The sequence below is a fragment of the Xyrauchen texanus genome, chromosome 1, assembly GCF_025860055.1.
Source record: "Xyrauchen texanus isolate HMW12.3.18 chromosome 1, RBS_HiC_50CHRs, whole genome shotgun sequence".
Taxonomy (NCBI): domain Eukaryota; kingdom Metazoa; phylum Chordata; class Actinopteri; order Cypriniformes; family Catostomidae; genus Xyrauchen; species Xyrauchen texanus.
Genome location: NC_068276.1, coordinates 9,796,438 through 10,084,795, shown reverse-complemented (window position 1 = coordinate 10,084,795; position 288,358 = coordinate 9,796,438). Strand labels below are relative to the sequence as shown.

General features: G+C 42.1%; 4 protein-coding genes across 10 annotated transcripts in view; 1 reads left to right on the top strand and 3 right to left on the bottom strand.

Moving 5' to 3' along the window:
• adamts17 (ADAM metallopeptidase with thrombospondin type 1 motif, 17) overlaps positions 1-94,942 on the bottom strand; it is a 273,229-nt gene extending 178,287 nt beyond the window's left edge. The window contains exons 1-7 of the mRNA XM_052129527.1: positions 94,777-94,942; positions 92,528-92,874; positions 79,953-80,121; positions 53,962-54,134; positions 43,259-43,342; positions 41,635-41,789; positions 19,196-19,239 (exon numbers count right to left, since the gene is read on the bottom strand). Coding sequence (XP_051985487.1) covers positions 19,196-19,239; positions 41,635-41,789; positions 43,259-43,342; positions 53,962-54,134; positions 79,953-80,121; positions 92,528-92,874; positions 94,777-94,858 — 1,054 coding nt within the window. The 5' untranslated portion in view covers positions 94,859-94,942. The remainder of the gene's footprint in view (positions 1-19,195; positions 19,240-41,634; positions 41,790-43,258; positions 43,343-53,961; positions 54,135-79,952; positions 80,122-92,527; positions 92,875-94,776) is intronic.
• Positions 94,943-107,365: 12,423 nt separating this feature from the next.
• Positions 107,366-154,584, bottom strand: cers3a (ceramide synthase 3a). 2 transcript variants are annotated; one of them, XM_052130035.1, is made up of 11 exons: positions 154,460-154,584; positions 142,728-142,911; positions 142,397-142,514; positions 135,144-135,262; positions 123,565-123,622; positions 115,211-115,261; positions 114,587-114,679; positions 113,580-113,708; positions 113,049-113,155; positions 112,789-112,942; positions 107,366-108,179 (listed from the first exon to the last, which is right to left on the bottom strand). In XM_052130035.1, the coding sequence occupies exons 2-11, from the start codon at positions 142,898-142,900 to the stop codon at positions 108,051-108,053; spliced, it is 1,131 nt and encodes a 376-aa protein (XP_051985995.1). In that variant the 5' UTR covers positions 142,901-142,911; positions 154,460-154,584; the 3' UTR covers positions 107,366-108,050. The 2 variants fall into 2 exon arrangements, with proteins under 2 accessions (XP_051985995.1, XP_051986081.1); XM_052130121.1 differs by lacking the exon at positions 154,460-154,584 and adding an exon at positions 153,248-153,382.
• A 13,411-nt stretch (positions 154,585-167,995) lies between these two features.
• Positions 167,996-210,298, bottom strand: lins1 (lines homolog 1). Of its 5 annotated transcripts, XM_052129681.1 has the most exons (8): positions 210,154-210,298; positions 188,484-188,610; positions 178,440-178,705; positions 177,248-177,337; positions 176,799-176,940; positions 174,422-175,000; positions 174,050-174,236; positions 167,996-170,948 (listed from the first exon to the last, which is right to left on the bottom strand). In XM_052129681.1, exons 2-8 carry the CDS (start codon positions 188,497-188,499, stop codon positions 170,303-170,305), a joined length of 1,926 nt encoding a protein of 641 aa, XP_051985641.1. In that variant the 5' UTR covers positions 188,500-188,610; positions 210,154-210,298; the 3' UTR covers positions 167,996-170,302. The 5 variants fall into 5 exon arrangements, with proteins under 5 accessions (XP_051985641.1, XP_051985556.1, XP_051985713.1 ...); XM_052129596.1 differs by lacking the exon at positions 188,484-188,610 and having other exon boundaries at positions 178,440-178,727; positions 210,154-210,292; XM_052129753.1 differs by lacking the exon at positions 210,154-210,298 and having other exon boundaries at positions 178,440-178,727; positions 188,484-188,612.
• Positions 210,299-210,408: 110 nt separating this feature from the next.
• On the top strand, positions 210,409-233,793 carry asb7 (ankyrin repeat and SOCS box containing 7). 2 transcript variants are annotated; one of them, XM_052131868.1, is made up of 5 exons: positions 210,409-210,468; positions 211,187-211,263; positions 212,623-212,876; positions 226,012-226,617; positions 230,985-233,793. In XM_052131868.1, exons 2-5 carry the CDS (start codon positions 211,217-211,219, stop codon positions 231,122-231,124), a joined length of 1,047 nt encoding a protein of 348 aa, XP_051987828.1. In that variant the 5' UTR covers positions 210,409-210,468; positions 211,187-211,216; the 3' UTR covers positions 231,125-233,793. The 2 variants fall into 2 exon arrangements, with proteins under 2 accessions (XP_051987828.1, XP_051987838.1); XM_052131878.1 differs by having other exon boundaries at positions 210,429-210,468; positions 211,187-211,305.
• Positions 233,794-288,358: the final 54,565 nt, after the last annotated feature.

Here is a 288,358-nt window from a genome sequence, read left to right as displayed (position 1 = left end):
TGAAAGCCAGATTACCTGATTTATTGTTTAAGATAATAATACGTAATAACAGTGAATGTTACGCACAAGCGTGGCATATCAAGAAATGTACAAATCAGGATGTATATCGTGTACTCTCTCTCACGCACACACACAAGCGCGTAAACAGTGAACGTTACGCATTTATCAGATCCTTCAAAACCTCTCGGTTTTCCTTTACCTTTTCATTGTGGTAGGTTATATTCAGCTTCCTTTGATCGTCAAGTGCAAGGTCGATCCAAGATTTTCCAAAGGTTTTCAGTGTAATTTCACACTGGATGTGAGCTGACGACTTTTCATGCTTGGTTAAAGCTGCGGGCAGGTTGTTCAAATCACAATATCCCGCTGAAGTCCAAACAGTCTGACTGGTTGAAAAAAGCAGGCAGGGATAGCAGTACAGCCGCTGATTGTTAGCACAGCCACATAGCCAATCTTTTCTTACATGCCAATCAGTTTGAAATGATCGGATAATTTTCGGGCCCTTTTGCTGTACTAGTCCATCTAAGGCTGGCGTAGACCTCCCTCTTGCAATTAACTCATATTTGGAATTAAAATCGAGCTTGGAAAAATTTCTTAATTCCGTGATTACGGCCGGTGCTGTCATTTTGATTTTGAATTTGGCATGTACGCTAGCTGTGGTGTGATGACGTTAGCTACGCAAATGTCCAGGAATATCTCGATTTTAATTGGTCCATGTCTGATACGTAACGGAGATGATTACGGCATAACATATTTACGTCAAAAGGCACAGCAGATTTGTGCTTTTTGCCATACATGTTAAAGAATACAGGATCGAAGTGCGCATGCGCAACATGGGTTTTCCGCTTGTCGTCTGCAATGAATGGACCGTAAAAGCACTGCTTATTCTACCATTTGTTTTTAGCTGATTATGCGTAACTGCTGCATTTGTCATCATAACGTCTAAACAATTGGAATAACACACATATTGCATATATAAATCACAAGAATAAAAATACAAATACAAGTTTATTATTTAATAAACATTTTATTTTAGAATTTTGGCAGGGTAGGCAGTGGCTAGTTTGCCTACCCAGACCGCACGTCAGTGGTTGTGTTTCTACATGCCAGGTTGTCCCACCCAACCTCATGTTATGTGCCACAGTGCTTACATTCTTCAGGAAGTCAACTAATAAATGGATGTATATAAATACAAATTGTACAACAGTTTTAAGCCAGATTCTGACCTGTGTCAGAAATATCTACCAAGGTTGTTTAGTTTGTTTTTGTTTTGACACATATGCAGTCAACGTCCAAAATACTGTTGGAAAATAATGGGCTACACATTTTTACACTGGCTGGAACTCTGTGATGGAAAAATAATTTTCCCTGAATGTCATATAAAATGGTAGGTTGATTGGAAAACAGATGTTACCCGAAATTCCTCCATAGACTTTCTTTTTTTTTTTTTTTTTTTTTTTGCATTTCTTCTTTCCTTTTTATAGCCATGCACAGTTAGACATGAGCTGCAATTATCTCTTGCTATGTCTGTCATCTGTCTGATTTACAGTAGGGAGTCAGCTGGGTTCACGTTTCTGTATGCCAGATCATGCGATTGTGTAGTGCAAAAGCATGTGGAGGTGCATGATATTTTGATAGATTGCTGTGAGTTTATGAAATGTAATCCAACAAATACAACGGTCAAATGTGCAATGATTGTCTGAAGGAGTAAACTACACTTAATTGACAGGCAGAATAAAATGGAGAAGCAACTTTCATGACATTTAAGCAAATACATGAAGGTTTAATGGGCAGGACAGGAGTAACCATTATTTGGAACAGTGTTACATAATCAGAATACAAAAAAGTAGCTGTATTAGGTTACAGTTATATTAAAATGTATGTAATAAGATTACTGTTGCACTCTTTACAATTGGGGATTACTAGCAGATTTAATTTTTTATTTTTTTATTAATAACAAAAGAAATAAAAGTATTACCAGTGGCAGATCTTAGCATAGGTGACCGAGGTTGGCAGCATTTTCTGGAGTGGTAAAGAAGCACTACCCCCTGCAGACAGCTTACAGACTTACGCTTTCTGCACATATTCAGAATTAATTTATTTTATTGTGGATAAGCACATTTTTAGTCAGTCATTTCGAAGCTGTAGCCTCACGGTTGCTCCAGCAAATGCAGCATGCTAAAGAGCCCATATTATGCTAATTTACAGGTTAAAGATTTTATTTTGGGGGTCTACTAGAATAGGTTTACATGTTCAATTAAAAAAAAAAAAAAACTCAAACTGTACATTTTTGCTAAACCTATTTTCATCTTCTAGCTCAAATGCTCTGATTTAGGTCCTGTCTCTTTAAAGCCCCCCTTTCCAAAAAGTCCAGTCTGCTCTGATTGGTCCGCTGGCCTATTCTGTTGTGAATGGTCAACCGTGTAGAGCGTGTCAGAAATGTAACGCCCCTTCCCAAAACTTTTCTCAGGCTTCCTTAACAGCTGTAAACACTATTGTAACTGGTTACAATTGCATCAGTTTGCAGTACCAGTTTGAGTTTGATAATGTAAGTTTGGAAGAACATGCTGATAAACACAAACCACCTTCGCAAGCACGACTTGAGCAGGACATTTCACAGTGGTAAGTTTTAATTTTGTAGATTAATGTGAACCTAACAAAGCTTCAAGTAAAAGACATATAGTGCATCTAAGTTAGTCATCTTTTGTTGGAATGGGTGTAGCCGAACTTAATTCGCCCGAGCTATGAACGGAGAACAGAGACTTATCCCGATTAATGAGTAAGTTAGTCGAGGACTACCGTGTATAGCGGCCGTAACATTAAAGCTTGTAATTATATAATTATATAAGACTCTTAATATCTACAATTTTGCTACACAGTTTAGGTAAAATCCAACCCACAGCTGAATAGTAAACCCTTACCTACACAATAACATTACATAGCAAGTTAGCCGAGCTCTACCGTGGATAGTAAAATTACCATTTGTAAAAATAAATCCATCTCCACACTAGATCACCATTCATGATAGTAAGAATGACAAACAATCTGCATCAGTCTACACAATTGTAGGTAAAAGTGGGCCTGGAGCTGATTAGCAAAACTATTTTGTGGCAGGGCGGAGGATAATGATTCCGCACACCCAGCCTCTAATCAGCCCTTGAGAGGGATAAAGGCCGACCAAAGATGGCAGTGCGACAGAGAGAGATTTACGGACAGCTGTCCGACACCTGTGTGTGTTTTTGTCTTTTTGGTTAAGTTTTTAATAAAAATATTATTTAGATTGTCAAGCCCGTTCTCGCCTCCTTTCCATTAATCCCTTTACACTGGTGCTGAAATCCTGGAAGGAGGAGGGATGCGGCGTAGTAGAATCTTCGCCACTACCATCCACCCCAACAGAGCAGCCATGACCATTAGCACAGTATACAAACAAGAACCTCTGAGCAATAAAATTAATTGATGTCCATATAAATCATTTTCCTACATCCTCATTAGATTTTCAGTTTGGTTTGGTTTTGTCTTTATTTTGCACTGAATATCAGAAATCCAGTCCATATATTCAATTAAGAGTTCTAAGTGATGAGCTTCACATGGACAAACATGCTTGATTGAGAGTGTGCAGAGCTCGACAAGTACCAGTCATTCATTCCATGACATCAGAGATATGCATGAGTGGGGCATGGACACAGAAACAATAAGGCATCCCGGATAGAGGGATTTTTTTACATTATAATTTGCAGGATCGCTGGTTCATATAGTCCAGGAACATATTAAGGTAAACATATTTAGTGTGCTGTCCGAAACAGAGGGGCTCAACTGCGGGACTGGCTTGAGCTCTTAAGACACCATGGACTATCGGACTAAAGCAAGAAATGGAAAGTTATTTTGAAATTATTGGTATAAGCATTATGAAACATTCAAGGTGGAGATGTGCAGGTGGAGCTTCTACTGAACATACGTTTGGAACATCCTTACCAGATGCCCAAACCACTTCAACCGGCTCCTTTCGATGCAATGGAGCAGCGGCTCTACTCCGAGCTCCTCACGGATGACTGAGCTCCTGACCCTATCTCTAAGGGAGAAGGCCAACACTCTTCTGAGGAAACCCATTTGTACTCGCGACCTAGTTCTTTCGGTCATGACCCAGCCTTCATGACCATAGATGAGGGTAGGAACGAAAATCGAACGTAAACGTGAATTATATGTACATACAGTTTTGACATCACAACAAGCTGTTTTTGCAGTTTAGTTTCCATACATTTTCTGGGTGGACTGGGGATGAGGCTTTGTGTTGTAAACATTAGTATGTCTACATACAGTAGTATATCAAACTCTTATTGCAAAAGAGTACAGAAACCTATCACCTATGATGTTCCCTTTAAAGCTTCAGTTTCACACTTAACCATTTCTCTGAAGCCTTCATATTGCCCAGAGAAAACAGGAAACTGCACGCTGAACTTACTGTGCAGAAGGACTTATAAATCCATGGAGATGATCCGAAGAACTTAACTATTTCTCACATTACTGACATTCCAATATATATGAAACAGAAGTGAAGAACAAAGCAAAAGAAACTTCAGACAAACAAGCTCAAATCAATACTGCCTGTCCTAGTCCAGACATAAAAAGACATCAATCATTTTTTCTCTTTTTTGTTAGACCTTTAGGTTCATATTTCTTCAGCTGTTAACAGTGTTCCTTGTGGCCTCTAACAGAATTTATCCATTATGGTAGCCAATGGGCGTCTAAGACAATTATTGTTCAGCTCTCACCGCAGTCTCGCTTCATTTAATCAAATAACAATGAACACCACAAAGTGGTATGGCTGAAAAGGAAGTTGATTATTATGACTAAACATCCCACATCCGTTTCAGGACACGACAGATATCTCAAAACCCTAAAGGTTGTATGTAAATTACAGTCAAGAGAGAGTGTGCGCTGTTTAACAAAAGCAGTTTAGATGGCAGAAGCACAGTGATTCTGTCGATGGCTAACTAAATATTGCCTAATAAATATTTGCCTCTGGTGGATGCTTCTCTTAGCACACAAAAAAGAGAAAAAAAAGCATTGCTAATTAAACGCATATCAATCATTCCAATTGTGTGAGTAACTCCTGTTTTCCTTACACGCATGCAATGAAATTACGGGGGATCGCTCCCACATTTAAATGCAGTCATCACTCCCACAACGTTTTGTACGTGGCCAAACAGATTCACTTTCCAGTCTCAACTTGGACTGGGCTTTTTTGGACAAGGCCATGAGTCCAACTTGCCCCCCTCTGGAGTTGGATTTGACTCTAAATTGACTGGTTAAAGGCCAAGGCCTCGTAAAAAAATAAAAAATAAAATAAGTGAAATGTCACCTAAGGGTTTTCTTAATTTAAAGGGATAGTTCAACCAAAAATGAAAATTCTCATTATTTATTCACCCTCATGATATCCCAGGTTTGTATGACAATTAGAAAAATATCTTCTCTCACTAGGTCCTTAAAATTAAAGTGAATGGAGATTTCTCTTTTGAAGCTCCTTTAGCAGCTTGTGTCGTACAGATGATGTTTATGCTGACGGTCTGCTTTTTGGAGCTTCAAAAAAGAAATCTCCATTCGCTTGCATTTTAAGGACCTACTGAGCTATGATATTTATCTATTTTTCTTCAAATGTGTTCTGGTGAAGAAAAAAAAAGACATCTGGAATATTATGAGGGTGAGTAAATAATGAGAGAATTTGTAATTTTTGGGTGAACTATCCCTTTAAGGGGTTTCTTGCAACTGGCAGTTGGTCTTCACTTGGATTCAACCAAGGTGAACTTGAATCGAGCACTGCCCTCTCATTTAACAACATATGAGAACCCTGAAATTTCTCTAGCATAAATTTGTTGAGTGTTTTGATATGAACAAATAAAAGTTCTGACATTATCCCATCATTTAGTTATTGTTACATTACATAAACATCTAATTTCTAAGCAATCACACTTACAATTTCCACCTAGCAGATTACTATTACACCACAGATTTACATTGAAGTTGGCAGCCGAGCCATATCTATGGACGAGAATAAAGATAATTTGCATGGACAAGCATGACTCCAATTTAATTCAGAGAATGTAAAAATCTAGTTTTGCTTGTTATTGTTGACAATATATGAATAAAGCACTAAGGGAAAAATGATGCTTAGTCTATTTTTGGTTTATCTGCTGGACTGATTTTCTCTCAAATTTAAATGTATTTAACAGACAAAACAAGTGCACAAATGTCCAGTTCAAGTATGGTTTCCCTCTTGTATTAGTCTTCCTCTGAGTCTTTTTTGGGGCAGCTGTAAAAGTTAAAACTCTCATATCAGATCTCACATGAGTTGCGGACCATCGCTCAGGGCAAAGAACTTGAAGAAACAGAGACTTCAAAGCCAGGAAGTGAATTTGAGATCGGAGACTCTAAGCCTGAGGTATGAGCTTATCCCTTCTCAATCAAGCCATTTTTCAATGGGATCCTTGTATATAAGCTGGAAAGGAGCTCTATTTAAATGGAGACTTCTCCTTTGAAATATCTCAAAGACAACATGTCTCCTTTGATACAGTCATACTACCTGACTGAATGGGGAAATTCATCTCATTTAATAATTATAACCTTTACCCATGTTAAAAGGGTGATTCCAGACAGTTAGATGTGCATTTAAGTGTGGAATGCTTTCACCATCAACCAGATGATGTTTCATTGTGTTTTCACAATCTATTCCAAAAGGTTGTTCTGTCATCTTTAGGCATATTCTGCTGCAATCCCACAAGCAAATTTGGCCCATTTTCTGCAGGTTTATAAATCACAATGATCTTCAAAGCTGGAAAATAAGTGAACCTTATTGACTTAAGGAGAAAGCCTGTTTTCTTTTGTCTTTTAAACAAATAATTCACAGTTTGTAGTGGATTGTTTCCAAAGTGTCCTACAAAATTAATTGTATGCTTAGACTATTAAAAAAACAAGCAGAGATGCTAACTTGTTGAACAGACAGAAAAAATTGCAGATCTTTAACAGTGATGCTGAAGTTTCAGCAGAAAGATCAGGTTTCAAAGGTTAAGGCTGCTAAAGGTATAGTTCAGCTAAAAATGAAAATTCTGTCATAATTTACTCCAAACCTGTATGACTTACTTTCTTTCATGGAAGTTGGATGGTCTCAGTCACTTTTCGCTTTCATTGCATTTTTTTTGTCCATACATTGAACATGAATGGTGACTGAGGCTCTTATGTCTAACAACTCGTTTTGTGTTTCATAGAAGGAAGAACGTAAAAGTTTTGGAACAACATGAGGGTGAGTAAAATATGACAGAAATTTCATTTTTGGGTGAACTATTCCTTTAGGGTTAACTGCTGGGCTCATTCTACAGTAAACAACTTTTCAAACACACACTTATTACATTGCAATAATGCTAACACTCTTTAACATAGTTTCTATGTTTTGTTATCCTATGTTACTCCTGTTTTAGGAGGATGAGGTGGACTTGATATCTGTGAGGTATATGGTTTTTAGGGCCGATACTGATTATTAGTAATCAAGGAGACTAATAACCGATATTTGAGGCAGATGAACATTTGCAGTAAAAATATACATTCACACAAAATCCAACACAAAACATTCTTTAAATGCCTATGAATGTGTTAAATGAATTACTGCAAAACAGAACATTTTAACATTATCTTTTGAAAAATACTGGAAAACATAACATTATTTTTTCAAAAATAAAGTGGAGGGAACTCATAGCACCATTTCTTTTGAACTGAAACTTAAAGTAAATAAACTAAACAGCTCATAACAGAATGTTATGTATTAACATGATAATAGAAGAGAATCAATATTATTGGAGTTGACACTTCATGTAGCTTGCTGGCTAGCCCATTTAGTCAAGTGCAAAAAGGGAAACAGGATTTTATTCACAATGGAGGTGAAAGTTTTAATGCTAGCAACGTTTGCTAAACCTCCTAATACTGGTCAGCCAGCGACTACTATCAATGCCATCATCAGCTATAACATGTAAAAAAAACTCACATGGGTGAGTAGTCTGTTAAATCAGTCCTTGTCTCTGCCGCCCATGTATATTGCTGCTCACTTTATTTGTCCTTTACGGTCTACTGTCATTGAAATAACCGTGTCTGCAGCTCTACCGTGCACGTGGGCCAGGAGAGAGAGGCAACGCTTGCAGAGTGTGAAAGGTCATTAATCAACCGTGTTTGGTGCTAGAGAAAGATTTTAAAAGATGCTTGCTGAGTGACTCCAGCCGGGTCTCCAAATTGGCCCGGTTGCTAGGGAGTGTAGAGTCACACGGGGTAAATTCCTCATGATCACTATAATGTGGTTCGCTCTCTGTGGGGCACGTGGTGAGTTGTGCGTGGATGCCGTGAAGCTTCCACACACACTACATCTCCGTGGTAACGTGCTCAACAAGCCACTTGATAAGATGCATGGGTTGACGTCTCAGAAGCGGAGGCAGTTAAGATTCGTCCTTTGCCACCCGGATTGAGGAGAGTCACTGCACCACCACAAGGACATAGAGAACATTAGGAATTGGTCATTCCAAACTGGGAGAAAAAAAAAAGATTACAGATCAGAACATCTAAGCCCCGGAATGCTTGCTTTGTACACAGCTCTGTTGTTTTGTCGCGCTGCAAACCTAAAGTGTAGAAACGGTGACATGGGGCAACCTCTGTCATGATGTCTTGTGGACCGGATGAAAAAAATCTGGGGTCCGGACCTGGACCGTGGTCCACTTTTTTTGAGCGCTGGCAAAGGTGATGTTCAAGTGTTTTGCACATAACGCATGTTTGTGTTGTTCTGCCTACTGAATTGTTTTCTTCACTTTATAAACTGCGTGTTGCTCATACAGCTGAAATTTCATTTACTGCCCTCTGGAGTAAACAGGTGGTACTGCAAGCTTGCATTTCTCAGGACTCTTCCTTATTATGGTCTGGGGAAGTGCGATTAATCACCTTATTTTTTTAATTAATCGCACAGAATTAACGCGTTAAATCGACAACCCTAAAAATAACGATTCCAATAATTTGAAAAATTATCAGCTAGGCAGAAAATCGGTCGACCCCTAGTGAGGTCCTTGCTTTTGGTCAAGTTCCACGATTAGGCCTTAGTGAACTGGGCTTTCATCATCCCAAATGTTGTAACAAGACTTTAAGCCTAACATAAATCAACTCAATACAACCATATACAGTAAAATAATTGGAGAATTGCATGTAATTGTTAAATCAAAAACAATGCTGCAGAACATATACAGAAAGTTGGCTAATCTAACGTGTCTTGATAGGGAGACCTTTGCTTGGCTGTAGCCACAGTCTGCAGGGTTTTCACGGTTCATGTCAATGCTTCCCTGAGGGAACTAGGCCACCCATTAAGAGAGAAGTTTACTCAAACCCTTCTTTCTAGTAATTCCTTTGTTGGGAATATAATAGCACTACTGTGACAATAATTTCCATCATGCTGGAACAATTACATCCCACTCCGATTGGCTGGGACGGACAATGCATTCTTCAGTTGGCTTCTCTGCTTGCAAACCATAGAGCTTGTGGACAATACATTCTGGACGTGATGATCGTTTCTCGATATGCAGGCACTTAAGAAAAGTATGACCCTGGCAAGCATATTTGGAAACTTTAGTGTAGATGAATTTTCACCTTAACAAGAATGTTTCTACACTATTGTTTTGTTTGAAAGAACCTTTGACTCAACACTGCAAAATTATTTACTGTAGGTGTGAGATCATAATCTATGAGTGAAATTAGTTTTCATTAGTTGAAATGCTATCTTATAAAAACATGTTCATATTTTACTAGTGGTACTGTTTCCAGACTTGCCAACCAGGATTCAGACTATTGAAATTTTAAATATGTCCTAATAAGCAAGTTTTAGTTACATTTAAATGCTGTTTTAGCAAAAGCAGGCATTTAAATTGTATGCTCTATGATATAAATATGATATACAAATAATATGAGTGTTTAGATTATATTTTATCTAGTGTTTAAAATGCCCCATTATCATCAACATAGCTTGTGCTTGCAAATATGTGTTCAGGTTAAATGAGTAAAATACACTTTAAATATGCCCATATTAGAAAATCATCATATTATAATGATTTCTGAAGGATCATGTGACACTGAAGACTGCAGTAATGATGCTGAAAAATCAGCTTTGATCACAAATTACATTTTACAATATATTTAAATAGAAAACTGTTCTTTTAAATTGTAAAAAGAGTTCAGAATATCAATGTTGTTTCTGTATTTTGGATCAAATAAATCCAGTCTTGGTGAGCAGAAGAGACTTCTTTTAAATGGTAGTGTAGGTCTAATATTAAGGTCTCTTACTAATACATAAGTCTTTTTGTAAAGAATATGTATAGTCATATTAATTATTTTAACTTAAAACTTGATTTTGATCATTAAGTCTCCTCACATTCATTCCTTTCTGTCACATTCCTCAGTGAAAGGCCCAGGGGAGGGGTATTTTGTCTCCTCAGGTGTGAATTACAATCAATATTCATGATCATTCACACCTCCTCGCATATGACCTTTCAAACACTAAAAGTGTCTTACAAAAGTTAAATTACTATATAGTTTTGTATGAATGAGTGATCTGGATGGTTTTAACAGGAGGAAGGACATCCAGGGTCCATGACTTTGTGAACTCGACTGGGGATAAAAACGCATGTTTTTGCACTGCGCATCTCTGGGGGTCGAGCTCGGGAAGAACACCAATTTGCAAACAAGCGCAACTTCAGGGCATAAAGCTGACTTGTAAAGGGAGCTCTGGCTTGAGTGATCGGGTCTACGACTGCTGGTAGTAGGCCACTTAGAGCTTCCACGTCCAATCCAAGGGCCAGACGTGGAGGTTCCAGAGGTCTGGGCGCAGGTGCCAGATTGTTCCCCATCCCTGAGAAAGAAGTTCCTTCCTCGGAGGAATCTGCCAGGGAGGTTCTGTAGTGAAGAGCATGAGGTCCGAGAACTGGGCTCGGGTTGAGGCGGAGCCACCTGGGCTTTCGCCACCACAGGGGGACGCCCTACGCGAGCAGATGGGATGCAGGATCTTGAGCCGCGCCAGGGCAATATGTGCTGGATGGCCTCCGTTTGCTTCACGAAGCTGGGTGAAGTCCTCAACGGTGTCAACGTACGGTCCAATCTGGGGGATGTGCGCGTTGAGAAAGCGGGCTTTGTCGGCATCCCTCATCTCGACCAGATTCAGTCACAGGTGCCGTTCCTGGACCACCAATGGGGACATCGTCTGTGCAAGTGATCGCGCTGTGACCTTCATCGTCCGGAAGGCGAGGTCGATCACGGAGCGCAGCTCCTGCAGCACATCGGGATCAGGACTACCCACATGCAGTTCTTTTAGTGCCTTGGCCTTGTTTACCTGCAGGATGGCCATGGCATGCAGGGTGGGGTTGATCTGTCCAGCGGCACTGTGGCTATGGTCACCAGAGACAACAAAGTCCTACAGGCTCTGGAGGGGAGCGCTGGTCAATCCCACCAAGAGGCGACGTTTTGTGGGCACAGGTGCATCCGGACCGCCTTATCCACCTGAGGGACCTGTCATGCTGTCAGATGTCATGGCCGTGAGGCAGGCTGGTCTCATTTCGGGACCAGACGTGAGCAAACAAGTGTGCTGGGGAATTAACTGGTGAGACCGCGCCCACTGAACTCCCCAAATCACCTTCAGCGCCAGCCTCATACCCGTGGGTAGAAGGCGCAGTGCGGGGGGCGGCTAGAGTGGCTTTCCCGCGGAAGGAAAGCCGCGAACGCAAAGTTGCCATGGTCATATTATCGCAATGAGATCATGAACCATCCACAAATGCTGCCTGTGTGCTGTCAGTGTGATCGCTGCCCAGACACATGAGGCAGCACCCGTGGCCATTGGAAGCAGAGAGATAACGACCGCATCCAGGAATCACACAAAGATGGAAAGGCATCTTTATAAAGACGCATCTTTAAAAAGACATTCAACGTCAAAAAAAATGTGCTCTAATAGAGAAAATATACTCTTTAGCAGGAATATACAGTCTTTTAGTGCTGTCGAAGTGCCCAGGGGCTGAAATCTGGACTCGACGTGCAGAAGAAGAGAAAGCTGCTGGAAATGCGCTGTATATCCTACCACATACGCTTCTTAAGAAGTGAATGGAACAGCAGTAATATTCAGCTTGCTGATAGTACAAACACTTGACTCCGAAGAAAAAATCTGAATGGAATTGCATTCCAGCTCCTTTTAAACTCGTATGTCTGGGCGAGTGGCATGCAAATTCCACTCTCCAACTCTCATTGGCCTTTTCTCAAAGAATGGGAGGAGTTCAGGGCTCTCAAGAATGACCCCTGGTGTCACTACATCGACACAACTTCGAGTGAGTGACAGAAGGGGAACAAATCTGCATTGTCTAGCCTTTTGATCTTTCATTTAAAAAATGCACTAACATTTAATTAAAACAACTGAAAGGGTAAATATCTCATTATATAATAAATAATTTTCTCCAAAAACACGTTAGCCACAATTATTTGCACCACTAGAATTCTTATGGAGTAAAATATATCTGAAGAATATTCCCATTCAAATTTTAAATTTTTGGTGCAGCTGGGTGACTGGGAACATAAAATTGTTCAGACATGATCTCCTGTTTCACAGGGATATAAATATGAGGTAACACAAAGGGCAAATTCCCTTAATCATCAATCATAGCGGGTTAGACTAAAGAATATAGTTCTGATGTGCTGCAAAAGATTGTTGAGCTTCACAAAATGTGAAGTTGTTATATGAAAATAGCCAAAGCACTGAAAATGTGCATTTCCACTATCAGGGCAACAATTAATATGTTCCAATCAATTGGAGATCTTAAGAATTGGCCTAGACAAGGACGTGTGTCTATATTGTTTCCATGCACGGAAATAAATCAGACATCACCTACATCACAAGTTTGTTGGGAGGGTTTCAAGAAAAAAGCCTCTGCTCTCATCCAATAACAAACTCAAGCGTCTTCCATTTGCCAGACACTACTCGAACTTCAATTGCGACTGGGTTCTATTGTCAGATGAAACAAAAAACAAACAAACAAAAAAACTGTTTGGCAGCAAACACCAGAGATGGGTTTGGCAGACACAAAGATGAAGCATGTACCAAATGCTCAAGGTTAAATGTGGTGCTGGATCTTTAATGTTGTGGGTGTAATGAACTGGCCATGGAGACGGTTTTAGGATCCATTTGCAGGAAGTTTATTAGAACACAAGCAAACTATCCAAATTGGCAGGCAAATAGAGGTAGTCCTTATGCAGGCGGTATAATCCAATAACCCAAAAAGACAGTCCAACAAGGCAAACAAAACAAAGGGGTATCCAAAAAGCAGTAAATCCAGGAAAAGAGGCAATGGTCATAACATGCAAACAATCAGCAATGGCAATGAAAAACACGCTTGGTAAGGGCAGGATGAACTGGCAATACTTCGCAACGTGACAATGGAAACAGTATGGTATTTATATAGTGCAAAAAGGAATTAACCAATGAAGAAACGGTACAGAGTTAGTATTCGGGAGAACGCTCCCTCTGGTGGTTGGAAGGAGGTGTAACTCTATCAAATACCAATATATAGAAAAATATAAACCTGACTGCCTCTGCCAGAAATCTTACAATGGGCCCTGGTTGGATCTTCCAGCAGGATAATGATCCAAAACAAACATTAAAATAAACACAAAAATGATTCACTGATCACAAAATCAAGGTTCTGCCATGGCCATCCCAGTCTCCCAACCTGAACCCCATAGAACATTGGAGGAGGACTGAAGAGGAGAGTCCACAAACACATGGACCTCTGAATTTGAAGGATCTGTAGAGATTCTGTATGGAGGAATGGTCTCAGGTGTTCTCCAACCTCATTAGGCATTATAAAAGATTTAGAACTGTTATCTTGGCAAAGGGAGGTTGCAGAAAGTATTGAATAAAAGGGAGCCAATAATTATGGCCAATGCGTTTGAGAAAAATACTTATTTAACAAGGAGATATTTCCCGTTTCAATGGTTTTACTTCAATTAAAAGGTTAGATTTGTGTGATTTTTTTTTTCTGGCCTTCTTTGCTCATATTTACAAAGGGTGCCAATATTTTTGGGGAATTAACTGGTGAGACCGCGCCCACTGAACTCCCCAAATCACCTTCAGCGCCAGCCTCATACCCGTGGGTAGAAGGCGCAGTGCGGGGGGCGGCTAGAGTGGCTTTCCCGCGGAAGGAAAGCCATGACATAAAGTTGCCATGGTCATATTATCGCAATGAGATCATGAACCATCCACAAATGCTGCCTGTGTGCTGTCAGTGTGATCGCTGCCCAGACACATGAGGCAGCACCCGTGGCCATTGGAAGCAGAGAGATAACGACCGCATCCAGGAATCACACAAAGATGGAAAGGCATCTTTATAAAGACGCATCTTTAAAAAGACATTCAACGTCAAAAAAAATGTGCTCTAATAGAGAAAATATACTCTTTAGCAGGAATATACAGTCTTTTAGTGCTGTCGAAGTGCCCAGGGGTGAAATCTGGACTCGACGTGCAGAAGAAGAGAAAGCTGCTGGAAATGCGCTGTATATCCTACCACATACGCTTCTTAAGAAGTGAATGGAACAGCAGTAATATTCAGCTTGCTGATAGTACAAACACTTGACTCCGAAGAAAAAATCTGAATGGAATTGCATTCCAGCTCCTTTTAAACTCGTATGTCTGGGCGAGTGGCATGCAAATTCCACTCTCCAACTCTCATTGGCCTTTTCTCAAAGAATGGGAGGAGTTCAGGGCTCTCAAGAATGACCCCTGGTGTCACTACATCGACACAACTTCGAGTGAGTGACAGAAGGGGAACAAATCTGCATTGTCTAGCCTTTTGATCTTTCATTTAAAAAATGCACTAACATTTAATTAAAACAACTGAAAGGGTAAATATCTCATTATATAATAAATAATTTTCTCCAAAAACACGTTAGCCACAATTATTTGCACCACTAGAATTCTTATGGAGTAAAATATATCTGAAGAATATTCCCATTCAAATTTTAAATTTTTGGTGCAGCTGGGTGACTGGGAACATAAAATTGTTCAGACATGATCTCCTGTTTCACAGGGATATAAATATGAGGTAACACAAAGGGCAAATTCCCTTAATCATCAATCATAGCGGGTTAGACTAAAGAATATAGTTCTGATGTGCTGCAAAAGATTGTTGAGCTTCACAAAATGTGAAGTTGTTATATGAAAATAGCCAAAGCACTGAAAATGTGCATTTCCACTATCAGGGCAACAATTAATATGTTCCAATCAATTGGAGATCTTAAGAATTGGCCTAGACAAGGACGTGTGTCTATATTGTTTCCATGCACGGAAATAAATCAGACATCACCTACATCACAAGTTTGTTGGGAGGGTTTCAAGAAAAAAAGCCTCTGCTCTCATCCAATAACAAACTCAAGCGTCTTCCATTTGCCAGACACTACTCGAACTTCAATTGCGACTGGGTTCTATTGTCAGATGAAACAAAAAAACAAACAAACAAAAAAAACTGTTTGGCAGCAAACACCAGAGATGGGTTTGGCAGACACAAAGATGAAGCATGTACCAAATGCTCAAGGTTAAATGTGGTGCTGGATCTTTAATGTTGTGGGTGTAATGAACTGGCCATGGAGACGGTTTTAGGATCCATTTGCAGGAAGTTTATTAGAACACAAGCAAACTATCCAAATTGGCAGGCAAATAGAGGTAGTCCTTATGCAGGCGGTATAATCCAATAACCCAAAAAGACAGTCCAACAAGGCAAACAAAACAAAGGGGTATCCAAAAAGCAGTAAATCCAGGAAAAGAGGCAATGGTCATAACATGCAAACAATCAGCAATGGCAATGAAAAACACGCTTGGTAAGGGCAGGATGAACTGGCAATACTTCATAGCGTGACAATGGAAACAGTATGGTATTTATATAGTGCAAAAGGAATTAACCAATGAAGAAACGGTACAGAGTTAGTATTCGGAGAAGCGCTCCCTCTGGTGGTTGGAAGGAGGTGTAACTCTATCAAATACCAATATATAGAAAAATATAAACCTGACTGCCTCTGCCAGAAATCTTACAATGGGCCCTGGTTGGATCTTCCAGCAGGATAATGATCCAAAACAAACATTAAAATAAACACAAAAATGATTCACTGATCACAAAATCAAGGTTCTGCCATGGCCATCCCAGTCTCCCAACCTGAACCCCATAGAACATTGGAGGAGGACTGAAGAGGAGAGTCCACAAACACATGGACCTCTGAATTTGAAGGATCTGTAGAGATTCTGTATGGAGGAATGGTCTCAGGTGTTCTCCAACCTCATTAGGCATTATAAAAGATTTAGAACTGTTATCTTGGCAAAGGGAGGTTGCAGAAAGTATTGAATAAAAGGGAGCCAATAATTATGGCCAATGCGTTTGAGAAAAATACTTATTTAACAAGGAGATATTTCCCGTTTCAATGGTTTTACTTCAATTAAAAGGTTAGATTTGTGTGATTTTTTTTTCTGGCCTTCTTTGCTCATATTTACAAAGGGTGCCAATATTTTTAGCTTCCACTGTATATCTCAAAAGCCGTATCATATGTATCATATCTGATATATGTAATTTCAACATGCTTTTTCAATAAAATAATTTATTTTAACCAAGCATAAGTTGCTTATATTTAGCAAATACTTATTTTAAAATATCAGTAACAATATAAGCATTACCTTCACTTTAATAAAATAAGCTGTAATTTATCCCAACATAAGGGCCATTTGTTGCCATTTTAAATAGATCGAGATAAACATTGAAACCAAGTTTTAATAACAAATAACCACTAGATGGTACCATAAACGTGTGAAACTTAAATAACATGTTTTTTTGGCTTTTCAGCTTGAACAGTGAGTGAGACAGGAGCCATCAAACGCTATGTATCATATTTGAAACATACAGCATTATAGGGTTAAAGACGCTCTGGCATGTAATTTTGCTTCAGTAGAACGGCAGCTCTGGCTCCACTTTATTTCACAATGAGAGTGCTTCTGTTTTTACTGTTAAATGTGTTAAATGAGATCAAACAACTATTCAACAATGAAAATGTTTGTCAACAAAGTCGACTAAATATTTCAGTCATCTGGCTCTGCTCTTCAATGGCTGGAATTTAAGAGATCAGGGGAGGGGAAGTGAGACACTATTTTCAAATTCAAAGATCTCTTTTTTTGAATTTCTCTATCAATAACTGAATCCTGACAGGATAAGCTAAGAATTTGTACTGGTCCATTTCAAAACATTCAATAGGCTTATGCTGGAAAAACTGCAGGTTCCCCACATCTGGTTAGGTGAGAGCAGCTATAACACTAAAATAGACTTACAGATTTGTGCTTGCCCTTGCAAAGCTCACTGTCACAAGTCTAGGGTGTTCTGGGTGGTTGCTTACATGCCGAAATCAAAAGAGGCCAGTCTCTATGATATTTTGGTCTTCATATATGGCTCAGGTCCATGCTTCAATGCAAGTCTGTAGGATTTTACACCTATTATACACCTAGGTCTCTTTAAAAAGTAATAGCACAGCTCTCCACAACATATCACATGATTTTAAGTATCATTCATTGCTAAAGCCAAAAATGTGTGGGTTACATAGTTTAATAATTGAGGTTAAGGGTTTGTTGAGATCCCTAATCTTAAGTCTAAAATATGCTTGTCTGCAGTTACCAATAATTAAAATTTGGCAGATTACAGTTGGAAATGAATGGGGCAAAAATATCCCCAAATTAAAAATATAGGGGCAAAAAAGCCCCTGCAATCAGTTCCTGTTTTTTATAAATAACATCTGAAATAGACGTAGTTAAAAATAAATACAATCGCAATCATCATTTGATATTTTGCTGAAAATTATTTGTTTCACACCCTCCGTCATACAGATGTTGCAGAGTCAAGGGTGGATCCTCGCACGATCGACCCGCACAGACGGGCACTCTGCTTCTCTCGCTCCGGATCACTTTGGTGTTTGGTTTTCACACTAAATTCCATGACCGTTTGCTTCACTCAATCAAAATTAACTAATGAGCCCTAGTGAGTAACACTATTACTGCCTGTGCTATACTTCCCTCCCCATTAGCCCATCTCACTTATGCTGCTATCTGAACAGCTTCCTCACCTGCTAGAGACAAAAAGTACGGGAGGGAGGTCATTTATTAATTATTAGTAAGATAATCAGGAATGAGAAATCCCTCATGTAAAATGCAACAATTGACACATTAATACAATTTACTTAATAATAATAATAACCATAATATCTGGATATGCTGAAAAACCCTAAAGTTAATTAAAACTTGAATAATAATTGACTATTAATAACATTTACATTTGGAATAAACAAAATTCCATCAATTTTGATTAAGTAATCTTCAACCAAATTAATTAAACTTCTAGTTTTATTTATTTAATTGTTAAAAATTACTGAATTTAATTTGATGGAATTGGCAAGAGTTCTTTCCAAACCTGGAAAGAACTCTTCTGTGCCACTACATTAGTACTGTATGTTAACTTAATAGCAAAAATTACAAAACAAAAAAGTGATCCCGGAATACATTTCAGATACAAGGCGCGTGTAGAGATCAGGCAATATGTAATTACTGAAACATTACTCAAATTGAAATAATTTATTAAAGTATTTGACATAAAAGGATGACAATTTTATAAGGTTATAAAACAATGTACATATCAGATGCCATGTCTTGGAATTGTTTATATGTATTTCTAGAGAGAAGCGTTTCAAATTTGTACAAAATGATACAATTCTTTAATCAAGGATTTAAAATATTAACATTTGGTGTGGTGTGCAAAATGTAAAAGTTTAAGAATTGGTCAATGAAAAACACAATGATTAATCACTAGGTAAGATGCTAGTAGGATTCAGACAGTATGTATTTACAATACGCTCCCTGGATTTAAGTCAATGTGGATTTGCAGCTCATAAAATAACTCAAAAATCTTTAAGTGTTTGCAAGTGGTGCAGAATTTTCCATAAAGAATTTTAGCTATTTCAAGGCTTTGTAAGACAATGTTATGTGGCTTTTTATAGAATGCAAAAGATCATTCATAAATCATGTTTTTCGTGTGTGTGGTTACATATTCCCATGAAAAGTATTAATCCTTTTACTCACCGACTGTGTCACAAGGCTCGTCTTTGTGGACGCAAAAATCTGTTCTAGAGATACAATAAGAAAAGATAGAAACAAAGAGAGAAAGAGAAAGAGAAGGAGAGAGAGAGAGAGAGAGATTTGTTTTAACAAAACTTTATTTTATATTTCTCTTATTTACATCATCAATTTCTCACAGAACATTACCTTCTACACAACAAGAAAAAGACAGACAGAGACAGAGAGAGATGTCAGTATATATTCATTGGTGGATTTACTGATAAGTGAAACTGAGAAATAAACTAAACGTTTCAAGACTTTTTCAAGAAAAGATGCTTAATTGAATAAGGAATGAGGGGCTGATATATAATATCCTGAGAGGATAGACTTACTGAGAACAAAACATGGGAAATGTGTCTCTCTAAAAATGTTTTGTTTTGCTGTTGTATTTGTTTGGATGCCTTTCACATGAACCTGATCTTTGATGGTAAAATAGTGCAGTGTGGGAAAATGCAGTGCTGTTGTAACTGTGAGCTACTTGTAACTTGAAGTGGCCTTCCTCTGTCGGTCTTGAAAGTAACACGTCAAAACAAAAGCAAATTAATCAAAACCAGCTCATTTCCTGTTTAAGTCTAGAATATTTTTTTTTTAACATCAGGATTGAACTAGCCACAAATGTTCAGATAATGCACAAGAACCAGAAAAAAGTGTCATGAACCAAACACAAACCCAAACTCTAGACTGGTGGCAGTAGAAAAGGCGTTTCTCAGACTTCTGATATGAAAATCCGTTAACCAGCATTCAAGACGGACACACAATGCATGTCAAGAACATGCCTGGGCCAAAACATATTGAGCAGCCCAAGTAAGCAGCATTTAAAGGAATCACAGATATGCTCGCAATGCAAAAGCTCTTCCAAAACATTCCAAAAGATGCCTAATTTTGTATCTTTCAGAAAGAGGAGAAGCATTGATTATAATTCATTCAATATTAAAATATATTTATACAATTCATTTAAACCAATCAAATTAAAAGTGACTATTTTAGCCAATATGTGTGTGTGCTATGTATTTTTATTCTTATTATAATATCTTGTTGTTAGCTTAGCACAATGCTAATGCAAAACTCTGAAATCAATTGTTAGTGGACTTCATGTGTTAACTAACACATCGATATGTTTATGATGCACAAAGGTGCTGCCTGCTGTGAGTATTACAGATATATTTAATACAAATATATACAAAATAGGCCTACATTTATTTATTGTAAAGTATTTATACATCATGGAGGTATTTTTTCAAAATTTATACTTAATACTGATGTTAATCATTGTGCCTAAAGCCTAAAATAAGCTTGAAATGTATCATTTTGTTAGCTTTATCTATCATCAAAAGCCTTTCAAGAGTACCTAACAAAATACTTTATGAATTCAATGATTTTGCTGGATTACTTTGCGCAGAAAAGTGCCGATATTGTTTTCCCACTTTCCAGAGTTAATGTCACCATGTTGTAGTCAGAGTAAGTCAGAGCTCCGAGGTCATATGGAACAAACACAGAATGTCTAAGGGCTGGGTTGGGTGTGAAATGGCAAACAGATGCTTTAGAAGGGGCCGTTTTCCCACGCACCCTTCTGACGACTGAGCAAGGTGCTGATAGCATCACATCAGCATATGCGCATGAATCAACGTGAAGCACTCTATGCATACGTATATCAGGGCTTAGGGTGTCTGTGGAGAGGTACAGACAGACAGAAGGATGAGGGAGAGATGTGGAGAAATAATAAGAGACAAAAGCCAAATAACACTTGATGTCTGGATATCATCCAGCTTCGCTTGCGAAAACCAGCAATGGCCCCCCACTTATACTGGCCTGAATTGAAACAGATTCGTTCCCACATAACAAGACGCCACATCTCCTCCTCCTCCTCTCCACAAAAGGAAACACATCTGATATCCAAAAAGATCTTAAAAGGCTTTATTTTGTGCTTTCTCAGCACATTGAGAGTGAAGTACATACAAGACTATCATGCAAACAAGGTTTGGCTCCTCCTGATAGCTAAAACACAATTAAACGCTCCACCCCAAAAGTTCAACATATGTTCAAGCAGAAGATACCTTTGAATCCCTCAATTAGCAGTCAATTTTAAGGGGTGGAAAGAATTAAAAAGCATTCCTAAGCTTTACACAAACATTTCCAAATGTTCAAACAGCAAACGGTCAAAGTTGTCTGCAGTGCTTAATCTTGTATAATTGTCTTTGGCAGGGCAAAACTCTGGGGACGCAGTGGCAGTAAACTCCAACCCTGTAATTTGACTTTTTCCATAACCTTATTTTCAGATTAAACAGTGACTAACAGGTGAGGAGAGCGAACAAACCAGTTATGTCTATTGTGGTAGAACAGTTTAAACATTAAAGTGTTAACAAATCACAAGCAGGAATGTGGGCAACAAGTGGGCAAAAAATGACAAACTAAAAAGAACAAGGGCTTTTAAAAAGGTTGGAATAAATACAAACCAAATAGGCTTTTTTATTTTTATTTATTAACAAAGATTATTATTACTAATATTATTGTTTATTAGATGTCAGATAGCACAAAGATTGATGTCTGTTGTGTTGAGTCAACAAAAGAGTTTGTCACCAAATGCTGTGCATTTCCACTATATATCCTCTGCGCCATGTCCTATTCCAAATGGTTTTTGATGTAGGCTTCCGGTTTCCTTTCACAGCTTAAGTGAATTTGACACACAGCTGGGTGCTGAAGACAGATCATGTTCAGTAATGGATGGGGAGGGAGATTTTTAAGAATGCTGATTTCCATTAGAGTTGAAGTCCATAGAGGATATGACATGGCACCCGATATCTCCCGCCCAAATGTCACAAAGCTGAGCAATTGAGGATAATGATGAGGAAACGCATCCAGATGCTTCAAAACTCTCCAACCAGTCTGTTCAGAAGCATTTCTGAAATTATTGCTCTGTTCAACTCAGAAAATTCAACTTTCCATTTAGAAAAGTGAACAACTTCAATTCGAATTGAGGATTTGTACTGTTTTTAGAAACATACATTTGAGAAAGGGATTCTTGTCGTCCTTTTTATAAAGATACTGGATGCAAGATATTTCAGAATAAAGGCTCAATATGTAATACTTTTTTGGTCTGAAACTTTTTTTTTTTTTCCCACATAGTAAATATCAATATAATATAGCCTCAAGCAGCGATTATCAGGGTCCAGGAAGTTTAGGGCAAAAAACAAAAAGGGAAAGAAGTGCAGGAACAACCAAAATTGTCAAATGTGAAAAGAAAAACAGATCAGTCAGGGTAGTAAATTCATCAGTACATACTGTAATATTTACAGTGTTTCCAATTTTTTTTTCCATAAGTACCCCCACAGCACCATCAATAAGGCTCAAGTATCCCTTCGTCGACACAAAGACATGTGCACTTATCAGAGAAACTCATGAAGATAAGTTATCAAAATAATTTTATTTTGTCAAATCTTTTAGAAGATATTAGCCAATTAAGTTTGTGGCATGGCCCAATTCACTTATCAACCTTTATCTTCTGAACAATTTGACGAGTCAAAACGATTTTGATAACTTTTTCTCTTGAGAGTCCCTTGATGATACAGGCAAAATTTTGGGCAAATCAGATAAACAGTTTAGGAGGAGTTATAGGACAAATAGCAAGGCAGAGTGAACTGAACACACAAAACAAAATGGAAGAGACAATGATGGTATTATTATTATTTTGGATCCTGCGATGGGTATGGGGGCGTCCCATCCCTGTGCGTTGAGCCGACCAGATGAACCAGTTGTTTCCATTGCTGACGGTCTTATGCCATCTGCTCTGCATCCTCCACAGCAACTCCATGTTGTTGGAGGTCGCCCGCAAGGACGTCAAGCCATCGGGTGCGGGGTCTACCTCGTGGTCGTCTCCAGCCTGCGACTCTCGGATCAAACTGGAGAATGGCTCTTGTCGGGTGGTCAGGAGGCAAACGGAGGACATGGCCAAGCCAGCGGGTGCGACGTTGCGCAGCCAGGCAAGATGCTCTGGGCTGGCACGTGCGGGCTCTAAGCACTTGATTGGAAATCCGCTGGGGACACCTGATCTTCTCAATGGTCCTGAGGGCCCTGCTATCAAAGCCATCTAATCTTGTAATCAGTGTCTTATTTAAGGGCCAAGTCTCCGAGCCATAAAGCAGGATGGAGAGTACTGCTGAGTTGTAAATCCGGAGCTTCGTCTTGCGTGAGATGGACTGGTGCCTCCAAAGTGGTTTCCAGAGAGACTGCAGAGCTGACGCAGCCAGGGCTCTTCTGCGGGTAATCTATGGTTTTAGGTCCCCGTTGTCTGTCACTAAGGATCCCAGATACACAAAGTTGTTGACAGGCTCTACAATATCATTGCTAAACTGCAGGGAGGTTGGATGCGGTCCATCACCGACATACATAAACTTGGTTTTTGTCCAGCTCACCTGAAGGCCAAGCTTCTCAGCCTCTTCACTGTATATGCCCAGAGCGTCTCTCAACTGGCTGTAGGACGTGCTGAGCAGGATGGTGTCATCAGCGTACTCCAGGTCAGTCAGGTGGTAACTGCCGAAGGACACTCCGGGGACCCGCTCACAAACCCTAGACATCAGATGGTCAATGATGCAGTTGAAGAGGTCAGGAGCAGCCACACAGCCCTGGCGAACCCCACTGGAGATGGGAAACCAGTCTGAGTCTCTGCCGTTAATACGGACACAGCTCTGAGCGTTGCTATAAAACAGCTTGAATAGTGCAACGATCTTGGGTGGTGCTCCAAGGGCGTGTAGGATACTCCAAAGTGAAGTATGGCAAACGGTGTCAAAGGCAGCCTTCAGATCTATGAACCCAATATAAAGATGGCGATCTTTACGGAATTCATAGGTCTTCTCTATCATCAAGCGAACGGCAGAGATTTGGTCTACCGTGGAGCAGTTAGGCATGAAGCCAGCCTGCTGGGGGCGGCGGCTACTTCTGATGGCTGGGAGAGCACGAGTGAGCAAAATCTTGGTAAAGAGTTTGCCTGGGATGGAGAGCAGGGTAATGCCTCTGTGGTTGCCGCAGACTAGCCTGTCACCTTTATGTTTCCAGAAGGGCAGGATGACTCCTCTGGTCCAGTCGCTGGGAAGCCTTTCTGTCTCCCACACCTCATTGAATATGTGGGTAAGCCACTCGACAATGGTTTCACCCCCAGAATTTAGCATCTCAGCGGTTATTGCACAGATGCCGGGGGCTTTCCTGTTGTTTAGTTTTTCCAGAGCGGCTCTGACTTCCTCAGGTGTAACAGGGTCTGTATTGCAGACAGCACTAAGGGCTGTAGCATTAACGGTCGATAAGGTGGCGGTATCAGCAGGGGAGGTACCGTGCTGCAGAAGGAGGCTGAAGTGCTCTTTCCAGCGTTCAAGGCAGTCTGCTTCAGTTGCTATAAGATTGCCATCAGAATCTTTCACCAGGGCTGTCTTGATGCGTGGACCATTACGGGCTTGGCGCAGCAGACTGAAGACACGGCTCATATTATTGTTATTGGCCACGGACTCTAGGTGTTTAGCTTCTGCCTGCCAGAACTTCTCCCTATCCTCAGCTATAGCCACATTGCGCTGACGGTTCAGTCGCCGATATTCCGTCACGTCACCTCGGAGGCGGGCCTCACGTCTCCGGTCGATGATGTTGAATGTTCTCTCTGATATCCAGGGCTTTTTCGGGGAGGGTCGGAAGCATCCGAAGACATTGTGAGCATCTCTCTCTCGGGTCTGGCCTTGATGTGGCGAGAGGGCTTGCGTGTTCCAGTGACCCCGGAGAGCGATACCGTCGGGAGCTTGCTCCTGGTAGGGTCTCCCTAGACGGGCCGGTCTCCAGGATAGGTACCAGACAAACAAAGACCCCAGCATGTCGGTATGCTGTAAGGTGGCAGCCCCACCAACCGACTATCCTGCGGAGGGCTAACAACCCACCCAGGAAAAAAAAACTTTTTTGTTACGAAACCGATCAGAGAAAGTAGCCGGACAGCCCAACACGACAACGGACCCCAGCCTGACCTCGACCAACGAGTACGGATCAACCTTCGTCACAAGACCCGGTCGCCACATGGAATGTCCAGACACTCCTTCGGCTCCGGAGCTGCCACCCTGCTGTCCCGAGAGCTCTGCCGCTATAACATCTCCTTGGCAGGGCTCTGTGAAGTTCGATGGCACGGTAATGGCGAAACAACAGCAGGCGACCATTGCTATTTCTGGAGTGGCCCTGAGAGACAGACAGGCCTTTATGGCGTGGCACTTGCCATCCCAAAAACCCTCCGCAAGTCCCTCATCAACTGGACACCCCTGAGCGACAGATTACTGTCGGCCCGCTTTCTCCATCAACACGGCAAGATGACAGTAATCGTTGCTTATGCCCCTACCGATGTTGCTGACGAGGAAGCAAAGGATGCCTTCTTTGACCAACTTCACCAGGCTGTTGGCCAAGCCTCACCACACGACATCACCATCATCCTCACCGATGCCAACGCCACTCTGTCTAGCAGTGATCGGCTCACAGGCTCACCTGTCGGCACAACCTTTGCTGACAGGTTCACAAACGACAATGGTAACCGCCTTCTCCTTCTCTGCCATCACAACAATCTCTGTGTTGCTGATACCTGGTTTCCCGAAGCTTATCCATCACTGGACATGGCACAGCCCAGATGGCAGAACTAGGAAAGCGCTGGACCATATCCTCATCTCTCGACGCTGGAAGCCGTTTGTCACCAACTGCCGTGTGTACCGAGGAGCAGAGCTTGGCAACACCGACCATCGCTTGCTGGTGGCCCAGCTTAAGCTAAAGCTGCGAGTCAACCAGCACACCAAGACTCAGCCTCGCCTTGACTCCTCCCTACTCAGTGATCCAAACATCGCCACAGATTTCAGCTGCGCAATCCGCCACACCTTTGATAACCTGGCTACCGACAAGGTGAACGACTGGCAGACCTTCAAGGAAAGTATCATCCAGTCAGCTCACAATGTCTTCGGATGCTTCCGACAATGATGGTAGATAGCACAATATAAAGAAAGGAAAACACACGAGGCACAGGTGAATCCAATTAACATAATGAGGACTAAACAAGGACTAGATGATGGGGTGTGGGAAATGTGTTGGCGGTGTCAGGTCTCACATGGCTGACAAACAAACCAAGCCATGTGCTCAGACACACAACAAAGAAAAAGACCAAAGCAACACAGAGAGGGCAGAATGGGCAGGATCGTGACAGAACCGAATGGAAACCACACACTAACGTTAGGTGAATCTTCTGTGTTTTGAGTATTTTTAGTTTTCTGAAAAACATTCTTTTTCGATCTCTTCATAGACCGTTGACTGATTCACACAAAATGTTGCGTGTATCATCTAGAGCAGTGGTTCCCTATCGAGAGGTCTCTCCTATTGCGTAAGTAGTTTACGCTATGGGAAAACTCTGTTTCTCGAGAAATATTGAAGTCTTTATGTAAAACGCATTGCAGCTGCACAGCAGACAGCAATGAGCGAGGCAGCTCGGTCATTGGCTCTGCTGCAGCAACTTGCTCGAACCAATGACGGGGTGATTCTGAACGCGCGACCAATGGGCGCGCTCAGAGCCCGCCAAGATGGGCGTGGCTTAGGGCTATATATTAGGTGCCCCGTCATGAGAGTTCTTTAGATTTAATCTCCTAAAGCAAAGACCTGTTCTTCGCTGGATCCTCCGGATTGTTGGAGTCTTTCGCCCGCCGTCGAAAAGCCTAAAGCAGGACCGCTAAAGAGGACGCCGGCGCCTTCAGCCGCCTTCGAAGCCTTCTGCTACGCCATCCGGCGCGCAACGCTATATCCTTTTACTGCAAGCGCTTGCCTCTGCGATGCTTTTTTTTTTTTTTTTTTTTAGTAAAAGAGTCATTTTCCAAGGCGTTGTTGCAAATGCCTTCAGCCTGCGCCTCGTGCAGAGGCCCTCTTCCTGATGGGGATCGTCACATCATTTGCACTCGCTGCCTGGGACTGGACCAGGCAGAAGCTGCTCTCATTCAGGGCGGATGCCCCGAATGTGACTCCCTGGGCCTCGCCGAGCTGCGCGCTCGCTTTGCCGCTTTCGCCGCAAACGAGCCTGCTTCCACCGTGCTGCTGCCCCCTCCGTTCGAGCCGCGCAAGAAAAAGCGCCGCTCACAGAGGCTGCCAGAGCACGTAGACTTCGGTGACGTCACGCCGGCCCAGTCCCCGCGTGCTTCACCGCTACCTGAGATCTCCCCGCCGCCAGTCCATTTTATGAAGGCGGACCAGCACCCCTCCAGCAGAGCGGTGGGTCTCATCTCATGTGGCACGTCAGGGGACGACGATGAAAAGGATGACAGCCTCTCTATTGACGCTGCATCCGACGACTGGCCGGGCTCGAGTTTCGACCCCGCACCATCGACATCAGCGGACACGAGCACGGGCACCAGCATGGACTCTGAGATCGTCCACATCCTGTCCAAAGCCGTGGAAGACCTCGGGCTCGACTGGTCTTCTCCGGAAGAACCCGCCCGCAGCCGGCTGGACGAGTGGTTCCTGCAGGGGCGCCGGCAGGCCCCTCGATAGAGACCCTCTCCTTTCTTCCCCAAAGTGCACGACGAACTCACGAAGTCGTGGAAAGCCCCGCACTCTGCTCGCCTGAAGCCTTCTTTTTCTTCCTCGCTCTCCTCAGTGGATGGCGCAAGAGAAAGAGGCTACGATGGAACTCCACCCCTCGAGGAGGCTGTGGCCAACCATCTGTGCCCACCCTCCACCGCCGGATGGAAAGCCAAAGCTTCTCATCCCTCGAAGCCCTGCAGATCCACCTCAGCTCTCGCCGGTCGCGCATACGTCGCCGCCGGTCAAGCTGCGTCAACGCTTCATTCAATGGCGGTTTTACAAGTTTACCAGGCCAAACTTCTCCGCACCATGGACGAGTCTGGACCTGAACCTGAGGCTTTGAAGGACCTGCGCAGCGCCACTGACGTAGCCCTGCGAGCCACGAAGGCCACCGCCCAATCCATCGGCCGAGCCATGGCTAACTTGACTGTCCTTGAGGGCCATCTGTGGCTGACGCTAACGCAGATGAAGGACGCGGATAAGGCACCATTCCTTGACGCGCCTATCGCTCCAAGCAGCCTGTTCGGATCAGCGGTAAAAGAATTCGCTGAACGATTCACTAAGGCCCGGAAGGATTCGCAAGCTATGCGTCACTTCCTGCCCAAGCGCTCCAGCTCGTCTCACCAGAGACCGCCTCAGCAGCAGCAGCGAGCCAGGGCGGCCCCTCCCGTCTCCCAAAAGCCAAAGAGCAGACCTGAAACGGACGCTCGACGCCGCTCGCGTTCCGCTGGCCGAAGTAAGCCGCCTGAGCAACGAGGTCCTCGGCCCAAGATCGTGCTGAACCCGGAGCCTCGTAAGTCTTCCTAGCAATAGGAAGAAAAAGAGAGAGTACGTGTCTCGCAAAGGCCGGACCACTCTCTCTAAAACATGTAAAACATTACCCAGTCCCCTTACAGGCAGTTGGAAATGTCTGTACAGCAGTCAATGGGCCAGTCACAGAACTTGCTCACCTGCAATCAAACGCCGTTTTAATGGCGACACACAGAAATCACTAAAAGAGTTCACATGTCCACACTAAAGTGCGCATTCCCACATACCAATACAGCTCAGGCTGGACGTCCAATAAATGTAGATCGTGTGCCTATTGTCATGTATGCACCACTACACACAAGCACTGTTCCCACAGTTATAAACACTTCCCCAGTAAAAGCGGGAAATACTATAAATGTAGCGCGCATGCCTGCTGTCCTGCATGCACCCCTACACACAAACACTGACGCGAGTGGAAGACTTTATGAAAGTGGTGCGCGTGCCTACTACAGTATATGCACCCCCACCCATAAGTGCTGCCCATACAGTTTCAAACAGTTCTCTGTCTCATGCCGCAAACATCACAGACGCGATGCGCGAGCCAAGAGACTCCCCGATAAAAGCGGGAATGTGAATGTGGCGCGCGTGCCTATTATGATGTATGCACCCCCACCCGAAAACTCTGTCCATACAGTTTCAAGCATTTCTCCGACTCATGCTGCAAGCATTTCGGAGATAGCGCACGTGCCTGTACTCTCACACGCACCCCTGCACTCGGCACTCAACACGGCTGCTCAGCGCGCACCTGCGCCTCTGAGAGCTGTAAACTCAGTGTTAGCACAAGGCAATTTGCCGGTGGGGCCCATACGTCACTGCGACATGCCCCCAGCCAGCATTCAGCCCATATCTGTGCGAGCAAAAGCCTGGGAAAAAATCCCCGACATGCCGAAATGGGTTTTGACCATAATAAAACACGGTTACTCACTTCAATTCGCTCGCAGACCACCCCGCTTTTCAGCGGTGGTCGAGACGAAAGTGAGGTAAGATGTGTCACATGTTCTACGCACCGAGGTGCTCAAACTGATAGAGAAGGGTGCTATAGAAACTGTTCCTCCCTCTATGAGCAAGGCAGGTTTTTACAGCCGCTATTTTCTCATCCCAAAAAAGGACGGTGACCTCCGCCCCATCCTAGATCTCAGACATCTGAACAAAGCTTTAATGATTCGCTCGTTCAGAATGTTAACAACCAAACATATCCTCGCGCAAGTTCGCCCCGGGGATTGGTTTCTATCAGTGGATTTGAAAGACGCTTACTTTCACATTCCGATAGCGCCGGTCAGGGCGCCTTTTCAGACAGACGGAACAATTATTCGTATGCTTTGGCAGCCGCACTAAAGGTCTCGCAGTCTCAAAGCAAAGAATATCACGCTGGATAGTGGATGCTATAGCGCTAGCTTATGAAGCCAAGGGCCTTCAATGCCCCTTAGGCATCAGAGCTCACTCTACGAGGAGCATGGCCTCCTCGTGGGCGTGGTCGAGTGGGATACCCATTGAAGATATTTGTGCGGCGGCGGGCTGGGCCTCGCCTTCGACATTTATCAGGTTTTATAACCTACAGGTCCCCACATTGCATTCCAACATTCTATCAGCCTGACTGTAGAATGGTCTGGAGTATGTATATGCTGAGCATTATCTCCTCCCTTATAAGGTCCATCTCTGACCGACTTAGAGGATTTTTTTATGCATATCAGTACATAGAAAACTCAGTACATAAGATATGTGCTTGTGTTTGTACTATGAGCGCCCCACCATGGACCACCTTGGAAGGGCGCTCTATACTATCCCATTATGTAGCTCGCCGTTGGCCGGCTCGTGGAATAATCACTTTGCTTTAAGGCTCAGGCATCTGCCTCTGGCTTTATAGAGCGAAGTCAGCATGCACGGCATTTTACATGGTGTTCCCATAGCGTAAGCTACTTACGCAATAGGAGAGACCTCTCGATAGGGAACGACTCGGTTACTAACGTAACCTCGGTTCCCTGAGAGTAGGGAACGAGTATTGCGTAAGCTGCCGTGCTAGTGCTTGGTCAGTTTCGCTTCAGTCGATTGAACCTAAAGAACTCTCATGATGGGGCGCCTAATATATAGCCCTAAGCCACGGCCATCTTGGCGGGCTCTGAGCGCGCGAGCGCGAATCGCGCGCCCATTGGTCGCGCGTTCAGAGTCGCCCCGTCATTGGTTCGAGCAAGTTGCTGCAGCACAGCCAATGACTGAGCTGCCTCGCTCATTGCTGTCTGCTGTGCAGCTGCAATGCGTTTTACATAAAGACTTCAATATTTCTCGAGAAACAGAGTTTTTCTCAGGGAACCGAGGTTACGTTAGTAACCGAGTCGTTCTCAACATTTGAGTACTGGACAACATCATATCTCAAAACATGTCTCATATGCCCTCAAAATGGCGTTATATCATAGTAAAAACATTCAGTCAGTGAAACGGATAATTAATGCATAGCAAAGCGGGTTGCAAATATCAGAAATAATAACCACAGAATTACATATAACCAGATGTAGCATTTTTTTCTTCTTCGTTAAACATGAACAGAATATGAAAAAGTGCAATAAACCATTACTTAAAGCAAATTCTCCCAATTAAATCAAGCCCCAGTGCACTGTGATATGATGTGTAGGTGCGGAGGTAATCTTCATGGAGCGTGTCTTGACATCTGATTCTGAGCGGCTGAAGGGGTCATGCAAACGGCTACTCCTGTGTCCTAATGCCTTCTGTATACAAACTGAAATCAAGTGTTAAAGCATCAACTCGTTTTGTTTAAAAAAAAAAAGGTCCACCACAGCGATAGTGTCATGAATCCCGCCTTTGTTGTTCCTCCCTCTCACCACCAGATGGCTCCATCAACTGGGGATTGACTTTAACTCTCTGGACTCCATTTCTCATAATCCCCGTACCTGTCAATGATTACCTGTTCACCTGTTTCCAATCCACTCAGCTATATAAGGCTGTTTTGCTGCCTGCCTACTATTACTGTCTTTTTTAACTGGACATAAACTGTGATTGTCTGCTGCCTGCCCTGACCTCTAGCATGTTTATAGTCTACCTCTCTGGATTACCTTGGATATTACTGTTGCTGGTGATTGATCCCTGCCTGTCTGTATTACTACGTTTACCCTTATTAAAAGGTGCATATGGATCTCAATTCCGCTGACTCATCATTACAGAAGACCGATCCAGCGGCTTTTCTACAAATCACCACCGAGGTCTCAGCACAAGCGAACGTATTGGCAGTACACCACCAACAGCTTGATCTGCTGACATTGTTAAAAGAGATGCTTGTTAAGATTTAACAAAGCATCCATTTACCAACACCAAACCCAGCCTCTTCATCTAATCCAGTGGCTCACCTGGCCTCACCTAGCACCTTCACCGCTGACCCACGCCTAGCCTACCGATGTTCTCTGTTTGTTAAACTACAACCCACACTATACCTCACAGACACGCCTCTGCCTACTCCATGCCATGTCACAGACAAGCCTCAGCCTGCTCCATGCCATGTCACAGCCACATCAGAGTCTGCTCCACGCCATGCCTCAGTCTAGCCTTCCGCGACTTACTGCTCGAAGGCCTTCATGGCCCTTGTCTCAAAGTTGAATTATCCGCCACTGATATCGGTGCATAGGGCCACAAAGAGTCTTTCCCACAAATTGTCAGTGCCCACACCTGCCACAGCCAATGAGCTGACGCCCATGCCTGCCACGGCCAACGAGCCAGCACCCACGCCTCCCATCATTCAACAAGCTGGAAGCATTGTCCGTCCCTGAGCCTGCGTTGCCTACTTTGGCCATCCGGAAGAGGAGGAGAGGAAAGGCTTACGTTTCAAAGTCTCTGCCAGTGTTCATGACCACAGAGGTCGCTCCCGAGACTCTGTCCATGTCCACGACCACAGAGGTCGCTCCCGAGACTCTGTCCATGCCCACGACCACAGAGGTCGCTCCCGAGACTCTGTCGATGCCCACGACCACTGAGGTAATTTCCCAGTCATCCTGGACTCTTAGCCTCGAGCCTGCCACGGCTCTGCCTTCAACAACTTTGCCAATTGAGCCTGCAATGGCTCCACCTTCCATGGCACCACTCCTCGAACTTCCCACGGCCCCGCCTTCAATGGCTCCACCCCTTGAGCATGCAATGGCTCGGTCATTGCATGCTCAAGGGGTCCTGGACGTTTCACCCTGTTTTGACCCATCGCTGCCTGCCTACTATAACAGCCTTGTTTACCTGGATATAACCTGTGATTGTCTTCCACCTGCCCTGACCTCTTGCATGTTTATTGTCTACCTCTCTGGATAACCTTGAATATTACTGTTGCTGGTGGTTGACCCCTGATGGCTGTATTACTACGTTTATTTTTATTAAAAGCTGCATATGGATCTCAACTCTGTTGACTCATCATTACAGATAGACACAACAGAGCTGCACACAAACCAGAGAACCAAACTTATTAAATATGTCTGAGTTTGTAGTCGGAGAATAGATTCATTTCTATGCCTAGCCTTATTTTTTGAAACGGAGTACTCAATCAAACCAAGAGATGGAGCCATGAATGTCCGTCCGAGTGTTTGTGACTGACATCCAACTTAAAGCGATACCTTGGCGAAAACAAAATTTTAACCAGCTAGTTAGATGCTGGCTTCAAATGCGGTTATGAGAAACTTTTTGGATTTAATTTCACAGTGAGTGGGGTTCTTTTGTGTGCTTTAGAAGCTTGAAGTGGTCACCATAAACTGCCATTGTATCACTGAGCAAATGTTTTCACAATTTCTCCCTTTGAGTTAACTACACTATACAATTTTTGGCCCTCTAGTGGTTGAAGCATAGAACTGCAAGTTAATTGTGGAGGTAAACTGTTTTGTTAATTACATCAGTCGGGCTTCGGCTCTGCTCTTCTGTGTGGATGAATATGGTGGTTTGAATACCAATAGTGTAATCATGGTTACAGGTAATCAACTTATCAGAGTTGTCACCCTACAACAAAAAAACTCGCCCTCTACCCTCAAAATAATAATGAAAGGAAGAAAAAGACGGATATCCGAAAAATTTCTTAATAGCAGGTACGTAGCACATCTTCTGTTGTTTTGACTTTATAATTTTTGTTTTAAATAAATAGCATTTCAAAAGATGACATTAGACATAACAATTGGTAGTCATATCAGATGATGTCAAACAATGGAAATTTTGCAAATTATAACTTGGCTAGCAGGCAAATAGACCCAAGGTAATAACTGGTTTAAAGCTTGGCGTTGTTTACCAGCATACATTTTTTTTCCCCCCATTGTCCTTCCTCAAAAAATTAATTGAAAGCACTGCAGTACCACAATCCATAACAAAATGCCCCATTTGGATCGCTAACACCATCTAACAAACTACTGCGCTAACAGGCAATCCAATAAAACGGTCCAGACCGGTCTTTTAATTTTAAATATTTTGCCTGTTGAGCTTGAAAAACTCCATCTCTATGTCGGTTTTAAATCCTTTCTTTGAGATGTTGCCACCTATGCAAAAGTCAAGCTGATGTTGTATCACTTTCCCTTTTTGCTTGCATACTCTTCTCAGTTTCTTTATTTTGAAAATGGGTGATTCCCCAGAGGGTTGCCTTTTTTAATGATCCATGGTCAATTATGCTCATGTGTTGTGGCTACAAGCTGTCAACTTCAACCTACCACCACAGTCATCACCGCACACATACATGTGCTGTAGTAGCTAGCTAGACCTTCTTTTCTTTATTCATGGAAGTGACAAACACGAACAGATGACTGATGGAAGTATGCAATTTCCCACCAAATCCGTCCAGACAGCTCTAAAATATAAATCATTATTTTCAGGTTGCTGTAGTGACTCGGGGTAAGGCAAATACATGTATGACAGAGTGTTGGTGTACTTGCTCATTAATTAAATTTAGTTAATTTCTAGCAAAAAAATCTTAAATTGTGTCACTAAGAAAACAAAGCCAAATGGGTATAAGAATACAGGGACGAGTAAACAATGACTGAATTAAAATTTTGGGGTGAACTATCCCTTAATTTTGAGGCAAAAGGATTTTGATTCTAGCCTGTAGCCATTGTGGATGTATGAGCGAAAAAGTAAAAGTGCTTATTTTAGCAACACCTAAGGTCAGATGGGGATTTGTCTGTGTGCCCGAGTAGTGAGGGATATTTGGGACCAGGGAAATTTGGTGTCACTAGGTTTTGGCTTGGCAGATACTTTGAGCAGAAAAATTATTTTAATAATAATAAATATAGCCGCAAGCGGCAATCATCTCTTTATTCTCAGTTGTGCCATAATTAATTTTTTTATGGAGAGGCTGTGAGGGACAGACATACAGTCTCTTTAATGGGCTATATTTTTGTTTAAACTGTTTTGGATCTTTCCGCAGACAAAACTTAAAAAGTATATTTGCAAAAAAGATAATAAATAAATCTCAGCTTACAAATTCCACAAAGCACAATTTGTGAAGATTAGATGTTACTGCCATTTCTCTAACAACTTAGAGATATCTAGCAGCTAGAACATTATTTTATTTTTATTTTTCACAATTCACAATTAATGGAAAATGAAAATACATTCATTATTTTTGTTGTTAATTTTGCACGTCAACACATTACACACAGTACAATAAAGTGAACTCTTAGAGTTTGAAGACTTTATCTTATCATAATTGGTACTACATCCTGCATCTGCCCTTCACTGTTCACTTGTCATTTTGAGAAACTGGTGAAATTTAGCACTTGTCACACCAGGACCAAATGACCAAAATGATCAAATAGATTCTGTGAATGTCCAATTTCAACTGCTTTGATCAGAGTTGAACAAATAGGATTTTCATAAGTTATAGCACCCCCTAGAATCAGAAATTTATTAAAATGTGCATATGACCTCAGAATGTTCTGGTGTCCAAGTGTTTTATGTTTTGTAGAGTTTGAATATTGCACTCACAAGATACAGGCCAATTTGTCTTTATAGGCCTCACCCAAAACCATATTGGCTTCTTCTAAACGACTTAAAGAATCAAAATGCTTTTGATAAATTTTTTGCCAGGAGTGTATGTAGATGATGAATACCAGATTTTGTGCAAATCAGACGAACACCCTAGGACGAGATTAAAAAAATAAAAACCATATGATTTGGGGGCACTGAAGGATTCAGAAAAACTACAGAATTTCATTGTAGCCTATATGGTTCCAGAGTTAATTAGCTTATTAGAGCGGCACGTGTGGCTGATTCACAACTAATTTGATATACAGATCAATATTTAAGTTCTTTTATCTATAATTGTCGCTATACAATGTATGTGCATGAGGGGATCCAGTTCATCCTGACTCTCACGTGACGTTAGTGCGCTGGCATTTTCAAATGTAAGCAAAACCAATTACGTTTTTGAACAGTGTTCTCTTTACATTTACATTACATTACATTTATGCATTTGGCAGACGCTTTTATCCAAAGCGACTTACAGTGCACTTATTACAGGGACAATCCCCCCGGAGCAACCTGGAGTTAAGTGCCTTGCTCAAGGGCCCAACAGTGGCATCTTGGTGGTGCTGGGGCTTGAACCCCCAACCTTCTGGTCAGTAACCCTGAGCCTCAACCACTGAGCCACCACTCTTTTAAACAAATGGAGCTGCACTTCAGGTTGTATCATGTCAGTTCTCATGTGAACATGCCAACGTGCTTACAATCAAATGAGAGGCTGCGTGAACTCGATCCCCTTATGTAGAGCGCATTGTAGAGTGACCAGAAGTACACAATTATGGTGAAAAGGACTTAAAACTGCACTATGAAAATGTTTTGGTTAAAAATGTATAAATTGCTATTACTGAGTAAATAAACAATCAGTGTTCAAAACATTGTCCTTACCTTACCTCGACTCACTATGGTAAGCCTATAAAATGTATTTGTATTTTGAGCTGTAGGGTCGGATTTGGTATGGAATTGCCGGCTTATATTGTTCATCCTTGTGTCATTCCGTAAACACAGTGAAAAAGTACCGCCACATTTTTACCTTCGGTGCTTTGCCTTTAATAAGAAGAAATATTCAATTCAATTGGGTTCTGCACCTTTGCTGCTTGACCCCTAATAAGAAGATAAACTGAAAAAAATACAACAATACACACAGGACATCAGTCTTGGATTCAAATGAGGGGCAATAAATTAGGGGTGGGTGTGTATAGTGGTTGAGACTCAGGGCCAATAAATGGAAGGTTGCTGGTTCAATTCCTGAAAGAAGTAAGCCATGAGCCATTATTACAACAATGCCCTTGGCAGGGTTGTTAAAAATTTTGAATTTATAAAGCTGTGCATATCATGATACACCATTTTCTAAAGCCTCTACATCATCAACATGATGAATACTTTGCTGAAAACACTTGTTGTATGCAATGCACTTGATGTCTACTGCCTCCAGTTGAATGTTTCCATGTGGACCTTGCAATATCTTTAAAAAAAATGGTTGCCTTCATATTGTAATGCACATGTCTTTTTGCTGTGATCTCTTAGCTGATTTTGACATAGTAAAACTAACTAGATACATTTCCTGAAGAAAATGCTCCCAGTTGAAAGAGCCCAAACCCATATCTCTACGATGTTCTGGTGCAGAGATATGGGTGTTGCTATATGGTTGCTAGAGTGCTCTAGATGGTTGCTAGGCAGTGGCCCGGATGAGTCAAACGAGCCCACCATCAGGAATGATATTCTGATTCCAAGATATGTAAAGTATATTGCAACACAGTTCATGGGGTTTTCCATCTGGATGCTAGGCAGTTACCAGGATGATACTTATGACTGCTTGACAGCCAATGGTTACTAGGGTTGCTAGGGTGCACTTTATGGTTGCTAGGGCATGGCTAGTCAATTAGCAGTGTGATACTTAAAGACTGCTTTCCAGCCCAAATCAAAGGAAGCCACCAACGTGGTTCTACAATGTTCTGGTGCAGAGATAAGGGTTTGACTGTATGGTTGCTAGGCAGTTGCCAGGGTGATACTAAAAAGACTGCTTGCTTACCCTGAGTCAAAAGAGCCAACCCCCTTGTCTCTATGATTTTCTTATCCAGAGATATCCTTCTGAGCTATTTTAAATGAAAGTCAATGGTGCTGGTTGCTAGGGTTCTCTTGATGGTTGCTAGGGCATGGATATTAAGTTCTAAGTATTCAAAGACTGCTTGCTAACCCAAGACAAAAGAAAAATTCCACCAAAATATGTGCATAAAATATGACACAACAGGCTTTTGATCTCTCAATCATCACTACATTCCATTCATGACCACCACAATGAAAAATCAAAGATCTTTGAAATTACTGACATAGATATATCTAATATTATGTCTATAATATATGTATATAAAGTAGGAACTGGTATTTAATTGTGTTTTTATATATTCAGCCTGCTCTATCATTATAAAGATTTCATTGTTTTGCATAACAAGCAGGATATGAAATTAACTTTTTTGCCCACCAGCCACAGTGGTAACATATAATACCACATTATTTTTATTATCGTAATGATAATTTTGCAACATTCAAATGGAAAGAAACTTCTTGTTCAAGCATTATTCCTGAGGCTGTACTGAAATATGATGACACACAAGGCTAATGTTGTTGTATGTACAGCAACAAATATTTGGAATGAAGCAATTTCTAAATAAGGTAAACCTGCAGTTTCATTCACAATGCATGTAAAATGCAAACAGCTCCATAGAAATAAAGTAAACTAAACTCAAAGCACTTCTTGAGATGGTCTGAGATCATTTGCAGCATTCTCATAGACAACACTATTCTTTTAAACTGTTTTCAGACGACCGAAGCAGAGAACAAAGAGTGAGAACTCAAGGAATGTGCTTTTCGTGAGAAGTTCTTGTGCTGCGCTCATGAGTGCCAGAACCTCTGAACACACAGCAAATCAGACGTGCATCAACAGCTTTTCTTTCATCAGTTGTTTCTCTGATACGTCTTACAGGTCACCCACCACAGTGAGGATAGATGTGCAAAATTACCCACCATTGTGCATGAAATACCCAAATTTGGCCAGTTGGCGGGTGTTCATTTCAATCCCTAATTACAAGCTATTATGATACTATGGGCTATAATTTCGTCGCTATGCTAAGCACAGTACAACGCGCAACTACCATGCATTACATCTTTTCCAATTTTTGTGAGAGTGCTAATTCTATGCACAATTTTGTGCCAGTGCAATGTATCAGTGGGCATGGCTGGGAGTATTCATGCCATCTGGGGATGTATGCATGCAAATTGTGGGTGAATTGCCAGAGAAATAAGTTATATTCAGAGGTATGTCTGTTTTTTTGCGCAAATTCTAAAGTTAATACCTGCATTTGCAGTTTGGAGGTTCCACCATCAGGGCTTAATAAAGTTCATGTTCAAACTCTGAAAATATAGTGGAACATCAAATTATGTCCCTGACAATCACTGCTGTATCCGTTTTAAGAAACAATTTTTATTTCTTTGTCTTTGATTTTCTTTTTCCTTTTTTGTTAATGGCATTGGTCTTAAACTTTCTCGAGGTAATGGTTTATTTTTCAATTATTATTATCATTATTGTTGAAAAGTTTATATTTACAATTGTATTTATGATCTTATTTGTATTAGTAATTTTCCAACTGTTGTTGTATGTTAAGTGAATTTTTGAGTGACTGCAAACGCGAAATAGGTTGGAGAGGGTAACAGTTTTGGATTTGTGGAGGTCATTATATAAAACATTGTTTGAAATTTTATTTGAATTTAGATACATTTTTGGTTTAAGTTTTTAGTGTTTTAATAAATTAATTTATTTTTCTAAAGAAAAATCAACCAGTAGACATGCGTGAAAAAGAAACACACACAGAGTGAAGATAATATCATTGGTCCTGAGGACAAGAATAATACAGAGGAGGAACGGAAAAGAAAAAGTGTTGCAGGGTGAGTCATGTTGTACAGAGATTTGGATCTTAATTATGTTAGTAGATCACAGGGGTCAAGCTCAGGGGTCACAGAGGTCACACTTAACTGGACGAGTGTGCAAGAGACCCAGTAAAAAAAAGAATACATTTCACCTTTTCAAGTCAATATAGTTTTTAGTGCATAAAAAGTGGAAAAAAATACTTTTTTTTATTATTATTCATTTTGTATTTGATTTGCTGAATTGTAATGTTATACATACCAATAGACCAGTGAGAGGAAGTTGTCATGGCCAAACTCACAAAAAATTGGTATCTCTGGAAAGCCCAGGGAGTCCTCAAAGACACCTTTAGATGTATTACTATAGCATGTAAATGAGACAAGTAAATAAAAATAGTAATATACAAAAATGAATTGCTGCATCTTAGGAGAATAATGACCTTAAAGCCTAAAAAATTTATAAATAAATATTGCATAAAAAAAAAGGCATTCTTTTTTTAATTTTGTCTATGTTTAAAAAACAGCTTAATTTAAAAATAAATAAAAATAAAAACATCCGACAGACTTTATATTTCGGTCTACCGTATGTCAGAATGTTTAGGGTAATAATTTTCTCCCTTTCAATTCATGAGTTTAAATTTGAATTCAATTTACACCTAAGGAGGTCTATAAAACCTGCAGAAAGCTATCCGTTAACATTTCTCTTCATTTCAAAAGTACGATTCCCCCCCAGGAATTATGCTACCTGCTTGTAGCCACCCTTGCTCATGGTCATTCAGTTCAGAGCATACTTTTTTTTTTAACCAATCAACCGAGCAGTAAATGTGAATGTGTCTTAATCACTCTAGAGCCATAGGAAAACTGTGTCCTGATGTGCTGGCAATGCTGATTGGCTGATGACCCCACAATAACATGCACAGTCTCAAGACCTTAACTAGCTTGACCTGTGATTTCAAGGCAGCAAACAGGAAAAATGTAAGTCCATTACATTTTACCTACCAACAGGGGTTAACTGGACCTACTAAACTGTCAAACCTTAATCTCTTGGTCAAGAACCAAGGCCCACCCTGTCATGCCTTAATTTGCCTTTGATGTATTAACACTCCATCTTTGCAAGTGAGCTAAGACATATGTTGCTCCTGTATGCCACATCCTTCTAGAGAGTTTCTTTTGTGCACTGGCGGTGATCATATTTAACCCAGCACAGAAGGAACAAAAGCACACTCTGTGTGCAATCACCCTCTATGCGAAATCCTTAGGCCAAGGAAGACCGATAGTATCTGACAGGCTCACATGAGCAAGTCGTTTTTAAAAAGTAATTTTCTTTATGTTCACTTTTTGGGAAATACAGCAAGCTAATAACATCTAATCCAGTGTTTTTGGCGGCCTTTTGGTGTCTGTTGTAGGGAGAAGGGGAAGACTGAGAGCAAACTTGTCTCGCTGACAAAAGGCTGAATGTGTAGATTATTATGGGTCTGTCCCAGATAAATGACATAAATGTTCAAATTGTGTTGGATCACTATAAAAGGGGAAAACAGGTTTAATCTGTCTTAAATAACAAAGAGTTGAAAGATACTGAATTTCAAAGGATGTGTGGAACGAATTGTAAAGTAAAAGACATACAACAGAGGGACGGTGATGAAGAAAGAGAAGTGAAAAGCATAATCAAATCTGTGCAGAACAAACATTTTTGGACAATTAAGTAACATTGCAAATATAACAAAATATCAAACCAAGTGGCAGCTGCAAACAAATGCTGCAAGAGCTTTTCTCCTTTTTGCAATTGCTTTTAACCAAGCTGCCCCAAGGTGATTTTAGTGTATGAACTCAATTCCCCTAAAGTTGACGCAGGTGTCCTATCAGAGTAACCACAACTCTGGACATGTTCCAGTCAATTTTGACAGCCAGAAAGAAGTACTTTTACATTAATTTGAACAATACATCTACTGTTTTATATTTAGAAACCAAACAAATTTCTTGAAATATGTGCTTGTGCTATCTTTCATTAAAATACATGTCACTTGCTTTGATTTTTTTTTTATATAACACTAAGACATCCAAACAATTTGAAGTGTGGCTTAAGAGTGCAAATAATTTTTGGGGCCACTGAAAGACAAAGAGTGGTTGAGAAATACCTGGTGACAAGCACAGCAGCGTCCACAGAAGGTGGGTCATCTCTGCTACCAGGAACGTGATTGTTGCCCAGGAATTGGCTACCGTATTCCTCATGCTGCCAGTGACAGAAGCTCTCCAAGGCCTTTTCTCCATGGTGGCCCACCTTCAGCTTTTCCTGAGAAAGACATTGATAATATCTCTAAATTTCACAATAATTTACAGACTATGGTGCTGCAAAACATAAATTTAGATTCATTTCATTGAATTTCATTCAAATTAATTAATTCAAAGCAGCATCTTAAGTAACAAATCATTAGATGTCTTTTAAACTGGCCACTGTCAATATATTCAATATATCTTAACATTTTTGGACTACACCAGCATATTGCCATGTAATAAGGTACATCAACAATTCTAAAATAAACAACTTAAATAAATACATATCATATTTGCTCTCCAACTTGTAGTTCATTTGACAATAGTGGAGAGTATGTACTTGTGACGAGGCAGGCGAAGAATGAGGATTAAAATGCAGCTTTATTTACAAAAGAATAAACAAACTAATTCAGAATAAAATGCAAACCAAAACACAGGGAAATTAGCATAATACAATACATGCAAAGACTGACCAACTAACCAAGGGAAACGAGGGCTAAATACACAAAGGAAAACATGGAACACCTGGGGAAACAATCAGGGAAAGAGGAACACCTGGGGAAATAATCAAGGATAATCAATCAAGAAATAAAACTACAAAGGACTACAAATCTAACACAGGAAACAGGAACAGGGAACTAAACAAGAATTTCAACATAAAAGTCTAGCTAAATACAGGGAATATATGACAGTACTCCCACTGTGATTTACACACAGAATTCCCGTGCATTCATGTAGCTTTACTGGAGCCTTTGTTATTTGTCATATAACAATGATGAAAAATTCTAAATTAATAAGAGAACAGAATATAAGTGTTTAGATGTGGGTAAGTTGACCAGATGCCAATCTGCTCTCAAGTGTGTTTTTGCTGTTTATACACTTTTGTTACAAAAAAAAGATTTGATAACTGCCAGATGTCTGTGAAGAAATCAAACTTGGCTGATGATGTAAATGCAACTTGCATTTGCCTCCTTCAGGGCATGTTAATGGATTATGTCTTTGATGATTCACTGATCACACAATTAAATCAGCATGGCTTTTAGAATTGGCTGGTTGGACTTGCAAAAGGTTTGTTTCAAACTTACCCTTTCTCTTCGTCTTTTATTTCATTCTTTCTTTTTTTTACACCACAGGCTGTGTGTCTAAAAGTTTTGCCCTGAAGTAGCTCTTCATCACTATTCAGCGATGTCCTGACATAAATCAAATCAGACTTTTGGCAGACACTGCAGAACCTTGGGAGAGAACACTATCCAGCAATAAAATGTAGAAGAAAACCAGTAGTTACCAGCGCGCACGCGCGCACACACACACACACACATATACACAGAGTGAAGATAATATCATTGGTCTGGAGGTTATGAATAATACAGAGGAGGAACGGAAAAGGAAAAGTGTTGCATGGTGAGTCATGTCATACAGAGATTTGGATCTTAATTATGTTTGTAGATCACAGGGGCCAAGCTCAGGGGTCACGGAGGTCACACTTACTGGACGGGTGTGCAAGAGAACCAATTTGGTGACCCGGATGTTAAGCCTCACACCCAAAGTCTGGTGCTGAAACATGCTGTACACCTGCAGAAATAGAGCAACAAAGAGAAAGGGAATTACATTTCTGCATATTTGTCACATGTTCGAAAAATCCAGAGACACTGTTTGTTATATTTTAAAGATGTTATTGTTAAGGTGTTATAAGAAATCATCAAGGGTTTTGCAATGCCCATTGCAAATGCCTTTACACAATATTTACTAAGAAAACATGCACTATCCAATGAAAAGGCTGTCGTAGATTTTGGAACTGACACAAAAAACAGTGACAATTCCATGTGGGATAACGGCCGTTTCACACATACTCCGTGTGCAGTGTGTATGCAGTGCGTATGCGGTGCGTATACGGTACAGGAGCAGCACGCGCTATAGTGCTTTCACATATGTTGCGTTTGCAGTGCGCTACTGATCCGCAGTTTCTGTGTGCCACAAAATCAAAAATGTGTAAGGAATTTTGATTTTAAACCCAAACGTTAAATTTGAGATTGTTTAAGGCATTGAAACAGTATGAAAATTCATTTTAATCATTGTGATTCTTTGTTTTACATGTAGTTCGAGTTGAAGAAAAGCTATCGCGCTATATCTGTTGCTAAGAAGGAGAAGAATGAGACGCATTTGCGTTCACTCTGTCTTTTTTTAGGGTAAAAAATCATATAGGATGGCATTTTGCAACTTTTGGGACTATAATCATCATTTTTCTTGACCCTGTAATTTAGTAACTGTAGAACACATTAACTGAAATTATGCGTATATGATGAAATGATTACAGTTTCTTGTCAATCTATGTCTATTTTAATGTGAACAATGCGCTGCCACTTTAATTCAGTGCGGTGCAGCACAGCAAAAATAGACTCGGTGCGTAAATGATAGCTGCACTGCTGTATACGCACCGCAACTGGAACGGATCGACGGATTGCATCCGCGTGCAGTGTAAAAGCTCTAACCTGTTAACGTGGGTACGGGAAAAATTCGCACTGCAAACGGAGTATGTGTGAAACGGGCGTAAGTTAAGTACAGATAAGGGAGTGATTATATATTGATGAGAAACCAGCATCTGAAGGGAAATTCACATACAAGAGATGGTTCATATCAGAGTTTTATTTGAATAACAGCACAATTTTCCGTAGGGCTGTCGACCTCGTCCATGAACATTGTAAATCTAAGGACCTCTGGGAGGACAAAAGGAGGCTTACTTTCTTACCAAATCACACACATCTGGATAATTCATTCAATATTGATATTTATCTTCATATAACTCACCACTGCTATTAAAGACACAGGAGAAAAAGCAAATATGTACAGTAAGAGGTTAGATTCGCTTTACCACAACAGATGCAATGAAGTGTTAAGTCTTTGTTTATTTAGGTTTCCTTCAAAATAACACAATAGGCAACAGAGTTGTTTAGAGTTTTATCAATGGTTATGTAGTCTGATTGTACTTTATTACATAGGCACATTTCCAGATACACACAGTTCATGCTGTTTGCAAACCTGTTCTGAATGAGCAACTAGACAAAAAAAAAAAATGTTTCTTTCTTAATCCTAAACACACACTCTCATTAGTTAGGATGGAAGATTTGCTTGTTAATGTATATATGAAATAAAAGTCAACCCTAGTTAACATGTGCATGTTAACATGAGTCATCTGTGCACATTATTCTAAAGAAAGAAAATGTTTGTCTTCATAATCTTCATATTCAAATCAAAATATAATAACATTCACTAACTTAACTTTCCCATAAACGACTTTCCTCCAAATTGCTCTTTTTCAGCCTTCCCTCCAACAACTCCATTTTGGTCCATAAAGGTCCCTTTTTATGATCCAGAATAATTTGCAAAAAAAAAAAACTTAAGTCCCATCTTATATATATTGTTCTCTTTGAAAATCCTTTATACTCAGAAATATGCCATATAGAGAATTAAAATGGTTTGCAAACAGCATTTCACTATAATCTTAAAGAAAAGCAGAACTACAGAGTAAAAACTTCTGAAATCATTCATCCTTCAATTTGTCAATGGATGATTAATGTAAATTAATATTAGCAATACAAAACTGATAGTTCCAACTGTAATCCTTACGATCTATCTTCACCAGATGTGAGCGATTTCTACACTGTCTACACTGAACACATCAAAGTGAATGTTCTAAACTGTCCATTTGTATTGTTGGCAGGAATAGCGTTAGCGCAAAATAGAGTGGGACATCAATTTACTGTAACCCTTCCTACTCGTGTCCGGTGTAGACAGGGTGTTACTGGTAACACATGTGGCCGTGGGCTATGTGGTAATGGTGATAAGATAAAAACTGTTTCAAATCACTAAAAGGAAATATGTTCTTCTGGGAAGGTAACTTTTACACACCCAATCTAGTATCGTTAAGAAATGTCGCAGGCAAGCATCGTTTAAATTGTAAAAGTAACGGTCAGCTTTTTAATAATGAATGAATGAATGTATGAATGACTATTCAAAATATTTCCCCATTTTATGTTTCTCTTTTCCCTTTCAAGGTTAAAATATTTTTTGTTGAAAGTACGGGTGTCAAACTCCCTCAAATGGCCGGTTGAAAATCTAGCAACCATGCAATTACTAATAATATTGCATATTTTGTGCATTGAAATTCACATGTCACCATAGCAAAGGGGTATACCCTAAAATTTGTTTTTATAAAAATGTAATAATCCGAATGGACCATTTTTATATTTTCCTTAAAGTGAGAATCTACTAACAAACAAACAATTTACATAACAGTGAATACTGTTTGCTTAATTTAAGTATAAATAGGCTTTCCTTTCCACCTATGCCTATGACATCTGATACATTTTCACAAAATTGGAACAAAAATATGTTTGTTTATTATGAAAGGCTTGTAACATGCTTATTAATAAAGCTGAATTTAGACAGAAAATGTTTTTATTGTCTTAAAGCACCACATTACTATAATTTGTCAGAATCCGCCTATTGAGTACACCTCATCTAGTGAATATTTACATAGACTAACAAATAAAAAATATGTGGGCATGCCAAGGATGTGATTATGTAAAAGTAGGCCTTAATGTCTTTCTGTAGAGGAAGTCCTGTGCTGATGTATTCATCTGTGGGATGTCACAAAGTAAGGAAAATTTGCCATTTTTGCAGCTTGGTTTTAACAAATTATCTTTTGTATTGTGGAGAAAGTTTTGAGTTCTAAAACTTACAGTATGTTTTATAGTACAAGGCACTCTTTCGTGTTGGGTTAGAGTCCACCTTAGTCGAGTCCGAGTCAAGTCTGAGTCTTTAATCAATCGAGTCAGAGTTGAGTCGGACTCCATAAGAGCCCGAGTCGAGTCCGAAAGAATCTGAATTAAAATGGTAACCGTAAACTTAACATAAATATTTTAAGCTTATTTTAAACTTCACAACTAAGAAATATATTTTATGATTAGTATCCTGCTGAAAAATCATCAAAGTGGTTTCAGAATGAAAGCATATTCTTTAGGTGTATGAAGACAAACCTGTCCTTCAACACATTTCTTATTGCGTTCTGTTGACATTTCATTAATTTGTTGCTTTTTCCCCTCCACTCAAACATAGACTACAGAAAGTTATGTTTCAAATTTTTATTAAATTTTTATTTCTACTTTAAATTATCTAAAGAAATAATAGCCTATACTGAGATTTCTTCCAAAATCTTTTTTCTCTATTTGCTGTCTGGAAAATACAGTATATACAAATGATTCAACACAGTAATAATTAATACTCGCTGAGATGTTATGTCTCAAAAAGCCCACTGATACTATTAGGGCCATGTTGTAACGAACATGATTTTCTAGTTAATTTGCGGTAAACTGCATAATGCAGGGCAGTACTGTGTGCTGCTCAAGTACCAAAATCCCTGATGCCACAGAAGATTAAAAAAATTATAATAATTTATATTTGCTTGAGCGGCAGCCACGTAAATCTACAATCAGTCTGAAATCTTTAAAATCCAACCAAAGAAAATTTATTTGAGTTCTTCTTTAACTGCAAAAACATGGACAATATTAATTTTGAGTCATAAATTTAACAGAATTGTCCTTCAAAAGTGTCTAGATGTAGTCTAAAAAAAGTCAAGCATAAGCTGCCCAGTGTAAAAATTCAACCAACTAAATTCATCTCGTAACATGAAGTCAAGTCAAGTGGTTTTCATTGTTGTTCAACCATACAGTTAGTACAGTACATAGTGAAACGAGATAACGTTCCTCCAGGACCATGGTGCTACATAAAAACAACATAGGACAAACACAGAACCACATGAGACTACACAGACTAAATAAAATTTCTACATAAAGTGCACGTGCAAACGTGTGCAAAAACGTTTGGACACTGTACGGGACAGTACAATAAATTACTAAAAGCAACAGGACAATAGGCACAGTAAGAGACAGTGCAGTGCCGACAGTACACATTTGTAATCTGAGTAGTGCAAAAAGATGACACTTTCTAAAAATGCCAAATGTAAACATAACATACTATGAAATAGTGTTCTATGGACATAGCAGTTATTGAGGTAGCAGCCAGATATAAGTGACAATGAATTAAAGTGCAACTCTGGACATGTGTAAAAGTTGGATAGTGTACAGGGGTGTGTGTCAGTCCAGACTCTGAGTATTGAGGAGTCTGATGGCTTGGGGGAAGAAGCTGTTACACAGTCTGGCCGTGAGGGCCAGAATGCTTCAGTACCTCTTGCCAGATGGCTGGAGGGTGAAGGGTTTGTGTGAGGGGTGTGTGGTGTTATCCACAATGCTGGTTGCTTTGCGGATGCAGCGTTTTGTGTAAATGTCTTTGATGGAGGAAAGAGACCCCAATGATCTTCTCAGCTGTCCTCACTTTTCTCTACAGGGCTTTGCGGTCTGAAACGGTGCAAGTCCCAAACCAAGCAGTGATCCAGCTGCTCAGGATGTTCTCAATAGTCCCTCTATAGAATGTAGTGAGGATGGGGCGTGGGAGATGTGCTTTTCTCAGCCTTCAAAGAAAGTAGAGACACTGCTAGGATTTCTTGGTAATAGAACAGGTGTTGAGGGACCAGGTGAGCCTCTCTGTATGCTGACTCATTCTTGCCGATGAGACCCACCACGGTCGTGTCATCGGCGAACTTGATGATGTGGTTCGAGCTGTGCATTGCTACACAGTCGTGAGTCAGCAGAGTGAACAGCAGTGGACTGAGGACACAGCCCTGCAGGGCCCCAGTGCTCAGTGTGGTGGTGGTGGAGATGCTGTTCCCGATCCGGACTGACTGAGGTCTACCAGTCAGGAAGTCCAGGATCCAGTTGCAAAGGGCGTCGTCTGTTGAACGGTTGGGACGATACACAAACTGCAGTGGGTCTAGTGAGGGGGCAGCTGGGTCTTAATGTGCCTTATGACGAGCCTCTCGAAGCACTTCATGACGATGGGTGTGAATGGGACGAGACGGTAGTCGCTGAGGCAGGACACTGAAGACTTCTTTGACATGGGGACGATGGTGGTGGCCTTGAAGCATGTTGGAACGACAGCGCTGCTCAGAGAGATGTTGAAGATGTCGGTAAGAACATCTGCCAGCTGGTCTGCACATCCTCTGAGCACTCTGCCAGGAATGTTGTCTGGTCAGTCAATAATAATTATGTGCTGTTTATATGTTAAGAGTTGCAGTCTGCTTTAGCGATAACACTTTTTTACCCCGACTATTTAAAAAGTTACACATATAATTAATCAAGCTATTATGGACCAGTTCAAGCTAAAAACACTGTGTGGACCACAAGAGATTACAGAAGCCTACATGTGTAAATACATTATGCCTAAAAAGACTTAATGTCCAATATTAATAAAATCTTTATTTCAATATGCTGTTTTAAGTAAACTGTGAGAGACATGATGTGGGTGACTTGACTCAATGAAGTTCATGATTTTAAGTTTTCAACCACGATGAAACCGCAACACAAGCACCATCTTGGATACACAAAGGGCACACGCAATTTTACAGGTCCAGTGTAGTGTGAAACTGCCTTGTTTAGTTTCTATTAAATTGGATACATAACTGTCTTTATGTTTTCATCATGCCAGCCACCATAGTAGTCAATGTTATTCAGTAGTCGTAACATTCAAGCGTATTGGTTGACTGATGAGTGTGTGTTGTGCACGTGCATATGTGTGTGTGCGTGTGTTTGCTTAAATACAGTGAAACAACTCTGGCTACATCTATGACTTCAGGGGCTAATACAGCTGCATGCACACTGAGATGTGTTCATTAATTTCTGTTTTGTTATTTATTTATTTAATTTTTTCATTGCATCACAAATGTCATGGACTTTTGGAGTCCCAAAGGCTTGAGTCCGAGACAAGTCAGAGTAAAAATGCATCAGAGTCCATGACAAGTCCATTAAAATTGGACTAAAATTGGGGTACTCGAGTTTGACTCGGACTCGAGTCCAAACTCGAGTACCCCAAATCTAGAACTCTTACATGTCTAAAGATCAAGGAAAATTGTATTCGTCATGTTTGTTCCTGAATAAAGCAACATTTCACACTTGTAATTTTTAAAAAGGGGTTATAAAAACCTGCTACAGAGCAGGGTTAGTATTGCGGTGCCAAAGGTATACAGCTGAAGTGATGCAATGTTAGAATTTCACAGTAGGCTGTTTAGCAACCCACAATTAATAATGAAAGACCTCAGTGCTTACCTCATTAAATATCCATGCATTTTTACAGTTGCAAAAACTTCTCTATCTATCTCTATCTCTATCTAACATTCTCTATATGAGGGTAACCAACAGTGTCGAACTGATGGCAGTGATGGCAAACGTCTAGGTTACTGTTGTGACCTTCATTCCCTGATGGAGGGAACGAGACGTGTGTTGAATGAAGCGACACTATGGGACTTTCTTGAAGGCCTCGGTTACCTCTGAATTTGAGAAATGCCAATGAGAATTTGGCAGACAGAATTTGCATGTCCCTTCCCCGGACATACGGGTATAAAAGGAGGGAATCGTGCATCTGTTCATTCAGGTTTTGCACTGAGGAGTCGAGAATAAGGTTCAGCCGTAACAGTGGCTCGGTTCAGCGTTGTGGACAGGGGGACACAACGTCTCCTTCACTCCATCAGGGAATGGAGGTTACAAAAGTAACCTAGATGTTCCCTGTCTGTAGTTCACTCAATGTTGTGATGAATGAAGCGACACTAGGGGTCCTTATTCAATGAACTGTGTACGTGAGCTGCTGACGCAGGTGCGGGCAGGCAGTTGCGTGCCAAAGCAACAGGCTGTGTCAGACTGCATGTACCCTTCCCCAACACCCCATAAAAACCTCATAAACATTTTAGGTTCCCGGCATCCCGAAGGGGGGGAACAAAGCAACGTGCCAAGCATGGGAGCAGGCTGCGGCAGATTTGCCTTTTCTCTCTCTATGTTTCTAGCATAGAGATAAAGTGGCTGGGGCCATTTTAACGCTATAACACGCATCAGTGAAGGCGTTCTTTTCCAACTTCTATTCTTTCAGGAGGAAAAGACCCCGCAGAGACCACCACTTGCCCAGGCTGGGGGAGGTAAAGTGTGGCAAAATACATCACATGGGTTTTCAGGCCACATGTGGAAATGGCACGGTGGTAAATCCTACCTGCTGTGAGGAAGGAGTTGCTACAAACATGGTGATCGGGGGGCAACGGGGACTGCCCAAGGGAGATGCGGGTATGCCAGTAGGGGGACCGTACTGCGGAAAATACACACACAGGGGGATTAATCCACAAAGGCCCATCCTGTGGAGCACCTATTCCAGTACAGAGTAATTAGTACACGTAGTGTGTCTGGTCGGGGAATTCCTCAGACCAGAGGGCTAGGGAGGAAAAACATCCATGGCGCGTGATTTTAATGGACTCTCTGGGCGAAAGAGTGCACGTGATCACCTCAGTGGAGGGGAAAGGTGCTATATGCAAGTGGAACATTTGGTCAGACATTCCACATTGCCGAGTTCTTCATGCTCAGACCTGAGAGAACACAGGACCAACTCAACCCTGATATAGTAAAATCTCATAAAGGTATTGGGTGTTGCCCAGCCCGCTGCTCTGCAGATATCTGCTAGGGAGGTGCCGTTGGCCAATGCCCACGAGGATGCCACAATTCTTGTAGAGTGTGCTCGAACACGCAAGTGGGCGGGCACGGCCAGGGTGTGATAGGCCAAAGTGATGGCGTCAACAACCCAGTGGGAAATCCTCTGTTTCGAGATAGTGTTCCCTTTCTGCTGTCCACCAAAGCAGACAAAGAGCTGCTCAGAACATCTAAAGCTCTGCGTGTGGTCCACATATGTACGCAAAGCACGCACTGTACACAGCAACAAAAAGGCTGGGTCTGCCTCCTCCCGGGGCAGCGCTTGCAGGTTCACTATCTGGTCCCTGAAGGGGGTCGTAGGAACCTTGGGCACGTAGCCCAGTCGTGGTCTTAGGACGACGTGTGTCTCCAGGTAAGTGTCGCTGACAGAGAACGCCTGCAGGTCCCCAACCCTCTTGATGGATAGGAGCGCGATCAGGAGGGACGTCTTCAAGGATAGGGCTCTAAGCTTGACTGATACTAGCGGCTTGAAGAGGGGTCTATGAAGGCCTGAAAGGACCATGGAGAGATCCCATGAGGGGAACAGGCATGGCCTGGGAGGGTTCAGCCTCCAAGCACCTCTAAGGAACCTGATGTTCAGATCGTGCTTCCCTAGGGACTTACCGTCCACTGTGTCGTGGTGAGCCGATATGGCGGCTACATAAACCTTCAATGTGGAGGGGGACAGCCTCCCCTCCAGCCTCTCCTGCAGAAATGACTTGGTTGATCATGTCTACGACAGTGGGTGGTAGGCCACTTAGATCTTCCGCATCCCATCCAGGGACTAGACATGGAGGTTCCAGAGGTCTGGGCGTAGATGCCAGAGGGTGCCCCATCCCTGAGAAAGAAGGACCTTCCTCAGGGGAATTTGCCAAGGGAGGGGCATGAGATCCGAGAACCAAGTCCATGTGGGCCAATAGGGGGCCACCAGAGTGACTTGTTTCTCATCCTACCTGACCTTGCACAGCACCCATGCAAGTAGGCTCACTGGGGGAAATGCATACTTCCACAGCCCCCGGGTCAGCTGTGTGCCAGCGCGTCTGTCTCGAGGGGAGTCTCTGCTAGGGAGTACCAGAGCGGGCAATGGGAGGTCTCTTGGGAAGTGAACAGGTCTACCTGTGCTTTGCCGAACCGCTCCCAAATCAGCTGGACCGCCTGGGGGTGGAGTCTCCACTGAGCGTGCCCTGTCGCGACAGCACGTCATAGCCCGACCTGGACATAGGTGGATCGCAACTGCTCTGTCCACCTGGGGGACCTCCGAGTACCTGTGAGCCACCCCGCCATCGAGGGTATTGAGAGTGGATGAGCGAGGAGGTCGGTTTCGGGCAGTGAAAGGTGCCCTCCATTAACTTGTCAGCTCAGCATGCACCTACGGGAAGAAAGGTCAGGGAAGAAAGACCGGGGGGGCGTGGCTGTGAGCGCCACCCGGAACCGAGGAACAAATCGTCTATCCGTGAGGGCTGCGGGGAGGACGGAGGGTTCCAGTCCAACCCCACGCTCATGGCGGCCCAGGCAAGCATGTCGGCCATCTGGACGTCAGCCTCAGAATGGCCGTGCCGAACCGAAGGTGGCAGTCCAGTCGAGTCTTCTGCGTCAGACGCCGGGATGCTCTCCGATGCAGCAGCAAATTTGTCATCCAGCTCAGATCATTCTGTCACAAGCCACCCCGGCCCATAGAGGCGATGACGAGCCAGAGGGGCTGATCATTCTGCCACAGGAGGCATTGAAAAAGAAGATTAATTTGTTATGTCAGCTGTAAAGGAAAGCAGTTTTAGAGACTGCTCAAGTTATTACATTCTAATAAAATATTATAAAGACACAAAAAGTTTTATAAAAATGTGTACCAGCATAATAGTACACATAAAGACAAGAAACAAGCATTAAGAAAGCAAATAGACTCAATTTTGAGTTCATGTTGACTTTAATCCAAGCTGGCAGACAGAGTTGAGGGAAATGTTGATTGTAAATATAAGTACCAGTATCAATACAACATACTCCCATAAAAATAAAAACTATTTAATCTTTTATTTGTATATTTATTTTTTTTCTTATTAGAGTATTGACCATTATTATTAGAACTTGACTGTTTACAATGTTGCTGCCTAGACAAAGAATTTCAGATCATGCTCTACACTTGAAATATAGCATAATGTAGCGAGTGAGTCATATGGATTGCTTTTATGGTGCATTTATGGTGTTCCTTTTTTGCCCCTTTTGGACCATTACAGTCATGGTCATCATTAGCTGTTGTCATATGGAAAAGAGCTGCATGACCATTCTCATTTGTGTTCACAGAAGAAATAAAGTCATACAAGTTTGGAATGACATAAGGGTGAGAAAATAATTTAGGTTTGAAAAAATATATATTTTGGGGTAAATTATCCTTTAAGAATAGTACAAATAAGCTCTTTTATTTTTGGACAAACAACCTTATGTGGTAAGGCTGGCTGACTCAATGACGAGATCCTGAAGTTCAATCCAGAGATTTGACATAATTTATCTATTTTTGATTGCACTATATTTTATCCTGTATTTCATTGTGTGTGTGTGTGTGTTAACTACTTGCTTGTGTCTCACCATGTTCATTACGGTGAGCAGAAAGCGCTGTGCAGCCTCAGCACCATGGTACTGCACCATGTTTGCATCTGCCACCACTACCGTCTCCACTGTATATTCTCTGCTCAGCCTGATGGTGTTTCTCCTGCCGCGTGCCTCTTCTACTCCTTTTGCCTTTTTTTGCTTTTTCTTGTCTAATACACACACACACACGAACACATCAAAAGAACACTGTCAGAAACATACTTTATGGACGAACAGAAATGCAGACTTTAATTATTTACAAGCGCACTGCAAGCATAAAATAAATGAAGTTGCACATACCACTGTTTTCTGGTGATAATGTTGCAGTAACCTCTGTACTAAAGGGTGTGATAGAGTTACCTTCAAATGTCTGTGCCATTACTTCAGATGTGTTTATATACAGGAAGCTATCTACTGCTTAAAATGTTTGTTTATCAGACTTAAATTGGAAGATTATCTTCACACTTGTGAGACTCCTGACAATTCCCCGGTTGGCCAATAGGGGAAGCAATGAACCTTTTGACCTCTCTCCACTCTGTTTGATTTATGACCTAGTTCACCTGTGCCTAGTTTTGTCATCTGTATTTAAACCCAGTCTTTTCAGTTGTTATTTGCTCAGTCTTCTCTTGAAGTAAGTCAGCCTCAGTTTTTTCCCTGTGCTATATGCATGTATGTTCTTATACTTTTGAGATTTTTGATTTCAGGAACTTTGGAATTTCTCCCTTTTTTTGTGCCTCTCAAAAAAATTTAAAAAAGCATGGACCAGTCAACAATCCACCATGGAAAGGCACGAACATGTCCTGGCTAGACAAGAAGCTGCGGTTGGGAGACATGAGCAACTGCTTGTCCAAATTCTTCACACTCTGCAGAGTCTTACCAGCCAATCTTCCAACCCGGTTTCTCAGGCTGCTCCGGTGCTGTCTCAATCTCCACTGACCACTAGCTCCTCAACACTATTCCGGCAAGCCTGGATTGTGCCAGGGATTTCTTACTCAGTGCTCCTTGACCTTTGAGCAGCAGCCTATCACCTTCCTCTCAGACAGATCTAAGATTGCTTACCTCCTCACCCTGCTGACTGGGAAGACTTTATATTGGGCAACAGCAATCTGGCAGCAGCAAACATCGCCATGTTCTAGCTACCAGCTTTGCAAATGGTGTTCGATCACCCAGTCTGTGGAGATGAAGTGGCTAAGCAACTCTTACGAATCCACCAAGGGAACCTCAGTGTCTCTGAGTACGCTATAACTTTCTGTACTTTAGCTGCAGAGAGCAAGTGGAACATGGAAGCCCTGATAGCAGTCTCTCAGACACTATCAAGGATGAACTAGTCTCCAGAGGGGCTGTGGCAGATCTGGAGACACTGATTGATTTGTCTATATGGATAGATAACCGACTAGATAAGGGAGAGAAGGAGGGAACGTCACTCCACCCCTTATCCATCATTTGAAGTTCGGGTTCCACTGAGTTCAGCGTCCACTGACCTTCCTCAAGTTTAACTTCTGCTCTGGAGGAGCCCATGCAGATGGGGCGTACCCATCTCTCTCAGTCTGAACGTAACCGAAGAATTAAGGAGAGGTGCTGTCTCTTTTGTGGGGTACCTGGACACTTCAGATCTTCCTGCCATCACTGATAGGAAAAGACAAGGACCATCCATCCTGTGACGGGTCAAGCAACTACTCATGAGTCTGGGGCAACTGGAGTCCTCCTCAACATATCACTTCCTTGGGGAAGGGGTGAAAAAACTTCGTGGACTCCGGGGCCGCTGGAAACTTCTTGGATGATAACCTAGCCGTCCTTGCCTACACTACCGTGGACTGAATAAGGTTACTGTTAGGAACCAATACCCACTTCCCCTAATGACTTCTGCTTTTGAGTTGCTTCAGGGAGCGACTATTTTCACCAAGTTAGACCTGCAAAATGCTTACAACCTTGTCCGTATTCGTGAAGGTGATGAATGGAAAACTGTATTTAACACCCCTTGTGGTTATTATGAATACTTGGTTATGCCTTTTGGTTTAAGTAATGACCCCGTTGTATTTCAAGCTCTCATAAACGATGTCCTCAGAGATATGCTAAATCATTTTGTTTTTGTATACTTAGATGATATACTTATCTTCTCCAAGAGCTTCCATGAGCATGTGCAACATGTCAGACAAGTCGTACATCGCCTCCTGAAGAACAACCTGTTTGTTAAGGTGGAGAATCTCATTCCTTGGGTTTATTGTCTCGAATGGTCACATCCAGATGGACCCTTGCAAGACTCAGGCAGGCTACTGACTGGCCACGCCTCATCACAGTTAAGGAGCTGCAATACTTTTTGGGGTTTGCCAATTTCTATAGACGTTTTATAAGGAATTTTAGCTCCATAACTGTACCTCTTACTGCCCTTATTAAAGGTCTCCCTAAGAAGCTTTCTTGGACCCTAGAGGCAGTCAAGGCATTCAAAGATATGAAGAAGCTTTTTGTCACAGCTCCAATACTTACCCTGCCTGAACTGGAGCTCCTTTTTATTATTGAAGTTGATGCCTCTAACGTGGGGGCTATACTTTCCCAATGAGCTAGCACTGATGGGAAACTACACCCGTGTGCTTGTCTCTCTCCTAGTGAACTTAATTATGACATTGGCAGAGAACTGCTTGCGGAGAAGGTGGCTTTGGATGAGTGGCGACACTGGCTAGAAGGGGCTAAACATCCATTCCTTGTCTGGACTGACCATAAGAACTTGTCTTAGGAGGCTAAGTGACTCACACCACGTCAGGCCAGGTGGGCAAATTTTTTTTAATCGCTTCCTCTTCACCTTGTCCTACCACCCAGGCTCTAAGAATCAGAAACCAGATGCATTGTCCAGGCAGATTGATACACCAGAGCAAGTTCAGAATCCTGAGCCGATCCTCTCAAGCACCCGGATCATGGCACTTATCCGGTGGGGAATAGAGACTATTGTCAGGAGGGCTCAAAGGACAGAGGCAGACCCAGGTAATGGCCCACCAGGCTGTATTTTTCTTCCCAATTCAGTTTGTTCTCAAGTACTTCAGTGGGGTCACTACTCAAGACTGACAAGTCACCCTGGTAGTGGAAGGACACTTGAGTTCCTGAAGCAACACTTTTGGTGGCCCAATATGGTGGAGGATGTCCGTTCTTTTGTTGCGGCCCGCCCCACCTACACTCGAAGAAAGACACCTAGGATGCATCCTAAAGGGTTGTTGCTCCCACTTCCCATTCCATCCCGACCTTGGTCTCACATCTCAGTTGATTTTATCATGGGACATCCGCCATCTGAAGGTAACACTGTAATTTTTGTTACCGTTGACAGATTTTCTAAGGCTTGCTATTTTTCTAAGGCTTGCCAAAAGCTTGGAGGATCATCAGAGACTCCAGCCACCCTAGTCATGGGCTGCTCTCACTGCTACCATCAGGCAGGTGGTATCGCAGCATCAGGACCCACACCAGCTGACTACATGACAGTTTCTTCCCCCAAGCAATCCGACTTTTGAACACTTGATCTCTCACAATCAATAATCAGCACTGCACTTTATTAATCTTATATCTCACACTGGTGTAGAACAGTTAAAGGATGGAGGACAGGAAACAGGTCTTCAGCACACGGTAAGCCTTTTAATTCCCTTTTTGGTGACAGCAGTAGTAACATACACACACACAATACAATAAGGACTCAAACGCTGGGTTTGCTGTCGGTCTCTCTCTCCCCATGCTCTGTGGCTGCTGGCCTTTTATCCGCTCTCCTCGCTCTACTGCAATTAGAGACAGGTGTTAGACATAATTTGGCTCAGGTGTGAGTGCCCTTACCGCTTTTCTCTCCCGGACGGGCGCTTGACCACGCCCCCGCTGCCACATACCCCCACCGCCCGACTCAGGCCGGGGCGTCATCCGGCCTGCCTACCACTCCCCCCCATTTCTGGAGAGGAAGTCAGCGGCAGCCATCTGCACCCCCGGTCTGTGGACCACCTTTAACTTAAAAGGCTGGAGGGCCAGATACCAACGGGTGATCCGGGCGTTAGTATCTTTCATGCGGTGGAGCCACTGCAGTGGGGCATGATCCGAGCAGAGGGTGAAGGCCCGCCCCAGCAGGTAGTATCGGAGGGTGAGGACCGCCCACTTGATGGCAAGACACTCCTTCTCTACGGTGCTGTACTTAGTCTCCCTTAAGGAGAGCTTCCGGCTAATGTACAGCACCGGGCGCTCCTCTCCCTCCACCACCTGCGAGAGTACGGCCCCCAGCCCTCTGTCTGAAGCGTCCATCTGCAATACAAAAGGGAGAGAGAAGTCAGGTGCATGCAAAAGCGGCCCCCCACAAAGTGCAGCTTTAATCTGCGTAAACGCCTGTTGGCACTGCTCTGACCATTGGACCGGATCTGGAGCCCCCTTTTTAGTGAGGTCAGTCAGCGGGCTGGTGACGTCCGAATAATTAGGCACAAATCTTCTGTAATAGCCAGCCAGCCCCAGGAACTGCCTCACCCCCTTTTTGGTCTTAGGTCTAGGGCAAGTCGCAATCACCGCGGTCTTATCAATTTGGGGACGCACCTGGCCATGACCCAAGTGGAACCCCAGATACCGTACCTCCACACGCCCAACCGCGCACTTCTTGGGGTTTGCTGTGAGCCCCGCCCGCCGCAGCGATCTCAGGACGGCCCTCAGATGTTGCATGTGCCGCTGCCAATCATTGCTATAAATGATAATATCATCTAAATAGGCAGCGGCGTACGCGGTGTGCGGTCTGAGGATCCGATCCATGAGTCGCTGAAACGTGGCTGGTGCCCCAAACAAACCGAAAGGAAGCGTCACAAATTGGTGTAATCCAAACGGCGTAGTGAAGGCTGTTTTCTCACGGGACATTGGTGTCAAGGGGATCTGCCAATAACCCTTCGTTAAATCCAAGGTCGAATAAAATCGAGCAGTACCTAACCGATCGAGCAGTTCATCAACACGGGGCACTGGGTACGCGTCAAATTTAGACACCGCGTTGACGTTTCTGTAATCCACACAGAATCGAACAGACCCATCACTCTTGGGAACAAGAACAACCGGGCTGGACCAGTCACTGTGGGATTCCTCTATTACGCCCATATCAAGCATCGCATCTAATTCTTCCCGTACTATTTTCTTTTTATGTTCGGGTAAGCGATAGGGGCGGCAACGCACCACCGCGCCCGGCTCGGTCTCGATGTGGTGCTGTATGATGTTTGTACGGCCCGGTAGAGGGGAAAACACATCCGCAAATTCCTTTTGTAATTCAGAAACCTCTGTGAGCTGCCGCGGTGAGAGTTGGTCTCCACAAGTAACCGGAGTGTTGAGATTGTAGTTTTTGTTTATCTCCGGTCCGAGCTCCGCCCTCTCCGGAACTACCGTGGCCAACGTCACAGAGGCCGCCTCCTCCCTCCATAATTTCAGGAGGTTGAGGTGATAAATTTGACGCGCGCCCCTCTATCGGTACGTTTAACCTCATAATCGAGATCCCCCACTCGTCGTGTGACCTCAAAGGGTTCTTGCCACTTGGCGAGTAATTTAGAGCTCGATGTTGGGAGTAATACGAGTACCTTCTCTCCCGGTGCAAATTCCCGTAGCCGAGCACCCCTGTTATACAGCCGGCGTTGGCGTTCTTGAGCTTGGAGCAAATTCTCCTGTGTTAGTTGCCCCAGTGTGTGGAGTTTTGCTCTAAGATCGAGAACGAACTGAATTTCATTTTTACTATTAGAAGGTCCCTCCTCCCACGCTTCGCGGATGACGTCAAGGACACCGCGGGGGCGTCGCCCGTACAGCAGCTCAAACGGGGAGAACCCGGTGGAGGCTTGCGGGACCTCTCGTACTGCAAACAACAGGGGGTCTAGCCACTTATCCCAATTTCTAGCGTCATCGTGTACGAATTTCCGAATCATGTTCTTGAGCGTTTTATTAAATCGTTCCACTAGGCCATCTGTCTGAGGATGGTAAACGCTAGTGCGAATCGATTTGATGCCCAAGAGCTCGTAAAGTTCACGAAGTGTTCGTGACATAAAAGTCGTGCCTTGATCGATGAGGATTTCTTTCGGAATCCCCACCCGGGAGATTATCTTGAAGAGTGCCCCTGCAACACTACGTGCGGAGATGTTGCTCAGAGGCACTGCTTCCGGATATCGCGTCGCGTAATCCACTAGGACTAACACGAAGCGATGTCCGCGTGCTGACCGTTCTAATGGCCCGACGAGGTCCATCCCAATTCTTTCGCAGGGGACCTCGATTAATGGTAGAGGGCGCAATGGCGCTTTTGGGGTGGCCGGTGGGTTTACCAGCTGACATTCACGGCATGCCGCACACCACCTGCGGACGTCACCGCCAATGCCCGGCCAATAGAAACGGGCTATTAGACGGAGAAGTGTTTTCCGTTCCCCTAGGTGACCGGCCATGGGATTATAGTGAGCCGCCTGGAAAACCATTTCCCGGCGGCTCCGTGGAATCAATAATTGCGTTACTTCCTCCTTTGTTTGAGCGTCCTGCGTCACTCTGTATAACCGATCTTTAATAAGGGAGAAATTACGGATATGAAACGGCGACAACCGGCCGGAGTTGTTGACCATCGATTACTCTCACTTGGTCAAAAGCGTGCTTAAGGGTTTCATCCCGCGACTGCTCCAAGGGGAAGTCCCCCTCCGGGAATTCCCGGAGAGGAGGGGCGACCACCTCGCCCCTTCCCACGTCATTCGGAGCAGCAGAGGACGGCCCCGGCTCCGCCTCCCCCGCCAAAGCATCGCACATCACACATCCCTTCACTTTCATGCAGGACCCATCCGCACAAACTCCCTCCAATAACTTTCTAAAATTCGGCCAATCAGTACCCAAAATTAGCAGATGGGTGAGGCGGGAACTAACCGCTGCCTCCACACTATGTCTTTCTCCCCGGAATTTGATCGCCAGAGTCACCACGGGATACTTGTGAATATCCCCATGCACACACCTCACCCTCACCAGTTTAGCTGAGCCCAGAGCCCCGGGTTGAACCAAGCGTTGGTGGATGGTGGTCTGGTTACAGCCGGTATCCAACAAAGCTTGGTATGTACCCCCCTGGATCCTTACCGGAATCCGGTACGCTCCAGCCCGATCGGGGGCAGCCTGCGGGACATCGGAGACCCGCACCACTGTCCCTATTTCCATCAGCGGACACTGATCCCAGAAGTGGTCCGGGTCTCCGCACCTCCAGCAGACCGGCCCAGGCGCTGCGGCCGCACCCGTGCTGGCGGGTGCCCCCACCTGAGGAGGAGAGCGGCTGAAGGACGGGGAAGGGCTAGGTGGGTGTTCCCACGGCCGGGAAGCTGGTCTCATGAGTCCTCCGCGCCTGCGGGGGGCAGGAACGGGCCCTGGGGAGAGAGCAGAGCGAGAGGGAAGAGGGGAGGGAAGAAAAACAGGGGAAGGCACAGGGGAAGGGGAGGGAGGGAGAGAGGGCTCATCCGCCCTGGGAATCGCCGCCATGTGGTCCTCCGCGAGTCGCACGGCTTCCTCCAGCGACGCCGGGCGGTGGCACTGGACCCACTCCGCCGTTTTCCGGGGCAAACGCTGGACAAACTGCTCCAGTACCACCTGATCGACTAGCTCCTCGACATCGCGGTCCCGCGCGAGCAGCCACCTCCGACAGGCATCACGGAGCCGCTGGGCGAACGCAAACGGGCGGTCGGATTTATCCAGCTTCAAGGCCCGGAAGAGCTGGCGACTTTCTTCCGGACTCCGACCAACCCGTTGCAGGATGGCTCTCCTCAGATCGGTGTAAGCCAGGAGGCTTGCTGCCGGCAGCTGTTGTGCCGCGAGCTGTGCTTCCCCGGACAAGAGAGGGACGAGGCGGGCTGCCCACTGGTCGCGGGGCCAACCCCAAATTTCCGCCGTGCGTTCGAAGAGGTCCAGGAACGCCTCTGGATCATCTGCCGGCCCCATCTTCTGTAGCGAGGGCGGGGCAGGGTGACGCGGGGGTCCGGGGTCGCGGCTGCGTCTGGGGCAGCCTCCTGGCTGAGGAGGCTCCGGATGGCAAGCCGGTCCTCTGCTTGAGCCCGCATTATCTCAAAGAACCGGCGATCCTGGTCCTGTCGGAGCTCCACCAGAGCCTGTTGGTGGCCCTGATGAAGAGTAGCGAGGGACTGGAGGACTTCTGCCAGCTGGGAGGACTCTATGGGGCGATTCTGTTCCATAATTTGGAACAAGAACAGGTGTTCCTAATAGCTTCCCGGGTTTCGGCACCAGTGTAGAACAGTTAAAGGATGGAGGACAGGAAACAGGTCTTCAGCACACGGTAAGCCTTTTAATTCCCTTTTTGGTGACAGCAGTAGTAACATACACACACACAATACAATAAGGACTCAAACGCTGGGTTTGCTGTCGGTCTCTCTCTCCCCATGCTCTGTGGCTGCTGGCCTTTTATCCGCTCTCCTCGCTCTACTGCAATTAGAGACAGGTGTTAGACATAATTTGGCTCAGGTGTGAGCGCCCTTACCGCTTTTCTCTCCCGGACGGGCGCTTGACCACGCCCCCGCTGCCACAACTGGATTGTCAAATATATTCTCCACAATACAACTACTGTATATATATATATATATTTTTATACTCTTTATTGTATGTGTATTCTTTATTGTGTGTATTGTTTACTGTAAATTGTATATTATATTGTGTTGTGTATGTATATGTAAATTGTGTTGTGTATATATGTTGTTTATTGTAATTGGTATGTCTCGTCACTGTCATGAATGCTATGTTACTCGGAACTGCACACAAGAGTTTCACCTACTGTTGCACTTGTGTACATGGTAGTGTGACAATAAAGTGATTTGATTCATACCTTTAACCAAGTTGCCCTCTGCCAAAGAAACAGCTAAGCTCCTGTTACAATATGTTGTCCGACTACATGGCATCCCACAGGATATTGTGTCAGACTGTGGACCACAATTTACTTCTCCACTGTTTTGCCCAGGACAGAGGGCTTGGCTATCCACACAAGATCTTCCATTGTGGGTGGAATCCAACAAGCTGGCCCCTCGCTACATTGGCCCTTTCAAGGTCCTGCGCAGAGTTTATCCAGTGGCATACAGGCTACAACTTCCTCCAACCATGAGGGTCCACCCAACCGTCCACGTGTCACAACTCCAGAGGGTTGTAACCAGCCCCATGCTGCCAGCACCCAAACCCTAGTTCACCTGTGCCTAGTTTTGTCATCTGTATCTAAACCCAGTCTTTTCAGTTGTTATTTGCCCTGTCTTCTCATGAAGTAAGTCAGCCTCAGTTTTTTCCCAGTGCTATTTGCATGTATGTTCTTATACTTTTGAGATTTTTGACTTCAGACACTTGGAATTTCTCCCTTATTTGTTGTGCCTCTCCATGTGGATTATATACTTGTTTAAGTGTTGGAATTGCCTTTTCCCCTAAGACTGATTTGTGCCTTGTATCTCATCTTCAAATTACCTTTTGTGTTCAGTAAAGACAGCCCTTTGAACATCACACTGTCTCCAGCCTTGTGTCTGCATTTTGGTCCAAGAACCAAAGAGCCTCCAGTAGCTCAGGGGATAAGACTGCAACCCTTGCACGCTAGTGACCAAGGCTTGAGCCCTGACTCGGTCCCAAGAGGGAATGAGGTGAGGCCTGGGCGGATTCAACCTCCTGGCACCTCTAAGGAAACTGATGATCTAGTCGTGCTTCCCCAAGGACTTACCGTCTACCGCATCATGGTGTGCCACTATGGTGGCCACTTACACCTTTAAGCTGCTCCTCTAACCTCTCCTGCAGGAAGGAAAGCACCGACCAGACTGTGCATCTCTGTGGGTCTTCACCTTTGGAAGAAAACCAATTCACAAACAGACGCCACTCCAAGGCATACAGCTGCCTCATGGAGGGAGCTCTGGCCTGAGTGATAGTTTCTAACAGGGAGGGTCACGAGGAGCATGACCTCCGAGAACCAAGCAGGGTGGGCCAGAACGGTGCCAACAACATGACTTGTTCTTCTTCCTCCCAGACTTTGCAAAGAGTCTGTGCAAGCAGGCTCACTGGGGGAAACGCATATTTGTGCAGGCCCCAGGGACAGCTGTGTGCCAATGCGTCTGTGCCGAGCGGGGCCTCGGTCAGGGAGTACCATAGCGGGCAGTGGGAGGATTCCTGGGAAGCAAACAGGTCTACCTGTTCTTTGCCGAATCGACTTCAAATCAGCTGGACCACATGGCGGAGTCTCCACTCTCATCTGAGTGTCACCTGTCATGACAGCGCATCCGCTGCACGATTGAGTTTGCCTGGGATGTGAGTGGACCACAACAGTCGCTGCTAGCTCCTCTGTGCTCTGCACCGGGGAGAGCTTGCTCTATTCCCAGTTGACCTGAAGCCCCATTGAGCACCAGGTCCCTGTGCGAACACAATAGATCTCGAGAGTGAGCTAGAATCAGCCAGTCATCTAGGTAATTGAGAGTGCGGAAGCCAACTTCCCTTAGCGGGTCAAGGTCTGCCTCTGTGTCCTTCATGAAGACGGGCTTGTACAGGGCCCGATTCAAAACTCACAGGTCTAAGATTGGCCACAACCCATCATCTTTTTCCGGTACGATGATGTAGGGGCTGTAAAACCCCTTCTTTCGCAAGTGGTGAAATCAAAGAAAAAGAGAACAAACTATTCTCCTCCCGGGAGGCTCTACGGTGGGGCCGAGCTGTCGGCTCAGGCTGTGGCAGAGCGGTGTTGCTGCCATAGGTTGATGCACTCTGTAACGAGTAGACGGGGTGCTTCGTCTGCTTCTTAACTGCCAAGAACTGATGGCAAAGTCCTCAACAGTGACACCGAACAGGAGAGATGGGGCATCAAGAAAGCAAAACTTGTCGGCGTCCTCTCTACAAGGTTGAGCCACAGGTGGCCTGCCTGCCTGAGATCCCATTACATGACCTTCGCCACCTGTAGGGTGTGGTCGGTCACAGAGCGCAGCTCCTGCATCACTCCTTGGTCAGGACAACCCTTGTGCAGCTCTTTCAATGCCTTGGCCTGTTGGACTTGAAGGAGGTCCATGGCATGCAAGGCGGAGGTGGCCTGTCCAGCAGCGCTGAAATCCTTGGCCATCAGGGATGACGTGAACTTATAGGCCTTGGACGGGAGCCTAGGACGATTCCGCAAGGTGGTGGCGTTTTGCGGGCACAGGTCGCCTGCTCCACCTGAGGAAATTCCGTCTACCCCCTGGTTGCACCCCAACGAGGGTAGTGAGAGCGGAGAGACTCACAAAACGCGACAGGCAGTAAAAGGAGCCTGCCACGATTTCGTGAGCTCCTCAAGCACCTCCGGGAAGAAAGGAACTGGGGCAGAGCACAGCTGTGTGCGGCGCTCTGAGCCCAGGAACCAATCGTCCAGCCGTGAATGCTCAGGGCAGGGTGGAGGGTTCCACTCCAGCCCAACGCTTGCGGCAGCCCGGGAAACCATGGCCGTCAGCTCCGCGTCAGCCTCTGAATGGGCGATCCCACCAGACGGATGAAAGAAGGCCGTGACCGCAACGCTGCCATGATCATGTTCTCGCAGTGAGAACATGAACCATCCCACGAACGCTGTCTCAGCGTGACAACGACCCATACACGTGAGACTGCGATCGTGGCCGTCAGAAGCCGAAAGAATGCAGGACCCAGGAACTGCACATAAACGGAAAGGCATCGTTAAAAAGATGCTTATCTGTGTGTTAGAAAGGAGAACCCACTGTAAAATGAGCCATATATCCAACAGTCTAGCCTCTGTAGAGGTGAAAAGGAATGCCAGTGGAATTTTTCAGCTTCACACTGATCGTCTTTGAAGAACAAATCTGAATGAGTGAATGCTCCTTTTATACCCGTATGTCTGGGGGAGTGGCATGCAAATTCCACTTGCCAATTTTCATTGGCCTTTTCTCAAATATTAGAGGTGATTGGGGCTCCCAAGTTCGACCCCTAGTGTCACTACATTGACACAACATCGAGTGAGTTACAGATAGGGAACCTGTAATATTGGGATATTTTTAAATTGTGATTTTCAGTCCTTAAGTCAAGTCAAGGAGATTAATAAAATCTTAAAATGCCATGGAAAAAGTAATAATAATGTCTAAAGTTATATATTAGTTATGATCAGCTCCAAAATATTTAATCTGCTAGAAAATACTCTTTGCAATATTGTTTCAATAAAATTATAATAAAAACAGTCCTTATCCAGAAGTCACAAATAACTGGGTAAGTCATGGAAATTCATAAGCTGCAAATTTGTTGAGAGCTGTAATCTAGAGTCCCATTTAATTCAGTTGAACAGTCAAGCTTATATATGCTCTTTTTCCATGGAATGGAGTTGGGCTTTGATGGAGGTCCCTCTGATGGAGGTCTCCATTGTATGTTTATAAGTGTTGAGGGGTAGAAATGTGCTTTTTGTGTGAGTGCCCACACATGTACAAACGACTAACAACACAACATATGGTGCTAGTCTGACATGCTCTTTTTTTAGCACAAGTATTTTTCCCATTCTCAGCTGTTTTCTGGCTGATCTGACCAAAGAGAATTAGGCAAACTAACTGTGCCTTGGGCTTCCACAAAAATTATACAGAAATTTTCAAGTAATGTGCTGACACTAGCAACAATTCCTGCAGTCAGAGACCATCAAAAAACCAAGGATACACTTAAATGAGTAGCACAGAACCAATGTTAATGGTCAGGAGCACTAAATTATATTTTGAGGTGCCAAAGAAACAAGCAAACCGTCATCTTGAACTATAATAACAAGCTACCTGTATGGATGACTCAGGTCCTCCTGCTGTTTTGACATTTTAAAAGGAATAGGTCACCCAAAGAAATAGGTCACCTCTCACCATCAAGTTGGCTGTTTTAGTTACTCATTAATTTTGTGTGATTAATTATATAAAACAATTATGTGTTAAAAAGATTAACACAATTAATCATTCCTTCTAACATGTACGTAAAATCCTTAATAAAAGCAAGTGTTTTCCTACCATAGTAGCAGTTCATGCTTGAAGTGCATACATGTACTAACTACATGTTATTATGAGCTGCTTCAAAAGACTTAAGGAACCCCCCATAAGGCCAAATAAATGCAACCTGGGGGGTCCCTTGGTGTTTCATCAAAACTAGAATACTAGAAACATTAAACAATAGATTTTTTTCAAACATTTGCAGAAACACAAAGTGACATTTTCCATTTTCTGTCAGTTTTCATAAATAATCCAAAACAAATTATTTACGTCATAAAATTCAAAACACACTAGAGTGCGCAACACGCTGACTTCTGAAAGAATTTACAGATGGTTACTGAGTGACACTGAGAATAGATCTTTATTTTCACTTCACATTAGCCCCATTCACACATGCAACATGGTAAATAACATGGAAAACCATTGGGTTGCCTATTCTGGTATTAGTATCATAAGCGCTGTTCACACATACCATCAGTATGGAAATATATAGGTAATGATACAACTTCTTCTTAAGGAAAATTGCCAGAGCTAAATATACCCATATTTTCAAAAAGGTTGTGTTCACAGACCTCTAACCTGAAATTTGCAGGTAATTTTCTGGAAAAGTCTGTGTGAAAGGGCTAACAACTGTAACATATAATTCTTCTTTGACATATTATTTTTGGTACAGCTAAATTACTACAAAAAAAAAAAAAAAAAAAATTCTCAAAACAAAACCGTCTCTAGAGGTTAATTAATGTGTTAATAGGCACAAAGTTTTGCCAGTATTTTTCTTACACTATGTTGTGCCCGTGACAAGCGGTTCTCCCTCAAAATCTTAAAATAATCAAGCCATGCTGATAAATCATAGTGACAACAAAGAAAACAATTCCACAAGTTCGGTGTGTCCCCTCCCCAAAAGCTTTAACTCAATTCAAACAATGTTCACAGGGCAGCCCATATATGTGTCTGTAAGGAGTCCGGCTCCAGTGAAACGCTCAGGTTCATATGGTGAAATGTTCAAGAAGAAACTCCCCCTCCATCTGCTCCAATACAATGGTCTCTTAAGTGTGCCTGTAAGTGCGCGTGTCTCTTTGGGGCGTGGCTAATTCAATGGCTAAAGGGGGTCGCATACTTGACACATCTGTTGGACAAAATGGCATGTCCTAACATTCAAAACAATTGTTTTCAATGAATCTACTGTGTGTGTGTATATATATGTTAGGGCTTTCAAACAATTACAATTTACTTGCATGTTTTCTTGTATTTAATGGAGATTAATCGCAATATCTCATAAGTGGTCTTTTACACATAACCTACCTTGTTGTACATATATATATATGTATATATTATGGTTGCAACAGTATAAGATTTTCACGGTATGTGTAACGAATGAGCAGCGAAGGCAGACGAGGAGATGCGGATCCAGATGCAGCTTAACTTTATTAAAGAAGTCAAACGAATACACACAAAGGAAAACCCTCAATGGGGAAACAAAACATAAAACAGAGAAAATGGGCAGGGACAGCAGGTGATAGACAGAAACCAATGGTAAATTAACGAGGGCAGGTGAAAACAATGAACGGAGAACACGAAAGCTAACAGGGAGACTATGAAAACTAAGGAATTACAAAAGTGGCAAAAATGGTAAACAAGGGGCAACGGTGAAACAAGACAAGGTATACGTAACAGTATGATAACCGTCTCAGAAAATATCATGCTTTCATGGCATACGGTATTACAACAATGTTTTTATTTGGTTGAGCAAACACTTGAAACTTTAAACCATTTTTATTGAAGTATGTGTAAAAAAAAAGTCTCGCTTTTGAAAATAAATAGAAAAAATAAGAAAGCTAACAGAATTACAATAATAAACCGAATTATAAACGATAAAAAATAGAATGTTACTATAACATGTTATATAACTATGTTAGTTTACATGTTAAATTAAATACTAAATGAAAAATAACATCAGCTGTGTGAGCTTTTAAAGTAATGTCCTATGATTATTAACAATTAACGTATACTGCAGGTGCGCAACAGTGCAGCCAGACTGATCCTGTCTGTACCTTTAACTAAGTGGTTCTCAACTGATTTTGCTTCAGGATGCAGATTTAACATTGGAAATCAAGTCGCATTTCCTTTTATGTTGCATAGTTTTGTTCATGGTTTTCAAGTACAAGGACATGCATCAAGTGACATTATTTTTGTTGTTGATGTCAACAAGAAAATTTACAATACATTTTCTCTCCCTTTTAAAAATTGAAGAGCATATGTACTTATATTGTCATGTTCACTGTTGTCTTTTGTTTTGTGCTTTTATGTGGAAGCTTAGTTTAGTTCCTGTTTCCTGTTTTGGTTTTTGTAGTCCTTTGTAGTTTCTTCTATTACCTTGTCTTGTTTCACTGTTGCCCTTTGTTTGTCATTTTTGTCACTTTTGTAATTCCTTAGTTTTTCACTTTTGTCACCCTTGTACTTCCATAGTTTTCTTGTTAGCGTTCCTGTTCTCCGTTCATTGTTTTCACCTGCCCTCGTTAATTTGCCATTGGTTTCTGTTCATCACCTTGTTACCTTGTTTGAGTTCTGTTTGTTCATTGGCCCCTTTTTCCCTTGTTCATGTATTTAACCCTGTCTGTTTGTTCAGTCTCTGTCGGTCGTTGTTTGTTAATGCACGTATTTGTTAGCTCCGTTTCCAGCCCGAGTTCCCTGTGACTACTCTCTCGTTCATGGTTCCTGTTCCCCTTGTTGATGTCTCCGTGTCCTTCCAAGGTTCTGTCTCTGTTTTCCCATTGTGGACCTTTCTTTTGTTCCCGTGTTTTGTTTATTTAATGTTTCAATAAAGCCGCGTTTGGATCCTACCTTCTGTCTACCTTCTCCTGATTTCCCACATCGTGACAGAACGACCGACCAATACAATGGATCCAGCGGTCCAACAGGCCAACTACCAGCTGCTCTGCTTGAAGCAAGGGGACCGACCGATTGAGGACCACGTCCAGGACTTCCTCGAGCTGGCATTTGTCTCCGACTTGCCGGACTTAATCCTGGCATCTTTCTTTCGGGGAAATCTGAATGCCTCACTAAGGGAGCGGTTGCCACCGGCGACGCTCGGCTGGACTTTGGAGGAGATGGTGGAAGAGGCTCTGCTGGTCAGCGGCTCGTCACTCACGGTGTACTTGGCAGAGGAGAACCCTGCCTCACCTCCCGTGGTGGCGACCTTGAGCTCGCCCTTGGCTCTTCCCGTCACGCCAGTTCCACCTGTCAGCGAGCCCATCCCTCCGCCAGTCGCCCCCCACGAGCCAGCGCGTTCATCTTTGTCTGCCCACAGGAGGAGGAGAAGACGGGCTTCCGCCTCCCGGCCAGCGCCTACGCCTGTCCCGGTCTGAGAGCCAGAGCCCACGCATGTCACGGTGAGCGAGCCAGAGCCCACGCATGTCACTGTGAGCGAGCCTGAGTCCTCGTCAGCCACGGTGAGCGAGCCTGAGCACTCGACCGTCCCCGAGCCAGCGCCTGTGTCCTCAGACATCAGTGAGCCAGTGCCGGTAGCCTCAAACGTCAATGAGCCAGTGCCTGTAGCCTCAGATATCCGTGAGCCAGCGGCTGTAGCCTCGACCGTCCCTGAGCCAGCGGCTGTAGCCTCGACCGTCCCTGAGCCAGCGCCTGTAGCCTCGACCGTCCCTGAGCCAACGCCTGTAGCCTCGACCGTCCCTGAGCCAGCGCCTCCCGAGCTTTCCAGAGCTCCACCTCCCGAGCTTTCCAGAGCTCCGCCTTCCGAGCTTTCCAGAGCTTCGCCTACCGAGTCTTCCAAGGCTCCTCTCAAGCCTCCCAGAGCTCCGCCTCCTGAGTCTTCCAGGACTCCGCCTCTCAAGTCTCTCGAGCCTCCCAGGGCTCCGCCTCTCAAGCTTCCCAGAGCTCTGCCTCTCGAGCCTCTCGAGCCTCCCAGAGCTCTGCCTCTCAAGCCTCTCAAGCCTTCCAGGGCTCTGCCTCAAGCTTCTCGACCCTCCCAGGGCTCCGTCTCTCGAGCCTCCCAGGGCTCCGTCTCTCGAGCCTCCCAGGGCTCCGCCTCTCGAGCCTCCCAGAGCTCCGCCTCTCGAGCTCCCCAGAGCTCCGCCTCTCGAGCTCCCCAGAGCTCCGCCTCTCGAGCCTCCCAGGGCTCTGCCCCTCAAGCCTCTTGAGCCTCCCAGGGCTCCGCCTCTCAAGCCTCTTGAGCCTCCCAGGGCTCCGCCTCTCAAGCCTCTCCAGCCTTCCAGGGTTCCGCCTCCAGAGCCTCTCGAGTCTTCCACGGCCCTTCTCCCCGAGCCTCCTACAGCTCCACCTCCAGAGCCTCCTATGGCTCCGCCTCCCAAGCCTCCTACGGCTCTGCTCCCAGAGACTCCAGAGCCTCCTACGGCTCCGCCTCCCGAGCCTCCTACGGCTCTGCGCCCAGAGACTCCAGAGCCTTCTAGGGCTCCGCCTCTAGAGCGTCCTACGGCTCTGCCGCCTGAGCCTCCCTCAGCTCCGCCAGCAGAGCCTCCCAAGCCTCCTACGACTCCGCCTCCAGAGCCTCCCGAGCCTCCCTCGTCTTCGCCTCTAGAGCCTCCTGCGGCGCCACCTCGCTCTGCCCTGTCTCCTGGGCCTCCCACGGCTCTGCCTCCTGAGCCTCCCACGGCTCTGCCTCCTGAGCCTCCCTCTGCTCGGCCTCTTGAGCCTCCCACGGCTCCGCCCCCTGATCCTCCCAAGCTTTCCATGGTTCCGCCTTCCTTGGCTCCGCCTCCTGAGTCTCCAGAGCCACCCACAGCTTCGTCTCCAGAGCCCCTCTCAGCTCCGCCTCCAGGACCTGTCCCTGTCCTGAGGCTGCCTCCTAGGCCTCCTGGACCTGTCCCTGTCCGCTGGCCACCTCCCAGGCCTCCTAGACCTGTCCCTGTCTTGTGGCCACCTCCCAGGTCCCCTGAACCGGCCCTTGCCAAGTGGCCAGCTCCTGGGCCATCTAAACCGGCCTCCGTCCTGTGGCCACCTCCCAGGCCCTCTGAACCGGTCCCTGCTCTGCGGCCATCTCCCAGACCACCTAAACCTGTCCCTGCCCGGTGGACGCCCCCCAGACCACCTGACCTGGTTCCCTGCACACACCCCCAGAGACTGCTTGCCTGCCCTCTCGGCCTCCCTGGTCTGCCTGTCTGCCCTTTGTGCCCCCGTGGACTGTCTCATTTCCCCTTTTGCCCCCGTGGACTGCCTATTTGCCCCTTTTGCCTCCTTGGACTGCCTGATTGCCCCTTGTGCCCCCTTTGGTCTGTCTGTTTGCCCCTGGGTCCCTCACTTTGTTCCTTGTGGGGTTTTTTTGTCATTTATTTTTTTTAGGATTGTGTGGAATCCGATCCTTTGAGGGGGGTTCTGTCATGTTCACTGTTGTCTTTTGTTTGTGGAAGCTTAGTTTAGTTCCTGTTTCCTGTTTTGGTTTTTGTAGTCCTTTGTAGTTTCTTCTATTACCTTGTCTTGTTTCACTGTTGCCCTTTGTTTGTCATTTTTGTCACTTTTGTAATCCCTTAGTTTTTCACTTTTGTCACCCTTGTGCTTCCATAGTTTTCTTGTTAGCGTTCGTGTTCTCCGTTCATTGTTTTCACCTGCCCTCATTAATTTGCCATTGGTTTCTGTTCATCACCTTGTTACCTTGTTTGAGTTCTGTTTGTTCATTGGTTCCTTTGTCCCATGTTTATGCATTTATACCCTGGTTATTTGTTCAGTCCTTGTCTATCGTTGAATGTTGTTTAGCCTGGTATGTTGTCCCTGCCAATTTTCTCTGTTTTATGTTTTGTTTCCCCATTGAGGGTTTTCCTTTGTGTGTATTCGTTTGACTTCTTTAATAAAGTTAAGCTGCATCTGGATCCGCATCTCCTCGTCTGCCTTCGCTGCTCATTCGTTACACATACCGTGAAAATCTTATACTGTTGCAACCATAATATATACATATATATATATGTACAACAAGGTAGGTTATGTGTAAAAGACCACTTATGAGATATTGCCCTTTGTTTGTCATTTTTGTCACTTTTGTAATTCCTTAGTTTTTCACTTTTGTCACCCTTGTACTTCCATAGTTTTCTTGTTAGCGTTCCTGTTCTCCGTTCATTGTTTTCACCTGCCCTCGTTAATTTGCCATTGGTTTCTGTTCATCACCTTGTTACCTTGTTTGAGTTCTGTTTGTTCATTGGCCCCTTTTTCCCTTGTTCATGTATTTAACCCTGTCTGTTTGTTCAGTCTCTGTCGGTCGTTGTTTGTTAATGGACGTATTTGTTAGCTCCCTGTTTCCAGCCCGAGTTCCCTGTGACTACTCTCTCGTTCGTGGTTCCTGTTCCCCTTGTTGATGTCTCCGTGTCCTTCCAAGGTTCTGTCTCTGTTTTCCCATTGTGGACCTTTCTTTTGTTCCCGTGTTTTGTTTATTTATTGTTTCAGTAAAGCCGCGTTTGGATCCTACCTTCTGTCTGCCTTCTCCTGATTTCCCACATCGTGACATATATGAGCCAATTATTATCCCATTTGTTTCCTCATTTAATTTTTTTAAAATATATAGTTACAGTAAAATGTACTTGTTCACTGAACTGTTGTATGTAAGCAATATCACACTCACTACAGTGTGATATGGCCCTACTACGGTTTGGCCTCGTGCCTGCAGCCGATTTGGCCTCGTGCCTGCAGCCAAATCATAGCACTGTTGATGTAGGGCCATATCGCAGTCTTGCTCGTGTGATATTGCTTAAATATATATTAGGGCTGTCAATCGATAACATTTTTTAATCTAATTAATTACATGATGTCCCGATTAATTAATATTGATTAATCGCATATACAAATATTTGCTGAAAAAGCCCCTTATATAACAATAATTCAATATATAATGATGAAATCATTATACATAGTTATCTTTAAATATTTAAAAAGTATATATATGTATAATTAAAATGCATTACATTCTTGTGGCAGAAGAGTTAATCATTGATAAGACAATACAAAAATGGCTTTAGAATACATGTATTGTTTACTACCATATTATTGAACATAAGCCAATCATTGGCATACAGATCACAGGAATCCATTTCACAAGTGAATTTGTCAATCAGTTCGACATTTATTATGAGGGCTTGTTTAAGGACCGGTCATATAGCTTAAGGGTATTTTGTTCTTAAGTCATTGGTCTTTTGGCTGTGCTTTATGAACAGTTCCCTTCAAGTTCTGCTCACCGGCTGATTTAGGATCAAGAGTGAGGACTTTGATTTGTCCATTTCAAAATTCAATTAACAATCATGTAGACTGCAAATAAATCTCACAGTCAGGCCTCTACATTTTGAGGGGCCAGTAATGGTGAAAACTGTGTGGTTGACTATAAATAATACTTTTGTGCTGAAGGGGATACATAAACCACATTCTCCACACCTGCTCACTCTCCTGCTGTGAGTGTGAGCATACGCGCGCGTGTGTGCGTGTGTGCGTGTGTGTGTGTGTGTGTGTGTGTGTGTGTGTGTGTGTGTGTGTGTGTGTGTGTGTCATAAAATTCCAGCCATATGATAGTTTTGTGTGTTGAACAGAATTAAATTTAAGTAATTATTCAATGACAATCTTCCCCCATGCTGTAGCTTTTAAATCTCACATGTGGTTGCATTTTTCAAACACTTCTGAAGGATATTCTGATTCACATATTTTACATTTATTATTTATTGATTACAAGCATGAATACAATCTGACAGCACAGATGGAGGGAAGATTATCAGTGAATAACTTCAATTTCAGTCTGTTCCTCACACATAGCTATCGCATTACTGTTTAAGACTTGGACTAATTTTATATTGTATTTATGTAGCTTGGCACTATAAATCCCCATCTACATTTAATATCTTTAAAACAGAAGCTCTGACATTATAATATCTTATTTTTTGTTTCACACCTGAAAGAAAAAAATACAGGGTCGGAACAACATGGTGGAGTAAGGGTGAGTCAATGATGACAAAATTTTCATTTTTAGGTGAACTACTCCTTTAAAGGGTGGTATAATGAAGTGGTTAAAGAAACATATGTTGGAGTCATGGCCTTTTGGTTAGCACATGCGCTCTAACACATTGAGCTGGGAAAAGGGGGGTAAAGTTTAGTTTAATGCCACTGAATTACTCCATATCCCAATGAACAAAATGTGCACTTGTTTAAAAATAAAAAAAGACCAAATGTACGGACAAGCGGTTATTATCGCAAAAATAAACACAGGGTGTTAAGGACCTCGATGTGAAGCAGGAAATACCGCAAATACCCCGCAATGGGTGACCCATGAACTCTCACCACTGTGGCCCACAGAATGTCGCTTTGAATAAATGCATCAGGTACTTGACAAATTAGTCATTGTAGGTTCAGGTACTGTAGATGCAGTTTCTGTCTAGACACAAAACTGCCCACTAAACAGCACCTCCCCTTTCATCTCAATTCCAGAGCTCAGCAGTGGCCACTTGTCTAAGCGAGCAAGCCGAACAAATCAATCAACCTACAAACTTGGGTAGGCCCCACCAATTTTACACATTGTTTCCTCCAAGCTCAGATACTTCTTTGTGTCTTCTCCCAGTCCCCATTCCTCCTCTCAATGAGGATACTTGATCCTCTTCAACTACATTCAAAACGGGAATGTACCGATATGAAGAATGAACCAAGGCGTCTCTGCATCCCTTTCAGTGTCCCGAACCTAAGCTTTCTGGCATGAGCGTATGAGCAGAATGGATCAAAAGACGTACGGCTCTGCAGATTACAATGGCCGATTAGAAGTGATAAGTCCCTTTCATCAGTATCATATTTTAGTGGGGATGGAGCGGGATCCACTAAGGACAAGTTGCAGCTCACCCCCTTCCATTGTTTTTACACTCCTGCATCGACCACTGTGCAACATTATCCATTTTATGCATAGAGACAGCATACGTGAGTGTGTGTACATGCCCAAGAGGGGCATTTTGAGTTTAATGGAAATAAGGTCGATGAGTATCCTCCTCTAGGGACAGTTTGGTTTGTGGGGGAGCAGTGCTCAACTCCTCTCACTCAAATGTTTTGGGCTTTTCAACACACTGGAAGGAAGATGGGGAGTGAGAGAGAGAACTCTGGCAGGCTCACTAAACAGCCTTTGACAGACATGAGCACAGAGGAAAGAATTCCCCCCACCCCCAATCTGGCATTTTTTTGCCTACACACCAGGTGCAGGGGAAGCAGAATCACAAATGCATCTAGAGCTGTATTATGGTCGAGACAAGATCGGAGTCCAGACCTTTCCTCGTAAGTACAACCCCCTCCCCCCAAAACCAACTAACTCACCTTTATTTCTTTTTAATTTGCTGTTTCTTTTTCTATAACAAGAGGCTTTTGTTACATTGATTACCAGATTCTGACATATGTAAAAAATCTTCAGTACTTGTCAAGCGTCCCGGTGGTCTTCTCATCATTGTATTATGTAATATTCATGGTGCACAAAGTCAGAGCTAAAGAAGAGGACTTGTACAATGTTGAACAGAGCAAATTTTCAAAGGGAATTTGAGTCTACATTGAGTATAATCAACCACAAACAACGGTAGTGTACGACTGGAAATTCCATAAGTTGTTTTGGTTGGCCTGTAGATGCATATGGCTATCCGGACTCGGAATTTTAGATAATTGTAGCTTCATTACAAAAGGTAAACTACAAATTCAATAATGCAATGTGCTCAGACAAAACTCCTTGACACTGACAATACAAATTTACAGATGCTAAAGGCTTTTGGAACATCCAAGGGAACAGAAGAGCCAGTATTCAAAAATGTGAATTCCTTTCGGCAAGAAAAATCCATAATCCTGCCAAAGAAACACCCGAGGGGCTAGAAAATATGCACTGCATTATTAATGTACACAAGTAAGTTAACTGAATTCTTGCTTTCTTTCTGATAGTATTTCAACAGCAAAATAGCATGTTCGAACAGTAGTTTACCACCATTTACCAGTGAGATTAAGGCAGTAAAGACAAAAACGTCTCTCTCTCTCTCTCTCTCTCTCTCTCTCTCTCTCTCTCTCTCTCTCTCTCTCGCTCTCTCTCTCTATGCTGTTAAAAAGATGAAGACATCAAAGAGTTACACAGAGTAATAAATGTTGCAATGAAAAAGTTGATTTATGACGTTACCAACTCATGAATCTTAAGTAGTTCTGGAGAAAAGTGGGAGATTCCTAGCACAGTGCTTCTGAACTGTGGGTCACAGGTCTGTTTTGATAGTGAAAACGCAATGCAACTAAAGCCACGTCCACACTAATACATTTACTTATAAGGCTTTGATAATGTTCTAAAAGATAAATGTTACTTTGTAAAAACTATACATTGCTGCTAACATTAGGACAATTGCGTTTCAGACCGTACATGGAAATGACGGAGGGCCACGCTTCTTACGTTTCAGTGTGTATCAGCAACTTTTGGAAAACATTTGAAAATGGCAGTGTAGATGGAGAGTTTTGAAAACAAAAACGCTGTTATCAAATTAATCCGGATTAATGTGGACCTGATCTAACCATATAATTAAGCATAGTAATAAATTGAATTATAAGCTGTTAAAAGTAAACATTTTCCATATCTTTTTGGATAAGTGTCCAATCAAGCTAGCCAAGTTAGGTAGATGCCAACATGGGCAGGTTGTGTGACAAGCACTCACGCTTGAAAACTGTGAACAAAATTAGGCATAGTAAAAGAATATACAACCCAGTCTATATTTAATACAAGTTTACGTGCATTGAGGATAACCATATGTGCAGACTACAAAGTGTTTTGTGCAGTGAATTATTGGCATGAAATCATTGAAATTCAAGACATGTTAATGATTTTGCCTATTGTTGTCCGAATGATTGTCTGGATCTGGCCTGGAATCCACCTATTGAGTACCCTTACCCTAGGAGAAGTATTTAAAAGTTCATAGCCTGTGATTTTGAGAAAATCCCAAATGGCTGACTTCCTGTTGGGTGGAATGTGTGCAAAATTTCAAGAGTTTTCACGCATGTTAACCCTCTGGGGTCTGAGGGTGTTTTGGGCCCTGGAGAAGTTTTGACATGCCTTGACATTTGTGCTTTTTTCAGTTGCTTAAAAACATATTAATGGCTAAAGTCGGATAACACTGTATTCAACACAAACTGGGTTAAGATAATATGTGAGCAACGTGTGTGTACATGTTTGTATTTTTGAGAAAATAATGTTTATGTGTGGTTTTTGAAAAAAAATTAAGTCATTGAAATAAGGCCATATAACACATACTAAACATTTGTCCACAAGACTTTTGAGAACTGGATCTTGTAGCCTAGAGTTTTTGCTACAAAATGATGTGAAAACCATCCTGATCACTCATTTATACAAAACAATATAGAGATTTAACTTTTGTAAGACATGTTTAGTGTAAGAAAGGTCATATGTGAGGAGGCGTGAACTATCATGAATATGGATGTATTTCACACCTGAGGAGACAAAATACCCCTCCCCTGGGCCTATCACTGAGGAATGTGACAGAAAGACGTAATGATCAAAATCAAGTTTTAAGTTAAAAGAAGAAATATGACTATGCATTTTCTTTACATAAAGACTTTACTTAATTTTAGACCTACACTACCATTTAAAAGAAGTCTCTTCTGCTCACCAAGACTGCATTTATTTGATCCAAAATGCAGTAAAAACATTGATATTGTGAACTCTTTTTACAATTTAAAAGAACAGTTTTCTATTTGAATATATTGTAAAATGCTATTTGTGATCAAATCTGAATTTTCAGCATCATTACTGCAGTCTTCAGTGTCACATTATCCTTCAGAAATCAATATAATATGCAGATTTTCAAATATGGGCATATTTAAAGTACATTTTACTTATTTAACCTGAACAGATATTTGCAAGCAAAAGCTTTGTTGATGATAATGAGGCAGCACCATGTATTCATTAGTTGCATACCATGTCAACTAATGAAAACTAAATGACTTACTCATCTGAAATTGTATCCTCGGCTGGATCAAGTCACTCTTTAAAATACAAATGTTCATCGGTGTCCCGCTCTTCTTCTGAGGAAAATGTTAACTCTTCATCACTATACAGGAGTTTCATCGCCTGTGTATCTTGCGATCTTTCAAATGCGCAGAAAAGTGAATGAACTAGATGCTTTTTAAGGCACAGTCGGGGGCGTTTACCATTCGCATTGATCGCCTTAGTAAATTACCGTATGAATAGCGCCCTCTGCCCGTGGGTGTGATCACATTAGGAATTATTAACTGAGCCAGGAGAAACTGTATCGCTTTGTTTCATACAGATTACATTGCAAGAAAATATTTTTTTTAAATTTGAATTCTTTTTTTTAAAAGTAGACATTTTAAGCTTTCTTTAGACATATATTTCATGTTTGTTTGATAAGTATTCGCAGAGTTTCAGTAAATTTTTATGACGTGTTTCAGATATATGCTCGTGAACAAAGAGACTGCTGTAAGCTCACCCTTTTTATTTTCTTTATTTTACAAAATCACAAGGTTTGTTGTTATTGTAAGTGTACACAAATAAAAGTAGACCCTTTATAGTCTCTAATGATGTCTTACACTTATCTGTTTGCCACAAAATTACGGAGTATTTTATGTTGTTTCCGCTTTAATGATGAAAAAATCCAGCAGGACACGCCGGCGCGTCCGTCGACCCCAGAGGGTTAAGTCCCCAAAAGTACAGAAAACCTTGAAAAATAATAATAATAATAATAATAATAATCCTTAGAAGAACAATAGGGCCTCTGCACTTTCAATGCTTGTGCCCTAACAATAATAATAATAATCCTTAGAAAAACAATAGGGTCTCCGCGCTTTCAGTGCTTGGGCCCTTATAATAATTTATTCTACAACAGTGTATTTTATTGCATTTTAAAAATGGACAAAAAAACTGATTCAGAGAGACCACAGAAACTCACAAAAACTGGCCACTTTTCCCACTTGCACCAGAAATATGACAAAAGTAAAGCCCCATTGAGCTATGAATTTAAGTACAGTGACAGCTAAATCACTGGGGCTTGCCACACCTGACACAGCAAAGTGCATATTTTAGCACAGTGACCTTCTCACCTTGGAGCGTTTGGCAGAATTTTGGGCTGGTGTTTGCAGCAGCAGCAGGACTCTCCATGAAATAATGTTTTTGCCGGATAACTCTGTGTTCCCGGCCAGAGAAGGAATCCACAGCCTGACCCACTGGCTCGATGAACAGGCTTTCATCTCCAAACTGAACAAGGCCAGTCTATGAGAAAACACAATGATCAACAGCTCAACATTAACAAAATCAAAGTTTCAAAAGCAGAAATATATTTTAAAAGGATTATATTGCATACATTACATTAATATTTCATATTACTTGTCCTTGCTAGGGATGAAACGGTTACCGGTTTCATGGTAAACCACGATACAATTCCCAGACGGTTCGTATTTCCATATCACTTTTAATTATCATTAAAACCATGCGCGATTATCGTGATTTGTAAAACTCATGGTAAATATGATCCACACACCCAGCATGAGGCTGACGCATGGGCACAGCATGCAACATGCTGTGATTATTTATTATTGTAATTCTCTTTACTATGGTGTCTCTCAGTCTTCCCTCTCTCGTCTACAGCTGGTACAAAATGCTGCTGCCAGACTTATCATGTGGACTCGCAAATATGAGTCAGTTACACCTATTCTAATTGCTTTGCACTGACTTCCTGTCAAGTACAGAATTTACTTCAAAATGTTACTGTTTGTTTACAAAGCACTACATAATTTGGCCCCTAAGTATCTGTCAAACTTGCTTCAGCCATATATTCCTTCTAGAACTCTGAGATCTTCAGATTTTGGTTTACTCTCTTTGCCTAGATCTAGACTAAAAAAGCATGGTGATCGAGCATTTGTACTCACTGGACCGAAACTATGGAATAGTCTACCTCTATATATTAGAATATCTTCCTCAATTTCAATTTTTAAGTCTTCTCTAAAGACATATTTTTTCACTTTGGCTTTCAATACTCTAAATATTGTGACCCGTTTTATCTTCTTTTTATTTTTTTATCTACTTTGCATGTTTTTATTTTCTTGTAATAACCATTTTACCTTGTGCAGCCCTTGTTTTTAAATATTGATTGATTGATGCAACATTGTTATTGTTGTTTTTTTAGCATGAAAACATGGTGGAAGGCAATGACAGCACTCTGGAGATTTTCCAACCTTCCAAGAAGACCAAATCAGAAGTTTGGTCATATTTTGTATTTTATAAGAATGCTGAGGGAAAATTAGTAGAAGCTGTCTGCAGAGCTTGCCAGAGGAAAGTCACTGCGAAAGTGGGCAACACGTCCAATCTGCCGAGTCATCTTCGTGACAACCATCCATCACTTTATAGTGCATGCAAGGTAAGTTCATTTTTAGCACAATTTGGAGAAAAGTATGAGGAAAAGTAAATAGTTGGACACAAAATGTTGAATTGGTTTGAAATTATTTCTTATCTCACTTGTAAAAAGCAAGCTTCCGCAAATAAAAAGTTTCAAGCAAGTGCATCGCTTTGAGCCGAGAAAAACGAACAAGAAATAAGACAGTAAGAAATACGTGCATCATTGTGTACATTCATACCACTAATACACAGCTTTTCAAATAATTACGGGGACATGAAATAGTGATTTGAGATGAATGTTTTAAAATTTTATAATCCATTGCAGTCCAATATAAATACTGAAATCCTCCGATTTTCATTTTCATTACAATAGATAACTATAACAGAGACGCACAATGGCACCAGTTGTGTTTGCATGAAAGGAGAGAGCGTGAGACATGAAAGAAGCCAGAGTTTCAGGATGAGTGACCAGAATGAAGAATTTCAGAGAGCTATGTAAATACATGTTATGTAGTTTAGTCACTCAACCCACATATTTTGATCATTTAAAATGTGTGTTTAAGTTCATAATAATAATGTAACCACACCAATAATAATAATCATTATTATTATACGGCATTTACTATTTCCTTTACAGAGTGGGCCTGCAGCAGGCAAACCCAGTGATGCTTCTGGTTCGTTGACTCACTTCTCCTCATCTACACTTCAGACACTCGAGCAAGCATTTAAAAGGCAGACTGCTTATGCACCCACATCCAAAAATGCTCAAGACCTCACTGCAGCCATTTCATATTACATTGCAAAAGACATCATTCCATTTCAAATTGTTGAGAGGCCTGGCTTTCTGAGGCTGATGAAGGTTGCTGTGCCTCAATACAATGTGCCATCATGAACATACTTTTCCAAGACTGAAATCCCAAATCAGTACAACCAGGTTGAAGCTGATGTTGTAAAACGTTTGTGTGGAGCGGAGGGGGGCGGGGCCGGGTCGGAATAACGCGCGCCGGTTCTCACCTCCTCCTTGCCCATCCTTTAACTGTGTTACATTGGTGCCGAAACCCGCAGAGAACTGGCTTGTCAATATAAATAATATTTAATGAAACTCAAAACCAAAACACACAAACATAAACACACACATGACGGACATGCCCGTAATTCTCTCTCTCGAACCATCGTCACCGGCCGCCTTTATCCCTCGCGCGCCTCATCAGGCCGATTGGGGACCGGGCTCACGATATTCCGACCCGGCCCCGCCCCCCTCCACTCCACAGTTTGGCTCAAGGCACATGGTTTGCTGCAACTACTGACCTCTGGACTAGTGAAAGCTGTAGTGAAACCCTACATCAGTTTCACTATTACCTCACCTCAGACTGGCAAATGGAATCAAACTGCCTGGAAACACAGTTCTTCCCAGAAGATCACTCAGCTCAGAACATCAGATATTAATATTTTTGAAGAGTGGGGGATCAACAAAAATGACCTGGTCTGCATAACTACAGACAACACAACAAACATGATCAAGGCTTTTGAAGATTTCCCAGGACGTACACTTTTCTAAGTGATCTGACTTAAAATTTTCACCTTGCAGATGATGAAACGGGTGAAAAAAAATCCTATACACTTACATTGGAGGAGGGACCAGAGACTTATCTATGGGTAAGAATATCATAGAGACAAGGGGGTGGGCCCTTTCACTTACACCCTGTCTATACCGGGCACATCAGTTGACGCGACAGGACACAACGGCTTGAGGATGTCATTTAGATTGTACAAGAATCTCAGAAGAAGTGCTCCTGGAGAGAGCTTATGTGTTTTCACTGACAACAAATCAAGAATCATTCATCATTAGCCTTCATGGGAAGCTAACAAATATATCTGACTACGTGGCACTCGTGGCTTCAAGGGCACAAAGACGTGAAATCTGGGAATAATTTATCTCCCATCACAAAGGTCCACTGACCGAAAACTACCAAGTTAGCATCAAATCAGATGACTGCGTTCATTCAACCAGGCTAGTTTAGCTTGAATGTTCATCCAAGCGCCAAGAAGGAGGTCTCAATGAAAAAAAGACAGGAGAAAGCACATGTATGGATGATGAATGGATGTGAGGGAGAGGTGGATAGAGCCCCAGGCGGGCCGAGAGGAACAGAAGATGGGAGTGCTGACAGGAAGCTGCCCACAGAGGCTGTAAAACACATGCTTTCATCACAACACGTACAGGCAATCCCCAAATGTACCAGGTTAAATAAAGTACAGTTACAAATGGCCCAAGTTCTGATGAGAGAGAGCAGTAAAAAGGAGATGAAATGGCATTAACAGACTAGCAGATCTTTGTTTGTCCTTCACTTACTTCTACATTGTTTAAGGCAGTTTACTACCAGCAGTGACTAAATCCTATTATTACATGGCACTCTGGAATACTTTATCCTGATTGGTCAGTTGCAGCATCTAAGTAAGTAACAGATAATTAACATCTAGCCAAGACCCATCCATATCAAGTTCTGATCATCCTGTCAGGATTTTTTTGTGTGTTAATGACAACACAAGAGAAATGTTGATTATGAATATACTTACAACTTATTCTCACACTCTCTCAGTTTAAGTCTAGACTAAAGACTCATCTATTTAGATAGGCATACACCTAACTTATCCTCCAACCCACAATTAGGCTGCTTTAGTTGGGTCTGCCGGAACCAGAAACCAGAAACAGTGATCATGATCTCTAACTCTGCAATAAATTTAATGGCATCTATGCTTAAATCTTTGTATTTGTTTCCCTGTCTCAACTTCGGGACTCCTATCCTGAGGTCACCAGAACCGGCTGGATCCAGCTCCATTCCTGCTTCGTGTTGGACTCCACTGCTACATGTCGCTGAATGATGATGACTAAATGCAGCCGGTGCCAGCCATATATTACTTCAGTCTATTATGATGGACTTCAGAGGATGAACTGATGCCAACTCCAACCTGCATCACCTCAGTCTATTGATGGACTACGATCTTGAAATGGAATGCATAGACTAACTATTGCCAACACAGGCCTTCATCAGCCAATTAACAAGGACAATTGCATCTATGTGAACTTCTGCAATTAATCAAGATGGACTCCAAAGACTGTGGTCATTAATCTTACAGTTCAAACACAATCAATGTTTAAACACTGACCCTTAACCCTTACTTAGTTTAATCATTTTAAACCATGATTTTAACTATACACAAGTAATATTTACATTACATTCATAATGTTAGCCAGAGGGAAACTGGCCCCCACAGTGAGTCTGGTTTCTCCCAAGGTTATTTTTCTCCATTAATCTACATCTTATGGAGTTTTGTGTTCCTTGCCACAGTCGCTCGCCTTCAGCTTGCTCACTGGGGTTATTAATACAATTAATATTTAATTATTTTTAAATACGATTAAGATTCATATTTTATCTAAATTGCACAATGATGATTCATCAACTTTATAGACATTACAGTTTTATCGTCTGTTAATGCTGATCTTCTGTATAGCTGCTTTGAAATGATGTGTGTTGTGAAAGGCGCTATACAAATAAAATTGACTTGACTTATTCAATACCAAAAAGTATGAAAAGAGTTCAACCTATTTGAACCCATTTCAACTAGTATTTGCATTTTTATGATTATTAGAGGATCTCACTGTTATCTTAGCAACATGCTAAGGGCAAACTCCATTTAAGTAAACTGTGCACTGAGTCTCCTGGGCACTTTGTGAGAGAAGCACTATTTGTATGACCCTCGGTGCTGCTTATGAAGTGTGGCACTCAAAACTTCATTTGAAATCAAAAACTTAATTTAAATAATCTGGGCTGCAAGTGGTATGTGATTTGGAAAGATTCTGAAATATCACATCCTAAAGTGGCACAACCACACCACAATTGCAATACATGACATACCATGACTACTTTAGTTAAAAGGAAAATCCAGTCAAACAACTGAAAGATCTAATTACACAGACAAAGAAAATGTCCTATTAGATATTGTAACACAGTTAAAGGATGGGAAAGGAGGAGGCGAGAACCGGCTTGACGATATAAATCATAGTTTAATGGAAAACTTAAAAGACAACACAAACACACATGACGGACATGTCCGTAATTCTCTCTCTCTCGAACAATCGTCACCGGTCGCCTTTATCCCTCGCGCGCCTCATCAGGCTGATTGGGGACCGGGCGCGCGATATTCCGACCGGCCCCGCCCCCCTCCGCTCCACAGATATGTGTCATATCCACTCCCTGACTCCCTCCTCAGGTTGCTGAGTCTCACTCTAACGTCATCGTTACTGTCGTCCCATGTTGTTTTCCTCAAATGCAGATGACCTGCGCTAAGCGCAGCAGTGGGAAAGAGGTTAGACAAGGCTAGTTAAAACATCTAGCTGATCAATCTGCTTTAGGAGTCACAAATGTCTAAGGGGGGGGTGAATGCTAAATAGCACTGGTAAAAGTGCTATTTACATGAATGTGCCGAGTTCACTGTTATCGGCAGATCATTATTTGGATTAGACAACGGCACGAACGCACCCACAAAATCTGTGCTGAATGCAATTTGCACGACGCAATTCCGAACTTGCTCGTCAATTCGTAGCACTATATAGTGGAAGTTGCAACATAAATACACAATCTGGCTTACTCTGCCACTATTGTCATCCAGACGCCTGAATAATCTCTTTAACAGAACATTTATGCAGAACATTTACTTGACTACACCGCATGTCTAAATAAATGCCAGGTTATAAAGCTCTTCTCCATCATTTGGTTAATATCTGATAAAACACTGCTGCCATAATCAATGGAAAATGTTAATGAACATCTGATAAATGGATTAATGCAAAGCAGGAGGCGAGAACCGGCTTGACAATATAAATAATATTTTAATAAGGAATTTAAACAAAAAGTCAAACACAGAAATGTGTCGGACAGCCGCCCATAAATCTTTCTCTCTGTCCCACTGCAGACTCCTGTCAGCCTTTATCCCTCTCTGAGACTTGTTTGCCTGATTACTACACACCAGGCCACGCCCTCCGCCCTGTCATGCATCTCTTTAAGATAAAAGTAAAAAACTTGGGGTAATAGTGCAATGTTTATTGTGCAAGGCAAATAGCAAGGCAAATAGAGTTTTTTTAAACTAAATCTACCCAGGGCATGCTGAGTGACTCCAGCCAGGTCTCCTAAGCAACCAAATTGGCATGGTTGCTAGGAAGGGTAGAGTCACATGGGTTAATCTCCTCGTGGTCGCTATTATGTGGTTTGTTCTCAGTGGGGCACCGTGGTGAGTTGAGTGTGGATGCCGCGGTGGATGGTGTGAAGCCGCCACACGCGCTATGTCTCCGTGGCAACGCACTTAACAAGTCATGTGATAAGATGCGCTGGTTGATTGTCACAGACGCAGAGGGAGCTGGGATTCGTCCTCTGCCACCCAAATTGAGGCATGTCACTTCGTGACCACGAGGACTTAAAAGAGCATTGGAAAGAAGCATTCCAAATTGGGTAAAAAAACTTTAAAAAAAAACTATAATCTGCCTAGTTTACATTGAAAATAGGCATATTTGTGGAAAGAAATGGCAATGACTAAATTTAAATACACAAGACGTAGTGCTATTTCAGCACTGACTGTGCCTGCTTATGATGAATAAGATGCAGTTTTTTGCACAGCAAAAGTGGACAACTGTTTAGTAAATTTGCCTCAAAGTCTTACACACAGGACATAGTTCCAAGTCTTATTACCCTATTACTGATAGTATTAATCACATCTAATAAAGGGCCAAATCTAAACATAGGGCCTCAATGACTGACAGCCGATAACACCACATTTTCACTGTCTCCGGCCTCCAGATACGACAGTCGAATTTTGCCCCTTGGTGAAAATTGTGATAAATTCTTTAATTTGGTTGTGATGAATATTATTCATTTCAAGGGAGATGATATATGCAGATGGTCAGACCTGCCCCAGTGTGTTGTGTATCTGTGCAGTCAGGAACTCGGGGGTGACGCATGGTCAAGGGACTCTTTTATGTAGCTGTCCATGGCTGCCCGCTCAGGAGAAGAAAGAGAGAAGATACGGACTCTAGGGGATATAGTGCCCGGGAGCAGGTCAATAGCACAATCGTAGGGATGGGGGGCTAATGTGGTGGCCCTACTTTTACTAAAGACCTCCTGGAGATTATGATAAACAGGGGGAACTCAAGATCAGAGAGTTCTTGGGACTTGGGAGTGGTGTCAGAGGAACTCGAAAAAATGCAGGTGGTATGACAGGTGAGACCCCATTCTAGGATTGTGTTGGTGGACCAGTCGATATGGGGATTATGCTGCAGAAGCTAGGGGTGCCCAAATACTACAGGGAATTGCGGAGACTGAATGAGATGGAAAACCATTTCCTCCTGGTGTTGAAAAATGGAAAGGCGAAGAGGGAACGTCTAATGTGTTATCTCTCCACTGCCCAAAGGTCGTCCATCCAGAGCAGTAACAGCCAGAGGAAAGGATAAGAATTCACAGGGAATACAGAGCTTCTTAGCCAGGAAAGGTCCATGAAATTTCCAGCAGCACCTGAATCCACCCAAGCCTGCATGGAGTGGTTATGATCATACCAGGAAAGTGTGACTGAGAGGAATAATCCTGAATTGGTGAGGGGCGTGTTTAGGGAAGCTCCCATCACAGACCTCCCCTGTCTACACGGGATGGGGCTTTTCCCAAGAGCTCAGGATAGGCAGCTCGGTACTTCCCAGCTGCATAGGTTCGGGGGGGTTCTAGGAAGACTTGGGCCAAAGGGCATACAGGGGCTGGGCTGACAAGCTGATGGCTACCCACTCTCTCTCTTAGCCGGTTGTCCAAGCGGATGGCCATATCTATGAGGACCTCGAGACTGTCAGGTGGGTCTTTGGTGGCAAGCTCATCCTGAGACCGTTCTGGAAGCAAACGATAAGGGCCGCTTTACCCCAGCCACTTGTTGCTGCAATGGTGCGGATCTGAATGGCATACTTCACCACGCTACGATTGCCTTGCTTGATGGACAGAAGCTCATTCGAGGCTTCTCGGCATTGGAGAGGATGGTTTAATACTCGTCTAAATTCCCCAAAAAACAAGGCATAACTGGAACAGAAGGGGCTGCGTGCCTCCCAGACAGCTTTGGCCCAGGACACTCAAAAGTAAGGCTTCCTCACTGAATGAGGAAGCCATTACAAGAACTATGTCTACCCTGACTGATGCATAGGGACTGAGGCTGGATCAGGGGTGGTAGGCAGTGGCCGAAAAATCCCTAGAGAGGTCATAGAGAGGTAAATAGAGAGGTCAGGATGTCAGAGAGCAGGCCATCATGTTTACTCATCAGGGTCTCATGCTAAGGCGGCCCCTGACGGGCAACTGCCTCGAGAAGATCCTGTAAACTGGACGAATCTGCTGGGTCCATTTTATGGCTCAGTGTTTTTTGTCAGGAACTCAGGGGTGACGCAAGATCAAGGGAACTGAGCTCAGGGAAAATGGGGAACATGGACCCAGTTGCAAAAATGAAAGCACAGACAGGGAATACACTAAATGTATTTTAATTAGTCTAGAAGGTAATTCCAAAACTATTCATAAAGTTATTCCGAACAATCCAAATATGTCCCAAAGAGTCAATAGGGGAAAAAGATAAAGTCATACCAACAGAAGATCCCAAATGTTCCAAAAGGTCAATGCCAAAAGTCAAAAAGGTTTAGAAACCTCAAAGTGTTTTTTTTTAAAACTGTATTAACAATTTTTATTGATTCCATTCAACAAATTAAACAACCATCACAGAAAATGTGGAATCAAATGATATATAATTAAACCCTTTCCCCCGGAAAAAAATTAAAAACACACACACAAATAGAAATAGATAAATAAATAAAAAGTATACTTTCAAAAAACAATCAAACTGCACACACACCTCTCCACTACCCCTCCCTGAAGACTACCAAAAAGGCCAAATATCTGCCCCATTTCCTATCAAATAACCCCAGATTTCCCAGCCTATTCCCTTTCCCTTTCCCTTCTATACATTCCACTCATGAAATGTCCCCTTAAGATAACCTGTCTGGCGATCATGATGCTCGTTAGGACCCAACTTTTTTGTGTTGATTCTCAACGTCAATGACTACCCCATCACCAAAAATACAGAGTCTGGGACAAAGTGAAAGCCGAGTGCCCAATACATCACATATAAAACTCTGAACTCTCAACAAGAACTCCTGGATCTTAAGACACCCCCAAAAGACATGGGTTAAGTCTCCATCCTCTGACTGACATCGCCAGCAGGTGGGCGTGTCTTTAAGACCAAGCCTATACATTCTAGAGTGTTGTCCAATAAAATCTATGTAAAATCTTAAATTGCTTAAGGTGAACCCTTGCATCTCTAGTTGCAGACTTGATGTTTTTAGGATCCTAGTCCCCCCTCCAATGTCAAGTTTAAATCTTTCTCCCATAATCTTTTGAGAGAATTCCGATTTCCATCCCCCAGACTCTGGATTAGCAGGGAGTAATACACTGATGCCTCATGACCCTTCCCAAAAGCAGCAATCACCACTCCCAGAGAATCTCTCACACCAGGGGGGTGCGTGCAACTCCCCAAAACAGTGCAGAGTAGGTGGTGTAGCTGTAAATACTTATTAAATTAAGATGTTCAAAATGTTGAACCAAATTTTCAAAAGGTCTGAATACTCCGCCCTCATATAGGTCACCGAGTGTATTAACCCCCCTCACAATCCAATCTGTGTGACTTAACTTTTCTGCTTTGTTTGATCAAAATGAGGGATTTGGATATTTAATAAATCTATTCTAGAATAAATCTTATGGACTGATGAAAACAAATGATAGTCCCTACTAGATGGGTTCAAAAGTCTCGAAATATCTGTAAGACCAAGATTTTTACACATCCTGTGAGGCGTCAATGTAGCTCTAGGGGGTTTACACACTTTTGCTTCATTATGATCAAGGATCCATCAAAAGATTAAAGTCTCCTCCCAATATTATTTCATAAGCGGTGCCAGAAGCATGCAACATCCCTTCAAGATCTATAAAAAAGCCCTGATCATCAGCATTAGGTGTGTAAATATTTGTCAAAATCAGCCTTTGCCCCTGAATTTCAGCTAAAACAATAATTACTCTCCCTAATTTATCTTTAAACTGTTTAAGACATTTGAATTGTAGATGTTTATTTATCAATTTAATGACTCCCTTGCTCTTACTTGAGCCAGTACTAAAGAAAACATGCCCACCCCATATATTCCCAAATTTTTCAGCTTCCTGCGGAGAAAGGTGTGTTTCTTGAAGAAACACTATATCATATTTCTTTCATTTAAGAAAAGTAATAACCTTCCTTCTTCTATTATCAGCTTGGCCGGAAACATCAATGCAAAAGTAATCTTACGTTGATGCAAGAGTTTCTTAAATTCCTTGAACCGATCACGTTTCTCTCTCGTCTAAGTCCAGGAACAATATTGTGATTCTTCCAAGAAAGCTTTCTTTTGTGCTCCTCGCCTGGCACAACACTTGCACATCTTTATTGGATGATCTCAGAAATTTGGCCAGGATTGATCGGGGCCTTTCTCCCTCAGCAGATCTATGATCCGGGACTCTGTGAGCTCGCTCGATTTCCAACTTATAGCCTGTTATGTCGAGCAGACTCAGGAAAAGCTTGTCTAGGAATTTCACCATATTTCTGCCCTCCTCATGCTCAGGAATTCCAACAATTCAGATTTTATTTCTGAGGCTTCTATTCTCAAAATCTTCAAGCTTTTCAAGAATATGTTCCAAATCAACATTGGTCACTGGAGGATTAGTGGATAAATCTCTCTCCAGTGACTCTTATAACTAACTAAATGTTTTTCCATCGCATTGATCGATTGATGTATTACAGTGAGATCCTCCAAGTCAGCAAGAACCTTTGTCAGCATCACCGACATGTTGGACAGTTGATGCTGGATTTCTTTTCTAGCTGCACCAGCCAAATCAATTGCCCAGTCTGTAGGCCTGTCAGGGCTTTCATCCTGAACATGTAAGTGTATTTTAATGTCTCCAGAGCCTGAGGATTTTGACTTCTTTGCCACTTTTACCTCAAAGAGCAAATGTGTAACTGGGTGTCTCGAATTTCACCAGATTATAACATGAGAATAATGAAAAATTTAGCAAAGTGTGCAGAGCTCGACGCTCACACGTCTGCTTCTTGCATGGTGTCACGTGACCTTCATACTGGCATTTTTAACACATAACCTAAATATACAAAACAAAAGGCATCAGGATAAGTTCACAACCTGATTGAACAGCTTTTATGATGTATATTTTGCGACGGAACTTGCCGAACATCCAAAACAATGCTGGCTGCTGGGCTAAATGTGTTTGCTGGACTTATATATGTATTTTTACCAGCTGAGAACAAACAAAGAGCTAATAAAATGTGTAAAGGACTCAATTGCACACACAAACGAAGATATGCTGCAAGGACGGCTGATGGCGGTTCCGACGCCTGTACCGAACTGTAATGGGCAGCATAGCTCCTATGTTGAGAAGAACCAGGTATACTTGAGGTCATTATTAGGCAAATTACTTCCTGTTATTGGTCCGTTTAGATGTCTTTGGTCCATGCTACGTTCATATATCAATCAAACCGCACCAGAGTTCGTTTGGAAGTGGACCGAGACCCACTATTCAGGCGTACTTTGTCTGCTTGTTTGGTGCGCACCAAGGTTCGGGTGTCTGACATTTTGAAAATCTGACATAGCTTCTCTTTCGATCCGCATACCCGCTAAGGGTTCATTTGATTTTCCACCAAAATAAAAGCTCAATTTAACTCGATGCATAAAACTGGAATATATTACTACTTTAGGGTCCTTACTTTATGAATCGTACAACACAATTCAGGAAAAAGGTGGATATTGTAGATCAGAGGCCCTAACCAATCAAATGACAGAGAAAACCTCTACCCTGGCCAAGCAGACCATGGAGCACCACATCAATTTCAAGACACTTGATAGATTGCAGTTAAACTGTAAAGTTGTTCAAAGGAAGCTGAGGATGGATTGATCTTAACTGGACTGAAGTCAAGGAAACCTTTTCTCCAACAACAAAATCAGCCCTTCTCCCATGGGTGGGCCTTGAATGCTGATAACCGCAACAATCCACAGGGCCACCACAAAGTGTGGTCACATGTGTTCATGTCAAAGTGACCCTGAAAAGTTAAAATCACACACAGAATAAAAAATGGCACTTGCATGCAATCCAAAGACGAGAAAATCAGAAAAATTCCTAACCGCACTCACCAGTCCCCCACAAATGTCCAATGAGGCAAAAGAGTCAGTGTGATTGAGAACAGATCCAGTATAGAAACATCGGTGGACCCCGAAAACCGGCTCGTGCTGAACGCTTCCCTCCTTGCTCCTCTCCTCTGTCACAAACCCCTCCGCAAGGAAAGAGTCATCTCTCTGGAGCAGCAAATACAGTTCCTTTATGAAAGCGGGCAGCCGCAGAAACAGGTGGCCTTCCTGCTGGTGGTCTGAACGTCGTCTGCGACCTCTGCTCCACCTATTGGCTCCCTGGAGCAGGTGTAACTCCTCTTGCCGCAGCTCCTGCGGTACAACCACATCTGTCTCATACATGAAAGATTGCGCTAGAAGGAGAAAGACAAACAATGTACAATGTGATTTGAAAACAAGTGAAATTCAAAAACTGGACAACACTGACAATACCACAAAAGCATGTGTCTCTATTTTCAAAGATTCAGCATTTAAGGCAGAACAAAAATTCAACTTCTAGTTTTATAAGTTAGAGCTGAGTTTACATGCCTGTCTGCAGTAAGCTGATTTCCTAGACAGCATGTTTTGGGTGTCATATACTGTAGGTGTACAAGCACACATGCATTCGCAGCACTTTGTGATGTCCCATGCTCTCTCTCAAGACATCACACCATTTTTTTTCTGCGCCTTTAATGCCTGAAAATGATTCTAGGCAGGCAGCTCAATACAAAAGCCACAGAATCGTCCTTAAAATGCAAGTGGACAGGGTAAGGGACAGACTCCATGAAGACATGAGATACACACACTGGATGCATCCTACAACCTAGTGAGCTGCCTACCTAGAAAACATTGTTTAGGCATTATGAACAGCAGATGTGTGAGCTCCCATGTACTCTCAGCACTCTGTGACGTCACATGCACTCTCTGACCCTCAAAATGTTTTTGCCCCAAAAATGTTTTTAATGAAGCTGTCTAAGAAGGCAGCTCGGTTTTGAGACCTAGATCTTGTATATAACCTGAAAAGAAAACTGAGTGGCAGGACATATTTGGTTCTGAAACCCTTTCATCCTAATTAAAACAGCATGACTGGATACACTGTAACGTTTTTCAAAGCAGCAGGAAAAAGATGCAGTCTGCTGTTAAACATGCAATTAACAAGTTATTACATCACACTAAGACACAACAAATCGTTGTCAGTTAGTAACTGTTGAATGAACCTTACAAAGACAATTGCCATGGTACCGCAGTTTACGCCGTTACAGTTAATGTTTTGGGACATTCTAAAACGCTTAACGTGAAAAACGCTTAACGTGGCTTACTGCACTAAGACAGTGATATTAAAAGACCAAACTCAGTATACATCATATTAATAAACCATACTATGTATAAAAAAGTAAGATGAGTCCAAAATATGAACGCAACGCGTTTAATTACACGTTAATTTTCTTCCCATAGAAAACCGTTATAAGAAAACGCTTAACGTGGCTTAATGGACAGTGATATTAAAAGACCAAACTCAGTACACATCATATTAATAAATATGATTATATGTTTATATATATATATATATATATATATATATATATATATATATATATATATATATATATATATATATATATATATGTGGAATAATATAATATATATTTTATAGTATATTAGTACAGTAAGCCACGTTAAGCTTTTTTCACGTTAAGCGTTTTCTTATAACGGTTTTCTATGGGAGGAAAATGCTTAACGTGTAATTAAACGCGTTGCGTTCATATTTTGGACTCATCTTATTTTTTTATACATAGTATGGTTTATTAATATGATGTGCACTGAGTCTGGTCTTTTAATATCACTGTCTTAGTACAGCAAGCCACGTTAAGCGTTTTCTTATAACGGTTTTCTATGGGAAGAAAATGCTTAACGTGTAATTAAACGCGTTGCGTTCATATTTTGGACTCATCTTACTTTTTTATACATAGTATAGTTTATTAATATGATGTGTACTGAGTTTGGTCTTTTAATATCACTGTCTTACTGCAGTAAGCCACGTTAAGCGTTTTTCACGTTAAGCGTTTTAGAATGTCCCAATGTTTTTACTGTAAAGCCACAATTTAATAACATGGGATCAGTTTAAGAAACTATAATTTTCTTCTGCCATTTTATTTATTTATTGTTTTTGTTTTTTTCTAGAAACAATAACTGTAGCAAAAATGGATGGCATTTTGATAGAAACTGGTAACCATGGTGAACAGCAGTCAGGCGAATGACAGGTGATATACTCTTACCTGATGTTGCCTTTAGTCCAGTGCAAAAGAGAATAAAAGAGAAGATGTGCGGTAAAGCATCATTGCCGAGCATTATTTTCATTAATTGTGTATCGTGGAGAAAAGATGGTGTGAAGAGTGCATGCAGCGTGCTCTGGTGTAGCAGCAACAACGGACTGACACGAAGTTTCATGAAGTTGAATTACTACAGATAGACAACTGAACTTCAGGCGAAAAGCTCACGCCTCCTGACACCAACGTTCTGCCCCTTATGTGTCTGGATTGGTCGATGAGATTTATGTAAAGGTTCCCTGCAGCATCATTGGGTACTGGCGCTGTCAGTTATTAAAGGGGGTTGGAATCGTGACGTAGTCACAGATTTCTTGAGAGGGTGGCAAAAGTGTCATTCCTTCCAACAATTCGGTGGTATTTCCCCAAGTACAACTAGTGGGATTATGTATGTTGTTTAATTTCATCATATTACAGTTTAAATAGACTTAGGTAAAAACAATAATGACTATTTATAATGGTACACAGTTATAGTCCAAGAAAAGTCCAAGAAGCTATTGTACTAGCGTAATTTTCTCATGTACGTCAAACGTTTTTGACAAAAATAAATGCAAAATCATCGGAATTCAAAGTTTTTTTGTTTTTTTTTACTGTTAAATTGAGTTGTTAATTTTACATTCTCTAACTTACATGTGTCAATTTCTGGTATTTGTGTCATTTTAATAGTGATGGTGGAGGATTTTTGTGTGTCCCTTGATTTATTGTTCAATATGTTGTCATGATACTGTGAGCGTTAAAGTAAAATATGTATTATATTACGACCTCACGCACATTGGAGGTGACATCTGTCATTCTGCAAAATTATTTTGAGTTATTTGCATTTTGCAATTATTTTGTTTTATTTATGTTTTCCTTTATTTTGTTGGTCATGTGTATGTGCATAACATGTCCACCCCCTTATGAGGCAAAATTAATGTAATTTTAAAATGTCAATACAGTCAAAATATGTATTCTTATTAACATAATTAAATAATTAAGTGTGACCATAGATTATGTAGTGGAGTCCACCCTGACCCTGCACATTTATCTGGATGGACATCTAAAATTTTATTTAGCTTTTAAGAATCTTTTAAGATTTCCTTTTAATGATGAAAATAAAGATACTCATAGAATTATTTTAAAATTTTCAATGGAATGACCAAGAAGATAGAAGTAGATTGTGTTTTTTCTGAACAGCTAGTATTTCAGGTCAAGTGCATGTCCTTTATTAGTCTGCTTGCCTTTATATTTGGCTGACTCTCAGGTTCAAGTTAAATTGGTCAGATGCAAAAAGAGTAAAGAAGACATTTGTTAACCCTCTGTTACAGTGTTGGCAAATGGCATCGTTTTTCTTTACTCTCTTGTTATTTGAAAATATATATATATATATATTGATTTTTTTGTGCAGTTTTGTTCAAGAAAGGTTTTTGTTCACGGATCAACTTTGTCTAACTGTTTCCCAGTACATTTAGAAAATGTGAGCATTGCCCCATGTCAAATCTGTACCACAAAATGGAAATGTGTTCACTGGGAATTTTTCTAAATTTATATGGGCATATATTATAATAGGTTGACTGCAGGTAGGGATTTATGTAAGTTTTAATGGTATTATAATTGTCTTTATGCATAAAACACTGCTATAATTTATATTTAATGTATTAAAAAAATTGTCTTTGTGTTCATAGACTGTGCTGAAAGGATATTTCCTTCACTTTCTATGAAACTCAGATCAAGCTTTTCTACACTTGATTTATTTAAACTAAGAGGCACGTATTGCTTATCTTTGAAGTTATAAATATGGAGTGAATAACAACAGCAACCCCCTTCAGTTACAAACAGAAAGTCTGCAAGTCAAAGTGCTGACAAAAAAGAGAGTCTGCTCAGTGTTATTTGACAGTTTTGAAATAAACAATTCCAATAGCTTTGGACAGTATTTAACTGCATAAGCAATATCAATAGATAAAGAAATTAAAACAAAAAAGACCTGATAGACACAATTATTCTTTCTATGCTCAGCAGTGTATAAGAATGGGTGGACAGGGCTAAATAAAAAAAATGAAATAGGATATCATTGTGTTATTGACATTCTTTATTAACAGATAAAAACTTTTATTATGTATTCTTGTATGCAAGGATCCAATCTCTGTGACATGTGCTAGCAACAGTGCCTGGTTGATGCAATTGTGCCTGTTAATCAGTTTTGGGAGCAGCATACGTGATGTATTATCTTTAATGTAGAGCATTTGTAGACTTGGATAATATTATGGATGATTATGGGATTAAAAATAGGCCTATATTAAATATTTAAACTGAAAGTTGCCATTTCGATTACAACGTTTGAAGATTATGGAGTTATGTGGAATGGGACATATCTTTTCAATAAATAGCCTATAATCAAAGACCCAAAGCTATGTGACCTACAGTGACATCATTAGCACTACAGTATGTATGTTCTCATCAGATAAGCCATGAGCCAAGCTTAAGAACTAGTCACAAACACAAAGAACCAGTAAATTTGAACCTGTTGTGTGTTTTCAGGTCTAATGCTAGTCATCTGATTTGACACAAGATGGCATCTTTGACCTAGGCTATTCAATAGACTTCAATACACCACATAAATCAAAGCAAAGAAATTGATTTAACCTCCTTATTAACAGGGTGAAGTTGTGTGCTATACAACATTATGCACTGAACATTTTTCAAAAGTTGAAAATCAGAGATGTATTATCGGTTGCTAAGGTGTTCTGGGACCTTGCTACTGCTGGTGCTTGTTTACTGGCCCAATTCAAAAGAGCCCACTCCAAGTCTCTATGATATTTTCCGGTCCTTTTATATGGTACCTCCTTCAGTGTAAGTCTATGGGATTTCTCCACATCTCCTTGACAACATTGACAAACCTTTAATATAAGAAGAATCTACTCTATTTAAATCAGTTTTGTGGATTCTCTAACAACAGTAACATTTGAGCATTTACATCTGTTTTTACCCAGAGAACAGAGCTCTTGTGGGTGGGTAAAGTTCATTAGAGTAGGTCAGGAGAGGCTTTAATCCTATTTCAAGTGCTTTGATTTCTCATTCCTCTTGGCCAAAGCACCACAAAAGAGCTTTTGCTGCTTCCTGTGGATAGCGGGCAGCTGACACAGCCAAGTGGTCCGTAATGATCATTGGCTAAATCAGAATTATCAAGGCTCGATCCAGCGCTGCTATGGAGATGTCAGAGCACTGAGTGTAGCATTTCAGCAATACACCATAAATAAGCTCAATGTCTAGTTTGAAAGTACAGTGTTCAATGCAGTTATAATGTACTGACACATAGAAACACTGAACTCTGCTATGGCTTTCAATGAATTCAGTAATCAAACAATAGTAATCAACTCTTAATCTTATAGATTTCTCAAATCTGCATAGATACAATAGTCTTTTCATTTTCTCAAGGTTTGGGGTTTGTTCAAATCCTAACCCTAAGTATGAGCAATAATAATAGTGATGCTTGCATTTGGAAACTTGTTGAATAGCACATATAGATCCCTACAGCCATTAGTGGTCACATATGTGCTTTCTGTTTTAGAAGAGGAACCCAGAAAGAGACTTTACAAGATGGCATGGATTTGTGAACATAAGCAAAATAAATGTTATACATTATTGTGCAATAATGAAACAAGCAATGCATAGTAACATGAACTATACTCATTCATGGCAGTCCAGTACACTCTAGTGTACACACAAATATGCCAACATACAGTATGAATGGCAGCCCAGTACAATGTAACTTCTTAACATTTCAACTTGTCATTTGTGTCTACTACCACCTACGGGTCATATTGATACACTACAATTACGAAATGATGTGTCAAGAGAATTGTTCCTTATCAAAGTGACACCAAAAATTATGCCTTTTTAGTTTAGAGGGTATCATTTTTGATACCTTAGGCTCATACAATATCTGTCCTTATTGCACAGGTCAAGAGTGTGGTCTACTCCTCAAAGTAGTTAATAAGGGCTGCGCATTAAACAAATTAAATGTAAGCTTTCGAATTGGTTTATTCTGTATGATTTTGCCATTCAGGGGATTTTGACACAGAACGTACATGCACTGTATAAAGTTGTATAAAGGTCCAAGATCACATCTAATTTTCACAACTAATGTTTTCTGGATTTTTTGCCAACTGAAAGTGTTTTGAAAAATGATTTTCTTTTTTAGGTTTCATCAGCTGAACAATCAACACCAATTTAAACAACAGTACAACCCAGTGAAGAGGATGTACATTAAGTCTATCTCTTGCATCAACATTTCATCCCATAAGTACATCTGCATACACTTTAAAAGGATATTCCAGCCAAAATTGAAAGTTAAAAAAAACTTATAATAGCCTAATAATACAATTTATTTTTATGTAACATTTTAATGAAATATAGAAAACTTTCAAAAACAACAGCTTGATATTAAAGACAATACACTTGATTCAAATGTGCATAACAATAAAGTTTAAATTTTTTTTTTAAATAAATTTAAATAAATGTAATTTAATAAAAGATTTAACACTTAACTGTCTAAATCATACAACAAATGAATCAATTATAAAAATCCTTTACACTTTCAGTGCATAAATTCAAATTATGCACAACAAAACCACCTTTGCTGATCCGTGATTAATATATTTTCTCATTTACCTCATTTTATTCTTCAGTCACTCTCTCATACACTTCACAATTAATTACATTTCTTCCAACTCTCACCAAATCAGTCGCTCACAGATCAATATTAAACCTGTGATTTCAACTTGATTCATATGCCAATAAGACATTTAAAAAATTCCCAGTGTTTACACATCCAATATTCTTCAGATTTAGTAGCCTAATTCGTTTTTGCCTTATACATAATGACCAATAACACCAGACGTGTTCTAAATCACTCCCATTGTAAGCAAAGCAGCTGTGTGCACTATAGAGGCACCCATTGCAACATGACACATCTTCAGTTGATGGAGTCATGATCTGAAAATATTTTTTTTTTTCTATGTATTGTATATTTATAATTTCTGACTGTTACATCAAAACCAGCTTGAGATGTTTCTGGTCCCCGGCAATATCATTTAAATCATCAACTGCACACACATTTGTAGGAATAGTAACATAGTGCAAAATTAATTTGCTCTTCTTAATTAGAATTAAAATAACCCATGCTTGTATATTTATACCAGTGTATATAAGTTGAAAATTAATGATGAAATATTAATTTTATTTTCATTTTAGTGTAGTGAAGTTAACTAAAGTTAAAGCTGATTGGATACTGATAATGCAAGAGGAATATACCGATTAGACTGATGACAGTTGGGTTCTCTGTTCGATATGATTTGTTTCTGCCTACATACTTTTGAGGGATATTTAAAAAAATTATGCATGGGAAGCAGTGTTAGAAATTCCTCAGCATTCTGAGCAAGTTTAATTCATGCATTGATAATTGGCCATCTTTTTCATGATATGATACATTCAGCACTGCTGAAATATATGCAAACACTGTTCCCTGCAGAATGTTAAGTTTTAGCAGGAACAAAACTGATGTATCATCAAAACAGAATGATATAGCATTTTTACCGTCAATACTTTCCATTTTTGATTGTGGCCAGTTGTGCAGCCCACCAATAATGCTAGAGTGACTGTGATGGCCCACGAGGCAGCCACACATCAATGAGCGGTAATGTTACACATGCACACATACATACCACACACACGCGCACATACACATGTACATGCTGGCTCTAATTTATCCGGCACATTTTTGAGCTTATGTTCATTCTCTTAAGGGCCTGTATTCATATCGCAGGTATTATGGTAATTATATTTAGTTATTTAAGTTCTAGTGCATCATTGACTAGTTGGAGTGCACACATTCTAGTTTATGGTGTACGGTTTATACTATTATTAATATTGCATTTTCTGAGTTTAAGTTACCGCTGTGGTGCTGAGGAGTGGATGGCTGGAGCTGTTGGCTGTGAATAGTGGTGGAGTTTCCGCGTTCCTGGTCCGAGTGTTTTAAGGACCGGCATGGCACTTCGACCGCTGCTTTAGTTCCACTTGCCGCTACCAACAAGCAGATTGACTGTGGGGAAATGGGGTGGATGTGTTGTGGATTTTCGTTTCTAATTTGTTGGTTTTCTTAATTGATATTTGTTTATTTCTTCAAGATATGTTTTTCATTTTATTCTGATTCTTTAACTGGCCTGGTTATGAATTTTGTTATTTGTATTTGAAGTTTGTGTTTTTGGTTTCCCCTTGTGTGTTCATGTGGACTAGTCCGTTTGTATAAATGTGTCCCAGTTGTTTTATTCAAGAGGTCAGTTCAGTTCTCTCATATTCTGTTATTGGAGTTTAATTTTGTTCTGTTGACCTCTTTTATTTGCCTGGATTTGGGTTATCTGGACTTTGTTTTTTTGTTTCTATTTGAATTATTTTGGGAAACAGTTTGTTACGGCCCTTATTCCTTGACTGTGCGGTCCCTCACAAGTGGTGGCAGCGGTGGGATAAGCCAGTCGGGCCTAGTTTCTCCAAAAAAAAAAAAAAAAAAAAATTTGTCCACTTAAACTCCATGTGCCATGAACCGGGGAAGGAAGGCAGCCCCAAAGACTTCTCCAACAGAGCAACCTGAGGAAGTGTTCCAAGAGCTGGGGGAAGATGGAGCAGTACAGAAAGTGAGTGAGGTGGAGGATATGGAGCCTGGAAGCCGAGAGCCCACACTTGCAGACTTGACTGGTTTGTTTCGAGCTCATATGGCGAAGATGGATGCCCAAGAAGCTCACAGGACTCAAGAGTATTCTCAGCAGGAGCGTCGCTTTAAAGTCCTTCAACACCAGTTTGGTCTGTTGCAGCTGGAGGTGCAGGCTCGTACGACTCCAACTCCCAATCCACTGCTGATGGCTGGAGACCCCTTGGAAGGTCCTGATGATGAGGAAGCTGTCCCTAGCCGCCTGCTGTCTCAGTCTACTACCTGTCAGAAGGATCGTTCAGAAATTCGTGCTGCAGCTGTTTGCCGGTGGCCGAAGGAGGATTGGGCCTTCCGTTTAATTCCTCTCTTGACAGGTAAGGCCAGAGCGGCTTATGTACATATGGATGTGGATGATTCTCTTGACTATGAGTCAGTTAAGTCCGTCATCTTAAGAAAATATGACATCAACCAGGAAACGTATAGACAACAGTTTCGTTCTCTGGATGTTGAACCCCTTGAGAGTCCCAAAGAATTATATGTGCGGTTAAAGGAACTTTATGGGAAGTGGATCCAACCAAAAGCTAAGTCGGTTGAGGAAGTTGGTGAAATTATAATTCTTGAGCAATATCTAAGAATGCTTTCTCCTGAGCTCCAGGTTTGGCTGCGGGAACATGATCCTAAAACTGCCGCACAAGCTGCAACCCTGGCGGATGTGTTCGTGGCTGCACGTAAGAGGAATCAATCATGGGCTTGGAAAACCAGCAGAGATGACCGCAGATTAAACCTTCCCCAGCAAAGCCAGAGAAGTTTTTCCAGTGCCGGTAAGCCTGCTGGAGGAGAACCTGCATTTGCAACCTCTCTCAAGAGTCACAAAAGAGTGCCAATCTGCTATTTGTGTGGTCAGGAAGGCCATACTGAAACCAATGTGTCCTAAAAATACAGTCAAGACTACTCACCTTTGTTATGTGCCCAGGGGTGGTACGGGGCCACCAGGAAAAGCTAAGTGGTCACCACAGATGATAACGGTGGAGGTGAATGGAAAGGAGTTGCAGGCCCTGGTAGACACTGGGAGTGATCAGACGCTGGTACATCACAGATATATACTACCTGCCCTACTTAACTTCAGCGACAGGAAAGCTATTCGCTGTGTTCACGGTGATGAAAAACTGCTTCCTACGGCAGATGTGTATATCAAGGTGAGAGGACAAGCTTATCTCCTGGATGTGGGCGTAGCGGACAACTTGCCGTTTCCTGTGGTCTTGGGTCATGACTTGCCCGTGCTCTGTGATTTGTTGCAGCCCGTACCTTTATGTAGTATGGTTGTCACCCGGGCTAAAGCAAGCAAAGAGGAAGAAGGGGAACAGTTGCTTCGTGCCCTACCTTTCTTTAATAATGAAGAGGAAATCGTTGACTCCGTTAAGCCCAGGAAATCTCGTCGACAGAAAAGGTTGGAATAAATAAAGTATAATGCTGTTAAAATGCCAGATGACTCCCTCTCTAACTTTTCCTCTGAATTTAAGCTGCCCAATAACATCGCTCAGTTACAACAGGATGATGCCAGTCTTGTCCCTTACTTGGGAAAGGTAAAGGAAGAGGATGTAGAGAAGGATATTGATGGTGACCTCACAAAGGAAAGATACTTTCTTCAACAGGGGATACTCTACCGTCGACTTGGGTTGGTGACACAGCTGGTGGTACCGCAGTGTGTCCGTAAAGTGATTCTTATCCTGGGCCATTCGATTCCCTGGGCTGGCCACCTGGGGAAATGTAAAACCCTTGCTAGGATTAGGAAATACTTTCATTGGCCCGGCCTGAAATCAGAGGTAACCCAGTATTGTAGAAGTTGCCCAGAATGTCAAAAAGTCTCTGCACATGGCCCTTGTCAGGTTCCTCTTCAGCCACTTCCAATCATTGGCACTCCATTTGAAAGACTGGGAATGGATGTGGTCGGGCCTGTGGAAAGAAGTTATGCAGGTAACCGATTTATGCTGGTTGTAACAGACTATGCTACAAGGTATCCAGAAGTGTTCCCATTAAAGTCCATCAAAGCAAAATATGTGGCGACTTGTCTTGTGCAATTGTTCTCCAGAGTTGGATTTCCTTGTGAGATCTTGACAGATCAGGGGACTAACTTCATGTCCACCCTTTTGAACCAGGTATACAAGCTGCTGGGTATTAAAAGTTTGAGAACAACCCCTTACCACCCCCAGACGGATGGGCTTACAGAACGATTTAACCAGACACTTAAACAGATGCTTCAGTAAGTTTGTCTGTGATTCAGGTAAAGATTGGGACCAATGGCTTCCCTACCTTCTCTTTGCCTATAGAGAGGTGCCACAATCATCTACTGGTTTTTCCCTTTTGAACTCCTATATGGACACGAGGTAAGGGGTCCTCTGGCTTTGCTTCGAGAAATATGGGACGGGGACCAGACAAGGGATGAACCGATGAACGTTGTGTCCTATGTGGTACAGATGCGAGAGCGCTTGGGAAAGATGGCTTCATTGGCCCAATCTCACCTGGCTGAGGCACAAACGCGCCAGAAAACATGGTACGATCAGTCTGCTCGGAGCGAAGTTTTGAACCAGGTCAGAAGGTCCTGGTGATGCTACCCAGTAAAGAAAGTAAGTTGTTGGCCAAATGGCAAGGCCCGTTTGAAGTCCGAAGGAAACTTGGGCCTACCACCTATGAAATTTCAACGTTGGGCAAAGATGGGTCGACCCGAATTTTGCATATTAATCTCCTTAAGCAATGGGTCCCCCGCCCTGATCCGACTGTACAAATCTTGATGATTAGGCAGGTGGAGGAAGAAGAGGAATTGGATGACCAATACTTACCCCAGCCTGCTCTAGGAGATGTCAGTCTGCATCATTTGTCCCCACAGTGTCAGCATGAGGTGAGGGCCCTTGATCTAGCTGGGGTTTTCTCAGAATATCCTGGATTCACAACTTTAATACAACATAACATTGTGTTGAAGCCTGATGCGGTTGTAAGGAGAATGAGCTACAGGGTCCCCGAGCGTCTCCAAGAGTCCCTAAAGAAGGAAGTCGATTTGATGCTGAGGCTGGGGATCATCGAGCCATCCAGAAGCTGAATGGTGCCATCCTGTGGTCCTGGTTCCAAAAAGGATGGTACCATAAGATTCTGTATAGACTCCGTTACCTCAATTCTGTGACAAAATTTGATGCCTATCCCACTCCACGTATAGGTGACCTTATCGACCGCCTGGGTAACTCACAGTTTCTGACTGACCATCGACCTTTCAAAAGGCTATTGGCAGATCCCTCTGACTTGTGAGTCCCGGAGCTCACCGCTTTCAAGACCCCATTGGGTTTGTTCCATTTCAAGGTCCTTCCTTTTGGATTACACGGGCACCCGCCAGTTTTCAAAGACTCATGGACCAAGTATTACGAGGATTAACCTTTACCGCTGCTTATCTGGATGACATTGTGATTTACAGCAACACGTGGGAGCAACATCTGAAACACATCCAGCTGGTTCTGCAACGTCTCCAGAGAGCTGGTTTGACGGTTAACCCACAAAAGTGTGCCATTGCAAAGACTGAGACTGAGTATCTGGGATTTGTAATTGGTGGTGGAGTGATCAGGCCGCAGGTGGGAAAGGTCCGGGCCATTGAAGCGTGCCCTCAGCCACGGACACGAAAGGAACTGCGATCATTCCTGGGCATGGCTGGATTTTACAACAAATTTATCCCCAACTTTTCTAGTAGAGCTGCAGTGTTGACCGATATGGTGGGTTCAAAGTGTCCGAATCAGGTTCGCTGGACTGAAAGAAGCAGAAGCGGCATTCAAAGACCTTCGAACTGCCTTGAGCAGGAACCCTTTATTGCATAATGCTGATTTTAACCAACCTTTTATTCTTCAGACAGACGCTTCTGATAGAGGCCTAGGAGCAGTATTGTTGCAGGGTCCTCCTGATGCCCGACATCCCATTGCTTTCCTCAGTCGCAAACTCTTTCCCAGAGAAGTCCGTTATTCCATTGTGGAAAAGGAATGTCTCGCTGTGAAGTGGGCGTTGGACTCCCTGAAATATTACCTCTTGGGAAGGGAATTTGTTCTGGAAACCGACCACAAGGCTCTGCAGTGGCTCCAAAAAATGAAAGATACCAACAGTCAAATAACCCGTTGGTACCTGGCCATGCAGCCCTTTCGCTTCTCCATCCAACATGTCCCTGGCAAAGAGAACCTAACGGCAGACTATCTTTCCCGCTGTGCCAGTGACATGTGTGAAGGGGGGGAGTATGTGATGGCCCACGAGGCAGCCACACATCAATGAGCGGTAATGTTACACATGCACACATACATACCACACACACGCGCACATACACATGTACATGCTGGCTCTAATTTATCCGGCACATTTTTGAGCTTATGTTCATTCTCTTAAGGGCCTGTATTCATATCGCAGGTATTATGGTAATTATATTTAGTTATTTAAGTTCTAGTGCATCATTGACTAGTTGGAGTGCACACATTCTAGTTTATGGTGTACGGTTTATACTTTTATTAATATTGCATTTTCTGAGTTTAAGTTACCGCTGTGGTGCTGAGGAGTGGATGGCTGGAGCTGTTGGCTGTGAATAGTGGTGGAGTTTCCGCGTTCCTGGTCCGAGTGTTTTAAGGACCGGCATGGCACTTCGACCGCTGCTTTAGTTCCACTTGCCGCTACCAACAAGCAGATTGACTGTGGGGAAATGGGGTGGATGTGTTGTGGATTTTCGTTTCTAATTTGTTGGTTTTCTTAATTGATATTTGTTTATTTCTTCAAGATATGTTTTTCATTTTATTCTGATTCTTTAACTGGCCTGGTTATGAATTTTGTTATTTGTATTTGAAGTTTGTGTTTTTGGTTTCCCCTTGTGTGTTCATGTGGACTAGTCCGTTTGTATAAATGTGTCCCAGTTGTTTTATTCAAGAGGTCAGTTCAGTTCTCTCATATTCTGTTATTGGAGTTTAATTTTGTTCTGTTGACCTCTTTTATTTGCCTGGATTTGGGTTATCTGGACTTTGTTTTTTTGTTTCTATTTGAATTATTTTGGTCTGATTAATTAAAAGATTATTTTGGGAAACAGTTTGTTACGGCCCTTATTCCTTGACTGTGCAGTCCCTCACAGTGACCATCAGTAAGAACAGCCACTGCAACCAGAAATGCAGCCCATCGGTGAACGGCAACAATAAAACTGCTGTTAGCGTGAATGCCCCATTGAGCCAGGCTGTGACAGCAGATGTGTCTAGTGTAGACTGTGTGAAAAAGTATGATTGCTGCTCTCCACCATTAGACCCTAGCTCAAGTGTTCAAGAGGTTAAAGACCCCATGAAACCAAAATGTTGTGTTTTAGTCCTTGTGTGTTTGCTTTGAGGTCATCTAAATCCTAGTGTACTCCCAAATGTTGATAAAAAACACTATCATTTTTTAAATATATATATTTTTAAATATTGATGACTACACAGATTTTTGTAAAAAAATAACAAATGCTCTCTGGACTGAGAGTGTCTCTTCCCCAATACCACCTGTATGAAGCAAGTAGCAAATCGTGGTTCATTGCAGTGATGCTACTTAAGGCCAAAGTATACTTCGGATGACTGTTGGGGATGAAAATTGGGGACCAATTTTCTAGACACAGACAGTCCTCATCAGTTTCCAACATTGGCGCATGCACCTGCAATTCAATGTCCTAAGAGTGTATCACAAAGCAGCTGTAATGTGCATATGTCGAATGCGTTCGTATTTGCTTGCTGTCAAAAGAGTATACTTTGAAAGACACCGTGGTCAACAGGGTGTGATCTGATTTAGAACACAGAAAAACAAAGACTATCCGGGCCTTAAAGCTTATAGATCTTATTCAGAGTAGCACCATGTTGGTGTTTATTGCAAATAAAACAGAGACTGTGAAGGATAGACTTACATTCTCTTTAGTGGCATGTACTGTATAAAGCTGTATAAAGGTCCAAGATCACATCTAATTTTCACAACTAATGTTTTCTAGATTTTTTGCCAACTGAAAGTGTTTTGAAAAATGTTTTTTTTTTATGTTTCATCAGATGAACAATCAACACCAATTTAAACAACAGTGCAACCCAATGAAGAGGATGTACATTAAGTCTATCTCTTGCATCAACATTTCATCTCATAAGTTCTTGATAGAGGCTCCTCTGGACAGCAAAGATGATGTTGTAAAACACGGCAGCAAGATAGACGGCCTGCAATGATGAAGCCTTGATGTAACATGCCAGATGGCAAACGCTGCCAGTGTTATGTGAGTGCTGAGCTTCAGAAACAACAAGGAATCTTTTAAGTGTTAATAGGAGCAAGCTCTTCAATTGATTTTTCCACTCTGTTATTTCATAATTATCCAGGTGGTCCTGTGCCATATTATGAACACTGTTTTAAGTTGAAACAGAAAAAAGGTTTGGCTGCCGAAAAGCAGCAAACAACGTCTCTAAAGAAGCCAGGTGGAAAAAAGCAAGATTTTTTTTTGTGTTATTAAAGGATGCAGTTTGTTTTTCACAGGTCTCTGGCATCGTCAGTGATGATTAGACCCTCCTCCTCCTCCACAGCCATTGGTCACTTTCGTATGTCCATCAGTGTCCTCTATCACACTGGTTTCTTCCTCCTCCTCTTCTTCATTGTCGCTTCGCTCGTCTTTTTTTAACTGTCAGGTGCATTGTGGGAAAGAGAGAGGGTGGTAGTTAAATAAAAATCTTGTTTTGTCAACACAACAGCTTAAAAATTTTCTGAACAAATTGGTGCTAGCTATGTGCTTGATTATGTGTTCTAAATGTTCTGGGAGGGTGCTTATTAGTCCAAGTCAAAAGAGTTCAACCCCAAGTCTCTATAGGCACTTTTTCACCACTAGGCTAAACGGTTGCTAGCATATAGGTATCGAAAAGTGCCTATATGGTGCCTATATATTGCCATTCTGTACTGATCTAGGCTCATCGATCATTGTGTCTATTTTCCATTGTGAAGCTGCAAAATAAAGATTAGAAAGTGCTGACAGACGCACAGGCAAGAGCATGTGAAATGTCAAGCACACATTTCGCAATGAATAATAAATACAAATTCAAACATTAAAATAAAATCTATACAGCCTACAACAGGTGAAAGTCCAGTAAGTCTATAAGGAATTTTTTACGATAGGACACCATTGTTTAGTTAAATAATAATAATAAAAATGTTACATTTATATAACTTCTTACCAGAGTTCAAAAACACTTAACATTTTTAAATGTAGCATAGTTTAATGAAGAAGAAGAAGAAGAAGAAGAAGAAGAAGAAGAAGAAGAAGAAGAAGAAAAGAAACTGGAGTTTCAGTTTCTTCATTTTGAATTAGGAGGACTATGATCTTTAAGGAGCATTTTAACTTTTTTCGGAATAAAGTCTTAACCAGAAAATTACCTTAATCGCGGATGTGAATATAAATGTGGTCAACTTTATGAGACGGAAAGACGAGCTCCGAAGTTAAATCACTTATTAAAAAAACATGAAAATCACTTGTGAATCATGTGATACATTAACATAGACATTTCAAGAAGTGGAACATGTATATGATATCTTATCTTAATTAATATTACACTTGACAAGCTCCAGACGTGCACAATTAACAGAGACCGCAAACAGAGTTAAGACCGCAAATCCGATCTGAAATCATACCGTACGCATTTTCATTCATAAGGTTTAAACTTTAGAAATATTTACTGCACAGATTCATAAATTCATTGTATTTTTGGATATGTTTATTTAAAATGTTGCTTTATCCTTGTGCTTTTGGGATAATCAGTCATACCATCAGTCATGAATCCATTTTTTATTTTAAAGTCATTATTTGTGCCTTTCCGAATAAGGCATTCGGCTTCGGTCACATCCCTAATCACCATGCTTAGAACTGTTCAGCCTGATGGTGGAAAAGCACTTAGTGATATTTAGGTTTCTGTATATGGCCAACATAATCACATAGAAAATTCTCATGTTGCTTCCGAATGTTCATGTACACTGAAATCGACTACATTCTGCCAAATTACTGACAAGAACCATCCCCCATCTGACATTTTTGTCTCAATTCAAATGTGATCACCTTTCCCTTTGGGGCTACTTATAGTGGGTTGCACAACCAATCTCTCAGACATGATTTCTAGTCCCATGGAAACCAGAAAGTAATCACATTCAAATAAACAATGTTGTGCTCTAAAATTAACATTTTCTCCACTGATGGTTAGGGAGTAGGGTAATTCAAATATGCATTCCTGTTGACAGTATTACACAGAACACAGTTTTTTGCAGTGTCCATTATTTATCTCTCATTACATACAATTCACAAGCTCACAGCTCAGCTAAAATATACAGTATATATATGCCTTTACAGCATTTTATGTTGTGGCTCTGCAGATTCAGTAGCACACATGAATAGCGGTGCAGGAAAAACAGCATTAAATCACAAGACAATACATGTCATAACACCAAAATGCAGGAATTTCTTCCTCTGAGTAGGGAATATGACTCATTCGTCAACTACAAACACAGTCAAACTGAAAGGAGATAAAATAAATGCAATGGTCATGGAAATCATCAATAAAAGAAACAAAAAATAAAAGAAAGTATTTTTTCCCCTACAGGTTACATTAAACATCAGCAAATAAGTGGATCAGTTATATAGATTTAATCTCTCATCAGTGTTTTACTATGTATGGTAATCTTAGACTCCATTACCACCCACTCCGTACTTTAATGAACACAGACATTGTGAAGACAAATGTGTTAATTGGGCATATCATCCATTTACTGGTATAACCAGTATTGTGAGACAGTTAACTAAACTGGTAAAGTCAGTGATGAAGCAATAATAATTGTAATAGGCAATAAGCCATGACAACAAATAAAAACGACGTCATAACTCTACCTGCTGCTAAATACGCCACAATGCCAATGGGTTTCATTTATTAAAGTTGCATTAGTACATATTTGTACCAACATTTTCACACAGATATAATTCATCAATAAGTTTGCAATTAAATTCTTTCCAAATTTAGGATCAAATTTAGAACCAACTCAAACCATGCATATTCAAAAAAGCACATACTCCTGGTGGCCTTAGTACACTTGCACACTTGGGTAGGATAAAGTAAGAGTTCTTATTGTTGTGCGCAGACAAAAAACAAAAGTTTCCTGGTAAGTGACTTGAACTCTGCGACTGTATGATAAAATCTTTTTAAATGCCAATGCTTCCACATAGAGTTTGGAGCATACAGCAATTTCCAACTTCATATATGCAACTTGGAAATAAGTTTTATACTTTGTTAAAAAGTGTGATACCCCCTGTATGAAGTTGGAAATTGCTGTATGCTCCAAACTCTATGTGGAAGCATTGGCATTTAAAAAGATTTTATCATACAGTCGCATTTTATCATCTCAGCCTCCCTGGTAAAGGAGAGGAAGGTTTGGCCGATTGTCGAACCTCGGCTTAGAGGAACAATGCGGTTTTCGTCCTGGCCGTGGAACGACGGACCAGATCTTTACTCTTGCAAGGATCCTGGAGGGGGCCTGGGAGTATGCCCATCCGGTCTACATGTGTTTTGTGGATCTGGAGAAGGCGTATGACCGGGTCCCCCGGGAGAGACTGTGGGAGGTGCTGCGGGAGTACGGGTTGGGGGGTCCCTTCTTAGGGCTGATCCAATCCCTGTACGTCCAAAGCGAGAGCTGTGTCCGGGTCCTCGGCACGAAGTCGAGTTCATTCCATGTGGGGGTTGGTCTCCGCCAAGGCTGCGCTTTGTCACCAATCCTGTTTGTGATATTCATGGACAGGACATCGAGGTGTAGTCGGGGTGGGGAAGGCGTGCGGTTCGGTGGGCTGGGGATCTCATCGCTGCTTTTTGCAGATGATGTTGTCTTCATGTCATCATCGGTCCGTGACCTTCAGCTCTCACTGGATCGCTTGGCAGTCGAGTGTGAAGCAGCTGGGATGAGGATTAGCACATCTAAATCTGAGGCCATGGTTCTCAGCAGGAAACCGATGGAGTGCGTACTCCAGGTAGGGAATGAAGTTTTGCCCCAAGTGAAGGAGTTCAAGTACCTCGGGGTCTTGTTCTCGAGTGAGGGGACAATGGAGCGGGAGGTTGGCCGGAGAATCGGGGCAGCGGGGGCGGTATTGCACTCGCTCTATCGCACCGTTGTCACGAAAAGAGAGCTGAGCCGAAAGGCAAAGCTCTCGATCTACCGGTCAATTTTTGTTCCTACCCTCACCTATGGTCATGAAGGTCAGGTCATGACCGAAAGAACTAGGTCGCGAGTACAAGTGGCCGAAATGGGCTTCCTCAGAAGGGTGGCGGGCTTCTCCCTTAGAGATAGGGTGAGGAGCTCAGTCATCCGTGAGGAGCTCGGAGTAGAGCCGCTGCTCCTTTGCGTTGAAAGGAGTCAGTTGAGGTGGTTTGGGCATCTGGTAAGGATGCCCCCTGGCCGCCTCCCTAGGGAGGTGTTTCAGGCACGTCCAGCTGGGAGGAGGCCTCGGGGAAGACCAAGGACTAGGTGGAGAGATTACATCTCCACACTGGCCTGGGAACGCCTCGGGGTCCCCCAGTCAGAGTTGGTTAATGTGGCTCGGGATAGGGAAGTTTGGGGCCCCCTGCTGGAGCAGCTGCCCCCGCGACCCGACTTCGGATAAGCGGTTGAAGATGGATGGATGGATGGACTTTGTTAAAAAACATACTATATCAGACCTGTCTATTGAGAAGATTTATGATGTATTAGAATCTCTGCACCTGGATTCATTTTCACTAATGGTTCCAGGTGCAGAACACTTTTCACACAATTAATCCTGGGTTAATGTCTTTTTTCACCCTGGACTAAAGTAAACATGAAACAACGTTTGCAACCTATTTTACATCTGCAACATATTTCTTAGTATTATACAAAATGTATAGACAGGATTTTTTTTCTATCAGGAATCGATTGTATATCAACATAACCCAATGGTTACACTTCTTTTTCAAATCTATTATTATTAATTGCCATATAACCTTTATTACAATCTGGCATTACATTACTGCATTAACCTTTAGAAAGATTTTAGAAAAGCTTAATTTCCTACAGTTGACTAAAACCACATTAACATTACATTATGGTGAAAGACTATACAATAATTTTTTTTATTTGGAATAACGTGCACCAATGAAAGATGCTCTGTAAGACCAGGGACCAGGAAAAAAGTTAACAGGATCCATATTGATTTCACGTTAACTTTAGGAAATGTTAATATATGTATAACTTACACTTCCGAAGAGAAACATCTTCACCATCCGTAGAATCAGAAATGCCCAGAACATGTGGAGCATCAACAGGATGACGAGCATTAAGTTAAAAAAGTAATATCCAAAGAATGGAGGGTAATAGTCGGGTGGATAGACCCATGTACAGTGAATAATCCTGGAAAAGAGACAAACAGCTGGTCCTTTTTATAAACAATAAACAAATTATTACTCATATGTTATGTAAACTAAACTTTTCACACACATAATCCTCAACATCTCACCAAAATGGAAAGATTATGAGTCTCGTCAATATGAAGACTGCAGCAAATATCACAAAGATGCCATTGCATGTTCTTAACCACTTGGCATAGTTGAAGAGCTTGGCGGCCTGCGTGGAAATAACATAACACTTTTGAAAAACATTTTTGATTTAATTGGGTCTTTAAATGAGAACATAAAAACGGTGGATACATAGTGCACACAGGGGTGAAAATTTCATCAAAATTTTGGGGGGGACAATAAACATAACAATTCTCAAGAGCAATTTTTGAAGGGGACACAAAGGGTTTTTTGTTGCACCATATTATTTTATTTCTTAAACAATTATTTTAAGAATATATCATTATATTATTTACAATACACATATTTTAATGATATTTTAGGGGGGGACAACCCTCATATGGGGGGGATTTCCCCCCGCAATTTCCGCCTATGAGTGCACATGTATGTGACACAGTTGTGTGTGTGAATCTGACTGAAAAATAAAATAAAACAATAAAATTAAATAAAATAAGACTTAACATGTGATTTACCTCCAAAAGGATGTCAGATGCATCATGAATTAGCATGACCAGGGTACCGACCCGAATGTAATTCCCACACCACGAGAAACCTAAGAGGGTCAGTGTGGCCCAATGGTGGATAATCTGCTCTCTGAAGTCCTGAAGTAAAACATTTAAGAAAAATGTTTTAATTATTCTCCACTGCTATTGATTGTATGACTGTAAAAATGTAGATATCAAAAGAAAACCAAATATTCTCTACCAAAATTTCTAAGATTGAATTTTTATTATAATCAGGGACTAAAAATGAAATGTTTTTCATTTTGGTTCATTCTGAGCAGAAACAGTTGCTTTCATTCCAGTTCTAGTATTCCACAACCTCCTTTCCAATTGGTAAACAGTTAGAATGAAATTAAAGAATGATCATTAACATTCTTTTTAAAATGACAGTACTCTGTGTGAAGGGTGGGTGATATACCAGTTGCAGTGTTGCCAGATCTGGCAAAAGAAACAAGGTCAAAATAAGGGACTTTTCTCACCTAAAATAAACAGAAAAAAGCACTTAATTGTTCCCCACTTGGGGGAATTCTCGGCATAGAAATCATAGCAAGTTTAGTATTCAGTAGCGTACATTATATAAAATAATGTCTTTTGAATAAATATATAAGTATATATAGTAGTATAATAGTCTAAATCTGTCTCTCCTGCCTACTCACACACTGCACAGGCACGTTTGGATTAAACGTAATTTTAATACGGACCAAATTATATTATTTTAATTATTTAATAAGTGTTCAGTTATTTTATTTTAACAATTTCCTTAAATTACAGATCTGCTTCTAAGTCAAAACCTGGCAGCATCAAATCTACATTAATCCAAATAATTCAGTGAAGACTCAAAAAACAATTGAGAAATGTATTATACTTTTTACCTTGATTAAAAATTGATAATTTTTCAGTTTCCGATTTCCTTGAACCATTTTTGTCCCTGATTATAATGCTATTGTGGCATTAGCGTAAATCAGCAGAATACTAACCTTTCGTTTGACATCAAAGGTGATCCTGAGCACTAGTGACAAATAGAAGCTCATCTCTACAATATAATACCAATACTGAGACTCTAGCAAGGACTGCAGAAAAACAAAACAACAGACTCTCAGGAATTTGCACAACAAGAGATGACCACCATTAATGACATAAAAAGTAAAAGACTTTGATTGCCCTGAGTTATAACTTTTGTACAATTTGCTGGGTTTTGATGGATGAGTTCGAAGACTGTACTTGGTTGGGGTGATTATTCTAGGAAATTCAGCATTTTCAGTGCCAGTCTGGATGACTTCACTGTTCTTTTGATTATGAACAGGAACTCAGTTAACAACCTTGAGCTGTTCCAGACACAGTCTTTCAGTCTGGCAAAAAAAGTATGTCTTTCTTCTAAATATGGTGATGTTTGATTTGGAACTAGTGTGTGCCTTATCAGCAGCTTTATTTATTAGCTGTGCTGTAAGTTTGAGCATTGCGTGAAACCTTATCGGGGCCGGGGTCAAAGTTAATAATGTCTTGTCTGTTTCTATTAGTCCAGGTGATAAGAACAATAAAATGTTCCTTGGATACGCAACACAAATACAATCTAATGAAAGTAGTAAAGTTTGGGAACACACCTGTCTGGGATATCCATTCCACACTTCTCGCAAATTATAAAACCATGGTTTCTGTGAAGGAGAAAAGAGATCAATCACTAAAAATACATTTCATCCGATAATGAAGTCCATGTAAACTTTATTAACTTCATTTTCGCATCTAAACAAAACTGAGACCAGAGCTAGCACTCAAGCACTCAAATACATCGCTCAAAAGAGGCCCCAACAGAGTCTCTAAACAATGGAAGAAAAATGTTCTGTATTGCAACAAGGCAAGGCAAGTTTATTTATATAGCACATTTCATACACAATGGTAATTCAAAGTGCTTTACATAGAAGAGATTAAAATAAGAATAAAAAAATAAGAATAATTGAAACAGTTTAGAATAAAATAAAATACAGTACAAACAGTCGGACACACAGTGGCACAGTGCTCATTCAGTAAATGCACAGCTAAACAGATGTGTTTTGAGTCTGGATTTGAATGTGACTATTATAGGAGCACATCTGATCTCTTCTGGAAGCTGGTTCCAGCTGCGGCTGGCATAATAGCTAAAAGCAGACTCTCCTTGCTTAGAGTGAACCCTTGGTATTTCTAGCTGATGTGATCCTAATGATCTGAGTGATCTGTTGGGTTTATATTCGGTGAGCATATCTGCAATATATTGAGGTCCTAGCCCATTGAGTGATTTATATACCAGTAATAATACTTTAAAATCAATCCTAAATGTAACTGGGAGCCAGTGTAAAGACCTGAGGACTGGTGTGATATGTTCATATTTTCTGGTTCTGCTCAGAATCCTGGCAGCAGCGTTCTGTATGAGCTGCAACTGTCTTATGGTCTTTTTGGGAATGCCAGTGAGGAGTCCATTACAATAATCCACCCTGCTGGTGATGAAAGCATGCACAAGTTTCTCTAGGTCTTGACTGGAAACAAAGCATCTAATTCTTGCAATATTTTTCAGATGATAGTATGCTGATTTAGTTATTGCTTTGACATGACTACTGAAACTAAGGTCTGACTCTAGAGACACACCAAGATTCCTGACTTGATTTTTAGTTGTTTGACCCCTAGCATTCTCCTTGAGAACGTCATCTTTGTTTCCAAACACAATGACTTCAGTTTTGTCTTTGTTTAACTGAAGAAAGTTTTGGCACATCCAACTGTTTAATTCATCAATGCATTGGCACAGGGAGTCAATGGGGCTGTAATCGTTAGGTGATAGGGCTAAGTAGATCTGTGTGTCGTCTGCATAGCTGTGGTAAGCAATTTGGTTCTTTCTCATTATTTGGCTCATTGGGAGCATATACAGGTTGAACAGGAGTGGCGCAAGAATTGAGCCTTGAGGGACTCCGCATGTCATGGACGTCCACTCAGACTTATGGTCTCCTATACTCACATAATAACCTCTCCTTCTAAGTATGACCTGAACCATTTTAGGACCATCCCAGAAAGCCCCACCCAGTTTTCCAGCCTGTCAAGAATTATGTTGTGATCGACAGTGTCAAATGCAGCACTGAGGTCGAGTAGTACCAGTACTGATAATTTGCCTGTATCAGTATTTAAGCGAATATCGTTTATTATCTTTATGAGCTGTCTCTGTGCTGTGATGCGATCGGAAACCAGATTGAAAATTGTCAAAGTATCCATTTGAGTTCAAGAATTTGTTCAGCTGATTGAAGACAACTTTTTCAATGATCTTGCCTATGAAAGGAAGATTTGAAATCGGTCTATAGTTGCTTAATATGGTCTTATCCAGATTGCTCTTTTTCAAGAGGGGCTTGACAACTGCAGTTTTCAGGGAGTTTGGAAAACTCCCAGAGAGAAGTGAAGAGTTAATCACTTCTAGGAGATCTGCTTCTAAACAGTTGAACACACTTTTGAAAAAAGATGTGGGAAGTGCATCAAGGGCGCAGGTTGATGTTTTAAGGTGCTGTACGGTTTCTTCCAAAATTTTGCCATCAATTTCTTTGAAATCAGACATAGTAACTACTTTCTCAGGTTGTGGTTTGATTTGTCTGACCCCAGCACAACTCAAGGATGTGCTGATCACCTTTCTGATATTATTGATTTTTTCAGAGAAGAAAGAAGCAAACTCACTGCACTTGCTGTCTGAGAGCATTTCACTGGGAATCTGGCTTGGGGGGTTTGTCAGTCTCTCTACAGTCGCAAAAAGACTGCGTGTGTTGTTGTTTATAATATTCGAGAAGAAAGTCTGTCTAGCTTTGCCTAGTTCCATATTAAAAGCATGGATGCTGTCTTTGTAGATGTTATAATGGACTACAAGTTTTGTCTTCCGCCACATGCGCTCTGCTTTTCTGCATTGTCTTTTCATATTTTGCACTGCTGTTGAGTTTCTCCAAGGTGCTTTTTGTCTGCCACTCTTCTTCCTGACTTTCACAGGAGCAATATCATCAATTACACTTTTAACTTTCGAGTTAAAAGAATCAAGGAGAAAATCAACAGAGTCAGCAGATATACTTGGTGTTAAAGATATAGCCTTCATAAATAGTACACTAGTGTTCTCATTTAAGCATCTCTTCTTGACAGACACAGATCTAGTTTCAATGGCAGGAGAGATCAATATATCAAAGAAAATACAGAAATGATCAGACAGTGCTACATCCTTAATAACAATTGATGAAATGTTTAGACCCTTACTGATAAGTAAATCTAGAGTGTGTCCATGATTGTGTGTGGGTCCAAGAACATGCTGAGTCAGATCAAAAGTTTTTAAAACAGTTATGATTTCTTTTGTCATATTGGTTTCTGCATTATCTATGTGAATGTTAAAGTCTCCAGCAATGGCAAAACAGTCAAACTCTGAGGTAATTGTTGATAACAGTTCTGTAAAGTCCTCAGCGAAGGCTGGAGAGTATTTTGGAGGCCTGTAAATAATGATAAGTAAAATGCGTGGAGCACCTTTTAACACACTACCCAGATATTCGAAAGACGAGTAATTCCCAAATGATATTTGCTTACATTGATAGACATCTTTAAAGAGAGCAGCTAAACGCCCACCTCTCCTACCTTCTCTGCAGACACTCAAAAAAGTAAAGTTAGGAGGGGATGTTTCATTAAGGACTGTTGCACTACAGCTGTCTTCTAGCCAAGTTTCATTTAGAAACATAAAATCCAGGTTGTATGTGCTTATTAAGTCATTGACTAGAAGTGATATATTTTTAAGTGAGCGGATGTTTAAAAGTGCTAACTTAACAGTTTTTGTCCCCACAGCAATCTTAGTTTGGCGTGTAATAGGCACCAGATTAGATGGGTTTGCTGTACGGCTTTTGAAGGCCTTAGACTTTCTATGATGTAATCGAACAGCAATAGAGAAAGATACAGGCACACTGGGTTCCCGCTTGTTTTGTAAATATTTGAGAAAGTTACTGTTATCATAGCGGGGACCCAACACATATCACTGAGAGCTGGTATCAGTTGTTTTTGGTTCACTTCGAGCAGATGGAGGAGGGTGTGAGCCCTGGCGTTGTGGCAGAGGTCGAAGAGCTCTCACAGGAGGAGGGGGAGGGCGAGCTGGGCCCGCAGGTGCTTGAGGGGCCTGACGTTTTTTGCTTGATATCTGGGGGCTTGCAGCAAAAGAGTGGGATAGTTTGGTTCCAGCATACACCAGTTCTTCCATTTTCTCTGAGAAACACAGATGTGGAGATGCTGGAGAGAGGGATAACGTGTCTGGTGAGAGGGGCTGTAATATGCTGTCCTGGTTTCCCTGGATGTTTTCCAGAAATTCGTCCTTGGGTGCTGAATCTTGGAGCAGTTCTAATATGTCACAGTCTGTCTGTGGTGAACTTTGTGGGCAGGGCTCAGATGAGATTGTGTCCATGAGCAGAAATTGTTGTGGCTGAGTGGTGTTATCATTGTCCTTGTGTGATTTGTCAACTGCATGTCCATTCAGGTGCTGAAGTGAAGTCCTGTGGTCATTCATACTGTGTCCAGGTGTGTGTGTGCCATTCAGATTGAGTGGATTGGCACACACTGCAGAAGGATGATTGAGGGAGAAGTAGATATTGTCCTTTAGCACTCTTGAACCAAGTTTGTTTGGGTGGTGGCCATCCTGTCGAAACAGTTGCCTCTGACTCCAGAAAAGATTGAAGTTGTCAATGAAGTTAACTCCTTTTATATTGCAGGTTTTTTGCAGCCATGTATTAAGCCCAAGTAACCGTGAAAACCTGTTTGTTCCTCTTGCTGGAAGTGGTCCACTGATGAATGTTTGGACTTTCAGTCTTTTAAGTGTTTCAAAAAGTTCATTGAAATCCTTTTTAAGGAGTTCTGACTGCTCTTTATGAATATCATTCTTCCCCACATGAATGATAAGTCGATTTGCAGTCTTATGTTTCATCAGAATGTTCTGAATTTCCCTGTTTACATCCGAGGTTGTTGCTTGTGGAAGGCAGCATGTAGTTGTATCCCTGCTGCTAATGTTTCTGATTATGGAGTCACCCACTATCAGAGTCCTGGGCCCGGCTGCGCTCTGTGCTGAATGCCGCTGTCTGCTCGACCTTGAGCGCCAGTTCACATCAGTGTTAGCTACTGGCTGATTCAGTCTGTGTTCAGTCACATTCATCACGTTTGGGGATTCCTCATTCATTAATACTTCAAATCTGTTCTCAAGATGTATAGGCGGTGGTAGGAAACCAGTGTTTGCAATCCTTGTCAGAGCCGTATCTGGGGTAGAGGATGCTACTGCGGCAATATGAGATGCTCGTGACAATCTGATGTCTCGAGTGCCTTTTGGTCTCGCTCCCTGTTTTTGCCATCGATTTGTAAGTCAATCGGCTTGTTTCTCTACACTCAGTAAGGCCTGTCGAGGAGCACTAGATTCATGGGACTCACCGGCTGTATGCTGAGGTCGTCCATGACGAAGCTCTGTTGTGTGTTCCGTCTGGTTTGGTGGTCCTGTAAATAACTTTGTTTCAAGAACTGCAATCCTTTGTAAAAGTCTGTGGCAGTTAGTGCAGCAAGTAGATTCCAGAAGAGGCATTTTCTCTTATCCTTTTGAATGTAGGCAGTTGTGTTTTCCCTTCCCTGGAATGAAAACTTTCAGTGGGAGGCTGGTCGGATAAAAGAATTCTGCTTTTTTTTTTTGTAGTAGTCCAAGCTTTTGAGCACTGTGCTGATTTGTTTAAGTTAAAATTAGTTGATAAAAGGAGATAAAATATGAAAATATAAAAGCGATAGAGCAAAGCACGGAGCAGTAAGCAAAAGCGTCCGAACAGAAGCTGAGCAGGAAGTAGTGTAGAATCAACATTCAGTTTTACTTTTTGACTTGGTACGTTGCAACTGAACGTTCCAGAGATTTTAGACCGTTTAACTGTATGTATTTATGTATATACACTGGTGGCCAAAAGTTTGGGATTATGTACAGATTTTGCTGTTTCAGAAGGAAATTGGTACTCTAATTCACCAAAGTGGCATTCAACTGATCACAAAGTATAGTCAGGACATTACTGATGTAAAAAAACAGTACCATCTCTATTTGAAATTATTATTATTTTTTAATCAAATCTAGACAGCCCCCATTTCCAGTAGCCATCACTCCAACACCTTTTCCTTTAGTAATCATGCTAAATTGCTAATTTGGTACTAGAAAATAATTTGTCATTTTATCAAACACAGCTGAAAAAAACAAAACAAATAGCTGGTTTATTAAATGAAGCTGAACATTGCCTTTGAGTTTGTTTTGGAGTTGCCACATTATGCAATAGACTGGCATGTCTTAAGGTCAATAGTAGGTAAAAAAAAAAAAAAAATGGCAAAAAAAAAAAAGAAACAGCTTTCTCTAGAAACTCATCAGTCAATCATTGTATTGGAATGAAGGGTATATAATTCTTAAAATTGCCAAAAACAAATGAAGAGTTCATACAAAGGTGTACACTAAAGTCTTCAAAGACAAACGACAACTGGTACTAACAAGGCAACAGAAAGAGGTGTGGAAGGCCCAGATACAACTAAACAAGAGGATAAGTACATCAGAGTCTCTAGCAGGGCTTGATTGGTAATCTGGCATACCGTTATGCAGAACGGGCCACAAAACAGTGCTTCGATATGCCGAAGGGGGCAGCGATATGCAGAAAAGGACAGCGATTCCATCCATAACCCCACCCCACACTGCTCAACAACTTTGGACCAGTTGCTATGTAAAATTCCGGGCCGATTTCTCTTCCAGTCCACCCCTGGTCTCTAGTTTGAGAAATAGATGCCTCACGTGTCCTCAGCTGACAGTTTCCTTGAATTCTATGCACTCAACACCAGTTTCATGTACAGGAGTAAAGAGAAGACTCAGGGGTGCAGGCCTTATGGGAAGAATTGCAAAGAAAAAGACACTTTTGATACAGAAAAACAAAAAGAAAAGGTTACAGTGGGCAAAGAAACAGACATTGGACAACAGATCATTGGAAAAGCTTTTGTGGGATCAGTTAGACTGTAAGATGTGTGAGAAGTGCCTGACAAGACAGCCACATCTATGGCAAGTGCTACAGGAAGTGTGGGGTGAAATGTCCCTTGAGTATCTGGACAAACTGACAGCTAGAATGCCAAGAAAGCTGTCATTGCTGCATGTTGAGGATTTTTTTATGAGAACACTTTGAAGTAGTTTAAGAAGCTCTGAACATTGTTTTTAAATTGTAATAGTCATTTTTCACATTAATAATGTCCTGTGATCAGTTGAATGCCACTTTGGTGAATAAAAGTACCAATTTCTTTCCATAAGAGCAAAATCTGTACATTATTCCAAACTTTTGGCTGCCAGGGTATATATGTATATATAAGTAGTGCGAAGAATCAGCCCGCAAGATGGGAATTGCATGTACAAACTGTGTTCAGCAGTGATATTGTGGGCGTGTTTGCACGGTTGCCTGATCTGCATAATTCTTTTAGTGAATCAGGTGCTAAACCAGCGCACACAGTGCATGCAAATAAAAGGTGCAATTCATCCAAGCTTTAATTTTACCTGGTGCAATTCATTCTTAGTGAATTCCATCCTTATTTTTTACTCTGTTCCTCACACAATGCACTCTACATCAAAGCAGTTTTACTATAGCGCATGATTTAAAAAGCAATACATTTTAACGTTTGCGTTACATAACTACTAACAATTAAATTAACAAGCTTAGTCCAAAGTAATTAGGTTGCATGGTAGAGTGGACTTACAGCACAAAGACCAAGGAATGAGTCCAACAAAGCATGTTCAAGATGAGAGCAGAAAGTTTCAAAATAACATGGTTGCTTCAGCAATTCTGTTTTCCAACTCACATTTGCTATAATGACACTATCATTTAGGTTTAGTTGTAGGGTTTAGGGTAGGGATGTTGCATTTATTTATTCAAAACTTGAAAAACAGATGAGGTTTTAAGTCAATGCTCTGTCATATCGCATTTGCTTTTTTTTGGCACTATTTGTTTGGTTAGGGTTTAAGATTTAAGTTAAGGAGGAAAGATTTGTTTACTTAAAACTCAATAGAACATTAACTTTAAAAACCTAATCTATTTAAGAAAGTAATTAACACACTTTTAGCGCCACACAGTGGGCATTTCACCATGAAACTGCTGCGATAAATGTAATGAACCCACATAATTTAATTTTGCAAAAATGTTCCCACAGTCTTGTCATTTTCATGAGATCAGTCTTCTAGATTCACAATACCTTAGTGTCCAGCTGTAGTCAAAGGCACAATGCAAGTTTTAAATGTTGTGCAACATGCAAAAGCATGTACATTGAAGGAATAGTTCACCCACAAATGATAATTCTCTAATCATTTACTCACCCTTATTCTGTTTTAAATGTATTTACTCATATAACTTTCTTCTGCGGAACAAAACCAAAGGTGGTATGACGTGAATATATCTGTGAAATGCAAGTCATTGGGATCCAAACTCTGAAGCTCCAAATAGAACATAAAGGCAGCAAATAGAAATCTGATCAATTATGGGTGTGAATAGGACAAAGTGTAACTCCTTTTTCACAATAAATCTAGCCATTTACAGTCTCCTTAGTGATCATGATCTGCACATGCCTCAAGCGCTAGGAGGTGTAATCAAGCTTGAAAGTGTAAATTGCTTCAGAACACAAGGATTAAACAACTTGAGCATTATAGATTACCTTTATGATGCCTATATGTCCTATTTGGAGCTTGAAGGTTTTGATCCAAAATATTTGCATTGTATGGATATATTCACATCATACTGTACCTCCATCCATATATCTTTGTTTCTGTTCTGAGGAAGAAAGTAAGTCATATGAGTTTAAAACGATATAAGGGTGAGTAAATGGTGAGAGAATTATAATTTCAGGGTAAACTGTTCCTTTAACATATAAATATTAAAGGAAAACAATCAAAAGTGAATGAAAATATACTTACATCATATAGGACTATAATGCCACCAATGAACGTCCCTAGATAGAACACCAGTCGCCAACTAGAGAAAATCAAATGGAGTGGAAAATTTATTAAAATTAAAAAATAACAACTAATCAACACTGTTTTAGAAAGAGCACATAGCAACCATATTAGAACCAACAACCACTTGAGTATTAGACCTTGACTAGGCAGTGCATTATGAAAACTACATCTCGAACAGTGGGTACAATCCAACCACCTGATACTACTGCCCTGCAAAGAGACACTATCAGCCATATTATAGGAACCGATTACCCGAATTTTAATTCTGTCATAATTTATTCTCCTTAATGTTGTTCTAAATCCATTTGACTTTCTTTTTTCTGTGGAGCACTAAAGTTTAGAAGAATATCCATTCTGATGATGAAATTTTTTTACAATTTCCCAGCCATCTTTTGCAATGACAGTGGATGATGATTCCACTTTCAAGTTTCAAAAAGGATGCAAAAGTATCATTAAAGTAGAGCATGCGACTTATGGGTCATATTTCAAGTCTTCTTAACGCATATGATAGGTTTGGTGAGCAAAAACCTGAAAGCTTGTTCGGTTTTGATCTGCTTCTGTATTGAGCTTCACTGAAGCAGAACATAATTCACATAATCATATTTCCTATCATATTCTGTCTTTGTCTCACACAGATACATAAGGAATAATATACAGTAAGTTGGTCGTTTTTGAAAAATAAACCTGACAGGGTGATTTGGACCCTGACATAAATCAGAGGCTTGTATCAACATGAAAGGGCTTCAAACCACGAGAGGCGTACATTACTGTGACCATGGGTAAAGGGTGTTATTAAGCATAACGTCTCAGTTACCTATGTAACCTCGGTTCTCTCTAGATGAGGGAACGAGTATTGCGTAAGCTAGCTTACGCTACGGGAAAGATTCATCTTTTCTGAGATATTGAAGCCAAAAAATTATCCTTAATTTTGTATCATGTGTCAACGCAGTGCAGCAACTGCAGACCTTGAGCGGGCTAGCTAGCGAGCTCATTGGTTGCTCTGCGGCAACTGCTGCAGCCTATAGACGAACTTGCGTGAACTCGCGCCCAATGAGAGGCGCCAGCGCTCACTGTCCCAAAGCCCGCCAGAATGGGCGTGGCTAGGGTGCATATAAGCGCAGTTCATAGGCTGGAACCCTGGTTTTCATTGAATGAAGCGAAAATCGCTCGTGGCGCGAGCACGGCCAGCTACGCAATACTCGTTCCCTCATCTAGAGAGAACCGAGGTTACGTAGGTAACCGAGACGTTCTCTTACGAGAGGTTCTCTCGTATTGCGTAAGCTAGCTTACGCTACGGGAACCCATTGTCAACGCCGTGCGCGCCAAGCATCCACTGCATGAGCCCCAGGGGGGTGGGGGAACCCGGGGGAGCCCTTGTGAGTGGGGAAATAATATTTGGCCGGCAAGAGTGCGGGTCAGTGTGTATGTGATACATAAGCACATAGTGGGAAGGGAAAAACAGAGCGGTGGTGCTGGTCTGTGTGAAATGTGTCCCATTAGTGCAGCTCACCAGGGGAGCTGTAGCGTATTAAACCGCTAGTAGTTTTGCCTGCAGAGCGGGCACTTCCAGATTGTAAAATCTGACAAAGGTGGAGGGGGAAGCCCAGCCCGCTGCCACACATATGTCCTGAATGGAAATCCCGCTGGACCATGCCCACGAGGAGGCCATGCCTCTGGTGGAGTGAGCCCATGCCTCTGGTGGAGTGAGCCATGCCTCTGGTGGAGTGAGCCCTAATGCTAACGGGCATGGCAGGTCTTTCGACGCGTACGTGGCAGCAATAGCGTCCACTATCCATCTAGACAGTGTCTGTTTCAAGGTGGCGAGACCCTTGGTGCACCCTCCGAACGAAACGAAAAGCTGCTCAGCGCGTCTGAAAGAGGCGGAGCGTGCAGTATACAATCTCAGTGCTTTGACTGGGCAAAGGAGATTTGAGTCGCGTTCGCTATCGGATGCTGGCAGAGCCGATAGGGAAATAATCTGTGCTCTGAAAGGAGTACCGATCACCTTGGGGACATAGCCGTGTCTAGGCTTTAAAATGACCTTGGAGTCACTTGGTCCAAACTCCATACACGCAGCGCTGACAGACAGCGCGTGAAGGTCTCCCACACGTTTAACTGATGACAGGGCAGTCAGAAAAACAGTTTTGAGTGAAAGGTATTTCAAATCCACGGATTCAAGCGGTTCGAAAGGGGGGGCTTTCATAGCTTTGAGAACTACAGAAAGATCCCAGATAGGAACCGATGGGGGGAGCGGGGGGTTCATCCTTCTAGCTCCCCTGAGGAAGCGAATGACCAGCTCCTTTTTTCCCCGTGACTGGCCGTGCAGGGGTTCGGCGAACGCCGCAACTGCCGCCACGTACACTTTGAGCATGGATGGGGATCTGCCCTTATCCAACAGCTCTTGTAAAAACACGAGCAGTGACGACACCCCACATGTCCGTGGGTCCAGGTCTCTGTCGGTGCACCATTTTGAAAACACCGACCATTTGGACGCATAAAGTCTTCTCGTGGAAGGGGCTCTAGCGTGTATGATAGTGTTCATTACTCCTTCTGGCAAAGCGAAGGGTAGTCGTTGATCACCCACGCGTGCAGCGCCCAGCGCTCTGGGTGGGGATGCCAGATCGTGCCGCGAGCTTGAAAGAGGAGATCTGCTCTCACTGGGATGGGCCACGGGGCTGTCAGTGACAGCTGCGTAAGCTCCGGGAACCATGTCTGATTCTCCCAGCGCGGGGCTATGAGGAGCACCGAGTGACACGTTTCCCTGATCCTCTGCATTACCTGTGGCAATAGCGAGACGGGAGGGAAGGCGTAAAGCGGGCGGTTGGCCCAGTCCTGGGCCAGCGCGTCCTCGCGTTTCAAGAAAAATACTGGGCAGTGAGAGTTCTCTTCTGACACGAAGAGGTCTATCTCTGCTCTGCCGAATATTTGCCATAATTTCTGGACTGTTTGAGCGTGCAGGGACCATTCCCCTGGGGGACATTGTCTCTGGACAGTCTGTCTGGGCCGTCGTTCAGGTGGCCCTGGGACCAACATAGTATGCGTTTTGTCAGATGGAAGAGGTTCCTGGATCTGACACCGCCCTGACGGTTTAGATAGCATACCGCAGATCTGTTGTCCGAACGGACCAGGACGTGGTGACCCTGAATGACCGGGAGGAAGCGCACGAGCGCGTACTCGACTGCTATCATTTCCAGACAATTTATGTGAAGGAGCTTTTCCTGAACTGACCATAGGCCGAAAACCGGCGAGCCCTCGCAGACCGCGCCCCAACCCGTGTTGGACGCGTCTGTCGAGATTACTTTTCGGCGAGATACAGCTCCCATCGTCACTCCCCGCTGATACCATTCGGCCACCGTCCAGGGCTGCAGAGCTGATATACAGATCTGAGTCACTCTGATCGGCTGGCGGCCTGTAGCCCACGCCCGGCGAGACGTGCGGGTGTTTAGCCAATGCTGAAGTGGGCGCATGCACAGTAAACCCAGCTGAAGTACTGCTGCGGCTGAGGCCATGTAACCTAACACTCTCTGAAATTTTTTCAGAGGCGTGAGGCTGTTCATCTGAAAAGACGCGCCGTGTAGATAAGCGAGCCGTCATTGCCACAGAGTCTAGTTCTATTCCAAGGAAGGAAATTGCCTGACTGGGCTGTAGTGAGCTCTTGGTCCAATTGACTGCAAGACCCAGACTGTTCAGATGACTGAGGAGAACTGTCCTGTGAGACAGAAGCTCCGTATGTGACTGTGCCAAAATCAGCCAATCGTCCAAATAGTTCAGAATTCGCAAGCCCTGACTCCGCGAGTGGTGCGGCGCCGCATCCATGCACTTCGTGAAAGTACGGGGTGCTAAGGACAGGCCGAACGGAAGGACGGTGTATTGATAAACCTGACCGTCGAGGCGAATCTCAAGAATGGCCTGTGACGGGGATTTATCTGAATCTGAAAATAGGCATCTTTCAGATCGAGAGAAATAAACCAGTCCCCTGGTGCACATGTGCGAGGAGTTTCCTGATTGTAAGCATTTTGAACGGTCTTTTGCAAGCACCTTGTTCAAAACCCTGAGATCTAATATTGGTCTGAGGCCGCCGTCTTTCTTGGGGACAAGAAAATAACGGCTGTAAAACCCTGACTCAGCTCAGTGAAGGCGGCACTCTCTCTATGGCCCTTTTGCACAGAAGGTTTGCTATTTCTGAGCGAAGCATGCAGGCTGCTTCCGTGTTCACAGTAGTTTCGAGCACGCCCTGAAGCGGGGAGGCGGCGATCGAACTGTAGCAAATAGCCCTGTTTTATTGTGCTTAACACCCATTTGCATATCCCTGGGATAGCTTCCCACGCTTTGAATCGTAACGCTAGAGGGTGAATGGCCGAGTCGCCCTGATTGCCGTACACAGCGGGCTGAACAGAATGTGTGAGCGTGCTTATTGTGCTTATGCATGACTGCTCGCAGACAGCAGGGACATGCTGTTCTGTGAGTGACTTCCCGATTGAGATGAATGGGGAAAGAGTCACATCTGTTAAGTGATGCGCGAGCATAGTCACGGGCACGGGACTTACACATAGAGAGGTGTTTGCTGGCCGTGTGACAGAGCGGGCAGAGAGGGGACGCGCGCACGGGCTCGTGGGCGCATTTATTGACTCTAACACTCGAGCGGGCTGTGCCCGCTTTATGTGAGTGTGCTCTGATAGGAACACGGGAAGTGTAATGCTTGTGTGTAGGGGTGAACACTGGATTGTGGGCACATTTTCTACACATAAGACATGTTTGCTCTCTGATAGGGACACGGGAAGTGTAATGCTTGTGTGTAGGGGTGAACACTGGATTGTGGGCACATTTTCTACACATAAGACATGTTTGCTCTTTACAAGATCTTTTTGTGTCGCCGTGAAAACGGCGTTTGAGTGCAGGCAAGCGGTAGTAACACCGGCTTGTTGGCTGCTGAATTCACCACTGTAGTAGCCTGAGAGAAGGGGACTGACAGGGGGCGAAGCTTTGACGGTGGTCCGGCCGCGGCGGGACTGAGCCGTCGTTTTTTCAACAAAGCTAGGAGGACTTCGGTTGTTCAGGTTTCAGCGCAATCTTAGGCCGAGGCCCGCGGGGGGGCGGCAGTCTGCGGCGGCTGTCTGAGCGCGATCTGGGGCGGCCGCCCTGTTGACGCTGGGAAGTCTGGCTTTGTTGAGCTGGGCGCTGTGAAGATGCTCGTGCAGGAGGCTGGTTATGTGGCTGGCCTGCAGAGGAGCTAGCGCGGCGAGGCAGGAAGAGATTCATGGCTTGGGTGGCTTTCTGGACTTCCGAAAAACGGTCAACAATGCCACTTACCGCGGAACCGAAGAGACCGGACGGAGAGAGCTGCGCGTTGAGGAACATGGAGAGCTCAGCTTCTCCCATGTCGGCTAGCGTTAGCCACAGGTGTCTCTCGGTTACAGTCAGCGAGGCCATGCACTTCCCTAGGGCTTGAGCTGCAGCTTTGGTGGCGTGAAGGGCGAGGTCCGTCGCGCTCCTTAGATCTGTAAAAGCCTCTGGGTGCCTGCCTTTCTCATCCCATTCCCGAAGAAGGTCCGCTTGGAGGATCTGCAAGACGGCCATGGAATGCAGAGCAGATGCGGCTTGGCCGGCGGCGGAATAGGCGCGGCCAACACAGGCGGAAGTATTTCTGCAGGCCTTAGACGGGAGCACTGGCTTAGACCGCCATCTCGCGGAGGGCGGGCAAAGGTGTGCTGCTATCGAATCCTCGACCGGGGGGATGGAAGAGTAGTTCCACGATTTAGAGAGCTCGGCGTGGAGTTCCGGCAGGAAGGGAGCAGGATGGCTGAAGGTGGCGGCGGCCGGCTTCTTCGAGCGCTGTCCAAGCTTGCTTGATGCCCCTCGAACGGCGACACGGCTTCTTGCAGTTTCAGAGATGCGAAAAGCTTCGCTGAAGAGATGAAAATCAGGGTTCCAGCCTACGAACTGCGCTTATATGCACCCTAGCCACGCCCATTCTGGCGGGCTTTGGGACAGTGAGCGCGCGGGCGCATCTCATTGGGCGCGAGTTCACGCAAGTTCGTCTATAGGCTGCAGCAGTTGCCGCAGAGCAACCAATGAGCTCGCTAGCTAGCCCGCTCAAGGTCTGCAGTTGCTGCACTGCATTGACAAATGATACAAAATTAAGGATAATTTTTTGGCTTCAATATCTCAGAAAAGATTAATCTTTCCCGTAGCGTAAGCTAGCTTACGCAATACGAGAGAACCTCTCTTAAGAGAACGATAGAAGACACACATTTTTAATAAATAGTTGCACTTATTAACATTAATAATCAGAATAAACCATTCCTAAAGATCATTAGTCTAACTAGGCTGATTACTGTTGCCAAGCAATATAGCAACTTGGCAAAAATAGAACATGTTCAGTCACAGCATTTTACAACTTCAATTCATTCAGAATTTGACTTGGAATGATCCATTTTATAATTTACTGTGTTGACCATCTAACTATAAATTCTCCAGCTTATTAGACAGCTACCTATCAAATAAATACATGAAATGCCTACTTGCACCCTGCCACACAGTGCAGCTATTTGCACCCCAATAATCTAGTGCAGTGGTTCCCAACCCTATTCTACATATTCCCAACACTACACATTTTGGGTCATCTCCCTAATGAAACGCACCCGATTCAACTCATCAGCTCATGAGTTGAGACTCCAAGACCTGTATTTTGTATCAGATAATGGAGATATACAAAATGTACAGTGCCAGAGGACCTCCAGGAACAGGGTTGGAAACCACTGGTCTAGTGGGACCACAGAAAATCATGACAAACAAAACAATGGATGTAGTTCTAGTAGCGACTAAGGTTCGAATCCGCGTTTTATCCCACACTTTTTCCCATCCTATTTCCTGGTTCAACTCTTAATATTTCCTTTAATACTAATAATAGATCAAATTTAATATAAATGTTGGTTTCATCAAAGTGCTTTGGTCATGGTGAATGTCGGGGATTGCAGAGATGAGTTTGATCTGTTTGATCTGGAGGTGGGGTCTGTCGATCGCGATTCCTGTAGCTAGGCATCATTTAGATTGTATCACTGTATTACTAATACTGTAGAAACTATTTTTTTTTTGGCAGAAACCATAGTTTAATGCAAGTAACCATTGTGTTACTACAGTAATATGTTGTTAATATAGTAACCATGGTTAATTTTGTGGTTACTGTAATTTAAAATAATATATATAGAATAATAATACTATGGTCAAACCATGCTTACTGTAGTAAAACCAAGGTTATTTGTTTTCTAAGGTAAGGTTAAGGTTAGGTTTCGGGTGAGAATTTAATGTAGTGTGTTTGTGGGTGTCATGGTTTCGTGTCGTCTGCACCGTGTTTTCTGTTTCACCCAGCACTAATCCCGTTCCATGTCACGTTTTCCCTGTTGTCCGCCCTGAGTCTCACTGTCGGCGCTGTCACAGCTTTATTGTCCGCACCTGTTCGTCATTTTGTTATCACCGTGTCTGTCCATTTAAACCCTGCTGTTTTCCCCTTCCGCTGTCGATCGTTGACGTTACATGTTCTTAGTTAACCTCTCTCCCTGCTGCTCTTGTTCCCAGCTCTTAGCCCGTTCGAGGATTTCCCTACCCTTCTTGTATGTTCGCTGTCTGCACTCCTCCTGTACGTTATCCAGCATTTTAGTTTCCTTTTCCCATCGTGGACCTTTTATTTGCCCCAGTGTTTGCGTTATTTCAAATAAAGACCACATCTGGATCCAAACCACCCGTCTGCCTTCTCCTGCTTCCCACTATTATAACAGAACGATCGACCACAATGGATCCAACGGTTCAACGAGCCAACTATCAGCTGCTCTGTTTAAAGCAGGAGGACCGACCGGTAGACGACCACATTCGCGACTCCCTTGAGCTGGCGAACGTCTCGGACTTCCCGGACTCAGCCCAGGTGGTCTTCTTCAGGGGCAATCTAAGTGGTTCGCTCAAGGAGCGGTTGCCACCGGCGACGCGCGACTGGATGCTCCAAGGCTTCGTAGAGGCGACCTTACTGGTGTGCGGCTCACCATTCACTGTGGGCGTTGCTGAGGAGGACCCTACCTCACCATCCACAGTGGAGACTCTTCAGCCGTCCCTGTCGCTCTCTGTCGCGCCAGCCCCACCTGGCAGCGAGCAAACCCCCGCGCCAGTCACTTTCCCAGAACCCACACGGTCTACTTCGTCTGCCCGGAGGAGGAAGAGAAGACGTGCTTCCGCCTCCCGGCCCACGCCTGCCCCGGTCTGCGAGCCTGAGCCCACGCCAGCCACAGTCAGCGAGCCCGAGCCCACACCAGCCACGGCCAGCGAGCCCAAGCTCGCGCATACCATGGTCAACCAGCCAGAGCCATTAGCCTCAGAGGTCAGTGAGCCAGTGCCTGTAGCCTCAGACGTCAGCGAGCCAACGCCTGTAGCCTCCGATGTCAGTGAGCCAGCGCCTGTAGCCTCCGATGTCAGTGAGCCAGCGCCTGTAGCCTCCGATGTCAGTGAGCCAGCGCCTGTAGCCTCCGATGTCAGTGAGCCAGTGCCTGTAGCCTCCGACATCTGTGTGCCAATGCCTGTAGCCTCGACCGTCCCTGAGCCAGCGCCAGTAGCCATGACCGTCCAAGAGCCAGCCCCAGTGGCCGTGCCCGTCCAAGAGCCAGCGCCCCCCGAGCCTACCAGGGTTCCGCCTCTCGAGTCTCCCAGGACTCCGCCTCTCGAGTCTCCCAGGACTCCACCCCCCGAGCCTTCCAGGGCTCCGCCTCTCAAATCTCTCGAGCCTCCCAGGGCTCCGCCTCTCAAGTCTCTCGAGCCTCCCAGGGCTCCACCCCTCAAGTCACTCGAGCCTTCCAGGGCTCAGCCTCTTGAGCCTCCCAGAGCTCCACCCCTCAAGTCACTCGAGTCTACCAGGGCTCCGCCTCTCAAGCCTCCCGAGCCTTCCACGGCTCTGCCTCCCGAGCCTCCTACGGCTCCGCCTCCTGAGCCGCCTTCGGCTCCGCACCCTGAGCCTCCTATGGCTCCGCCTCCTGAGCCTCCTACGGCTCTGCTCCCAGAGACTCCAGAGCCTTCTAGGGCTCCACCTCCAGAGCATCCTACGGCTCTTCTCCCTGAGCCTCCTTCGGCTCCGCCTCCTGAGCCTCCTATGGCTCCGCCTCCCGAGCCTCCTACGGCTCTGCTCCCAGGGACTCCAGAGCCTTCTAGGGCTCCGCCTCCAGAGCATCCTACGGCTCCGCCTCCCGAGCCTCCTATGGCTCTGCCTCCCGAGCCTCCTACGGCTCTGCCTCCCGTGCCTCCTACGGCTCTGCTCCCAGGGACTCCAGAGCCTTCTAGGGCTCCGCCTCCAGAGCATCCTACGGCTCTTCTCCCCGAGCCTCCTACGGCTCTGCCTCCCGAGCCTCCTACGGCTCCACCTCCTGAGCCTCCAGAGCTTTCCATGGTTCCACCTCCCTCGGCTCTGCCACCGAGGCCCTCCTCAGCTCAGCTCTGCCCCCGAAGCCTTCCTCGGCTTCGCCCCCGAAGCCTTCCTCAGCTCCGCCTCCTGAGCCTCCCTCGGCTCCGCCTCCTGAGCTTCCCTCGGCTCTGCCCCAGGGTCTCCTGCGGCCTTGCCTATGCCTCCTATGGCGCACCTCCCTTGGCTTCGCCTTCAGAGACTTCCAGGTCTCCGCCTCTAGAGCCTCCTACGGCGCCACCTTCATCAGCTCCGCCTCCCGAGCCTTCCACGGCTCCGCCTCTAAAGCCTCCTGCGGCGCCACCTCCCGTGCCTCCTACGGCACTGCTCCCAGGGACTCCAGAGCCTTATAGGGCTCCGCCTCCAGAGCATCCTACGGCTCTTCTCCCCGAGCCTCCTACGGCTCCACCTCCTGAGCCTCCTACGGCTCCACCTCCTGTGCCTCCAGAGCTTTCCATGGTTCCGCCTCCCTCGGCTCCGCCTCCTGAGCCTCCCTCTGCTCTGCCACCTGAGCCTCCCTCAGCTCTGCCTCCTGAGCCTCCCTCAGCTCCGTCCCCTGAGCCTCCCTCAGCTCCATATCCTGAGCCTCCCACGGCTCCGCCTCCTGAGCCTCCAGAGCTTTCCATGGTTCCGCCTCCCTCGGATCCACCTCCTGAGCCTCCTTCGGCTCCACCTCCTGAGCCTCCCTCGGCTCCGCCTCCGAAGTCCTCCTTGGCTCCGCCTCACACGGCTCCGCCAGCCTCCATCCTGCGGCCACCTCCCAGGTCTCCCAAACCTGCCCCTGTCCCATGGCCAACTCCCAGACCTCCTGACCCTGTGTTCGCCTTATGGCCAGCTCCCGGGCCACCCAGGCCTGTCCCCACACTGTGGCCACCTCCCAGGCCTCCTGAACCTGACCCTACCCAGTTGACGCCCCCCAGGCCACCTGACCCAGTCCCCTTCTCACACCCCCATAGACTACTTGCCTGCCCTCTCGGCCTCCCTGGTCTGCCTGCCTGCCCTCTCGGCCTTCCTGGTCTGCCTATCTGCCCTTTGTACCCCCATGGTCTGTTTCTATGCCCCTTGTGCCCCCGTGGTCTGTTTCTGTGCCACTTGTTTCCCCCCTGGTCTGTCTGTTTTCTCCCTAGTCTACCCCCTCTCTCTTGGGTTCTTCAGTCATTTTTATTGTTTTTGTTGTTTGTGTTAGGACCGTCCGGAATCCGGTCCTTTTGAGGGGGAATTATGTCACGGTTTCGTGTCGTCTGCACCGTGTTTTCTGTTTCACCCAGCACTAATCCCGTTCCATGTCACATTTTCCCTGTTGTCCGCCCTGAGTCTCACTGTCCGTGTGTAAACTTCACTTCCCGTCTTTCCCGGCGCTGTCACAGCTTTATTGTCCGCACCTGTTCGTCATTTTGTTATCACCGTGTCTGTCCATTTAAACCCTGCTGTTTTCCCCTTCTGATGTCGATCGTTGACGTTACATGTTCTTGGTTAACCTCTCTCCCTGCTGCTCTTGTTCCCAGCTCTTAGCCCGTTCGAGGATTTCCCTACCCTTCTTGTATGTTCGCTGTCTGCACTCCTCCTGTATGTTATCCAGCATTTTAGTTTCCTTTTCCCATCATGGACCTTTTATTTGCCCCAGTGTTTGCGTTATTTCAAATAAAGACCGCATCTGGATCCAAACCACCCGTCTGTCTTCTCCTGCTTCCCACTATTATAACAGTGGGACTCTAAATAAACACAATGCAATGATGCCCATACTGTATGTAATTATTTAAATGAGGGTGAAAATAGTATTTGACACTATTTGCACCAGGGTGCAATTAGTATCTACCATTATATGCACCAGGGATGGGGGTGCAAATAATATCTGCCACTTTTTGCAATGGGGTGTAAATAGCACGTACCATTATTTGCACCAGGATGTAAATAGCATCTACCATAAATAAATGGAAGTGAAATATTAATTTGAGATGAACTTATATTATTAAGTAAGAAGAGAGTACAGAGTTATTTGAGAGAAAATAAACTAGCAGAGCTATATTGCTGTGATCAACCAATCACAATCAAGCCTTCCAGAGATCCATATAATAAGTAATATTAGTTTGTCTGTGGCTTGTACCTGGCCTCTCTGAATTTTTTCAAAACTCCAGGCCGGTCCTGGTTCCGTCTTCTCCTGAACCAGCGCTCAACTTGTCTGCTTGACCAGCTGCATTTTTTAGACAGGCCAACTATATCTTCCTAATAACACAGATAAGAAGGGTGAGTGAGCCATATGCTACAACAAAGTCTCACATACTTACAGTGAAATGCAAACTATTTAAAAAAGAACCAAGATTATGTTAGATATTTAGTTCCTGACAAAATTTTAATTCTGTCAACATTCACTCACCTGCATGTTGTTCCAAACCTGTAAGACATTCTTTCATCCATGGAACACCTTTATTTTTGTGTTAACTAATGTTAACATATATAAGACTATTTTAAAGTGCAACTTAAAAACCTTATGAAAAACATATAAATATATAGTGAGGCAATGGCAAATTATTGGCATATGAAGGCATAGAATACCCAGTATATCTCAAGTACTTGATCTGGTCTGAACGTAATCTATGATGTATACCTGATGACCTGATGTCACAGAGCAAGTCACAGAGTTGCCTCGCATATTGTTTTGATGACTGGGCAATAACTTTTAATAACTGGGTAATTTCTAAACCTAATTTACCTTATTCCTGGGTTATATGTTGTATGAATAATGATTTTTATGTGGCTAATTGTGTGTAACACAGCAGTTCTCTTACGAGAGGTTCTCTCGTATTGCGTAAGCTAGCTTACGCTACGGGAAAGATTCATCTTTTCTGAGATATTGAAGCCAAAAAATTATCCTTAATTTTGTATCATTTGTCAACGCAGTGCAGCAACTGCAGACCTTGAGCGGGCTAGCTAGCGAGCTCATTGGTTGCTCTGCGGCAACTGCTGCAGCCTATAGACGAACTTGCGTGAACTTCGCCCAATGAGATCGCTCAGCGCTCACTGTCCCAAAGCCCGCCAGAATGGGCGTGGCTAGGGTGCATATAAGCGCAGTTCAGTAGGCTGGAACCCTGATTTTCATCTCTTCAGCGAAGCTCTTCGCATCTCTGAAACTGCAAGAAGCGTGCGCCGTTCGAGGGGCATCAAGCAAGCTTGGACAGCGCTCGAAGAAGCCGGCGCCGCCACCTTCAGCCATCCTGCGAGCTACGCCATCCGGCGACGTATCCCTTTTAAAGCAAACTAGTTCCTCAGTGAACTTCACAAAAGAGCACGAGCGACTTTTTAAAGATGCCTCGCACCTGCGGTTCATGCCGCACCCCTCTCAGCGCCGGAGACCGCCACATCATCTGCGCTCTCTGCCTGGGACTGGGGCATGCAGAGCTCGCCGCTGACTGGCGGATGCGACCTCTGCGAGGAGCTTCGATGTCGACCCTGCGGGCTCGACTCGGCGCTCAGGACCGAGCCGCCGCGCGCCTTCTGTTTCGCCGCGCCGAAGAAGCGCCGCTCCCAAAGGCTGCCGGAACCGGGTTTAGAAGTGACTGTCTCGCCGAGCCTCTCCCTCGAGCATCGCGTTCACCCTCCCGGGACGCACAGTTGCCGCCGGCGGCCGCGACTGCTGCCACCTCGAGAGCGAGGCGGAGGACAAGGGCTGCTGTTCCATCATGGCTTCGGACAGTGAGGAGTGGTCACAAGCCTCCTCATCGGCCCAGGAATCCAGCAGGACCCGCGCCGGAGTCGAAGGGGAACTGATACGCCTCCTCACACAGGCTGTCGACCGCCTCGGGCTCGAGTGGTCACCGCCCCCTGAGCAGGCTCCCAACAGACTCAACGGCTGCTTTCTTCAAAGCCATCACCGCGCGGCGCCCGCGGCCCGGGCCGCTCCCTTCCTGCCGGAACTCCACGCCGAGCTCTCTACATCGTGGAACTACTCTTCCATCCCCCCGGTCGAGGCTTCGGTAGCAGCACACCTTTGCCCGCCCTCCGCGAGATGGCGGTCTAAGCCAGTGCTCCCGTCTAAGGCCTGCAGAACTACTTCCGCCTGTGTTGGCCGCGCCTATTCCGCCGCCGGCCAAGCCGCATCTGCTCTGCATTCCATGGCCGTCTTGCAGATCCTCCAAGCGGACCTTCTTCGGGAATGGGATGAGAAAGGCAGGCACGCAGTGGCTGTTACAGATCTAAGGAGCGCGACGGACCTCGCCCTTCGCGCCACCAAAGCTGCAGCTCAAGCCCTAGGGAAGTGCATGGCCTCGCTGACTGTAACCGAGAGACACCTGTGGCTAACGCTAGCCGACATGGGAGAAGCTGAGTGCTCCATGTTCCTCAACGCGCCGCTCTCTCCGTCCGGTCTCTTCGGTTCCGCGGTAAGTGGCAATGTTGACTGTTTTTCGGAAGTCCAGAAAGCCACCCAAGCCATGAATCTCTTCCTGCCTCGCCGCGCTAGCTCCTCTGCAGGCCGCCCACGTAACCAGCCTCCTGCACGAGCATCTTCACAGCGCCCAGCTCAACAAAGCCAGACTTCCCAGCGTCAACAGGGCGGCCGCCCCAGATCGCGCTCAGACAGCCGCCGCAGACCGCCGCCCCCCCACGGGCCTCGGCCTAAGATTGCGCTGAAACCTGAACAACCGAAGTCCTCCTAGCTTTGTTGAAAAAGCGACGGCTCAGTCCGCCGCGGCGGACCACCGTCAAAGCTTCGCCCCTGTCAGTCCCCTTCTCTCAGGCTACTACAGTGGTGAATTCAGCAGCCAACAAGCCGGTGTTACTACCCGCTTGCCTGCACTCAAACGCCGTTTTCACGGCGACACAAAAAGATCTTGTAAAGAGCAAACATGTCTTATGTGTAGAAAATGTGCCCACAATCCAGTGTTCACCCCTACACACAAGCATTACACTTCCGTGTCCCTATCAGAGAGCAAACATGTCTTATGTGTAGAAAATGTGCCCACAATCCAGTGTTCACCCCTACACACAAGCATTACACTTCCCGTGTTCCTATCAGAGCACACTCACATAAAGCGGGCACAGCCCGCTCGAGTGTTAGAGTCAATAAATGCGCCCACGAGCCCGTGCGTGCGTCCCTCTCTGCCCGCTCTGTCACACGGCCAGCAAACACCTCTCTATGTGTAAGTCCCGTGCCCGTGACTATGCTCGCGCATCACTTAACAGATGTGACTCTTTCCCCATTCATCTCAATCGGAAGTCACTCACAGAACAGCATGTCCCTGCTGTCTGCGAGCAGTCATGCATAAGCACAATAAGCATGCTCACACATTCTGTTCAGCCCGCTGTATGCGGCAATCAGGCGACTCGGCCATTCACCCTCTAGCGTTACGATTCAAAGCGTGGGAAGCTATCCCAGGGATATGCAAATGGGTGTTAAGCACAATAAAACAGGGCTATTTGCTACAGTTCGATCGCCGCCCTCCCGCTTCAGGGCGTGCTCGAAACTACTGTGAACACGGAAGCAGCCTGCATGCTTCGTTCAGAAATAGCAAACCTTCTGTGCAAAAGGGCCATAGAGAGAGTGCGCCTTCACTGAGCTGAGTCGGGGTTTTACAGCCCTTATTTTCTTGTCCCCAAGAAAGACGGCGGCCTCAGACCAATATTAGATCTCAGGGTTTTGAACAAGGTGCTTGCAAAAGACCGTTCAAAATGCTTACAATCAGGAAACTCCTCGCACATGTGCCTAGAGGACTGGTTTATTTCTCTCGATCTGAAAGATGCCTATTTTCAGATTCAGATAAATCCCCATCACAGGCCATTCTTGAGATTCAGCCTGACGGTCAGGTTTATCAATACACCGTCCTTCCGTTCGGCCTGTCCTTAGCACCCCGTACTTTCACGAAGTGCATGGATGCGGCGCTCGCACCCCTGCGGAGTCAGGGCTTGCGAATTCTGAACTATTTGGACGATTGGCTGATTTTGGCACAGTCACATACGGAGCTTCTGTCTCACAGGACAGTTCTCCTCAGTCATCTGAACAGTCTGGGTCTTGCAGTCAATTGGACCAAGAGCTCACTACAGCCCAGTCAGGCAATTTCCTTCCTTGGAATAGAACTAGACTCTGTGGCAATGACGGCTCGCTTATCTACACGGCGTGCGCGCCATGTTCAGCGACTAGCCGCGTCTTTTCAGATGAACAGCCTCAAGCCTCTGAAAAAATTTTAGAGAGTGTTAGGTTACATGGCCTCAGCCGCAGCAGTACTTCAGCTGGGTTTACTGTGCATGCGCCCGCTTCAGCATTGGCTAAACACCCGCACGTCTCGCCGGGCGTGGGCCACAGGCCGCCAGACGATCAGAGTGACTCAGATCTGTATATCAGCTCTGCAGCCCTGGACGGTGGCCGAATGGTATCAGTGGGGAGTGATGATGGGAGCTGTATCTCACGGGTTGGGGCGCGGTCTGCGAGGGCTCGCCGGTTTTCGGCCTATGGTCAGTTCAGGAAAAGCTCCTTCACATAAATTGTCTGGAAATGATAGCGGTCGAGTACGCGCTCGTGCGCTTCCTCCCGGTCATTCAGGGTCACCACGTCCTGGTCCGTTCGGACAACAGATCTGTGGTATCCTATCTAAACCGTCAGGGCGGTGTCAGATCCAGGAACCTCTTCCATCTGACAAAACGCATACTAAGTTGGTCCCAGGGCCACCTGCGCTCGCTGAGGGCGACGCACGTGCCAGGCCACCTGAACGACAGCCCAGACAGACTGTCCAGAGACAATGTTCCCCAGGGGAATGGTCCCTGCATGCTCAAACAGTCCAGAAATTATGGCAAATATTCGGCAGAGCAGAGATAGACCTCTTCGCATCAGAAGAGAACTCTCACTGCCCAGTATTTTTCTCGAGCGAGGACGCGCTGGCCCAGGACTGGCCCAACCGCCCGCTTTACGCCTTCCCTCCCGTCTCGCTATTGCCACAGGTAATGCAGAGGATCAGGGAAACGCGTCACTCGGTGCTCCTCATAGCCCCGCGCTGAGAGAATCAGACATGGTTCCCGGAGCTTACGCAGCTGTCACTGACAGCCCCGTGGCCCATCCCAGTGAGAGCAGATATCCTCTCTCAAGCTCGCGGCACGATCTGGCATCCCCACCCAGAGCGCTGGGCGCTGCACATTTTCAAAATGGTGCACCGACAGAGACCTGGACCCACGGACATGTGGGGTGTCGTCACTGCTCGTGTTTTTACAAGAGCTGTTGGATAAGGGCAGATCCCCATCCACGCTCAAAGTGTACGTGGCGGCCATCGCGGCGTTCGCCGAACCCCTGCATGGCCAGTCACGGGGAAAAAACTAGCTGGTCATCCGCTTCCTCAGGGGAGCTAGAAGGATGAACCCCCCGCGCCCCCCATCGGTTCCTATCTGGGATCTTTCTGTAGTTCTCGAAGCTATGAAAGCCCCCCCTTTCGAACCACTTGAATCCGTGGATTTGAAATACCTTTCACTCAAAACCGTTTTTCTGACTGCCCTGTCATCAGTTAAACGTGTGGGAGACCTTCACGCGCTGTCTGTCAGCGCTGCGTGTATGGAGTTTGGACCAAGTGACTTCAAGGTCATTTTAAAGCCTAGACACGGCTATGTCCCCAAGGTGATCGGTACTCCTTTCAGAGCACAGATTATTTCCCTATCGGCTCTGCCAGCATCCGATAGTGAACGCTACACAAATCTCCTTTGCCCAGTCAGAGCACTGAGATTGTATACTGCGCGCTCCGCCTCTTTCAGACGCGCTGAGCAGCTTTTCGTTTTGTTCGGAGGGCGCACCAAGGGTCTCGCCACCTCGAAACAGACACTGTCTAGATGGATAGTGGACACTATTGCTGCCGCGTACGCATCGAAAGACCTGCCATGCCCATTAGGCACTAGGGCTCACTCCACCAGAGGCATGGCCTCCTTGTGGGCATGGTCCAGCGGGATTTCCATTCAGGACATATGTGTGGCAGCGGGCTGGGCTTCCCCCTCCAACTTTGTCAGATTTTACAATCTGGAAGTGCCAAAACTACTAGCGGTTTAATACGCTACAGCTCCCCTGGTGAGCTGCACTAATGGGACACATTCCACACAGACCGGCACCGCCGCTCTGTTTTTCCCTTCCCACTATGTGCTTATGTATCACACACACACTGACCATCACTCTTGCCGGCCAAATATTATTTCCCCACTCACAAGGGCTCCCCCGGGTCCCCCCACCCCCCTGGGGCTCATGCAGTGGATGCTTGGCGCGCACGGCGTTGACAATGGGTTCCCGTAGCGTAAGCTAGCTTACGCAATACGAGAGAACCTCTCGTAAGAGAACGTCTCGGTTACCTCACGTAACCTCGGTTCTCTCTAGATGAGGGAACGAGTATTGCGTAGCTGGCCGTGCTCGCGCCACAAGCGATTTTCGCTACATTCAATGAAAACCAGGGTTCCAGCCTACAAACTGCGCTTATATGCACCCTAGCCACGCCCATTCTGGCGGGCTTTGGGACAGTGAGCGTGGGCGCCTCTCATTGGAGCGAGTTCACGCAAGTTCGTCTATAGGCTGCAGCAGTTGCCGCAGAGCAACCAATGAGCTCGCTAGCTAGCCCGCTCAAGATCTGCAGTTGCTGCACTGCGTTGACAAATGATACAAAATTAAGGATAATTTTTTGGCTTCAATATCTCAGAAAAGATGAATCTTTCCCGTAGCGTAAGCTAGCTTACGCAATACTCGTTCCCTCTTCTAGAGAGAACCGAGGTTACGTAGGTAACCGAAACATTTTCTGCTGAAATAAACACAGAGGTGCTAAAACAACAATTCATTTTATTCCCTTTTTCAAAAATCATGAAAGAACAGTAGATTACCAGTTCATAAACACTTAATTTTCAATCTGTTCCTCACAAAATGATATCTTATGACATCAAAACATTCAATAGTGCATGGCTTTTAAGGCGATACATTTTAACACTTGCATTATATTACCAACAATATTTTCCATTTTGCTCGAGCACGATAAAATTGTGCAATATGGGTAAATGCTGACTGAGGCTAACATTTTTATAATCTCCTTTGGTGTTCCACAAAATATAGAAAGTCATACAGGTTTGGAACCACATGGGGGTCAGTAAATGATGAAATTTTTCATTTGTGAGAGAACCATTCCTTTATTTTTGTGTTAACTAATGTTAACATATATAACACTATTTTAGTCTTATAAGTGCTACCTAAAAACCTTATGCAATGGCAAATTATTGGCATATGAATGCATAGAATAAGCTTTTAGCCAATATATCTCAAGTGCTTGATCTGGTCTGATCATAATCTATGGTGTATTTGACCGTTATACATGATTTAGATGGAGTTTTAAGCCATTAAGTGGGAGGGGCACACATTACCTCTCCTGGGTTTTTTGACTTTGTAGTGAAGAAATTTTCAAGGATTGCACTGTGCTCCTCTTTGTGTCTTGTCTTCTCTGTAACTCCGATGTAGGCAGCAAATGGTGTAGCTATTAACCTAAATAGAGACATGTGGAATTAGGCCATTGACATTTCTTATTATATTGTGTAAGATGTTTCTAAGTATGAGTCATTACAAGCATTTTTAGACATCCACCATAAATAAATTCCCACACTGGGCGTTGAAATCTACCCTTTTGTGTACTATCAAATTTCCATTTCCTGTATTGCAAAATTTTACAAATTCCACATTCTATTTCCATGAGCTCACCTTTCAAACAGGTATCTGACTAAGAGGAAGACTAATGCATATGGCACAATGATATAGAGGTGGGATATCCTGGCATAGACAAAGTCATCTGTGTCTTTGAGATCTGCCCATGTGAGGTTGCCCGGCAGCCAAAGGCGGTCCCACCACAGCCACTCATTTATCACTCCCATCATTCTGCCAGTCCCTGTTGAATAAAGTAGATGACAACTCAAATCAGACATTTCAAGTGTAACAGTTACTAAGATGAGCATTTTGTGTCAACATTCAAAAAAGATCTAGACTAGAGCAAAGACAGGCCTAAGTATTTTTAAATACTGAATTTTATTCATGGTAGCAGCAGTTCCTGGTGAAGTAAAGAGAGAGTGTTTTCATTTTACGTGAGAAATCTGTCATTTTACTGAAGAAGCTTTTAAAGACACACAAGCAGTCACAATGAAAATTGATTGAAGTTAAAAGTAAAAAACGTCTCGGGTTACATGTGTAACCCTTGTTCCCTGAAAAAGGCGGAACGAGATGTTGCGCTGCTAAGCGATACGGGGAACAGCTTTCGCTGTGAGCCGAGCTGAAATAATGTGTGGAACACGTCAATGAACATTGACCGGAATTTATAGCCTCGGTTGATGTAATCATTAGATGCACCTGAGGCCAGGCTATAAATGGATACGTCACCAGGTGTCGTCAGATACTTCTTTTTGAAGAGCAGTCCTGGGACGTCCCAGTGCGGCAAAGCAGCGCAACATCTTGTTCCGCCTTTTCAGGGAACAAGGGTTACACATGTAACCCGAGACGTTCCCTTTACAAAAGGCTTCACTTTGATGTTGCGCTGCTAAGCGCTACGGGGAACGCAATACCCACGCCGCCGCACTTGGGGCTGTCCGGACCCCTACGGTTGTGCAGTAAACTCACAAAAACGCGAGAGGTCTCAGACATGAGCTTGAGATGTCGACTCAAGGGCATAAGAGCCCGGAGTAGCATAAACATCTAAACCATTCAATTTTGATGAATGTGTGTGGAGAGGACCAGCCTGCCGCATCACAAACTTGTTCAGGCATGAGCTGAGATGTTGACTCAAGGGCATGAGAGCCCGGAGTGCAGAACATCTAAACTAAAAAAGTCCAATGAATGTGTGCGGCGAGGACAACCTGCCGCATCACAAACTTGTTTAGGCATGGGCTGAGATGTCGACTCAAGGACATAAGAGTCCGGAGTAGCAAAGCATCTAGCCCATAAAGTTCGATGAATGTGTGCGAAGAGAACCCTATCGCAACACAAACTTGTCATAAAACTGATGAATGTGAGCGGAGAGGACCAGCCTGCCGCATCACAAACTTGCTCAGGCATGAGCTGAGATGTCGACTCAAGGGCATAAGAGCCCGGAGTAGCAAAGCATCTAACCCATAAAGTTCGATGAATGTGTGCGAAGAGAACCCTATCGCAACACAAACTTGTCATGAAAACTGATGAATGTGAGCGGAGAGGATCAGCCTGCCGCATCACAATCTTGTTCAGGTATGAGCTGAGATGTCGACTCAAGGGCATAAGAGCCCGGAGTGGCAAAACATCCAAACTAAAAAGTCCAACGAATGTGTGCGGAGGGGACAACCTGCCGCATCACAAACTTGTTTAGGCATGGGCTGAGATGTCGACTCAAGGGCATAAGAGCCCGGAGTAGCAAAGCATCTAGCCCACAAAGTTCGACGAATGTGTGTGAAGAGAACCCTATCGCAACACAAACTTGTCATAAAGACTGATGAATGTGAGCGGAGAGGACCAGCCTGACGCATCACAAACTTGTCCAGACATGAGCTTGAGATGTCGACTCAAGGGCATAAGAGCCCGGAGTGGCAAAACATCCAAACTATAAAAATCTAATGAATGTGTGCGGAGAGGACAACCTGCCGCATCACAAACTTGCTGCAGAGGGAGACCTCTAGCCAAGGTTTTAGAGGAGGAGTGCCCTCTGGTAGAGTGCGCCCTGAAACCTACTGGCGAAGCTTGACCGCGCGCCTCGTAGGCCCGGGCAATAATGAGGATGCCTCTTTGAGGGCACCCCGCCCACCAAGCCGTGGCAAACCGCAGTGGCCAAATACAGCCTGGCAGTTGCGAGGCAAGTGCCCGCTGACAGTTCTTTCTACAGAAAATCCAGAACTGAAGCAAACTGGCAGTTAGCTGGTTCTGTAATATGAACTTTAGCAGAAGGAAATGCATGCAGGCGCATTTGCGTTTCTACGTTCAGCCCCTCCCGAGGGGGAGGGGGGGACTGGGCGACTCAGGGAGAAGTAGAGGAGACATTGCGCTATCAACAGAGGCGAAGAGGTCCTCTTCTGCCCTGTAAAATCTACCCAGATCAGTTCCAAGTGGAGGGAGCCCTAGCACTTGAAATGCTCTCGATGACCTCAAGGATGAGAAGGTCCTCCCTGTTCGAATACGCCCAAGGCGAGCCGTCGAGGAGAGGAATTAACTCCGAGAAACATATCCTGTTCGGCCAGCACAGCGCCATTATTAGGAGGCAAGACCCTTGCTGGTGAACATTGCCAAGACTCCGGGAGCAGAGAAACCGGGAGAGAAACACATACAGACGCATTCTGGGTCATGTATGTGTCTTAACGATCCAGACCCAAGGGGGCTGGGTGATTTCAGGGAGAAGTAGAGGAGACATTACGCTATTCATAGAGGCGAAGAGGTCCTCTTCTGCCCTAAGATCTCACCCAAACTTGTTCTAAGTGGAAAAAGCCCGGCATTTAAAAAGGTCTCGATAACCTCAGGAGAGAGCCCTGTGTCCCTCAGTTGGTACCCTTAGGGGCCAAACATGAAAGATTCCACAATTTGGGGCAGGGATGAAATATTGCCCTGTGCCTGAGATAGAAGATCCTTCCTGTTCGGAATCGCCCAAGGCGAGCCGTCGAGGGAAGAGATTAGCTCCGAGAACCAAGCCCTGTTTGGCCAGGCGGTGTTATCAGTAAGAGGCAAAAACCCTTGCTGGCTGAACTCTGGGCAACTACTACCTTAGGGTGGAGTTCTTAACTCCCCGTTGGTATTTCCTGTCTGGACTGTAAATCTGCTCCAGTATCACGGGCATCCAGGGATATAACTGACCTGAGTGACAGGAGCTTACCCTGGGCCCTAAGCAGAATCCGACGTGTCAGAAATACAGCTGACAAGAACGTGGGTCTCCTTGAAGATTTATGTAAGAGGCTACCGCTGTATTGTCCACCCGCACCAAGACATGGCAGCCTCAGGAGGAGGTATTTCAGGGCCAGAAATACAGCCATCAACCCGAGACAGAGACTGTGACAACCGAGCTGATGACCCTCCTATCCCCTTAAGCTGGACGACCACTTAAGGCCGCTACCCCGCCCATCAGGGAGGCGTCTGTCATTAGCAGTCTGCGACAACAAGACGCACCTAGAGTGGGACCCAATGCAGAAAACCGGGGTCTGAACCACATAGGAAGGGAACGAAGCCTGAGGCGCATAACCTTATTTAGCCCAGGGGTTTTGGCCCTTGGAAGAAATCCCCTGGCTTTTGGCCACAACAAAAATGGTCTCATGAGCAGAAGGTCTAGAGGGATCACCGTGGACGCGTTCGCCCTGAGACCTGGAAATCGTTGGTACTGATAACAGTGCAACCTTGACCTAGCCTGACTTTGCTCAGGGTGATCTGAATGGACTCAATCCTAGCGGGAGATAGTTGTGCCCGCATTGAGATTGAACTCCATACGATGCCCCGATAGACAGTGTTCTGAGTGGGAGAGAGGACGCTTTTCTTGCCGTTGAGCCTCAACCCCAGAGAAACAGATGAGCTAAGACGATGTCCCTGTGCTGAACTGCCAGTTCCTGGAACTGCGCTAGGATCAGCCAGTCGTCTACGTAATTCAGAATGCAGATGCCCCGAGTCGCAAGGAGCCAGCGCTACATCATGCATTGTGAATGTGCGGGTAAAAAGGGCTAGGCTGAGTGAAAGAACCTGACCCTGGAAGACTTCAGCCCCGGAAGTGAACCTCAGGAACTTTCCATGTTGTGGCAGAACTTCTAAATGAAGTATAGAAGTGCGTCATAAGATCGATGGTGACCAGCCAAACGAGTTGTAGGGCTTGAGACACGACCGTCTTGACAGGCATCATCTTGGACTTGAACACCCATGGGTAGTTCAAGCTTTAAGATCTAAGCCAGACGCCACCCCTCACCCTCCATGGGAAACAGGAAGTATTTAGTGTAATAACCTAACTCTCTCTCTGGAAGGGGAACACATACCATGGCCCCTTTAACCAGGAGATTGAGTTTTTTTTTTTTACAAAAAGAAATCCGGTTTACGGTAGTGAGAACACGCCGTTGAAACACGGAAAAGCTGCGAGAGAATTAAATCCTGACGCCCTTATAAGACCCACAGAAAAGAATATATCCGGCAGAAGTTTCCACGCTGCTAGGATCACTGAGATGGGTATTATATTTTAACACTCCCTGTTGAGGGGTTGTCGGGTGTTTCGCGTCCTGAATAAAATGCTGGAACAGCGAAAACACCCGATTTTGACGGAAGCCTCTGCAACCCGAAACACCAAGAGGTGGCGGGAATGGAGGGGCTTCGAGGGGGTACCGGGAGGGGTGAAGTGAAGCACGCGCCCGTCCCGAGGGAGCTACCCCCTAATCTAGGCGCAAGACCATCAGGGTTTTCTCTTACTAGAATTTATAGTCCTGAGGTCTTGCTTCGGGGGCTGGCGAGGGCGGCGAGACTGTCCCCAATCCCTGGGAGGAGGAGCACGACTCGCCACGCTTTGCTTTTGAGCCTCCCTTCAGTCAGGACCGATGTGGGTCTGAGGCTTCCTTTCAAGCGCAGAACCCACACTCAGGTCGTCCAGGAGGTCAGCCTGGTACGCCTGAAAAACAGCATAGTGTGCAGAGCAGCACCAGCCTGACCTGCTGCTTGATAAGCCCTTCCCACTAAAGTGGAGGTTGTCCTACAAGGCTTTGAGGGGAGAGAGGGCTTCTTAAGTGACGATGCCGAGCCCGGCGAGAGATAGCCCTCAAGCGTCTCTTCGACCGGCGGCATCACTGAATACCCCCGTGCCTCAGCACCCACGATAGTCGAATATAATGACGTCGAGGGTATGTGAAAAAAAAAAATAAAATAATATATATATATATATATATATATATATATATATATATATATATATATTTTTATTTTTTATTTTTTTAGGGGTTCTCCATGAGAGAAAAAGCTCTTCATGGAGGTTATCAAAGAAAGGGAAGGGACCCATGAGGCGTTCCCTTTCTTAGACTGGAAGATAAAATCTATCCCCTAGTTTGGAGCGTTTGGGGGTCTCTTTTTCGCGTGGCCAGTCCAATCTGGCAACCGCACGAGTAACAACATCAAGCAATAACTCCGTAGATTTTTTTTAATCGCGGACGGAAAGCTCGGAGGCGGGAAGAGAATTGCGATCCACCTCATGATCCGAAGAAGCGTCGGAACGCGCTTCGAGATCATGTGAAGGACCAGCTGGGTTTGGGGAGAGAGTGAGAGAAAAGGATCAACCCGTCTCTTGCTCCTCAGCCAAATCCCTGCACGAGCCCCACGAACGATCTTTTCGTGAGTGCTGACTCCCGGAAGCAAGCGAGGCGAGCACGACGCACTCTGCCTGTTAAAGCAAATCGCAGTGCTCGCACCCGCCCTGCTGCAACGCGAGAGCAGCGTGCTCTTACCCCCAAACAAACAGCAAAAACTGATGTGTGCCGTCTTCAGCTATAGAGCCAGAAGAGAGGAACACGCACCGTTTGCTTTCAGTCATTCTCTCTTTTTTTTTTTTTAATATATATATATATAATATTTTCTAAACAGAAGAGAAAAATAGAACAACATTCACTGCACACTGCCTAACTGATTCTATCTCCTAACAGAGGAAAGAAAGTTTTGACAGGGTGTGTGAAACACACAGAAACAGAATCGCTCTGAAAAAAGAGTTTCTGACGACACCTGGTGACGTATCCATTTATAGCCTGGCCTCAGGTGCATCTAATGATTACATCAACCGAGGCTATAAATTCCGGTCAATGTTCATTGACGTGTTCCACACATTATTTCAGCTCGGCTCACAGCGAAAGCTGTTCCCCGTAGCGCTTAGCAGCGCAACATCAAAGTGAAGCCTTTTGTAAAGGGAACACCAAATACAAAATTCTAGATACAAGTTTTAAAACATTTGTAACAACATATTGGACAGTTATATTTGTGATTTCTGTCACACTCACAAACGCAGCAAACTGATTTAAGTGCTCATGCAACTCTAACGATGGACAGACTGTTCATGCATTTATGTGTAGCAGAGGTCGGAGGTGACCAGAAGCATGAAGGTGCTTCAATCGTGTGCCACGATGGAGTAACAGCGAACAGGATGGAATATGCTCAGATCTGCATCGACTAAGATTCCAATCAGGTTATTCACAAAATAGTTGTCCGGTGGGGTCTCCGGTTCTTTCCAGAGGGTCTAAGGTTCCTTCCCCTTAATATGCACAACGTACATCCCTAGTGGCTACAGATGTCAAGCTCATCATGAAAGCACAATAAAACTCATCCAAATGACTTGTTCCTTCTGAAGCCAGACTTTCTATGAATAACAACAAAAATGTTGGTCTGTTCCCCACACAAAGCTCTCAAATGATTTCAGAAAACTTGGAATATAGCACTTGAATCATATCTACTAAGGCTGCATGAAGAATCTTAAAAAATTCTCCTTTTGTTACAGAAATAGAACAGCATACAGGTTTGGACCAATGTGTGGGTGAGTAAATAATTACAGAATTTAAATTTTTTAGTGAACTGTCACAAAGTGCTGTGGGGAAATGGCAAAATCTAATAAGAGATCCTAATTATATTCAGCATTTACGTTTTACAGAACTCTCCTGCATTAATTTATACCTTGAAGAAACGTGCTAAGAAAAGCAGACTCTACAATAAATCAATAATAAAACACAATAAAAGATAACCAAATGATGCAAGGAATGTAGTATAAGTTTCAGTGTTAAAATTGTTGAGATTGAATAGCTTTTTGTTGTATATATTAATTTATTTTCTAAATATTTAATGTTAATCTAATATTTAACTTATTTTCTTTCTTTAAAAATGGCACTTAGAACACGTTTATAGTAAAATAGCTCTGCTTTAACTGTAAACAATGTTTAATGGAGTGATGCCTATCACAAGCTTATGTGGCAACACACCTTAGCCACCACCTAATCAGGGAATACAAGTAGAGCTGGTGTGAACCCTTCATGTTATTGTCACATTTGGATTCAAGTTAATTTAGTGCTTTGCATTACCATGCATGTATTACAACTCCCACCTAAGATGAATAGTACTGGCAGTCATATATACCAAAAATAATCCTCCTGTAATTTTTAAACCTAATTTACCTTATTCCTGAGTTATGTTATTCCAAGTATATTTCACCCTGGGACAGTAATTCACACTGTACACCTTTGGCACTGCAATTCATGGTTAGCTCTTGAGCAGGGTGTTGTGCAAACCAGGGTTAAAAGTGACCTTCAAAAAATACATTAACTTAGGATTTAAGTTAGCATGAAATCCAAAATGACCCCATTTAATTTCTTAATGTCAACCTGGTCTCATAGAATCATGTTACTATACCTGCATATTTGAATAATGATTTTTATGAGGCTAATTGTGAGTAACAGCAGTTTCCTGCTGAAATAAATTCAGAGGTGCTAAAACAACAATTACTTTTATTCCCTTTTTCACAAATCACGAAATAACAGCAGATTATCAGTTCATAAACACCCTGTTCCTCACATAATGATATCTTATGACATCAAAACACTTATTTAATAGTGCATCTCTTTTAAGGCAATACATTTTAACATTTGCATTATATTACCCAACTATATTTACAATCTTGCTCGAGCACGATAAAATTGCCTGTTTGCTGAATTGATAGAATATTACACTTGCTTACCAGGCTATAAGCACCGAAGAGTCATCATGTGAGCTCAAAGTGTCATAAGCACCACAAAATGATATATTTTTTATCAGAATCAAATTTTTTGGATTAAAATCTGTATACATGCACAACATTATGTGGATGCTTTAGCAATTTTTCATCTCACAATTGTTTTTTTCTGACCCTGCGTTAGGTTTAGGTTTAAGATTTAGGGTAGGAAGGTAGGTTTTGTTCATTTAAAACTCAATAGAGCATTAACCCTTAAAACTCATCTGTTTGGGAGAAAATTTAGCACTACACAGAGAACATACCTTGAAACAGCTGTAATACTGCAAAAACAGTCACATAATTTTCATAAATTCAGGCTGCTTAACCCCAATGCATAACTCAGGTCTTTAGTGACCCGGTTCCTCATTCCACCCCCTGTACCTTAGCAATTAAAGACCCCAGATATGTAACAGTTTCGCTATATTGCATTTCCATTAATCATATTTTTATGATGATTTAATAAGTTTACTATCAGAGGATATATTTATTTGTTTATTACAAGACAAATGAGTACAATATTCATACAAATGTCTACTATATCACATTGATTTTCTGTGACAATGGTGAATTTTCAGTATTCCATATGATTGTATACATCAAATTTTACATGTTATTTCTTATTCAAAGTGGAGCTGATGTTTCAGTGATTAACTTGATATACATTTGGCATTGCTATTTGATATAGAAGCAATGTGGAAGTAAACTATATCAAGTATAACGCGTGAACAGTAGGTGTTGCTGTCTCATAAAGAAACAATTTTGAAGTAAACTATAGCAAGTGTAACACATGAACAGTAGGTGTTGCTGTTTGATAAAGAAACAATGTGGAAGTAAACTATAGCAAGTGTAACACATGAACAGTAGGTGTTGCTGTTTGATAAAGAAACACTATGGAAGTAAACTATAGCAAGTTTAACACATGAACAGTGTGATTTGCCTATTGTCATTTGAGTGTATTACTGAAATTATGTAAGCTGTGCATCTATTTAGACTCAAAGGCAACATTCACACAGTCAGTGTTTGGTATTGAGAATGTGTTTGTGAGAGTTGAAAAATTAAGAGTGTCAGTTTGGTTATAGAAAGTGGTTGTCACTCTTGTAAATTAAGAAACTGTGTGAACGGAACCGTATCAAGCACTCAAAACAGTACTGACAACAGTATTCTGCTGCTGTTTGAACATGGCCAAAAAGTGCCTGAGAAAACACATGTGTAGCTCAATGTGTTTGATAGCCAGTTGTTTCTCATGAAATTTCAGTGTAAAAGTAATTAATCCTGTTCTGTGTTTGTTGTGTAATGTCTTTGACATATGAAAAATTAAACATCAAATATATCAGAACATATTTTATTTTATTCTATTGTTTTCTAATTGTCTTAAAAATGTTTTGAAAATTTGACACAATTTAGGCATTTTCTAGATCCATTTGTGATGGATATAAGTGTTGGGTCTCTAATGATCCTGTAAAGGGACTAAGTGAAAGGAGGAGGCGAGAACCGGCTGGAAAATATAAATAATATTTTAATAAGAAACTTAAACAAAAAGACAAACACACAAAGGTGTCAGACAGCTGTCTGTAAATCTAAATCTCTCTGTCCCACTGTAGCTTCCAGTCAGCCTTTATCCCTCTCTGAGGCTTGATTAGCCCGATTAGGGGCCGGGTGTGCGGAATCACCACCGGCCCCGCCCTCCGGCCTGTCACAGACCCAAGTTTGTAATAATGTTTGTCGAAACACCCATGCATTTAAGGGTTAATCTGTTCAGCTCTGTACATGATTCCAAAGAAAAGACAACATTTGTCTATGTAAACTTTCATCAAAATGCAAAAATACCACCAGGCTTCATTCTGGTATGAAATGCCCACTTTTTATAATTGTAATCTATTACCGATGGCAAAAATCAAGTCCCGCCATGCATTTTATAAAATTGAACATCATCTTTCACACACAAAAATATCATATTACAGAAGTGAACTGGTTACGAACACCATTTCATGCTAACTTTAAAGTGTTGTGTGAAAATATGTTTACAGCATAACAAACATGTCCAGAAGTGCAGAGAAACATATCAAGAAGGTGATATGGAGTTTTTACAGAGTTAGAGCAGAGGCCTCGTGTTTAGTGCATGTGTGACAGATACGTTGAGCTGTGGTGCTCATGCGGGAGATGTTTAAATTCACCCTGCATTGTGTCCTAATCTAAATGCCCCTCTCAAACCCGAATACATTTCCTGCCTCTTCTCTTCTGTTGCCGTCATTAAATATTGCAACAAAAAAAAGTTCAGAAGAAAAGCTTCATCCATTCATGTATTTTGGATTCCATTTTGGTGTAACAGTACTGAAACCTGACGTTATTTCATCCATCTGTACACTCAGGTTGCTTTTAAAAACCCAAATTAGATAATTAGATTCATCACTATCACCAGTCTTATCAATGGATAGTGCTTTTTTTATGACAGCATTATATCATTATTATTAATTAATTATTATTATTAATCTATGAAGACTTTTTTATCTTATTGATCTCTTACCATGAAGTCCTCGACAATTTGTGGTGTTGAGCTTCAATTACAACATATCCATAATCCAGAAAAGGAAATGTTCCTTGCTTTCATGTTTGCTTAGATCAGGCAGTATTAACTGCAAACAATCTTTTTCTGTTGACTGTAATACAAGCGAAGAGAATGACCAGAAAACTATGTCAACTGAACACAACAAAGAACTCAGTCTGTTTAAACAAGACGTTGAGTAAACAAAGCAAGCTCCACGTGTACAGATCACAAAGAATGTCATTTTCTTCTCTTTCTTCAACCCCATTACAGTGACACTGAACTCAAGCCATTCTATTTTTGCTATCACAAATCCACAATCTCGTTAAACATTTTTGATAACAAGAAAGTATGATAACCAAGTGGAATATTTAGAATTCAAGAACTTATTGAACTTAAGCACATAGAAATTCAGTATTACAGATGAGTTTTCAGCCTATGCACAGTACGTCAATTCAAAATAAGTAATTCATAGGACACAGTTGGCAGCTGTGAAAAATGTCAACTTTCAAGTCTCTTGGTGATCAAAGACACCATAATTTGCAAATGTACAAGTTCAAGTTGTACAAGGCTTACATACTCTACTTTGACCTTCCATATAGAGCAACGTCATCTTTCAAACCACCTCATTTCAAAAGATTTTTGTCTTTCCATACACATGGTCACCAAAAAAAATAAATTTTATCAAAGCTGGTTCAGAATTTTGTAATTACATTTTCATTAGCCTCAACAGAGAGAGTAATTTTTAATTGTATAGCACTTTTCACTACACCCATTCTTTACAGAATATCATGCTTTAACAGAAAATTAAGCTGTAATATCTGTAATGTCTTTGTCATCATTGTGCAGTTTGATAAAAATGTTATTGTAAACGGTGACTTAAAATAAATAAGTAAATAATAATTAATTTTAGAACCCCAGTGAGCAAGCCAAAGAGACTGAAACAGCAAGGAGAAATTTTGGCACTACCATCCTAATAAAAGAAGATAAAATCAATGGACCAAATCAAAAGGGACAATGTGAATTATGATAAAAAAACAACAAACCCTGAAGGAAATGAAACTCTTCCTAGTTTTCCTAATGTCATTGAAGAAGTTTATAAAGCATGCATTGGCTCAGCCACAAGTCGTTTCATTACCTCACCTGCACTAAATAAAAAAAAATACAAAATGGAATACAGTAAAGCACGCTCACCTCTGCTTCCTCTCAGCGGTACAGTGAAGGTTCAGGTGTAATCTAGTCCTGCTCTCTCTGCTTTCCACTGCCAGCAGTGTGAAAATGATCAACATGACAGCAGCCCTACACTCGGGACACACAGGAAAACTCTTTGTTTGAAATACTTTTAGGTCACGCCCAGCTTAGTAGCAATTGACATTTTTTACCCTCCCTTCCTCCCTCCTTACCTTCCATAGGTGAACAGGCATTCAATGTGAAAGTCTGCGTAACTCAACTCACACACACAAAAATTGTGCCCTAAGGACTCACCTCATTTGCATTGTACAACTGATAGTGATGAGGTGAGGTTGAGATAGAGATAGAGTGGAAACACAATGGTGCCACCAGAACAGACAGGTAAGAAAATGGAAACGCAGCACAGAAATTAGTCAATACCTTAAACCGGGAGTGTCAGGGCAGAACATACATACACCACACATTAATCTGTGTCTGTACTTGTGCCTGTTAACTGGAATTTAGAGATATTTTTGGCTTTTCATAACAACTTTTTTTTACTTTGTCTTAAGACCACTTTTATAGGAAATTTTCAAATTTAAAAATAAACATTTTGTCATCATTTACTCACGCCCATGTCATCCAAGCTGAAAAAATGAATAAATGCATCCTAAAAGTGGTACATGACTTGTGTTCTATATTGCAAGCATTCTGAAGCCATACAGTAACTTGTCTGAGAAAGAGATTGAAATTTAAGAGGTTGTTCACTGATAATCTTACCCTCCGCTGTTAAATATATTAGCAATTTCATTGTGTATCGCAGTAGGCCAAAGTCAGTTTTAAATCAAATGTACCTATGAGATGAATTTTGGGATGGAATTAACATCTGAAGTCTACTGAGTGTGTAAGTTAGCAACAGATATTTGAGTTAATGTATCAATACCCACTTATGAGCTGATGTTTAATATTTAAGATTAGGGGTTTGATCAAATGCTTGCTTGGCAAACACCACTTATAACTTTGTGCGACTCTGCACTCTTCTGTGCAGACATTGTTGTTTGACTTCACTATTTATAATTTCATTTAAACTGACCGATCTCAGTTCATTTTCTAGGAAACAAGTGGCATGCCAGTGCTGCTCCTATCTACTTGAATGGGGAATGACCGAAATCCCAAAAATGGTTGGTCAAGAATACGATCAAACATATTTCAAATCATCAGTAAAATCTGACCACACTGGTATCATAAATTGTGCTTCTTTACCTCAGATTATCCAAAAAAAACAAAACTTTCCCAGCTTGTATAGCTAATGCGCATGTGCAATCGCGAGTTGATTGACAGGCGATGTGTGTGTCTACAGGTGATTGGCTCTTTTACCTGTAAGGCGGCACTTCCTTTCTACATCCATTGACCATTGTGCTATTTCTCCCATTCATTTTTATAGAAGTGTCCTGACTCTGCTAAATAGTCTCTGGTTAAACTACCGACACACAGATTCATGTGACAAACAATATAGCACAGTCACAGCGGCGTTTGTCTTTTGGAGAAATGCCAACAAAACTAAAACTAATTTTTACATTGAAACCTGTTTGAGTTAACAGATTAGAGTCTGATAAGTTTCATCTATTATGCCATTTAAAAAAAATTACAGATTTATTGAAAATGGCACCCAGTTAAACAAAATTACTTCTTATGAGGACTATAGGCCTTTTTCCCCTTAGAAATCCTATATTTACTGTGTGACAGGACTAAAGATGGCACAGAGTATGGCTGCTGCGTTGCGAGCTCCGACACAACACTGCAGTTTTTTGTTTGGTTTTTTTACAGTTTTTTTTTTTTTGTCTTGGATGTTGTCTGCCTTATTGTATATGACAGACAAATGCTTTTGGGCATTGGTTCTGCAATTACACACCGAAAACCGGACTTCAAATTCCTCAATACCGACCTGCTGTTTACAAACACGCCAGCAGAGCCCTTTGTCTGGGTAGCCCAGCCGCGGAAACGCAGAAGGAAAAGGGAAAAAGAGCCGGTGTTCTCATCAGAGTAAGATGTCACGCAACTCGACCCCCACTGGCAAACGTTCAATCTCTGGACAACAACCTCTGCGAGTTGAGAGCGCGGATTTCTTTCCAACGAGAGACGAGGGATTGCTGCATTATCTGCCTTACAGAAACTTGGATGTCTGCAGAGATTCCATACTTGCGGGGATCTCCGTGCACCGAGCGGACAGAGCGAAATACCTCTCAGGCAAAAGCAGAGGTGGTGGTGTATGTTTTATGATCAACAAATCCTGGTGTGATCAGAGGAACATATATTTTATCAAGTCTTTCTGCTCTCTTGATCTGGAATTTCACATGCTTCTGTGTCGACCATTCTGGCTACCGAGGGAATTCACGGAATTCACATTATAACTGCCGTGTACAAGCCCCCCACAAGCCGACACAGACCAGGCACTCAAGGAACTGTATGGGAGTATAAGTGAGCAGGAAACCGTGCACCCTGGGGCCACGTTCATTGTGACTGGGGACTTCAACAAAGCCAATTTGAAAATCGCACCAAAATACCACCAACATATCAGCTTCAACACACAAGGGGACCGGGTTTTGGACCATTGCTCTTCTCCTTTCCGGGATGCTACAAATCACTCCCCCACACATCATTTGGAAAATCAGACCACTCTTCCGTTCTGCTTCTGCCCGCTAACTGAAACAGGAAGCACCCACCCTCAGAATGATCCAGTGCTGGTCGGACCAATCAGACTCTATGCTACAAGACTGTTTTGATCACGCAGACTGGGAGAGGTTCCGGTTCGCCTCTGAAATCGAGGTTTACGCTGATAGCGTAACATGTTTCATCAGGAAGTGCGTAGAGGACGTTGTTCCAACAAAACAATACGGATCTACCCCACCTAGAAACCATGAGTTAATAGCGCTGTTCGTGCGGCACTTAATGCACAGACCTCTGCTTTTAATTTCGGGAATGCAGAGGAGCTTTTCATTTCGAGTCAACAAGCCAGTCATGCCCTCCGTAAAACTTTTAGAGCAGCCAAATGCCAGTACAGGCACAAGATTGAAGGACAGTTCAACACCACCAACTCTAGAAGTATGTGGCTGTCACGTTCCTGTGTTGTCTGCCCCGGGTTTTCTGTTTCACTCAGCACGTCACATTCCATGTCACGTTCCTTGTGGTCCAGTCCGTGTTTTCACCAGTCATTGTCTAGAAAACTACACCTCCCAACTCTCCTTGCCCTCACCACCTGCCAGCACTCACTCATTGTTTTCACCTGCGTATCGTTTAGTCCCATCACCTCTGTGTATATAACCCTGTTTATTTCTCCATTCCCCTGTCGGTCTTTGATGTATGTGGACACCTGTTATCCGTGCTCTCTGTCTTTATTTACTTCCCGTTGAACCCTTTGTATGCCTTCCGTGTTCTGTTAACCCTTTGTATGCCCTCCGTGTTTTGTTTTACCTTTTCCCATCGTGGATGTTTTCTTTGTTCGTATTTTTGTTATTCAATAAAGCTTCCGCTGCGAGTAGATCCTTGTCCCGTGTCTGCTTTCACCTGCAATCTTGACAGTGGCAGGGAATTAACATCTTCACTGACTACAAAGGGAATAAAAGCTCTCCCGGATGAGCTAAATAACTTTTATGCTCGTTTCGAGGGAAAAGACACCGCCCTCGTGGAGAGAGCACTCGCGAACATCTGTAAAGCCACGGGTCCAGACAGCATTCCGGGCCAAGTCATCAGAGCGTGCACAAACAAACTAGCTGGTGTTTTTATGGACATTTTCAACCTGTCCCTCTTCTTGTCTGTAGTCCCCACATGCTTCAAAATGTCCACCATTGTGCCTGTACCAAAGCAATCAAAAATCACTTGTTTAAATGACTGGCGTCCTGTTGCTCTGACCCCCATCATCAGCAAATGCTTTGAGAGGCTAATCAGAGATTACATCTGTCCTGAGCTGCCCACCTCACTGGACCCATTGCAGTTTGCCTACCGCAACAACCGCTCCACTGATGATGCCATTGCATCTACACTACACACTGCTCTCTCCAAACTGGAAAAAAGGAACACATATGTGAGAATGCTGTTTGTAGACTACAGCTCAGCATTCAACACCATAGTGCCCTCCAAGCTTAATGTGAAACTCTTAAACAGCTTGCTGTGCAGCTGGATCCTGGACATCCTGTCAGGCAGATGTCAGGTGGATAGAATGGGCAGCAACATCTCCTCATCACTGACCCTCAACACTGGAGCCCCGCAGGGCTGTGTTCTCAGCCCACTCCTGTATTCCCTGTACACACATGACTGTGCGGCAACACATAACTCCAATGCCATCATTAAGTTGCTAACGATACGATGGTGGTAGGTCTGATCACTGACAATGATGAAACAGCCTACAGAGAGGAGGTGCACACTCTGACATGCTGGTGTCAGGAGCACAACCTCTCCCTCAACGTCAGTAAGACCAAGGAGCTTTTAGTGGACTTCAGGAGGAAAGACAGAGAATACAGCCCATCACCATTAATGGAGCACCGGTGGAGAGTCAGCAGCTTCAAGTTCCTCTGTGTCCACATCACTGAGGAACTCACAAGGTCCGTCCACACTGAGGCCAATGTGAAGAAGGCTCACCAGCGCCTCTTCTTCCTGAGACGGCTGATGAAGTTTGGAATGAACCACCATATCCTCATACGGTTCTACACCAGCACTGTAGAGAGCATCCTGACTGACTGCATCACCGCCTGGTATGGCAATAGCACCACCCAAAACCGCAAAGCCCTGCAAAGGGTGGTGCCAGACACATCATCGCAGGTGAGCTTCCCTCTCTCCAGTACATCTACACCAGGCAGTATGTTAAAAAAGCTTGGAGGATCATCAGAGTCTCCAGCCACCCGAGTTATGGGCTGCTCTCACTGCTACCATCAGCAGGTGGTATCGCAGCCTTGCCTATATATGTTTTATACACTTTATATACTTTCAAAAGTAACAGTCAGTATCTGGTGTGGCCACCAGCTGCATTAAGTACTGCAGTGCATCTCCTCCTCATGGACTGTACCAGATTTGCCAGTTTGTGCTGTGAGATGTTACTCCACTCTTCCACCAAGGCACTTGCATGTTCCCGGACATTTCTGGGGGGAATGGCCCTAGCCCTCACCCTCCAATCCAACAGGTCCCAGACGTGCTCAATGGGATTGAGATCCGGGTTCTTTGCTGGCCATGGCAGAACACTGACATTCCTGTCTTGCAGGAAATCACGTACAGAATGAGCAGTATGGCTGGTGGCATTGTCATGCTGGACGGTCATGTCAGGATTAACCTGCAGGAAGGGTACCACATGAGGGAGGAGGATGTCTTCCCTGTAATGCACAGCATTGAGATTGCCTGCAATGACAACAAGCTCAGTCCGATGATGTTGTGACACACCGCCCTGGACCACGACAGACCCTCCACCTCCAAATCAAACCCCGCTCTAGAGTACAGGCCTTGGTGCAACGCTCATTCCTTCGATGATATACGAGAGTCCAACCTTCACCCCTGAGACAAAACCACAACTGGTCAGTGAAGAGCACTTTTTGCCAGTCCTGTCTGGTCCAGCGATGGTGGGTTTGTGCCCAAAGACGACGTTGTTGCCAGTGATGTATGGTAAGGACCTGCCTTACAACAGGCCTACAAGCCCTCAGTCCAGCCTCTCTCAGCCTATTGTGAACAGTCTGATGTTGGGATTGTGCATTCCTGGTGTAACTCTGGCAGTTGTTGTTGACATCCTGTACCTGTCCCGCAGGCGTGATTTCGGGTGTACCGATCCTGTGCAGGTGTTGTTACATGTGGTCTGCCACTGTGAGGATGGTTAACAGCCCCTTCCTGTCTCCCTGTAGCACTGTCTTAGGCGTCTCACAGTACATACATTTACATTTATTGTCCTGGCCACATCTGCAGTACTCATGCCTCCATGCAGCATGTCTAAGGCACGTTCACGCAGATGAGCAGGGACCCTGGGCATCTTTCTTAGTGTTTTTCTGAGTCAGTAGAAAGGTCTCTTTAGTGTCCTAAGTTTTTATAACTGTGACCTTAATTCACTACCCTCTGAAAGCTGTTAGTGTCACTTGTTTGACTGCGCAAAGAGAGAACATTGAGGTTTTGTTGTCAAAGTCAAGTCAAATCATTTTATTTGTATAGTTTTATTTGTGCTTTTCCCATTACACATGGTTTCAAAGCTGCTTAACAGAAAATCAGCTGTAATGTCTGTAACATCTCAAAAGCATGAATAACCACCACTCCTGGAAACCTAATCAACAATTTGATAAAATAATAAAAAAGGACCATTTATAGCTTAATATTATTAAAAATGTCAAAACTTAGTCCAGCTGTCCCCATATGAGGACATATATTTTTAGGAAAACTATTTTCTTAACTATTTTTTTTAAGTGCTATTAGTTACACATCAAAAAGGGAAATGGAAAATGCACACAGCAGTCATGCTCAGGACTAACCCAGCATACAGCATAATAGCATTAAACATGGAAGAACCCAGTATTTTGCTTAACCCAAACTAAACAATTTCAAGTGAGAAGCCCATTAAAGGTGCACTCAGTCATTATTTTATTTTTTTTTTTAAAGTATGTCAAAGTTTGGCATACAACGACACCTAGTGGCCTGGAGGCTGCATAATTCAAACAGTAGAAATTCACTATGCACAGTAAGCCAAGCTTAATTTAATACAAATGAAAGTATCCAATAACATGGGAGTTATGAGATTAGGCAAGGAGTATTCAGCTAGTCATGTGATGCTAACATGACTGCCCCCTTGAGGTGCCCCTGCTCCATATAGAAAAAAAGAGCTTTATAAGGTTACTGATATGACTTCATGAGTGACCATGATTTTATAAATACGCTTCGAAATTAATCTTCAATTCTTTAGAAGTAAAACATTTCAAATGAGGAAAATAATTACTGAGTATACATTTAATATTTGTTTGTCTATATGGAGAAAAAAAAATCTTTTGGGATTCTAGATAAATTAATAATGATTAATTTACTCTACTGAAATGTTACCTTTCCCTTTGAAAAGCCATTGGTGACAGGTATGGTTGTTGATTCTGGATATTTACATATAAACAGCTGGAAATGTATTTGCTCCATTAGCTGGTGACACAATTTAAATGTTAATGATGTTATGTGTTGGGTCTAAACCTTTTGAGATTGACTTAACATCTCAGTCAGTGGAATAAACCTGCATTTTAAATAATGAACTAAATACAACAAAAGAGAATGATTTTCCATCTCAGTCAGTTGAATAATCCAGCACTAAGAACAAAATACAACAAAAGAGACTCACATGAATAGAGCTGTTCAGATTGTAGTCCAAAAACACAGAAGAGTATTAGCATTTTCAAACCATAGGATCCCTCTAGATTTTCCTATTGGTTTTTATAATGGTAGTTTTGGATTATGAGAAAATTAAGGTCTGTGGTAAACATTACTTTAAGTATGTTGTTAACAAGTTGAATAAGAACTAAGATGGTTTTCCATTTCATCAGGCATGTTCACTCATATGCTTGTATTTTAAGTCCTTATCTTGTAAAGATTAGCCGCAACGACCGAGCAACACAATAAAAGAGAGGTCCAGATTGTGTGTGTGAATAAAACAGACAGCAAGCAACAATATGTAATAATGAAGAGGTGTATTAATATTATTTACAATGAACAATAAAAAGAAAAAGTCTCTCTTAGGGGCAAAGGAATAAAACTACTTTACAATACCACAGATTATAAGAGAGTCCAAATGCCACTTCCAAGGTGTAAATCCAAAGTGTTGGGAATGTCCAGGAAAGTTGTATAGTTCAGTGGAGGTTAAAATTCACTAGTATTAAAACAGTCCTGATCTGGCAATGATCATTGACCAAACACATATGGGCTGTGTATTGTTTGGAAGGCTGTATGCTAGGTAGGACATGTTATTTGAAGGCTACAGTGTCCACCTTTAAACAAGCCTCGTTTAAACAAGACGGCCTTCATAGGACACATGGAAATGGAAAGGAACATGGTTGCTATGACAGCACGCTACTCTTTAACAAGCGTGAGCCCTTTGAGTGAGAAGGGAACAAAGTCCCACTGGAAGGGAATGCATGAGGTACATTTTAGGAGAGTTATAATGATGTAAAGAGAAAAGAAAATAGATTTTACAGTTGTACTTGTGTTCTAATACTTTATTTTTATTATATATTAATATAATTATACATATTATATACTCTGCTACTGAGGTACTTCAACTTGGGAATTAACATTCCTTGTGAAATCATATTTATGGGCAAATTTCTTTTGAAGCAAAGAATTGTGGGTTCGTTAGTGCCCACGAAGGATACACCTCATGCATCCTCCGAAATCATATGAAACAAGGTTGCATTCGAAGGCTGCATTCGAAGTACTCACTTTCTCTAAAACCTCTTTCTGAAAAACCTCTCTAAATACTGTACATTATATAACATTTCTTAAAACATAGAGATGGTTAAAACATGTTCATTATGTGGCAGTGCTACAATCTAGCAACATGTAAGCAACATACATTTTCTAAAATGGGGGGATTTTAAGGAATGCAACATACTTAGTTGAACCAACAAGTTAAAGGCAGTGAGTTGGATTAATTCATTTATTTCAAATTCCATTCAAGTTCCATTTGGCACTCCCTTGCATCTCTAGATGCAGACTTGATGTTATTTTTAATCTTAGCCCACACTCCATCTCCAGTACCAAGTTTAGAAGTTGAAATTCTGTCCCCCAAACTCTGAATTAGCAGGGAGGAATACTGATGCCTAATGACCTTTTCCAAAAGCAGTAATCACCACTCGCAGTAGTATATGCCGCTTTAGGTGGGTGTAAACTATTCCCAAAATGCTGAACAATTGCCTTATGTAATTTATTGAAATGTAATCTGGGATGCTTACCATTCCAAATGAAGGACTTCGCTATGCTATCAAATTGCTTGAAATAAGAGAGGGGGGCATCTACAGGGAGAGATTGTAACAAGTAGTTAAATTTTGGAATACAAATAATTTTAATAACATTTACCTTCTCAATTATAGATGCATGTAATTAAGCCCACCTACCCACATCCCACAAAAACCTTTTTTATTAAGGGGTCAAAATGAACTAAATCACACAAATTTACTGGGAATAAAATGCCCAAATACTTAATGCCCTGTTTTGGCCACTGAAAGGCACCCGGCTGAAAAGCAGCCACTGGGCAATACGCTGTCAGAGCCAAACCCTGCCGGTTGCCCTTATCCAGAGTAAAATAATCTGAAATGAATCAATTTGTTTGTACCGCCACTACTGGGTGTCTAGAAAGTAACTTAATCCATCCAATTTAAGTATTCCTGAACCCGTATATTTCCAAAATCTTAAAAAGATAATCCCATTCTACCATCAAGTGAGATGGCAGCAAGTCTGAGTCTGATCATTCACTACTGACCACATGATATTGATGAAACGTCTAATGTTATCAGAAAAGCTGCGGCCCCGAACAAACCGCACCTGATGTATATGTAGAAGAGATGTCATAGCTTTACTCAATCAGTTAACCAGAATATTTTAAAATATTTTAACATCTAGTTGGATCAGGGAAATTGGACGGTAACTCACACTCGATTGGATCTTTGTCCTTTTAAGTATCCGGGCTTGTGTCATGGTCAATTCTGTAGCATAAGATCTAAGAAATTCAGCGGCAAAGCCATCTGGCTCTGGAGCCATGCCTGTAGGCAAGGCCTTAATTACCTTGCCAAGTTCCTCCAAGGTTATCTCAGAATCAAGATAATTTTTTTGCTCAGCTGTCAGTTTAGGGAGTTCATATGGTTCCACAATTTTTTTAATATCTGCATCAGTACACCAATACGTGGAACAATAGAGATCAAGATAGAATTCTTTAAAAGCATTATTAATATCAATGGCCGAGGTAAAAATTTCCCCACCAGAAGATTTCACTGAGGGAATGGTAGAAAAAGACTCGTTCTGCTTTATATATCTAGCCATATATATCTTTGTCTTGCCCTGAATAGCCAAAACTCCACCTTTCACGACAAAATAGTATTATATCTGTATTTCAATCGGGTCAATTTTCTGAGGCCATCAGGCTCTGCCTCTGCACTTTTAATATTCCCCTCCAACTCGTGTTTTTTTTATTTTTTTTTTTTATAATTAAGGCATGACACTGTATGATCCGACCCCTATGATCCGATAAGTGCCTCCCAAACCATGCCCACAGAGTATACTGAAGACCAGTTGGTCTCCATATACACATTGATTTCTGCCTTTAACATTTGTTGGAATTCAGGATTATGCAAAAGGGATACATTAAAGTGCCAACTATATTATTTATTTTTCTCCATATGTGGCAACACCTATACTTAGATTTTTCCAATTTAGCAATCCACAACAGATTAGGGAATTAGGAAATTAGACTAGAATAAATCTTATGGACTGATGAAAAAAAATGTTATAGTCCCTACTAGTTCGATTCCCGGCCCACACGACTCCACATGCCGAAGTGTCCTTAGGCAAAACACTGAACCCCAAGTTGCTCCCAATGGAAGGCTAGCACAGGCTATTGGTGTATGAATGTGTGTGTGAATGGTCACAGTGTAAAGAGCTTTGAATACCGTTAAGGTTAAAATAAGGCCTTTAATTAAAATAATTAAAACTAGTAAACTGTGCAGAGCTCGCCGTTCGGACCATTTCCTGGTGCCACGCAACACCATTATTTCTATAATCCTTGGGCAAGACACTGAACCCCAAGTTGCTCCCAATGGAAGGCTAGCACAGGCTATTGGTGTATGAATGTGTGTGTGAATGGTCACAGTGTAAAGAGCTTTGAATACCGTTAAGGTTAAAATAAGGCCTTTAATTAAAATAATTAAAACTAGTAAAGTGTGCAGAGCTCGCCATTTGGACCATTTCCTGGTGCCACACAACACCATTATTTCTATAAGTTAAAAAAATGTAACTACCTATTAGGGAATAAAGAGGAGAAAATGTATTATAATTGGTAAATTGGTAAAAAATTATAACGGAATTATCTGTCACAAAATGTGTCTTGGACTAATGAAATTGTATAGTTTGACTGTGTTTCTTAGAATTGCAAATCAGTAAATTCCACTTCCAATCATTCCAAATCAATTAAAATTCAATTCAAACACATGAAATTTTGAATTTTGCACAAACCAGCACTTAAGATCCGTAAAGTTGTATGATGCTAATGCAAAGATAAAACAATACATATTATATTTGAGAAATAGTATAACTCAGGTAAGATTAAATGCAAATATTCAGTATTTTGGCATTCATTATGAAGACAATCCACATATAATCATTTACATTTATGCATTTGGCAGACGCTTTTATCCAAAGCGACTCACAGTGCACTTATTACAGGGACAATCCCCCCAGAGCAACCTGGATTAAGTGTCTTGCTCAAGGACACAATGGTGGTGGCTGTGGGGATCGAACCAGCGACTTTCTGATTACCAGTTACGTGCTTTAGTCCACTACGCCACCACCACTCCATAATCAGAATGTTATTTTAGGGGGATGCAAGGTAGTGATGCAGAAATATAATTGACATGTTAAGAAAAACAAGAAATTTTTTGCAGCTTTTAAGGAATTTGATGAAAATAAAATACACATCCTCGACACTGGTTCAAGATTCTTCCTCAAGTTCCTTCAGTGTTTAATGTCGGTGGTCAAAACAGCTTTAGAGTCACCCGTTGCAGGTGGATTTTGGTAACTGCAGAGGCCCCTGACTCATGATCCAAAGCTTATATTTTATTGGTCAGGGCATTTCATTGCCTGTCTAAGACACAATAACACTCACCGTAAAAAAAAAAAAAAGCTTTACTTTGTCAGCACAAGATTTGGCATGAATGTTTGCTCAAGGTGTGAATGGCTCATTAAGTACACATTGTTTAACTAAATTGAAAATGGTGATCACGGCAAGAAATTACTGCAAAAATTTCCATTTTGTGTGCAAAGAAGAGCCTCATTAATGTAATGTAGTGTTGACTATGCCACCAGAAGACACTTCACCACCAACAGAATTGAACGTACCCTTTCCGGTGTGGGGGAGGCCAACATCGTGTGAGAGATGAGTGCTAGACCAATGAAATGGGTCAACAGAGTTGGGAAAAGTATGCATTTGTCCCAACCAAGGTTATTATAGTTTTTAATTTTAAATTAGTATTTATTTTAATACTATTTTCAAATTTGTTATAATATTCAGTTTAGTTTTAGTGAGATTTATTAATGTTTTGTTAGTTTTATTTTAGATTCGTTTTTTCTTCCAATTTGGAATGCCCAATTCCCATTACTTACTAGGTTCTCATAGTGGCGTGGTTACTCACCTCAATTTGGGTGGCAGAGGACAAGTGTCAGTGGCCTCCTGAGACAGTCAATCTGTGCATCTTATCACGTGGCTTGCTGTGCATGACACCACAGAGAATCAGAGCATGTGGAGGCTCATGCTACTCTCCGCAGTCCATGCACAACATACCACGCACCCCATTGAGAGGGAGAATCACTTAATCACGACCACGAGGAAGTTACCCCATGTGACTACCCTCCCTAGAAACTCGGCCAATTTGGTTGCTTTGGAGACCTGGCTGGAGTTACTCAGCACACACTGGATTCAAACTCGAGACTCCAGGGTTGGTAGTAGGCGTCAATACTGAGCTTCTCAGGCCCCCTTTCTATTTCGTTTTATATATTTTAGTTTCAGTTTTAGTAATTATAGTACAGAAAACATATTGTTTTATCTTACATTTTATACATGCAAATTAATGTTATTTGTATTATTGGTGTTGTGAAAAAATTAATGCTTCTCAACAACTTTCTGGTGATGTAATGTGGAACAATGAAGGCCTCTTTTAAACTTCTTTTGTTGGGTAGCTGCAGCTGCTCCGTTCTAAAGATGTTCTAAAGGAATGCGTTTCTTGTCTCTACTCTCACGTAACACACGTAGCTCAAACATGTATGTTACCCCCATATAAGGTAAAGAACAATTTCATTGGTGGGGGTCCAGTGGAATGTGGTTTTTCTGGACCATATAACAGAATGCAGAACAATAAACTTTGAAGAAGGATTTGATACCATTGGGTGTCTGTGTCATTTCTTTCTTCCCTCAGCTGAGCCATATCGAGACGGGGATTGCAGATCAACAAAATTAATTAAATACATTGGATGACAAAATTATCTAACAGGTGTTCTATAATGTGCTTATCTATGTGTAGTACAGTATAGTGAAAGTTTTACCAGTAAGAAATATAAATTGAAATAATTTGATATCATGAGAGAGAGAGAGAGAGAGAGAGAGAGAGAGAGAGAGAGAGAGAGAGAGAGAGAGAGAGAACTGAAACACAGACAGAAAAAAAGACACTTGATTTTATTATGGGAGAACTCCGTTAAGTTGGCCAGCATCTGCAGAGAGTATCAAAAACTTGCACTGGTGCAGTCAGTATTTTCACAAAGTTTAATAGTATTATTTGTACTTAAATGCAAAAATATTTTCATGTTTAGCAGTGAAGTAACAGCGCAAATTATAATGAATATAGCTGCTGTCATTTCAGCATTTCCCTTTAGATGCTACAAATGTCCTGTCCCTTACTAAAACAGAAACTATGATCGGTTAGCAAATATCTCATCCCGGTCTAAACGAATGTTCTGATCTCAGAACACTGAACTGTCTATCTTGCCTTCAGGTCAGCGCCTCCTGCTGCTCCGTACACATTTAGAGAGAATCTATGACTGTAGCATACTTATTTTTAAACTAAAAACACAAAATGCAATCCACTCATTGGTGGTGCTGCATCGCCCCAGTAGATTGAAGTTACGGGGTAAAAGTCTACTCCTTGTTCTTGGTACAAGACTAACATTATATGAAAAGCGTGTTTTCATATTTCTTAAATTCATATGAACTTGTTGCCCAAACCTCAGATCTTTGGAAACACAAGGTCAGACTCTGCTCAGTCTCACCCCTCTCGATGATTGCTTTGCAATTGTACTTTCAGATTTGTGGGATTTTTTACTTTAATTTCAACACCACAAGCCATATGATCGAAAGTGACAATGCATTTACTTTCACTAGTTTCATAATAAAACTCTAGATAGTCCCACAAAAGGCTCTGTCGCTTCCTACCAGCCATCATTCATGTCGCTTGTCTTCAGTGTCCGTATCAGCTAACCTCACATGCATCACATCGCCATCTGCAGGTCTTCACATAGACCTCGATGATTATGAAGAAAATACACTTTTATTCATATTCATTATTATTTTATCATAGTTTATCAATAACTCTTGTTTCGTTTAGTTTTTCATTTATTTTGCAATATTTATTTTAGTGTACGAAAATAACCCTGGTCTCAATTCTCTGTGAGCCCTAGAGCCATAATACGGTCCAGGCGATATTGATCTATATTACCTGCTGTGGTAATGCCACACAGACAAGCCGATCATCCAGGTACAGCAACACTCTAATGCAGTTCCTTTGTAGTGGCGGTAGTGGACACACTTCGAAAAAACCTTGGTGCCAAAGGGAGTAAAAACGGCAGAAATCTGAACTTAAATATTTGACCCAAAAATTAAAGGAATATGAAAATAGGCGTCCTTTAAATCTATCGTCATACCAATTTTGTGGCACGACAGTCTGTAACACGTCTGCTGTGCACAACATTCATAATGCCGGAACTTTAGAAAATTGTTTAAATTCCATAAATGTAAAATTGGCCAAAGCACTTTGTCTTTCTTTGTGTGGAAAAAAATTCCCTGGAATAAACCTGGCTGACTAGTTCTATATCTACTTTACATTTACATTTATTCATTTAGCAGATACTTTGATCCAAAGTGACTTACAAATGAAGAGAACAATAGAAGCATTTAATCCAACAAAAGGGGCAACAAATTTAGCAGATATTTTGATCCAAAGTGACTTACAAATGAAGAGAACAATAGAAGCATTTAATCCAACAAAAGGGGCAACAATATAATAAGTTCTATAATACAAGTCTCACATAGTTTGGTACACTCAGCAAGTTAAGGTTTTCTTTTTTTTATTTTTAAAGAACATGAAGGTAGTGCGTTAGTATAAATGGGCTAGATGTTCAAAAAAAAAAAGATGTGTCTTTAACTGTTTTTTGTAAGAGGCTAAAGACACAGCTGCTTGGGTGGAATTAGGCAGGTAATTCCAGCATTGGGGAACAGTCAAGGTAAAAGTCCGGGACAGTGATTTCGTGCCTCTATGAGGTGGCACCATGATGCCATACCTGGTCATCAGACCAAAATTCCACCACAGCGTTGTGAAAGACTGACCTCCAGTTATCGGACATGTTTGGTAGCAGTTGTTGCTGCTAAAGGTGGCATGACCAGCAATTAAGTTTAAGGGGGCAGATCATTTTTCACATGGGTGATATAGGTGTTGGATAAAAGACTTTGTGCAGCAACACCTGAATTTCGTGCGCAAGGGCGTCTACCTGGCATGGGTCGAGAACTACCGTGGGTCTCACACCAGTGTGTAAAGGGACAGAAAAATAATAAAAACAATTTTTTTTTTGCATTTTCTGTATTGATATAATGAAGAAATCAGCAGAATTATATAGAATGGGTTTAAATATGGTAAAACAGAGCTGAGGATATTAAACTCCAAGTAGCTGAAAGCATTTAGAAATTAACCAAAGTATTAAATTAACAAACACACAATGGGTGGAAGATGTGAATAGTGTTCCAATTGCCCGGAAATATGCAGAACATTCTGTGAAGTTATACGGCTGCAGATTCCATGTGGATCTGGTTATACATTTTTCCATTTTATAGGTTTGAGACTAGGTCTAACTAACCATGTTTCTCTTTGGTTCTATGTTATTTAACAGTTTTAGAAGTGAGGTAGGGTTGTAGGGGAATAGACCCCTGTTATGCAGTCTCGCTATTGCAGTCCTCAGATCAACAAGACACACAACCACATTACCAAACAGATATTCAGACACATGTTCAGTCTGAACCTGTTCTAATGCTGTTACAGATGGGCAAAAAGTTGCTTCTGCCACTGCCCTACCAGAATCTACCTTGGTATTGCTGTTAAAAATGCTCACTTCTGCCTCCTCAGATTCATCTGAGCTCTCATAATCAACCAGATGTGAAACTTGGCTGTCTCTGACATCAATTACCGTTGAAGTTCTTGTGCAGGAAACAGACATCTGAGAGGATTCAGATGTTTCTGCAATATCAGACAGAACTTTAAACGTCACAGTTGTATCATCACAATCTTCAATATGATGACAAGACCTACAAAACCCCATCCAGTCATCACAGAGAAGTTTCAGGTAACGAACGCAGTACTCCAGGAAACAAGTGTCAGTGGAGATGAGGAAGTCTAGTAGCACACTGGAGTCAAAGGAGATGAACCGGAGCAGGAGTATAAAATGACAGTGGGGATTACAGCCCCAGGCACAAACCCCTGAGTCTGAGGAACTCAAACTGTGAAAAAAAGGAAAGCTAGTTTACCATTAATTCACTGTTGTTTGTGGAAAGGTATTTTAAATAACACTACACCAGCAAGCATAGCAACACAATTACTGCACACACTAGGGGTGGTCACACTAGATTCTAATGATGCAAAATTAATTTAGAGCTCTGTACAGCTTCTTCCCAAATTGAAGTTTACATTCAATAGTTTTAACTAAACTAAGCACATACTTCAAGAAATAGTTCATCCTAACAGTTCACCAGTCATTCCAAATCCACATGCTGTTATTTATTCCGTGGAACACAAAGAACATTTTTGAAGAATCTCTACATTTTTACATTCAAAGACTATTCGTAGTGACCATGGCTGTCAAGCTACCAAAAAAAAGACACTTAAAAAGTGCTAAAAAGTGTAATGCTGTACTACTAAGCACTGCAGCAATCCTCACTGCTACTGTATATACAGCGCGAGACAAAACACACGAACATTACTCTTTTAAGCCGGTTATTTTTAGTGAATTGACAACTACAGCAACTACATAAAAGTAATCCCTATAACTCCAGTGGTTAAATCCATTTGTTCAGACACAATATGATAGGTTGGGGTGAAGAACAGATCAATAATCAAGTCATTTTTATAATAAATTCTCCTCCCTGCCCAGTAGGTGGTGATATGCACAAAAAATGTGAATCACCAAAAACAGAAGGAGAAGGTGAAAGTGAAGTGGAGATTGGGAGGAAGGTTTATAGTAAAAAACGACTTCAATATTGATCAGTTTCTCACCAACACCTATCAGATCACTTCAGAAAGTATGAATTTTTATGTAATTTTATGTTGCCCTTAAGTGGATATTTCGACACAAAGGAAAACATCTTTGTGTTCAGCAGATAGCAGAAAGAAAGTCATACACCGTAAATGAAAGGGTTAGTAAATGAGAATTTTAAATTTTGGGTGAACTATCCCTTTAATTCACTCATTCCAAATAAACCAAGAACTGTTACTGTGTTATGCATACTTAAGGCTCACGAGACTCAAGACATGAGTTACTTATTGATCATACATATGACAACATGTAGTTTAAAATACAAATGTAGGTTTGTTTTAATAAGTGAATAATCTGAAAAAGAATTCTAAATGGACTATCTGGCAATTAAATATTTCATAAATAATAAATTAATACAGTTCTTTAAAAAAGCAGTTCACTTTTAAACATACTTGCAGTATTGTTTATTTGCAATAATAAAAAAGGCCTATAAGAAATTTTACTGGCTGGTAAATCTTTTCATCTACCAACTACTCTAATTAAAAAGTTTGTTTCGGACCCTGCAAACAGCACATCGAGCTAGGTTTAATGTCACTGATGAGAAATGCCATTGGTTCCATTGGCAAAAACAAATTTCAATTAATAATACCCTACATTTTGGTATGTTAATCACACAAAGCATTCATACTGCTTCAGAAGACTTAAAGAGCACAAATCGTATGGACTACTCTTGATACAATTGATGGTGTTTTTACTGTTTGATTTTTTTTTTGTCCTTTGGAAGCTTGAAAACTTTAGATATTATGAACTGTCATTATTACGAATGTGAAAATTCTTTAAAAAGTCTCTTTTTGTATTACACAGAAAAAATAACAGCATACAGGTTTGGAGCAACATGAGGGTGAGTAAATAATGACCACATTTTCATTTTTGGTTGAACTATTCCTTTAAAAAGTGCTTAACTGAAATTCATACTATTTTAGATGTGAAGTGAGAGTATTCTCCATGTTTGATTTTGATGTTTACATCCCCATATTGCTCAATCATCTTTTTGCTAAATACATTTACAAGTCACTTTGTAAATGGAACTTTGGTACACATTGTAAGATGAAAAATCTATGCATCTGCTTGAGTTTCTGCTCTTCCACATTCACATGCATATTAATGGAAGTGAATGGAACACAATATCAAATGTGATTAAGCAGCCTGGCCAATGGTCTGCTTCACTTTTTTTTCTTCTTTAAACTACTTAAGATGTTAATTAACTTAAAGAAAAAAAAAAAACTTGTAGTAAACCGATAGACTGGCCAGGCTGAATTATCACCCGATATTTCACATTTAAAGATTATCAGCATTAGCCAATAACATGCCCACTTGAATGAACTGCACATTTTAATACTGTCAAAAATAAATGATAATTTAAATTTTAGCATTGTTGTACACGTCTCTAGATATCAGCACCCCACCCCCCCTCCAGAAAAACAAAACAAAACACATATCAGTAAACTACTAGAAAGAAATAGTTTGGGGTACAGTTCAGTACAGGCAGGGTTGGGAGGGTTACTCTTGAAATGTATTCCACTACAGATTACAGAATACATGCTGTAAAATGTAATGTGTAATGAATTCTGTTAGATTACTCAAGGTCAATAACATACTCTAAATAATTTGGATTACTTCTTCAGTAGTGGTAGATTTTTTTCACTTGTTTTGACTATAAAATCTCTGCCAGTAGTTAGACAAAATACACGTTAAAAATAAATTCTCTTAAAAACCTAAATATCTTCTGCATTGTTGCTTATCAAATCAAATTGATCTTGTTTTAAGGATTTTTAGATATTTTTATAGGAAAACAATAAAACAATTATCATCAAGAATATGATTTTTGCCCTAATATCAAAGCTAGAAAAAGAAATTATGATCCAACGTGAATTTTCTTGATAAAAAATATGATCGTGCCTGGTAAAATGTGCATGTAAAATGGCTAGAAATAGCATTTTAGCTTAGCAAAGCTGACAATTTACACAAGGTTTATTTCTTTTTCTTGTGCTCCAAAGTACTTATCTGTCTGCTCATATGAATGTAACACATCAAAAGTGTTACACCGCTGTTTAAATGCACTTTGGATCTCATCATTTATATGTATAAATGTTTTCCAGCAATAAAAGTAATCTCTCCAGTAATCAAAATACTTTTTGAATGTAAATGTATTCTAAATACCTATTATTTAAATTGTAACTGTAGTGTAAAATAGTTACTTATATTTTGTATTTTAAATACATAATCCCGTTACATGTATTTAGTTACTCCCCAACCCTGATAACAGGCGACATAAAATGCATATCAAACCTTTTCTGGTACAAATACAAGGCAATCAAGGCTTTGGCTGACTCCATCATGTCATCATCCTGCTCAGCAAACACTAAATACACCCAGGAACAGCTGTGAGTGTCTTGAGACAGAGTAGTCCCATGACGTATGAGGAATGATATGAGCTCTGTTAAATACTGCTGAATGTCAATGTTACTCTGAGTTTCTGAAAAGAAGAGGAAAAGAGCAAATTACCAAGAAATATATCTCCCCCTGGTGTTGGAAATAAATTAAATGATGTTAAATCCAAAATGAGGGACATGGAACAATCTTCACAATATGACTTCACAGGAACTGAGCAATGCATTTCCTTTTTAAAATGAACCTAATAAACTGAAGCATAACAGTTACCTTTCACACAAGAAAACTGAATGTTTATTTCTAGCGACTTCAGCAAAATCAGGCTCAATGCTCTCAGCATGACGTCATCTTTTTGTGTGCCACTGAGACCCACATTACAGTTTCCACCAAAAAAGCTGGCCCGAGTTTTCACAGGAACTTCCTTGAGCCAGCCAGCCTCCACTTCCTGTAATACCGCTTTTGCCATGGACAGCATGTCGTCAGTCAATCTGCCATCTTCATGCGCTGCAAAGTGCACATCACCTAATGTCCAGTCTTCACCTGCTCTCCGCAGGAGAGTTCTCTTCAGAAGAAGTAATGCTCGTTTCTTTACTAAATAGTCCACGTCAGCTCTCATGACATGCAGGAGTGCTCGTGACTGAATGAATATAGTTCTCTGAACAAAAGAACAGACCCCACATCTGAGCCGAGCAGCACTGAGGACTTCAAGGAGGTCAAAGAACACACATTTGGTTTTACAAAGATTTTTCACTTTGATTTTATGAGGTTCCATTGTTTCTTTAGGGAGAATGTTGGCGTACAAGCAAATGAGGTCCGCATCCAGTGCAGCAAGAAGCTTTGTCAAAACATCTATAGGGAAAATAAAGTTTGTATTCAGAGATCACATACATTTCTACATGGCATGTCACCTTTGAGTGTTCTTTGAATAATTAAGTAAACAAAACTTGATTTTTCCATATTATTAAATCATTCACACCTTTGTATCATAACACATGGATTTTCACTTTGCAGAGACGTCAAACAATTACTGCATGGGAGCGACAATGGGCCATCTAGAACCATCCCAGACAATTGGGCACCACAACATTTGTCAAATCTAATTAACATTATAGGCGTTACTTAATTTACATCGAAAGCGTAGATTAATATACATTATTGGCGGCAAACTCTTTTTACCAACTATATCATGATATGAGTTTAGAATGGTCAATGTTCAGTCTGACTCTACTGAATCCAAGGTGCTTCATATACTTGGTCACTGCTACACTGCAATAAAGACTGCAAAAGACTTCTACAACTGAAGACCAAGACATCCTTTGTGTGTTTTACTTTTTCTTACAACTCTGTACTACCAATTCTGTAGAAAGACGTATTGATAATTTTTTTTATGCATTAACTATGTACCAAAAGTCTTTGTATCAACTATATGCCTGTTTTCTTTTGCCGTGTTGTGTGTGAAATGCCATGTAATGTACACAAGCTTTTTATATTCGCTACACCTCTCACACTGATTTCTAACAGCTGTTTCTCATTACAGTGATAGCGGAGAGAGCCCTTAAGACAGCTGTACACGCCAGAGAAGAGCGAGAGAGAACGAGTGCAGTGTTGACATTTTTTACATTGAGTGTTTGTGAAGAAGTTTGTTTATTTTGAGAGTGTGGATTATTGAACTGAGTAAAAACATTGAAAAGAGTGCATACACTGCACACAAAGGCAAAGAAAATAAAAGCCTTGAAGCGTGTCACTGCTCCCCGTCTCCTCATTTCCACATGCTAACACTGATGTGGTGTCAAATTGTCTTACACCATTCTGCTTGTGATGGCATGATAGTGAAGCTGAAATTGTAAAGGAGCCACGCATCTTTTGCGACATGGGCAAATGGTTTATGATTGGCAATGGATGTGAGACCACTGATCGAGTCATAGGAATCAGAGCATAACTAGTAGCAAATAAAAAATGACCTCTTTTCACTAAATATATTCTTTATATTAAATATATATAATAAACAATATTTCAGACATGCATCTGGGCATCTAAAATAAATTGATTGCATAAACATTAGATTTATGATTAGATTATGTTCTTCTGGAGCTAATAAAGCCATGAATCAAATTTATACTGATGTTCTTTAGCTGTAATAAGCCATTTGAAACTGAACATTATCACAGAGTAAGGTATATATTTAAATAAAAAATATATAATTAAATAAACTATATGGATCATTTGTGGATTTACTTTTACAGATTTGCTTCTTGGTCAAAACCCAGAATCATCTAATCTTTATTAATGCATCATATCTAACAATAATTCAGTAAAGACTTGGATACAACAAAATGCACTTAAAAAAATAATAAAAAATTCTCCATGTATCATTCTGGATTAGAGTCTAGTTGTAAAAAAAAAAAAGGTTTTCATCACATCATGGAAAGCTACATCCACAACCTATATAAAGAAATGTTTGATGCAGTGGTTTCCTTCAGGATCAAAGCAAATGCTTTTGTTCTTCTAAATAGAGAGAAGCCTCTTTTTTTCAGGCAACAGGAAGTGGTGTAATTCTGAAAACATACTTTGATAAACCCTTTGGTCTTTGTTTTAATTAAATTAAAAGCAACTGAAAAGGAATTATACTGTATTATTATGTGAGTACCATTTTTATTCTGGCAATCTGCTCTCAGCACTCCTTTAATCACAGCAGTTAGTGACCACAGACAGAAATCCAGTTCACTGCTGGGATTTGATTTCTGAAACACTTCAGAGCATGTCTGTATCCAAAGAGAGCAGCTACTTCCCTGCAACAAACAATTAGGCAACAGAAATTAATAAACTCAGAATGATTGAAAGAGATAAAGCATAAAAAGACAAACAGAAAATATTCACAGCATTTCACAACGTTAACACAGATGATTACCAGATGTATGAGTATGTTAATGTAAATTAAATGGGGATCAACACATGATCAATATCAGTCAATCAAGAGAGAGCTATCAAAATTGTACTCCAGGGGGACTGTTTTTTTAATAAGTTAAATTCATACTCATAATCATAGCAAAATTTGTCAGCTGTAGTATTAAATAAATATTTTTTGTGAAAACTTACATTGAGGCAAATATCATTGATGACATATGCTGACATACACTTTGCAGATAAATGAGACACCAGTTGGTCTTGGCAGCTGAAGAGGGAGATCTGCACCAACACAACAGAGGGGTAAGAACACTTACTAAACTGGTCTAGGATCAGTCTTATGTTTCAGTTTTAGTCTTAAGGCTTTCATTTACTCATCCTCATGCCATCCCAAATGTGTATGACTTTCCTCATACACATTTTTGTGACCAAAACGTAATCTGTTTGACTCTAGTGATTTAACCCATGTCTTCCAAAGTGATCCAATTGATTTTGGATGAGAACAGACCAAAATGTATCTCCTTTTTGCACAGTGGAGTTGTTAAATTTTGGTCTGTTCATACCCAAAACCGATTAACTTAGATTGCTCCCAAAGATATGGATTAAACCACTGGAATCGCATTAATTATGCTGCGTTTATGTGCTTTTAAGAGCTTCAAAGTTTTGTTCACCATTCACTTGACTACTGAAATACTCTTCTAAAGATCTTTGTGTTCTGCAGAGAAAAGAAAGTCACACACATCTGGGATGGCATGAGGAGGAGTAAATGTGAGAATTACCTCTTTTTGGGGTGATCAATTCCATATGAATGTAAATTACATATTAATGTATGAGGGTTAATCTCACAAAAACATGTCCGGGTTCACAATTCACTCCAAAAACAAACGGAACTTTGAAAAATATAAATTATTTTGTATGAAAAAAAGAAGCAACCTACTTTAGGACAATTACATTTTCTTCTGCATTCTGACATTACATAAATGACAACTATGCACATTTCCCCATAATTATCATTACCCCTGTAGTGATTAAAGATGTTTAATTTTATATATATATATATATATATATATATATATATATATATATATATATATATATATATATATATATATATATATATATATATACCAATATATAAAAAATACTGTAATAAAAAGGCAGTGCAACAAATACTACAAATATGCATGGATACTTTATAATTAAAATAATATACAGTATAACTATAACAGTTGAAATAATTACTAATTACAGTAATGGGGAATGATATTTAATCAAAATATATGTTTCTTTCTTTTGTTTTTATTGTGAAGTATGGCACGCACATATTCTTCACAGGTTTTGTGAGATTCACACATGACAACATCAGTTAAGCAGGGTAACATACCAGTTTTGCCATCAGATTCATTTTTCCAAACAGACTCCTCATGACATCTTCACAGAATATTCTGACATCTTGTGGCAGACTCTGACATGATAGTCTGGTAATGATTTTCTCAGTAAGAGTAAGACACAAGCAAATAATAGCAGTGTCTGTGACAATGACTGTTTGAGGGCTAAGACATGATGAAATTCTACTGGCGAGGTCTTTACTGCACAGGTTAGGAGCAGCTCCTGCATGTAACAGTCTGAAAATGGTTTGGAAATCCAAACCTGAAGAATCCATGATGAGAAACTGTGAAAATCAAGTTTTGCATCCACAAGAAAGATAATCAGTCAGTCATGTAAAGTGTTAGTTTGAAACTTTTGTTTAAGGAAAGTGCAGGTATGGGATTGTTCAATGGATGTATGCGCTTTTAGCCGTTAGAAGAAGTCTTCATTTCTAAAAGAATGTAACATTTTAAAACAAATATAAATTAAATGTTGTGTAACTCTTACATTAATGCATATTTACAGAGTCAGCGCCAGAATGAAATGCGTTGGGGGGCATTTAAAATTTCTGAGAGGGCCACATTTTCAGAATGAAATCAACCCAAAATTCAATGGGTCTCCCCCATGATTCTTTGTGAGTCTGTTTTAAAAGTCGTTTTGTGTGCCTCTCTTTATCGATTTAAATCAGAAATCACCCACTGCTGACAGCTATCAGGATCTTTACTTTCTTGTAAAAGGTCTTTTAAAGTATATTTCTGGGACCTTTAGACAACAATGAGCTTTTATCTCTATAAAAATTAATGTTGCTTTTGACTGACTGTCCTGCTGCACTTCATGGGTTAATGGATGATACATTTTAAAAAGAATGAGCAGTTAATATAAGCCATTTTATTTTAATATTCTTTTTGTCCTTTTTTCTTTAACCCATTGTTAGGTAAGCACTGTTTCGCTACAAAATAAACTAAAATAAAATTAAAGGTGAACTCCTTTTTCCCCAAGTAAAAGTTTTATAACTAAAATAAATTCATTGTAATTTTGAAAAATATGGTTAATGTCATGACCATTCACATGAGATGTAGACTAGTCATTCAACCTTATAAAAGCTGTTTTATTCAACATGGGTCAGGGGTGCCCTCATGGGGGCTGCCATTTTACAATCACATGACCAGTTGAATACTACTCACTTAAGCTAATTAACCGTCTTGTTATTGGACACTTTCACTCTTGGATTAAATTAATCATGGCTGATTGTGAAAAGTGAATTTCTACAATTGCATCTATATCTATATATATATATATATATATATATATATATATATATATATATATATATATATATATATATATATATATATATCTATATATATATATATATATATATATATATATAAATGCCATGTATTCCACCAACAAATATGATAAATTGCAAATATTACATTATATATACAGTATATTGTTACATGTATATTGTTAACATGCATAATTTTTACTATTTGCATAATCTTCACATCCAGAACCTTTTGCATTAAATATTTACTTTAAGATGTTAGGACTACTTATTATATTCTGACTGTTCCCATGAGTAGAACACTACTGAGTTGGAACTGTGCTAGTAAATAAAATTGTTTCCCACTCCATAATAGATATAATGTTTTAGGCGAAGAACTAAGTACAGAACTAAGTACAGTCATTACTCTGGTTAGGTCAATGTAAAAGTATTATTTAACACCCTCCACAGTAGTAAGACAAATTCTTAATAACAATTTAAAACTATAACATTTGTCAAAATACCACAGTTACTGTTACATATATAAGCAAGGATGATGATTTGTAATGAAATATTTAAAATAAAAACCTTTTTGGGTGAATACAGAGTATTGTCTCTTTTCCTCTTCAGTGCTGAATAGAATGTCGGGACTGTCCATCTGTTTGAGAGGAGTTGACTTCCACTTTAATAGCACTTGATTAGCTTCAATAGTTGATAGCACTTTAAACTAGACATTTTCAGTATTCAAATTAGCCTGAAGTTTTGAGGTCTGCACCACGATATCAAGGTAAGCCGCCACGATAGCAAGTGATCAGCTCTGCACTATTCCATCTCTGGAGCGCTGATCTCGAGGGTAGCCCAGTTGAAGTGCGCACTCCAGAAAAAATTTGTTTAAAGCATAAGTGCCTGACGCCAGCTTTATATAACTGAAGCAGTTGAGGAGACTGTGAGTCTATACTTCAGCCTCAATTTAATTTCCATAAAAAATAAAATATACCACTCCTGTAAATAAGGTCTATGGCTCATACAGGCTTTTAGATCATCAGATTTTAGAGTATTGGATTGCATCTCAAAAATTAGAAAAATATAGCAGTTAGTATATATTTTTTCCTTCCCGATTGATAATGAATGACTGTGGTTAGATATAAATGATTTATGTTGTTATTTATGCACATATTAACACATGTCATACAGTAAAGTACAATATTTGAAGGGTTCAAGTCTTTCAATGATTTCTTATATTGTGCCTCCCACTAGTGGAAAAAATTTATACTACATCCTGCATCTGTCCTTTACTGTTAAATTAACCAATCATTTTGATGTGTTGCTGACAACAGAAATAGATTAAATTTGGCAAATCGCATCAGACTGTCCTGGTGTGTTTCACTAAAATAACCAAACTAAACAGAATAGATCCTGTGGATGCCATGTACACAATTGTTTTGGTGTCAAATTTCAACTTAGTTGTCAACTTATTTAAGTTATAGCACCCACTAACATCACAAGATAATTACATTTTGTATATGAACTCAGAATGTTCTGTTGTCCATGTGTTTTAAGTTTTGTTATGTTTGAATATTGTACTCACATGATACAGGCCAACTACTCATTTTAGGTCACTCCCTAATATCTTCCGAACGACTTCATAAATCAAAATGATTTTGATAACATTTTATCAGGAGGGTCTGTAGATGATGTATACAACATTTCGTGTGAATCGGGAAACTAGGATTAGTTTGAAAAAGTAGGTATTTAAACAAAAACTAATTAAGTGATAGAACATTTTCTTGAGGAAATGGAAATACATGTGACCATAAGATTTGGGGCACTGAAGGATTTGGAGAAACTAAAATACAAAAAAAAAAAGCAGATTCTACTGTCTACTGACAGAGAGAGTTAGATTCTGACTAAATGTTATACACAGCTTCCTGTAGAGACCCTTCTTTTGTATAATACATTTCAGGATCATCAGCCCAAGTTATTAGGTGCTGAAATTTGATTGGCTGCTGGTGGCAATTTTTGTTGATTTTTCAAATCATTGTATTAAAGATATGTTAGCACTTGAACCAAATAAGTTGCACATTTAATTTGAACTAAGTCGACCAATGACTGCTGAGTTATGACTCTTTTTAAGTTGTAGTGTCCCCTATGGGCAGAAATTGGCCAAAATTTGCATGAATAATCAACAGGGCCTAGTGACTATAAGTATCAGGTTTTGTTAAGTTTGGGCCATGCATTGAGTAGATAGTAATCAATGAATCAAATTGCGTTCAACTGAAGGAATTGCATCGGAAATATCTTCGGGACGATTTGACGTATTGAAATTATTTTGATAATTTTTGTCAGGAGGGTCTGTATACAAATTTTCATGCAAATTGGACAAACGGCCTAGGAGTTTGAAAAAGTAGGTTTTTCAAAAAAATAAATAAAATGGAGGAACATTTTCGTAGACTGAAATGAAATCAGAGATATATAAGTTTTGTAGGGCTTGAAGCATGGATTAAGAGAATTTTGATTGTAGCCATATGGTTGAGGAGATATGAGCAACAACTAAGCACAAAAAAGTGCTTATTATATCTCCACCTAGGGTAGGATGGGTGCGAGTATGAGTGCCTGAGTAGTGGTACATGTTTGGGACCATCCTGCCAGTTTTGGAGTCTCTGACACCCCTACACTTTTAGGGCATAAAAATAAAGAAAATCAGAACAAACACAATAGGGTTTCAGCACCTTTGTTGCTTGGACCTCTAATAATAAAAATAATAATTTATAATTATAATTAGGTATAATTTATTAATATCATTTGTTTACAAATGGTAACAATGTTTAATTTGACAGGATGCCAAATAACAAATAGCCTTTATAGTCAAAATAGCCTTGAGCAAATAGCCCAAACGAAGTCTTAACACCTTAAACACCCTGACGCAAAATCCATACATAAGGGATTGATTGACAAGGCATGCAAATCATCAACTCTTCTAAACAATGCCAATGCCAATAGCAGGGCAATTTTAAGAGTCAAAAACTTATCAGTGACTGTTGTCAAGGGCTCGAACGGAGCACCCAAGAGCACCTCTAAAACAACAGATTACGTGGATGGGAGGAAAAGGTCTAAGCCTGCGTACCCCACGCATAAAACGAAACACAAGATCATGTCTACTCACTTGTCATGAGACTCCATTGACAAGCACATGCTCAGTTATAATGGCAACACACACTTTTTGCGTTGCCAATGCATCAATGACCAGCGTGCCAGGGGTAAGAGAGAAAACCAGAGGGAACAGTGCAACATCTCGCTCAAAGCGAACAGGTCCACTTCTGCTCTGCCAAACCTTCACCAGATTTGTTCCATAATCTGAGGATATAATGTCCACACTCCGGGCACTGTTTGGACAGGAGATCTGCCCCCAAATTCAAGCGGCCCGGAACACGTACGGCTCGTAGAGACAGCACATTGTCCTGTGCTCACAGAAGAATGTGAAATGCCAGCCTCAGCATGGCATGAGAACACACTCCTCCCTGGCGATTGATGCAGGACAACACTGACCTGTTTTCAGACCAGATGAGGACACGGCTGTCCTGAATCTCCGGGAGGAAAAATAAACACCAGCACCACCGTGGACATCTCCAGAGAGTTTATGTTCCAATATTGCCACTGGCCCATCCAAACCTCATAGGCTGAACAAGCCTCGAATAAAGCGCCCCAACCCGTGGAGGAGGCGTCTGTCTTTATCACTTTGTGGCAACAAATCTGTCCCAACGAAACGGCTGACTTTTTTTTTTTTAAGGCATCCATCAAATCTATTGTCACACAGCATTCCCCCGGCTGAATTTGTGACATTATTTATTTCTGGCCAGCATTCTGCATCAGCATTCTGAATTGACATTTCATTAGAGTGAAATTCAAACATCTCAAATCCAGAATGGGCTGCAAGCCGCCTGAATTGAATGACATAGCCATGCTTTATTGTACGAAGTACCCAGATCGCAATGCCCTTCAGCTGCTGCCAAGCCGACAGCTGCTGCCAAGCCGACAGATGGGCAGAAAGATGAACTAATGAATGGCTCTTGCCTAAAATGCAACCTGTAACCACTAGATGGCATGCTTGGTTTACTTTTTGCGTCTGCCCCAGAACCAGCGGCACTGCAGAAGGAAGACAGGTTGAAGGGAATTTGATAATATTTTGCCTTTATTGTATTTAGTATGCGCATCCTGAAATGTATCTACAGCAAGGACGCTGAGAGAATAAACCTTTTCCTTAGTATTTTGAAAAGTGCATGAACATTAGGGGGAATGTTTATTTGAGAAAACGTGTTCGTCACAATGGCCCCAGTATTCTATTTGTGGCAACAACGTGTGGTCTTTTGTGTACACTTATGCTTGATGAACATCGAATTCTGTTATGCATGTCTCAAAACATTTGTTCATTGAGAGAGTGGCAGAATTCGATCAGGCAATTATTAAAAAAAAATGGTCACTCTGAATGTATTTACAACAGCAAATGCCAGATAAACCATCTACTAGTGTAGATGGTTTATCTGGCATTCGCTGTTGTAAATACATTCAGAGTGACCATTTTTTTTTTATAATTGCACAGAACAGGGAAGAATGTACAAACATGGAGGGAATAGAGAGCAGGCAGGTTCACCCCAAGGCCCCAGCATTCTTTATGGGGGCACAACGTGTGGTGCTTATGTTCAATGTGTGTTTTGTGTACAGTTGTGCTTGAACATCGAATTCTGTTATGCATGTCTCGAGACCCTTGGTCATGGAGACAGAGGCTGAATTTGGAAAGCATTTTTTTTGTAATGTTCGCTCCCCAGCAAGCTGCGGGGGGAAACATAATCATATACAATGGCGAACTCATCCCGATACTGACTGAAGGGCAAACAGGAGAGAAACGGATGTGTTTATATTGTCCAATTTTATTCACTGAATGGGGGGCTCATACTTCGTAACACAGCAAGCCCGTCAGGCTCATGTGCAGACCTATTTTTATTGTACATTGAGTTATATTACACATGCCCTTGGTCATGGAGGCAGAAGCAAAACTCAAGCTTAAAATATTCAATGCTCATTCACCAGCGTACTGTGCATTACTTGGGAAACTGAGCTAAATTGGTGTACTTCAAAACAGGATAGACACTAAACCGGTCCCAGCATATAATGGGGAAAATGCACCCTGACGGTGCGAAACACCAACTCATGGTGTGAGTCTTGAGTGAAAGTCCAAACAGAGCCGATATTAACTTGCACTTAGTTGGACTGCAAAGCAATTGTGTGTAGATCTAACAGCTGACTGAAAAGAAAAACAATCATTGAAAAATGTATTAGAGATAGCAGTGCGCATCTCTTGTCTCACCAGAGCGCATGTGTGGTCCACAAATGGGTTAAAGACAAAATTAGATAAAATACCTTGCATCTCTTGACAGAATGCCGAGTAATGGCACCGACGAAACACGCTGCGCTTTGGTTCGCCCTCAATCCGTTGGGGGAATATTCTCTTATTTCAGCCCCCTCATTCAGCAGCCAGGCTCACTGGTCCATACATGATCCCCTTCACTGCAAGCAGATCGCTTCGAATGGGGAGGGGAGAGAAAAGCAGAGGCCATTGTCCCAGAAGACATGGAAAGGCTATAAGGACAAGGGGCCAATTTGTTCCCTTCCAATGATGAATTCTCTCATACAGCGTTTTTTAATGGCAATGGCTCAAGATGCACATGGTATCTCTTCCGTATGCTTTGCTCGATAGAAATTGGCCACCGAGCTAAGCCTCAAGAGCATGTCCGACGAGACTCGCGCTTTCGCTCAGGAGGAGGGTGACAAACACGAGGAAGAATCCGATGTCCATTGGCACTCCAATTCTCTCAGAAACAAAGCTGAAATCCCAAATTGCTCCCACATACGGTGCTCCAAATCTGGAGGCCGTGGAACTGGAACAAGTGGGGATAACGCCTCGTGGTGAGAAATTGCGCTGTCCATGTCGGACCCTTGTAATGTTTGGAAATCCCCATTAAAATTGCTCTGAAATTTACACTGTATAAACAAAGTCCTTATGCCACTCAAAAGGGGAATTAATAATCCTCACTTCGAAGTATGTCGCTGGAAACAGACATGGGCTTAGACAAAATCATGCACTGAAAAACAGAAAATCTGATTCGATGGCACAAAAGCGAGCATCTTTATGGAGCTGTGATGTAGCTCCCTAGGGGTGTTGCTTAAGCGTCATCAGCCAGTAAATTGGAGTGATTGTATAAAGGCTTCCATAGCGACATAGCGCACTCCTCAAGGCACTTCAGGGGGACTTTATGCATCAAGCCCCACCACATCAAGTTCCTGCTCCAGGCTGTAAATGACATTCTACAAAGACCAGCCAACTTGTTCTGTTGGGAAAAGTTGGAGAGCTCGTCATGCACACTGTGTCCAGCAAAAGACACCTTGGAGCACATCTTAAGCAGCTGTCCAAAAGCACTGAGTGAGGGGTGCTACCATCTCCAGTGCAATTACTCACTGCAAGTACAACTGCCCAACAAAGATGATAACATCTAACCCTTACAGTGACACCTAGTGGTGTGGATGCAGCATCATTCAAAGTCAATAGAGTTCAGTTACCATTGCTATTATAGAAATTCACTATTCACAATCAGCCATGATTAATTTAATCCAAGAGTGAAAGTGTCCAATTACAAGCCGGTTACTGAGATTAAGCGAGTAGTATTCAGGTGGTCATGTGGTTCTAAAATGGTAGCAACAATGAGGGCACCACTGCCCCAGCTAGAATAAAACAGCTTTTATAAGGTTACTGATATGTCTAGAGTCCTAATCTCATGTGAGTGGTCATGATTATATACGTTTCAAAATTACAAATGATTCCTTAAGGAGTAAAAATTTTTTAATGTGGAAAAAATTACTGAGTGCTCCTTTAATATTATTAGGCTATTATTATTTTAACCTCTGAAGTGGTGGGGTTTGTGTGTGTTGGGGAGATTACATAGCCTAGTTTATACTCGACACAGCCTGGTATCTGCAAAGCTTCGTTTAGTGTGTTCGTTTAACTTTTCGCACCCATTGTACAAAAGTGTTTGTTGCTGGCAGGCTGCAGATACCCTAACCCTGCCCTTATCCTAATCCTAACCATATGTAGCCTGTAAGACAAAGTACCCGGCCAGGAACAACCTGAGGCACCTTTATCCCACCATGACTTTTTGGGTTGTGTGAATGCACTGCTTCAATCCCATTGGATGAACTCAAGAAGAGGAGCAGGGCATATTGTCCTGTGCTTTTGAGGCAGAGTAAACTACTGCTAAATGTAAAAAGAACAATGTTTTCACAGTGAAATTACCTGTTGCATCTCCTCAGATGTTCTAGTTCGGAAAGACAACCAAGCATATTTATCCACTACTTTTTCTACACTGAACAAAAATGTCTAACCAATACACTAGAGTTTGGCTTCATTAATTAACTGAACAGTTCTTGTTTAGTTTATACTATGTAAAATAAAATCTAAAAATAATAAGGAATAAATGACTACGAACCAGTGAATTGTTGAAAAATAATGCACACCCGAGGTGCTAATGCGGTCACGACGTGCATCGGCGTCTTAGCCTATTGATCAAATCGCAGGGGTGAGGCTCTATTTGTTGTTCGCGACTTGAGTCTAAGTGTGTGAGCGCATGCGTGTTAGCACGTGTGTGTGAGCATGTGTAAATGCAGGGGAGACGAGAGAGCGCAAGGGTTCTTTTTAACGGAAACTCAAATAAATGTAGGATATGTGAACATTAACCACTAAAGCTACTTCATAGCCCTGCATTTACTTGGAAAAATAATTGCACACCAACGTCCGTGAACCAGTCAGAATAAAGCATTTAACTGACCCATGATATAACATGTTTTAATGTAATTGGAGTTCATACAATTGTTTTAAATTTATAACTTTTCTGGACTAGGCTATAAAATATAAAACACAAGTATCTTAACTGTAAACAAATAAAAGTGCTTGAGTTTAGCTACAAACAACTTGTAAAGCCTTAGTGTTTTTGATTTGTTCACCTTTGCATATGGCCAGCAAACATGAACTATTATTATAATACCTGGCAAGGCAAATATATATTTCAGCAAAACACTTCTTTGCCGCTGTTTCTTGCTGGATTGATATTTTCTCTGCACTGTTGTGAGTACGGTGCGCATAAAGTATAAAAGGCACTGCAATGCCAGGTGAAAGTATCCACCTTATTTTGCAAAGCAGAAGCAATCGGCTGCATTTCCAGCAAGTGTGACAGTGTTCTGCTGTCATTGACCACACTGTAAATAAATAGAAGGATAATAAGACCAGAATTTGGTGATAGGCTTATGAACTATTACACAACCACAGAATGTACAGCAGAATTATATCCTAATGTCGGATACGTATCTAATGTCAGCTTTTATAGAAAGAGTACCTGTAAGTATTGACTAGTTGCTGTGTGTTGTTATTGAAGAGACAATAATAAAATTATCTTCTTGTACCAGACAGTGTGACGATGCTGTTTTTTAATGTCTCCACTCTCCAAGTAAAATTCATATTTTTCTGCAAAACTTTAAATGTTGCATTTACTTATTTCAAAATTCTGCCTGCACATGTGAAATGAAAAAACAAAATGCGATAAATAGTATAACTATTTGTGCAACAAACCAATATGTTCATGAAAATAATGATTAATGATAATAATATTATGACATATAATGTCAGCTTACAATATAAAGAAACATAATGTAGAATTTTTGTGTCGCTAAATAGCAGGAGGTGGCTCATACCGGAAGATGTCCACATTCAAGGAGAATTATGGTGGCGCCCTAGTCATGCTGAAAAATCAGGTGGCTAAACAAGTTCACCCTCAGCTTATGGGTAGGGGTGTCAGGAGGAGTGGTCTCTCTGTGATATCTGTCAATGACAAAAAAAAAAAAAAAAAAAAAGATAAATGAAAAAAAAAAAACATTTATATTTTCCTGCTGCTTAAAACATGTTTATTCTATGAAAAATGGTGATTCTTCAATTGGTGAAACATTTGTTTCATTAGGCTAACTGAGGTGTTAAATTTGTCAGAATTTTGGGATTTGTCCCCAAGACAGACATTTGAACTTACCCCTCTATGATACATACATAAAAAGTTTTAAAACCAGGATTTTTTTTACACATATAAAACATTTAGAAAATATATACTTATGATTTATTTGCCATTAATGTTTGTATTTGTAAGAACCACTGCCCCAATACTTATGACATTTCCAAACCAGTTAGTAACAGAAACAATCAATTTCTTTGTATTTTTAAATAACAAATCTGCTCGCTAACTCTGTTTTGTTAACAACTCCAAGGCTTATCCAACTTTTTGTTTATTGCCAAGGAAAAACATACATAAATAACAAATACAGATTTACAAACTTACAAAATCCAAAAGATGTAAAAAGTAGTACATACAAAATCCAAAAGATGTAAAAAGTAGTACATACAAATATAAGCGAGAAGCACCTATATACAGCTTATATACAAATATAATGTATTACATACCAAAGTTTAACAAAATTATTTAAAGAGGTAGCACATGTTTAATATCTTAAGGGCTTTGGAGTTCTTTGAAGGTGAAATAGTTGATGTATTGCTTGATTTCTTTTAAAAATAATAATAAATACAGCAAAAAGAGCAATTTGTATCTATGTCTAATTTACATCTCTTTAAATATACTTTGGTTGTGTAAAATCTATGTAATAATTTAAACAATACTTCCATTACTTTGTTAGTTATTATACATTTAAGAGGCAATATGGTGCCTAGCTGAGATGAACTTTTCAGAGCTCCTGACCAAACTTTAAAACACTCAGATACAAACTTTAAAACACTTAAGATGTATCTGAATATTATCTAGTTTCAATTGCTGTCTCAGATGTTTGTGCATTCAACTAATAGCACTCCAAACATGCCAAAGACGGAAAAGTGCAAAGAGCGATCGGACTGTGTTGTCAACTCCAGTATGGCTGTCCACGATTATGCCTCTCCTGTTGGAAACAAAACTGATTTTTCTGTGACTCAGCTCCCTGTCACCCCAAGCAAGCCACCGGCTCAAAAGAAAGGCGAAGTCCTTAACTCAGATGAACTGTCTGATTCTGCCATCATTACACTCTCCTCGCTGATTAATTCTCAGTCTGATGCGCTAGAGGGAATGATTAGTGCTAATGCTATCAAGATAGAAGCTCTACTGTGCATCGGCTCGGGAAAAGAGGCGACACTGTGAAACCTCACGCCATCATCATGCAGTTTACCTCACGGGTTGTCCAAGATGCCTTGTGGAAAGCTGCCAACATCATTATCTTAATGATAATGTACTGCACCTTTGCTGAGGATCTGACTTCAACAGACCAGGAGATACGGAGGCATATGTGGCCTAGAGTGAAAATGGCATATTACATTGGAGCCCTGTGCTTTTATTAACGGAATGGAGATTTCATTGTTAACACCATTAACAGAGCCGTGTTCGATTTTTGTTTTTCTAAGATGGTATCCATTAGTCGTCTTCACAGCCCCTAAGAACACCACGTGATACAGTGGAGTTTCCAGTCATTAGCAACGGTCATTTGAGCTCTGCTTCTTTGATTTTCATTTTGATCTTTTAGTCAATTTTGGCTTTATGCCTTTGTTTTGATACCTGTTCATAACTGTTAATTTTCGTTAATTTATGTCGTTTTCGTTCATTTCTCACAATGCCAGAAGACAAAGAAACAATGTGAAGCGCAAAGCACTTTTATTGTTTGTTAAGAAGCACGGGTCAGACCTTTGTTTCAAAAAACCCATTCCACTCAGGACGATACTACATTTTGGAAATCCCAGTGGGGCAGTGATGTTTGGATGTCTCATGGCACAGAGCGATCTACAGGTGTTACTATTCTGAAAAACAATTTGCTGGGGAAATATTACATTTTGTAAGTGACCCCAAGGGTCATTTTATATTGTTTAAGGTGTTATTAGGTCAGGCTACCTTAATTCTCTTAAATATTTACGGATATAATTGTTCTCAAGAAAAGTCAAATTAACTGGATGAGATAAGTGACAATATACAGCACTGCTTAAATAAATACCACAATGCTTTACTTATTTTTGGTGGGATTTTGAATATGATGTTAAACAGTGATTTGGATAGATTTCCCCCTAGAACTGCCTCTACAAATCCAATTATGTGTGCCTTTATGACACGGTTTAGCCTTATTGATATCTGGAGCGTAACATACCCAAGCAGTCTCAAATAGATTACTGGTTTATCTCCCAAAGCCTGGCAGATAGCTTCAACTCAGTCAATATTCATGCTACACCTCTTACAGATCACCAAGCTATCTCTCTTAATGTTAGTCTTTGTGCATTCCTTAATTCCAGTTCAACTCCTTCCAATTGGAAACTCAACAAATCTCTTCTCCAATTTGAAGATGTCAAAAAGAATATTATCTTACTAACAGAGCATCATTGGAGGAGAGCTTTAGTACTGAATTCTTACTGTTGTCAATGGGAACTGTAAAAATGTGAAATATGTAAGTAATTTAGAAAATGTGGTAGTAATTTAGCTAAACTTAAAAGAGCAGAGGAAAATAAGGTGGTTTCTAAAATTGCAACCCTCTCTTAAATACCCTGAGCTGCATTCTGAAACTGATAAGCTCGAGTATGCCAACCTGCAATGTAAATTAGATGAGATTAGGTTTGCAGCGATATACCGATTTCACGGTATACCTCGGTATGAAAATGTATGGTTATCATACCATGTGCATTTACTTGTCTAAGGTATTTAGAAAAAAATGCAACCAGACAGAGAATCTCACATGCGCATGCGCATCTCCGTTCCTCCTTGTCTGCCTGTCAGACTCATAGACTTGCGCCACACACACATGCAGAGAAAATGTCAGTGAGAAGCAAGGCAAGGGGGTCTGACATAAGTGAGTGTGTCTATGAGTTAAAGCAGAGTTTCTCAACTGGTGGGTCGCAGGTCAATTTGGACTGGGTCACGGACAGCAGGGAAAGAACAATGCCATGGTTCTTGAAGACATTTCGGCAGCCATCCAAGTGATAGCCTATTTAAGATTTAATGATATTCTTGCATACCGCTAAAGGCTTCTCATCTGCACTCTCTCACGAGTGTAATGGAACCAGCTCGCGCTAATGACCTGCTCTTCTCTCTGGCACGCGCATGCAACAACTGGGCTTCCCTCAATATTGCGGAGCGCAAAACTCAAAACTGATGTGACCAATTTCAATTCTATTGAGGCTTCTCTAGTTGAAAGCGTTACGGAGGAAGTCAAGTCAAACCTCTCAAACAGTAGGCAGTCCTGACATGCCAAACAGCACTGAGAAGGAAAAGAGCAACACTGTACAAAAACATTTAACAATTAAACACCATCACATTTACAAACTTGTTTCACGATTTTACATGAGTAAAAGTAACTTATATTTTGACTAAATGTTATAGTTTCATATAAAATAATCTAAAGGTAGAATCTATTAGACCTTATTTTATATCAACAGTGGCAGTTGTAATTAAAGTTTAAAAATGTGTTTCCGCTAGTATTTTTCTTTTTTTTAAATACTATAGTTTGTTATTATTATTACTATTATTTAAGAACAGCTACACTAACCTAACCATGGTAATGAGGAGCATATCCTCCTGTGTAATATGTATGTTCTGTTTGAATTATTTTTGAAATTAGGAAACAAACAGGATAAATAATGGGCTCAAATAAGTAAATATGCTCTTAAAAAAACAATTGGGGAGAGAAAACTTCCTGTAGATTTTCTTGTTGCCATAAACAACAAATATAATGTCACGATGCATGTCCTTGTAATTGAAAATCATGAACAAAACTATGCAACATAAAAGGAAATGCGACCCAGGATACATTAAATACAGGTTATGTTTTTACTATGGTGGTTCGCCACTTGATTTCCAATGTAAAATCTGCGTCCCGTAGCAAAATCAGAGTTAAAGGTACAGACAGGAGCAGTCTAGCTTCTCTGTTGAGCACCTGCAGTTTACGTTAATTGTTAATAATCATAGGATATTCCTTTAAAACCTCACACAGCTGATGTTATTTTTCATTTAGTAGTTCATTTAACATGTAAACTAACATAGTTAAATAACATATTATAGTTACATGTTTTTTTTTATCATGTGTATAATTCGGTTTATTATTCTAATTCTGTTAGCTTTCTTATTTTTTCAATTTATGTTATTTATTTTCAAAAGGGAGACTTTTTTTACGCATACTTCAATAAAAAAATGGTTTCAAGTTTCAATTATAATAAAGTGTTTGCTCAACCAAAAAAAAAAAACATTCTGTTTTCACTGATAATAGTAATTGTGAAATACCATATACCGTGAAACTGTGATATTTTCCGAGAAGGTTATTATACCGTGAAAATCTCATACCGTTGCAACCCTAAACCTCACTAATAGAAACCCTGAATGTTGATGGGACAGTCACTAATAATGCACAAGACATTGCACATTTCTGTACTAATTTCTACAGTAACCTTTACCAATGCCATTACTCTGAAGCGGCAGCCTGTACATTTTTGGAATCTACTAAAAATTGTAGGACTATCTCAGATAGTGATAGAAACTTCTGTGACAATGAAATAACTCAAATTGAGGTTAATAACTTAATTATAGAACTCACCTGGAACTGATGGGCTTACCACAGAATTGTACTGATTACTCTGAAGGACTGTCCCCTTTTCTACTTAAGGTCTTTGAAAAAGCATACAGAATGAAACTCTTCCCCCTATTTAGACTCTAATACCAAAAACTCAAAAAAATAAATTTACTTTTAATTGACAATTGGCATCCTATATGCTTGCTTATCAATGACTACAAAATCCTAGCTCTTGTGTTTTCTCAAAAATTTAAATCTGTACTGGACTCCATTTCTCTCCATATTTAAGAGATGCTTCCCATATCCCACTAGCAAGTGATCATATACAAATATTCTCTAAAGCTTCAGATCTTAATCTAAACAAACAAATGTGAGCTTTTGGCTATTAAGAATTGTGTAGCAAATTCCCATTATAATATCCCAGTAAAATCTCAAGTTATATATTTAGGCATTGTGATCACTAAAAATCAAGATAACAGATGTGTCCTGAATTTCAACCCTGTTAAAGGAAAAGCCCAAAGAAGGTTCAATTTGAGATTGCAGAGAGACTTAACCTTGAGAGGCAGAACATTGCTTGCTAAATGCGGGTGCACACTGTACGATTTTGGCCATGATTCTGTTGTCTGAGACACATTTCAGGAATCCAAAAGGATTTCTCTCATCGCAGGCTATCGGCTATCTTACAAGGTTTGGTGTGACATGTTCAATAGCCTTTGCAATGATCATCAGCCTCTGACAAAATTTGGGCAGTGTCTGAAATTTAGCATCATAGCAGTATAGTGTAACTGCTATTACGACGGCCAGATGAGATATTCCGCTCCTCTCTCGCACTCTAATTCACTTGGAAAGAAACCTCCTCCATGTTTGCACCACCATAGCAACATTTGTGCCCAGTTATCACTACTCAAGCACTTTCAATGTTTTTTCTTCTTTTCATTTTATATAAAGAAAATTATAAATAAGCAGAAAATACTTCGAGAAAAGTGTATCACGACAGCAATATGAAAGCATTATTCTCTTAATTAAATACAGAGCTTCTGCTACAATATGAAAATAAATAAATTATAGCATTTTCTAGTTTTCTTCTTTGCATTTATCATTCATTTTCTTTACAACGTTATTTGAATTACTATTTTAATAAATTTACTTTACACATCTGTAAACTTCTTTAGTTAAGATTCACACCACTCCAATTTTATTTATAAAAAAATAAATACAATTTAAATATTGAAGAATTTATACTGGTAAGTATTTAAGTACGTTTTAATCAAAATCAGCAAATACATTTGGATACAATTATAGAAATCTATGTCATGTTTGTGCATCATCCATAGGGAATTTGCAAGCATGATATATTATCAGCCTTTATGAATTTTCAAAATGTTGCTGGCCTATAGGTTACTAATCTAAAAGAAGAGAAAGAAGTACTATAACTAACCTTTTTTGTTTTCTCCAATGTAAACGGAGAAGTTTGTAATTCAAAATTCTTCTTATTTCCACAATGAAATACTCACGTTCATTCTCGACTTCTGTAATTTTCTGTATTTGTGATCAAGCTGTCTTATTATAGGCCTATTTGACAAAATCCATTTTTCTTGTAAATGTTAGTCTATGCTCGTGATGGAGTGGTATTGGAGCAACGGAAATGCTGATGTCCTGACTTTCAGAGAGAGAGAGAGTTCCAATGACAGTTGGCAGCAAAAATATGAGCTCCTGATATCAACAACATTTTTGCCAGAAAATGTAAGTTTTTTATGACTCAACCTGTAATTGGATGATTGGAAACTTAATTGTGAACAAAAGAGGCAGAAGATTTTGAAGGTAAGACCTCTGAAAACTATTTAATTTTTTTTGTCATCACCTAAAAACTGCATAGAAACTCAACATATCAAGCTAACTGCTAGCCAGGCTAACATTCCGTCAAGTCAAGTCAAGTCAAGTGGTTTTTATTGTCGTTTCAACCATATACAGTTAGTACAGTACACAGCAAAACGAGACAACGTTCCTCCAGGACCATGGTGCTACATAAAAAAACAACAAAGGACCAAAATAGGACCACATGAGACAACACAACGAAATAAAATACCTATATAAACTACCTATATATACCTATATAAAGTGCACGTGCAAACATGTGCAAAAAGTACAGGACAGTACAACAAATTACTGACAATGAACAGGACAATAGACAGTGCAGCGCCGACCAGTACTCAGTAGTGCAAAAAGATGACAGTTTCTAAAATGTAAACATAACATACTATGAGATAGTGTTCTATGCACATAGCAGTTATTGAGGTAGCAGACAGTTATAAAGCGACAGTTATTAAAGTGCAACTCAGGACACGTGTGTGTCAAACCAGTCTCTGAGTATTGAGAAGTCTGATGGCTTGGGGAAGAAGCTGTTACACAGTCTGGCCGTGAGGGCCCGAATGCTTCGGTACCTCTTGCCAGACGGAAGGAGGGTAAAGAGTTTGTGTGAGGGGTGTGTGGGGTCGTCCACAATGCTGGTTGCTTTGTGGATACAGTGTTTTTTGTAAATGTCTTTGATGGAGGGAAGAGAGACCCCAATGATCTTCTCAGCTGTCCTCACTATCCTCTGCAGGGCTTTGCGGTCCGAAACGGTGCAAGTCCCAAACCAAGCAGTGATGCAGCTGCTCAGGATGCTCTCAATAGTCCCTCTATAGAATGTAGTGAGGATGGGGGTTGGGAGATGTGCTTTCCTCAGCCTTCGAAGAAAGTAGAGACGCTGCTGGGCTTTCTTGGTGATTGAGCTGGTGTTGAGGGACCAGGTGAGGTTCTCCGCCAGGTGAACACCAAGAAATTTGGTGCTCTTGACGATCTCCACAGAGGAGCCGTCGATGTTCAGCGGAGTGTGTTCACCTTGTGCTCTCCTAAAGTCAACAACCATCTCTTTTGTTTTGTCGACATTCAGAGACAGGTTGTTGGCTCTACACCAGTTCGTCAGCCGCTGCACCTCCTCTCTGTATGCTGACTCGTTGTTCTTGCTGATGAGACCCACCACGGTCGTGTCATCGGCGAACTTGATGATGTGATTCGAGCTGTGCATTGCTGCACAGTCGTGAGTCAGCAGAGTGAACAGCAGTGGACTGAGCACACAGCCCTGGGGGCCCCAGTGCTCAGTGTGGTGGTGGTGGAGATGCTGTTCCCGATCCGGACTGACTGAGGTCTCCCAGTCAGGAAGTCCAGGATCCAGTTGCAGAGGGAGGTGTCCAGGCCCAGCAGGTTCAGCTTTCCAATCAGGTGCTGGGGAATGATTGTGTTGAATGCTGAGCTGAAATCTATGAACAGCATTCGAACGTATGAGTCCTTATTGTCTAGGTGGGTGAGGGCCAGATGGAGGGTTGTGGTGATGGCATCGTCCGTTGAGCGGTTTGAGCGATCACGCAAACTGCAGTGGGTCTAGTGAGGGGGCAGCTGGGTCTTAATCTGCCTCATGACGAGCCTCTCGAAGCACTTCATGATGATGGGTGTAAGTGCGACGGGACGGTAGTCGTTGAGGCAGGACACTGAAGACTTCTTTGGCATGGGGATGATGGTGGTGGCCTTGAAGCACGTTGGAACGACGGCGCTGCTCAGAGAGATGTTGAAGATGTCGGTAAGAACATCTGCTAGCTGGTCTGCACATCCTCTGAGCACTCTGCCAGGAATGTTGTCTGGTCCAGCAGCCTTCCGTGGGTTGACTCTACGTAGAGTTTTCCTCACATCTGCCGTGGTAAGACAGAGCACCTGGTCGTTGGGAGGAGGGGTGGACTTCCTCGCCATCACGTCGTTCTGCACTTCAAACCGAGCGTAGAAGTCGTTCAGCGCATCTGGAAGGGAGGCATCTTTGTCACAGGCAACTGATGTTGTCCTGTAGTTGGTGATGGCCTGGATGCCCTGCCACATGCGCCGCGTGTCACCGCTGTCCTGGAAGTGACTGTGGATTCTCCGTGGCAGTTAATTCAGTTGAGATCAACATGGGCCTACCTAAAGCAGAGGCATTTTTCAAAAATGAAGAGGAGCTGGAGATAATATATACAGCAGAAGTTAAATCTACCAAAGACAAGAAAAAGATGAAAGAGATGATCCTGAGAGAGAACCCAGAGTTACTGCTGTCTGACTACAGTGGACCAGAAGACAACAGAGTCCGGTGTAACCTGCTGTTCTTCACTGAACACCCATCAGCCTGGCACACCATCCTCAGCTCTGCCATGACATGTGGAAGAAAAGGAGGCATCAGCAAAGGCAGACAACTCACTCTGGAAGGAGACAACGACACAAAGCTGATTGTGAACCTCTATCATAACGGAACCGTCATGGTCCAGGGACAAGAAACCAGCCTTAATGAATTCCAGAGGAACTTCAAAAACATTAAAGTGGAGGTTCAGAAGATGAAGAAAGATTCTGAAGTGAAGAGAAGCACAGAGGAGGGACTCTACAGCACAACGGACACAAACACTGACCCAGGCTCAAGAACTCCTCTGACAGACAGACACATCAGCACTCCTGCGTCTCCCAAGATAAAGGCCTTGAGAGACAACATCGCGGAGCTGGAGCAGGACTACTACTTGTTTAAAGAGGAAACTACCAACAACATCCACCAGCTCCTGAATAAGACCAGCCATCACAGCATCCAACAACTACAACAGCTCTGCTCGGCCGTTAAACATCTGGAGGAGGCCAATCAGGAGCTGCGACAGGAGCTGAGGAGGGTGAGAGAGGAGCTGGGTAGAAGAGAACAACACGGCCACACACTGGAGAGACTGCTGGAAGAGACCAGAAACCAGCTGCACACAAAACAACATCAGCAGTGTGTCAGCACACAAACACACAGCACCTCCACTCCGGAACGCATCACAACATCAGCAGTGTCAGCACACACAAAGAAGAGCTCCTTCACTCCGGAACCCATCCCAACCACAGCTCAACATCAGCAGTGTGTCAGTACACCACCACTGAGGTCCTTCACTCCTGCAACCCCACAATCTCATCAAGCCCCTCAGAGGAAGATCAGCAGCAGCATCACACCATACCGTCCACCCACTGCAACACCATCCATGAGCACCGGCAGAGATCAGGCGAGTAAAGACAGCATCGTCATCCTCTGTGACTCCAACGGCCACCATCTTGACCACAGACGTCTGTTCCCGGGTAGATCTGTGAAGAAGTTCTGGTGTCCCACCTCACACTCTGCTTTGAGACTGCTGCAGGAGGAAGTGTTGGGTGCACCATCACACATCATTCTTCACACCGGAACAAACGACCTCAGTGCAAGGGTGGATGTCACTAAAGCCCTGTCCAACGTGGTGAAAACAGCCAGCAGGATCTACCCCGGAGCCAAGGTCACCATCTCAACCCTTCTACCTCGCAGAGACGTCCCTCAAAGGATCATCAACACAATCAACGCGGAGATAGCTAACATCTGGGCTTCAATGCCGAACGTTCAAATAGCCAACCATCAGCGCATCACCCATGAACATCTATATGACCGTATCCACATCCATCGAGAGGGCATGAGACTGTTTGCAAAAACCATCAAGGAGTCAGCCCTGAAACGCCCTCAGAAAACACACCCTGAGCGCGAGTCTGTCAGACAGACGGACAGCTACGCCGCTGTAGTGGCAGGAACAGGTAGATCTGACACCACTGACCTGATCCAGATCAAACACATGCTGAAAATTATATGTGACAATATGTTAGCTTAAATACTCATAGTGTGTCTGTCAAGAATGATCATTATTTCTTAATTACTTTTTTATTTTTATTTTGTATTTTATTTTATAATTTATTTTTTTATTTTTTATTCAATGTGTAAAACTGACCGACTCACCATACTTCTATATATCCTCTATATTACCGTTCTAATTGATTAATCTATATTTTAAAACATGATTGGGTCATGAATTTCATACATTTTTCTGGTAAATCCAATATTCGGTCAATGTCATCGTTTAAAATAACATGCTATAACATTCAGGGATGTTCTCTTCTGCTTTTGGGGAGAAAACTAATAACCCTGATTTTGTAAATATTGTATATAGTTCAGACATAATTATATTACTTGAGACATGGTGTCATTTAGACTCCAAAATCTGCACTCCTCCAAACTACAGAGAGCTACTGAATCCCTTCAATCAAACAGCCTAATATTAAAAGCGGAAGAGATTCAGGAGGAATCATAGTTTGGTTTAAAGATCATTTGTGGCACTATATTCAGCCTGTGAAAAAGGGAAAACACATATTTGGTTAAAACTTCAAAAAGAGCTTCTGTGTTTAGATGAGGACTTGTACCTGTGTGCCACATACATCCCCCCATACGAGTCTCCTTATTATAATGAAGACATCTTCCCAACCCTACAGTCAGAGATCGTTTACTTTCAAGCTCTAGGATCGGTTCTGTTAATGGGGATCTGAACGCTAGAACGGGAAGGAAGCAGATTACATTACCACAGATGAAGACAAATATATTAACAACTCACATATATATCAACGGAAACACTTTACGAAGGCACGTCAGAATTATGACAACACGATAAACAGGCACGGAAAACAAGTCCTGCAGCTCTGCAAAAGCCTGGGCCTGTATATCGCTAACGGCAGAACAAAGGGAGATTCTCTGGGTCGGTTCACCTACTGCTCACATCTCGGCAGCAGCGCAGTAGATTACGCCATCACTGATGTAGACCACAGTAAAGTCAACTATTTCACAGTAATGCCACAGCTGCCATTATCAGACCACAGCCACACAGTCCTCAGTCTGAACAGATCCGTGAATCTCCGGCCTTCAGTTCCCAAGGTTAAACTGCACCCCTCCCTCCACGTTTATATGGGGTAAAGACAGTCCTGCCCAGTATGAAGCCCAGCTCCACAGCACTCAGGTCCAGAACATGATAGATTCATTTCTGTCTACTTCATTTAGTGAAGAGAAGAAAACTATCAATTTAGCAACTCATCAATTAAACGAAATATTTTCTACAGTGGTCAGAAAAGCCCTGAGAAAAAGAAAAAATTATAGATGTAAGAAAGAAATTGCTAAAGTTGGTTGGTTTGATAAAGATTAAGAAAAGAATTAAGATCATTATCAAATATAAAACACAGAGACCCTGCAAACCAACAAACACGAGACAAATATCAGCAAACCCTCAAAACATACAAGTCACTTCTAATACAGAAAAAAGCTGATCACATGAAAGCAAAGCTTAATAAGATTGAGGAGGCAGTAGATCAGAATTCTTTTTGGGAATTATGGAGTAAATTAGATAAATCAAAAGAACCTAAACACATTCCCATCTATGACCCAAACATCTGGACCGAACATTTTGGAAAACTCTATTCACAAAACGAACTAACCCTCACCCAAAAACATCTGACCTCCCAACTATATACCCTGGAGCGCACTGTAAAATACCAGCTAAACCATCTAGACCAGCCCATATTACTAAATGAACTGACAGACAAGATGAAATCCCTAAAAACTAAAAAATCCTGTGGCGTGGATTTAATATCAAATGAGATGCTGAAACATTTAATATCTATATTAATGAACTGGCATCAACACTGGAGAAGTCCTCTTGTCCCGGTCTGACCCTCGAGGACAGAGAGATCAGAAGCCTCCTGTACGCTGACGATCTTCTGATGCTGTCTCCTCATGAAGAGGGTCTGCACCACAGCCTCTCGCTTCTGGACCAGTACAGCAGCGACTGGGCCTTACCCATCAACATGGACAAGTCTAAAATCATGATCTTTCAGAAAAAACCTCACCTTACTGACAAGAAATACAAATTTACACTTGGGGGAACAATTCTTAATCATGTCACCTGTTATAATTATTTGGGTCTGACAAGCTCAGCTTCTGGAAAATTTGACACTGCAATAAAAGATCTGACTGATAAAGCACGTAGGGCTTATTACAGTATAAGAAAACCCCTGTTCAAATTTAACGCACCCATTAAACTGTGGCTGAAAATCTTTGACAGCATCATAAAACCCATCCTTCTTTACGGCTGTGAAATCTGGGGCCCCAAATTTAAACTAAATTACAAATCCTGGGACAAAACCCTGCTGAAATTTTCCACCTTGAGTTCTGCAAGAACATCCTGGGAACTCACAGAAACGCTCCAAGCCTGGGTTGCCGGGCAGAATTAGGCAGATTCCCTCTGCTCTCTGAAATCCAGAAGAGAGCCGTGAAGTTCTGGTTCCATCTATCAGACGCGCAGACAGAGAGTTACCATCACTGCGCTCTCAGATACAGGGCAGGACACACAGAGAGCGACCCCATGCTACATTTAGTGGAAAAACACCAACTCAATTCATCAATTCAATTCAGACACTCAAAAGTAAAAGAAATAGGGAAAATAACCAAAGAAGAATACATACACGATTGGCAGATAAAGGTCACACAACTAAATAAATTAAAATATTTCAACAAAATTATAAATTGGCACCATACCTGACTGAAATCAGTAATTATGGTCAGAGAAAGCTCCTGACAAAGTATCGTGACAAAGTATTAGTGACCACAGTCTGTGTGTGGAGACGGGCCGACACAGGCAGAGTTGGAGAGAGAGAGAGCTCAGACTGTGTCCACACTGCACTGATGGGGCCGTAGAGGACGAGCTGCACTTCCTCACTGAGTGCAGCAAGTATAAAAACATCAGAGACGCCTATTTCACACAAATAGCACAGATTGTACCTCAATTTCAACAAGCGAGCCTCATAAACAAACTGTGTTATATTTTGGGAGAGAAAGAAGAGTGTGTTCAGCTGGCAGCGCAGTATGTGTCTTCCTGCCATCATATGAGGGACAAGGGCTGAACCCTCCGTTCCATTAAACTGCTCTCTATACTTATTTTTGTTATTGTATATATATATATATATATTTATATTTATATTTATTTTAATTTTATTTATTGTGATATATTTATGCATAATATGGAAATGTTTTTTTTTGTTTTTTTATTGATCTACATATATGTTTGTATATTACTATTGCTTTGGTAATATTGTGCTATTTTACACAGTCATGCCAATAAAGCTCAATTGAATTGAATTGAATTAAATTGAGAGAGAGAGAGAGAGAGAAAGAAAATATGCTCCTCCGTGGTGGGCAAATTTCGCAGCACTACTGTCACGTTTACTGATCGGGACCACAGTCGGCCACGATGTGTATAGTGCAGTCTAACAAAACGTCGTACAGTGTGCCATGGCGATATCAATGTGTTCATATTGTTCAGTCTGACAAGAAATAATCGTAAAGTACTACAATAATTCGTACAGTATGCACCCGCCTTAAGGCTGAGGGCATCTCTAGGTTTACTTATGCGGCTTCTCCAACTTTATTTCTACATCAAGTGAGAAATGACATCATCACACGCAATATCACACACTATTACAAGGTTTATCAAGGCCATGGCCGGACCTTTTTCCGAGGCCGTGCGATACATGTTTTAACACGAACCATAGTTTGAAAAAGTATATTTACAAAATTTCGAGTAGCCAAAAGTGCCCCTAATTTAAGAATCACCCATAACTTTCCTGAAAGCCAGTGCACTGCAGCCAGTCCATAGATCATTAGATGCTAGGACCTTCATCTCATAATACAAACATCAGAAAACGAATACGAAAAAGTACGTATTTGCCTAAAAAAAGCAGCAAAGTTTCATTGCAGAGGACTTCACGGTGCTCGGTGCTTTCGTGTATAAAATCCCAGAGGCGGCGTCCAATGACAGACGTAATCTCCAAAAAATACCAAAAATGAACAAGAGCGACAGAACTTCGTTCATTTCTCACTCAAAATGCTGATTCCTTCTTCTTCTTTCCAATTTAAAGGCGGTTGCCATCCAGCTTTTTGGTGCATTACCGCCCCCTCTGCTCCGGAGTGTGGATCAGATACTATAACTACAAAACATCATTGTCCATTCTCTTTCCTACACTTACATAACCTTAATTCCCTTCAAATAAACACTCACACAAACAACAAACTTTATTTATCAATTAAATCCTATTGAAAACTCCCGCCTCCCTTAAAAAAGTCATCAATATTCTATTCTGTGTCCCATTTACTGCTCTTAATAACCCTTTTAATGTAATCTCTTGCACCCCAATCTGCCTCAACTTATTCTTCATCACCTGCCTCTGCATTTCATATCTCCTACACCTCATAATTATGTGCTCCACTGTCTCCTCTTCTTGACATCCCTCACACAACCCTGTCTGGTGCTTCCCTATCATCTTTAGTGTTTTGTTCAGCTGAACAGTGTCCCAACCTTAACCTCGTCATCACAGCCTCTTCTCTCCTATTCCCACTTCCCACCCTATCCTCTTTTACGTTTCTCTGGATTTGGTATAAGTGCCTCCCTTTCTTCTCTCTATCCCACCTCTCTTGCCACCTTTTATTTATTTTCTCCCAAATTATGCTTTTAACCTCTGCTTTACTAATATTAACCTGCATTTCTACATTCCCTTTTGTTAGCCCTTTTAGCCAGCCTATCTGCCATCTCATTACCTGTAATACCAACATGTGCTGGAACCCACATAAATTTAACCTGACATCCCATATGACTTAATCTAGTGTTTAATTGAAGTACTTCATACAGGATATCTTGCCGAGCTTTTGAATGGAATGACCTTAAACTTGCCAAGACTGATAAAGAATCAGAGCATATTAAAACCTTTTCCTGTCTTACCTTTTCCACCCATTGCAAAGCACTTAAAATTGCCAACATCTCTACAGAATATACCCCTAAATTATTAGATGTTTTTATACTCATTTCTACTTCTTTCCCTGGAATTGCCACCCCAAACCCTGTTTCTTCCGTCTGGTTTTTTTGCACCATCCGTATAAATCTGCATAAATTCATTATAGTTTCCGCCTACTCTGATATTAAATATACTTTCAGATTAACTTCTTCCTTTCCCTTCCTTTTTTCCTCAAGCACATACCAGTCTACTTCAGGCCATGTCATCTTCCAAGGGGCAATCTCTGGAAAAACTACCGTAGGGCTTATTCTAAGATTAAATACTTCTAACTCTTTTGCTACATTATTTCCAATCCGACCAAATTTTTCCTTTAACTTTCTTCCATTTTCCCAGCAATCCTGCAATACTGCTTTTGTGGGATGCGAGTCATTATGGCCCTGCAATCCAGCCCAGTAATTTGCCATCAATTGATTCCTTCTTAATTCCAGTGGCAGTTCTCCCATTTCCACTAGTATGGCAGGTACTGAAGACGTTTTAAAAGCACCACAGCAGATTCTTAAAGCCTGATTCTGAATAACCTCCAGCCTCATTAAAAGAGACTTAGCTGCAGACCTAACCACTATACTACCATAATCCAACACTGATCTTATCAGAGCCACATATATACTCTTAAGCGATGACCGACTGGCTCCCCACTCTCTTCCTGTCAAACATCTCATCACATTAATTACTTTTTTGCACTTGTCTTCCATTTTCTTTATATGTTCTGCAAACGTCAACCTTGCATCTAAAATCACTCCCAAAAACTTAATGGAACTTACCCTCTCCAACTCTCTCCCATACATCATTAGCTTAACTTCTTCCTGAATTCTTTTCCTGGTAAAAAGACTGTCTGAGTCTTTTCTATTGAGAACCTAAATCCCCAGTCATAAGCCCATTCTACCACTTTATCAATTGCTTTCTGTACCTTCCTAATTGTGTACTCTATATTCCTTCCTCTTTTCCACATAGCCCCATCATCTGCAAACAATGATGTTCCAATGTCTTCTGAAACATTTGCAAAGACATCATTTATCATTATAATAAATAACAAAGGACTTATCACACTTCCTTGAGGAGTCCCATTCCCAACCTCATATTGACTTGACACTTCTGCCCCTATTCTCACTTGAATTTTCCTACCAAACAGAAAATCTTTTATCCAGTTAAACAAATTCCCACCTATACCTATTTTATCTAACTTGATTAATAGCCCCTCCTTCCACAACATATCATAAGCCTTTTCAATATCAAAGAATACTGCAACTACAGTCTCTTTAATTGCTTGTGCCCTTCTTATTTCAGTCTCTAATCTCACTACTGAATCCATTGTGTTCCTTCCTTCCTAAAACCACTCTGATAACTTACCAGTAATCCTCTTTTCTCCATTTCATACGACAATCTCTCTGTTATCATCCTCTCCATTATCTTACACAAGTTAGATGTTAAGGCAATTGGTCTATAACGTATGGGTTTACTTGGATCTTTGCCAGGTTTCCTAATTGGAATCACTACTGCTTCTTTCCATGCAACTGGCAGTTTTCCCTCCTTTCATATCTTGTTAAAAAGTTCCAGTAACTTAAATAGTGATCTTTCACCAAGATGTTTTAACATTACATAACACACCTGATCCTTTCCTGGAGAAGTAGGCTTTGCTCTTTTAATCGCTCTAACCAATTCCGCCAGAGAAAAAGGCTCATCAATGACACTACCAGTCTCTTCCTTCCTATTTAACGCATGCATATTTTTATTTAAAGTTACTGACCTTCTCCTTCTCTCTTCTTCTGATACATTTTCTGAACTGTGTATCTTTGTAAACGACTTCGCCATTATTTCTGCCTTTTCCAGATTGGTGACACCTATCTCCTCCTCTAATGTCAATACTGGGTACTCCCACTGTCTCCTATCTCCACCCATCCTCTTTATCATAGACCATACCTTACTCACCGGTGTTGACCTTCCAATTTCATCACAAAATTTACTCCAACTTGCCCTCTTTGCCTGCCGAATAGTTCTTCTCACTTCTGCCTGCGCTTTTTTATACTGAATTAATGACTGCATATTGTGATCCCTCTTTACTAGTTTAAACGCTTTATTTCTTTTCCTCACTGCCTTTTGACACTCTTCATTCCACCAAGGCACCAATTTCCGATTACCTCTGTTTTTCCCCTTAGGAATAGCTTCTACCGCTGCCATTATGATTGCTGACGTAACTTGGTTACTTATCTCCTCTATACTTCCTGCTGTTTCAATCCTAGTCATTATTTCTTCACTCATCCTCTTGAATTGATCCCAGTCTGCTTTCCCAAATATCCACTTTGGGATCCTTTCTTCTACCCTTATTTCTTCCCTCCCACCTACTCTGCATAAAACTGGGTAGTGATCACTACCCAGTGTAGTTGTTTGCCATACCTCCCATCTAGTATTTCCAGCCAAAGTGTTAGACACTAATGTTAAGTCTAATGCAGATTCCATTCCTGTTACTAAATTTACCCTAGTTCCCCTTCCATCATTCAGACTGACCAATTCTCTTTCATCCATCAATTCTTCAATTATCTTACCATTTTCATCTGTTTGTCCCCCCCACACAGGGCTATGAGCATTAAAGTCTGCACACCAAATTACTTTTTGTCTATCCTGACCTTGAATACTTAATAAATTATCAATCATCAACCTTTTACATGGGTTATAGTGGTTAATAACACTTATCCCTCCCTCTTTCCCACACCTCCACCGCTATATATTCCTGCTCATCTCCCATTTCTATTAACCTATAAGTCAATCCAAGCTTTATAAATGTTGCACACCCACCTCCTCCTCCATCAATCCTATCTTTCCTAATCACAGTGTATCCATGAATTACAAAATCAAGACTTGGTTTCAGCCAAGTTTCCTGTATACACGTCACATCTGGTTTCTCTTCCAATTCATTTATGAAATGCTTAAATTCTTGACCATTCGCCATTAAGCTTCTAGCATTCCATTGTAAAAGAATTACCATTAAAATGATTAACAAACCCATGACGCTTCTTGACTTGACTGAATAGTAAGGTTCTCTCTTATTTCTTCCCACGTCAGTCCTACCAGTCCTAAATGATTAACTGCAGCTTTAACTATCAACTGGATTTTTTCATTTTTTGATTTAACTTCTGCAGTGCTATTAATCACCCCTGCTATGAATGTAACTAGATCTCTTTTTCCCACATACATTCTTCCATTGGTTCTTTGATATTGTACTTGTTCTTCCACAACTTCTGGCTCTCTCATTACATCTACCCTCTCTTTTGACACTCTTACAGCTTCAGCATAGGATATCCTTTTCTCCACTATTATCTTTTGAATATTAGTCTCCCGTCCAGGGGCGTCGGACTGGGGGGGTAAAGGGTACCGAGTACCCAGGGCCCGAGGCAGGGGGGGGGCCCCTTAGAAGTCAGTTTTCTACATACATATTTGGTACGGGGGCCCAGCAAGATGGTTTGTACCCAGGGCCCAAAATTTGGTGCTATGCCCCTGCTCCCGTCTCATAATTTCACACCCTCCATATGCCACATTGTGGGCACCTCCACAACTGCAACATTTTGGTGGAATCCCTGTACCACACTTCCCATATTCATGGTCTCCTCCACATCTAGCACACCTTCTCTGCCTATTACAATTCTTTGCTGTGTGCCCAAATCTCTGGCAGTTAACCTGTTAACCGTTGCCAGAGCGCTGGCGCTCTGAAGCGTTTTTTTTTTTTAAATAGTTCAAAGTTACTATCAGATTTAATGTTATTACCTTGACAAACTATACATCATTAAAAAGATATAAGACTCAAGGTTCAGTATTTGACCACTATTGTATTCTGAGAAACTTATAGTGACAGTTATGTCTTAATTTGTGTCTGGAGTTATGTAATCACAAAAATGAGTCGATACCTTTAATATGAATTATGAGCGTCAGCCGCTCTCATTCAGAAAAAAACTCCTGTGAGATCGTCATGACAGCCTTGACAAAACAACGTCCCTCAGGGCTTTTAGCTCAAAAATGTGCAGATTTGGAGAAATATTGATAGATTCTCATAGGTTTACATCAGATTTATATAGACAGGAATCATATTTATTGAATATATACCCAAATGCGTCGATGTAATCATTATGAGCGCTTGAGACTCTGATGTATTGTGTTATCAATCCATACTGGCAGCCTGAGGGCGCCGGCGCTCTGTGCACAGTATATGGAACTCCATATATGGAACACACGAAGAAGTGCCATAATCATTTGACATTCCAGGAAGTCCCTGACACAACAAAGCTATCAGAGATCGCTGTAACTGCAGATAAAGATGTTTTGAAGACAATAAACATGATTGCAATGATATTTGATTTATCTGTGTTCTTTGAGCCATGTCAGGTATTTTCATAATAATAGATTATATTGATAATGTAATGCTAATCGATATAGACTTTATCATCGTGCAGAATACTATAAAATAATATATTTTCTGTCTGATTTTTTTATCTGAAACCAAATCAGAGCACAAAAGGTTATTTAAAACACTCGACTTGTGCTATAAAGTAAGTTTTAGAGCACAAACATGGTTTTAATCTCATAAATTGTCGTGTATTGATGGTGTGCTAAGCTAATATGCTAGCTAGCTTGGTGCACCTGCTACCTAGCTGTTATTTTTATGAATATTTTTAAATAGGACTGCTTGCTGAAATGTTTCTTTTTTCAAGAAGGTCATTTTATATAGTTTAAAATGTAAGGTGAGAACTTTGAGAACTTTCCTAAAAGAGATTAGGGATTGAAACAGTGTGAATAGCCAGTCGTTAGTAATTATAATGCAGACAAAAGAAAAGCATATTTAGAGCCATAACCAGGCTGGAGAGGTGTGAATGTGTGCAGGGGAGACTGAGACTGAATGGAGATCGTTTACACCACATAAATAAACAGAGACAATAGACTGAATAGATGCTTAGAACATGACAATAAACATCAGTTTGCATTTTAGAGTCTAATCAAAATAAAGTGGTATGACATGATCTTGAAAAACATTTAACTAAATACAGAGTTTTAGACTTGTCATCTTCAGATTTTAAATATAACATGGCCAGACATGTGGCTTTAGCTGCAGTGCATTTCTAGATTGCTGCAATGCCAACTTCAATTTTATTTTCATGAAAATATTTCATAAAAATAAATTTCTAATAACTTGACAAAACTTTGAAGCTATTTATAACTATTTTTTTTCATTATGACAATAATTAATTCTACATTTACAATAAACTGCCAGGTGTCAGCTTTCAAATGGGATCATACTTGTGCTTTTAGAACAAATGGTTTATGAACTGTATCTGTTTCAGTTTGGGTATGCCATTTCTGGGGATTTTTCAAAAGTGGGGTTGCAGCTTAACAGGTTAAAGCACCTCATCGGCTTTGGTACAAACACCCTGACTGGATAACTCATAAAACCCAAGAATACTTTCTTTGGAACATGTTCTCCTTCAAATTCTATTGACACCGATTCACTATCTCTCATCACTCCTTCCTTTGCTGATTTCAATCTTTGTACATTAAGTACTTTCCCTCCTTTAATATTCCTTTTTAATTCTTCCATGCTAATACTTATTGGCACCCCCGTTATCACTCCTATGTTTCCACCTCCCATCCGAGTTCCTACCCTTCCCGTATTTTCCACCTTGCGTTTTCCTATCTCTTTAACTTTTAGCGCTTTTTCCATTTGCACTGCATCAGCACATCTCACCAATAAATTGCCATCATTTAGAACCTTTGCATATTCGATATCCCCTATCTTGTTTGCCAGAGTTGATGTTAGCACTAGTGGGCTAACTTTCTTCATACTCCCCTGATTCTTTTCATTAAATCTTATTATGACTACATACTTTTCCTCTCTTTCTTTTTGAACCATACCTTGCCCCTCTACTTCCCTTTCTGTATCATTATCTTTCTCATTCCTGACTCTTTTATTCCCTTTGGTTCTTTTGTCACTTATCCGTCCCCTACTTTCTTCCCTTTCTTCATCTTCTCCATCATAATCCATATTATTCCAGCCACCTACCTCTGATCCATTCACGGAGCAGTCGTGCTCAACCGCCCTTCCAATTCGATCAGTCGTCCAACAATTGGACGTCATTTTCCAAACCGTGTTCTGCTGATTCCTTATTCTAGAACATGCTATATGTCATCTGCCAATAAAGCAAAACATGACACCGTTTGCCGTCAAAACGCCAAAATTGCCGTAAACACCTCTCTCCGGCATGTTTTTGCAGTAATATGACGTCTGTATGACGTTTTTGACAGCTTAAACCTGATTGGTCGCTGTGGTTTGAAGACTAGGAGATGTTCATGGCTACCTGACTGTATTTTCTATTCTGTATGTATATTATGTGTTTCTATTTTACTATCCCCGAGCTATTATTGTCTTAATTATGCAAATATATTTATGCAGTTATCCTCCAGCCTCTGGTTAAGAGAGTTTAAGTAACTTTAAACGTGTTGTTGTAAAAGTGATCAATAACCGCTAGCTAAATGCTAACTATGCTAATGCAATAACAGTTAATGTCAATCACAGAGTCAGTTAGATTATCATTCAGTTTATCAGAATAATCATACATATATTAACATAAATGTTACTGATACTGTAATAAATTATGTGTATTTCTAAAAAGAGACGCCTCAGTATCTGTTTTCAGGCTATTTTAGCTGGTTTAGCACACCAGCTAACATATTCATTGTTCTTAGTGCAGTAGCCAAAAACATGTTTATTTATCTTTATTTGCTATATCTTAGGTAATAAACATGCATTAGATGTATGAGCGAATGTGTATGTCTTGTTATAGGTAAATTTGGGTGAGCAAATGCTCGCTGCAGTTTTTTTTTTTTTTCTCACAGGCTAAAGATAATAACGTGATATGCTGGGTGTCAGTAAATATCTTAATATCTAAATGCTGTTTAGCATAGTTAAATGATGTTTGCGCACATGAATAGCCATTTAAACATTAACTATGTACATTTATAGATATATACATTTTGAGAAATTAAGCATATGTGTATTAGCTGAAGATCTATCTTTATTTACTCTGCATCTACAGAATCAATTTCTGAAGTGGACATGAAAATGGATGCAGAACAAAAGGACTGTTTTAGATCTTCGAGACATCAATGAATGGTAATAGTGATCATGGCAGAGCTCTGTGATTATAAGCTACAGGTAGTTTTTAAAATTGTTTTATTTGTCACGTCATCAATAAACATGTGGTTGACTGATATATATATATATATATATATATATATATATATATATATATATTTATTTTTTTTTTTTTACATTGGCCCATGAGTGCACAAATTAGCAAAGAAAACAAAATTATAAAAACAAAATAAAAAAGAAAAGAGCACAACGAAATTAAGCCACAACACAGCGTAAAAGCCACATCCTGACAAAATTAAGCCACATTCAGCAGAAAACTAAGATTTATTAAAAAAAAAAAAAAACATTTTTAAATAAATGCTGTACTTATTTGTCCAGAAGTGCTCTGGACAATACTCACTCTCGACAATGTGTTGGGTTTCCAGTAGAACTGTTATTGCACATCAATTTATCACCATTTTAATATGTTGTAATTATAAAGGCAAAAAATAATAATATTTAAAAAGATATTTCCAGCATACATTGGGTCTCTTCTAATTAAAAGCCATTACTCGCTGATCAGGACATTTCTCTTGTGAGTGACTTGCTGCGGCGATCCTGGCATAGGAGATATAGGGCAGCATGCTGCATTAAATGTATAGTAGGTGACTAGAGCGTCTCTCTGCTGCTTTCGTGCATCCCGATTAGTCACTGCATTTTTTAAACGCACTGTTTATTAAATGTTTCTTTTCGGTTAATTTCATTAACACAAATGAAATACATAAATGCCTTGTGGCTTCATTTTTATGTGCTGCGTCTTATATATGTTGTTTTTTCAACTTTTTGTTTTGCTTTGCTAATCTGGTTGTTACCCCTGGGGCACCATAGTTTTTCAATGGCCGATGCTGAAATCTAGAGTACAGGTTGCCGGTATATTATGAGTTATTTAATTTCATGATGGAAAGAGATATACATATAATTGTTGAAATTAATGCTTCTTTTACATAATATTTTTTCAAAATTCAAAGGAGAACTAACACTTCTGTTAACTGGCCATGGTTTTCGGCTGACGGCAAAAATCTCAAAATGGGAAAATATATTCCAATTTGTTTTATCACCAAGTGGAATACGAATTCCACTGTTTTTTTTTTACCTTGTGTTCTGTTGACATGTATTATAAACTTGTTTTATGAATGGTTTTGCCTTGATGTAATGCAAATAACAAAATCTCAAGACTTTCCATATAGATGTGCTTTTCATTACCAACAATATTACTATTGTCTAAAATTTGTGAATAAGTGAAAAAATTATGGATAGCCCTTTGATTAAAAATTATATGCCAATCGGGATTAAAGGAAGGATCTCTTCCTAATGTGAGAAGTGTGTGTTTGACTGTAGGGACACAAGAGCGTCTGACCCCCTTACTGCGAGATGTGACAGGATGCTGAACCATCACTGCAGAAGGAACCCGGAGTTGCAGGAGGAGCTGCAGATCCAGGCGGCGGTGGCGGCTGGTGATGTCTACACCGTTCGCAAGATGCTGGAGCAGGGCTATTCGCCCAAGATCAGAGACGCCAATGGCTGGACACTGCTGCACTTCTCTGCAGCGAAGGGCAAGGAACGCTGTGTGCGCGTATTCCTCGAACACGGAGGTAAAACAAATTATTATTTTTTTATTATTATTTTTATTAACAGTTTTGCACAAACACAAAAACATAAACAGTCAGGACAACAAAGACACAAAAAAAAAAAAAACATCCCGATTGCCTCAGTCCACAAATATATAAAAAATAATTATTGAGAAGAAAAATAGATAAATACACATAAATTACAATATTCGCATTTGTTTTATAAAACAGCAGATTCACCACAGGAGAGGAAAATAAATGTTAAACTACCAAGAGTCCCAGGAGAGGTCGTCATGTGGTTTCAAATCTTTTTTGTGAGCAGAACTCCCCAAAATGTAACTGTTCCATTTGAATATTAAAAAGCATCTCACTTAACCATCTCCAGAAACAAGGCGCTTGTGAACTTTTCCAATTGAGGAGTATTACTTTTTTGGCCGCAATCAAGCCTACTGTTAGAGCATGCTGAAGAGTACGGGGAATAGTATCCATTACATCAAAATAGCCAAAAATAGCCAGATTGTGGTTGGGTTGAATGTTAATTCTATATGCGCTTGAAAACAATTCAAAAATCTTAGACCAGAAATCATATAATTTAGGGTAAAACCAAAATAAATGTGCCAATGTCCCCTCCGCCATCCCGCACCTATCACACTGAGAAGATATGGAGGGAAATATTTTGCTTAATCTAGTTTTGGAGTAGTGAATTCGGTGTATAACTTTAAACTGGATTCATTTGTATCTCGAATTTACAGAACAGCTCTTTATTCTCAATAGGCCTTCTTCCCATATCTCATCAGACACTTCATCGTTCAGTTCAGTAGACCAGACAGCTTTAAGGTGGTTGGTGCAAATAGATGTTGCAAAAGCTCGAACAAAACAAGATACTAATTGTCTGGTTTCAGGATTAGAAGATAAAAGATTGTGAATAATATGTTTTTCGGGTTTATCTATAAACTGTGGAATATTTTCCTTTACATAATTTCTAATTTGCAAGTAGCGGAAGAAATGAGACTGTGGGAGTGCAAACTTACTTTTAAGTTGTGAAAAGGATGCAAATTTTCCATCTATATAAAGGGCTCCTATACAGCATAAACCTTTTCTCCTCCATCCTACAAAAGCACCATCAATCTGAGAGGGCTCAAATGAAGGATTGCATGATATTGGAGTATTGAGTGAGACCTTCAGTAATTTATAGAATTTATTTATCTGCTTCAAAATCTTCAAAGAATTCCTCAATACAAAATTATAGCTTCCTATTTTGCCGATATTTATTCTGTAAAAAGTAAAGTTGGGAGAGAGGACTGACATAGCCTCCGCGCGAACCCACAAGTTTCAGGTAGCATGTTGTCCAGGAAGCCCATTTGCCAAAAGGTGAGAGCTCTGGCATTTGCTGCCCAATAGTAATTTTTAAAAATAGGAAGGCCGAGGCCGCCACAATCAGTAGGTTTTTGTAAGTGGGCTTTTGCTATGCAAGGTGTTTTATAGTTCCATACAAATGACAGAATAGCTGAATCAAGTTGCTTAAAAAAAGTTGCTGGCAAATAAATAGGGAGATTTTGAAAGAAATATAGAAACTTAGGCAGAGTAACCATCTTTATCACATTCACACGGCCAATTAGCGATTAAAGGAAGCAGTTTCCAACTTTCGAAGCTTAATTTGAGTTTGTTAAACATGTTTAAGAAATTTAATTTAAATAAATGTTTAGGGTTCTTTGGAATTTTCAGGCCAAGATATGTAAAGTGATCCTCCACTATTTTAAATGGTATACTCTTCAAAAAGGTATCACTTAAGTTATTTGATAGGGGTACAAATTCACTTTTATTCCAATTTATTGAGTATCCTGAAAGTTTACTAAAAGTTTTAATGTAATCTAAAATTTTAGGGACAGCGACCACAGGATCAGTAACACACAGTAAAAGATCATCAGCATACAAATTTACCAGACTTTCAGCATTCCCCAATGAAATACCATGAATATGCGGATGAGTTCTTAATCCTACAGCTAATGGCTCAAGCGCGATGTTGAAAAGAAGAGGTGATAAAGGATCACCCTGTCGCACACCCCGGTGCAATTTAAAAGAGCTGGATCTAATACCATTAGTCAAAATAGTTGAGGATGGACTGAAATAAACCATTTTGATCCAGTCGATAAATCTGTCACCAAATCCAAACTGTTTTAGTGCCTCAAACATATATGGCCATTCAATCTGATCGAAAGCCTTTTTAGCATCTAGTGAAATAATAGCTGCAGAATTGTTGGCTAGCTGACGGTCTGAATATAAAATATTAAGAAGTAGGCGGACATTACAAAATGAAAACCTTCCTGGAATAAATCCAGTTTGGTCAGGATGGATAATTGTTGAGATGTGTTGTGCTAACCTGGAAGCCAATATTTTAGTCAATACTTTTTGATCAAAATTTAAGAGTGCAATGGGTCTGTAACTAGCTGGATCAGTCTCAAGTTTTCCTTTTTTCAAAATGACACAAATATTTGCATCATATTGGGAATCAGGAAGTTTCTTCCTTTGGATTGAACCTTGTAGCATTCTCAGCATATAAGGAGCAAGCCTCTTACTAAAAGCTTTAAAAAATTCACAGCCAAACCCATCAGGGCCTGCAGCTTTCCCAGATGGAAAAGCATGAATTGCCCCTAATAAATCTTCAATTAAGAGTTCAGATTCTAGATCAGATCTAGAGAATTCACTAAGTTTAGGAAGACTCAATTTGGAAAAAAAACTATCGTAATTAGGGTCCATATCTTTAACTTTAGAAGTATATAATTCAGAATAAAAGTCCATGAAACATTCATTTATCTCTTTTGGATTAGTTATTAAACTGCCCGCTTTTTATTTTACCATATGAATCGCCTTCTTAGCTTGTTCTCCCCTCAATTGCCTTGCAAGCAACCTGCCGGGTTTATCCCCTAATTCAAAATGCTTCTGCTTGAGTTTGAGGAGAAGGTTACTTATTTGCGCATTCAGGATTGAGTTATACTCGTACTTTAATTTTAAAATTTTATTATAGTCCGACTTTGAGAGTGACACCCTATATGCTTGTTCGAGCACTAGTAACGTTTCTTCTATTTTCCGAAGGCGTTTTTTCGAAGCCTGTTTTTTGGATGATTCAAATGATATAATATGGCCTCGCATAACAACTTTAAATGTTTCCCACAAAGTCGAATCTGAAACCTCTCCATTGTCGTTAGTTGCAAAAAACTCATCTATTTTTTCAGCTGAATAAGATATAAAAGTTGAATCTTGGATTAACATTGGGTTGAAGCGCCAACTGTAGTTTTCCTTTGGCAAAACACTATCTAGTTGAAATGTAACTGGACTATGATCAGATATTAATATATTATGATATTTAGTGTTGCTAATACTAGAAACCAATTCAGACGTTACCAAAAAGTAATCAATTCTAGTGTACGATTTGTGGACATGAGAATAAAATGAATAATCTCTATCTGTCGGATGTTGTAGCCTCCAGATATCAACCATATTTGTAGATTTAATTAAGTTTTGAAGAGTTTGTATGGAGGTAATTGTGGGTGGTTTTGAGGAAAATCTGTCCATATAAGGATCTAAGTAACAGTTGAAATCACCACCTATTATTACATTTGAAGAATTTGCGTCTGGAATTACATTAAAGATTTTGCGAAAAAATTCTGAGTCATCAAAATTGGGGCCATAATTATTAAGCAAAGTTATGGGAAGAGAATTAATATGTCCAGATACCATTATATATCTACCACGAGGATCCGCAACCATGGATGAAAATCGAAAATTAACATTCTTTCGGAAAATAATGGCTACACCTCTAGCTTTGGCATTGAATGGGGCCTGGTAAACTTGAGATATCCAGCTGGTCCTGAGTCTGCCTTGATGATTTACATTAAGGTGAGTTTCCTGGAGAAATATTATATCCGCCTTAAGTGATTTCAAAAGTGCAAACACTCTACTTCTTTTAATTATATGGCCAAGGCCCCTAACATTCCAAGAGGCCAATGTAATAGCTTCCCCATTCATATTAGTCATCAGCCTCCGTAACAGTTAAAGAGTGGGATATTGAAATGAGGCAAACGACAACGACAAAAAAAAAAAAACATAAAACACCCATCAACATTCAGACTTAGAACAAAGTCAACCCCCCTCCTCCCACATCTGGCTTCCCCGAATTGAAGCACTTTGTCCCCTTTCGAACCCGAGAACACCACTCGCACGTAAGTAGTAGAGGGATCCAGCTCCAGTCACTTCGATCCCGCTCAACTCCACATCCAGGTAATAAACATTTCAAGTTCTAGAACAGTTAACGGTAGCGCCGTGTATATATATATATATATATATGCGTTTTGTAAACACTCTTAATAAAACAAAAACATAACAAAAATAGCATATCTGCAGGCAGTACAAAAGGATAATGAAAATATGCAATTTCTCCTTTTTTATAAGATAAAAATAAATAAATTACATTTCAAGAGTGATGCCAGTGTTGGGCATATTTATCTACTCTTTCCTCAGCCTGGTCTCCGCAAATTTCGTAGCCTCTGCAGGGTCAGTGAAGGTCTTGAACTGTCCGTTGTGCTGAACACGGAGGCGCGCAGGAAATCGGCGACTGTGTGCAACTTTTAACTCTCTCACCTCACCGAATGCTCTTCGCTGTTCCATCACTTCTGCAGTATAGTCTGGAAAGATATATACCTTGTGTCCATTATACTTCAGGGTGCGATCTCGGCGAAGTCAAAGGATTAATTCCTTTTCTTGAAAGAAATGCACTCGTGCAATGATGATGCGGGGCCTCTCCCCATCTGACGGCCTTGGCTTGAGAGCCCGGTGAGCTCGGTCAATGACCAGCGGTACCTGAAAGTGAGTCTCGCCCAGTAGTTTTGGGATCAACGCTGCAACAAACTCAGTGGGTCTTCCTTTCTCCTCTCCCTCAGGAATACCAATTATTTTTATGTTGTTGCATCGCGATCGCCCTTCTAAGTCATTGACCTTCGTTCGAAGAGCTTTATTCAAATTCTGTAAATCTGACATAGCCGCTTCGAGAGAGCATATGCGGCCCTCGTGGTCCCGAGTCTGACCCTCGACTGTCTCAATTTTCGAAAATCTTCTTCAAACTTGTCAAACCTTTCATTTATGGTTGCAAGAATCTTGTTCGATATCTTTTCCAACATTAATTGCATATCGTCGGTAGAAGCATAACTAGTGGCGAGATTGGCTTCGTCACAGCTAACGTTAGCTGAAGGCTGAGGGCCAGAACTTTTCGAGGCTTTTGCTGGTTTTAAAGGCATTTTCGCGTATCAGGTGAGAGACACAAGCTAAGTAGAAGTTTAAAAGAAACTTATACGAAATAAAATAGTAAGACGGCAACTAATTCCATCAACTTAAAAAACTAGGCGTGGAGGAGCTTGATGAAACACGTCTACTCCATGTGAACCTCAGTAGCCCCACCCCCGAGGTAAAACAATTGTTTACTGTTTTTTGGACATCAGAAATGGTCAGATTTAATGTGATGCTTGGTAAGGAAATATACAAAACAACGATAACTCTCTCTAAAAGATGAGCCGTGACCCCTCAGCTACCATTTCTATTATATTATACAGTAGTGTGACAGTAGTTAAACTACTTTCACAATAGTGTAACTTTTCCATTAAAAAGCTACTTTTTCCTGTGAGTAATGATGAAACATGACAAAACACAACAATGCTTTTTGTCACATTGTATTGCTCATGCAGCAGCCAAATAAATATAGACACACTTGCCTAAACCATCCTCTCTCTCTTATGGGAACTCAAAAACATTTAAGAGAATGTGTTCATTCAGACTGTTCATATAAGTGTAACGATTCACCAATCCACTTATGTGGCTTTGGAAAGTCAATTTATGTTAGTGAATTAGTTTATGTAAATGTGATAATGTTAAATTCGTGGGCAATAGAGTAGTCAGGAGACAACGAAACAGGTTCAAGGTCAGTTGTTTTAATTACAGATACACACATCATTGTCTGTATCCGTCCACTAACATAAACACTTGGTAAAACAGCACAGTCTCTCTCAGATCTGCATTCTTGAAACTCTGTCCCATTCTGATGCTCTGGCATGCCTTATCGGGTCTCCCTCTGCCATCACTTTAATGCTTTAATGGGACAGTTGTACAGCCCAGGTGACGAACCTAAACCACTTTCCCTCTCCCGCAGACAGACACGTGACCACAGCCCCCAAGCCACCATACTTCCCCCACCCCCATTTCTGGAGATAACGTCAGCCACAAACATCTGTGCCCCCAGTCTGTGGACCACCTCGAATTTAAAAGGCTGAAGAGCCAGATACCAACGGATGATCCGCACATTAGTATCCTTCATGCTGTGGAGCGTGATCGTAACAGAGGGTGAAGGCCCACCCCAGTAGGTAGTAGCGGAGTGTAAGAACAGTCCACTTAATCGCAAGTCACTCCTTCTCAATGGTACTGTACTTTGTCTCGCTGAAGGAGAGCTTGAGACTAATAAACGGCACCGGTCATTCCTTCCCTCCCACCTCCTTCGAGAGCACAAGCCCCCTGTCAGATCCATTCGTCTGCAAAATAAAGGGGAGAGAGAAGTCAGGTGCATGTAACAGGATTGTTGTGGTTTTATTAACCTGTGGACGCACCTGCCCGTGACCCAAACTTCCACCCGCCCAATTGCACACTTCTTCGGGTTGGCCGTGAGTCCCGCTCTCAGGACAGCCCTCAGATGTTGCATATGCTGCATGGAGTCTGAGGATCTTGTCCATGAGGCGCTGAAACATGGCCGGGGCTCTAAACAAACTGAACAGAAGCATCACGAATTTGTGTAATCTGAACGGTGTGGAAAAGGGATCTGCAAATAACCCTTTAAGTCCAGCGTAAAGTAAAATTGAGCCATGTCCAACCGATTGTACCGAGTATCTCGTCAATTTGCTGCATTGGGTAAGCATCAAATTTGGACACCGTGTTCACGTTCTGGTAGTCAACATAGAACCGGACCGAGCTGTCACTCTTCGATACTAGAACTACCGGGCTTGCCCAATCGCTGTTTGACTCATAACTTGTATTACGCCCATTTCCAGCATTGCCTCTAATTCTTCCTGAACAATAATTTTCTTGTGTTCAGGAAGACTATGCGGCAGATACGAACCACCACCCTTGGTGAGGTCTCAATATGGTTGTAAAGTAGTCAATGGAAAGGAGGAGGCGAGAACCGGCTTGACGATACAAATAATATTTTAATAATAAACTGAAACAAAAGACACAAACACACACATGAAGGACATGTCCGTAAACTATCTCTCTCTCGTCGCACCACCGTCTACCATTGGCCTTTATCCCTCTCGGAGGCTTAATTAGCCTGATAAGGGACCGGGTGTGTATAATCACAACCCGGCCCCACCCTCAGCCCTGCCACAGTGGTGCTCTATAAATTTGTACGAAGGGGTGAAAACATGTCCGCGAATTCCACTTGCAACCGTGCAATGTCTGTAAGCTGCGGCAGTGAGAGATGGTCTCCACAGGGGACCGGGTTGAATGAACTTGGTTTGGGAGTCACGTCCGTCCTGAGTTCCGCCATCTCCAGAACTACCATTGCCAAGGCTACAGGTGCCGCCTCCCTCCATGGTTTGAGGAGGTTGAGGTGATAGATTTGATGTGCCCCTATCGGTTCACCTAACCTCATAATCGAGATCTCGAACTCCTCGTGTGACCTCAAAGGGTCCTTGCCACTTGGCGAGTAATTTGGAGCTCGAAGTGGTCAGCAATAAAAGCACTTTATCTCCCTGTGCAAATTTGCATAGTCGAGTGCCCCTGTCATACAGTTGCCATTGATGTTATGTGCTCTGAGCACCTGTTATCTGCCCCAAAGTGTGGAGTTTTGCTCTAAGGTCAAGACCTTTTTGGTCATCCTGACGCAGAGCAGAAGTCGACGGCCCTGGCACCACCTCTCCAGCCATAGCGCCGCATATCACACAACGCGACAGCACTTTGCAGGACCCATCAACACACATATACCCTCAATACATTTTTAAAACCAGGGATTAGTGAGGCGAGAATTAACTGCGGCCACGACTCTATGCCTTTTTCCCCTGAATCTTATCTCAATGGTAATCACTGCATACTTGTCAGTGTTACCATGCACACACCTCACCCTCACCTGTTTATTCATATCCAATGCCCCACCTTGCAGCAATCGTTGGTGTATAAAGTTTTGGGAACAACCCGAATCCACCAAGGTATTCGATACGCCCCTGCCCGATTGGGGGTGGCATATGGAGCGTCAGGCTCCACATGCCATGGCTTCCCCACAACTCCAACAGACCAGCCCAGGCTTCTCTTCCAAACTCATGGGGGTGGTCTCGCCAACCTGGGGGGATAATGGAGGGAGACAGGAGGAGTAGGAGGAACAGATATGAGGAGTGGTCCCCTGGACCAGGGATGGGGTCTGGGCAGGGATCCTCCCCACTTCTGGGGAACTGGGCGGGACTGAGAGGAATGAGAGGGAGGGTGACATGAGACACGGGGTGGAGAGAGAGAGAGGAAAGGAAGAAGAAAACACTGCTTCGCTGCCTCCTGGAAACAGTGCTATGTAGTCCTCTGCCAGTTGGACGGCCTTCTCCAGTGATGTTGTGTAGTGACACTGGACCCACTCAGACATGCCTAGAGGAAGTTGGAAGATGAACTGGTCCAGCACCACCAGATCGACAACTTCCACGGCGCAGCGGGTTCCCTCCACCAGCAACCTTTTTCAGCAGGCATCCCAGAACTATTGGGCAAAAGTGAATGTGCAGCCTGCTTCCCACAGCTCAGGGGTCTGAAGAGCTGTTGACTCTGCTACGACCAACCCGTTGCTGAATGGCCTTCTTCAGATAGGTGTAGTTAAGGAGGCTGGTGGCCGGAAGTTGCTGTTCCACTAGCTGCGCCTCCCCGAGTAGTGGCAATTGGCGGGCCCCCCACTGATCAGGAGGCCACTTCAATACTTCGGCTGTCCTTTCGAACAGGTCAAGGAAGGCCTTCAGATCATCATTTGGCCCCATTTTCAACAGGGCTACGGGTGGGGTAGGCTCCGGGGAGGTCGCAGCACCAACCCCCTCTCTGGCGATCAGGCTTAAGTTCGTGGGCACAGATGCACACACAGTTGACTGTAACCCTCCACTAACATAAACACTCGGTAAGACAGCACAGTCTCTCTCAGATCTGCCTTCTTGAAACTATCTCCCATTCTGATGCTCTGGCATGCCTTATCAGGTCTCCCTCTGCCATCACTATAATGAGAGACCGGTGTTAGAGTAATTACAGCCCAGGTGACGAGCCTAAACTGCTTCCCCTCTCCCGCAGACAAACACATGACCACGCCCCAATGCCACAATAAATAAACCAGTTCAATTGGTCAATTCACTTCATTTTGATTCAATTAATTTGTTTAATTTAGCAAGAATGTATTTGTTAAAGGGGACCTATTTTGCAAAATTCACTTTTACATGGTGTTTGTACATAAATGTGAGTCGGCAGTGTGTGAACACAACTACCCTACAATGTTAAAAGTCCACCCACTCCTCTTTCTTATTTACTCACCCTATTATCATAGATCCTCACCTGAGTGATCTACACACAGTCCGCCATTTTTTTCTGCACAGGAGCAGATACAGTGAGAAGAATAATGTCTCAGATTCCTAAGCGTCATAAGTGTTTTGTTGTTGGCTGTAAAAGTGAACATAAGAGTCTTCATGTACTACCGGCATCAGAGCCACTGAAAAGACGCAGTGGACAAGTTTTGTTTTTGAAGGAAATGTGCCCCAAAACATACGAATATTTGAAAAAATGAGTGTCAATATAAAGCAATATTTTCAAAAAATTTGATTCTCAAGCATGGATCAGTAACAACTGTTGATGTTCCAGCTTTATATCCTGAAGACCCAAAAAGAGGTCCATACATAATGGGACATCGACACAATTCTAATCTTTTTGGCTCTATACACCACCACAATGGATTTGAAATGAAACGAACAATAAGTGCAATAACTGCAGACTTTCAGCTTTAATTTGAGGGTATTTACATCCAAATCAGGTGAACGGTGTAGGAATTACATTAATATTAAACTATATATTAAACTATAACAGTTTATATATGTGCCTCCCACTTTTTAAGTGACCAAAAGTAATGGGACAATTGGCTGCTCAAAATCAAAACAAACCCATCAGAGAGATAGCAAAAACATTAGGTGTGGCCAAATCAACTGTTTGGAACATTCTTAAAAAGAAAGAACGCACCGGTGAGCTCAGCAACACCAAAAGACCCGGAAGACCACGGAAAACAACTGTGGTGGATGACCGAAGAATTCTTTCCCTGGTGAAGGAAACACCCTTCACAACAGTTGGCCAGATCAAGAACACACTCCAGGAGGTATATGTGTATGTGTATCAATGTCAACAATCAAGAGAAGACTTCACCAGAGTGAATACAGAGGGTTCACTACAAGATGTAAACCATTGGTGAGCCTCAAAAACAGGAAGGCCAGATTAGAGTTTGCAAAACAACATCTAAAAAAAGCCTTCACAGTTCTGGAACAACATCCTATGGACAGATGAGACAACGATCATCTTGTACCAGAGTGATGGGAAGAGAAGAGTATGGAGAAGGAAAGGAACTGCTCATGATCCAAAGGATACCATCTCATCAGTGAAGCATGGTGGTGGTAGTGTCATGGCGTGGGCATGTATTGCTGCCAATGGAACTGGTTCTCTTGTATTTACTGATGATGTGACTGCTGACAAATGCAGCAGGATGAATTCTGAGGTGTTTCGGGCAACATTATCTGCTCATATTCAGCCAAATGCTTCAGAACTCATTGGACAGCGCTTCACAGTACAGATGGACAATGACCCAAAGCATACTGCGAAAGCAACCAAAGAGTTTAAGGGAAAGAAGTGGAATGTTATGCAACGACCAAGTAAATCACCTGACCTGAATCCGATTGAGCATGCATTTCACTTGCTGAAGACAAAACTGAAGGTAAAATGCCCCAAGAACAAGCAGGAACTGAAGACAGTTGCAGTAGAGGCCTGGCAGAGCATCACCAGGGATGAAACCCAGCGTCTGGTGATGTCTTATGCGTTCCAGACTTCAGGCTGTAATTGACTGCAAAGGATTTGCAACCAAGTATTAAAAAGTGAAAGTTTGATTTATGATTGTTAATCTGTCCCATTAATTTTGGTCCCTTAAAAAGTGGGAGGCACATATACAAACTGTTGTAATTCCTACACCGTTCACCTGATGTGGATGTAAATACCCTCAAATTAAAGCTGAAATTCTGCAGTTAAAGCACATCTTGTTCGTTTCATTTCAAATCCATTGTGGTGGTGTATAGAGCCAAAAAGATTAGAATTGTGTTGATGTCCCAATATTTATGGACCTGACTGTAAATTATCTGAGGGGTATTTTGAGCTGAAACTTCACAGACACATTCTGGGGACACCTGAGACTTATATTACATCTTGTAAAAAGGGGCATAATAGGTCTCCTTTAATGTCACCCTAATTGAGATAAATTCTGTAAAGTCTATAGTAGATAAATAATAATATGTTAGTTATATAATTGCATTTTTTTTTTTCTTTTAAAAATAGATTTAACATAGTTTACTACTTTTATGTTAATTGCAACCTCTTGATTTTTTTTTTTTTTTTTTTTTGTGGGTGGAGGGCGGCTCATGTTTGATCACAACATTTGAGTCAGGGCCACCACTGTTGGTTGTGCACAAAAACAAACATTCAACGTGGCCAGTAAAGTGTGATTCATGAACAAACCAAAAAAATCGGGGTCACAGGTTTTCCGCTTCTTTAACAATCTATGTTCTGTCGCAGTTATTGTAAAAGTAAGTATCTTTTCATTGTGCTGACACTTCTATAAACCATATAGCAACCAGACTTGGGGAAAAATGTATTCACTGATGCATTGTTATTCCATCTCAAATTATTCTTAGGGTACAGTACACCCCTTTGCCAGTTTACTAGCTTTGAAATGCACAAACTGATATTTTAACCTCTTGCACTGTAATTCATTTTAAATCATAGGTTCCTCCACTGCCAACATTGGTAACTTGTATATTATTATAGAGGTGTGAATTTACAGAAGGGCGAGAGCATAATCAGTTATAAGCACAGCAGGTAAATTAAAGTTTAGTAACTGTAATTGGACAATCTCAATTTTACTGAAATAGAGGTGTTCCTTCATGTTTAGGTGTATGAATGCAAGCAAGACATCAGAGGGCACTATAAACGGTTTTATAATATCAAAACATCTGAGGATGGAATGATCCATGAACATGTTTTTTTGTGATTTTCTGAAATTGCACAGCCCTCTGTATTTATTGTGATCCAAAATAAATTATTAATTTAGTTAAAGTAAAATATTGCAGATTGATCAGTCAGTACCACAAAAACAGTGCTTACATTTGCATCGCGATGTAAATAGCACTGACCGCACTGTTGCTTCTACTCCAGTAATATGGTTGAGCCAGACTATATATTTTATATGTCATAGTGTAATTTATAATAATATTATAATTATATTTTTAATAATATATGCTATCAAACTAATTATAATATACGAGGCATGTACATTTACTATACATGTTGTTATATTATAATAGTACATGTTACTAGAGAAAATGCAGATAGTATATATTATATTTACACTGCAAATAGTAAAAAATTAAAAGGCACATATCATATATGCCACTGTTTATACTGAGGTGCAGAAGGATTTGCCTTAAAATATAGTAGCAGGATGCAAATTAGCACATACAAATACATTTTTAACATTAAAAGTTGTATACAAAAACATGAATCCATTATGAGCTGAGAATGAGCAATAGTGAATATATAAATGAACATTAATCATAATTAATAAATTCTGTTAAAAATTACTCTACACTGTTAGCTCATGATACCTAATGTATTAACTAAAGTTCAATGTAAACGTATACTGTAGAACCTTATTGTTATGTGTTGCCCAAATATCAGATCTCTTTATATTTTGAGTCATGTTTGTTCCTCATAATTTAAACGTGGCATATATGCTAGATAACAACAAAGATATTTTTGGTTTTCCTTTTAGTTTGCTTTATTTCATGAGTTTCTCTCTGTGATCACACAGCGGATCCCACAGTGAAGGACTTTATCGGAGGCTTCACTGCACTGCATTACGCTGCCATGCATGGCCGTGCCCGTATTGCCCGCCTCATGCTGGAATCAGAGTATCGTAGTGACATCATCAACGCCAAGAGCAACGACGGTTGGACCCCTTTACATGTGGCAGCTCACTACGGGCGTGACTCTTTCGTGCGTCTCCTCTTAGAGTTCAAAACTGAGGTGGACCCGCTCAGTGATAAAGGCACCACGCCACTTCAGCTCGCAATTATCCGTGAACGTTCAAGCTGCGTACGCATTCTGCTTGACCACAATGCCAACATAGACATTCAGAATGGCTTCTTGTTGCGATATGCTGTCATAAAGGGCAACCACTCATATTGCCGTATGTTCCTGCAACGGGGAGCGGACACTAACCTGGGTCGTCTGGAGGACGGACAGACACCGCTGCACCTGTCAGCGCTCAGAGACGATGTGCTGTGTGCTCAGATGCTCTACACTTATGGAGCAGATACGAACACGCGGAACTATGAGGGCCAGACGCCTGTGGCTGTTTCAGTCAGTATGTCTGGCATCAGTCGGCCCTGTCTGGACTTTCTGCAGGAGGTCACAAGTAGGTTGAAAATTACCATTTTGGTTTTTTTTTATTATTATTCTTATTATTTTACACATTTTTACAGTTTAAAGGGATAGTTCACCTAAAAATGAAAATTCTCTCATCATTTACTCACCCTCATGATATCCCGGGTGTGAATGACATTCTTTATTCACCAGAAGACATTTGAAGAAAAATATCTCTGCTCAGTAGGTCCTTGGATGTGACCAGACTTTTGAAGTTAAAAAAAAAATCACACAGTCAGCATAAACGTCTTCCATACAACTCCAGTGGTAAAATTAATGTCCTCTAAAGCGACGCGATCGCTTTTAGTGTGAAAAGAGAACAATATTTAAGTACTTTTAACTATAAATCATCGCTTACTGGAAGCTTTGCGAGAGGGTGGAGTTCACATGGTCTCTCGTGTTACGTATTTGCATTGCCATTTTGCGAACGTAATCTCTTATTCTCCTCTTGGTTGAGACATCCAGAATAAGCACACAAACGCACCATTGTGAGTAAAGAAACAGATATAAGTACAGCTCTAAACCAAAACCACAAAATTTTTGTACAGTTGTAAACAGCTCTGCTCGTCCATGTGTGTAACAGGTGCGTCAGTTCTTGCGGGTCTCACATGCCAATGCGATTATGTCACACGCGCATACCATTGCTGGAAGCGATGATTTACAGTTAAAAATTATTTAAATATTGAATTTTTTTTTTTGCACAAAGCAATCGTATTGCTTCAGAAGACATCGGTTTAACAGCTGGAGTCGTATGAATGACGTTTATGCGGACTATATGTTCTCTTTGAGCTTCAAAGTTGGATCACCTTCCACTTGCATTTTAAGGACCTAATGAGCTAACATATTTTTCTAGTTTTCTTTAAATGTGTTCTGATGAAGAAAGTAAGTCATACACACCTGGGATATTATGAAGATGAGAAAATTATGAATTGTGTGAATAACTATGCTAAACAGATATACACTGGAGCGGGGCATGAGCAGCACCTTTTCATTTTGGTGCCTATATTAACAGATTACAGCCTTCACATTGCGAGTTGGAGCTGCAAGGTGTAGTGATCCAGAAGTGTCCCAGACGCAGCAGTGAGCAGAAAGTTTTGGCGTTGAGGCCTGAAACTGAAAGAATTAATGAACTGCAGGATTTTTGTCTGTTTATGTACTATATATGTAGGGATATATTATAGGCTTTACAACATTAACCAGTCACGACTAAGCATGCTGATATACATGGACAAGTGTGTGTGACTGCCCGACGTTGTCGTTGAAGCAACGATTTACCTAATTCATATTTCCAAGGCCACAACAATGGATGAGAATTACTAAGTGCTGTACAACCCTCAGCATTATTAACCAGGAAAAGGTGGCCAATGTAAAACCTCAAATGTGTGAATCAGGCATTACTGAGGGCCACAGAATTCCGCACAAATTTCCACATTCTGTGCTCCTTGAGAGTGTGTTTATTTAATATTGTAATTGATTTGATAATACATTAAGCAGCCAATAACACTATATTACTCTCAACACATTTTAGTTTAACACTTTACCATGTTATAATTTCATAGATTGTCCAACAAAATCAGCACCAACATTTAAAAAAAAAAAAGTATTTCTGGGCCTAGACTAATCTAAACACTTGAGTATCATTTCATAAAAATAAAAAAATAAACTATTGTAAATTGAAAATATAGATACGACTGTAGTATATCTAAAGAGAATTGACATTTCAGGATTAGTTATTTGTGGCAACCTTAATTGTAACCTTATTTTTTCATGATTTCTCCTTGTCTCTCAATTTCTGAGTGTTACAGGTTCAAGCTAAGTGTAGAGATTGAAACTGATGCCACAGTTTAATTATCTCGCTTGGACGTAATTGGTCTCTCTGGTGTATTTGGCACAGTTAAAATTGTAACATAATTATAATATCATGATGTATTGCAATATGCGTCGTATTATGAGGTAGTTAGCAATGCCCAGCCCTAATTATAGTGCACTTTTTAGTTGCAGCTAGCATTTAATTTTTAATTTAAAACATTTGCAAACATGTTTATTTCTGTTATTCATGGGGTAGGGGGATATCAAAGGAGCTAGTATTCCCTCTTTTCTCCAGAAATTTGTAAAATTGTTGGTAGTGAAATCTGAAAGTGGACAGTTCTGACAGTCTGTAAATTGAGGTACAACTGACCACTACATGGTCAGCCTAACCTCCCAAACAAACACCATTATGATCTCTATAACCCAACACCAAACAATTGAGTGTCTAAGAAAAGCAAGTCGTGTTACCTGAAGCACCAATGATCAAGTATGCAACAATGGCCACATTCCTGCGCATTGCTTCATCTTAGATATCACCATATCAAAGGCACCTGTCGCAGTCATTTACTTGCTGTCAACTCATTCAGCACGATACGATTTCACCTTGATTATTTATTTAAAAAGCACTTTTTTAAAGTTTAGTGGGTTTTTCCAGCTGGATTGGTTTGTGTGTGCACAGTCTGTGCTGGGACTGGAAAAGCTTCCCATTTAAATGAATAAATTATTTGTGCTGGAACTCATTAACACCGATCAGCCACAACATTAAAACCGCCTTCCGAATATTGCACAGGTCCCCTCGTGCTGCCAACAGAGCCAACCCGCATCTTAGAATGCTATTCTTCTCATCACAATTGTACTGAGCTTGAGTTACTGTAGACTTGGTCAGTTCGAACCAGTCTGGCCATTCTTTGTTGACCTCTCATCAAAAAGGCATTTCCAACCACAGAACTGCTGATCACTGGATTTTTTATTAATTTTTGGCACCATTCGGAGTAAAAACAAAACTCAAACCAGCCCGTCTGACACCAACAATCATCCATGCAATTATCTAATTAAGCCAATCGTGTGGCAGAAGTGCAGTGCATAAAATCATGCGGATACAGGTCAGGAGCTTCAGTTTATGTTCACATCAACCATCATAATGGGTAAAAATGTGACAGCAGTGATTTAGAGTGGGGCATGATTGTTGGTGCCAGATGGGCTGGTTTGAGTATTTCTGTAACTGCTGATGTCCTGGGATTTTCACGCACAACAGTCTCTAGAATTTTATCCGAATTGTGCCAAAAACAAAAAACATCTAGTGAGTGGTAGTTCTGCTCATTTCCCACATTTTCTCAGACTCTACAGGATACATGGGTCTTTTTTCTGCTTTGCCTTTTTAAGACTATACACTATTTGATTAGTTCATGTTGCTTATGTCAGTTTAAAAAAAAAAACAATTATATAACTTATTTACAAGATTTGTTTTTACTTGCATTTGGTGTTTTTTGCAAGTGCAACTCCAGTTCTCCACTAAACTGTTTGCTAATGCCATTCACATTCCCAAGGTCAGGGTGAGATAGAAATGTTTCTTGATTAAAGAAAAGCATATCTGAAAACACTCTAACTAAAGAAACTTGAAAAAGAAATCAAAATACAGCTAAATCTACTGTAACAGTAATATAGCGACAGGATAAGTACCTAACATGTATTCAAGCAGAATGTTTTTTGTATTATGATATATTTTGTATTATTTATATCTACTTTTGTATTTGAGTTGAATTTAAAGTTAACTGCAATTGATCTGATTGAGAATTATAATACATTTTAAGTGATTGGCATGTGATATTTAGCTTTTTTTATTCTTTTTTAAATGCCCTCATAAAAGAAAAATAATCTGTGAAAATCAGTGTGTGTGTGTGTGTGTGTGTATGTATATGTAGATGTATGTGTATATATATATATATATATATATATATATACATGCATACATACACACACTGGCGGCCAAAAGTTTGGAATAATGTACAGATTTTGCTGTTTCGGGATTTGGTACTTTAATTCACCAAAGTGGCATTCAACTGTTCACAATGTATAGTCAGGACATTACTGATGTAAAAAAACAGCACCATCAGTATTTGAAAAAGTTTTTGATAAAATCTAGCCAAGCCCCATTACCAGCAGCCATCACTCCAACACTTTTTTTTTTTTGTGCTTCACACTTGATTTGAGGACAGCATCGCATGACTTGATGATGTTGTGTTTTGTAATGTAAATGTTTATCCAGGCTCTGAGACTCATTAGACTTGAAACACTATAATCACATCCAGAGGAAGTTAGAACAGAGTCTATGTCAAATACAGAGGACAGCAGAGTAGGTGCATTAATATAGAACTGTGATCAAGACTGACTGGAACTACCTGTGCATTAAACGGTTTTAACACGGGCATTCCAGCCAATCAGAATCAAACATTCAAATAGACCATGGTATTAACAGAAATGAACTACTTGGAATCATCCAATTTTTATCGAACACGGCTTGTATTTAATCTGACAAACGTTTTGTTTCAGGGCAACCCAGGACTTTGCAGGATCTGTGCAGGATAAAGATACGGCAGTGCATCGGTCTCCAGAGTTTAAAGTTTCTGGAGGATCTTCCCATTGCCAAGGTCATGAAGGACTACTTAAAACACAAATTTGACAGTGTTTGACGGAGGCCGACAAACTCGGGCCAAGAGCATGTCTGTAGGTTCTATAAGACTCTATGCAAACTCTTTTATTTTATTTTTTAATTCTCAAAATCAGTGGGAGCAGGTGCACAGTTTTGTATAACCTTGTTGGTACGGAGTGAAAATTAATATTAACGGATTGGCTCTGCACCTGGGAGCACTGCAACGGGCTGCAAGTTGATGCGTTTGTAGAAGGTGTTGGTTTGTACACCATGGGGGCATGCCTGGAAAAATTCCTGACCCATGAGAGAAGAATTTTGGAACCTGTGAAAGCCTCATTTGCACCACTTTCTTTTTTTTTTTTATCAGCAAGGCCTTTGTAAATATTTGACATGTTCTATTGTCTAAATTCTCAGACAAGAAAAAGATAACCCTTTGAAACTATGGAGATAAATTGACAAATATTTAAGTAATCCTCACAATTTTGTATAAATAAAAATGTGCATGTGGTAACCGTATCATGATTTTTACTCTGGATAAATTCTTTGACCTTTTTTTTTTTTTTTTTTTTTAAAGCAAAATCCCATGGACTACATCTTAGAGCAACATTTTTGTTGTTTTGAAGAATATACATTAGACAAAATATACATCTGTGTCAGTATAAACTCTGTATCAAAGTTGCTTGTCTATAGTTGCCATTGAAAGGCATATGAAAAGATATAGTGGCAACAAGTTACACTCATAAATCCTTAACAAAGCTTATGTAAATAATTGTGTCGTATGTACAGCAGATATTTTTAGACTATTGAAGTCACAAGCTTATTTTATCAAAGTGTTTCGGTGTTTTGTTGAGTGATTGTTTTACAAGTGACCTTTCAAGGGCGTTGATGCGGGAATGTTTGGACCCATAATTAAAATAAAATCTGAATCAATTACTAAATAATTGATGCTTAATTATAATTTGCCTTTTTTATGCACATTTAAAACCTCTTAAATACGTACTGTCAATTAAATTAAATACAAATCTGTTTTTTTCTTTTCTTCTAGGTATTTTAAATGCACTTAACAGTTTTTTTTTTTTGTTTGTTTGCTTTTTTTTTTTTTTACAACTGTGTGTGTTTTGTCACAGCCTCTTGTAAGGTCTGCATAGCATTAAGTTTGTCTGGCACTTGCTAATGCGATCATTCAGTTTTTCATTCAGAAGTTATTTTTCATTTGTAAAACAAGGTTAATTAGATCACAAATCTTTTCCCTTAAAATCTCAATCAAGGTCACAGAAAGGTTTGGGTGAGGGACTAATGTGACTTTTTGTTTGTAAGTTAGTGGGTCATTCCTACAATTCAGTGCCTTTTATGTCCCCAGTAAAGGTATTTATAATGTTTAATTTAAACAGATTACAATTTTAATTGGCTTGTAAAAAGAATAGACTATTTATAATGTTACACTGCTGTGAAAAGTCACATTTAAATACATGAAATAATTTTTATTTATTGCTCTAGTGTCATTTCTTCCATGTCACTAGAGCTCCATGTCAAACATTTTTGCCAAAAATAAATCATTTGATTTTAGAATTTTTCATACAATGTATTTATGGTACACATGTAATTATAACCCTGATGGTGGAGGTTATTTGTGTGTCCCTTGACTTATTGTCCACTCCTTTATGTTGTGACACTTGTGGTGACTTTTATTCTTACTACTTCTGCCATTTCTGAATATGGTAGGATGGTAGTTTGCCATTCCGAACACGGCCTGTGACTTTCAATTGAAGATCTACTTTATATTCAGCAAAATAATGTTGGAGTTATTTGAAGTCCTTAACTATATTTTGTGTTTGTGGCAAGCATAGCATGTCAACTCTGTTATGGGAAGGAGATATAGGAAAAATATATGTAATTTTAAAATGTCAATATATTTCTATCTAAAGAAATCTGTCATCATTACATTAGTTTACAAATATATTAGCTTGATGTCATTCACAGACCATGTAAGTGGCTAAATTAACCCACTGAATGTCCACCATTACCCTGTCCACTTAACAGGTTGGATATCAGATTTTAAGTCATAAAGCTTTACCTGTATAACTTAAAAAAAAAAAATAAATAAATTCCCTTTAATGATGAAACAAAAAGGTACTTTTCTAAAGTTTCAAAGCTGAAAAGGCACAGAATTGTAGGAATGACACTAGTACTCTCACTTGCTTTAACTCAAGAATTTTTTTCCCCAAACCGGTTCTAACAATAGCTGCCTTTACTTGCATTCAGTGACATGGTAGAGCTACAGCATTTCACCACACCATGAACACACTTAAAGTGCATTAAAATAACCTGCCACAATATTAAATTATTTCTATCTTTGTTTCTTCTACAGTGGCATTGTTTGTATAAGTTTACTGTGTTTGTATGTTAGTGGGACTGAAACAATCTCTTTATCAGGAAGAGTGCTTGTTATCATAATATACTGAACGTGGAAAGCTTCAGCTGTTGGAATAGTCTAATAATGGAATAATCGGAAGTCTTCCACAACATCAACTACTGAATGTATATAACCTGCTGTTTGCTGAGTTTCAAATGTACAATTGTGTGAATAATGAATCTCAAAATGTCCCCATTTGTTATTTTTTCAAGTATCATTGCTGTACTTTGAAGCAGTAATTGTGCCGTGTTCATCGATCATCATTTTTCTAGAGTTTGATGACTTTGTAATAAAATGTCTGCTAAATATACTGATTACTGAATACATAATTTTTTAATCAATGTCATCTTTATCTGCAACTCCAATATATAGTCAGCATTTTATATATATATATATATATATATTCCCTGTTACACATACACACATATACATATATATGTGCATGCTCTGGAATTTGAAATACTCCTAGGGATTTCATGTTACAGGTACTAAATGCGGGCAGCATAATTCCAAGACACTGATGATGCTAAAATGCAAACACATTTTTGATATATTGAACCTTGTTGCCATGGTGATGTGATAAAGTAATGTAACAAATTGGATACAGGTTGGGTCTGATATCTTCGGCGTGCGTCGTGTGATTTACATCAAAATTGAGCCGTATGTTTAGCCTTGTGGGCTAATCACATTGATATGGCTATTGTGGGTCACGGTCGTAGTGCCACCTAGTGGCAGAAGGAAGTGTGGCTCTTTTAACAGATTTTGAAATGTTGAATTGCTTAAAAAAAATAAAATAAATGTCAAAACAGTACAGATATAAAATTCTGAAGGCATTCTTGATATCTTAAATAGTGTTGTCATGGCAATTCACAAATTTAGGAAAACTTATGAATTGCAATTAATGGAAATAAATTAGGCAATAAATTATTGGAAAAAGTGAGAAACAGGAAGTGTCCAATTTTTTGGAGTGCATTGTGTGATTTAAATTATATTGGTGCTGTCTGTTTGTTCATGTGGGCTGATCGCATGGATTTGGCTATTGTGGGTCACGGTCTTAGCGCCACCAACTGGCAGCAGGAGGTGTGACAGTTATAACAGGCTGTGAAATCCTCTTATATTTATCTGAATCACATTATACTTTTTCAGAATAATGTCAAGACATCGCTGATGTAATTTTATGAAAGGATAGTGTTGCCATGGTAACGTATCAAACTGTATATTTGAGTCTTTTGAGGCTCTTAATATGCTTAAAATTTCATGAAATTTGGTTGTTGGCCATTAGGCGAAGGCAAAAGCGTGGGGCGTGGAGGCGTGGAGGGGGTAGCTTGGTAGCTTGGCTTGGTAGTACCAAGCCAAGCACCATTAAATAAAATCATTTATCAACTCATTTATGCAAAGACCAAACCAATTATGGCTTCATCTGGATAGGGTAAGTGAATAATGAAAGAATTTTCATTCAACAGCTGAATTACAAAGTTTTATGATGAAGATGATTATTTTTTGTTCCTGATTTGATCTGGGTTCACACCCTCATGGAAAACCTAAAAATACAGAATTTTTAAATCGTGATTTTCAGGCATTTCTAAAGTCAATATTTTTTTTTTTAGTTATACTCAGCTCTAAAATATTTTGTAGTCTTGAAATTACTATTAAGTGAGTGCAAACTCAGAAAACATACTGATCGCACTGTGAATTGGAGACAGTGACAGTGTGTTGTTGAACGAATGGGCAAGTGTGAGCTCCGATTTCCTGGTGAAATGTTCAAAAAGTGGTGCCAAAAGTGAGTTGTATTTTTTAAGTTAAGTAGACATAGATCTGGCTAGTGCCACATTTCAGAAGCAAAATGTTTATTTCCTATGTAATCATGTTGGAAAAAATCTTCAGTTTCCCATTTTAACTTTTTTCTGACTTTCAATTTAGCTGTGGCCTCCATAGTAAGCTTAGTTCACATCTCGTTATGCCTTCAAACAAATGCTCTGGCAGAACTTTAAAGAAAACATCATCTTGTGCCATGTTCTCTGAATAACATTACAGATTTCAAAGTATGAGACACCTTAAATGACAACGTTTGGCACCATATCAGAACTTATTCCAGAAACCCGAAGATATTGTTTACTTGAGAATGGGTGATGTTTTGTTGAAAAGCGATATCTCTGCCTCGCACTCTTTTACTTTCCCAGGAATGTCGTTCTTAAATAAAAGGTTTCTGCTTTCCAACTTCTCTTGAACCCATGTAAGTGGGGCTATTGCCAAAATTCTGCAGTGACCTAAGAATGGCTGTTATATATTTGTGCATTCCTCTGACAAAAACACAGGGCACTATCATTTATCGAATCTCAGGTAACATTACACAATAAAACAATGGCATCTCTCTGTAGCCCATTTTTCCTTGTAGACATGGGAACAATGTGGCTATTGTTGGTGACCCAATGAAGTCCTACTGGATAGATAATGTCCTCACCGATGCTAGAAACAGGTCTTCCATGAGCCCTTCCTGTTGGGTTAGGGAAACTCCCAGTCTGTGGGCCTATATCTCTATGGAACAGGAAAGATCCATTTGAATGTGTGGGCTTTCTGGAATTGTCTAACGGTAGCAGACATCCATAGATGGAGATATGCAAAACAGACTCAACAGTGCTTTAAGTGTCATTGACTGTATTTTATCGCTAACGTGTGTAGGAAGCAGTGATTACTGTAAGGTTATTAAACAAAGTTTTGCCAGTGTGTGAACCTGATATTTTACATACAATGAAATGTTTTAGGTTCCAATATAGGTTCCAAGTTAGGTTCCAACTTTTGCTTTGTTTAACACGATTGTTTAGGAGTGTCCAAACTATGGCCCGCCTTCTGCTCTGATCCGGCCCATGAGAGATCTAAGAAATGTAGAAACGGAGGAAGCACCACCAATGGCAAAATAATTATGCGTTTTTTTTTTATAGAACTGGTTTCAGGTTACAGTAGATACTTTGCTCGTGCACTCATTCTCGTTAAAATGGCCCGAACCCCTCGCATCATAAAGGAGATCTGCCATACCTTGTAAGCGCGAGCCAAGCACACTCTCCTAAACGTCCACTCCAGCGCTGGGAAGGTTAATTCATTGTAGTGAATTGGATTGTTCTGATGTTTCATTGAAACATGCAAATGATTCACATACTTCTCAGTGCCATTTGAGAGTAATGACAAGAGAGCTCACTCAAAACACTCTTGCATCTATGCAAATTAAAGTGAGCCTAGTCATTTTGATCAAATTAAAAACCTATTTGTAACTAAAATAACAACAGAACAGAAGCTATGGTAGGATCAATAAAAAATAAAGAGACATGTATTGAATCACATGATAGAAGGAAAATGTTATCTTGTTCTGATTATTGTGATACATCACACCCAACACCCCAGCTCAGCTCGATTTGCTTTGCAGTGACACTGAATTGAAGTAAAATATAAATTTAATTAAAAACAAAATCCATGAGCAATGAAAGTAACAAGCACTTACCCAGTATAATATTGTATATAAAAAAAGTTACATTAGGCTAATACAGTGTCAGAAATTAACTTTTCCATAAAGGGGCATAATTGCCAACTGGATTTAATTTTCAGGGACATTATTTATGTTTATGAGAGCATTTTTTTCTAAACATATAAAAATGTACTGTGCCTGGTAGTGAGTCATTGTTATGTAGTGATTCCCGCTTCGCCACTGTCATTGTTTGTTTGTTTTCGCGCGTGTTCGCAGTTTGGCGGGCTCATTATCCTGATCAGCCACACCTGTCCTTGTTTCCCTTCCCCTTCATAACTCCCTTTTGTTTGATGTCTTGTGGGTGTTCGCAGCTTGGCGAGCTCGTTATCCTGATCAGCCACACCTGTCCTTGTTTCCCCTTCCCATTCATAACTCCCTTGTGTTTGATGTCTTGTGCCAGATTGTATTGCGACTTAGCTAGTTACTGTTTGGGCTCTCGTTGGTCTGTTTTCATGCTGTTTTGTTTCAGTGTGTTTTGTGTGCAGCCCTCAGTCATTCCTCCTCTTGGTTGCCTTTCTTACCTGGTTCCAGCAGACTCACCCAGCGCACCTTTCCGCACTGGTTCTCCTGGATTCCCCGTTCATGTCATCAACTGTTGGTTTCCACCTCTCCCCTGTGTCGGCTTACTGGTGTCTCCAGGACGGATATATTCCCCTCAGCCCCGCACTTCAGCTGCCTCCTGCTCTGCTCTTCACAGTGCTGTTTTTGTTGACTTCATTAAAGCACTGAAAATTAAAATTTTCACTGGGTCCTCCTTGACTGGTCCTGACACAATTCTTTTATTTGATAATGTTTAACGCTACTCCTAAAGTAGAATTAAGAACTATGGTGTAAAAAAAAATAAACGGATGATTTTTTTTGTCAATTTTTGGGGGCATGTTTTCCACCTTTTAATTTTTCATCCTGCTTCACTGTTCTATTAAAAGCATTTCTGGTGAGAGAAATATAATTTATTAGCACAATGTGTGATTAAAACTTGCATAATATTAAGCATACAAAATAAAGATTATACAATAGTGGAAATCAAGTAGCATCTAGTCTTTTTTATTATTACAACAAATTGGTCCCCTGATTTCTTTTTACATCTGGCCCCCAGCAGAAAAAGTTTGTACACCCCTGGTATGGACACAACTAATGTTTTAAGCCATTATATATTTTTGCAATGAAGATGACAATGAGTAAATCACTATTCACATCACTATTACTTTGTCATATTACTCATATTTTAGCTTAGGGGTTTGAACTAACCTAATCCTAAGTATTAAACATCTGTGTGTAACTCTTCCTGCACAGTTTGTGCTTCCAACATTATTGATGCATCCAACCCTGTGGCTCTTTGGAGACAGGTGCTATTATGAGCAAACAGATTTACAATTTATGCATGATGTACAATAATGCTCAAAAATCCCCTAAGCAATACAGAAAGAGGGACCCAAGCCACAACTAGGGACTAGAGTATCACAGAAACTTGGGGATGCAGAATGTTTACTTGGGCTTGTAAGCAACCAGCTAGCAGCCACCCGAACAGCCTTACAACCACCAAGCAACAGCCTAACAATCGCATAGCAATATGCAGCAAAAACACTCCAATCACCTTAGCAACCACATAACAATTCCCTAGCATCATGGCAGTGCGGGCAAGCTCTGACTTCACTGACTTTTGCAAGGGCATGCACTGCAAAATTTCTACAAAATATGTCTTATTACTTAATTATTATTAAAGTTTTCAAAAATAAATCTCACAACTGTACAGTCAGATTATGACAAACCCTTACAGCTTCATGAAAGCACATAACATGGCCCTGATATGATACAGAAAGTGATGAGTAAGGAAACCCATTCAGCCCAATTCAGTGTCCAGTTACTTTACACTTATTATCACATTCAGCATTATAAAAAAAATAATATATATTTTATACTATTTATGCATTATATGTGCAGGGCTATTACACAAACACAGATTGTTAATGTGACTTGGTGATATCCAGTATTTGCATTTCTTTGTTTATAAGGAATAAACTAATAATTAAGTTATTGATTGTGATGATTTTTGTATTTAGCGATGCATACTGTTTATAAAACTTGAATAAAATAGGCTATTAGGAAATGTCTAAACAATGTGGCAGTTTTATTTCATAAAGACAAATGTCTTGGTTACTCATGTAACCTTGGTTCCCTGAAAGGGTCACTTCGCCCCATGCAGATGTCACCATCAGCATACAGTATAAGCCAGAGCCCATTGTCACACCATCAGGATTTTTAAAGGAGAGAGTAACACTTGTCCTTAAACAGTAAAAAAAAAATCAGTAGCTGCAGCAAAGCTTCACAGCGGCTCGTTCCCTCTGTGACAGGGCAGAGGGCGGGCCGAGTTGTGATTATACACACCCGGTCCCACCCTCCAAACAGAATATAATTGTGAATTATATTCACCCTTTTCTATACCGAAAGCACTACAACTACAAATTATATGATGTATTACCATGTAAATTTCATAGTTTTTTTATGTACTGTAATTTCAAATCAGATGATTGCAACACACTCCAAAAAAGTTGGGACAGTCAAGTGTTTACCACTGTGAAACATTGCCATTTCTTCTAATAACACTTATTAAGCATTTAGGCAATGAAGAAGTTTGATAAGTTTAAAAAGTGGAATTTTCCCCCATTCATCCATTATACAGGTCTTCAGCTGCACAATTACTGGGTCTTTGTTGCTGTATTGTGCACTCTTAATGCACAACACATTCTCAATTGGAGATGGTCAGGACAGTAGGCAGGCCAATCTAGCATCCGCAGCCTCTGCTTATTCAGCCCTGCTGAAAATGCTGGTATGTCCCTAGAAAAGTTGGTGCTGGATGGCAGTATATGCTGCTCCAAAATGTTTACATCTCTGTCTGCGTTAATGGTGCCCTCACAGATGTGCGAGCTACACATGCCATGGGCACTGACACACCCCTGGCTCACACAGACCCTGGCTTTTGGACCTAATGCTGATAACAGCTAGGATGGTCCTTTTCCTCTTTGGCATGGAGAACACAACGGCTATGTTTTTCAAAAACTATTTGAAATGTGGACTCATTGGACCAAAAAACACGGTTCCACTGTTCTACTTTCCATCCAGAAGTCGGCAGCACTTCTGGACAGTGTTGATTTAGGGCTTTTGCTTTGCATAGTAAAGTCTTTACTTGCATCTGTGGATGCAGCGGTGAATGGTGTTGACTTACCATCCACCACCCAGATTGAGGTGAGTAACCACGCCACCACAAAGACCTAATAAGTGGTGGGAATGGGGCATTCCAAATTGGGAGAAAAAGGAGATAAAAAAAATTGCTTTTTTGAGCATGTTGCAATCATCTGCTTTGAAATGACTGTACATTATTTAAAAAAATTATATTCACAAGGTAAAACATCATATAATGTGTAGTTGCCCTCCGTAACACTATCAGAGCAGCCAAACGCCAGTACAGGCACAAAATTGAAGGACAGTTCAACACCGCAGACTCTAGAAGTATGTGGCAGGGAATTAACATCATCATGGACTACAAAGGGAATAAAAACTCTGCTGTGAACAGCGCTGCCTCTCTTCCGGATGAGCTTAATACATTTTTTGCTCGTTTTGAGAAAAAAGCCCCGTCGAGGCTACAGAGGTTAGTTCACTCTCCGTTTCTTTTGTGGATGTAACCCGATCATTCCAACGGGTGAACACCCAAAAAGTCGCTGGTCCAGACGGCATTCCGGGCCGTGTCATAAGAGCATGCTCGAACCAACTGGCTGGTGTTTTTATGGACATTTTCAACGTGTCCCTCTCCTTGTCTGTAGTCCCCACATGCTTTAGAATGTCCACCATTGTGCCCGTACCAAAGCAAACAAAAGCTGGTGTCAGGAGCACAACCTCTCCCTCAACATCAGTAAGACCAAGGAGCTTGTAGTGGACTTCGGGAGGAAAGACAGAGAACACAGCCCCATTACCATTAACGGAGCACTGTTGGAGAGAGTCAGCAGTTCCTTGGTGTCCACATCACTGAGGAACTCACATGGTCCGTCCACACTGAGGCTGTTGTGAAGAAGGCTCACCAGCGCCTCTTCTTCCTGAGATGGCTGAGGAAGTTTGGAATGAACCACCACATCCTCACACGGTTTCTCTGTGTAAGATCTGGGAAGAGAGGGAAGATACATGCAGGTTATAAAACCTGGCAAAGTTGTTTGGAGCTAGACATATTTCTTCTAGTGTCATGCCCTTTTGCCCATGCCTAGAAGGAGGCCATACTCCTAGTAGAATGAGCTTTCAATGCATTGGGCATTACATGCCTTGCGAATCTTACGCAAGCACATTAGCTTCCATGACCCTTTTTTTTTTTTTTTGCTTGGAGACAGCCAAACTGTGAGAATGGTTTCCAAAGCAAACAAATACTGTAGTTGTACAGAATTCATGAATTGACTTGTTCTGTCAATCTACATGTGTAATGCCCTCAGGGCAGAGCATGTAAAGTCTCTTAGCCTTGTCCAACTCTAAGAGAGGAGGAGAGAATGCCTGCAGGCTTAAGACCTGAGCCCTATAGGGGGTTGCAATTACTTTGGGTAGATAACACTTGAAAATGGACTTTGACTGCCCTGGTCTGAATTCTAAGGTAGAGTTGATGACCGAAATGGCCTGAAGGTCCCCTGCATGTTTGACCGAAGCCAGGGCAAGTGGCAGCACAGTGTTCAATGAGAGTATGCGTATGCTTACTGCCTGTAGTGGCTCAAACAGGGAACCCGTCAGGAAGTTTAACACCAGTACTAATCCCAGATTGGGATGGGAGCAGTGTGAAAATTGCTCTTAGCCATCTTGTACAACATAGAAATCTGCTGACTAGATGTTGTTTGTCTATAAACAAGCCACATAGGTCACAAGTGGTCGCTATGGTAGCAACATAAACCTTATGCATGGATGGAGTGAGTCCTGCGTCCGAATGCACTTGCAGCAAGAAGACATTCATCTGCACAGGGCAATGCATTGGGTCCTCTTACCGGAACGAACACCAGGGGGATACAGGGAGAATAGGGAGAATGTAAAATATAATGTGCAACTCTGGAAAGGGCAGCACAGGCAGTGAATTTAAAAGGTGCGCTTATATAGTGAACACTGTTAGCTTTTTTTTTCAATGGTAGGGATCTCCCCAGCTTGGACCTCATCAAGTATAGGAGAATGGACTGAACGTGTTTGTTGGTCATGTGTGCTAACATGGCAACCAAGCCAAGTTTCATTCCAAGAAAAGAAACTTTCTGACTGGGCACGAACATGCTCTTTGTCCAATTGACCCTGTTTTTAAGGCTCAGACGAGAACTTTAATCAACTCGGTAACCAGAGGCCTCAGTGCCTACACGTCTCACTAATAAAAGCCCAGCGATATAGCATCCCCTTCATCTCTGCCGAAATAGATCGTTTCACCACGTTAAGGGGAAGCTGCATGATATGCTTGAAAAAAGAGGCACGCAAGGATTTACCTTGTAACAATACCCTCCTATAGTTTTTACGCTCTGTATCCCATCCTCTCACATCTCACTCATATGGTCCCTTTGGAACTGCAAGTAGCATGTGGGGGGAGAGGGGAGCAGCTTTGGCTTTCAGAATGTAAGTGATTCGTTTCTTGTGCTTGAAGTGAACGCAATCATTTTCAATGAGCACTGTAAGACAAAATAATAAAGGAAGGACAGACATCTTGGTCTTCAGTTGAAGATGCTAAAGACTTTATTGTAGTGTAGCAATGACAAAGTACATGAAGCACCTTGGAAACAGTCTCCTGACAATAATGTAAATTAAGTTGAGCTCTTCATGTAAATCAAGAACCCTAAAATATACAGTCTGTATATTAGTTAAGCTCAGGCACGCCATTGTCTTAGTTCTCCATTGCCCCTTCCTGTGCCCATTCTACAATTGCTGGTGACCATTTGGTAAGAGTGGGATCACCCTTTTGGAAACATATCTTTGTTTTTATAATAAACAAACATTTAGATGATGAACATTTTGAGATCAGGTCAAGTGGAAATCATATTTTAGGGAAGAACACTGTAAATTCCTACAGGCCCCCCTTTGATGCTTTTGACCCAAAAAGTCTTACCAGTCATTGGGTCATCACCACCTCACAGGTTCTACTGCTCTATCACCTTTTACCTGCTCTATCCCTCTATAATCTGGTGCTTTTGAAAACAATATTTTTTTTAGTGGTTGGAGAGGAGCACTTGAGAACCCTCACAGCCAACGGATCATCTCAACATGAAACCTAAAACAATTAAAATATGAAAACATTTCAAACGTTTGGAGCATTAAATATAGAAAATAATTCTGTATGTTTGTATTCATGTGTGCCGGTGTGTGTGTCAGTATATTGGTGTCAAGTGCAGAGTCTGTGTTCATTGTTAATTTTCCCAGTTTTTGGGCACATCCTATACCCATATGTTCCATCTAGGTGAGTGGAGATCATTATCCAATTAATAACATTCAACAAGTGTAATTTAATAAGAATATATTATAATATGTGCTTGTGTGTGTATGTGTTTGTGTTATATCTTCCTGGTGTCATGTTCAGAATGTGTCTTGTGTCTTTCCTTTGTCCGCAAGTCTGCCATTTAGGTGAGTGGTGATTATGTGTTTAAAGTGTCTGAAAGTTTTCCATTGTCCAATCTTTTCTTTTTTAAATATTTCAAACTTGTTTGGAGTTTCTGTTTAATGGCTTTAATTAAGAACTTAAAACAAACTACCAGAAACGCTAGAAAAATCAGAAAACTAGAAAACTAAATACTACCGCCATAAAGGACAAGAACTGACAGAGACACAGGAAAAATGAGGGCATTCTGTACACAAGACTAACCGAGATTAACAAGACTAATTAACAAGACACACCTGGGAGCAATTATAGGAAACAGGGAGACAATAAGAACACTACACAAGAATTTCAAAATAAGAGATATGCCAAAACAAAAGTCCAAAAACAAACCCTACAGTGTTCGTTACACATCTGGGGTGAAAAGATGAAAGTATTATTCCAGTTCCAAAGCCTTTAGGGATGTCACCTTTTCTGGAAAATGCTGTGTAATGTGACCAAATTTCCCACATGCATAGCAAATAACAACACCCTCTGAAATGACTCTTGTGAACTTCCTTGGCATTTGATGAAAACCATCAGATAGTCCAGAAAATTATATTCTGGCAAAGGCAGCGACTTGATTTCTGGATTTTGCAGCTTTTCTTTTACAGGTTGCATTGAAGTACTGTGTCATTTTGGAGATAATTTGCTCATATGGTGTATTTACATCTACATGCATAGCATAGGCTTCCTTCATGTGTGGAATACACTGTGCCATTAATGCTGATTTAAACATGATGTTTAGCTGAGTCACATTTGGTACTCCACTATAAGAGCTAAACATTTCCCACAATCTGGATGCAAAATCTACGGGTTGTTCCCCACTTCGGTTGTCTTTTTCAAGTTAACGAATTCAGCCCCAAAAACTGCCAATTAGAGCTTCTCTCATTGCCACTCTAGCTGCTCTTTTGAAATGAACACTGAAAGATTATTCTTGAATGAGTGAGGGAGGCTAGTCATAAGAATTATACATGCCTCTGCATCTGACAATCTGTAAATGTACATTCTCTACATTCTCCAGATTTGACAAGAACTCAACAGGATCAGTTACTCAAGGTTGAAACTCACCCGCTGCTTTAACAAGACTTTGAATGTCAGTAAAAGTCAGGTGGCTTACAGCTGGAGCATTTCCACTTCTGGGATCAACAATTGTCTCGTTTCCAGTTCTGGGGTCACTAACTTGCTCATTATCAGTTTCAGACCTTCTTTTTCTAACTGGTGCTTTTTGGAAACCTTACAGAAACATCTGAAGACTGATGCCTGTGAACAAACAATCCTTTGAAGACTGTTGTAGAAATTTTGATACTCATTGATCAGTAATAGTCATTGCAAGGGAATGCCCCTGTGTCTGAGGAATGCAGAGGGGGAGGATCTGCTTCTGTGGGAGACCTTGGGAAAGGAGGTATAAAAAACAAGTCAGCTCTCCCCTTCAGGTCTTGCTCATAGCACAGAGTAATTCCTGTGTAATGACTGGGTCCTTCTTGCAAGAATAAATTCTTATAAAAGACTGTTTGATTCAGGGTGTCTCTTACGCAGTGATAATGGTTGGTTAATAATTTTTTGCCACAATAATTTGGTGCAGAATAGTGGGATTCCTTGGAAGTTTCTTCTGGACTTGAGAGCGGACGGTGTTTGACCACCTGGACTGAGAAGTTCCAGCTCTACCTCGTAAGCTTCAGAGAGAGGGACTGACCGCATCAGGGCCAGGAGAAACTCCACTGGAATCAAATGAATACGAACCCGTGGCAATCCAAATATCTCTGATAAGAGACGACTAAATTATTTTCTTTTGGTATAAGAGTGAGTGAACCATAGTGGCTGAGACTGTTTTCTGTGGTGCGAGTACAAGAGGTTCTCGAGCAGAAACTGAGACCTACAAACAGGTCAAGAGGTTTTCTAAACAGAGACTGAGTTCTTGCAAAAATAGTTTAATTAGGTTAGCTAAAATACTGAGCGCTGGAACGTACTCCAGAGAAAGATTTTTAGTACACCGTAATTAACAAAGCACTAGGGAGAGCACCCTTAACTGATCTTGGGTTAAGAAATCAGATCTGTTGGAGACATCTGACAAAGCAATCTCAAAGCAAGCTTGCCAAATTTGATACACTGGTTTTCTGTCAAATGAGAAAAAACTATAGGAGAAAATGTATGCAGGATATAGAGAAACAGCTCAAATACCATTATTTCCCCAGGGGAGGGAACACTGAGCACAACTAGACTGAGAGTGGTGGGAGAGTCAGTGGAACAGGGCAGCGAGGCACAAAAAGGTTGTTGTGGCTGCATTCAACATGTGTGTAAAAAATGTGCATAGACAGTGGGCTGTTGGTTTAAGGAAGCAGATAGAAGAGAACAAAAGCAAATGCAGAAAGAATTAGCATGTAGGATTGAAAAGTGTAGGAAAAAAACTAAAATAAAATGTGTGAAAGATCTGTTTGTGTGTCAGCACCACCAGAACCGACTAATGAAAAGTATGTTTGTGTTTCCCCACATGCAACGGTGATTGTGCTGGCGCCGCCGGCGTATAATCATCACTATCCCTTGGCGGAGCTGAAAACCCTGAAACTGAACCCCGACCTCGACTGCTCTCCAACCAGAAGACAAGCACCACAAGCAGCTTCTCCCGACTCGGACAGTGAAGGAGACCTGAATGAACTTTTTTCTGAGATCGCGCAAGCGGTGAAAGCAAGTTACACTGAATGGAAGAGCAGGCGGCTGACCTCCACCCTGACAAGCTGTGCACGCAGAGGAACAGCTGCTGACAAAGAAAGACAAAGTCAAGGCAAAGGGGGAGAAAGATCTTCAGCTGGCAGTTGTGTGACTACAATCTAATGTCAGCACATCGAAACCGCAGCAGAAATGGTCCGACAAAAAGAAGAGAGGCTACAGAAATCAGCGGAAGTGGAATTGCGGCTTGTGTGAGACTGACGACCATGAGTTCAGAGAATGCACAAAATGCAAACTGTGCAAACAAGAGGGACACTGGGCTACAGACTGTCCGGGGGAGGAAAAGGCAGACTGAAGAAAGCAAAGCGGAGAGCAGCAAGGAGGGGGTCGGGCTGAGGGTGATCAGCTGCTGGCTACAGAAAAGGGAAGTGAAATTTTTTTAACCACACACACATACAACATGCACACATACACTGATTTACATACTGCTCATGGTAACTAAAAGACAATGCTTGCATATCTTTGAGTGTGACGGATGAAGCTTTATGTGATAATGTTTCGGATGAATGTTTGAGAATGTACAAAAGTTCAGGGTTTTTACAAATGCCGAGATATCAAATGTTAGTTGATGGGACATTAGTAGATTATTTGGTAGATTCTGGGGCTAGCAATTTTACTACACGACCATGTGACTTGCCATGTGTTTGAATTTGACCCTTACGGGGGTTCCTTTGGGATTAGCATTGAGGAAGAACCAAAAATATGTTGTTCTAAATTTGAGCTGCAGTGGGCACATGAATGGCGTGTGAAAAATGATGATTGGGCAAAAATGATCTTGAAATTGGCAAAAGATCAAACAATGTAATTTAACACAGAAAATATTACACCTGACCAATTGCATTGTACGTCACATGTCGTAATTGAACGGGAACCACAATATGAGGAGGGGTGGTTTAACGGTGTAGAAAATGAGACTGTGAAATTTGATACGATTTTCTGGACATAAAATGTGTGTGCGCTCTCAGCTTGCCTGACAGAAAAACAAATGCAGTTCTATTTGATACCAGGAGGCACTGAGCCAGATTTTATCAGCGATCAAGGCCAAAGAGCAGCTGTGAGCAGATCTGGGTCCCTTTGTGAGAGAATGCATGAAAGCAACAGATTGGGCTGAAATAAGTGCGGAAGTGAAACACAGCAGAAGTGTAGGAGCATTTATGTCAAAATGTGATTTTGAGGTGGATGATTTGTTGATCTGTGCATGTGATGAAGCTACGTGTGTGGCTGACTCTGTGTCCCTTTTGAAGCACCTAGAAGGAGAGGGACACAAGGTCAGTCTTTCAAAATTGCAGTTTGTGAAACAGGAAATAAGGTTTTTGGGACATGTTATCAGACCAAACAGTAAATCCATCTGTGACAAACGTGTACAGGCCATAAAAGATGTGCCAAAACCAATTACGAAAAAACAATTATTGTCATTTTTAGGAATGTGTGCTTATTGTCGTACATTTATTCCTAATTATTCCATTCTTGAACAGCCTTTACGAGCCCTGATGACAGCGAAAGGGCTGAGGTCATGTGACAAGCTTGTTTGGACAAGCGAAGCCGAGGAGGCATTTGCTAACATGAAAGTGACAAATGGCTCTGGCTCCCACTTTGGGCCTGCCAGATGTAAATGTAGCGCCCTCTACTGTCCTAGGTGTGTCTACCTTTTGGATTATTGTCGGTAGAAACCGGATTCATTTAATTGTGTCTCTCGACGGAATCTTATGTTCTGTGACCCTTGATTCCTACAACTGCTCCTTACAAATTGTAACTTTGATCTCTGTAAAGCACTTTTCACCAATTACTGATACTTAACTTTACTATTTAAATGATCACACTTCATGAAATATACAATAAATTTATTTACAAAAAACAGAATTTACAAACATGAACTACACTTACTATGCTAGAATATCTTGACTCAATTTATGAGTAAACAGGTATTTTGAAATACAGTGCTTGATTGACTCTTTTGTTCACAATCAACAAACACTTACAGGGTTAACCTTTTAAATCTCCATTTGCAATAGGGTTTACAATTAAACCCTACTTCAAATTAATCTTCAAATCTTTTACATAAAGTACAAATTTGTCTTCACTTAGTGTAACAATATACCAGTATAATTCTGAATCTTTGAATGCTTAGCACAGAAATAAACAAGTAACAAACTTTACTTCCAACCGGAAAAATAAACTGTAACTATGTAATAATATACTCAATGAGTTGCAGGGTATTAAACAATGTTATCACTCAATAATAAAAGAAAACAACTTACTGTGGGCCCACACACACACACACACACACACACCACACAAACCCACCCGTTGCAGGCCTGAATCGTCGCTTGTGTGCGTTGAGGCCGAGTGAAACGTAAAATGGCCACTTCGCTCTAATAGAGCACAAATGAAATAAACAAAATGTACCTGAGCATGCTTGGTCAGTGTTAAAGCTTCCAGTCACCCGTCAAATCCATCCACGTGAAGATGTCATCAGTAAACAAACTCCCTGATTCTCCCGCGATGCCAGAGGAACTCCTAACCACACGGCAATTAGGAGCGGTATCTGGATTCCTCCTCGGCTGCTCTGTCACTCTCGATCAAACAATAACAGTGCACAGAAATCATTTAGATATCCTTTGAATCACTGACATAAGTGATACCTTGATTTAAGTTTCTCACGGGTAACATGAATGGTCCGGTTCAATGAAATGACAATCGTGTGTAAGACTAACAAACAGTTCTTCCGAATCGCGTCGTGGCGTCGTGTTGACCTCACAACGGAATACTATGCAGCTTAACACTCAATTAATACAGTTCTGACTATATTTAACACATATAAACCGGCATATTCTTTGTTATCATGCCGACAACATTCTTGTTCCCTCTAGTGTTTTTCTCATCTCTCCCTTAATTCTTAACTGACATGCGCACCGGCCAATCACAGGTGCCCCAACTCATATGAGGCGGGATTAAACCGCATTTTAGCAAATAACGTTAAACCAAACACAATTTACTGACATGAACATGCCTGGACATGTCCACTTCAGTTTAACAAATTAAAATCTTATGTCACATATCAACAAATTTGTGCATATATCTCTTTTTGAAAATAAATAAAAATAAAATATAATATAAACATGCAGAACTTAACCCAGGGTTACATAAACAAACCGTTTGTTCAGATGGTTGATGAGAAAAATGGGTTTATGACTTCTGTTCTTTTGCAGACTCATGGAGACAGACTGTGACCTGTGGCATATTTTTCAACCAAACTTGATGCAGTAGCAGCAGGTCTACAACACTGTTTGAGGTCTGTGGCAGCTGCTGAACTGGCAGTACTGGCATCCAGGGAATTTGTGGGGTATTCTGATTTAACTTTGGTGGTTCCACACGCAGTCTCCATGATTTTGCAAGAACAGAGAACGTCACATTTATTTACAGCCCGATGGCTGAGGTACCACACAATTTTATTGGACATGCCAAACATAACTGTTAAAAGATGCACAACTTTGAATCCTGCCACCCTCTTCCCCACAGAGCAGGATGGCAAGGAACATCACTGTTGTCTGTCAACGCTTGAACAGGTGTGCACACCGCATCCAGATCTATTAGACACGCCATTAGACAATTGTGACAATATCCTCTTTGTGGATGGGTTGGCTTCCAAAGATCCACAAATAGGAAAGCATTACGCGATAACCACTGAATTTGAGGTCGTGACATCTGGAAAACTGCCATCAAATTATTCAGCTCAGGCAGCTGAACTGGTTGCTTTAACAGAAGCATGTAAACTTATGGCAGACAAATGTGTGACAATTTACACAGATTCGCGTTATGCTTTTGGGGTAACACACGATTTTGGTGCTTATGGAAGCACAGAACATTTTTGAAGTCAGATGGTCGTCCAATATTAAACGCATCTTTTGTGTCTGAGCTTTTGGAGGCCATTCTTTTACCAGACAAGGTCGCGGTTTGCAAATGCGCAGCGCACACTAACGATAACAGTTCAGTCTCAACAGGAAACACACAAGCAGATGCGGCAGCGGAGGCCGAGGCAGCGATGGAGACAAAAAAGACTACATGTGCTTTGATATCTGACAATAACCTCGACATTTCTTCTTGTTTACAGAGCATGCAAACTTTTTCCACAGGCGAGGAGAATAACAAGTGGAAGGTGGCTGGCTGTAGTTTAAAGGAGAATGGGTGGATGAGCTGTGATGGCATGCCTTGTTTACCCAAACACTTCTTTCCTCATTATGGAAAGTTGATACACGGGTTAGACCATGTATCAAAAGCGGGGATGGTTGTGCAAATGAAAGAATTGTGGTTTACAAAGGGTTTCACGATATTTGCTGAAAATCTTTGCAAAAGATGTGTAATTTGTAACACACATAACGTGGCAAGAGGGATAAAAACACCTATAGTATCTCAACCACCATTAGGGGGGCCTTTTGAGTATCTGATGATGGATTTCATCGAGTTAACCCCTTGTGGAAAACAGAAATACTGCCTGGTGTTGGTTGACATGTGTTCCAAATGGGTTGAGGCCTTCCCAACCTCGAAACAAGACTCGGCAGCAATGTTTTTTGTCAATGAAGCAATAAAGCAGGTGGGTCAGTTTTTGGGAATTGACATGAGAACACACTGTAGTTACCATGCCGCCAGTGGAGGCGCTGTTGAGAGGGAGAATCAAACGATCAAGAACAAATTGGCTAAGTGCTGTGAGGAAACTGGGCTCACATGGGTTAAAGCACTCCCAATTGTGTTGATGTACACCAGAATGAGAAAAAGAGTCAAAACAAATTTAAGTCCATTTGAAATACTCTTTGGTAGACCACCATTCATGGGAATAGAGGGGGGGAAACAAAGGCTGCCATCAACAGATCTGTGTGAGAATGACATGTTGAATTATTGCAAAGAAATGTCTTCTCTGTTGTCCAATGTTTGTGTTCAGGTGAAAGCCACTCAGGGGAAGGTTTCTGAAAAAAAAATTATTTAATAAAATAAAATCAGGCCTGGCGATTTTGTTGTGATTCGTGACCTGAGGAGAAAGAGCTGGAAGGTGAAAAGGTGGCTTGCACCATTCCAAGTGCTACTGACGACTCACACGGCAGTGAAGGTCACAGAGAGAGCTACGTGGGTTCATGCCAACCACTGCAGGAAAGTTCCGCCCACATCGCAGGAGAATCAGCAACAGGAGGAGATTGCTCCGAGTGAATGTCAATAAACGCCGAGATCAAGTTTGAACAGTCAAATGAATGTTCAGTGAGCTGGTCCATTCGGTTGTTACAACGAGTGCAACACATGCCCTAATCACTCCAATGTCCTGCAAGAAATATTCCACAAAACAAACTCCAGCCGACAGGAGGCATAAGCACCACAAAAGAGCAGATTCATCCACAACTGTCCCAAAGAAATTCTTCTACACAAAACAACCTCCAGCTGCTAGGTGGAACCAGCACAAAATGAAACGAAAAAGGCGCTCAGTTTCCTCGTGCAGTTGAGTGTATGTTCAGTGAGACAGGGCCACTAGGTGGCAACTTAAAAATCACCAAATGGCTTAATCATTAGGTAATCACGGGCCTATGTTTCTCACATAGAGCAAAAGGGCTGGGGCCCTTAGACGCATCGTGGGAAGGGGGTCTTACCCAGTTTCCTATTCTTTCAGGGGGAAAAGACCCTGCGGAGAGCACACCCACCCAGAGAGGGGGAGGTAAAAGTGTCGAAATACACCACATGGGCTTTTAGGTCACATGTGGGAAGTGTCGCAATGGTAGATCCCGCCTCTTCGGAGGGAGGAGTTGCTACAGACATGGCGACCGGGGGCAGCGGGAACTGCCCAAGGGAGACGTGGGTCCACTCTGCACCTATTCCAGTACAGGGTAGATTTGAGTACTCGCAGTGGATTGGGTCGGCGAATTCCACCACCGAATTGCGGACCCACAGGGCTAGGGAGGAGTCATCCAGGGAGCCAATTGTGGGGCCCTCCTGGGAGAAAGGGAGGGAAAGTGCGCTAGGTGCAAATGATTCACCGGGCAATCCGTCAGCGTGTTACCGCGTTCTACCGGCTCGGACCTGAGAAAACACGGGACGAGACTGTCTCTACCCTGAGATTGTAGAATCTCGCAAAGGTATTAGGTGTTGCCCAACCCGCTGCTCTGCATATGTATGCCAGGAAGATGCCTCTGGCCAGTGCCCATGAGGACGCAACATTCCTTGTTGAGTATGCTCGGACCCGCAAGGGGGGGGGGGTTGGTTATGGTCTGGGTGCTATCATGGCATCCTCCACCCAATGGGATAGCCTCTGTTTGGAGACAGCGTTCCCTTTCCGCTGTCCACCAAAGCAGACAAAGAGCTGCTCAGATTATCTAAAGCTCTGCATGCGGTCCAAGAAGGTACGAAAAGCATGTACCGGATACAGCAACGAAGGGGCTGGGTCTGCCTCCTCCCAGGGCAGTGCTTGCAGGTTCACTACCTGGTCTCTGAAGGGCGTGGTAGGAACCTTGGTCACGTAGCCCGGCCGTGGTCTTAGGATCACATGTGTGTCTGCTGGACCGAACTCCAGGCAAGTGTGGCTGACAGAGAACGCTTGCATACCCCCGACCCTCTTGATGGAGGCGAGCACGATCAGCAGGGCCATTTTTAAGGAGAGGGCCCTGAGTCCAACTAATTCTAGCGGCTCGAAGGGAGGTCTCTGTAGGCCCGAGAGGACCACTGAGAGATACCAGGAGGGGAACAGGCTTGGCCGGGAGGGATTTAACCTCCGGGCGCCTCTTAGGAACCTGATAATCAAGTCGTGCTTACCCAAATACTTGCGTCTACTGCATCGTGGTGGGCTGCAATAGCAGCTACATACACCTTCAAGGTGGACAGGGGGAAATGCGTACTTGCACAGCCCTGTGGGCCAGCTGTGTGCCAGTGCGTCTGCCCCGAGGGAAGCCTCTGTCCGAGCATACCAGAGCGGGCAGTGGGAGGTCTCTCGGGAGGCGAACAGGTCTACCTGAGCCTTGCCGAACCTTTCCCAAATCAGCTGGACTAACTGGGGGTGGAGCCTCCACTCTCCACTGGGCAAGCATTGTCGTGTCCGCTACCACATTGAGGTTTCCGGGGATGTGAGTGGCACGCAGCAACTTAAGTCCAAAGGAGGAGATGACGGGCGAGTTGTAACATGTGGCGGGAGCATACGCTGTCTTGGCAATTTATGTACGCTACCGCGGTGGTGCTGTCTGATTTGATCAAGATGTGTTTGCCCTGAACTAGTGGGAGAAACTTCAGCAGGGCAAAGAAAACAGTCAGCAACTCCAGGCAGTTGATGTGCCAGCGCAACGGGGCCCCTTTCCACGCCCCGTAGCTGCGTGTCTGTGGCACATGGTGCCCCAACCCAATCTGGAGGCGTCGGTCGTGACAAGGATGCGTCGGGACACCTGCTGCAAAGGAACTCCTGCACGCAGAAATCAGAGATCTGTCCAGGGTTTGAATGTTTGCTGGCAGGCGGGGGTGACCATCACATGGTGCATGCCGTGCCGCTCGTCTCGGGACTCGAGTATGTAGCCAGTGCTGAAGCGGTCTCATATGCATCAACTCCAGTGGCGTGACCGCCGCGGAGGATGCCATATGCCCCAGGAGCTTCTGGAAAAGTTTTAAAGGGACCATTGTGCCTGGCCTGAAAGTGGCGAGGCATTTCAGCACTGACAGCACACACTCATTGGTGAGGCCGTGCAGAGAAAAGAGATGCTCTGAACCGGGGCGAGCTTGCTCTTTTCCCAGTTGACCTGAAGCCCTAAACGGCTGGTCCCTGTGGGCGCATAGTAACTCTCGGGAGTGGGCCAGGATGAGCCAGTCATCAAGGTAGTTGAGTATGTGAATGCCGGCAGCAAGGACTGCCTCTGCGGAAGGGGAGGACCTTGTACTGATACGCCTGGCCGTCGAACGCGGACCGTAGAAAGGGTCGATGTCGAGGCAGTATTGAGACGTGGAAGTACTTCAGGTCTACCGCTGCGAACCAATCTAGATGCCGGACGCAAGTTAAAATATGTTTCTGCATGAGCATTTTGAACGAGAGTTTGTGTAAGGCCCGGTCGAAAACTCTCAAGTCCAAGATTGGTCGTAAGCCACCGCCTTTCTTGGGTATGATGAAGTACGGGCTGTAGAGACCCTTCTTCATCTCGGTTGGAGGGACAGGCTCTATTGCGTCTTTGAGAAAAAGGGTCTTGATTTCCACGTGCAGGGAATTGCCATGTACTGCGGAAAAGCGGATGCCCATGAAGGGGGGCGGGGGCCTGGCAAACTGAATTGCGTAACCGAGTTGGATCGTCCTGGCCAGCCAGCGAGATGGGTTGGGAAGTGAAAGCCACTCATCCAAGCTCCGGGGCACTAAAGGTACGATTATTATTTACGTACCCGGCGGGGCTTCACAGCGGGGAAGAGCAGGTAGTACAGCGTCGGGAGGTGAAAGTGATCGTCTCAGGAGTGCCTGTGAGCCTTCAGGGTCCTCGAGGGGGTCTGTGAGACGGGGGGCGTGTGCTTCCTGCGGGGTGCTCGACGCTGGGGCTGAGAGCTGGGCCCGGGTTGAGGCAGAGCAGAGTTTCCTAGCCGCAGGAGGACAAACTCGGCGAGCAGACGGGGCTTGGCCCGTGGCGGCAGGGTTGCGGCAGGGCAGGATGTGTGAAATGGCCTCCGTCTGCTTTTTCACTGCAGAGAACTGCTGGGCGAAGTCCTCGATGGTGTCGCCGAAGAGGCCAAACTGGGAGACCGGGGCATCGAGGAAGCGTGTCTTGTCCGTCTTGTGCATTTCGACCAAGTTCAGCCACAGATGACGTTCCTGAACCACGAGTATGGCTGCCGCCTGCCTGAGTGACTGTGGCTGTGGCCTTCGTGGACCTGAGGGTGAGGTCAGTCACTGAGCGCAGTTCCTGTTCCAGGATCAGGACTACCCTCGTGCAAATTTTTAAGTGCCTTGGCCTGGTGGACTTGCAGGAGGGCCATGTCAAGCAGGGCAGAAGTGGCCTGTCCGGTGGCTTTGTAGGATTTTCAATGATGATGTCATCCTACAGGCCTTGGAGGGGAGCACCGGGCGACCCCGCCAGGTTGTTGGCATTCTCGGGGCATAGGTGGATCGCAACCGCCCTGTCCACATGGGGAATCACTGTGTACCCGTGGGCCGAGATGAGTGAGGGGCTTTGTGACGAGCAGAGAGGGGTGCTCTCCATGCAGTCATCAACTCATCATGAAAAAGGGACCGGGGGGGCGTGGCTGTGAGCGGCGCAAAGACCCCAGGAACCAATCATCAGAGGGTTCCAGTCCAACCCCACACTGGCGGCAGCCCAGGCAAGAATGTCGGACATCTTGGCGTCAGCGTGCTGGCCCGAAGGCGGCAGCCCAGACGAGTCCTCCGCGTCAGATGCCGGACCGCTCTCCAATGCAGCGGCGAGCTCATTCGGGGGGCTTAAGAGGATAGGCAGGCTGGCTGTGAGGCGAGCCACTATTGCCTCGAGCCCAGATGGAAGTCAACGAGTGTGGGGTATCGCCTCCATCGCCAGCCGCGTCATCCTCAATCCTGTGGGAAGAAGTGCTGGAGTGGCGTTCCTTTGGTTGAAGGAAAGCCCTGGCGGCGGTTGCCATGGTCACGTTCTCGCAGTGAGAAAATGAACCATCCACAAAAGCTGCCTCGGTGTGATCGCAGCCCAAACACAGCGCCTGTGGCCGTCTGAAGCGGAGAGCACTCTACCGCATCCAGGAACTACACAGGGGCGGAAAGGCATCTTTTCAAACACGCGTCCTGAAAAGGACGTTCAACGCCGCTGTGTATTGCTCTTTTAAGAGGAAAATAATCTTTTAAAGTAAATCACTCTTTTATAAACTCTTTTAAGTTTGCACTGTTGAAGCGCCCAGAGGCGAACTGAGAAGGAGAAAGCCGCTGATGTGCGCCCTAGATCCAACAGCAGATTTGACCAGAGGTAAGAGGAACAGGTGTGTGACTCGCAGCTTGCTGCATACACGACCATTGGCTCCTATGAACATTTCTGAATGAAACAGACGCATATACACGCCTTTATACCCGTATGTCTGGGAGCGGGACATGCAAATTCTGTCCGCCAACTTCTCATTGGCCTTTTTTCATAGAACAGAGGTATATTCGGCGCTCAAGAGAGACCCCTAGTGTCACTTCTTCAACACAATGTCAAAGTGAGCGACAGACGGGGAATGTAAACTTCTACAGTACAGGATCATGAGAGTCTATATAACGCCTGAATTGTTACACAAATTTTATTCCAAAATTCCTGATCAGTGTATAAAATGCAACTCTGAAAATGAACCTTTTTTCATTGTCTATGGGATTGTCCTGTAATTCAACACTTTTGGGGAAATGTCTTGGACTTTTTGACACAAGTGGTGCAGCAAAGGGTCCCTAGGTGCCCAAGGGTGTATATTTAATATTATCCTGTACTGTATAATGAATATTTTATTATCAAGCTCATGCTAGAAACTGTTGATTTTCAGTTTATTGCAAACGAAACTTGGAATCACCCATTACTGGAAAGATACAGAAGGCCCAAATCTTAAACAACGATTACAAGAACTGTCCCATTGTTTAGCCAAAACTTACTTATATTGTTAAAGGATATATATTGTTTAAGATATGGAATCCCTTCATTGACTTTATGGAAGAATTTGATCCAAATCATTTATTTCTGTAATTTAGTATGCACCAAGAATTTTCACACAAACGTATCAATGTATAACTGTACAAAGGTAAAATCCTAAATGTAATCCTAAGTGTGGTGTTTCTCATGTTTTTCTTTTTCTTTTTCGGGACGCTGTTGACCTCAACTGAGGAGGTTATTGGGCGGTGGAAGGAACACTTTGAAGAACTCCTAAATCCCAACATGCCCTCTATGGTAGAGGCAGAGCCGGAGGATGATGGGGGATCAGATTCTATTTCCCTGGGGGAGGTCACTGAGGTAGTCAAACAACTCCACAGTGGCAAAGCCCCTGGGATTTATGAGATCCGACCAGAAATGCTGAAAGCTTTGGATGTGGAGGGGGTGTCATGGATGACACGCCTCTTCAACATTGCGTGGAAATCTGGGACAGTGCCTAAGGAGTGGCAGAACGGGGTGGTGGTTCCCTCTTCAAAAGGGGGATCAGAGAGTGTGTGCCAACTACAGGGGTATCACACTTCTCAGCCTCCCTGGTAAAGTTTACTCCAAGGTGCTGGAGTGGAGGGTTCGGCCGATTGTCGAACCTCGGATTGAAGAGGAACAATGCGGTTTTCGTCCTGGCCGTGGAGCGACGGACCAGATCTTTACTCTCGCAAGGATCCTGGAGGGGGCCTGGGAGTATGCCCATCCGGTCTACATGTGTTTTGTGGATCTGGAGAAGGCGTATGACCGGGTCCCCGGAGATACTGTGGGAGGTGCTGCGGGAGTACGGGGTGGGGGATCCCTTCTTAGGGCTGATCCAATCCCTGTACGTCCAAAGCGAGAGCTGTGTCCGGTCCTCGGCACGAAGTCGAGTTCATTCCATGTGGGGTTGGTCTCCGCCAAGGCTGCGCTTTGTCACCAATCCTGTTTGTGATATTCATGGACAGGATATCGAGGCGTAGTCGGGGTGGGGAAGGTGTGCGGTTCGGTGGGCTGGGGATCTCATCGCTGCTTTTTGGAGATGATGTTGTCTTCATGTCATCATCGGTCCGTGACCTTCAGCTCTCACTGGATCGCTTGGCAGTCGAGTGTGAAGCAGCTGGGATGAGGATTAGCACCTCTAAATCTGAGGCCATGGTTCTCAGCAGGAAACTGATGGAGTGCGTACTCCAGGTAGGGAATGAGGTTTTGCCCCAAGTGAAGGAGTTCAAGTACCTCGGGGTCTTGTTCACGAGTGAGGGGACAATGGAGTGGGAGGTTGGCCGGAGAATTGGGGCAGCGGGGGCGGTATTGCACTCGCTCTATCGCACCGTTGTCACTGAAAGAGAGCTGAGCCGAAGGCAAAGCTCTCGATCTACCGGCCAATTTTTGTTCCTACCCTCACCTATGGTCATGAAGGTTGGGTCATGACCGAAAGAACTAGGTCAGCGAGTACAAGCGGCCGAAATGGGCTTCCTCAGAAGGGTGGCGGGCTTCTCCCTTAGAGATAGGGTGAGGAGCTCAGTCATCCGTGAGGAGCTCGGAGTAGAGCCGCTGCTCCTTTGCGTTGAAAGGAGTCAGTTGGGGTGGTTTGGGCATCTGGTAAGGATGCCCCCTGGCCGCCTCCCTAGGGAGGTGTTTCAGGCACGTCCAGCTGGGAGGAGGCCTCGGGGAAGACCCAGGACTAGGTGGAGAGATTACATCTCCACACTGGCCTGGGAATGCCTTGGGGTCCCCCAGTCAGAGTTGGTTAATGTGGCTCGGGATAGGGAAGTTTGGGGCCCCCTGCTGGAGCAGCTGCCCCCGCGACCCGACTTCGGATAAGCGGTTGAAGATGGATGGATGGATGGATGGATGGATGTATGTATGTTTGTTTTGAATTGTTTAAGATCTAAAATCAATAAAGACAATGTTGGAAAAAATGGCTTACTCACACTTTATGAAAGACATTGCTTGCTGTGGGCATTTAAATACTCTACGGCCATCCTTTAGTATATATTCTCAGTTTGGCCAGAAACATCAGAGCAAAAGCGATCTTTCATTGATGTAAGATATTCTTGCATTCCTTGAATTGATCACGTTTTTCTCTTGTCGAATTTGCAAAGTCTGTGAACAAGAACATTTTATGATTCTTCCAAGAAAGCCTTCCTTTACTCCTCGCCTCATGTAACACAAGATCTTTATTGGATGATCTAAAAAATTTGGCCAGAATTGATCGGGGCAGCCTCTCTCAGCAGATCTCTGAGCCGGGTCCCTGTGAGCTTGCTTGATTTCCAGCTTATGGCCTGTTATGTCGAGCAGACTCGAGAAGAGCTCATCTAGGAATTTTACCATATCTCGGCCTTCCTCGTGCTCAGGAATTCCAACAATTCGAATGTTATTTAGCTGATTACGATTCTCCAAATCCTCCAGTTTTTCCCAAAAGCTTTGCAAGTTTGTCTTGGCTGCCAGCAGATTAGCAGCTGATTCCCTCTCCAATAACAGCAGATAATCAATCTGTATCTCAGTGTCTGACAATCTTGTTAACAACTCAATGAATTTTGTGACGACATTTGTCAGCATTGCCATCAATTCATGCCAGATTTCTTTCAGTTCACCTTCCGACATGAGTCTGAGGCTTCCGGCCATCCGCTGAGGGGAATCAGCCCGAGCACATAAGTGTTTTTAATATCTCCAGAGCCTGATGATTTTGAATTCTTTGACATGTTGTCTTCCCAAAACAATTAAGGATCAGGGTGTTTTGAATCTCACCGGTTTCTGACACAAATATTATTAAAACTACCAAAGTGGATTCAGTTACTTGTAAAGTGCAAACTTAGCACTTTGTTTCAATTACTTTAGAAACAACAATTGCCATACAATTCCACCGCATTGCTTCTGGCCAATTCAATTCCTTTAGAAACTTAATAGAATTGTAAAGAATTAGGCCTAAGACAATAAAACAAAACTCTCCTTCTCTTTTTAAATGAGGGGATTAATAAAAAAAAAAGAAGAAAACAGGAAAACTGTCTTTTTATTTCTCAGAAATCCTTACCTGGGTGGATGGTTTGCCAATGGAAGAAAATACAAAAACGTATTGAAGGACGGTCTTGGTCTTTGTTTAAAGATGCTGAAGTCTTTATTGCAGTGTAGCAGTGGCAAATGACATGAAGCAACTTGGATTCAGTGGAGTCAAACTGACCAATGAACACTGTAAACTCAAACCTTTTTAACCAGTTTGTTAAACAGTTTCCCACCCATAAGGGAAATGAAGTTGTTCTCTCCATGTTAATTAAGAACCCTTCTTTTGCTGAATTTGTTGTATTTGGGAGAAAAATACAACTCATTCTTGCTGACCGGGTGCAGATCAACAGTGAAGCATTGGGTTTAGGGTTCCAGAGCACAATGATGTCTATGCTCATATGTCTTGGTCTGGATCTGGGTCTCGTTACTCATTTTCTTGGTCAAGGTATGGGTCTCAACATTTAAGGTCTTGGTCCGGATCTGGGTCTTGCTTTATGGTTAAGTCAAGACCGCTGTGTATCACCACTGCACTAAATGTGATCATTATTTCAATCACTAGTTGGCGTGACACCATTACTGAAAATTTGCATGTACTTCTGCCACTTATCATTGTACATTATCTTGCCCATCACATGAATGTAAGTGCAAGAACTATAGTCTAACAACACAAAGCAATCATTAGTGATTTATGGTTATAACTGCCATGTAGATGCCATGATTTTACTCATGGTAGCCGCGGGACCCAATAAGCTTGTTACGTTGCGGGAGTTGTAAGCAGGTGTGGCCGGTATTTTGTTGTTTGCAGGAGTAGGGCTGCTGCTGCACGATTATGACTAAAATCATAGTTGAAGATGATTTCACTTGATATTGTAATCACTATTAATAATACTGATTAATATAAATGTATTGCATGTCATATTATTGATGTAGCTACACATACCAAACAAGCTGAGAACTGTGTTCCTGAATTAGTTAATTGCTAATTGGATTTCTTCTGCGCTTGTGACTTAAACTTATTAAACCAAAAAAATCACTTAAACTTGGTTGGCCATTGCATGTGCTCAATAGACATGTCTGTGACTTGTCTGTGACTTATTTGGGTTATGAAGGCATCTTGTTAAACTGGACTGTTTTTTTCTAAATAGCTGTCTGGAAAATGTCAGAGTCTGCAGTAAAATTTGCATTTGAAAACTTTGAAGAAGATTCTTTAAATATAAATTTGGATTTCTTCTGTGCTTGTGACTTAAACTTATTAAACCAAAAAAATCACTTAAACTTGGTTGGCCGTTGCATGTCTGTGTCTTCAAAAAATAAATATTGTTGATTTGGTGTATTATTAATGCATAGTAAACACAATTCTGTTTCCCACGGTTTTGGGAAGTCCAATTCATTTCTGTGATTCAATTCTTTCAAACTGTTCTTTTCGATTACTGCAATTGTTTTATATCAGTATTTGTCTTTCTTTATTTCGATTGTCAGAGTCTGCAGTAAAATTTGCATGTAAAAACTTTGAAGAAGATTCTTTAAATATAAATTCAGTGCCTTGGTTCATAAAAATGTTGGTGCAGCTATCATTATGAGGACTCTCCGTAGACATAATGATTTTTATACTGTATGAACTATAGATTCTATCCCCTAAACCTAACCATCGCAAAAAAGACTTGTGTCAACCTCACAAAAAATTTCCTCATAAACCATATGTAAAGCATAATACCCTTGTAATTAACCCCCCCACACACACACACACACACACACACACACACACACTCACTCACTAAAGGGATTGTTATCAGTCCGGCTCTTAGACTCTTATGGGCAGTCCGGCATCGGTATGTGCCACACACCAGTGGATAACACTTCCTTAACAACCAATAGAGGCACAAAAGCATTTTTTTTCTTTTCACTGGTCTGTTCTGATACCATTTTTATCAGGTCTTCATTTAGCTGGTGAAAGCACAGACTCGGGCTCATGCGGGACGTGGCGGTGCAGAACAGAGTGAAAGGCCAAAAAGGAAGCTCTTCCCTCCCTCTGGGCCGCAGGAATAAAAGCCGGCGACCGGAGAGCTTGAGACCTGCCTGCAGTGTACACTGTCGGCCTTTGTACTCTCGCTCAAGTGTAATGTAAAGCCCCTCATTTTAAGAGCAGCGTACAGGTGCATTGGGGGAATGAGACTATAGAAGGTTGTCTCTCATTAACAACAGAGCAAAGGAAGATGGGGAGAGGGGGGCTGCCATGGCACCACAGATGTGGAGTCTTAATAAAACTTGTATTATGCCACGGAGGAAGCGGATAGCCATACGCATTGTACTGTACAGGAATTGACTGTAATGAGATTATGTGAAGAATGTGATACAGTTTGTGTCAGTTTTTTTGTTTTTGAAGAAGGGAGCCATACAAGTGTATTTTAGGATTATTTCTATAGTCTTAATCTACATTTAAAGCACAACAATTAAAGCACATAAGAATTGTAACTGTCTTGAATTTAAAGACATACACTTTCAAAAACTTAGTGAGCTGCCTACGTAGGCAGCATAATTATGGTCTAAGGCAGTGTTGCATATATCCTTAACATAGGAGGCAGACTCATAATGCATTGCAACAAGCTCACAATATATTATGGAAAAAAAATCCATCCAAACTACTGGATGTAAGAAAAATGTTGGAAGATAAATACACTAGTAATTGATTTATAGTTCACAATAAGAAATAGTTCAATCGAATAAAATTTACCAATTGAACAATTATTTGTGTCTGCTATGTATATTTATGCTTATTTGAATATTGGAGTATTCACTCATCCGATCATGTGGTCAGCCGAGATGTATTCCTGTTTCCACCGGGTATTACCAATGCATCTCCTGTGACCACTTGTGGGCGGGGCCGTGAGTCTGGATGGCCGGCCACCAATCGGGCTAATTAGTCGAGGAGAGGGATAAGGCCGAGCCGGAGTCCGCAGTTTGGGAGAGAGAGTGCCACAGGCAGCTGCCATGTTTGTATTTGTGTTTGTCTTTTTAAGTTTTCATTAAACGTTATTTTGACTGCTCAGCCGGTTCCCTCCTCCTCCTTGCCCATTTTAACCCTGTTACAGTGTGGAAAGCGCAAAAAAACGGTGTGCTGTTTCACTCAGATACAGCTTAAATTTTATCTAGCACAAATGTAACATTTCGCGCAGAATTCTTTGTTATTTTAATTTTAACCTGAGCTTCAGATGGATGTGCTTTTCATCTATGTCTCTGTATATTGATTTTAGACACTGAAGAAGTTCTGTGAAGTACTTGTGTTTGTATATGTACTATGCACTTTTTCAAATTTTCAGGTCAGTTGGTTATTTCCTTTAAAAACCGCACATAACCAGCAATGTTTAAACTCTTGCTTTAGTGTAGCTGTTGATTGACAGGTAAGGGGAGGTGCTTCACTGCAGTCTGGGACACATCCATGATGGATTGCATTTCACACCTTAAATGTGATGTTGTCACATTCATTTTTGACTACCTTTGTATGTGGTTTCACTGATCTGATCACAAAATGTTTTGGACCCTGTTTTTTCCTGTATTTAGTGCAGACCACTTGTGATTGGATTACCAAAACGCATCTTAATACCAGGTAGAAACGGGGTCAAACAGCACTTAAATCAGTTGCAAGTCAAGTCTTCTGTGAATGTCCCTGAAGTACACATTTTAGATGATCCACTGCCTACGAAGACAATCATTCAATCATTCACTTATGAGGTTATATTTCACTTAGAACATTGATTCCCAACCAGGGGTTAACATGATCACACAGGTAATGGGAATGTTGTTTCCGATAATTCCTTTATTAGGTACCTTTACATAGTACCTTTATTATAAACTAGCAACTTTTTGCAATGACCCATGTTGTGACATGACAAAACATTGCACTGCTTTTTGTCACATTTTATTACGCACTCTGCAACTGAGCAAAATGAGATTGATCAAATGTGCTCACTGTCCCCTCTCTCTCTGTCTCTCTGGGTGTGTTCCATTCACAACTGATCATCCCTAAGCTCTTTTCCCTTCAAAGATTTTACCATCTCTAAATTATTAATTTATCAATCACGCAGGCAGTCGCCCCTTTGAGTTGGAAGGTGGCAAATGTCACGCCAATATATAAATCGGGTGATAAATTAGACCCTGCTAATTATCGACCTATTAGCATACTTCCTATCTTCTCAAAGATAGCAGAAAAGTGGGTCGCTAACTCTATTATTGCACATCTTAATGATTCTAATCCGGGTTTGCACCCTATGCAATTCGGATTTCGATCTCTTCACTCAACTGAAACGGCTGTCTGTGTTTTGGTTGAGAAGGTGAAGTCTTATTTAGACAAAAACAGTTATGTTGCGTCTGTTTTTGTTGACTTTAAGCGAGTGTTTGATACTGTGAATCATCTTAAGCTCTTGTCTAGACTGTTAACATTTAACTTTAGCAATCAAACTGTTAAATGGATACAGTCTTATCTATCAGATAGAAAACAATGCGTGCAAATAAAGAATAGTAAGTCACCCTATCTTTGCTATACGCAAGGTGTCCCTCAGGGATCAATTTTAGGTCCCCTGTTATTTTCACTTTATGTAAATAATTTGCCCAATGTGTGCAAAAATGTGGACACGATTATGTATGCAGACGATACGGTAATTTTTACACAAGCCAAAAGTGCTGATGATGCAGCCCATCAGCTTTCATTGGCCTTAAATGACTTACAAAGATGGCTGAATGATTCATGCCTGTGCCTTAATGTTAAAAAGACCGTATCAATGTTTTTTAGTAAACCTAAAACAACCGTGGCCGCAGTAAAAGTTTGCTTGGGTGGACAAGAATTAATTAATGTTGAGGAATTTAAGTATTTGGGAGTGCTGATAGACTCGAAATTATCCTTTAATAAACACGTTAAAAAAATTGTGAAAACTGTAAATGTTAATATACGGAACTTTAGACATATTCGTACATCATTAACGGATACAGCAGCGATTACATTCCTGCACTCTATGATACTGGTTCATATTGAGTACTGTATCACAAGTTGGTCCTATACGAGTCATGCTGCTATTGGGCCAATCGAAGTATGCTACAAAAGAGCATTGAAAATATTAGACAAGAAACCTTTGTCATATCACCATTGTCAAATTTTAGATAAATATAAGCTTTTAAATTTTGCTAATTTCAAATTATTTAAATCAGCCTGTCTAATCTATAAGGTTATACATGGTCTGGTGCCTCCACCATTGAGTGATTATATTAAACAAAAATCTAGTAGTGTTGCCGGGTCTCGAGTGACTAGAGCCACTATGAGAGGTGATTGTGACTTGGCATTTAGGCGGACCACCTTTTCACAGAACGTCCTGTCATATCAGGGAGTGAGCTTCTGGAATAGTATTCCACTGTTAATGAGGGAAAGCACAAGTCTTCCTACCTTTAGGAGTCCTTTAAAAGTGTGGCTGAGGGACACACAAACATGTGATCATGATTAGGTAATCATTAGATATCAGATGTAAAACAGAGTTAGTGCATTACAAAAATGGATACAATTATCAGTGTGATATGGGTTGTGCAATAAGAGTCTGTATAATATGGGTTGTGCAACAGGGGTCAGTGTAATGCGGGTCAGTGCAATTTGGTGTAATATGGGTCAGTGCAATATCAGGTTAGTTAGGATATGTGCAAAATTGTGGTTTGTGCAATATAGTCGCTTTCCAATTTTCTATGTCTTTTGTTGTCCACTCTTGTTGTTACTGTCTGTTCTAACATGTTGTGATCACTGCTCTTGTCCTTGTTTTTCTGTATATAGTCTGTGTATAGTGTATTTGTCACGTTCCTGTGTTGTCTGCCCTATGTTCTCTGTTTCACCTATCACGTTTATGTCACGTTTCCTTGTTGTCTGCTCCGTGTTTTCCGTTTCACCCATCACCGATCCTGTTCCATGTCATGTTTTCCCTGTTGCCCGCCCTGAGTCTCACTGTCCGTGTGTAAAACTACAATTCCCACAATTCCTGGCCTCTCTCACTGCCTGCACTCTTCACTGTGCTCACCTGTGTCTCGTTTAGTCTTCATTGTGTTTGTGTATTTTACCCTGTTTGTGTCACAGACACGGCTGGAGGCGCCTCCTCCTCGAGCCGCCGGAGACCGCATTCACCCGAGTACTAATTACTCGCCCCAGCTGTTGCCCATTACCTCACCCTATTTAATCACGCCAGTTGTTTCCTTCCTTGCGAAGTCTTGTTCTGCCCCGGCGACATTACCAAGCATTATTGTTTACCTCTCTAGTCTTCCCGTGTACCGATCTAGCTTCTCTCCGTTCCTGTTTGTTAGCCACCTGCCCCTAGACTCTAGCCTGCCTGACTACGTTTGTTTGCTGCCCGCCCTGATCTTAGCCTGTCCCAGATTACTCTTCAGCCTCTCTGCTTTACTCTGTTTGCCTGCACCAGACCCTTGCCTGTATTATCTGAGCTTGCCTGTTTTCAATAAAACCGCACATGGATCCCAACCAACCTGAGTCTGCGTTACAGAAGACTTCGCCAACACTCGATCCAGCGGTGATCACCCGCCTATCGGAGGAACTCTCTGCGCAGGCGAACCAGCTCTCCGCGCAACAGCTCCAGCTTGGGCGCCTCGCTTCAGCCGTCGAGGAGATAATGCGTACTGTACAGGCAGCGCTCCAACCCGCGCCGGCTCCCGTGACCGCACCCGCGGTTCCTCAAGCTAACCTGACGCCAGTCGGCGATTCACTCCCCCAAGCAGCCGCCAGCCCGCGACTCGCCTTCCCGGAAAAGTTTGACGGCACGCCCTCGAAGTGCAGAGGCTTCATCATGCAGTGCACCAATTTCCTCACACAGCAACCGACAGTATACCCGACAGATCAGAGCAAAATTCTCTTCGTCAGCTCCGTTTTGACGGGCCGTGCTCTCGACTGGGCGACCGCGGTTTGGCACAATCAGGGCTTCACACAATTCTCCTTCGACTCGTTCATGCAGAGCCTGATCGGCGTCTTTGATCACCCTGAAAGTGGTAAGAGCGCCGGTGAGCAACTGCTGGCCCTCCGTCAGGGAAATCGCACAGCGGCTGATTACGCACTCACCTTCCGCACCCTCGCAACGCCAAACCGGCTGGCTCGAGTGCACCCTAAAGCTCCTCTTCCGCCAGGGTCTGAGCGCGGATCTGCAATCGGAGCTGGCGTGTCGCGATGAGGGGCCACCTTGGAACAGTTCATCTCGCTGGCTATCCGTGTCGACAACCTCATCCGCTCCCGACGACCAGCTAGATGGCTCCCGCAGCCCGCTCCTGCACCCCAGCGTCAAGCGGCTCCTGAACCCATGCAATTAGACCGCGCCCACCTCACTCCGGAGGAGAGAGAACGCCGTATTTCCAACCGCCTCTGTCTCTACTGTGGTCAGGCCGGACATATCCGCTCCAACTGCCCGGCGCGCCCGCCCGAGCGACAACAGCCAGGGGTGAGTTTGTTACTATCTTCCACTCTATCCAGTTCCAGCCTGAATGTACCCATTTCACTCTACTACCAATCGCATAGCTTAAATGTCCACGCCATGATCGATTCTGGTGCGGCTGGGAATTTCATTGATGTGGACTTTTGTAAGAAATATGGCATCCCCTTGACTGTGTGTGAACCTCCCTTGGCAGTGGCGGCCCTAGACGGACGGCCCCTGGGTACCGGTAAAGTGTGCAACACCACCACCGACATCCGCCTGCAGGTAGGAGCACTGCACACCGAAACCATCCGTCTGCACCTCGTCACCTCCCCTCACCACCCGGTAATCCTCGGCCTCCCCTGGCTCCGTCTTCATGACCCACGAATCTCCTGGCGGCACGGTCAAATCACGCAGTGGGGCACCGACTGCTCGGCGAGGTGCCTGAGAACTAACCACCCCAGGGCTGCATCTTTCCCCTGTCAGAACCCGAGTCCTTGGCCATGAAGTCATACATCAAGGAGGAACTGGCCAAGGGATTCATCCGGCCCTCCACGTCCCCGGCAGCCGCCGGATTCTTCTTCGTGGGTAAGAAGGACGGCTCCCTTCGCCCATGTATCGACTACCGCGGCCTCAATGACGTCACCGTCAAATTCAGATACCCCCTGCCACTCGTACCCGCAGCTCTAGAGCAGTTGAGAAATGCAAAGATCTACACCAAGCTGGACCTGCGCTCCGCCTATAACCTGGTGCGTATTCGGGAGGGAGATGAGTGGAAGACTGCCTTTTCCACCACCACCGGCCATTATGAGTATCTGGTGATGCCGTTCGGCTTGTCTAACAGCCCCTCAGTGTTCCAATCCTACGTCAACGATGTATTCAGAGATCTTCTCAACCGCTACCTTATCGTTTACATCGATGACATACTAATTTACTCCAACTCCCTTGAGGAACACATCTCACATGTCCGGACCGTCCTCAAACGCCTCATCCAACACCAGCTGTACGCCAAGGCCGAAAAATGTGAGTTCCACCTGAAGTCAGTAGCCTTCCTGGGGTACATCATCAGCCCAGATGGAGTGGCCATGGATGACCACAAGGTGCGAGCTATCCTGGAATGGCCTCAGCCCGCCACGGTGAAGGAGCTCCAACGCTTCCTGGGGTTCGCAAACTTCTACCGCCGGTTCATCCGCAACTTCAGCACAGTTGCTTCCCCTCTCACCGCCATGCTGAAGAAAGGTGGCAATAAACTCCACTGGTCAGCCGAAGCCCTCCAGGCCTTCACTCAACTCAAGGCACGCTTTACCTCGGCACCCATCCTGCACCACCCCAATCCTGACCTCCCCTTCGTGGTAGAGGTGGACGCCTCGAACACCGGTATCGGGGCCATCCTCTCCCAGCGCCACGGAAACCCACCTAAGCTGTTTCCCTGTGCCTACTATTCCCGCAAACTCACCCCCGCCGAGCAAAACTATGGCGTTGGAAACCGGGAACTGCTAGCCATAAAAGTAGCCCTGGAAGAATGGCGTCACTGGCTGGAGGGGGCCAGGGAACCGTTCCAGGTCTTGACGGACCACCGAAACCTTGAGTACCTCCGCTCCGCCAAGAGGCTCAACCCCAGACAGGCTCGTTGGGCCCTGTTCTTCACCCGCTTCAACTTCAACATCTCCTACCTCCCGGGTTCCAAGAATACCAAGGCAGACTCCCTCTCCCGTCAACACGAGACCACTGCCCAAACCCTTGCCGTCGAGCCCATCGTACCGCCCGAGCTCTTCCTGGCTCCTGTCCAGTGGGATCTAATGTCCGACATTACCCAGGCTCAAGTCTCAGTCCCACCTCCTCCTGAGTGCCCTGCGGATCGGACCTTCGTACCCCCAGCCTCCGGGAGAGGGTACTCAGCTGGGTGCACGACTCCCCAAGTTCCGGCCACCCCGGAATCACAGCAACCACCCGCCTTCTGAGTAACCGCTTCTGGTGGGGACCCTACCGAGGATACCGCCGACTTCGTCAAGAAGTGCCCGGTCTGCAACCTAGCTAAGTCTCCAAAACAACCACCGGCCGGCCTGCTCCAACCTCTCCCCATTCCTCATCGTCCATGGTCACATATAGCTGTGGACTTCATAACCGACCTACCCAACTCCCAGGGGCACACCACCATCCTCACGGTTGTGGATCGGTTCTCCAAGGCTTGCCGCCTGATACCTCTGCCCAAGCTCCCCACTGCCCTCCAAACCGCCGAACACCTGTTCCAACACGTGTTCCGCTTCTACGGTCTGCCCGAAGAAATTGTCTCGGACCGGGGGACCCAGTTCACCTCCAGGGTCTGGAAGGCCTTCTGCCGTCTCCTAAATATCAACCTCTGCCTCACCTCCGGTTACCACCCCCAGTCCAATGGACAGGCGGAAAGGCTGAACCAGGAAATCATCAGATTCCTGCGAACTTACTGTCACAACAATCAGTCGGACTGGAGCAGGTTCCTTCCGTGGGCTGAATACGCCCAGAACTCCTTGCTCAAACCATCCACCAAACTGACCCCCTTCCAATGCACCCTGGGGTACCAGCCTCCTCTCTTCCCTTGGTCCGGAGAACCCTCGGAGGTCCCGCCATTAACGACTGGCTGCAGCGCAGCGAAGCAGTTGGGACCAAGCCCACGTCCACTTACAGCGGGCCGTGGACCGCACAAAGTCACAAGCCGACCGTCACCGCCGTCCCGGACCCGACTACGCCCCAGGCCAATGGGTTTGGCTCTCCACCCGAGACCTCCGCCTCCACCAGCCCTGCAGAAAACTTCGGCCCTAGGTACGTAGGCCCCTTTAAGATCCAAAAGAAAATTAACCCTGTTACCTTCCGTCTCGAACTCCCCACTAATTACCGTATCTCTCCCTCTTTCCATGTCTCCCTACTGAAACCGGCCAGCGACCCGGGGCCGAGGAGGAGGCCACACTCAGACCCCCTCCCTGATCGTGGGCGGCGAGGAGGCCTTCCTGGTCGCGAAGACTACTTCGACTCCAGGCGCCACCGAGGTCAGATGCAGTACCTGGTTGACTGGGAGAGTGCGGCCCGAAGAAAGGTCCTGGGTCGGCACCAATGACATCCTCGACCCAAACCTCATCTCAGAGTACCATCGGACCAACCGGAACGACCGGCCCCTCGAACTCGGGGAGACCTCGGCGTGGGTCGCATCTTCGCGTCAGGAGCCGCTCACAGGAGGGGGCTCTGTCACAGACTGCGGCTGGAGCGCCTCCTCCTCGAGCCGCCGGAGACCGCATTCACCCGAGTACTAATTACTCGCCCCAGCTGTTGCCCATTACCTCACCCTATTTAATCACGCCAGTTGTTTCCTTCCTTGCGAAGTCTTGTTCTGCCCGGCGACATTACCAAGCATTATTGTTTACCTCTCTAGTCTTCCCGTGTACCGATCTAGCTTCTCTCCATTCCTGTTTGTTAGCCACCTGCCCCTAGACTCTAGCCTGCCTGACTACGTTTGTTTGCTGCCCGCCCTGATCTTAGCCTGTCCCAGATTACTCTTCAGCCTCTCTGCTTTACTCTGTTTGCCTGCACCAGACCCTTGCCTGTATTATCTGAGCTTGCCTGTTTTCAATAAAACCGCACATGGATCCCAACCAACCTGAGTCTGCGTTACAGTTTGTTTTATGTCACGTTCCTGTGTTGTCTGCCCTATGTTCTCTGTTTCACCTATCACGTTTGTCACGTTTCCTTGTTGTCTGCTCCGTGTTTTCCCTTTCACACATCACCGATCCCGTTCCATGTCATGTTTTCCCTGTTGCCAGCCCTGAGTCTCACTGTCCGTGTGTAAAACTACAATTCCCACAATTCCTGGCCTCTCTCACTGCCTGCACTCTTCATTGTTCTCACCTGTGTCTCGTTTAGTCTTCATTGTGTTTGTGTATTTAACCCTGTTTGTTTCTCCTTTCCCCTGTCGGTCTTTGTTGTATGTAGATGCCTGTTTCCCATGTTGCCGTCGTTGTTTTCGCCACAGTTATCCCCGTGTTTGCCTTCCGTGTTTGCCTTCCGTGTTATGTTAACCCTTTGTTTGCCTTCCGTGTTATGTTAACCCTTTGTTTGCCTTCCGTGTTATGTTAACCCTTTGTTTGCCTTTCGTGTTTTGTTTACCTTTTCCCATCGTGGATGTTTCCTTTGTTCGTGTTCTTTTGTAGCCTTGCTGCGTTTAGATCCTCGTCCCGTGTCTACATTCACCATCATTCGTGACAGAAAGACCGACAGCCAAATGGATCTAGCAGCGGTTTTCCTCGAACTGGCCCGGGCAAACTTTCCCGTCCGCGAGTACTCACGACTCTTCTCCACGGTCGCCATCCACACCGGGCTCGACAACGACGCCCTGAAGAACATCTACTGGTTCGGGTTACCGTCATCCCGGTGGAGAGAGGCGCCGGAACCCGGAGAGCACCCGTGGAGGGAGTACGTGAGTCTCGTTCTGAGGAAACTCGCGCCCGAGGAACCACCCCTCGTGATTCCGGCTGTCGAGCCTGAGCCCTTGCCTACCCGGATCGATGAGCCAGCGCTACCAACTTCTTACGCCCGGAGGAGGAGGAGAAGGAAAGCCTCCGCTCTCCAGCTCACGCCTGCCACGGTCAGCGAGCCAGCGCCCACGCCTGCCACGGTCAGCGAGCCAGCGCCCACGCCTGCCACGGTCAGCGAGCCAGCGTTGCCAGCCTCGACCATCCCTGAGCCAGCGCCTGTAGCCTCGACCGTCCCTGAGCCAGCGCCTGTAGCCTCGACCATCCCTGAGCCAGCGCCTGTAGCCTCGACCGTCCCTGAGCCAGCGCCTGTAGCTTCGACCGTCCCTGAGCCAGCGCCTGTAGCCTCGACCGTCCAAGAGCCACCGCCAGCAGCCATGACCGTCCAAGAGCCAGCGCCAGCTGCCATGACCGTCCAAGAGCCAGCGCCAGCAGCCATGACCATCCAAGAGCCAGCGCCAGCAGCCATGACCATCCAAGAGCCAGCGCCAGCTGCCATGACCGTCCAAGAGCCAGCGCCAGCTGCCATGACCATCCAAGAGCCAGTGCCAGCTGCCATGACCGTCCAAGAGCCAGCGCCAGCTGCCATGACCGTCCAAGAGCCAGCGCCAGCAGCCATGACTGTCCCAGGGCCAATTCCAGTAGCCATGACCGTCCAAGGGCCAGCGCCAGTAGCCAGGACCGTCCAAGAGCCAGCGCCCCTCGATCCTTCTAGGGCTCTGCCTCCTGAGCCTCCCAGGGCTCCGCCCCTCAAGCCTCTCAAGCCTCCCAGGGCTCCGCCCCTCAAGCCTCTCGAGCCTCCCAGGGCTCCGCCCCTCAAGCCTCTCGAGCCTTCCAGGGCTCCGCCTTTCAAGCATCTCGAGCCTCCCAGGGCTCCGCCCCTCAAGTCACTCGAGTCTTCCAGGGCTCCACCTCTCAAGCCTCTCGAGCCTTCCAGGGCTCTGCTTCTCAAGTCACTCGAGTCTTCCAGGGCTCCGCCTCTCAAGCCTCTCGAGCCTTCCAGGGCTCTGCTTCTCAAGTCACTCGAGTCTTCCACGGCTCCGCCTCCCGAGCCTCCTACGGCTCCGCCTCCTGGGCCTGCCTCGTCCCGGCCTCCGGGGCCTCCCTCGGCTCCGTCTCCCGAGCCTCCCTCGGCTCCACCTCCTGAGCCTCCCTCGACTCTGCCTCCTGAGCCCCCAGAACCTTCCTTGGTTCCGCTTCCCTTGGCTCCGCCTCCTGGATCTCTCTCGGCTCCGCCTCCTGGACCTCCTGAGCCATCCTCAGCTCCTTCTTCCTCAGCTCCGCCTCCGGAGCCTCCAGAGGCACCCTCAGCTCCACCTCCTGAGCTTCCAGAGCCTCCCTCAGCTCCGCCTCCTGAGCCTCCAGAGCCTCCCTCAACTTCGTCTCCAGAGCCCCTCTCAGCTCCGCCTCCGGGACCTGTCCCTGTCCGATGGCCTCCTCCCAGGCCCTCTGAACCGGCCCCTGATCTACGGCCATCTCCCAGACCACTTAAACCTGTCCCTGCCTGGTCGATACCTCCCTGGCCTCCTAAGCCTATCCCTACCCTGTGGACGCCCCCCAGGCCACCTGACCCGGTTCCCTTCACACATCCCCAGAGACTGCTTACTTGCCCTCACGGCCTCCCTGGTCTGCCTGTCTGCTCTTTGTGCCCCCGTGGACTGCCTAATTGCCCCTTGTGCCCCCGTGGACTGCCTAATTGCCCCTTGTGCCCCCGTGGACTGCCTAATTGTCCCTTGTGCCTCCTTGGTCTGTCTCTGTGTCCCTTGTGCCTCCTTAGTCTGTCTTTGTGTCCCTTGTGGCCCCTTTGGTCTGTCTGTTTTCCCCCTTGTCTAGCCCCCCTCTCCTTGAACATTTGTTCATTTTTTCTATTATTCTTAGGACCGTCTGGAATCCGGTCCTTTTGAGGGGGGGATATGTCACGTTCCTGTGTTGTCTGCCCTATGTTCTCTGTTTCACCTATCACGTTTATTTCACGTTTCCTTGTTGTCTGCTCCGTGTTTTCCATTTCACCCATCACCGATCCCGTTCCATGTCATGTTTTCCCTGTTGCCCGCCCTGAGTCTCACTGTCCGTGTGTAAAACTACAATTCCCACAATTCCTGGCCTCTCTCACTGCCTGCACTCTTCATTGTTCTCACCTGTGTCTCGTTTAGTCTCATTGTGTTTGTGTATTTAACCCTGTTTGTTTCTCCTTTCCCCTGTCGGTCTTTGTTGTATATAGATGCCTGTTTCCCATGTTTCTGTCGTTGTTTTCGCCACAGTTATACCCGTGTATGCCTTCCGTGTTATGTTAACCCTTTGTTTGCCTTTAGTGTTTTGTTTACCTTTTCCCATCGTGGATGTTTCCTTTGTTCATGTTCTTTTGTGTTGCCTTTTATTTTTAATAAACCTTGCTGCGTTTAGATCCTTGTCCCGTGTCTACATTCACCGTCATTCGTGACAGTATTGGTATGTATTTATTAATTTCTGTGTGTAACATCAACCTGCCAGAGGGTCTGCAGATGGAAATTAGGCTATAATCTGACATTTACATTTGTGAAAATGTTCATTAATATGTATTGTCCCTTTTAAGGAATTAAATTAAAATAAACCATCCAATGAGCTTTGTAATGCTGAAAAGAGTGTGACTCAAAAATAACAGTCATTCAGAACTAACATTTAATGTTGTTTTTATTGGAAATTCTGTTTGGAATGACAACACATCATAACTATTATGATTATTCTCCTTTTGAAGGGCCTCATTTATGATGTTTGGAATGCAGGGCCGTTCTCTTTGGCCGTTCAAATCATTTAAGTGAATCAGGTCACATGGACAGTTCAAGTAAATGAGTTTGCTAAAATAAGATATTCAACAATACATTTATCTGTAGTATCGGTGTCACGGAAAGACAACACACACAGTGAAATGTGGTTCAATCCAATTGCTAGGACTTTATTGACAGCAGCACATAAACCAGCAAACACAAATGAATCCAATGAAAAATGAAAATCCAAACAACAAAGGAAACAGTTCACAAGAGAGACGATGAAGGCAATAATCCACAAGGTAGACTGAGGTAATAAATCACAAAGTTGACAAATAATAATAATCCACAAAGTTGACAAATATAATAATCCACAATGAGAATACTGAAGCTGAGTAGCAAACAGTATGGTCTGACAAAACTAGACAAAGTCCATGTGACTAGTGGAGCATGTCAAGAGAGTCCAGGTTGATTGTATACAGGATAATGAGTTCATTGAAACCATTAAAATGAGGGAGATTTATAAAGGGTGATAGCAGATGATGGGGAGACCAATAGAGGCGTGACATTTGGGAGGCTCAATTAATTTTGTCAATCGGTTCGTTTGGACAGATGGTATAAATTAACCAAAATAAGCTAGAGGTTGTTGCTGGGGATGCAAATTGTAGGTCCATTAAGGGAGCGAGTCTGCCTCGGACAGAAATCACACATCACAATCAAAGCCTTCTCTGCGCTGCCCAATCGTCACTGAATGCCTACAATCATTGCTAGGACCATGTTTACTTTCAGTTATAACACAAAGCCTTTAGATATTTTATTTCCATGTTTAAAATACTTTTTGTTAATATTTATAAAAATAAATAAGTTGTATCTGGCTTCTCTCCAACAGCAGGGATTAAGGCTAGACATAACTGCTGAGCTGGCTTCTCTGTGCCACCAGGGACTGATCCAAGGTGAAAGGGCTGAGCTGGCTTCTCTGTGCCAGCAGGGACTGAGCCAAGGTGAAAGGGCTGAGCTGGATTATCTGTGCCAACAGGGACTAAGGCAGAATACAAGGGCTTAGCTGGCTTCTGTGGCAGGAGGGACTGAGCCAAGGTGAAAGGGCCTAGCTGGCTTCTCTGTGCCAACAGGAACTAAGGCAGAATACAAGGGCTGAGCTGGCTTCTCTATGTCATGAGGGACTGAGCCAAGGTGCAAGGGCTGAGCTGGCTTCTCTGTGCCAGCAGGGGCAAAGGCAGAATGCAAGGGCTGAGATTGTTCCTCTCTTCCAGAAGGGGCTAAGTTGTGGTCAAAGGACCGAGCTGGCTTGGCTTAGTCTTTGGCAAAAGGCAAGGGCAAAAGACTAACCTAGCTTCAATATGCAAGCATGGGTTATGGCAAGTTCCAAGTACTGAGCTGGTTCTCTGTGCCAGCAGGGGCTAAGGCAAGGGCCAAGGACTGAGATTTTTGCTCTCTCCAAGCAGGGGCAAGGCAAAGTCAAAATAATGCACTGGCAGCTTGCTACCACCAGAGAGTGGGGAAGGGACCAAATACTGCACAATCAGCCTGCTACTTCTAGATGGCAAAGAATAGATTGGCAGCTGGCTACCACTAATGGCGAGGAAGTGATCACCAGCTGGCTACAACTAGAAGGCAAAGGGACTAAATAATGCTCTGGCAGCATGCTACAACTAGAGGAAGGGACTATTAGCAGAACGGGGTGCTGACTCCTATTATTGGGTAAGGAAGGGACTGCCAGCTGGTTAACACTAGAGGGTAAGGAAGGAACTGGCAGCTGGCTACCACTAGAGGCCAAGGAAGGGAATAGCTGCTTACTACAACTACAGTGCAATGTAGGGACTATAGGCTACAATGGCAACTGGCTAACACCATATGGTAAAGGGACTAAAGACTGCACTGGCAGCTTGCTACAACTAGAGGGTATGCAAGGGACTATAGGCAGCACTGGGCGCTAACTCCTGTTAAAGGGCAAGGAACGGACTGCCAGCTGACTACCACTAGGTGGCAAGTAAGGGACTAGCAGCTGGCTACCACTAGAGGGCAAGGAAGAGACTAGAAGCTGGCTACAACTAGAGGGCAAGGTAAGGACTAGAAGCTCCAATGGCAGCTGGCTACCACCAGAGGGCAAAGGGACTAAAGACTGCACTGGCAGCCTTCTACCACTAGAGGTTAAGGAAGGGACTAGAGGCTGCACTGGCAGCTGGTTACCATCATAGTGCAAAGGGACTAAAGCAGGGGTGTCAAACATCTGGCCCGCTGGCCAAATTCTATTGCGTTGTGTTTGCTGGCTGTGGTATAGTTTGATTCTCAAACAAATTAATCTCATGGGCTGGTCCTTTCATTGAAATTCTCCAAACGACTCACCAACTCATGAGTTATTGGTTTGAATCAGTCTTACGAATCCTTCACTGAATGATCTCACTGAAACACAACATCTATATATAACACATATATAAGATTCACTTACTAAAGTCTTTGCTCTCGCCAAAACGAAACAAGAACAAAATTTGTTAAACCTAATTCAGTCATTACACTTGTTGTTCAGATACTAACATTAGGTTAAGATTAGAGATGTGCCCAAAGCCGAATACCTTATTCTTAGCCTACAAATTCTAGTCATGTCAAGTCATTTTTAATTGTATAGCGCCTTTCACGACACATCGTTTCAAAGCAGCTTTACAGAAGATTAGGCATTAACAGAAGATAAAACTGTAATGTCTATAATGTCTATGAGTCATCATTGTGTTATTAGTTAAAATAAGATTGTGAATTGTGTTTAAAAATAAGTAATTAAATAATAATTGTATTTATAACCCCAGTGAGCAAGCTGAAGGCGACTGTGGCAAGGAACACAAAACTCCAAAATGGGAGAAAAATAACCTTGGGAGAAACCAGGCTCACTGTGGGGGCCAGTTCCCCTCTGGCTAACATCATGAATATAATGCAAATATTACTTATGTATAGTGCAAGTCATGGTTTAATATTATTAAACTATGTAAGTGTTAAGGGACGGTGTTTAAACATAGATTTTGTATGAACTGTAAGCTTAATTACCAATGTCTTTGAAGTCCATCCTGTATTAACTGCAGAAGTTAATATAGATGCATTGTCCTTGTTAATTGGCTGATGAAGGCTTTTGTTAGCAATTGATAGTCTAGGTATTCCATTTCATGTGTGTAGTCCATCAATAGGCCAAGGTGATACAGGCAGAGATCAGTGAGATGCAGTTCAATCTGGCCGGTAATTTCGGTGAGGTCCATCCTAAATCCAAGGTTCAGACAATGGCATATGAAGTATCCCATGTCTTATGGTTGGAGTTGGCATCAGTTCATCCTCTGAAGTCCATCATAATAGACTGAAGTGATGTTTGGCTGGCACCGGCTGCATTTAGTCATCATCACACAGTGACACATAACAGTGGAGTCCGACACGAAGCAGGAATGGAGCTGGATCCAGCCGGTTCTGCTGACCTCAGGATAGGAGTCCCGAGGTCGAGACAGGGAAACAAATTAAATAATATTAGCATAGATGCCATTCAATTTATTGCAGAGTTATAGATCATGATCAATGTTTTTTGTTTCTCGTTCCGGCAGACCTAACTAAAGCAGCCTAATTGTGGGTTGAAGGATAAATTAGGTGTATGCCTGGCTAAATAGATGAGTCTTTAGTCTAGACTTAAACTGAGTGAGTGCGTTTGCATCTTGAATAGTGATAGGGAGACTATTCCATAGTTTAGGAGCCAAATATGAAAAGGTTCTACTTCCTTTTGTGGATTTTGATAATCTAGGAACTATTATCAGGCCAGAATTTTGTGATCGAAATGAACGTGATGGAATATAGCGTGGTAGAAGGTCACTTATGTACTGTGGAGCTAGACATTTCAAAGCTTTGTATGTAGTTAACAGAATTTTTTAATTAATATTAATTTAACAGATAGCCAATGTAACGATGATAAAATCAGGCTAACGTGATCATATTCCTCGTTAGCATTTTGAACCAATTGAAGTTTATATATTGATCTTGCTGGATATCCTCCCAGTATGCATTACAATAATCTAGTCTTGAGGTCATGAACGCATGAATTCGTTTTTCGGCATCAGCAACAGAGAGCATGTGCAATAATTTAGCAATAGTTCATAGGTGGAAGAATGGTGTTCTACAAACATTGGTAATTTGATCTTCAAAGGACAGATTGGTATAAAATATAACACCTAAGTTCTTCGTTGTTGAAGATGATGTAACAGTACATCCATCGAGAGTCAAATTATATTTTATCTACTTATTTTTAGAGGTTTTTGGTACAATAATTAGTAGCTCTGTTTTGTTGAATTGAGTAGAAGGAAATTTCTTGTCATCCAATCTTTTATTTTATTGATACACTGCTAATTTGGAGAATTGTGAAATCTCATCAGGTTTTGAAGACATATAAAGTTGGGTATCATCGGCATAGCAGTGGAAACTTGTTCCACGATTCCTTCAGCTTCATCTACATTTGGTAAGAAAAAAAGTTTAAAAAAAAAGAATAAAATCATATGTTTTAAATAATTATTGTATAATAATAATAATTATAATTAGGCTATTATTATGAAAAGGCATATACAAAGCATATTTTTTAATAGAATATAAATGTTAGAGTAACGCTTAAAAATGGGCATTTCATTTAGTTTTGATGCATTTCCAGTTTAAGCCCCACCCACAACCGGACATATCCAAATACAGAGACAGATGCAGATAATTTTGTTATATGAACAAATACAGATACAAATACACATAATGGCTTTGCTGCCCACCCCTAGTTAAGATTCACAGTTTTTGTAATAAATGGTTTTATAGTTTTAAGACCTGATTTATATATACAAATATGTGACATATATATATATATACTGATCAGCCATAACATTAAAACCACTGACAGGTGAAGTGAATAACATTTATTATCTCATTACAATAGCACCTGTCAAGGGGTGGGCTATATTAGCCAGCAAGTGAACAGTCCATCCTTGAATTGAAAGCAGGAAAAATGGGCAATCATAAGGATCTATGCGACTTTGACAAGGGACAAATTGTGATGGCTAGACAACTGGGACTGTTGGAGTGTCTCCAAAACGGTAGGTCTTGTGGGGTGTGCCCAGTATGCTGTGGTTAGTACCTACTAAATGTGGTCAAAAGAAGGACAACCGGTGAACCAGCAGCAGGGTCATTAATACACATGGGGAGTGAAGTTTAGCCTGTCTGGTCCGATCCCACAGAAGAGATACTGTAGCACAAATTGCTGTAAAAGTTAATGCTGGCCATAATAGAAAGCAGTCAGAAAACACAGTGCCTCACAGCTTGCTGCGTATGGGGCTGCGTAGCAGCAGACTGGTCAGAGTGCCCATGCTGATCCCTGTCCACTGCCGAAAGAGCCTACAATGGGCAGCATGGAGCAATGGACGAAGGTGGCCTGGTCTGATGAAACACGTTTTCTTATAGATCATGTGGATGGCCAGGTGTGTGTGTGTGTTATTTACCTGGGGAAGAGATGGCAGCAGGATGAACCATGGGAAGAAGGCAGGCCGGCAGAGGCAGTGTGATGCTCTGGGCAATGTTCTGCAGGGAAACCTTGGGTCCTGGCATTCATGTATATGTTACTGTTACACGTACTACCTACTTAAATATTGTTGCAGACCACGTGCACCACTTCATTGAAGTGGCCTCTTTCAGCAGGATAATGTGCTCTGGCACACTACAAAAATTGTTCAGGAATGGTTTGCGGAACATGACAAAGAGTACAAGGTGTTGACTTGGCCTCCAAATTCAGCATCCATGGGATGTGCTGGACCAACAAGTCTGATCCATGGAGGCCCCACCTGGCAACTTACAGGACTTATAGGATCTGCTGCTAACATCTTGGTGCCAGATACCACAGGACACCTTCAGAGGTCTTGTGGTGTCCATGCCTCGATGGGTCAGAGCTGTTTTGGCAGCACTAGGGGGACCTATACGATATTAGGCAGGTGGTTTAAATGTTGTGGCTGATCAGTATATATCTATTGTATATAGGCATGTATTAACAGTTCGGCCCACATACATTGGTGCTTAGTCCAATCCAGTCTTACTATGACCTATAATGAGTTTGACACCCCTGCACGAAATGCTACACTGGCAGCTTGCTACCACTAGAGGGTAAGAAAGAGAATGGAAGCTTGCTACCACTAGAGAGCAAGGTAGGGACTAGAGGCCACACTGGCATCTGGCTACTACTAGAGGACAAAGAGATTGACAGCTGGCTACCACTAGCAGGCAAGTAAGGGACTATACCCTCTGGGTCTGCAGCAAACTTCAGCTGTAGGATTGGAACAGACATCAGTTCACTAAATGCACAGGCAAAATCTACTGTAGCATTTGACCACCAGCAAAGGGCAAGGCTGGAAGCTGAGGATCAGTCAGGACAGGACTAGGGGAACTCTTGGTCAGTCTGATCAGGGCTGGGAGGATGTTGAGGCGAATCAACCAGGACATGACTCTGGAAACGTTCTAGGTTGGCCAGGTCAGGACCAGGAGGTTGAGGCTGATCAGCCAGGACAAGAATTAGGAGGGGACCCTGGACCAGCCTGGACAGGAACATGGAAAGGCTGTCTACCAACATCTGGTGACATCTGGTCATTGGTAACCAACTTAGCTCGGCTCATTTGTCAGCAATCATGCAGCTCCTTGGTCTATGCTGTGGCAGACTTGTCCATGGAACTCTGGACCAGAGAACGCACATTAGGTGGGGGAGACATGAACAGTCAGTGTCTCCCTCTGAAGGACCGGTAACTTCCTGAGTACATCCGGTTAATCCTATCATTGAACTGTTTTATATCTTGACTTAATTCAGTGAAAACTCCCTTAGTTGCCTCAGTTCTTCCAGCATTGGGTTAAAGGTGCTGGACTGGATAGGGTTAAACACAGGGGCATTTAAACTGCAGGAAACTGAAGCTACAGATTGGAATCCACAAGGAGGCTTGGGACCAGGATAAGAAATCTCATCTTCAAGACAGACTTGAAGCTTTGTCAGTCTTGAAGTTGATCGATAGAATTGTATGTGGTGTTGTTCATTGCAGAGATATTGGGCCATTGCAATACACTTGAAGGACCAAGTAAAATATTTGAGGGGTGTAGGAATATTGAATCCTAGGAGGAGCATTGGCAATGGGGTGTCAATTAAAACACCTTGACAAACATACATTTTCTTAATTTATTCAATAACCAATGCACTGGCATGGTGATGATTCTGAATGGTATAATTAGCACAATTACAATAATTTAGTTATTCTAAACCATACAAAAGACATGGATGAATAGGCATACTCAATCAATATCATATCATACATTGCAAGCTCATGACATAAACATGACTTACATCATTCACACAGTTATACCACCAACGAAAAGGGGTCCCAAGCTGGAGGAACAAAGGAACTGCTGCCATGCTTCGGCAAACCCTCACACACTTATAAAGGCTTCCATCTCATTAGTAGCAATGGGGTGCAGTTGCTGATAGTGTGCAGGGCTCAATTAGATTGGGAGTCATTAGGATTTTCCACACAACATAAAATGGAGCTGCAATTCCAATCTTAAAATTTCACTTAATTTTTTTTATGTTACTTCAACACAATTGCCCAAAATGAGATATGCCTCTTTTCATCTTTTTGTATCTATTCTGCTATTAACACTCTTATACACCCATCAGCAGTAGTATCAATGTCATCATAAATTACACTAATAGAGTGTAAGCAGTGCATAATATGGAAAATAATGTTAATATTAAGTTTTGGAAATGGAAAATCCCTTTGCCATTCCATATAGGCTACTGTCAGACACATGCAATTGAGCTTGTGATTCACTGCAAACATTTGCCAGATAGTGACACTTTTTTGCCACTCTTCACAGGTAGTGTTGAACCTGCAGCAAACCTTTGGCGACAATGGACAATTTGCCACAAGTTTGCCGTAACTCTAAATGATCTGTGGCGAATTTCTGGCAAGTTTACAGCAAATTTGCCATGAACTCGATTTTTGTAAGGGATTTTCAGTTAACACGGATGTTTTATACAGTAGGCACTGGTATAAAAATTATGTCACTTTGTCACCTGACGTCAATTTGCTTACAGCTGTATAATTTGCCATCATTATTTACATATTTGGACGAGTAGACTAAATAGTAAATGTGACACATTGGCAGTTGATGTACACTACCATTGCCGTGTTGTCCGTCCGGACCAACATGTGCTTACACTGGATAAACGGCCGAAGACTCCGCAGGGTGAGCAACACTGCCAGCAACTCGAGGCAGTGAATTGTGTAGCCGATGGGAGTCTTAGATGGCTCCACCAGGTAGCTCCGCCTTGGGGGCACATGTGCACCGTAACCGCCTTATCCACCTGGGGAACCACCAAGTACCCCCTGGCAGCCCCACCATCGAGGGTACTGAGAGCAGAGGTGCTCAGAGACCGGGTCCGGGCAGTAAAAGGTGCCCGCCGTGACTTTGTGAGCTCCTCTTGCACCTCTGGGAAGAAAGGGACCGGAAGCCTATCATCAGGCCGCGAGGGTTCAGGGCGGGGCAGAGGGTTCCACTCAAGCCTGACGCTCGCATCTGCCTGTGCAAGCATGGCCAACAGCTGCGCAACAGGCTGCTGCGTGGCAACTGCACCCGAAGGTGGGAGCCCCTCCGTAACAGACTGAACCTGTAATCGAAAGCTCATCTGCAGGCAACAAGCCTAGACAACATCAAAGAAACAGAATTATCTGTTTTCAATTGATGTCTTTGTATTTTTTTTCTCATCACATTCAATTCAAACTGCAAACTCACAACTCACCTGAAACTTTATTTATTTTGCTTTGGTGATGAAGTTTCAGTACCAGCAAAAATTGAAACAGGTTCTGAAAAAAAGCAGTTCTTGATTCCTAATCATAGTCTAGAGGTCAGGCCCTTTAGTCAAATATATTGTGCACCTTTTGGTTAAAAGGTATAACTTAAATTTCCCATTACATTTCTGTCAAAAATAATAATTTAGCAAATCATGCTAATCAATAGCCATCTTAATTTTGACCCTATTTCTCATTATTCACTTCATATTTTGCAAACATTTCTATCTGCTTAAGCAAGGTGATCTCAGTGGGTGACTGTTGCGCTGAAACGTGGCCCGCTAGATAAAGTGTTCCAGGGGAGATAGCCTACACCAGCGTATTCAGACAGTTGAAGAACTGAGCCTTATTGTGACTACATGCAGGGCTCCTTGTCAAAAGCACTGTTCTAATGTAGAAGATTGAATGTCTGAACAATGTTTACATCTCGCTTTTGACCTTGCAAAGCTTTTAAGTAAGCAATGGCTTCTGGGCTGTAACGTCAATGTTAGCTATTGTTCTGTGGCTAAAGTACTTACTCTGTGTGAATCTGTTTATGTTATTATGCAGCACAACAAGGATAGTTGTCATAATGGGATCAACTCACCCACTTCTATTATTCCCCCAAGCGTAATAGGCAACTGACAGATGAAACTTATTATGAAAAAGTAGGAAATAATCGCTGAAATGTCTGTGGTTATGGCTGATGAAACTCAAGCCTCCTCTCTTTTTGGGGTTTGTAATAAGTCTTACAGATGGGCAAGATGACGTGCACAGAATTCAGTCTGCGGTTAAACTAGCTTTAGCTAGCCATCTTTTTTGCTAGCCTGAGTCCACAGGTTGCAGGTGAGACTGTGTATTTAAATTTACTGCAAAAAAAAGTCTGTTCTTTGTTAATATAATTGTGTTTGAGCAAGCGTTTGAGAACCTCTGTTGCAAGTGCATTTTGAGACATTACTGAGATCGCTTTAGAAACTCTCGAGGATTTGCATTCAAGGCACAAAAAAAAATGAACTGAAAAGCTGGAGACGTTAGCCTTTATTTTAGCATAAGTTTTATTATATCCATATACGTACCTGTATGTGGTTACAGACAAAAGATGTAGAACAGCAATCAACTCTACTGTATCTATTCTGCACTTGGCTCCATTATCTCCAAATATTTCCAAGCTGTTAAAAATAAGAAATCTTTTTTTAAAAATGTATTTTAAAACACTTTTTAGAAGTATAATATTTGTGTCCAATTTGGTTTCAAACATTTTTTAAAAACTTAATAACATTTACTATCAAATACATTTTTAGTTTAAAAATGTCATGTTGTGTAACCAAGTAAATGTTTTTATAAAACATTTTAATAATGTATTTGTTCCTTGAATACATGAGACAGCTTTATCATACATTTAAAAAGTATATATATATATATATATATATATATATATATATTATTATTATTATTATTATTTTTTAACAAAATATGCATTTTCATAAAACTGTCTACAACAAAAAAAAATCTAATGTTTTTTCTTTTTTTAAGCTTCATGCTTGATCTTGAAGGTCTCAAGGTGTCCCCTCTGTTTCAAGTTTTTTATGGTCAGCATAAACAACAAAATAGCTAGCATGCTGGTTACACCACATGAATTTGATTTGGTGGACAAAAGTGTTTTTAAAATGAATAATATTGTAAAACAAAATTGTTTCAATGCTTTTTTGTTTGCTTTTTTGAGAAACAACAATAAAAGATTATTCTGCACTATTCCTAACAACATTTATTTTTTCAAGAATTTCGGATTTTAATGAGATTTTCACATTTACTTATTACTTATCCACATTTTTTAATTATAGTCCCCAAAAAAATATTAGAAATTAGAAAACTCAGAAATTAAAAATATGCTCATCATAGAAAAGGTGTATTCAAGTAAATGTATTTTCAATTTAATAGATTTGGGCAAAAAAATTAATAAAAAAATTAATAAAAAAATTGCCATCACGTCATTGATTTTTTTTTTTTTTTATATATTTTTACAGGAAAATTATACAATAATTAATATTAAGAATACAATTTTTGCCATAATATCAATGGTCTTACTATAAAAAAGATATTATGATCGGACATTCATTTTTTGGATAAAGAAATATGATCGTGCCTGGTAACGTGCATGTAAAATGGCTAGAAATAGGATTTTAGCTCAGCGTAAAGCTGACAGTTTACACAAGGTTTATTTCTATTTCTTCTGCTCCAAACGTTCTTCAGACTTACTTCTCTGTCTGCTTGTATGAGTCTGTAAAAGGGATCAATGGAAAGGAGGAGGTGAGAACCGGCTTGATTATATGAATAATAGTTTTAATGATAAACTTAAAAGACAACATAAACACACACATGACGGACATGTCCGCTAACGATCTCTCTCTCCAGCTCTCCCTCACGGAGGCATAATTAGCCTAATACGGGACCGGGTGTGTAGGATCTCCGCCCTGCCACAGAGTCATCATAAGAAAGTGTTTCACCGCTGTTCAAATGCATTTTGGATCTCATCATTTACACATATAAATATTTTCCATCGGAAAGGACTAAATCTTAAATGAAAGTAATCTCTTCAGTAATCAAAATACTATTTGAATGTAACTGTATTCTAATTACAAATTATTTAAATTGTGGATCTACTAATATAATATGTAATCCCGTTACATGTATTCCGTTACTCCCCAACCCTGGTAATACAAGACACAATTAATCTAAAGGGGATTGTAAGGTGGATGGTGGTTTTACAAGAGAATTTGTTTTGGGCACTTCTTGCAACAAGTGGGATGGCATCTCCTGGCATCCCATTGCATCATTAAATGTAAGGTTCTGTAAGTTCACTAATTAATATTTTTTTGAGTTTTACTGTGTGTTAGAAACATAGCTGCTTTTGGGGGCAAAGTGGCAGATACAGCTAATGTTGTTGACTTAAATTTGGAGTTGCCTAATCATTTGATACATTTACCAATGAGGAGCGACTCAAAATCAAACAGAACGGCAGACCATTGACCAAGATTAATTTAGTTAAAAAAAAAAATCAGCCAACAAAAACAGAGAATAATGAAATAAATAATAATAATATTTAAAAAATAATCGAATTAAATTAATGCGAGTAAATTTGTTTTGATGGACATCTGTGCTTCCTCTCTTTTGAAAAGCATCAGTAGCCACTGTTAAAGACAATAAGTGCATTCACACGATCTAATTCAGTTATTAAACAAACATACCAAACACAATAAACTGTATATGTAATAGAGGCCTCCTTTATGAAACATTAATCAATTTGACTTTTCCCAAATACTCATTCTGCTGCTGTTTAAGAGAAAACCCACTGGACCTTTTATGGATGGTCTTTCTTTAAATCACTACACTCTTGTGTTGGGAAACTCGAACCACCTCTCTCACTGGACACTGGACCTCCTTTCAGAACAGTCTGTCTGTTCCCCTCCACCGTTCAGCTAGAACTCTCTGCATGAAAGCCTAACCCAGCTAAGTGCTAACAGTCTGGAATCTCTCTCTCTCTCTCTCTCTCTCTCTCTCTCTCTCTCTCTCTCTCTCTCTCTCTCTCTCTCTCTCTCTCTCTCTCTCTCTCTCTCTCTCTCTCTCTCTCTCTCTCTCTCTCTCTGGGTCCCAGCCTTGGTGCTGTAACTCATCCAGCTCCACTCTGGACCTGACCTGAGCCCTGTTCTCTTTCTGGCTAAACATTAGTGGATCTGTGCCATCATCCCCCCAAGAGAGCGTGTTTTCAGCTGGCCTTGTCAACCTCAAGACCCAGCTCAAGCTTTTTTATTGAGCACTGATCAAATTATGGTGTCACTTGATATTTTGTCAGCATGTCCAGTGGGACAAAACAAAACGGTGTTTGCTGGGGAAGAGAAAACAATCGCTGCCCATATGTAATTTGGCATAAGTGTAATGGCATGCCAGCTCATGGGAAAACTTTGTTGGAGCCTTTAAAATGTTTTATGTGGGACTCATTCCAATGGGAAATCATAATAATTTGCAAAGCAAATGCTTTTAATGTCTGGCACATTAGTGACAGAGTTGGGTTTAAAATGAAAACATATGCACTCATCATAGTTTTACTAAGGACCATGTTAACCTTGATGAGCACTTGCAGCAGAAAGTTAGGGGAGGCCTGAAATGTACTCAGACCCCTGTCATGTTCCTTTTCATTCAATCCATCAGAAAAACCAGAAAGGTTTTATTTACCAATCTGCCTGGAAACTAAATATTGTTTACAAGTTATAAGGGTGATACATTGAGCAATTCTGAGGAAGAACTAAGCACTTGGATTTCAAGTTTACCATGTCACTGGCATCAGATCTTTGGTAGATATTCAGAGTTTTGTTTCAGGCACTTAGTAGCAAGTTAGATGCCACAAGCAGAACTTTTTATTATGTTATAATATCTATATATATATATATATATATATATATATATATATATATATATATATATATATATATATCTGTACTTGTTATTTGTTAATTATTATATATATAATTAGTACCTATATAGAATCTGATCACAAAACCTAAACACATTTTCCTATTTTTTAGAAATAACCTGATATAATTTTTTGGAGAATACTTCCTTTTCAGTACTCTCCGATACTGATACCAGTTTCTTTTCTATTACAGCTTTCAAAAAATCTATTTCTATTTCAGCTATTATAACTCAAATAAGATGTAAAGGTTGTCTAATAATTATTTTGCATATTTAAGGGGAAGATTCTTTTTCATGACAAAAAGCATCCCTGTATGTCCCCACGCCACCTGTGTCCCGAGAACGCCGCCACCTGGCGGGATCGCCAGGTGC

What these genes read in the sequence shown, in the direction of transcription:
- lins1 (XM_052129596.1), bottom strand. Translation starts at nt 210,228, where the DNA reads ATGACGTCCAATTGTTGGACGACTGATCGAATTGGAAGGGCGGTTGAG. An exon ending in GCTCCGTGAATGGATCAGAG is followed by an intron (nt 178,728 to 210,153) that starts GTAGGTGGCTGG and finishes TGATTTTCACAG; the next exon opens with TTTCTCATCATGGATTCTTC. An exon ending in TCAGTTTTCTTGTGTGAAAG is followed by an intron (nt 174,237 to 174,421) that starts GTAACTGTTATG and finishes TCTTCTTTTCAG; the next exon opens with AAACTCAGAGTAACATTGAC.
- cers3a (XM_052130035.1), bottom strand. Translation starts at nt 142,900, where the DNA reads ATGATGGGAGTGATAAATGAGTGGCTGTGGTGGGACCGCCTTTGGCTG. An exon ending in AGTCAAAAAACCCAGGAGAG is followed by an intron (nt 135,263 to 142,396) that starts GTAATGTGTGCC and finishes CTGTGTTATTAG; the next exon opens with GAAGATATAGTTGGCCTGTC. An exon ending in GGAATGGATATCCCAGACAG is followed by an intron (nt 114,680 to 115,210) that starts GTGTGTTCCCAA and finishes GTTTTTCTGCAG; the next exon opens with TCCTTGCTAGAGTCTCAGTA.
- asb7 (XM_052131868.1), top strand. Translation starts at nt 211,217, where the DNA reads ATGCAGAACAAAAGGACTGTTTTAGATCTTCGAGACATCAATGAATG. An exon ending in CTTCGAGACATCAATGAATG is followed by an intron (nt 211,264 to 212,622) that starts GTAATAGTGATC and finishes GTTTGACTGTAG; the next exon opens with GGACACAAGAGCGTCTGACC. An exon ending in CGTATTCCTCGAACACGGAG is followed by an intron (nt 212,877 to 226,011) that starts GTAAAACAAATT and finishes GTGATCACACAG; the next exon opens with CGGATCCCACAGTGAAGGAC.